General features: G+C 35.4%; 2 protein-coding genes across 2 annotated transcripts; both read left to right on the top strand.

The window, feature by feature from the left end:
- Positions 1-120,219: 120,219 nt before the first annotated feature.
- LOC131065500 (cytochrome P450 716B1) lies at positions 120,220-122,100 on the top strand. Its single transcript, XM_057999999.2, has 3 exons — positions 120,220-121,299; positions 121,421-121,608; positions 121,694-122,100. The coding sequence occupies exons 1-3, from the start codon at positions 120,282-120,284 to the stop codon at positions 121,985-121,987; spliced, it is 1,500 nt and encodes a 499-aa protein (XP_057855982.2). The 5' UTR covers positions 120,220-120,281; the 3' UTR covers positions 121,988-122,100.
- A 146,544-nt stretch (positions 122,101-268,644) lies between these two features.
- Positions 268,645-270,624, top strand: LOC131037232 (cytochrome P450 716B1). Its single transcript, XM_057969301.2, has 3 exons — positions 268,645-269,748; positions 269,869-270,056; positions 270,141-270,624. Exons 1-3 carry the CDS (start codon positions 268,734-268,736, stop codon positions 270,435-270,437), a joined length of 1,500 nt encoding a protein of 499 aa, XP_057825284.2. The 5' UTR covers positions 268,645-268,733; the 3' UTR covers positions 270,438-270,624.
- The last annotated feature ends 17,734 nt before the right edge of the window (positions 270,625-288,358 follow it).

Here is a 288,358-nt window from a genome sequence, read left to right as displayed (position 1 = left end):
ACAAATTTATCTAAAGTATCTTGATACAATTCATATGTATAAATAATTTATTTTGTAACCTTATTTTCCATGTGCTAATAAATAGATTTGTCATTTTGTGAAAGAATTGATTAATAACTCTATTCATCTTGTTGACAAAGATATAATTCACCTCTAGTTAGAGAGATCCCATTACATTGGTGATCTTCCTTTTTGTTTGAGAGGGAAAGCACCCTCAAATGATGCAATTGAGTTTTATGGGTATAATTTTAATTAGAAAGTAGAAAAGAAAAACTAACATTCACACACATCCATGTTACAAATGCAATAAATATAGGTTAGTGAAAGAAAATCCAGTAGCATCTCAACACATAGACTGATACACAATGGATGAATGAATAAGTTTTGATTTTTAAAATTACTAATCCTAGAAAGATAAAAATTCTACTTAGATGAATATTATGTTCATAAAGGAAAACATCATTAAGAAATATTTACTTAAGCTTGTAGACTTGATGCAAATATTTAAGCAATACATTCCATTTCATATCCACAAAGACAAAACTGAATTCCTTAATGAGCCAACAAATTTTATTGACCCCATTCCAATTGTGTCTCACTCTCACATCACAGTGTGATGGGGATAAAAATTGAAGTCCTCTCCAATATCATTAGACTACATATCTAAAAGTTTTTCCTCCCAAGTCCTTTCAGTTTCCTAGTTGCTTCTTTGAAAAGCCAATAAAATATAAAGTCTCTTCACCTTTTTGTGAGTATTGTGTTAAATCATAACAAATAAAGATAAAAAAATATAAGTCTAGAGCTTCATAATTAAATATATTGGTGTGAAATTGTTAGGTTTAAAATTTGCATTATGTTGGGTATCTTGCATGTGTTGATCCTATATTTGTGTTACTTAAGAATCTCAACACTATTGCTTGTTTGAAGCACATAATTTTACTCTCATCTTGTCAATAGGTTCCTAGAAAATAGCACCATATCTTGTTTAGCATTGGCTAAGCTATTTTCCATATTAAATAATCTTTTTGTAAAATTTGAAAGAGAAAATTACTTTTGGAATATCCTTCTTCAATAGATTCTTTTACAAACTCATTACAAATAACGTTGCACTTTGGAGCTCTGTCTTTCTCAAGAGTAGGCTTAAATTTTAAAATTATTCAATTGGGTTCTTTTCATTAGTAGTTTTAGGGAATTCATCTAGTTCACTATCATAAACATCTAAAATATGCTTGATAACTACTCATCTGTAATTGAACATCTTAGCACTTACACCACACAATATTCACTAATTCTTATCCAACTCATCCAATCCTCTGAAAGATATCATCCTTTATATATCATCCACACAAAGACGACATTTATATTAGGTTGGCCTAATTAGTAGAGTATAAATAGTCAACCCAAAATACATTCTCCAAAGAAATTTAGAAGGGAAAAAGGATATGTGAAATATCACACTATGTCTGCACACCTTCCAAAAAATTCTAAATCATTGCCTTCAAATCCATACGCTACCATATAAACCAAAAACACTCTAGTTGACTCCAAGATATAACCGATAATGCAACTAAGTTAAATATACTCAAAATATTGTGTGGAGCTCCACAAAACTTGTGGATGCACAATGTAGCATCACTTGATACTAAAAATACTACATTAGAGAACCACAACATAAAAAATATTAGAAGGCAAAGGAATGCGAAAAATTCTTGCAAATAGGTACACTATCACTATACGATCGACATTTAGAATGACACCAAATTACCTGTACATCAAATGAGAACATGAAACCTTTGATATAAAATTTTTTTACATCCACCAACATCATACTATAACTGCAATCAAATATTAATCAATATGACACAATGTGGACCAAGAAACTGAACCTTGTCTAACAGACTGTATACTAGACTAGTCACACTTAGCAAAAATCTACTGCAAATACCTGAAAACATCTTCAATGATCTAGAAAAGCTATAAGTAAACTTGATATACCATCTAATTTCATCACCAACAATATAAACCCATGAGAAAACTACAAATACAATACCACTTATCACATACTTTTAGACCAACTTCTAGACCTAGGTTGACATCAATGAAAACACAAAATCACATTTGCAACCAGATAGTGCTACATTCTATCAAATTACTACAATTATATATATTTAATATTTTCTACCATTGACCTCATATGAGATCTAGAATACATTTTTATTATTATTACAAGAATAATGGGTGATGGACGATTTTCATAAATAATAGTTTAAAATAGTCTAGTAGAAATTCAAGTGATTATGGATTGATAGACAAGTCATGTCAGAATCTATATCAAATTCCTCAAAGGATAGAGCACGAGAATCTCATAAATATGTGATTTGTGATATATTTATTACCTAACTCTATTTATAGCTCATAGATACATTAATGAAAAGATAGAAACCTTATAGTTAGAGTGTCACAAAATAGATGAGAAAGTTTGTATACTCCCAAAAAAATAGAGATATTGAATATTGTATAATTTTTATATTTAAAATTAAATTAGTAAGTATAAATTTTACTTTTGATCTTGCTAATCATATTTAAATAAAGGAGTAGTGGGCGTTGCAAATATATAGAGACACACACAGAACTCAGCTACAAGTATAGTAAATTTAATATCATATGTTAAGGAACTATGGACAAGACAAGGAATTGTATACAATGAAACTAGAAGACTAAATTATTGTAAAACTGTAATTATCCAACCACATAAAACCTTAATACTACAATGAAATACACCATACAGCAAGTCAAAACCTAAAACATGCAAAGCAAAAAATATGAATGATTATACCATCACATGCTCATTATGGTTTGATCCCCATTGTTTCCTCTCTCCATTGATCATACTTTTATATGATGATAGCTCTTAGATTTAATATGTGCACAAGAGCTCACTAAATAACAAATTATGGTTGTGTAGATGCTTAAGTTACTAATAGTTCATGAATTCATTAGGATTCACTAGGGATTAATAAGGATAAAAGGATCCTCTTTTATAGAGATCACCCTAGAAATGCAGGGCTAGGATTAAGAGGTGTAGAGATAAATGGTCAGCTCGTAGTAGAGGATAAGTATATAAAATAGAAAAATATTAGGGAAGTGGTTAAAGGTAAATTAAGAGATGAATGCCAAGTGTCATGGAGGGAAAAAGATAACGAATGAATTAAATAAATAAAAATTTATTTAATTAATAGAAGAAGTGGGACCAATTAAATAAGTAAAATATTACTCAATTTAGGGAAAGGATAATTTAAATAAATAAAAATATTTGTTTAAATAAGGAAAGGCTAGGAGAAGAGTGAAGTAATTAAATAAATAAGAATCTATTCAATTAATAGAAGGCTTAGAATAAAATAATTAAATAAATAAAATATTTATTTCATTAGGCTAGGACAATTTTAGGTGTGTATATTTTGCCCCTATTTGAGACAATGTAACTTGACGCATTATTTCAAAGAAGAAAAATAACACACTGGTATGATAAGTTTCTCCTAGTAAGGAAGACCACATGCCTCTTCGAGAGATTGGGTGAAATGTAAAAAAAAATTCAAACAATTTGTCTAAAAGAAAAAGATTAGGAAAAGGCTAGACATGATGACAAATAACGTCAAAAGGCTTGAGACAAGAAAAAATGGAGTTTCAATGGATCACGATGACCAAAAGGAGTCACCACGAGTAGCTAAGATTAGCATTCCTACAAATAAGAGCTAGGAAGAGGGACCACCTCATTTCCATCTATCACTTTCATTATTCATGACACAAAATGAACAAGAGCTAAAGAGCACAATAGTGTAGTGAATGGCAGAGAGATTTCATAGATTCGAGTTCATCCGATAGCATGAGCAGTTTGACAAGTACGGAAATCTGGTATGTACCCTATCGTACTTGTCATATTCTGCATTTAATGGATCATAAATAGGGCTAGAGTGCTTTTTTTTTCCAAAAAAACAACAGTTAGGAAAATGTTGAAATGATATTTAGGTCTCATTTTAGCACATTTAGGTTTCATCTTAGCGCGTTTAGGGTCTTAACACATCCATGGTATAGGAAACTATGTATACAGTCTACAAAAGTGCATTTATGATGTAAATATGTTTAGGGTTAGTAATAGTGCGTCTATGATAAAGAATAATGCATATCAGTTAAAAGTGCATTTATGGCATGGATAATTGTGTCTATGGATTCTTGGCATATTTGTGATAAAAATAAGCTCATATAGGGCATAAGTGTGTTTTTACACTGTAAAATTATGTATATGTATTAATATTGCATTTATAATAAACATAAGCATGTTTTTGGTCCCAATAAAGGAAAAACAAGTCGTCACTATGATAAAAAGGAATGAACAGTTGGATAAGCCATTAGATTAATTAAATCTAGCAAGTACCTTAGTAGGATAGGTTGCAAAGTGACTGATAAAGCTGATGAATCCGATGAAGTTGCAAGATAGAGCTAATAAATCTCACACAAGACTGACACGATTGTGACACTAATGTAATTGCATTGGTGATTGCAGGCTAACTTGGCTCCTATAGATTCACAAGACAGATTTGTGAGGATGCAAAAGTTGAGACCATAATTGATAGAGGATGATCATCTTACAATGGGAGTGCTAGGTTTATGGCATGCAACCTTGATGCCAGAGATTCATAAAAGTCTCAGTTTGTTATCCGTACTGGTCAAGTGATGATATAGAGAGCACTATACATTATACTTTCCAACTGGGAGATGTTTGTGACTTTGGAGGACATCTACCAGATTCTACGCATCCCTATCCATAAGGAGATGGTGATCTATAATTGAGAGGGAGGAGATGCAGAGGCTTTGCACGGAGTGTTCAATTGTTAGGATGTGGAGATCTGCGGTAGTCATATCAGGTGGGATGAGATGTAGGAGGTGGAATTCATTAGATCATCTCAGGTGGCGATTATCAATAGGATTGTCAATGATTATATCTAGCCAAACTACATGATGCATGGTATGTCTATTGGTTGGGGTCAAGCTATGGATAGGATACTATCACATGATACTCAGTTTTCTTGGGGGCCATGTATTTTGTCTCACTTATATCACGACCTACACCAGTTTGTCTATTTAGGTGGTTGTGGGATATTGGCTGGGGTCACATTTATTCATATATGGGATTTTAAGCATATTATTGTGATAGGGCCAGTTTTCTACAAAGGATGCAAAGAAGGACAACCCTATGTACATACTTGATAGTGCCTTGCTCAATGTGGTCCTTCTCAACAAATAGTCTAACTTTTTCAAGAAATTCCTTGAAGGTAGACAAACATGCTTTGTGAAATTCATATCCAATGTCTTTCTTCAATTTTTAAGTAAACATCTCAACCTTTTATTTTTATTGACATTGACAAGGGTATTGATTAGCCAAACTTCTTCATCTTTCTAAAATGACACGAAAGATTCTTCATTTTTCTTCTTTGTGTTACATAAAGTGGTCACCAATGCTTCACATTCAATGTTGTATGACAAATTTTTGTATAAAGGCTTCTACCAATTTTACCCCATGACTTGATTTGAGGTGGTAACTATGAAAACTAATCAATGGCTTGTCCACCTAAACTTTGTGGAAATAATCTCACTAAATAGGAATCTTCTCTTGCCAAATCTATACAAGCTGTGAAAAATTATCTAAGGTGTGCCTTAGGATCCCCTTTTCCTTTATACTTACGAAACTTAGGTACCACAAAATATGGAGGAAAAAGAGGCATTGATATCTTTCTATCAAATAGATAAGGACATATGTCATGAATAGTGTAGTCCTTTGTTGGTGTTTTCATACATGTTATTTATTGTTGCAATTCCTTAATCTATTGTTGCAAATAACTACTAGGTGGTTCTTTGTCTCTTTGAGATATCCACAATCCTGAGCCACCAGGTGGAGGAGGATGGATGTATTGCATGTAAGGATGATATTGGTCGTATATGTGTTTGGGTGATGGAGGAATGTAGTTATTGTATGATTCATAGGGTATGTTATTATGATGATATGCACTGGGCCAAAGGCAAGTATATGTGTCATGACCATGTGCATAATTGCTATTGTAAGCATGTTCTTTGAGTATGGCCATCAAACCTAGCACGTGGTCTCGTTGTATAGGTTTTTTTCATGATCTTGAGTATTTTCTTGTTGTTGAGTATATGCATTGGTATTTCTTCGGCCTTGGAAAGTATGTGCATGGGGTTGTCCATGAGTTTATCTAGCATCATTGGTATAACCATGATTATTGGTCACTTAGGGTTTTTGAAATAAGGAGGAAGGTGAATTAGGCACGACACGATTACATCTAGTTCCACCATCATTACCATTAATTTGATTAGGATCTTCTTGTAAAATTTGTGTCACATCAAAGTCATGGGGTAATCTTGCACCATCTTGAATTAACATATGCAAAAATCTTTGTCAATCTCTTCTCAAAATTTTCTCAAGTGATCTTATTGAATCTCACATCAAACATGCGATCTTGAATTTTTGATGCTGTGAATGAATCATTATCAAATTATTGTGTGTTACTGCAATTTTCAAAGGTTCGTGTGTTGTAAAATTATTCCTCATCAAACTCATATGTATCCATGTTTAGAGATCTTTGAGCTTCTTCAGATTGTCTTCTATATCTATGGCATCTGGTTTCAACCATGAAAAGGACATGGATAAGATGGAGTATGGAGGAATATGAAGACTATGAAAGATAAGTAGGATTGTGAAATAGAAATTAAATCTAAGGTTGTCCTGTGATGTCCCAAAATATTGTTCCGAGATATATGTGATGATCTAACCAAGGTTTGGCTTCCTAGGAAATGAAAGATTCGTATAGGTAAGTTGACCTTAAATTGAAATGTCCAAATGGTACCCAAGATGATAAATCTAATGTGGGAATCACCTAGAGATGTATGTAATGTGTTTGGAAGATATGATAAGGACTACTAAACATCCTTTTCACTCTATTTGAAAAGTGTGAATGAAAGTTTAAAAATGATGTTGAAAAATATTTCAAAGTTAATGGAAAGCCATGAAAAGATGATGGTTGACTAAATAGAATCTTATGGAATAAGATTTAGAAGTTCTTATAATTTCGAAACTAGAGATGTAGCATGGATCCACGTATGCGTCAAAATGTCTCAAATATGCCATTTTAAAATCTAAAAAAATGTAGTTTCAGAGTTGCAATGTAAATCCTAGTTTATCCAAATACACATTATAATGTTCTAAAAATGTGCCAGAAAATGACATAGATGTGACAAGATGAGTCAAAAATGCATTTTCCCAGTTTATAATGTTTTCTCAATTCTGTCCATTAACACACTAGGAAGTTGCATAGACTCAACAAGATTAGTAAAAAATACGCTAGAAATGAATAGAGATGTGGTCAAAGTAATCACATACAGACTAGAATTGAACACAGATGTGTTTCTGGCAAAATCTCAATTCTATCAAAATTTTAAATTTGTTGACAAGTGACTAGATCTCAATATTGATGTTTTAGTGGCAAGAAAACATAACAAACAAAAAGGCACAATGCCTAAAGATCCTTTTATCAAAATATGATTTCAATGTGTATGTTCAATAGGCCGAAATAGCCCAATTTCTATGGGCCTTAACATAATTAAATACACTCAAACACTTCTTAGCACTAAGGTCAAGGTCTCAAGGCAATAACTCCAGCCCATATTTTGGAATCTCTATCAATAAAAATGTGGGGACATGTTAATGGGTGCATACAATATTTTGTCTTTGAATGAGAGGATATCTAGGTGTTGAACCCAAGGTAATAATGAGAGGGGGGTGAATTAGTCTAAACAAATACATCATTGTAGCATGTAAATAATTAACTAGTAATTTATATCAACACATGAGCACCAAGATTTATACCTGGAAAACCCAAACAAGAAAAAAAATGATGAGAGTAAATCTACAAGAATAATCCACTATATATGAAATGATTATGAAAGATAGAACTAAATAATCTAAACTTGCACACCAAGGCTAATTGCTCATGGGGCAAGATACAAAGAGGACATGCAAAACTTGAAGCTAACTACACTTAGGAAAATATACAAAAAATGATATGAAAAGAAGGATCTCTTGATCGTGAAGCTATCCTTGAACTGTGCATGAAGTGAACATCAACACACACAACTCTGATCTCATATGCCAACATTATATCTCAACTTTATACAATAGTCTTCAACACAACTTGCATATCATTTGAACACATCTCTTCTAGTCTGCTCAAAATTCCTCCAATCTTTTCTCTTTAACACATAATCTACACTCTCACACTTCACATCCCATTTCTCACACTCCTACAAATCAGACACACATACGCCTTATATACAAGATAGATCATCAAAGCTTAAACCAAGTCAACCTGAAATAAAATATACTCTTTGAACCAATAACACACTTGCTGATCCACTCCAAGAGAAAGAGAGGACCAAAACACATCTCCCAAGGAATAATACACTAATCTACAATCATCAAAACCTAACCAGCAACATATTCACATGCTACACATCAATATAAACACATCAATAAAAAATATAAGCTCCAATGCACATAACTCAAATCCAGATCTCCACTCACTATGGTGAGACCCTTAACACATCAACCAGACTTCTACAAATCATATTTGGACCTAAGGATAGATCATACATAGAATATCACAACCAATAATGAATAATACTACAGCGCCCAGGGAACATAAAGATGTTTCCAAACCAGAGAACTATCATTTAAATAAGATATCAAAACTCTATCCAATGAAGATATTAATAAATTTTAACCTGATCAGCAACAAATTTTGGACCCAAGCACTTTCAAAACAAAAAACACAATAACTGCACCAATAACATAACAAGATAGCTCTACACCACAAACTTTCTCATGGGAGCTTCACTGGCTAGGCAATATTATATCATGTGCATTCATATTGGGGGGTTTAATATCCAAAAAATGAGGGTAAAATATATTGCCCATCCATGAAAATAGGGAGGTTTTTAATTCAAGCTATGAAAAAATACAATATCTAATGAAAATAGGGGGGTTTTTATTCAGGATGTGTATTAGGAGGGGGTGACAAAATAGGAGTTTATGGAAATATTTTTTGAAAATAGGGGGATTCTTTAGTATGCCATGAACGCATGTGCTATAACCTAGGTTCACTAAATGAAGGCCCCATGGATATTCTAGACCTTTCTAAAACTACAAGTTTGACATTAATGACAACCATAACAACACATTAATGCATACTTCCAATAGTAGGGGCCTCTAGGACTGGAAGGATGACCCAATCAACCTCTCACCGAAAAGCTACAAGTAGCTTATGCTAAGCCAAGGATTTATGTCTCATCTCAAGGGATCCCTATGGTGAGTATCTTGGGGGGAAAACTAGCTATCATGATATTTGGAGAAAAATAAGGTGTACCACTACTTAAGGTTTTTTAGTCACAATCTAGGGTATATTGGTATTTTTACATGCAACGGTTTTTTGAATGAAGAGGCTTCCTATCCCTTTAAAATAAAGGGGTTTTACGCATCACAAGGATACTCAGGGGAGATTATGTCGATATAGAACAGAGACACCATGTGAATGATGACTTTTATCACACCCATATAATCTATATAGTGGACTGGAGGAAAGTATCACTTGTATTGTTCCCTCTAAATTGCATGAATTCTCTGGTAGGTAGGCCCTCTATTAAAAAAAAATAAGATGCTTATTGATTTCTCTTATACCCAAGATCCACAAAGGCAAGGGGAGAGGATAATTTCATCAAACACCTTAGGGTTCTACAATAGATTGGGCAGGTTCCCTAAACACTTCAAATAATTGTTCTTTTTAGTGCAACAATAGGATTGTTTTCTAATCTAACAATAACAAGCACACTCCTAAATTACCCCTGCAAGCACAAATCTATTAGTAGTTTTTTAAAATTATCGCAACCTAGAACCACAAGGATTAGATCACAAATTGAAATAAAAATGGGCCTTTTATAAATGGTTTCAGAATATTCAAGCATTAATCAAACCCGCAAGACAAAAAATGATAGAATAGACCAAAAACATGTTAAGAATTAATAATAACATAATAATATCTAGACCCTAGACATGGTAGGACAAGCCATAGGTGTGATAGAAATCAACAAAACCATAATAAGATCTTACAAAATAAAAAAGTGTCAGAACCAAACATGCAATAAGATAGATTATAGACACAATATCAGTAACTATAAATGCAATAATATCAACCATAAATGTGACAAAATTAGGAATGCAAAAAATGCTAAGAAGCTGTAAACACGACAAGACGAACCAAAAATGCAGTAAGAATTGTTAGAAATGCGATAATAATGACTACAAATGTGCCAATATCTCAAACCTGCAAAAACCCATAATCAAAAACATGAAAAATAAATAAAAAACACAATAGGATGAACCATAGACATGATAAGAATAAAAATCATCGCAAATGTCGGATCTGCGAATCTGAAAGCACAACAACACTAGGATATTAGAAAACTAGGGGCTTGAGTCCCACTAGCCATGCCAAAAAATATATAGTGAAATCCAATGACTAAAGTATTGCAAGACCATAAAGATACAACCACATAAAACCCTAGTTGAGTATGTGCAGGATCACGAGGGGCCAAAAGGTGGTGATATTCTGACTAAAGTTCTGATTGATGGGCTGATTGAAAAATATCTATAAATTTCAAACTGTATCACATTTTTGAATTCGAAACATGTGTCACATTTTATTATTTGTATACTATAGGATTACAAAAAAAATTCATTAAATTTTGATGAAACTATCATGGTTAGGCACACAAGTTTTTATATTTTTAAAAAGTTGTAGTAAAAATCATAATTAATTATTTATTTCAAAATAAACAAAAAAAAATTATGTCACATTTGGACATGAATCTTATACTTATATGTAAAATATTATTAAAAAAAACTTATGATTTGATTGTGGTTAGGGTGGTAATACAGACACCCGCTTCTTATCTTTTTCCTGAAATTTTAGTACTACTCCATTAAAATTTTGGTCAAATGGTAGCATATAAACTATATTAAATTTTTAATAGATTGCATTCTTACATATTTTTGAAATAATGTTCATAACTTATTTAAAGTTTTTACATCAAGTTCCCTAACTCTGTTTTTTTTAATTTTCATTGCCACTTAAGGGCTTGTTTGGTCCACCATGATCCCACACATACCTAGTTCTACAATAAAATCCACCATACACCAAGGAAGAATCTAAAACATGAAAATAAAAAAATATGAAATATTAAACCATCAAACGCTCGTTAGGGTTTTATCTCCATTGTTTCCTATCTCCATTGATCTTGCTTTGATATGTTGATTTCTCTCAGATTTTATGTTTGCACAAGAGCTTAATAAAGAATAGATTGTGGTTGTGTAGATGCTTGAGTGATTGATCATGCATTAATTCATTAGGATTCACAAGGGATTGATAAGGATGAAAGGATCCTCCTTTATATAGAACACCCTAGAAATGGAGGGCTAGGATTAAGAGGTGGAGAGATAAATGGTTGGCTTAGATTAGAGAGTAGGTATGGAAAATTATAGGAAAATATTAGGGAAGTGGTTAAAGGTAAATTAAGAGACGAATGTCGAGTGTCATGAAGGGAAAAAGGTAACAAATTAATTAAACAAATGAAAACTTATTTAATTAATAGAAGAAGTGGATCAATTAAATAAATAAAGATTAGTGAATTAATTAATTAAATAAAAATCTATATAATTAATAGAAGGTTTAGAATAAAATAATTAAATAAATAAAATATTTATTTAATTAGGCTAGGACAATTTTAGTTGTCTATGGGAAGTATACTTGACAACTAGAGGTTTAAAAAAAAAGTTCATGGTATAGTCAAGAGAAAAACCTTGTTTACTATATAACAATGAGATCACTCTTACATCCTAAGATTTATAAATATCTTCCCCATTTTGGATCTCTAGCAATAAGGGTAATGAGTGTACCAATGTAATATTAGAATTAAACTTTGAAGACCTAATAAATATAATATAGTAGTCCATATGGTTAGTAGAGATGAACTAATTAGAGTTATTGATTTTTTGAAAAATAGTTTTGCTTATATTGTGTTGTAAATTAAACAAAAGACTAATATTTTGGATTGGTATATCTAGTAAAGATAAATTTGTAAAACCAATTAATAAATGATAGAATGAAATACATTGATTATAAGAAAATAATTATGTTATTATTGGAGATAATTTCACATAATAATAGTTTTGATTAAGGATTAGTAGCCCAAGAAGGTCCATACTATAGAGACATCAAAGTGCATCTATAGAAAATGCTATCATTAAAATATTTAAGTGAGGTTTCAGTTAATCTAATTCAATTGAAATTAGATATGTTGATGCCCAACAAAGTCTACATGATAGTAATGCATTTAGAAGTGAGAAATTTATTTTATTTATTAATGAATTAAAAAGACATAAAGAAGCCTAATTCAAATATTATTAATCATAATGATTTATCATGAGATCTTTCAAACAAATTTTTAATAAATCAATACCCATATTCTATAACTATAACTTATTCAACATCGTGTCTTGCCAATAAAAGAACTATCAAATTTATATTATGAAGCAATACTTTATTATAGTCACGTTATTAATATTTAAACATATTTTATATTTAATGAGTTAAACATTTATGCTCATGGAAAATGATTTGTATTAAAAGTTAGATACTAGTTAGTTATGAGATAAAACATATAAGTACAATAATTATCAATGAAAAGGAGACTCTTTTCTAGATTTGTTTCGTTAGTGAAAACATGACATATTTTGATTCTCACACTTTTGGTGGGCTTTGGAGATATAATAAAGAAAGCATTCAAATCTTATGTTTTTGATTAAGTGAAAAGAAGGGTTTGAAGGGGCCCTGAAACCCTTTACCGCAAGTTATAAAATAGGTAAAACATTGAAATTCCATCTAGATAGAACAAAACAAGAAACAGAGACAACTAGTAGATACAAAAAACCAACAAGAGCACGAAAGGAAATAGAAGGAAAGCACAGAAACACCTAAGGGACAACCGAGATAAAAAAACAACAAACCTAAGAGAAATTTTTGAGAATCTCCACTGCTTCCTTTTCCAGTTGGACCATTGAAGCGACACCACCCTTAAGATCCTACAACTCCTTGGCTTGCTGATCCATCTTCCTCGTACTTGCTCGGGCTCTTTTACCATGTCTAGTGGCCACACCCTCAAGGGTCGGAACCTTATCCTTAGAAATATCTATCACATTCTTTTCCTGGTGGATCTGTTCAAGTTTGGTAATCATCACACTGAAGCTATCAACAGAGGCTTTCATAATTTTTTGGCTTTGTTCTCTGATTATTTTTAGGGTATTCTCATGGTTGAGAACCCTCTTTTCCAATTCATTGAAACTAGCCTCCACAAACTTAAATTTAGAGCCATAAGCTTCAGTGAGAGCCTCCACGTCACTGATGGATTTTGTTAGTTCATTCAAATAATTAGGCAAGGAGCTGAGATTACCTATCCCAACAACTTCTAAAGTGTCCACTTTCTTGGAAGATTCCACCTATTTAGACTTCAAGCTTTCCATATGTGAGTATACCCATTCAATAATCTTGTAAAACTCCATCATCCCACTCTTCGCAGTATGAAGAAACGTCATAGGAAAATCGCTACTGCCTTTGATGAATTATGGAAAGACAACATTATTCTCCAGGGTCTCCACATCAGCAACAATAATTTTATCATTAGGAGGCAGAGTCTCACCTCCCACCACCATCTTCCCTTCTTTCTCAACATTAAAGGTCCATTTATTAGGGTCCATTGGAGTAGATTGGGTCTTTGAGGTACCATCCTCCTTCTCTTGGTAGATATTAGTAATAACAGGACTCTGCTTAGTTTTCTTCTTAGGTGATGGGGTAGCATTTTCACTTTCAGTTTCCATACCATCATCATCCTCATCATTTTCTTCTAACCAATTTTCCTCCTCATGCACCTTACTCCTCTTTCTTCTAACCCCTTTTCCAGTAGTCTTTTTGCCTGACCTAGAAGTCATATCTTTATCCTTCCCTTTTCCAGTACCTTTAGCAGAGGTATCCCTATCAAAATCATCTTCCCACTCCGTATCCGACCCCTCATCTTCACTATCATCTGATTTTTCACTCATCTTCTGAGTCTGAAAGCTCAGTGATAAAATGTTGCATAGAGGAGGCCTTGACATGGTTGTATAAGAGAAACATAAACATTCATGCATGGGTGGATTGCTATCCGGGTTAGCCCTAAAATCCTTTATGTTGATGTTTAAGGATCTAAACAGGTAAAAAGGAATAGACACAATATCTTTATGGAAGAAGTAATTCAAGAGCATAAAATGATATCCATAAATACAAGAGTATCTATTGTCAAGAGTGACATATAGCATTACAGCAAACAAAAGACATCTCCATACATTTTTAATAACCTTCGGTGAGTAGTAGGTCTTGCTGGATTTCACCAGTTTGGCTTTCCCAGAGTCTTCCTTCGGGAATCTCTTAATAGTAGCCTCTATGAGCTTTCTATCCCTGTATAATTTTCTTCTATCCATTGGCATCCTAGTGACTTCAGCAATTATTCCTTCATCAATTTCTACCTTTCTTTTGCCTATGGTAATTTTGCCCTCCTTCTAGTTCTTCTTGAATAATCTGGTAATGGTAGGCTTTTTTCCTAGAATTCACTCCATATATCATGCATCTTAGTAGTCTCCAAAATAGCCCACACTTTTGGCTTCTTCTTCCATTCATCACAGGAAAGCGGCTCAATCTTTTTCTCGTTGCCTCCCATATCATCAATGGCTAAATTTCTCACTCCCTTCACAATACAGAATAGGGAAAAAACAGAGACCAAAGTGCATAGCAGGGAAACCCTCAAAAAAGAAATGGGCACTCAGAGAGCATGCGAAGTCTTGTCTACATTAAACGCCAGCTGAATCTTCAAGCACCTCTCTTTCAGACTCATTATGGTAACTTTCATTGATAAGTACATTGTAATCATCACTTATCACTGTCTCTTTTCCATGCACTCTATCATAAATGAGGATGGCACGGGTCTCATGAGGAAGATCTAGCTCACCTTTCTAGCTGATCATTTGATCAACATGAACAACCATGTTGGCATCTCAATCAACCATGGTATTGGTCTCTCTATAACTATGAGAGATAACACATTTCTCAAAGGAATTGGTTATCTCCTTGGCTTGAGATATAATGTTTTTGATGGTCCATGGTAGGGAGGAAAGACCCTTTAGGCATTTTACAATGTTATTCGAATCTCCCTCAAGCCAAAATTTATTAAATCCCAAAGATTTAGCAAGGGCAAGAGCTTGGTAAGCTGCCATGGCTTTGGCTAAGTGGTTGGTCTAGGATCCCATGGGGAGTGCCACCACCGCAACACAATAGCCTTCTTCATTTCTTATCACTCCCCCACACCTAGTCGGTCCCAGGATTCCCTTGGCCGCCCCATCAAAATTATCTTTGATCCAACCTGTCAGACAAAAAGACCACTTGCTACTCTCTCTCTTATCCTTCTTATCATTTCTGCTTATAGAGGAAGAAAAATTCCAATTATTGAACAAATCCAATTCATCCTTGCTCCTAAAAAGAAGAGGCTTACCATCAGCTTTCAGATTTTCCACAATGGCCTGCTTAATTTTAGTAAAAATCACTTCAGGGGAGGAGAAAGAGTCTCTGAAGATTTTGTTGTTCGTTTCTTTCCAAATTCCTCAAACCACACGAGGAAGAATTGTTAGAGTAAAGTAATTAATTAACTTTGCTCTCCTCTTAAGATTTCTCTTTATGCATACATTAGTCATTTAATAATTAATATTTAATTATTAAATGCTCACACGTTAGGGTTAGGTTTTCCTTTTGGTGTTGATCTCCTTTATAAGGATTGATCTCTTGTATTATTCATATTCTTGATTCATTTTTCTCTGATAATACATCTTTTCTCTTTGTCAGAGCCAAAACCCTTGTATTCATTCTCTCTCTTTCTCTGTGACAGGTTTCTTGCATGCAGGTTTCTTTTGGGTTCTGTGGATTTGTATTTCTCAAATCCTACATGGTATCAGAGCTCCAGACCTGCTGCTTCCTGTTCGTCTTCTGAAGAATTTGGAGCTACGAGGGTTAGATATGACTTTTAGGTTTTGGTTGCATCAGATCTGTGTTTGTCTTCTATTTTTATTTTGGAATAGGGGGTTTTTTTTTCAGTGCACTTTGAGCCCAAATGGACCTCACCGTTGAGCTCGTAGCACCCAAAAACCCCTATTTCCATATAAAATTCGTCCGATTTGGACACAGTTGCTCCAGAAGGCAAATTTTTTTTGCCCCAAGGCTGTACGGCCCTAGGGCATGAAAACCGAGGCGAAAATTCAAAAAAGATCAAAAAACGCTATTTTTTTAATTAAAAAAAGCGCAGCCAGTTTTATTAAAAAGGGCGCAGCCCTTTGGAGTCCAGCGCCACCGGTGCGCAGCCCGGCGGCCATCGCCGCCGGCGGTAACCCCCGCCGTGCCGCCCAGTGCCGCCAGCCGCCCGCCCGCAGCCCATGAGCCGCCCGCGCGCCGCCCACGTGCCGCCCATGCGCCGCCACTGTGCTGCCTCAGTGCCACCACACCCCTGCGCCAGCCCCTGGTCGCCCAGCTAACCAGGGGCCATTTTTTTTAAGCCCCTGAGGGCTAGCAGGGTCGTTTGGATCACTTTGGAGCTGTTTTACCAAATTGGGCATAACTCGGGCATTTTAGCTCGGATTTTCGAATGGAAATAGGCGTTGGAAAGCTGGTTCCGAGCCCGATCTAATTGATGCAAGTCTTTTTCTCTAATTTTTCTGTTTTGCAGTGTTTTTTGCTAGTCAAAGTCAGAACAAGTTTTTTGCACTCTAGGAGCCATATCTTTTGCATACGGACTCCATTTTTCGCAAACGAATAGGCGTTGGAAAGGGGTTTCTGTGCTCTTTCCAGATCTATCATTGATTTTTCTAGAATCTACACCAGGTACATTTTATTCAGTACTTTGTGTTTTCACACATCTGTCAATTACTTGGACGTTTCAGACTTGGAAATGATTTGTTTGCGTGGGATGGCTTTATTTGATTTGCTTTATCAGTATTAAAGTCATTTAGTCTCAGATTTGTTAATTTGAAGAGTTATCATGGGTTTTTCTGCTCACCCTTCAGTTGTATTTCTAGAACGGGGTAATTTTGAGTCATGGGCAAATGGCATACTTACACACTGTAGGTGGCTTAATATTTTGCCTTATTTGTATGATCTCATACCTGAACCAGCAGCTTTAGAGGGAAAAATAGCTTGGGATATCATTAGAAATCACATAGTAGGAGTTATTTTGTCTAGTGTTGATTCTGACACTGTGTGGGCTATATCGGGCATTGATTGTCCTCAGTCACTTTGGACACGTCTTTGGGAGATCTATGGAGACCCCAGTCTTTCTCCATTCCCAAAGGATCCTGCTTCAGATTGTCTTGTACCCATTGGTTGGAGAGATAACACACCTTTTGATCATGATACTTTAAAAGAACTTCAATATTTAGACACCCTTACATATTCCGATGAATCAGAGGATTATCTCACAGTTCCTACTCTTCAGACTGAGATTATACATGTATCAACATCATCTCCTTTTGTTCCTGATCAGTTTGATATTGCCTCTTCTTTGGCTCCTATTGATTCAGCTAAGCAGGACATCATACATCTTTCAGACATGGCTACTTGGGATTCTTATCTTGCAGGCATTTCGTCTTTGTTTGTAGAGTCCTATATTGTAGACTTGGAGGATTACTTTGAGGATTTTCAGCTCCTCTTTGTTGACAGCCATATTCCAGCTGTTAGCCCACCATCATCTGCGCATTCAGAGGTTGCAGTTTTTGAGTCTTCAGTTCAGTTTGGATTTGACATCTTTTGTTTCAGTTCAGACAAAGGGATTCTTCAGCATCCTATTATGGCACACATCTTGAGACAGATTGATTCTTCTCGCTTCATAGGGTTTCTTCATCTTCGTCCTTTGGATCCATTTCTTCCCAAGGGGAGGAATATTATATGCCGCTTCAGGATCTCTTTCTGGATTCTACCTCAGGCATCCATATGTGCGACAGGAGTTTCTTCATTGTGGGGGGGGGCTTCTAGTCTCTTTCTTTTTCTCCTATGGAGACCATTGTATATGTACTTATATGATAGAAGTTGTCTATGGGGGGTATCATGTTATCCACCTCCTATCCTTCTGTTATTAGTGCATTTATTAGTGGATTCTGCATCTCACTTATATAGTTTTGATGGCTTTGAGAGTTCAGACACTATTGGTTCCTCTCTTATAGCACATGCAGATTCAGTGAGCAGGCTTTGGCATGAGCGTTTTGGTCATGTCAATTACAGATATCTACAACAGATGAGTACACAGGCACTTGTGGTTGGGCTTCCACAGATTTCTTGTATAGATGGTGTATGTCGTGGTTGTGTCCTTGGCAAACATCATCGAGATCCTTTTCCTAAGGGTCGAGGCTCTCGTGCTAGGGCAGCCCTAGAGTTGGTACACAGTGATCTTATGTCCTTTCCGACTCCTTCTTTTTCAGGGGCCCGTTATGTACTCACTTTTATTGATGACTTCTCCAGACGTACATGGGTGTACTTTCTTAAGTACAAGTCTGATGTCTTTGACTCTTTTAGGAAGTTTAAGACATTTGTGGAGAAGCAATCTGGACTTTCTATTAGGAGGATACGCACAGATAATGGGGGGGAGTATGTAAATCAGGCTTTCAGAGATTTTTGCACTGAGCATGGTTTACAGCATCAGTTTACAGTTCCTTATACCCCTCAACAAAATGGTGTTGCTGAGAGAAAGAATAGAACCTTACGGGAGATGGAAAATTGTATGATATAGTCTCGAGCTATGAGTTCTTCATTTTGGGCTGAGGTAGTCAATTGTGCCAATTATATTCAGAATCGGATGCCCCATAAGGCATTACGACATATGACTCCTGAGGAGGCTTGGACCCATGTCAAACCTAATGTTTCTACATTCCAAGTTTTTGGTAGTGAGGCTTGGGCATTTATTCCTGATGCTCAGCGGATAGCCATGGAGAGGAAGAGCCGACCACTCATATTTGTTGGCTACTGTGAGGATGTTAAGGCATACAGGTTGTTTGATCCTGATTCCAGAGAGGTCTTGTTTCGGCAGGATGTCCAGTTTGATGAGTGCTATCCTCAGATGGATTCTCCATCACCAGCTTCTCCCTCATTGCCTACTCCTTCCTCTTCATCTCTTGAGGATTACTTATCTCTTGAGGATGATGTAGATCATGATCCACCATCTCCACCACCACCAGTTGCTTCGTCTTTGCCGAAGTGGGCCCGTGATACTATTGATGCAGCTGGTTCTTTGGCAGGTGATCCTTCAGATACTCGTCGCACTCGTGCTCAGACATCTGGTTCTAGTCTTTTGAGTCATACCCTTTCAGATGATCCTCAAAAGTTTTCAGAGGCGATAGGACACCCAGAGTGGGATAGGGCCATGGATGAGGAGTATTCTTCTTTGATGAAGATTCATACTTGGGATCTTTGTCCTCTTCCTAAGGGAAGAAAGTTGGTTCGGTGCAAGTGGGTGTATCGTACCAAGTATGCTGCAGATGGTTCTATTGATAAGTATAAGGCCCGTCTTGTTGCGAAGGGGTTTTCTCAGGTAGAGGGTATTGACTACTCTGAGACCTTTGCTCCTGTCGCCAAGATGAATTCTATACGCCTGGTACTTTCACTTGCAGCTTCATAGGGATGGACAGTGTTTCAGATGGATGTGAAGAGTGCCTTCTTGCATGGAGACCTACATGAGGAGATCTATATGGAGCAGCCTCAGGGTTTTGTGCAGGACACTTCTTTGGTTTGCAGACTTCGACGTTCATTATATGGTCTCAAACAAGCCCCCAGGGCTTGGTATGAGAAGATGGACTCCTTCTTGCTTTCCTCGCACTTCACACGCTGTCATTCCGATCACACAGTCTATATTCAACGTCAGGAGGGTGATCTTTTGATTCTAGTGCTATATGTAGATGATCTCATCATTACAGGTAGCTCATCCTCCATGATTCAGAGTGTTCAGAGAGCTTTGATGGAGCAGTTTGAGATGACCGATCTTGGTCTCTTGCACTTCTTTCTGGGTCTACAGGTTATTCAGTCTTCGGATGGGATTTCCATTTTTCAGGAGAAGTATGCTCTTGATATGCTTCAGCGATTTGGCATGCTTGATTGCAAGTCTGCCCCCACTCCATTTCAGTCAGGTGTTGTTTTGTCTTCCACTTGCTCTACTCCTTCAGTAGACCCCACTTTATACAGGCAGTTGGTTGGCAGTCTGTTGTACCTGACACATTCTCGTCTTGATCTTTCCTTTGCAGTTGGCCTTGTCTCTCGGTTCTCCCATGATCCTCATGAGAGCCATTGGCAAGTAGCCAAACGTATTTTGAGATATATTCGGGGCACCACACATTATGGCATTCACTACTCTTCAGGATCCCCTCACATCATTGGCTTCACTGACTCCGATTGGGCTGGTGATGTCAATGATCGGAAGTCTACTTCTGGCTTCATTTTTTGCCTTGGTTTTGGTCCTATCACATGGTCTTGCAAGAAGCAATCTGCTATTGCATTATCATCTACAGAGGCTGAGTACCGTGCAGCAGTGTTAGCCAGTCAGGAGGTTTTATGGCTACGGCAGTCGATGACAGAGTTTGGGTTTCCTCCAGATTGTCCCACTATTCTTTGGTGTGACAACTAGAGTGCCATTCACATTTCTCGCAACCCAGTGGAGCATCAGCGGGCAAAGCATATTGAAATCCACATGCACTTCATCAGACAGTTGATTCAGGATGGTTCTCTCATCTTGGAGTATATTCCTACAGAGGAGCAGGTTGCAGACATCTTCACTAAACCCTTGGCATCTCCGCGCTATCTTCAGTTGCGCTCAATGCTTGGGGTGAAGGAAGTTGTCCTTGGGGGGTCTCAGTGAGGCCTTCCTTCCTTCATGTTTTCTTTTCAGCATGATTCTTTATCTCTTTTTGGAGAGGAGTTTTTTCCCACTGGGTTTTCTCCTTTACTCCACTTTATAGAGATTTTCTTGTATTTGGGTACCTCATCAGGCCTTGTTGCCGGGACCCTCTTTTGCATTGTAGTTCCTTTGATTTCTTCTGCATTGTTTGTAGATGCATTGTAGCTCATCTTAAGGGGGGGTGTTAGAGTAAAGTAATTAATTAACTTTTCTCTCCTCTTAAGATTTCTCTTTATGCATACATTAGTCATTTAATAATTAATATTTAATTATTAAATGCTCACACCTTAGGGTTAGGTTTTCCTTTTGGTGTTGATCTCCTTTATAAGGATTGATCTCTTGTATTATTCATATTCTTGATTCATTTTTCTCTGATAATACATCTTTTCTCTTTGTCAGAGCCAAAACCCTTGTATTCGTTCTCTCTCTTTCTCTGTGACAGCTTTCTTGCATGAAGGTTTCTTTTGGGTTCTGTGGATTTGTATTTCTCAAATCCTACAAGAATAAGGTCCTATAGAAGTTTGATAGAACTTTTCCTCGATAGGCATCTCCAAACAATGAAACAGTTTTGAATAGAAGCAGGAAAGACCCAGTTCAGATTCCATAGCTACAAAATCTACAACCAAATAGCATGAGAGAAGATACACTGAAGACAGATATGGTTAACATTCTCTTCCTCATTTAGGAAAAGGTAACACCTATTGGGCAGATGGAAGCATCTTTTGGAGAGATTGTCAGTGGTAAGGATTTTATTCTCCAAAAGGATCCAAAAAAAGATATTGATCTTGGGAGTTAGACCACGAAACTAAGCTTTATACCAGCAAGGGGATGGCTCTTAAGAATGGGACAACAAAAGAACAATAGAAGCCACCAAGTAACTTCCATAAGAAGTACCAGCCCAAATAATCCTATCCTCAAGTATATGGTCCACCAAAATAGAATTAAGCAGAACCATAACAGGGTTAAGGGTTTGGTCTATGGAATTTAGATTCACCCAGTGGTTGTCCTTCTAATTATCAGCCACCTTAGTTCCAAATGTAGCCTTGCACAAAGAGCTAAAAGGAGATAAAAATCCTTGTTGGAAAGGGGGGTCTCCAACAACCAAATATCCTCCCAAAAGTTGAATTTTCTACCATTACCAATAGTCTATCTTTTACCTATTCTAGCAACAATTTTAGAATGAGCAAAATTATTCCAAATCACAGAACCAAAAGGTGCTTCAAAAGAATTAAGAAACTCTACGAGAGACGTCTAAGAAAGCAAGTATTTGGATTTCAGATTTAATTCCATTCACTAGTTTCCCCAAACAATCTCCAGATTTTTTTGGCGAGGAGGGCTTTGTTAATGGTTTTAATGTTTCTCAAACCAAGGCCACCCATATTTTTAGGTCTACAAACTTTTTCCCAGGCTATCAAAGAAATCCTTTTCCTATTCTCAACTCTTGACCAAAGGAAAGACTTTTGAATCTTTTCAATAGCATCAATGAACTTGGTAGGGATTCTAAACAGAATTAAAGCATACATAGGTAAACTTTGGAGAAAGGATTTTAATAATTGGATCTTCCCATCTTGACTTAGAAGGGCACCTTTCCAACCAGCTAACTTTTTGTGGAATCTATCCACCAGACTGCTTCAAAATGATTCAGGAGGGTTTCTGCATCGAGAAAACTAATCTGACATTCCAGGATTCTAGCAATTATGCCTTGCCTATCTTCAAGAGTATTGAAGAAGAAGAGGGATCTTTTCATCCAGTTTATCAATTGTCCCGAAGCTTGGCAGTAGTTATTCAGAGCCGATTTTAGGGTCCTGACTTCCTTGATAGTCAATGCACCTAGCAAAACTGTGTCATCAACAAATTATTGATGAGAGTATACCCTTTTAGATGACGATGGTCAGACACCTTTCAGATGACCTTTAGAGAGAAGTTTGCTGATATATCTACCTAGACTTTCAGCTAAAATAACGAACAAAATCAGGGATATGGGATCCCCTTGTCTGAGGCCCCTTGAGGACTTGAAAAAAGGGGTAGGAGAACCATTGACAATAAGTAATAGTGAGGGAGTAGAAATAAGTTGGGATATCAGTTGAATCACTCTCTCACAAAAAATGAAAGCTTTAAGGATTCTATAAAGAAAATACCAGTCTACTCGATCATAAGCCTTTGATAAATCATGTTTCATTAAGAATCCTTGATTTTTGGAAACATCCAGAGAGTGAATATTCTCATGGACCATGATAATGGAATCAAGAATTTGCCTTCTAGGAATGAAACCAGTTTGTTGAGGAGAAATGATATCAGGAAGGATGGAAAGTAGTCTTAAGGTGAGAACCTTAGAGATAATCTTATAAAAGGAGTTTTATAAAGACTAATAGGTCTGAAAATCTCATCAACACACAAAGTCTTAAGGATAAGGACCAAAAAGGTGGCATTGATCTCTTTCAAAATATGCTTAGATCCAAAAAATTCTTTAACACCCTTAATAATGTCTTAACTAATAATGTACCAAAACGACTGAAAGAAGAACATTGGGAAGCCATCCGGACCTGGCGCTTTATTGCTTTCAAAGGAGAAGACCGCCATCTTGATCTCAGCTTTAGAAGGAATAACAGAGAGAAATTGATTTTTGTCTCGCCCGATCATATTTGGGATAGCAATAAGGAGTAAATATTGAGCATCTTTATCCATATTTCAGTCAACCAACAACAAAGTCAAGAAATAAGATCTAGGTTCCTTTCTTATATCCTCTTCCTCAAAAAGACAAGGTCCCCCTTATAGACATATTTGAGATTCTATTAGCTTCCTTGTGCTTCATGGTAGTCATATGAAAGAATCTAGTATTATTATCTCCCTCCTTAAGCCACAAAGAACATGAGTGTTGTTTCCAGAATAGATCTTCTTTCTTGGTGATATCATGATATTTAGATTAAATCTCATTCTCAAAGGTAATAGAGACCTCATCATACCCATTAGCTTGGATTTTAGACTGAATATCCTTGAGCTCTAGCTGGATCGCAGATTTAGAGGCAAAAATATCACCAAAGACTTCCTTATTCCATCTCTTCACCTTGTCCTTCACATGCCTTAGATTTTTAGCTACATGGAACATGGCAAAACCCTCCACTGAGATTTTCCACCAAACCTTAATAGCCTCTTGAAGCTTGGGGTGGGCCATCAACATTTTCTCAAATCTGAAGGGGAAATTTCTCCTCCTAGAGATAGGGTCTGCCACAAAAAAGATCAGATAGTGATCTGAACCTATATGGGAAAGATCATTCAATGAACAAATGTAATGATTAAACCAATCATTAGAGATAAGGGCCCTGTCAAGTCTCACCTATATAAGATCAGAACCAATTCTTCTGTTAGTCCAAGTATAATTAGCACCCTGAAGATCGACATCATGTAGCTCCTGATTATCAATGAAATTCATTAGATCCATTCTACTCTCAAGCTGGGAAAAAATCCCAAATTTCTCATTCTCCTTGAGAGGCATGCTAAAATATCCCATCACCAGCCATCCTTCAGTCTTAAATTGAGCTTTGGTAGATTCAAGCTTGTTCCATAATTTTCTTCTCCCTTGTTTTGAGTTTGGGGCATAGATATTAGATAAAAGCCAAGTAGTCCCATCTTTAATGTGATGAAATCTAACAAACACCATATTATTGTCAATCCAAACAAGATTCCCTTGGACATGTTGTTGGTTCCAAAAGAAGGAAATCCCTCGAGAGGCAGCATCCGAACTACCCCCTAAGGCCCCACAGTTCTTAAACACTTTGATTTTTTTAACTTTATCCTTAGGCATTTTAGCCTCTTGAATTAGAACAATATCAGGTTTGTGACCCCTAACAAGATTCTTGAGAATCTCCTATTTATGTAGACCATTAAGTCCATGAATGTTCCATGAAATAATCTTCATATTCGTTTAAAAGAACATACCCCAGGGAAGGTCAGCTGGGTACCATCCGCTATATTCTTGCTGGCTTCTAGCTCCCTCATTTGAGAAGCTAATTTCCTTCTTGGCATTACTGGGTTTGAATCCACATCATCTTTGGCTCTTCCCTTAGTTTTCATAGGAGTAGTTTGGGGTGTATATTTAGGACCCTTTTTCCCTCCCCTCTTTCTCTCTGTAACATCATTAATCTGGATTTCATCATCCAGAGTGATCAAGATAGTAGTTTTCTGCAAAATATCAATTTTTCCTTCTTCATCTGCCCATTTAGAGATTATATTGATAAGAGAAGTTGTCGGTGATGACAGAAAGGTGGATTTTACATACTCAATGGACTTCTCATACTCAGAGGAAAAGGTCCCTCCAAGGATATTGCATTGTTGGGCATCTTCAAAGATGGGATAAGAATCCTCACTATTTGAGTCCTTTATAAGTGAGATCGAAGCCCCCTCCACATTATTCATTTGCAGGACCACATGGATTTCCCCTTCCTTGAGATGTTCTTCCTTTTGTTCATCACAGTTGGGGCTGGGTTTTTCTCCTTCATCATATCTAATCTGGTCTCCTTCTTTATCTTCCTTCTTTTATTCCTCTAAACTTACCTTATTATCATTTTCCTTTTGTTCAAAGGTATCAGGAATGATAAAATTTTGTATCTCTTCTTCTACCTTCCTATTGGCATTTTTAGCTTTCCACTGCATCTTTCTTTCTTTTTTGGCTTTTTCCTTTTCAGTCTGCAGTGGGCATTTCTTGGCAATATGTCCAACTTTTTTACAATGGAAACACGCAAAAGTAACACTCTCATATTCAAGCTGTTGGATCCATTTCCCAATCCTAGAGTTAATCTTGATAGATAGAGGCATATTTGTTCCTTGTGAGACACCCACTCAGATTCTTCCAAAAGCGAGTCTTCTTCTAGCTGCAGTTGTTGGATCAATGGATAGGAGTTTAGTAAAGGAGCTGGCTAGACCATTAAAGACATCTTCAACCCAAAATTGTAGGGGAATATCCAAGAGTCTTACCTAAATAGGGGTTTGAGCAAAGAAGGGAGCATTAAGATCCAATAATGGCGACCACTTCTAAAGCACCAAAGCAATCTTCCCAATCACCCAAGGACCACAACAATGAATGTTAGTCATATCTTCCTCACAAGAAAAGTTGAGGGAAAGATCCCCTTTCGACATATAATTAATTTCAACATGTCCCTTATGAACACACTTTTTTCTAGCATACTCCCTAACAACATCAATATTAGGTGTAGGACCCAGGAATTTACTGACTAGAGTCAGGGCCATCAAATCGATATTGTGATCAATCAAAGCATCCAGGACTTCTATTGCAAATCTCCCTTTCTCAGGGTCAGAAATATTATGTACCTCAGGGAGAGAAGATTTCCCGCATGGTTTAACGCCAAACAAAGAGGAACAGGGGCGAGACATGTCCACCCGATTGGGTCCCTATCTTGAGATTTATCTAGCACGTGCCATTCCCCCTCCACCCGGATCCTATGGTTTGTAACCCCCTTGTGGGTCCCCGATGACTAGGTCCTTGCCATCCGCCTAAGGATCTAGAGCTTCAGGAGCATCTCATGATCCATCATTACCGCTAGCGTCTTGGATTACAGGGCTTGCACAGGGTTTCCTGCTAAGAACAAAATTCAAAATTCCTCTCCGCATGTTTCCCTTTGAATGAAAAAAATTCATTAAAAAATAAATAAATTAAAAAAAAATAAAATTAAAATTATAAAAAAAAATAAAATCTTATGTTGTACCTTTCCTTCTCCATTATTAATAGTTTTTCATATATCAAATTCACAGTAATCTTGATATATTTTCATTTATTTAGGAAATAATTAATCATCTATTGAAGCATTTATAAACTATAAAATATATGTGTTTATGTTATGGTATATTTATTTAAATATTTTTATTGCAAAGCTATCTATTCATGTGTTAGGATTTGTGTGCTATTTTCTTAGCATTGGCATGGTATCATACATATTTTTTAATACATCATGTAAACTTGAGAATATTCATTCTAACTTTTTGACGATTTATCATTAGTTTTAATTTTTTTTTTATAAAATCAATTTAATATTTACGTGTCTATTATTAAATTTTTTGAAAATATTATTTTGAGGATTTTTTTTATCTTTTTGTATTTTTAGGTTTAAAATAACCTAAAAAATACTAAAATCCAATTATACAAGTGAGTTACCATTCTCAACCATAGAAGAATATCATGCAATGCCCAAAGAGCATAAACTTATCCTTGACATAACATAAACATGTAAAATATGAATAAACTTGTTTAAGATAGAAAAAATATGAATCATCAACATACTCTATCATTTAATGAGAAATCAAATTGACAGATGATAAATTTAAAATAATAATTTATTATATCCTTGATTTAACAAAAATAGCTTACCATTTCATACCAAGATGGCTCTTGCATCTTGTCATAATGTATTTGCCTCACCTCCAACTATATGTACCTACAACATATCCATACAACTAGAAGCACATCATAAGATCAAATCAACAACTAGTTATGTGATCTAGAAATTGGAGTCCCACCATTACCTTAGAGAGATAAACTAAAGAATAAATTATAACCAGGTTTATAAAGAGGGACATAACATCTATAGAATTAGGAACGAATAATTAAATTCAATAAATTCGTACAAAGATAAGACCTAAGAGACAAACGTATATTGTAGGGGCTCGTTTATGATGGCCTCAACTTTGTAAACTATCAGAGGTATCACAATTTAGATTTTAAATCTTAAACCTCGACACACAAAGCTACACAAATCTATGATGTATCCACTACTTTCATAATATAGTTTTACATAAAGTTTAGTCATGACCCAATAACAATAACCCACACTATTATAAGAAAACAAGCTTTTGAGATTAAGAATTATTACTAGCCATGTGTATAAGATTTTCTTAAAAATTTCAAACAAGTAATTAGCATAAACAACTATCATGGTCAATATTTTTTAGAAAAGATTCTTATTTTAGATCAAACAAATTACAAGTGTTGACATGATTTATGTAGGACATGTATAGACACACATTCTCCATAAAGGCAATTAATCAATTTACTCCTCATTTGTACCATATGTTCGCTTTAATCCTAAAGGTTTTCTTTTTCTCTCAAATTCTAGAATCATGGTATATGATTGATAGAAGCTAATGGCAATATGATACTAAATCAACATATATATGATTGATTTAGGTATATAGTTTTAAGGATAATTCAATTCTTATAAAGTTTATAAAACTATTTCATTTTAATATTAAATAGGAAAAGAGCGTGCAACTCAAGTAATTACACACAAAAGGAGTAACTCTTTAAGGCATGAAATATTTCCAATGCAATGGTAATTTCTTTCATTGTTGTAGGTACTTTTTTTTAGCAATTTCTTTAGGCGAGTCATAAATTTTTAGGAATTTCAATGCCAAAAATCCTTTTACTAGTAATGTAGTAACACTCAGCTAAATTATTGATGGTAGTTATATGGTTCAAGACAACCTAACCATTAATAGAATCCACTTGACCTTAATTTTCTTATATTTTTGCACAAGAAAATGAAAAAATATATAACTTCCTTATCCACATAAAGGACAAGATACCTTAGATGACATTGCACATTTTTAGCTAAAATGGTGTCCCGAGACCATATTATATCATGTAGTTAAATATAATATTGGTCTGTTGAAGGATATTTTTCCTCCATTAAGATATTAACTTCATACATGGGAAGGAAAATTAATTGTGACTATTGATAAAAGTTTATTTAATGGCTACTAGGTGTCTTTAAACAATTTTTTGATATCTAAGTTATCATAAAATGGATTAGTTTATAGATATGGCTTAATTTCATGCATAAGTATGATTTTTTCCATGCAACATAAGGACATTTTTTTTATAGTTGTATAGTATCAAAATACTGTTAGGATAACAGGTGAGCAACTGAGAGGGGGGGTGAATTAGTTGTTAGCAGATTATAACTTTTAATCTACAATACAACCTTAAACAAATCAAGTACCGGTAAAGCACAAACAAATGCCAGTAGAAACAGATACTGGTAAACAATACAACTTAAAAATTAACCAAATAATCAATGCAAAGAAACCATACCATATAACACGATGATTTGTATGTGGAAAACCCGAAAAGGGGAAAACCATGGTGGGAAGCCTACCCACAGTTAGATGATACTTCTGTAGAAAGCATGTGTTACAATGAGGGGCCTGCACTTGCAGGAAGGCGCACTGCCTAGAGCGTACTGCTCTTTACAAAAGACTCTCACTAACTATAGAGAGGCTACAACCTTCTCAAGATAAATGGACAACAATCCAATATAGTGAACTATAGGAAATATCATCTACTATGCATGATACTTTACAAGAGTTTGTAGCTCTTATTTATACAAACCCTAAGGCCTAAACCAATCAGGTCGGCCACCGAAAGATATTACAATAATATCATTACATAATTCCTTATTACAATGACATGCCATGTCATCTTAAGATCAAAACAATAGTATCAAATCCATAAAACATCTTGAATCATCCAGGTAACGTGTAGAGTAAACACTAGCATGATACCAGTCCATAACCTAGATAGGTATATGACCTATTCTGGGTCCACCATGCAAAAGCAATGTCTTCAAGCAATTTGAAGCACGATCAACAAACATCTTCAGCATCCTGAAATCCTCGAAGAAGCTGCACCAACACCAATTGTGCATCCTGTCATGATTACTCAATGAAATCTCTGTCGGTAAAGCCTTAAACTAGTGCTGGTAAGGGTTTACCAGTGTGTATGATAACATCCAATTATCAAGCCAATACCAACTGACCAAAACATGCTTATGGAGCATATAACACGTGAAATCCAATATACTTTACTGATCCAAACATGTTGGAAGTGCCAACCAGATAATCTCTTTTGCCGGTAACACTAGATCTTATACTGGTAACCTATCTGCCGGTAACCATCTATATCAGCCAGTGTAAATCTGTCTACCGGTAACAGCTAGTGTTGACATCAATGACAAAACATCAATTCCACACATAATCAATTCATCCATAATGCCAACAAATATCATTTGGTCACAAATTTTCTTTAGGGTTCTTCTATTTACTTAGTTGGTGATTGTATATCACTCAATTCATATAAATTATTGACTCTTGTAGCCTTGTTTAGTTAGCCAACCATATCCTCTTAAGGAGCATAAATTTCATCTCATTACTTGATCTTCAAAACTCCTTATTTTGGTTTAGAAAGATCCCCTTTTGAATCTCTAAAAATCAATTGATACTTAATGTTACTTGATTATTAATATATTGCCTCTATAATTTCAAAAGAAGGGTCCTTGGGTCACCAATAAATTGACCAATGATAGTGTTGACAAGACAATTACTAACACCTAGTAAAGTTAATTTTTAAGAAAATTTTGAATTTAAATATTAAACAATTTTAATTTAATTAATTATTAGAGATGAAAGGGAAATGATGTTAACAGATGAAAATGTTAAATTATTTAATTAATATATTCTTCTATTTCACTATAGTTAAGTAATGGCAAGAAAGATTAACTTCTGGAAATAGGGAATGGGCACACCTAACTAAAAGATAGTGTGGACAATAGAAGATATATCGATAAGGTGTGGAATTCTATAGGTTGGTGTTTGTTGTTTCCAATTCCAACTGAGACAATCCCAAAATTTCCTTGGCCCAAAGGAAGATTTCCCTTTCATTAGAAGAGGAAGAAATTATATGGTGTGGTTTGAAGTCAAAGGACTATTTAGTGAAGGTGGAGTATACAATACAAAAAGAAAAAAATGATTTAAAAGGATGGCCTTCCCTCCAAAGCACATTCTTTCTTGTGGATGGAGGTACACAAGAGGATACTAACAGGTGTCTGTCTGATTACTCTTTGGATCTGCAGATCGAGTATATTCCCCCTATTTTGTTTGGAATGTGAGATGTCGAGCCATTTTATTTCGTGTTGTCCGTAGGGTGCTAAATGTTGGAACTGGCTTAAGGTCTCTTTGGGATTGCCACAACTACGTAAGAATGCTCTTTGAAAAAATATTTGGCTTGTTTCTCCATCCATGTTGGTCTAGCACATATGGAAGGAAAGGAATGGAATGAAATGTCTACGGAAGGAGTGATCGCGAAAATTAAAATAGGCACGTGCGAGGTGGTGAACATGAATTTATTCCTAAGACACAAGACTAACATTTCTTGGTGGGATAATGAAATTAAAAAACATCGAGAAGATCTAAAAGTGTCCAACGGTTGGCCCAAATACAGTCGAAACAAAAGAAAGATGACAAAGTGGATTAATCCCTTACGTAGCAGGATGAAACTCAACTTTGATTATGTATCATTCAAGATGAAAACGGGCAATGTGTGTGGAATTTATTATGAAATCTTGGTATTGCTACCAATAATGAACCAGAGATGGAAGCGTTTGCTAGGGGGTGGTGGCTATACAGGGAAAAACCTTTGGACGATATTGATATAGAAGGAGACACATTGCTTTGCATAAATGCAATTAAGAAAGTGCAAAAGTCCGAATTTGAAATTGGAGTCTTCGATTCAAAATATATGCGGTTGGCTAGATAGGTTGGAGGATTATACAATATCACATCTGTAAAAGGAAGCTAATGGAGCTGCATAATTTCTTGCTAACCGCGGGGAGTTTCAGGAAGCATTGTAGCCTAATCTGGATAACATGCCGTCGTCCAAATGCATTCTGAGGAGGTTAGATATTGTCCTGGCTTGATATGACTTGTTTGATAGATATATGACTTGTGTTGGTGAGGTTTGTTACAAAACATAGAGGCTTGAGATAGCACATAAATAGCTCGATTGTAGAGGTGGCCTTTGGTGGAGTTCAGATGCTGACAGGTCTTCTGAGTTGAGAAGATAGTCTGGTGATTTCCTTCATCTTTATTGGGATTTTGTAGCATTGTGTGTGCCCCCGCCAGGCTTCTTTAGCCTCAAGCATGGAAAACCTGGTGAATTGAAACATAATGGTAGGAGAGCAGACAATGCGAGTGAGTTGGAGGCTATTTCGATTTTCATGTGAGCTGCAAAGGGATGCAATCAGTAACACCATTCCCCACAGGGTATGGTCATGCAAACATCTACATGATGCATGGGTTTATGAGATCTTTTTTTGAAAAGTTGTCAAGATCCTTCGAGAATCACTGTGGGAGATCAAATTTGGGAGATTTTTGGAGGCAAGAAACAACTACGATGTAATGATGGAGGTTATTCCCTTTATTGCTATCAAGCCGGTGGTTTGGTCTATCAAAGGTATATTTGATGCTAGCTTAGTGAATCATAGTAGGCAAGCAGAGCGAGCTTGGATTCTTTTTGGACGAGTAGAAAATAGGAACCTAGAAGCATTTTCTATTCATCTAAGAAACAATGGGCTTCAAATTGCTACTTATCTAGGTCATTTGTCTCCCTCTTATATGAAAAAACCAATCACAAATGTAGGAATGCTTCTAATTCTAGATAGAAATTGACATCAATTTCTAATGGCCAAAGAATGAATTGACAAACCAAGATTCTATACAAATTGATATAGAATAAGCCCCAAATATAAACAAACCAAGATTCTATAGAAATTGATATAGAATAAGCCCCAAATATAATAATGGTTTGATAGTAATAGTGCTATGTATATAGGCAAAAAGGAGAGGTAACACCTCACATCTGTATTCTAAATCTGAAAGAAAATGATGGTCCTACTAAACACAAATGATGAAAATCTCAACCAACAACTCTACACAAGGACTCCCTAAAGGTAAAGGATGAAAAAATGTGTCCAGTGGAAAAGTAGGACCCTCTGAAGCAACCTCATCCTCATCATTTGAAGCTTAAATATACTTAAAAAAATCAAACTCTTGAATAGTATCACAATTAAAGTGTATATTTTATGAAAGTTGAAGAGGAACAAGACAATCTAAAACAAGATCATTTGGAATTGATTAATTGTTAGGATATCCATGCATCTCTTAAATTCTAGTCTAAAGAGCATGAGGGCATTCAAAAATAAGAATAGACTTCAAGATATCATCATCAATATGCATTGCAATAACTATTAAGACATGATCTCTTTTACAATTCTAATAAATTTTCTTACTAGTTGTACTTAGCGGTGGAAAGAGATCATAGATGTGTGGCAACAAATAAAGCGAAGAAAGATGTTTTATGATGCCATCTCTCCATTGTTTATAATTTCATTCATTTAAGATTATAGAAAAGGATGAAATGAAATTCTTATAATACACTATGAGAGATCTCTAAAATTATAAAGACATAAACTAATAATAGAAATTAGAAAATCCTAAATATAGTCAACACTACATATGAAGCCTCTCCAAAAGACATAACCTATTTAAGAACTAGGATGTACAAGTAATCAATCACTATTTCATATGTACAAGAAACAAAATAAAATATGCTTGGAGTTAAAATTGAAAAAATGCAAGTGCATAATGGTAGAGCTTACCTCTCAAATTTGGCAATGACCTTCCAACTTTAAACTCTTGTAGGTCTAGCCTCACAATCCTAATTTGGATGAAACATAAGGAAAAGTCAACTTTGTTAACTCCTTGAACTCAATGGTGTTCTCTTATTTGCTCCAATATACTCCAAATAAATCTACATAGAAACCCACAAAAACAAAATCTCCATATTTGACATTTTTTTAATTTTTTCTAGTTCTTCAAGTCACCACATAATGCAAGAGAAGAGAATACAAAAGTTTAATAGATTCATTAAGATCTCTCATTTGGAAATATCTCCACCAGGCTAAGATTTAGGAAGGGTTTTTCAAGATTGGGACTCTAATACTATGTACGACCTAAAATTTAGCTCAATGTACCCAAGGATCACTTGCAAAGACACATGCAACCTTGCATTAAAGGATATGCATGAAGGAAATTTCTTGATATTATGATATATGAGATATGATCCAACAATGATCTATGATATGAATGTAGAAGAGGTTTTATTATATAAACAAGGTGAAAGGATATGATTAAACAAGATAATGACACGTGTCTTAATCCTACAACATGTCACAAATAATTTTAAGAAATATTAAATGTCATAGGACAAAAAATAAATAAAAGACAAAAGATAAGATGTGATTTAATTGACAATTAAAATTTTTAATGACTTCTAGGATCTAAGTTAAAATGTGAATAGGACCCACTAGTAAATTAGATAGGAAAATGACTTATTCAGACCAAAGAAAATACATAAAATCAAGACATGTAGTTTTATAAGCATGGAGGATGTAAAAAATTGTCACAAGAACTAAATCATTTAGCAATGTAAGCATACAACAATGAACATAAAAAAAATTAATTAAGTAAACCATAGACTATAGATAGTACTAGTGAATAAGAATGTTTCCCTTTATGAATTAATATTATGGTGTAGCCCTTAATTGGATGGTATTCATGTAATTATATTTAGTATTAGGATATGTATATTTGCCTTTATGTTAATTTTTTTGAGATTGTTATACATCTAACACTAGATTTAAGACTTATAAAACACTAATTATATGTTATATTTTTTTAATAAAAAATATCAAACAAAATCATCTTTTTATCTTTTATAAAATTTTTACAACATTTATTATTATTATTATATTCAAATATTGTTATAGTATTAATATAGTAAAATATTATTTAAATATAATAATATATAAGAATGTGGAAACTTTTCAAAACTTATTAAAAAACTATTATACAATATATACATTATAATAATATTTTAATTAAACAAACAGAAATTATTTGTAATAAAAAAATACATTTTCAAAAATAATTTTCTTTATATCCAATCGTCACGAATCAGAAACCCAAAGTGACGCTCATTTCACATCAATAATACTGCAAAGGACAGGATGTTGTGCATGAATACAAAAGATGACTTGTAGTCAATAATGTACGCAGGCAACCTGCCATTTTAGGATATTTTAGAATTATTATTTTACATTTATATTCACTGTAGCGAAAGGTATGTGAAACTGCTATAGATTTCAGGAATTGGTTTTTTATTACTTTATTTCATTGTCACCCATATATTAATTACAATCTTGTTGAATAATGGTTGTCCAGAAATTTTAAAACTCTGTCAAATGCTTTCTTTTCCACATATTATAGTTTTGATGGTTGGCGTAGAAATTATGTGAAGGTTACCAATAAGAATATTTTGCTAATATCTTTTCTAGTCGACAGCTCATAGATAGAATGACGCAACTAGTCCATCATCTTTGTAAGGGAGAATTAGTTTATTACAACTTGGCAAAAAAGTATCGACATACTTTGGATTTTAATAAACTTTTGTCATCCCTAACATTTTCCTACAATGACTTGTATGTCATCTTTGGAAACAATGAACATTATCTTGGATTATTGTGTAATGGACCATATTAAGGTATGTAAGGAGTTCAAATTACAAATCATCAATCTAAATCATCATCCATTTTTGCTTGTCTATCAAAGGATCAAATATAACAATATGTATAGCATCCAGAACACATCCTTGACAATCACAAAAGATTACATTCTCCAAAATATAAAAAATGACACGTGTAAAATAGGTCGGCCCCAAAGTGTGAAGATCTCCTCTGCCAAAGACAATAACAAAGTACAGACCACCAAGGTAGGTCAGCCAAGGGCTTAGCAACATCGAATGAAGTGCCAATAAGATCTGCAAGCCAAGAAATCGCTCTGCACGAGAAGAAACCTCCAACTAACCGTTTAAGCTCAAAACTGCTCCGGAAATCAAGAAACAACCAATCCAAAAGCTATAGTTTGCTAAAAAAGAATCCAAATGAATAGAAAATATGGAATAAGAAATAATAACACATCTAGAAGCCATTAATCTAATCCGCAACAGAAAATATGTAGATGCCGAAGAATACCAGAAGAAAATCAAAAACTACAACACAAAACTGAACATAAACAAAACTAAAACAAATATTTTTTTTTGGGTTGATGCAAGATTGATCATTGATCGGGGATGCTCCTGCATCAAACAACCCTGGTAGAAAAGGAAGCTCATGAACATCGAAAAGGATTCGAGATATAGATCTCATGCTCATTTCTCATCCAAATGTGCTCTTTATCTGTAAATTTCTTCCTCCTTACCCCTTTCGGTAACTCAGTTGAATTCTCCAACTTATTTTCCACTCCTCTTTCCCCATGCTTCACACCACCACTCTGTCTCTTACCACCACTCTGTTTCTTCTGCAAAGTTGATCTAGTTCTTCCACCAAAATTCATCTTGTCTGCTACCATAACTCTAACCTTACTATCATCTGGTACCACCTTGGCGACAAGTCCATCCACAAGATCCTTCTTCATACCCATACCATCATGTAGAATAACCTCTACAACCCACTTCTCAGCACTGCAACTCTTCACAAGACTCAAATTCTTCACTTCCTTCTCTTTCTCCTTCAAATAAACCAGAGTGTACTTCTTCCCATCCTTCTCAATAGTGACTAGGTTCTCTCTATAATCATAGATATCTCCCCTATCATACTACCAAAGTCTACCCAGCAAAACATGACAAGCACTCATAGGCACAACATCACATAAGACTTCATCCTTGAAAGGCCCAATATTAAAATTCACCAAACACTGCTCTCTCACTTCTACCACATGATCGTCTTGCAACCAACTTACCTTATAAGGACAAGGGTGCTCAAGTCTCTTCAAACCAAGCTTCTCTACCATCTCCTTCGATACCAAAATTTTCAGTACTTCCACTATCTACAATAACCTTACAACATTGACCTCCTGATTTGCAAACATTCTGGAATAGATTCTTTTTTTGAGTAGGTTCAGTATCCTCACTGCTCTACTCCATTAAGACTCTTGTGAACATAAGGGATTCTCCTTGCTTCGATGCTATCATGCTTTCACTTCCAACTCCATTTTTTGGATCTTCACATGCTAAGAAAATCCTTGCCTTTCCCTTGTTACCCCGAGGACACTCATAAGCTCTATGTCTAGTTTCTCCACACTTGAAACATGTACCCAAGAAATCCTTACTACTACCTCCTTTCCTTTGTGTTTTATGCTTTGGTTCTTTAGTCCATTTATATTTTGGTTCTTCAGCAGCTTGCTTCTCCATACTGCCACTTATCTTGCCTCTATCCATTGCATGTCTCTCTCTTCCCTTAGGGTTATTATGTTGTCTTCTTTTCACTTTATCTTTTTCCTTCAATGCATATTGATAATCCTCCTCAACTGTAGAAATATTTAGCATACTCATCTCCTCCTGGTTGTTAAATTAGAGTCCATTTATGTATTTAGCCACTTTCTCCCTATCCATCTCCAATGATCGGATCTGATCATCACCTTGTAGAATTCCTAAGTATACTCTTTCACACTCATGTCCTTCTGCTTCAAGTTCTACAACTTCTTAAACAATTCCAACTCATAGTCTCCCGGAATGAATTTAGCCTTTTGTCTTGCAACCATCTGCGTCCACTGAGTCATTTTCATCTCACCATTCTCCACTCTATCCCTTTGCAACTCTTTCCACCACAAAGCAACATTCCCTTTCAACTTAGTTTGTGCTAACTAGACTCTCTATGGGTCCTTAACATCTTCAAACTTGAACTAGTCCTCCAACTCTTTGATCCAATTTATCAGGTCTTCCAGATTCAACGAACCTGCAAAGTTAAAACCTCAACTTAATGAATTTTTCTTACTTGTGTGACCACTCTAAGAAATATTTATTTTCCTTCATCTCCCATTCCTTCAATCTCTTTGGCCTCAAGCTCTTCTCCTACCTCTTCATATTCCTCCTTGAATTCTGGATTCCTTTCCAAACTAGCCATTGCATTTCAGATCTTATTCCTCATCTCATTCTTGAAATCCTCCATCATCTGCTCCATCATTCTAGGGTTAATCCTCCTCAACAACATCTCCTCCCTTTGTTCTAGTGCAACTGCCTCAACTCAGTGATTTGACTACAAGGTTCCATTTTCCTCTTCATTAGTGATATATTGAACACACAAGTAACCTGCCTCAAATCGATGACATGTTCACCTAAAGGAATGCCTCAAGGTTTGCAACTAGCTTTGATACCATTTGATGTAGCCATGACCCGAAGGATCCTCAAAGAGAACAATTCGGATCATGTAGCAAGAGTAACACAATGGAACCAACGCTCAGTTACAATGGAGCAGGAGAAGCAGGCGTTTAGGTGGGAGAAAGAGATTTAAAAAAAAATGAATAGTGAGAATGGCATTGGCAGTGCAAGATCTGAGGAATCGCAAGCAAAATCCGCACAGGGACTGAGTGATAAGAAAAGAAAGGAGGAGATAAAATATCTAGACCCGGGAAATAATATTCAGGTGGACCGAGGGGAAGGGTATCTTGATCGATGACAAGTCTCATTGGGGAGACGAAAAGGAAATTCTAGCTCAAGTGGTTTCCCCTATTCCCAACAATCATGAAGCTGACGCAAACCCTTCTAAAGGACATGAAGCTTCTAAGAAAGTCCAGAATATGGTGGGGGCCAAAGTAAATGTTGTTCCCAAACAAAAACCATGGACATCACTATTCAGAGTGAAACCAAGTTGAAAATCAGTGTTCCCACTAGTCAACAATATTTCAGATGGACGAAGGGTAAGTTTACCATCTCGGTTCTTGACATGGTTATTGATCATAACATTTATCTTATGGATAGAACATTGGTTGGTAAATTTATGGGCCCTAGGCCTAACATAAAAGTTGTTAGGGCATTTGCAAAAAGGAAATGGAGAACAAATGGCCAGGTTCTTGTCTCAGCTCTTCCTAAGGGCTATTTGCCTTCGAGTTTTCTTGTAAGGAAGATATTCAGGTTGTTAGAAGTGGAGGCCCATGGGTTATTGGAAAATCCTCCTTGGGTCTTAAGAAATGTACTACTAACCTGGATCTTTCAGACTCCATCTTTGAAAATGTCCTAGTTTGGGTTAGACTTCTTGGCCTTCCAATGGAATATTAGAATGAAGATGTCTTTTGTGGCCTGGATAACTCTTTTGGAGAACTTTTGTCCATAGACCCCATGATGGTAGCCAGGAGGAGGCTGGTATTTCCTAGAATCTGTGTGGGTGTGTCCTAGAATGTAGATTTCCCATCTTCTATTAAAATTCAATTTAAGATGGTTACTTGGATTCAAGCTATAGAGTTCAAATCAATCTCTTTTGCATTCTTTAAATGCAGGAAAATGGGGCACTGGAATAAGAGATGTTTGTTGAATGTCAGGAAGGAGAAAGAGATTCCTTAGCCTAAGCCCAAGAGAATTTGGAAAATGAAGAATAAAGGGGAAGGGACTAGAAATGCAGTCCATTTGAATGGGAAAAAATACATCAAAAATATTATTAAGCCCTTGGAGGCCCCACAGAAGGATAATTTTCCAAAGAACCAAGCAGTCATGGAAAACTAGGAGCCAGTCTCCAATATCCCTATCCCTAACTTAGGTGACACTGAGCAGGGAGTGATGGGATTCAAAGACATCCATACAGAGGAATCATCTATCCCATTCAAGGAAATCAACTTGAATGTTGATATTAGGGTTTCCTTGTATTTCTAAGGTCTCTGATGCCAAGAATGCTCCAAGTTAGGGTCCTTCTTGGAGCTTGAGCTCCTGAGAATTTTTTAAGGATACCTATGGCAACATGAGAAAAAATCGAATAAATTCCAGTGAGAACTGATGCAGAGTCCTTCTCACACCTAGGGACAGGTCCCAAAAGGTTTGGTTTAGATCCTTCAAAAGATAGCAAGGATCCTACAAAAAGGACTCCACACCTTAAGGGTTTGAACTAATCTCAACTCCTCAAGACTAGCACCTACTCAAACTAAGTAAATGGCTTAAACATCTCCAACACGCCTATCCATGACTCTTTCTCTTGGGGGCCTTGGATTTGGTCAATTCATGACACCTAGGAACTATTCCAAACATTGGTTTTAGACTTTGGCACCAATGCCCTATACTTCTATTGGAAACCTACCCCCTTGGCTAGTAGCTCTCCTAAACATGTATTTTGCCCTTAACTCCAAACTCTTGAACTCAACTTGGCAAAATATTTACCATTCTAGGTACCCTTTATGAATTTGCACTTATCCCCAAAAGGGATTGGAAAGATCTGAAATCTAAGGGTCTGAACCCTTTAGAAGCCTAGAGGCCTAATAGGATTCAAATTACAAAGAAACTCCAATTTATAGACTCTCAACCACCAAACCAACTTGAGGAGCATGTGGGGAATCACAATGCCTAGAATACATTGCTATGAGATTTTAGTGTGACTATCCTAATTTTGTCCAAGGTAGTTAGATGGAGATGCCTACCTAGGTTTTATTAATGCTCTTCACAGAAATGCCTCCTCTCTAAAGACCCATGGAAATATTAAAATAAACTTTCCAATCTTGCATTCCACCAAAGGAAAGAACTTCTAGATGGGTGAGGTGCAAGATATGGCCATTATTTGGCGAAACCCTAGCCAAACCCAAGTTTTTTGGGTTATAGTCAGAAAACCAAGGGGTTCTCACTGCTCACAGAGGACCAAGACCTCAAAACACCACCAAAAAAAAGGTAACTCAATCCTATATCTACTCCATGAACAAATTTGTCAGAATCAATCCGTACAATGATATACAAACAACCACAAGATCAAATTTTCAGGGAAAAACTCAGATTTTTGTCTTATTATGTTTCCAAAATTCAATCAACAACAACTCCTACCTTTGGAATCATGTCCAAAATGTATCTAGGCCTTCTCCAAATAGTTTCCAATCTAATTTTGACAAGGTTAGAGACTTTGAGAGGCTTACATCGACCAAAATTTAAAATGGTGCACTTTTGCTTAGAAAAGTTGCATTTTCTAAATGTTGCACTTTTGACAAAAGTTGTCAACCAAAACAAGTTTGGGACCCACACAACTTGGATCAACCAAACACCACCTACACACCCTAAAATCCTTCAAAACATCAAAACAAACATCATTCTACCTCTATTTACCAAATTGTCCAAATTGGCTTATGAGGATGCCTAATTTGGGACATTGGTTTACAAGATGGGGTCCTTATTCAAAACATGAAAATGCATAAACAAAAAACATTCAAGATTATCCTAAGATCCTAATCCTCATCCTCTGATCCATGAATGGCTTGTTGAAGAGGTGCCCCTACACCATACTCCCCGAGAGAAGAGATCTCAAGCCCACTTGAGATCAGGGTTTGGAGGTTTGCACCATGGTTGGAGATTTGGTTTTCTGTCATCCAAACTTCTTAAGAGTTTCCTTTGCCCTGCCAAGCCACCAAATACTATTTGTGACTGTAATGTCCAGAGCCTTGCTCTATTTTTGTGTATCATGCTTTGGAACGTCATCATCTGCTGCAACCTACATTGGTTCCTCCTCTTCATTGCCATTTCCTTAGTAAGGTGTTAGATCACGTACATTGAAAATGGGTGAAAATGCAAGATCATGAGGAAGTTGGATTTCATAAGCATTCTACACATACTTCTTCACAACCTGAAATGGTCCAATCTTCCTCTGCATGAGCTTTGTGTGTTTTCCTTTTGGTAGACTCTCCTTTGTGTGTTATCTTGTTGATGGCCCTTGAGTCTTTGCAAAGCCTCCAAGTGCCTTCTTTCTTGGGTGCAAGGACAATAGGTACTGCACATGGGCTTAGAATTTTATGAATTATCCTTGATTATAGCAACTCCTCAATTTGTTTTTCCATCTCTACATTTCGGTTTGGAGTAATATTGTATGTTGTTTTATTTGGTAGGGTAGATCCAAGGATCAGATCTATGTAATGACTTATGTCTCTTACTGGTGGCAGGGACCTTGGCATTCCATCGAAGATGATGCCTTTGTAATTATCAAGTAATTTTTTTACTAGAGGGTCTATGTGCCTCTGTCCTTCTTCTTTCCTCTTTGCAAAATTCTCCTTCTTTGTCACCTTGGAACTGGGAATGAGGGCATAGAAAATTGCATCTCTTTCTGCAATCTCCTTCATGAATTGCTTTCCTTCTACCAACAATAGTTTGGCATCCTTCTCCTTTGGTTCCATCTCATTCTCCATCAGAGGTAGAAGTTATATCAACTTACCATATTTGGTGATTGAATAGGTGTTTCTAACCCCATCATGATGAGCCTTCAAATCAAACTACCATGTTCTCCCAAACAAGAGATGACATGCATCCATCTTGGCTACATCAAATAGCAACCTATCCTTGTAGGATCCAATCTGAAACTCTACCCAAGCCTTCTCTTATACCACTGGTTGCTGACCTTGGATGAGCCATGAGACCTTGTAGGGGTAAGGATGTGGCAACCTTCTTAACTTAAGCTTCTCTACAATTTCAAGTGATACAAAATTCTCAGTAGACCCGAAGTCTATTAGGACCTTGCATACCTTTCCTCTTGCCTTGCATGTAGTTTTGAAAAGAGACTTTCTTGGTGGGGGATCCTTATCAGGTACCTTCATGGTGGTCACTTCTCTCCACATCATCAGAGCCTCTCCTCTTTTAGGGTAGCCATCGCTATTAGGAGCATTGACACCTTGATAGGTGTTTGTAGCTTGCCACACTTTGGCAATCAGAATCCTGCACCAAGTTGCTCGTCCTTTCTCCCATGGAGCTTGTAGCCTTCTCTGGACACCTATTGGCCATGTTACCCTCTTGGTTGTAGTTGTAACATCTAGGAGTTCCTCTTCCTTGGGATCTTCCTCTAGAGGATGGTCTTCTACCCCTAAAGTTCCCTCTTTGGTGCCTTCTTGACTAGACTCACCTTGGTATCCAAAACCATTTCCTTTGCCTTTGAAAGGGCTTTTCCCCCCTCTTTGTTGTCTCCCTTTTCCTATGCTATTTTTTTCCTGCCTTCTATTTATCTTATCCTCCACCTTAAGTGCCAATTGAAAACATTTTTGGATTGTCTTCGGGGTGTGGAGATTCAAATCTTCTTGGATGGAAAACCTTTGTTCATTGAGCTATCTCACCACTTTTTCATCCTCACTCTCCTTTACCTTAGTCTTCACACACAACTTCATGAATTCCTCTATGTAGGAACTCACATCCATCTCCTTCTAATTCAAGTTATGTATCCTCTTGTGCAATTAGACATTATAGTCCACTAGAACATAGGCTTCCTTCACCAAAGCCATCATCTTCTTCCAAGTAGCAACTTTTATGTTCCCCTCTTTCACCCTCTCATCTTGGATGAAACTCCACCAAATCAGTGCAACCCCTTTCATTTTGGATTGGGCCATTTTTAGCCTTTGGTGCTCTGGTATGTCTTCACTCTCAAAGAAATTGTCCAAGGAGTCCATCCACTCCATCACTGTATCAGGTTCCATCTTACCTGCAAACATTGGTAGATCTAACTTCACATCCATTGTTCTCCTTTCCATGGACTTGAGGACACTCATCAAGGGTCTATGGTCTATAGGAATATCTAGTTCTTTCTACCTAGGGATCTCCTCTTCACCCACTTCTTCAACTCCTCTAGAGTCTCTCTCTCCCCTCTCCACTTTGTCCTTCAACTGGTCCATTTCATCTCTCAAGGCCTAATTCTCAACCCCGACTGCTATGCTCTCTACCATCTGCTTCTTCACCGGGATAGCCAACTCAGTATTGGTCATCCTTGATGGGAGATCTTTGGATCCCTCTTCCTCTGACATCTTGTCTTCTTCTTTGGTCCAAAAGACACTACTAAGGTCTGATACCACTTGATGCAGAGTCATTCTCACACCTAGGGACAAGTCCCAAAAGGTTTGGTTTAGACCCATCAAAAGATAGCAAGGATCCTACAAAAAGGATTCCACACCTTAAGGGTTTGAACTAGTCTCAAGTCCTCAAGACTAGCACCTACTAAAAATGAGTAAATGTCTTCAACATCTCCAACATGCCTCTCCATGACTCTTTCTCTTGAGGGCCTTGGATTTGGTAAATTCATGACACCTAGGAACTATTCCAAACATTGGTTTTAGACTTTGTCACCAATGCCCTATACTTCCTTTGGAAACCTTACCCCTTGGCTAGTAGCCCTCCTAAACAGGTTTTTTTCCCTTAACTCCAAATTCTTGAAATCAACTTGGCAAACTGTTTGACATTCCAAGTACCATTTATGAAGTTACACTTATCCCCAAAAGGGATTGGCAAGGTTTGAAATCTAAGGGTTTGAGCCCTTTAGAAGCCTAGAGGCCTAATTAGGGCTAATAGGCTTCAAATTACAAAGAAACTCTAATTTATAGACTCTCAACCACCAAAACAACTTCAGGAGCATGTGGGAGTCACAAATAACTTCTAATTCCAGGGTTGGAAGCCTAGAATCCACAGCTATGAGATTTTAGGGTGATTGTCCTAATTTTGTCCAAGGTAGTCACATGGAGATGCTTACCTAGGTTTGCTTCATGTTATTCATAGAAAATCCTCCCATGAAAAGGACCATAGAAATATTAAAATACACTAGCCAGTCTTGCATTCCGATAAAGGAAAGAACTTCTAGATGGGTGAGGTGCATGCTATGGCCATTATTTGGCAAAACCCTAGCCAAACATTGGTTTTTCGGGTTACCCAAGGGGTTCTCACTGCTCACAGAGGACCAAGACCTCAAACCACCACCAAGAAAAAGGTAACTCAATCCTCTATCTACTCCATGAACAAATTTTTTATAATTAATCCTATAAAGCAGAAAATAATCGAACCCTAGTTGCTCTCCCCTCTTCCAACTCCAAGGAGAGAGAAGGGAGGTTACTAGGGTTGACAGTTTTCACTTAGGGGAGACTTTACATTCAAAAGAGGAGTTGAAACCCACAAGATCCAATCCCACACAATGCAAGATTGGATTCTAAATGAGTTTCAAGGGTTAAGACAGCAAGGCTACCCTCTTTTGTAAAGAATGTGCATAGAATGATCAAGCTAGGAATGCATAGAAAGTGAGAAAGATTCGCTTATAAACTGAGATAGGGATATAGGATGAAGCTGCGGACCTGGAATTAGCAGTAAAATATCGATACAACACTGTCCTGCAAATTTGAGCAAAAGTTGACGGGACGATGGCGCCCGGCGTGCACACGGTCCTCCGAAAAATCCGCGAAACGAAGGGGGATCTGTTCGTCTCTGCACAAGGATTCCAGATCTTCAATTTCAGCCGCGTACCTACAACCTACACACAGAAAAGTGAAGACGATTGGGGGGTTAGGGATTAGGGGTTTGCCTTTAGGTCAAACCCCGGTTTTGGAATTAACCAAGAAATGAGAAATGCTGTAAATGTAAATGATTGTAATGTAAAACAAGTACTAATACCTTGTTGTAAGGATGTTTGTATCCTTATGTGCGAAGGTATAGATGTTGTTGTTTGTTGTATGTTGTATGTTGTAGTATGTGATCTCCTCTTAAATGGTTGAATCCTTGTCTTGAATGCAACACTTAGCCTTGAATGGAGACTTGGAATGATCAATTGCTTGAATGCTTGAATGCTTGAATGTTTTAGTATCGTTTCCACGCCTTTTTTTTTCTATCTCTCCAAATGAGAGAGGAAAAGTAGTTTATATACTTGTCAATTAGGGTTAATAGACTGATTTTTCCGACCTTGGGCCGACCAGGAAATGTTATTTTCCAAATTGCAAACAAAAAGACCCGAAGCCCCATAGGAGACCGGGCCCAAAATAGGGCCAAGGACCAAGGCACTGGGCACCCTGGTCTTGAAGGACCAGGGCACTGGGCGCTCTGGTCCCACCTCCTGGGACAGCAGGGTGCAAGGAGGGATCAGGCCAGAGTGCTGGAAAAATGCAGTTTTTGATGTCGTGGACAAGTTTCGGGGTCTCCATTCAGGTTCAGTGTTGCGTCGCCATCGTGAAGACCCAAATGCGGTTGAAATTGCAAGTGTCACAATTTTAGGAGGCTACATTTAGCCCCCACTTTAGCGGGAGTATAAGCATATGCTCATACTTCTGGTAAAGTACAAGGAAACAACATTGAAAGACTTTCACCACGTCAAGGAGACAAGACACACCAAGCCCCCAGTGGACTAAGGATCTTACGAATTCGATTGACAAAGTAAAAGGGAAGATCACGAGGGAGAACCATGACTATTAGTAGTAAGGTTCCCTCACTATGAGTCATGCAAGAAAAATACCAAAAATTTTCAAGGCAAAGCTAAGTTCACCAAGAAATTTTCAAGTATCCTGAAGGGATAGATAGGGTGTATGCCCCCCTACGTTAAAGTGATCGCACACGCCTCAATGGGGGTGATTGATTGAACATAGTGATACACATAAGAAATAAGAAGGGAAAGGAGCACATTATCACAAAGATTTAGCCCCCAAGTGTGAGATAAACCCAAGGATAATAGATACAAAACACAAAGCACAAGGTGACGTCGCTTTCCTCGGGGTCAGTATGCTGTATGATAGTTCATGTATATCATATGTATGTATGCATAATTGTTCTTCATTCCCCAATCAAGGAAGGTCACCTAGAAGAAGGGAACACATGTGTCTTTTGAGTCAACATGAGAGAGACCAAAAGAGATCTCAATTCTTTGCATCGTCCTCAAGTAGACAGCACTAAGGACAACAAATAGAAGAATGAGAATAACATATAGAAGAAGTAACAAAAGAGAGGAGGAGAGAATCTGCTATGCTAATGTAACTAGTCTAGCACGTCATCTACCCCCCGATCTTGCTGATCAATGTTTCGGGAAGGCAGGGAACACGCTAGAGGAGGAACATCCAACACAGCAGATGGAGCTATCACAACATCCAAACAAGGGCTATGTTCATGTTCCAAGCCACGTTGTTCTTGTCTAGGAGCTAGGATAAGTGCTTTAGAAAATTCATTAGATAAATGGTTATCAACATCAACAAGTTCATATTCACTATCAGAAGCAAGAGGAGTAACATGTTCATCATGAATAACATTTTCATCTATAGCATCATCAAGATTTATAAAAATAGGTTCTTTAACTCGCATAGGATCAAGACCATCATGCATCTTATGTTTAGGAGATTTAGGCTCAATTTCTGGCTGAGGAGAAAATGGAATAATGCTTGTTGAAGGTGTTTTTGGAGATTGCAAAGTTTGAGAAGCAGCTGCTTGAGCCCTAAGATGACGCTTTCATCGGCGTTCACGTGCAGAACGATTTCGTCTAGTCTTAGTAGGAAGTGGAGAAGATTGAGGAGGAGGAATGCTCTCATCCTTATCACTTGGGTGTTTAGGTTGTGGTCTCTTAGGCTGGATAATAGGAGAAGAGGAAGGTCTCTTCTCTCTATAAAAGGACGGTGGAGGAACTGCTCCATATAAAGGAGGAATTTTTGGTTTAGGAAGGAGACCAAGTCCATCATGACGAGGAGGTATAGGTCTTCTTTTAGAAGGTTTATTAGGCATAGACATAGTCACATCCATAGGGATGGGTTGAGAATCTTCTTGAGGAAAGACATTAGTTTTATCTTTGAAAGGAAGAACTTCCTTCTCAAGAATGATAGGAATATCAAGTTTAGGTGTTCTAGGTTCACTTAGAGATAGGATCATATCTGTTTTCCACTTTTGATAAGATTTGAAAAGATGATCACTTCGCGGAGGAAGAGATTGGAATTGTTTAGGCCAGAAATAATCAATAGGAACGCTAGAAGTTCTTTCAGCTGGTTTAAAGAGACTATGATTGACAGTAACAACTTCACCATTATGGGGAAATTTCAAACACTTATGAATAGGAGAAGCAATAGCTTTCATGGAAGATAGCCAAGGATAGCCAAGCTTCACACGAAATTGTTCGGATGAAGGAATAATAGCAAAGTTCACATCAAGGGATTTGTTATGGACCTCAATAGGTAGTGTAATAGAACCAATTGCAGGAGAAGAAAACGCATCAAATAATTTCACAACCACATCTGTTTTGTCATAGATCACTTGATTCAATTGCAAAGTAAAAAGAAATTCTTCAGTAATAACATTAACCATGCACGAAGGATCAATAAGCACTCCACGGCAAGGTGTATTCTTGACTTTTGCAACTATGTATAAAGGACCATCAGGTGCCCTGATAGTTTCATTAGAATCAAATGTGATGGAAGGTTCTTTAGGGTTTTCTTGCTGCTCTACAAAGTTAATCACATTCGGAGTCATAGACACAAGACCATCAGATGAAAAAGAGGAATCATTAGTCTTAATCGCATTAGAGGTATGAGAAGGTAATGGATCAGTAAAAATCTGAAGATTTTGGTTAGGAGGAGCTACAGATGTATTGCCTTTATCATTCACTCCAGAAATAGAGATAGTATTATTATCAATCAAATCTTGAATTTTACCCTTTAAAGAAAAACATTTTTCAGTATCATGCCCAGGTTGACGATGAAATTGACAAAAAGCTTTGTTATCAAAATAAGGTGAAGTAATCTTTGCAGGATCAATTTGTCTTACAGGAGGAAGAGTAAGCACATTTTGTTCCAATAACTTATTCATAATACTATGCAATGATTCATTCAAAGGAGTATACTTTCTTTCTTTCTTGAAAAACTTAGAAATAGGAGGCACACCTGATGCTGCATTCACATTATTGTTGATGATGTTTTCATTGAATTTGATGGAATCTCTGTTCAGTTTAAACTTTCCAAATGGTTGTTGACTACTATCACCCTTATCACTCGGAGCCATAGGATGTGATTGTTCCATTTGACTCATAGTCAGTTGATAATTGTGAAGAGTTGCACACAACTGTTGGAAAGAAGTAAACTCAGAAAACAGAAGTTTGTCTCGAATATTTTTTTGTAAATTAGAAATAAAGATTCTTTGAATATCATTGTCAGGCACTGGAAAAGAAATTTGAGCATACAAATGCTTATATCTACCAATGAAATCAGTCACTTTTGCTTAACACCTTGTTTACAATGCATTAAATCAATCAAAGTAACTTTAGGACTTATATTGTTTTGAAATTGTTGAATGAAAGCATTTGCAAGTTGTTCGAAAGAAGTAATGGAATAAGAAGGCAACGAGAAATACCATTGTAGGGCTTTGTCTCTTAATGTTCTAGTAAACAGTTTTGCAAGCAACCTTTGGTCATAAGCAAAATCGATACATATTGTTTGAAAAGTCTTAACATGTGTTAGAGGATCTCCTTTACCATTATAAAGCTCCAAATGCAGAATTTCAACATGTTTAGGAGGGATAGCTCGAACAATGTCAAGAGAAAGTGGGCTCGCAACATCAAATGTGGGCACACTAAACTTAGATTGATTCATAGAGGCAATTTGTTGCTGTAAAGAAGAGAGAGTTTGTGCAAGATTGTTAATGGTCGCTTCAGTCGAAGAATTCATATTAGACGTGTTAGATTGTGATGGAGTTGTTATGTTATTGAAAGAAGGTAAAGAGTAAGGTGGCAGGACACTATGATAGTTAATCATAGGAGAGGATTGGAAAGGAGGAACACTACAAGGAGGAATGGAATGGTTGATTGAATTGCCCCCTTGCGTCATGTTCATTTGTGGAGATGTAATAGGAACACTCATTGAAGGAATGAATGAAGAAGTTGGATTAAATGAAGGCAGAGGATTAGTTGAAGAAGAAGGATTGCCCCCATGACTGGTAATCATAGGCGGAATGTCTTGTATAGAAGTAGCCATTATGTTTGATGTAAAGGTAGGTATGCTAGCAATAGAAGTTGTCAAAGGAATAGAATGATTGACTTGAGTGGGAGGTTGTGTATAACCTAAAGTTTCAGCACAACTCTTCATAGGCATCACATTCGAATCCACAATGTGTCCAATACCACGCAAAATATCAATTCCATTCTTATCACTTTGAAGCATATGTTTTAGACCCTCTATTAAAGGAAGAGCTTGACTATCGGGGTATTCTTGAGACATCCATTGTCGAAAATCATCAAATTGGTTATCCAATTTCGTAAGTTGTTCTACAGAAACCTCATGGAGAGCTTCTTCATCATTAGGAGGATTAGAGGAATTACCCATGTCCTCGTTAAAAAGGCTATTCAAATTAGGTTCCATCTCCTCGGTAATTAAACCTCGGAAAGACTTAATTCTACGGCTTCGTCTAACGGGAATAGTGTAAGTAGGGCTTATTGTTGTAAAACTCATGCACTAGAGAGGGAGAGGAGATTTTGATTTTAAAGGTAGCAAATTTCAGTAAAATCAGCCAATCTTCTAGATTTAAGCTGTTAAATGCAATCATGACAATCTCCCGAAATTTCAGAAAAAATGTCAGGGACCGTGGCGCTTGGGGTGCACACGGTCCTTGCAACTTTTTTCGAAATTTGCAGGGATGAAAGTTATGATGATTTTAGAGCTAATCTGAAAAAATTGAGTGATTTTACAATTTGTAGATAGGCCAAATTAAAGTTGCAATCTCAAAATTGAACCCTACCAAGATTGTCGAAAAATGCAAAATTTGAATTTTGAAAAAGAGAGGGAAATTGAAATTTTGAATTTTATGATTTTAGAGGGAATACCAAAAGCAATGCAAGTTTTGAAATTTAAAAGTTGACTCAATTTCACGCAAAATTCAATTTTGAAAGTGGAAATCAAAGTTGTTGTAATTAAGCACTTAATTTCAAAAGTCACAAATTGCAAGAATTTGAATAAAGCACTGAAATTTTGAATGAATGCCAACACACTTTTCCGATTTAGGACAGTAAGAACACAATTTTGACACAAAATTTCAATTTCAACAATTTTTAAATAATTAGAAGCCTTAATCCAAGCAATCACAAGACCAACTTTGACTGTAATTTTGAAAGTGTTAGAATTGATAAAATCAGCCAAAATTCTGGATTTTAGCAGAAAAATACAGTAAGATCTAGCTCCCAAAATTTTGAAAAAAATGTCAGGGACGATGGCGCTCGGAGTGCACATGGTCCTCGCAACTTTTTTCCAAATTTTTAGGGATGAAAGATATTATGATTTTGTTGCAGAATCCAAAGTTACAGCTGATTTGGAGATGTTTTGATCAGTGAAATCGTCAGACAAAGGTTGAATCAAGAGGGTTTCAAAAATTAGGGTTTTGACACTTAACCACTTAATTTTCAGAATTAAAGCACAAATATGAATTGATAATTTGTAATAGAAGGGCAGATCTGAAACAAACATTAACAATTAAACATTTCGCAAGCTTAATTACTAAAAAGAAAATTTAGGGTTTTTATGCAATCAACCTCTAAAATTTGTAAAAGATCAAACATGGAAATGTAATTAAGGAAGCAAATTTTCAGATCTAATCATGAATAATCAGAAAGGATGTTCATGTCAGGTTCACCAAAATGTAAAGCGGAAAATAATCGAACCCTAGTTGCTCTCCCCTCTTCCAACTCCAAGGAGAGAGAAGGGAGGTTACTAGGGTTGATGGTTTTCACTTAGGGGAGACTTTACATTCAAAAGAGGGGTTGAAACCCACAAGATCCAATCCCACACAATGCAAGATTGGATTCTAAATGAGTTTCAAGGGTTAAGACAGCAAGGCTACCCTCTTTTGTAAAGAATGTGCATAGAATGATCAAGCTAGGAATGCATAGAAAGTGAGAAAGATTCGCTTATAAACTGAGATAGGGATATAGGATGAAGCTGCGGACCTAAAATTAGCAGTAAAATGTTGATACGGAACTGTCCTGCAAATTTGAGCAAAAGTTGACAGGACGATGGCGCCCGGCGTGCACACGGTCCTTCGAAAAATCCGCGAAACGAAGGGGGATCTGTTCGTCTCTGCACAAGGATTCCAGATCTTCAATTTCAGCCATGTACCTGCAACCTACACACAGAAAAGTGAAGACGATTGGGGGGTTAGGGATTAGGGGTTTGCCTTTAGGTCAAACCCCGATTTTGGAATTAACCAAGAAATGAGAAATGCTGTAAATGTAAATGATTGTAATGTAAAACAAGTACTAATACCTTGTTGTAAGGATGTTTGTATCCTTATGTGCGAAGGTATAGATGTTGTTGTTTGTTGTATGTTGTATGTTGTAGTATGTGATCTCCTCTTCAATGGTTGAATCCTTGTCTTGAATGCAACACTTAGCCTTGAATGGAGACTTGGAATGATCAATTGCTTGAATGCTTGAATGCTTGAATGCTTGAATGTTTTAGTATCGTTTCCATGCCTTTTTTTTTTTCTATCTCTCCAAATGAGAGAGGAAAAGTAGTTTATATACTTGTCAATTAGGGTTAATAGACTAATTTTTCCGACCTTGGGCCGACCAGGAAATGTTATTTTCCAAATTGCAAACAAAAAGACCCGAAGCCCCATAGGAGACCTGGCCCAAAATAGGGCCAAGGACCAGGGCACTGGGCGCTCTGGTCCCACCTCCCGGGACAGCAGGGTGCAAGGAGGGATCAGGCCAGGGTGTTGGAAAAATGCAGTTTTTGATGTCGTGGACAAGTTTCGGGGTCTCCATTCAGGTTCAGTGTTGCGTCACCTTCGTGAAGACCCAAATGCGGTCAAAATTGCAAGTGTCGCAATTTTAGGACGCTACAAATCCATACAATGATGTACAAGCAACAACAAGATCAAATTTTCAGGGAAAAACTCAGATTTCTATCTTATTATGCTTCCAAACTTCAATCACCAACAATGCCTACCTTGAGAATCATGTACACAAGGTATCTAGGCCTTCTCCAAATGGTTTCCAACCAAATTTTGAAGAGGTTGGAGTCCTTGAGAGGCTTACATCAACCAAAATTCAAAATGTTGCACTTTTACTTACAAAAGTTGCATTTTCCAAATGTTGCACTTTTGACAAAAGTTGTCAACTAAAACAAGTTTGGGACCCACACAACTTGGATCAACCAAACACCACCTACACACCCTAAAATCCTTCAAAACATCAAAACAAACATCAATCTACTCCTTTTTGCCAAATTGTCCAAATTAGCTTATCAGGATGCCTAATTTGGGACATTGGTTTACAAGGTGGGGTCCTTATTCAAAACATGAAAATGCATAAACAAAAAACATTCAAAATGATCCTAAGATCCTAATCCTCATCCTATGATCCATGAATTTCTTGTTGAAGAGGTGCCCCTGCACCAAGAACTCTAGTCAGAATCATGTTGGAATGATGGACACCCTACGTCCATCCCAGAGAGGTCTTCTAAAATGAAGATTGGGAACCAGGTAAAGAGAACCTCTGCCATGAAGATTCAAAAAGGGAGGAGGATCATTCTCAGACCAGCAAGGAGAAAACAAGGTACAAAGAATAGGAAACTTCGAGAGGCATTTCAACTAGATCAAGATCCAAGGCAAACTATGGATCCTCAAAGGGAATTTAAGGAAGAAAATCCACAAAATGGCACAGGGACCAAGATAGCTTTTAGGATATAGTGGATGCTTTGCAGAAAACCATACCAGAGATTTGTAAGCTCCACTCATTGGGTGAAACATGAAAATTATGTCTTGGAATATAAGGGGCTTGAATAGCCTCCATAAGTAGGATATTTTGCACAATTTAGCTAGGGATCATAGACCAAAAATTTTATTGGTGCAAGAGTCTAAAATGTCAAAAGAGAAAGTGGAAAAGATCAAAATGTTTAAGTTTTGTGGGGTGCATGGTAATAACTCTGAGGAAGCATCAGGGGGTATTGTCACATTTTGGAACCTGAACCTCATTATAGGAGAACCGATTTTTGAAAGTGCTTATCATGTAGCTACTTAATTTTTCCATATAAGACATAACTTTTGTTGGATCCAGTCCAATATATATGATCCTAATGGTAGAGGTGCAAGAAATATGTTTTTACAAGATCTTATGGCTTTTCGTAGAAAGTTCAGTAATGAAAACTGGATTGTGATGGGTGACTGCAATACTACGCTTAAGGACAGTGGAAAATTTGGAGGCTCTCAGGTGAATCTGGAAAGAAACATGGACCTTTAGGACTTTATTAATTCTAAGGCACTCATGGATATTGATCTTCAAGGAGTTTCCTACACCTGGTCAAATAGGAGAATAGGTAATGAGTTGATTCAAGTTAGGCTGGACAGAGCCTTAATTTCTGACCAATGGCTCTTAACTTATTTATGTTTCTTAAAAGCCCTCTCAAGGATTAGCTCTGATCACTTCCCTATTAGTTTTTTTGCAGACCCCATCCAAGCCAAAAGGAACTTTCCATTCAGATTTGAATGAATGTAGTCTCACCCTAAGTTTTTTGAGGAAGTGAGAAAATGGTGGAGTATTATATTTACTGGAACTACTATGTTTAGGGTGGCCAAAAGATTGAGGGAGGTGAAAAACAAAGTTAGAAAATGGAACAAGGAAAACTTTGGGAACATTTTTGGTATGAAGTCTGAGTTATAGATGGAAATAAAGGAGATCTACGAGAAAATATAGCTAGAAGGATATATAGCTGACTACAAATCAAAGGAAAATGAGATTCTTGGTAACATGTATGCTTTAATCTTAAAGGAAGGATAATTTTGGAAACAAAGATCAAGAGCCCTGTGACTCTCAGCTAGAGATAAGAATACCAAGTATTTTCACAAGACAACTCTTAAGCATAGGGAAACTAATAGAATCTCGTATATTGACTATAATGGTAGTAGGTTTGATAAGGAGGAAGATATCAGAAAGAATGCTATCCTTTTCTTTAGCAATCTCCTTAAGGTTAATGGTGGCATTAATAGTGAAATTCAAGACACCTTAATAGAGGCTATTCCTTGTCTTGTCAAGGAACAAGATAACAGAATTCTCTCCTCCAATCCCTCAAGGGATGGAATCAAAAGAGTTGTTTTATCCTTTGAAGGGAACAAGGCTTCAGGACCTTATGGCTTCCCCACGTTCTTTTTTCAATATTTATAAGAAATTATTATTGATGAAGTTGTGAATGCTGTCAAAGAATTTTTTGGGTCCAGGTGCCTTCTTAAGGATCTTAATGCTACTTTCCTGGTTCTTATCCCTAAACGCCCTGGAGCAGAATATTTTGAATCTTTCAGGCCCATTGGTCTATGTAACTCCTTTTACAAAATTATTTATAAGGTCTTGACTTCTAGGTTGCTGAGATTATTGCCTTCCCTCATCTCCCATCAACAAAATGGTCTTGTTCTAGAAAGGTAGATCCTTGACTCTATTGTTACTGTCCATGAGAATGTCCATTCCCTTACGATTTCAAAGACTGAGGGATTTCTTCTCAAACTGGACATTTTCAAAGCTTATGATAGAGTTGATTGAGAGTTTTTGCTCAAAATTATTAAGTCTTTTGACTTTTGCAATCAGGTCCTCTAGTTGATTGGCCAACTTATATCTACAGCTACCATTTCCAATCATGGTGAATGGCTCCCTCTCACATTTTTTTAAGAATTCCAGAGGGCTAACAAGGGGGATGCCATTTCTCCAATTCCTTTTGCTCTAATGGCAGAATGTCTTGGAAGAAACTTGCAAAAAAGGTAGACCGAGGTGCCTTAATGGGACTAAAACCATCATCAAACTATCTATTGTGTACTAATCAAAATCTCATTGATGATACCATCCTAATGGGAAGATCTACTATTTTTGAAGCTAGGAACTTAAGAAATGAACTGGATGATTATGAGTTGGCATGGTGCACAACACACTTCACTCCAAGAAATTTTGGTTTGTTCTAAGTCTTTTGTATTGCTTTTCAAGTTGTAATAATTGACCAACCATTTGGGACTCAATGGAGCCATGGTTGAGTTGTCCAAGCTTTTTCTCTGTTCAGGATGTTGATATCCTAGTAGGTTGTAATGTTGGTGTTCTTCATAGTTGCACTACTCTGGAATAGAGTCATCATGTAATAGGGTGAAATGCATCATTATTATGTCTCCTAGAGTTCATAGAGGGCCTTTGGAGCCTTGTAGGACACTGAAATGTAAAGTTGCATCCTTAGGAGGAAAAAGATGTAAAGTTGCTAGGCAACATTTTTGCAACATTTGCAAGAAGTTGCATTTTTTATGTTGGCGGTGAGGAAGTTGGTTCCAACCAACTAAATCATGTTGTTTAAAGAAAAAAATAACTTCATTGTACGTGTTAGAAGATCTGGAATGCAAAAGCAAGTTTTTGAGTTGTAAGGAAATCTTGTTTTGACACCATTTTGATAGTTTTCTTTGTTTTGTTACATTGTACGGTCCAGTACGGACTTGTCAGAAGAATCTCATTGCAGGGCATGATAGTTTGTTGAATATTCTTTCCCACAAGGTAGATTAGGAAGTCTGATTGCATTTGGTTGCAGAGATTCAATTCATTCTCTGTGACTAGTTGTAAAACCCTTGCAAACTAGGGTTTAAGCAAAAATGGCTCTAGCCTGAGCATCCATTGATGGCACCAGCTGTAATCATGTGGAATGCTAGGTTAGGATTTTTAAATATGTTTAGAGTAGGTTGTGTGATTTTGTAGACCTTTGTATTGAATCTACAATGATACCCTAGGCTCACAGCTAGGAGTTGGTGAGACTAGGATAGCAGGAGATATGTGATTTCAGGGCACATATGGATTGGTAGAAGTGAAGTTGATACATGATTGGAGTCCTAACAGAATGTCATTTGATATTAATTGATTAGTTTTTTGTAGAATTTTTGATTGGTGAAGCCTTCCAAGACCAAATTTACAAGTCACCCGGGTAGGCCTAAAACCCTTGAAAATAGGATAGTTTTGGTTTCCGCATGTGTAGAAAGAACCCAGATGCAATTTTTCCATTATTGTTTGTAACTCTGAAAAGGGTACTCAAATCTGTAATTTATTTGTGGGCTTGTGTGGGAAGATCAGAAAATAATCCCTTAAAACCGCAACAGGAGGGCTAATTGTATTAGGTCTATTTAGAGCTCGATAAAGACATAGGAAGGTTGAGAAAGCTTGGCAATGGGTTTGAATGTGACCAAACTAGTTGAAGACACCAAAAAAATTGTGTGACCTTATGTTGCACTCTTGAAACAAGTTTGAGTAGAGGGATCCTTTGCAGAGGTTGTTGGAGCACTTAGGAGTGGTGTTAGGGATTGAGGTGGAATACTAAATAGGAATTTTTTATTGTCTAAGATCAGTGGCTATTCCTTGGAGGCAAGCCAAAGTGAGTTAGACCTTGGAGGTATAATAGAAAACCCCTTACCAAGTTCCATTGGATGTGATTGAGGAGTTAGTGGGTTGAGTAAAACAAGAAAGACAATAAGGTGAATAGGATCTACTCCAAGAATCTCTGCATCAAAGTGGTATCAGAGCCACCCTTTTGAAACATTGGTGTATATAAGACTATGAGGAATGAGAATCATTTTCAATGCCTCTAAATGCAATGACTCCATAAGCCATCCGACAGATGGTGACAAAGATGCTAGAAGGATTGAAGGATCAGGAAGGAAGTAAAGGAACCAAAGATGTCAAGAAGGAGAAGGGGAAGGTTAAGACAGAATGGGGAGATGATACAGATGAAGACATGGAAGATGAGGAGGACTAGACAATAGTAGCAATTCCCCAAGACCAAAAAATATTCTTGGATGCAGTCAAATCCATCTCCAAGGATAATTTGGATGGATTACCCACCTATGGAGGAAATCTCAATGGAGAGGAGTTACTAGATTAGATAGAGGCATTAAATAATAATTTTGATTATAAGGAGCTAGCAGAGGAGAAAAGAGTAAATGTAGCCAAGTCAAGATTGAGAGGATCAACATTGGTTTGGTGGAACATGATGCAAGAAGAAAGGGTACAAGTAGGTAAGAAAAAGATAACTTCATGGGAGTGTATGAAGATAAGGCTTAAGGCTGAATTCCTACTAGGGGATTATGATGTTCAAATCCATAAGAGACTGCAAAATCTGAAAAGAGGGAGCTAGATGTCAATGCATACATTGAGGAATTACATAAACTAAGTTTGAGGGATAGGAAGCATGAGAATCAAGTGGAGAAATTGGCCAGATACATAAATGGCCTTAGGCAAAACATACAAGATGAAATAAGCATCCTCACACCAGACACTATTCATAAGTGTTTTTAGTTGGCATTAAGGGCAGAGGAAAAGATCAAAATGAGAAGTGAGAAAAATAAAAAAACATAGAGGGGGTAAGAAAATTAGAGGTAGAGGAACCTTTGGTAGAGGGTAGGATGCTACAAGAAATGAAGAGCATCAGAACCAAGAAGGAAGTGGGGACTCTCAAAGAGGAACACATAGAGGATCCTTTAGAGGGAGAAGCAGTTTTAGGGGTAGGTTTGGAAACTAAGGAAGAGGAAATACAGTCTTCATCGATAGGTGTTACCACTGCAACCAAGTTGGACATACCATGAGTAGGTGCCCAGGAAAAGCCTCAAGTTCAACTAGCTCATGCATGGGTGAAAGAAGGACTCAGTTAGTGCAAGAGGAGGATACTCAAAGCAAGACCTCTCCAATCAGTAAGGTAGGGCCAGTGATAGATGGAGAAAATTTAATGATGTGAAGAACAATGCTAAAGATACCCCAAGCTCAAGAGCCACGACAGAGGAAAATTCTATTTAGGACCACTTGTAAGTCACATGGGAAAATTTGTAAGGTGATTGTGGATTCAGGTTCCACAAAGAATATTGTCTCAGTTGAAATGGTGGCTAAGCTCAAACTAAAAACATTACCTCATCTCACTCCCTATAAGGTATCATTGCTCAACCATAGACAACATGTATTAGTTGATGAACAAGAATGGGTGGACTTTGAGATTGGTGACTACAAAGACAAACTTCTATGTGACATATTGCCTATGGATGTTTGTCATCCGCTTTTGGTCTGTCCATGGAAATATGACGTGAAAGCCTGTCATGATGGAGAAAAGAATAGTTATCTCATCACCACGAATGGTAAGAAGTATCATATGGATCCATTACCTGATCTAAAGGAGGAAAAACAAATAGGCTCAAGTGTTATGTTTCTGAGTGGAAAAGAGTAATCAGGCTACTTGTAATCAAGGCTATGCTACAGTGTTAAAGCCTAAAGATGAAGCTAAGGCAGATCCAATGAGTGAAGTGCCTCAAGAAGTGCAAGGTCTACTGAAGCAATATACAGAAGTTATAGGAGATGATATTCCTAATTCTTTACCTCCAATGAGGGATGTAAATCATCAAATAGACTTGATACCAGGGGCAAATTTGCCTAACAAAGCTACTTATAAAATGACACCTAGTCAAAATGAAGAGATCACCAAACAAGTGAAAGAACTCTTAGAAAAAGGGTTTATAAAAAGGATCTTGAGTCCTTGTGCTATTCCCATAGTTCTAATGCCTAAAAAAGGAGGAAAATGGAAAATGTGCACTGACTCAAGGGCAATTAATAAGATCACTATAAGATACCGGTTTCCCATGCCAAGGATAGAAGACCTATTGGACAATCTAGGTGGATCATGCTACTTCACAAAGGTGGACTTGAAGTCTAGTTATCATCAGATAAGAATCAGACCTGGTGATGACTGAAAGACAACATTTAGAACCAATATAGGCCTATATGAGTGGTTGGTGATGCCTTTTGGTCTCACCAATGCACCTAGTACCTTTCAAAGGCTCATGAATGAAGTCTTAGTTGAGTTTATTGGTAAATTTGTTATAGTGTATCTTGATGACATTTTGGTCTTCAGCAGGTCCAAGGAGGAACACCTTAAGCATGTGGAGATGGTCTTGAAGAATTTGAAGGAGGCTCAACTCAAAATCAACCTTGAAAAATGTGAGTTCTTGAAAACAGAGTTAGTTTACCTTAGTTTTGTCATTTCACAAGGTTGTTTAAAAATGGATCCAAGTAAATTAGAAGCAATACTTAATTGGCCTATACCTAGGGGCATAAGTGATGTTAGAAGTTTTCATTGAATGACATCTTTTTATAGGAAGTTCGTGAGAAAATTTTGCCATGTTTGTGCTCCTATACTCAACACCATTAAAGGAGGGATTAAATGTCAATTTAAGTGGACAGAGGAAGCCAATAAGGGGTTTGAATTGTTGAAATCCAAGAAAGAAAAGTTGCCAACCCTTAGATTTCTTGATTTCAGTTAGTTGTTTATAGTAGAGTGTGATGCTAGCCAAAGGGCAATAGGGGATGTTTTGAGCCAAGAAGGACATCCTATAGCATTCTTCTCAGAAAAATTGAATGAACCTGAGCAAAGATACACCACATTTTATTTGGAATTTTATTCCATGGTACAAACATTGAAGAAGTAGTGTCATTATTTTCTGCCCAAAGACTTTGTAGTTTACACTGACAACCATGCCCTTAGTTTCCTTGATGGGCAAGAGAAGTTGAATTAAAGACACATAAAGTGGGTTGAATACCTACAATCCTACACCTTCACTATCAAGCACAAAAAGGGCACTGCAAAAAAGGTAGCTGATGCATTATTTAGGAGAGCCATGACTATGCAGGAGATACAATTGCAAAGTGTGGGATTGAATGAGTTAAAAGACCTCTATAAGGATGATAAAGATTTTGCAGAGACATATGTTGTTTGTATTGATTTTTCTAACACTTAACATGTCTCTTATTTAGAGTATATGATACAAGAGGGTTTTCCGTTCAAAGGACACCTTCTTTGCATTCCCCACTATTCTGTGAGATAAAACATTATCCAAGAGAAGCATCAAGGAGGTCTATGAGGTCATTTTGGCATAGATAAAACTATGGAGTAGGTTAGTAGGTTTTACCATTGGCCCAAGTTGCAATCAGAAGTGAGAAGGTTTTTAGAACAATGTAAGACAAAAACTTCATCAAGTAATGCAGGTCTATACCAGCCTTTGGTCATATGTCAGAAGCCTTGGGAATGTTTGAGAATGGATTTTGTGTTAGGCTTACCAAGAACTCCAAGAGGATTTGACAGTGTGTATGTAGTGGTTGAAAGGGTAAGCAAAATGGCACATTTAATACCTTGTAAGAGAACCAATGATGTCACCTATATTGCAGGACTCTTCTTGAAAGAAATAGTCAGAATTCATGGCCTTCCAATCAACATAGTTAGTGATAGGGATGTGAAGTTCATAAGAAACTTTTGGAGGACACTTTGGAGAAAGTTGGGCACATAATTATCCTTTTCATCTACTTATCATCCTCAATGAGATTTTCAGAAAGAGGTAGTCAACTAATCCTTGGGTAATCTACTAAGATGCCTTACCAAACAACATGGGCATACTTGGGATTTGGTAATCAAATAGGCAGAATATGCATACAATGAAAAAAGTCCCTTTGATATAGTGTATGGTTTTCATCCAAGGGGTATATTAGAGCTCAGCGATCTCAGTTCTATGGCAACTAAGAGTGCACAAGGTGATAATTTTGCAGAAGGTATCAAAGAAGTGCATGATAAGGTAACGTGGACCTTACAACAAAAGTTTGAGTAGTATAAGGTGAATGCTGATAAAACAAGAAGGAATGTGCAATTTAAGATTGGAGATTTGGTCCTAGCATAGCTAAGGAAGGAGAGACTTCCAAAAGGGTAGCCTACTAAGCTATTCATGAAGAAGATTGGGCCTCTCAAGGTGGTACACAAATATTGACAATATGCAAATGAAGTTGAACTCCCTCACACCTTGGGTATTTATCCTATCTTTAATGTATGTGATCTCTACCCATACAAGGGAGAATCACAAACAAATCAGTTGGACACTTCATCACAAGGTAATGAAGTTTGGGTAAGAGATTTTCCACCATGCCAACCGGTCAAGTTGGAAAGTATCTTGCACACCAAGATAGTAAAGAAGACAAGGAAAGGAGTATACAAGCATTATCTTGTCAAGTGGGTAGGTTTACCTTAATCAGATGCTATGTGGATGTCAGAATCAGATATCCTTCATCATGGAGTGGAAATTGTAGACCTCTTAACTCAAGGGAATTGAGTTCTTTATCCGAGGGGAGTATGGGCCAGGGCACACATCACTCCAAGCAAATTTGGTTTGTTCTAAGTCTTTTGTGTTTATTTTCAAGTTGTAATAATGTACCAACCATTTGGGACTCAATGGAGCCATGATTGAGTTGTCCAAGCTTTTGTTGTGTTAAGGATGTTGATATCCTAGTAGGTTGTAATGTTAGTGTTCTTCATAGTTGCAATACTCTAGAATAGAGTCATCATGTAATAGGGTGAAATGCATTGTTATTAGGTCTCCTAGAGTGCATAGAGGCCCTTTGGAGCCTTGTAGGACACTGAAATGCAAAGTTGCATCCTCAGGAGGAAAAAGATGTAAAGTTGCTAAGCAACATTTGCAAAAAGTTGCATTTTTTATGTTGGCAGTGAAAAAGTTGCTTCCAACCAACTGAATCATGGTTTTTAAAGACAAAATCAACTTTATTGTATGGGTTAGAAGATCTGGAATGAAAATGCAAGTTTTTGAGTTGTAAGGAAATCTTGTTTTGACAAATTTTCTTTGTTTTGTTGCATTGTACGGTCTAGTACAGACTTTTCAGAAGAATCTCATTGTAGGGCATGAGATTTTGTTGAATATTATTGCCAGCAAGGTAGATTAGCAAGTTTGATTATGTTTGGTTGCAGAGATTCAATCCATTCTCTATGACTAGGTGTAAAACCCTTGCAAACTAGGGTTTAAGGAAAAATGCCTCTAACCTGAGTATCCATTGATGGGACCAGTTGTAATCATGCAGAATGCTAGATTAGGGTCTGTAAATATGTTTAGAGTATGTTTTTTAATTTTTCATACCTTTGTATTGAAGCTACAATGATACCCTAGGCTCACAGCTAGGAGTTGGTGAGACTAGGACATCAAGAGATGTGTGATTTAAGGGCACATATGGATTGGTAGAAGTGAAGTTGATACATGATTGGAGTCCTGATAGAATTTTATTTGATATTAATTGATTAATTTTTGTAGAAGATTTGACTGGTGAATCCTTCCAAGACCAAATTTACAAGTCACCCGGGTAGGCCTAAAACCCTTGAAAATAGGACAGTTTTGGTTTTTGCATGTGTATGGAGAACCTAGATGAAACTTTTCAATATTATTTGTAACTATGAAAAGGGTACTCAAATATGTAATTTATATGTGTGCTTATGTGGGAAGATTTTAAAATAAGCTCATAAAACCGCAACAGGAGGGCTAATTGTATTAGGTCTATTTGGAGCCCGCTAAAGACATAGGAAGGTTGAGAAAGATTGGAGATGGGTTTGAAGGTGACCAAACTAGTTGAAGACACCAAAAAAATTGTGTAACCCTATGTTGCACTCTTGAAACAAGTTTGAGCAGAGGTATCCTTTGTAGAGGTTGTTGGAGCACTTAGGAGTGGTGTTAGGGATTGAGGTGGAATCCTCAATAGGAAGTGTTGATTGTCTAAGATTAGTGGCTCTACCTTGGAGGAAAGCCAAAGTGGGTTAGACCTTGGAGGTCTACATAGAAATCCCCTTACCAAATGCCATTGTATGGGCTTGAGGAGTTAGTGGGTTGAGTAAAACAAGAAAGACAAGAAGGTGAATAGAATCTACTCCAAGAATTTGTGCATCATGGCATCTAGTCAAATGGTGAATAGAATAAATAGCTCATTATTATTCTTTAATACCTCGAATCCGAGGCAAAGGAAAATGGCCAAAATTCTTGAGTGCGGAATTGAAGTATTACCTTCTATTTATTTGGGTCTACCTCTGGGTCTCAAGCCCCTTGACTCTTTCTAGAATTCTTTGATTGATAGATTTAATAATAAGCTGGTGGGATGGAAGGTTTCTATACTCAGTTAAGTAGGTAAGATCCAACTTCTTAAATATACTCTCCAGAATCTCCCTACAGACACTTTGATTTTGTTTAAAATCCCTTCTAAATATGCGGATGCCATTGAAAAAATTCAAAAAAATTTCTTATGGCTTGGAATGGAGGAGAGGAAAAGAATGCCACTTATAGGTTGGTATTTGATCTATACACCTAAAAATTTGGGAGGTTTAGGTCTAAGGAGAATTAGAACCATAAACAAGGCCCTCCTTGACAAACAAATCTCGAGAACCTTTACTTCTAATAGTGAATGGAACAGTATTGTGAAAAGTAAATATCTGCCTTATCATGACTCTCTCATCTCCTTCCTTGAGTCTACTAATCTTTCGTAAGGGTTATCTCTCTAGAATGATATGATCAGGGGAAGAAATATTATTGAAATGGGTGCAAAATGGTGTATCACAGATGGGAATCAAGTCATATTTTGGGAAGATAGATGGATTATGAAGGATCCCTTAAAGTCTTATGAGAGATTCTCTGCATGGAGTGATGCTTGCAAAAAATTATTTGGAAGTCAAGTCAAGGATTATTGGAGGAATGGTAAGTAGGTAGATCTCAACTAGGTCAGCTCTGATCTATCCACTATTTAAAATACTTTGTTATCAGTAAAAATTGGGATGAGTCAGCAAGGAGACCATTTTTTCTAGAGGCCTTCCCCCTCAGGCTACTTTTAGGTCTCCTTGGCTATCTCTATGCTATCCCTTTCTTCCGCCCCTCCCCTTGTTTGGGCCAAAGCCTAGTTTAAACACCTTACTCCTAATATTAATATCTTCTTTTGGATTTTGCTTCAGAATAAGGTGCTCACTATGGACAATATTTATAAATGTGGCTTTCAAATTCCTAACAGATGTTACTTATGCAAGGATGCAATAGAAACAAACAATCACCTTTTTATCCATTGTCTATTTGTGGACTCAATTTGGGGAATATTTTTCTCTCTAGGATATTTATTGGGTTATCCTTGGTTCGTTAGAGGAACTATTTGCTCAATATTATGTGCCCTCTCTTAACCCTAATATTCATAGATTGTGGTCTTTTTCTCTCCCCCATATTGTATGGGGAGTATGGAAAAAACAAAATAATAAAGTATTCAGGAACAGGGAGGATCCGAAGAATGTGGTGTTTGAAAGAATTTTCAGATTATTTATAAAAAATATGAACAACATACCTACTAATGAGAGTAAAAGAGAGATAGTTTTTTGTTCCCAGCATAATCTTAAGATGGCAAGGGATTGGTATATCAAAGGGGATATTACAAAGGCAGCTAGACAAGGGAAAAAGGATTGCGAACGTGTTACTTGGGCCCATCTTCCTAGGGGATGGATAAAAGATAATTTTGATGGGGCAACTAAGGGTAACTTGGGTCCAGCTGGGAGTTGGGGGGTGTTAAGAGATCACTATGGAAACTTTGTTTCGGCGGTGGCACCCTCCTTGGGCTCCTAGTCTAATCACTTAGCTAAAGCCATAAGAGATTTTCCGGTCATTGACCTTGCTAGCAAATTGAATATTAAAAATCTATGGATTGAGGGGGACTTGAAAAATATTATTGAATGCCTTTTAGGTAAGTCCTCCCCCTCATGGACCATCAAAAATTGGATCTACGAATCTAAATCCCTCATTGGCAACTTTGAGAATGTTAGAATCTCACACGTGTTTAGGGAAGAAAATGTGGTCGTTGACTATTTTCCCAATGAAGGAGTATAGCTCTCTGGATGACAGACGTCGCAATCCTACAAGGATCTAGAAGCGGGGGTGAAATCCTTAATTAGATATGATGTTATTCATGGAAAAGTTTCCATTGCAAAAAATGATTAAGAGGATCAGTGCAAGGTATTGTTTCATTCAATACTTCGTCGACACCATTATTATCCCTTCTATCTGCATGAAATGGAATGTATTGTGGGTTACTAGGCTTTGTTGTAAATTTGTTGCCAAGATTATCTTCTTAGCAAGTGAGAAGAAAGAAACGTACAAAAAAATGGGGGTAAATAGGAAAAGGGTGGAGCCAAAAAGCTGTGAAAAGCACCAGAAGAATTAGAAGGTGTGGAATCAGATTGTTAAAGGGGGGCTGAAACCTTTCATGGAAATGATTCATGGCACTAAACCCGACATTGTGAGGTATTTTGTCAAAAATTGGAAGGAGGAAGGCATCATTTTTCTGGTAGAAATGTGATTATCAATGAGGGTCTGATTGGAGAAGTTACGAGCCTCTCTACGAAAGGTATGAAATTCTTCTGTGACAAGAAGATATTTGATCAAGGGGTCATGAATTTCCCTAAATTAGAGGAGGAGAGGGATGTTGGCTTGATGATGATTGTAATGAATAACTTCATCATATGTTGTCATTGATGAAACACATATACACACATATGTTCATATTGTCTACTGGTGTGACTTCAAAGTTGTTTATACTACAACCGGTATACTGGAGGTTTACATCTAATCGGTATATGGTGACAACCGGTATATACATGGAGACAACCAGTGGATATACATAATGCGACATCAACTTGAAGATCCAACAGAGATTATCAAAGGAGCATCATAGGACAAACAGTTTATATGTTTAACTCCAACCGGTATTGTTGTTCCAACTAGTATTCATTGATTATATGATGAGTTATCATTAGTCATGATGAGTTATCCTCACTGGCAATTTTTGGTGGTATTTTTGTGATGAGTTATGATTGTTTGACTAGATAAAATGTACCTATGAAATTGTGATATGATTTCTAGAGGCTGACATGAAATCTAAATGTTTATATATTGATATCACAATGAATTATTTTGTATGAGCAAAGGGGATATGTTATAAGATGATTTAATGTGAAGGCAGAAGTGTTAAGTTGTAGAGTATGTTGGTAAAGAAGTGTTGAGTGCGCAGAAGAGGATCTATACAAGCAAGTTGTGCTACTACTAGATCACACCACCTGTTGCTTTCTAATCACTGCAACAGTCAAATCCCTTAACCGGGTAAGCTCTAACAACCTTCATTGTACAAATCCTCTAACCAGGTGATCCATTAGTTTGGATTCAGAAATCCTCTACCAAGGTTACTCCTAACTAGGTACTACCTTTTATAGGGTATAGCTTTTAACTAAGCTTTGGGATCTTTAACATGATTCGCTCCTAGCAGAGCAACCTTTTGTAGACCTTAACGGGTTAGTTATCTATTACTACAGATAGTTAACTTGTGAGTCCCATCCCACCATGGTTTTTCCCATTTGGTTTTTCCACGTATAAACACTCGTGTTATGGTGGATGTTTTACTTATTGTGGATGTTGTTATATCATTTTGGATTGCATGTATATTGTTTAACAAACTTGTTAAGTATATCTATCGGTTACTGTTTAAAGTAGAATTGTTTTTGGTGTCACTGATTCACCCCCCCTCTTAGTGCTTTACAAGTTCATCAATTGGTATCAGAGCCTAACTTCTTTAAAGCCTAATCACTTGGAAGGAAACCCTAAAGCCACCATGGGGGATATGAGCTACTATGAGATGGCTAGAGAGCTTGAGGCTAGTAGGATTGAGATTGAAACCCTTAGGGTCAAACTAAAAGCTTCTCAAGTCAAAAGGAGAGAGGTAACTGAACAACTGTTAGAAATATCTAATAATAATTCTTCAGATGAGGCCAATATTGATGCTTTAGCTGAGGAAGTTGAAAAACTAAATAGTGAAAAGATAAATCTGAGGAGAGAGCTAGAAGGCCTTACTATCCACATGAGTTAGGAACTAGAAGCCAGGAGAACTGCTGAAGATCTCACCAAGGAAAGAGATCATGAGATTACCAAGATCAAGAGAGAGAATGCTACTTTGCATGAGCATTTGAATGCAAAGAAAGAAGAAAAAGAGAACTTATAGCTAGATCTTGAATTGGCATCATCTCTGAGAGAGAACCTGTCAAAACATAATGAAGATCTCACCAGACAGCTCACTGAAGCGAATGGGAAACTGGAAAATTTCAACAAAAGTTCTACCTTTCTAGAAGATAAAATTCAATCACAAAGGATGAATGGTGATACCTCTGGGCTTGGTTTTCACACATCTGAAAAAAGAGAGTCTTCTGATACCAAGAGAAACATTCATAAGAACAAAACTGCTCCTAAGGCTAAAAAGCCTACCATTAAGAAGGTTTTTAAACCTGTTTGCTTTGTTTGCTATAAACATGGTCACACTGCAAATGTTTGTAGAAACAAACCTAATGGAAATGAAAGCTACAATACAAATACTAGGTATATGTCCAAGAAGTTTGAAGGTCATTGCTTCAAATGCAAAATGTATGGACATAGAGAAATTGAATGCAGATATGGAGCAAATAATCTAGTACCGCATATTAATCAAAGACCAAATGGCAACTGGATGAGAAATTATGATAACCGGGGTAACATGTGTTACTACTTATCAAGTTTCCATTAGTTTCATGCCAAAGTTATTCTATATACTCTAGTCGGTTATCTCTACCGAGATATTCAGTCGGTATGCATAGTCTAGTCGGTTACAGAAGAAAGTAAGTCTCAAAACGTAGTATACACCGAGCTGTCTACTGAGTATCATTTCATATCTACCAAGCAACAAAAATGACACACCGAGTTGATATACACCGAGTGAAAGATGTTACCAGATTAATTGAACCTGGACATGCATATGAAAACATGTTACAAGATCGAGGCACATCTAACTGTTATTACATTGGAAATTGCACTTAAAGATTGTGTATGATTTTGAGGTCATCTAACCAATGAAATAATTTGCATGGTTATTCATTCGATAAATCGTGTTTGTAAGATCGAAGCAATGAAAGGATCACCATCACAAGAGATCTATTTATACAACATGAGTTAAGAATTAAAAGAAAGTGTGTGTGCATGAGTGTAAGAAGACTATTACCGAGACACAGAGGTCATTGAGAAGGTTTTTAGAGAACAGTCGAAGAACAGAGTAAATAGAAGGGTTTACCAAGTTACTATATGGGTTACTAAGGTATGCTATAAGCAAGGTAACTTATTCTGAGCACATAGAATATGCTATAACATTCCAGATGTAAAGTTGCAGATATTTGTAATGATTTTATTGTAATATTTTGAAGTTGTAAGAGAAACATTTAACAGGGTAAAAGACTCTAATCAAGTCTATAAATTGTAAAGCCTCTAACTAGGTGCAACATTTAGTTGAAGTGTTGTGAAATCCTTTAGCAAGGTAGATCTAACAGATCTTGATACTCCTAACAGGGTAAGCTATTCGAAATAGCTAAACATGTAGCTCTAACCGAGCACTCTTTATTATTGTAGTAGTGAAGTTGTGGGTGCCATCCCCACCGCACTTTTTCTCTCTAACCAAGAGTTTCTGTGTAACCAAAATATATGTGTTATGGAGTGAATCATGTATGATTGTTATCTATTTGTTTTAGCTTTATATTATGTTACTGCACTATTCGGTTTATGCATAACAGTAAAGTTATTATTGAAGAAAAGTTTTGGAATACTGATTCACCCCTCCCCTCTCAGTACATTAGCTTTCCATATTGGGCCTAACAACATGAACTGGAAAAGACCCCATGTCAACTGGTTTAGTCCATTTAAGATGGAAAAGGTAACAAATGTCATTTGCACCATCTATAACAATTTTGGTCATGTGGCTATGAATTGCAGAAGGAGAACTAGAAGAGGCAATGCAAGACCTTAGAGATCATATGGAATGGCTTGCTATCATTGTTATAAACTGGGACATGTGGAAAAGATTTTTAGATCAAGAAAGATCAAACTGGTTAGTCATTCTAAATATTAGAAAGGCAAGTAGAAGGTCAATATTGATGAAACCAGAGAATAAATGAATTGAATATGGAAGAAGATGAGTGATGATTTACCTGGAGACGAAACCAATCCTTCACCAAGTGTGGAGAATTATGCACCGGTGAATTAAGCCTTTTCAATATGGCTAAGGGGAGCATAGCGGTAAATCTACTTCCGGACCCCTTGAAAAGAATGAGTGGTAAGAGAATTAGAATGCATGAAATTTTGATAACTTTCTGTCAATCAGTTATTAACCGGTTTTACATCTGTCAATGTTGTATGTATCATTAAGCAGTGTAATTAAGGTTTGTAACCCTAAGGGGTGAGCATTTAATGTTGTAGGTAAAAAGGAAAAAAGCGAGTTTCACTTTGTTATTTTTACCCTAATGCATTCGAGAAAGAAATTTTGAGCACTTGCAGAGTTAAGAAAGGATTGGTAGATGATTTTAGTCAAATTTGTATCATGATTTGAGTGATCAATAGGTAAACGAGGAAACGCACGTAAACTAAGGTATTTCTTTGAAAAATCTTGCTTCAAATCTAGTCTATCTGAAATGGCATCATCTTCTAAACCTATAGAGAAATTGATGATCACATCTGAAACCTATGGAAGTTGTAAACTTGGAACGAATTGTGTCTTATAATGCTTTATCACAAGTTCCTAGTGGTGTCGCAGTGAAAGAAGATTTGTCTAGCTACATGATTGCAAAATAGAGGATTTAGGATCATTTTCAATATATTCTTAGTTAAAATCCCTTTGTGATGAAAACATAAAGATTCAACTTAAGTATATTAGGATTTATGAGAAAGATTTTCATAATGCAGCTTATTTTCTTGAAGATTTTGAAGAGGAACATATCCAAATTATTTTGAGTTGTGTTCATGGGGAAAACATGTATTTAGAAAGGACTCATACTATAACCAACGAGGCTATTCAAGTAGTAATTGGTTTTTACTCAACCGGTGAAGTACCTAAGCTAAGGTAAATTTCAAAAGAGATAGTAAATACTTTAACCAGATCAACCTCTGATGGGCATGCTTTTTTTGTCAATAACATTAAGGACCCAACGGTTAAGTTGGTAGCTATGGTTATAGGCTACCAAATATTCTATTCTAGCAGAATGAATAGTGTATCATCTGTAGTAGTGCATATTACTTATAAAATGATAGCTGAAAATGCTAATTGTGACCTATGTGAGGCCATAAGGAGCCAATTAATGTTGAATCTTCAGTCTATCAAGAAGGACTGTAGTCAAAAGTTTAAATTTGGACAGTTGTTGATCGGTCTATTCTTTTATTTCTAGAATTTCCTACCGGGAATTGGTGATCTTGAATGGTCTAAGGATCTACCAGTAACTTCCCAGATTTGGAACAACATCAAGGATGTGAGGAAACCTTCTCTGCTGCAATGAATAAATATTTCAATGAATTTAAAAATAAAATAAGTATGAGGGTATGATTTCCTGAGGATGTGGTGAAACACTTCACTAAGGATATTATTTTCACAGTTACCACTGATTTATATTTGGTGGAGGCTATTGAGCCTATAGAAGATGAAGTGGAAGTTATGAGCTATGAAGTCAACTATGACTTATTGATTGGTTATGCCAATAACTTGTTGGCATCTCTAGTGGACAAAAGGAAGACAAAATTGGATACAGTTGAAGTTCAAACTGCAAAAGCTAAAACCAGTAGTGTTCCAACCATAAGTGGTAAAGGTAAGAGGAAGAAGGCTAAGCAAGCACCTCTGATGATAAAAAGTACAAGAGTGACACAAAGTATCCAAACTAAAAAGGAACTAAAACCTAAAGTATATGTAAAGAAGGAGTTTGCATCAAAGAAAATAAGTCGAAAACTAATTCTCCAAGTAGAATCTGAAAGTACTGATATTGAGGAGGAACCCAAGAAAGTGAAATCAACTGGTAAAGCAACCAAACCAGTGAAAGAAGTGGCAAAGGAAACTATGCCTATCAATGTCTTAACTTTCAAACCTGAAACTAATTTTGAGAGAACGGTGAAGACATTAGGAAGAAACAGATCTAATAATGTCAAAGATCATTTTGATTCATTCAATGAAGATGAAAAGAAACAAATTATTCAACAGGTAATCAATTATTTGTGCTATTACAGTAGATTACCTCATGATCTTGAAAAGGATATTTCTAATTCCTTATATACTATTCTTTTGAATAAATGGGATGAAGCAATAAAGAAAGAAAAAGAAATTATAGATGATGTATTTGGACATTTGATTCATTCAATGAAGATGAAAAGGAACAAATTATTCAACAGGTAATCAATTATTTGTGCTATTACGGTAGATTACCTCATGATCTTGAAAAGGATATTTCTAATTCCTTATATACTATTCTTTTGAATAAATGAGATGAAGCAATAAAGAAAGAAAAAGAAATTATAGATGATGTATTTGTACAATATTTTCCCGATTTTTCAAAGGATGAGCTAAATGAATTGCTTGATAAGTACAAAGCCCAATTTGCTTTTAATACAAGAAGATTGAAGCTACTTAGTGGTAAGGTGCAACTTGTTGGAACTGAGACTCATCGGACTGCTCATAACATCCAACAGATGCAAGAGATTATACATTATTCTAAGGATGAGCAAGATACTATTGATGTACCTGAAATGGATGAGGAAGAAATTGTGCAAACTGATATTATCTATCATGTCAAGAAAAAGGATGACACTATTTCCCAATGAGTCATACTTGTTGATGATATTCAAGATACAATGGATCTATTTGGAAACATTACTGCACCGGATATGCAACCACCAACAATTTCAGACTCACAAGTTACTTTAGTTGAGATATCGATAACTCAACCAGTAGTGGATATTCCACTAGCCAAGGAACAACCAGTGAAACCCCAACTCCCACTGGTTTCACAGGCCACTCAGAAGGAATCTGATGAAAAATTTGATTCATAGATTTCTGAACAAGAAATGGAGAAAGAACAATAGAAAAAGAAGATTAATAAGGTAACATCTCCTGAATCGGTAAAATCATTAGTCATACAACAGACTGATGAATATGATGATGACTCATTAGGCATCTTAGGGCCTATAATTGTTGATAATATGAGTGCATCTGAAATGATGAAGATTGCAACTGTCATGCAATCTAGGGTACACAAGAAGAGACTCAAAGAATAAAGAATGGAAGCAAAAACCATTCAGAATGCTATGGATATTCTGACAAGTCTACTACCGTAAAATGCTATAGGGCATTTGACAACTCCTATTTGCAAACTTGGTCAATTGGTTGCTGATTCATCTGACCAACTTAAGTCCCTAGAAGAAGAAGCATAAACTTATGCTGAGAAGAGTTACAGGAAGAAGTGTGGAGAGATACTTATGAAAGAGATTGATATAGGAAAAATTGCTTTATCTCTTAATAAAGATTTATTAAGAAAAGCTATTGAAATAGGAGGGAAAATCCTTGCATCTACTTCTAATATTTCATTCTTTTGTTTTGATATTAGTAATAGGTGAATTGAAATAGAGCAAGAGCTAGAGAAGATATGCAATGCATATGTACTACTTCAAGATTCTATTTTTGCTTTTGGCAAATATATGGATGATTTGCAAAACAGGTTAGATACCTATGATTTTTAAAAAGCGAAAAGACTCTGATCCTTGAAGGAATTGAAGAATCTACTCAGACCCCAAGTGGACATACTGAAAAGAGCCTACAAGAATGCAAAAGCTATTTTGGATACTCTAGAAACATGTACACTTGATTCAATAGAAGAGTTTCATACTCAGATTTGACTACAATTGAGATCACTAAGAACTTGTTGGAGACATGGGAACATGCTTTTTCTCAATTGAAGAGAAAATTTATTGACATTTTTTTGAGGATCGTACTACATACATCTTGATTCAGTTTTTCAAAGTTTTTGTATATGTAAAACATTTTGATACAAACTTTTCTATATATATGAAAATATATATATTGCTTTTCAATTTGGCATTGTTGTCAAAGGGGAAGTAGAAATATGCATGTGTTTTGTGAAAATTTTGGATGTTGTATGTAGTAAGGGGGAGTATATATGTATATGTGTATTAATTTTTTTTTGTGTAAGCACACTTAGAGGTATTGCTATAAAATTTTCTAAGTGTTGCCATCAATGCCAAAGGGGGAGATTGTTGGCTTGATGATGATTGTAATGAATAACTTCATCATATGTTGTCATTGATGAAACACATACACACACATCTGTTCATATTATCTACCGGTGTGACTTCAAAGTTGTTTATACTACAACTGGTATACTAGAGGTTTATATCTAACTAGTACATGGTGACAACCGATATATACATGGAGACAACCAATGTATATACATAACTTGGCATCAACCCAAAGATCCAGCAGAGATTATCAAAGGAGCATCATACGAAAAATGGTTTATATATTTAACTCCAACTGGTATTGTTGTTCCAATCGATATTCATTGATTGTGTGATGAGTTATCCTCACTGGCAATTTTTGGTGGTATTTTTGTGATGAGTTATGATTGTTTGACTAGATAAAATGTACCTATGAAATTGTGATATGATTTCTAGAGGCTGACATGAAATCTAAATGTTTATATATTGATATCACAATGAATTATTTTGTATGAGCGAAGGGGATATGTTATAAGATGATTTAATGTGAAGGCAGAAGTGTTAAGTTGTAGAGTATGTTGGTAAAGAAGTGTTGAGTGCGCAGAAGAGGATCTATACAAGCAAGTTGTGCTACTACTAGATCACACCACCTGTTGCTTTCTAATCACTGCAACAGTCAAATCCCTTAACCAAGTAAGCTCTAACAACCTTCATTGTACAAATCCTCTAACCAGGTGATCCATTAGTTTGGATTCAGAAATCCTCTACCAAGGTTACTCCTAACTAGGTACTACATTTTACAGGGTATAGCTTTTAACTAAGCTTTGGGATATTTAACATGATTCGCTCCTAGTAGAGCAACTTTTTGTTGACGTTAACCAGTCAGTTATCTATTACTATAGATAGTTAACTTGTGAGTCCCATCTCACCGTGGTTTTTCCCATTTGGGTTTTCCACATATAAAAACTTGTGTTATGGTGGATGTTTTACTTATTATGGATACTATTATATCATTTTGGATTGCATGCATATTGTTTAACAAACTTGTTAAGTATATCTACCGGTCATTGTTTAAAGTAGTATTGTTTTTGGTGTCACTGATTCACCCCCCACCCCCCCTCCTCTTAGTTCTTTACAAGTCCATCAAGGGAAGCACTGGTAAAGGTTTCGAACAACTACTTCAAGACCAGCACCATAAAAAAGCTTTGGAGGGAGGTTGTAAGGGTGGTGATGAATATATAACTGTCGATGAGAGATTTACAAGGGTGTATGGATACCACTTCGTCCTTCTCAACCACTTCAGGTAAAAGGTCAGGGTTTCTTTCCCCCATTATATGTTGTGTTCTCTTAAGCACTATATTATGGAACACTGTAAAAGTCCTAGGAGTGCCCTTGTTTTGCATGTTGGTCTTATCCATCTCATTCATGAGCACTTTGCTAGTCTGCCTACTCCGTCCAATCCTATTTTTCCACCAAACACTGATGGGTATGACACTAAAACCAGTATATCTAAGGGAAATTCTAATGGGGATTCAAACTGGGAAGAGGAAATTTTTCCTCCTCCTAAAAAGATACCTAAAAAATCCTCTTTGAGCAGTCCTTCGGGTAAACCAGAAACCTTTGTGAAAACCCTCTCCATGGCTACAAAGAAAATGAAAGCCTATTCGAAGAAAAAATTGGTGTCTTACTCTAAGGATTCATTGGATGACCCTTATGATACTTCTTTTTCCCCTAAATATTCCCTTTCCTCCCATCCTGTTACTAATAGAGAGAACAGTCCAAGATTTCCAAAAGACTTCAAATTAGATTAACATTAATTTAAATTGGACAAGGAATCTCCTGATGATGTGTTGGCTATTGCAAGGAATACTGTAGTTGACCTTTTTGGATTTCTTAAATGGGCCTTTCATGAAATTAAAGACCTTAACCTAAATAACAGGGCAACTACTAGTAAACTGGAGGAGTTGGTTGATAAAGAGTAGCCCTAGAAGACTGTAGGGGCAATCTGAATAGAGGAGGAAAATCTATACATGGCAGAGTGTGTAGAAAGAATAGTAGAACTTATTGATAAAATGAGAAGAAAACCTTGCACCTTGAGGGGAAAGTTAGCAAAGTCAAGGAATCCTTGAATGCAATAATGAAACAAAGTCACAAGATCATCAAGAATTATGCGGCTGCAATGAAGATGATGGTGGAGAAACTGGAAAAATCCTAGGATGACACCCTGCTTGTGGACCTTGATGTTGATAGAGAAAAATAATAGGAAGAGGAATCTTGCATGTCCAAGAGAACCAGAGCCAATCTGAAAAGAAAGGCAGTGTCCTCAAATCAGGAGCTTCGGGACCTGAAAAGATCGGCCCAAGAGATGAATAATTTGGAGATTGAGATAGCTGAGACTAATAAGTCTTTAGGTTAATGATTTTTTGATTTTAGCTCTTGCTGTCTTTTTCTCTGATTTGATGTCTTTTTGTATGTTTGACAACTTTTCTATGTTGGTGAACTTAGACTATTTATTTTAATTTTCGCCTGTAACTTCGCAGTTTTGGGTCCTCGTAAAACCTACTTTTTCCCTAATAAAAAATACAATGGAAGCAACAACACATAAAGTAGAAAATGCACACTTAGACATCCATAGTATTAGAGATTCTTTAAAATCAAGCTAGCAACATGTAGTAAACATATAAACTTACAGGCCTTATTATAGCTTACATTCTAGAAAATGATCCATTTGGACCTCTAGAGGAGTTCAAATTACAAATCGCCAATCTAAATCATAATAAATATTATATTTTCTACCAAATAATAAAATACAAAAATATATATAGAATCTGGAACACATCCAAGTTGTCCACAAAAGACTACATTCTCCAAAATATGAAAAATAAAACTTGTAAAATAGGTCAACCCCAAAGTGAGAAGATATCCTTCGCCAAAGACAATTACAAAGTGCAGACCACCAAGGTAGGTAAGCCAAGAGATCATAAACATCAAATGAAGTTCCAATTAGATCCACAAGCCAATAAATTTCTTCGCATGAGAAGAAACCTCCAACTAATCTTTTAAGCTAAAAAATATTATGGGAATCAAGAAACAACCAATTCAGAAGTTGTAGCTTGCCTTAAAAATAATAAAAATGAACCAAAAATATGGAATAAGAAATAATAACACATTTTGAATCCATGAATCTGATGCACAACAGAAAATTGGCAGATACCAGATAATGTCGGAAGAAACACAGAAACTACAATTGCAAACTGAACAGAAACAAAACTAAAACAAATATTTTTTTTTGGTTGATGCAAGATTTCTCATCAACCGGAGATGCTCCTGTATCACTCTTGAAACAACAACTAAACAATAAAACCATGAGAACCACAATGAAAAAATCCCCATAAATAGTATAGGGCACCTTGCAGACTACAAAGGAAATAGAAGGCAAAGTATTTATACAAAATAAGGTTAGAGTATCAATGCTTAAAGCATCCACAAAAAAGAATCATCACTAAACCCAACAAAAGACTAAGAAGAGAAGCTATCCATACCCTCATCATGACCACCAAAGACAAATCCAATGCTTAATACAACCAAATCATCAAGGTCTAGCACAAAAAAGATCATAGTGAAAGGGAAGACTAAGGAAAAAATTCCGACGCAAATGACACCCAACTATAATAGAAATAGACAACACAAATTTGGAAACCACAACCTCTTTAGCAGCCCTAGAAGATAACCTAATTGAAAATGAGCATCTCTAAATGTAGAGGAGAGGAACAGAAAGAAGCTCATAGCTAGCCATAAGAGGAACTCCAACCAAACATTTCAAAGTTAAGCCCCCCTCTCACAAAGAAAAAAACACCACCCTATCCATCATTAATGTCGATAACAACCCCTCCCTCCATATCTGCAATAAGCTCTTCTACACTACAATATCAAAAAGGAAAATAGAAAAACCTAGAAAATACTCTCAGGAAGAAAAGAAACACATAGCCTTGCTTAGGTACACCAGAAGGAACTATTCCATCTATTGTATGTCCATACTTTTCTACATCCTCATGCCCCTTTTGAGATTATTCTTGAAGCAACCAAGATCAAAGAGACCAATAGATAGCACAATAACAAGAGAGATAAAATATGTGACAAAAATAAACTGTATTCTCATCAAGAATCAAAAGAGATCAACTGGATCATCAAGAATTATATACAATGTAGATGAGTCTTCTTAAAAAGACAAGGCTAAGAGAAAAAAGAGCACACAATGATGACATGTGGCTCAATGAGATGCAAGGGTAGGTAGGGGTAGATAGGAGAAATAGTAAAATATTCTACATGAGGTGAATCACCCACTGAAGGTGGAATTATCACTCCACAATAAGTGGATATGATAAAGTAATAACAATATCACACTATAAAAGGTGGAAATTATCTTACATACACACTCCCAATGTATGCACATCTCTCTAAGTGTCTCATATGCAAACTACAATGGTATGTATGTACCTAAGTAAACTTAAGTGTAATTATATCCCTCCTTAAGTACAACTTAGGGAAATGCACTTAAGTCTAAAATGCAACTAAGTAATGAAATATGGTTCCTAGCTACAAGGCCATGTTAGGTACCCATGTAAAATTGCAAATGAAATCTCCCATAAAGTAGGGAAAGAGAGAAAAACCTAATGGGAAAAAACCCTCCCCCAAAATAGAGATTAAAACTATACAAATAACTCTCAAAGAAGAATGTGAAGGACTAAACCCCGTGTGAGGAAAAACTCCCCCACATATGAGAGAAGAAGAGAAGCCAAGTAGCCCCCCCTTAATGTAGGATCTGCACCAATGGTAGAAGCTTGAAGTTGAATGAAGAAACTACTCTAGAAATGTCGACCAATGTTCCTCCCCTTAGGAAGAAACAAAACCAAAGGTTTATCCATGAAGTCCTCCCAATCATGAAGGGAAGATGTAGGAAAAAACTCATGATGAATGAAGTCTCTGAAAACTGCTCAAGTGTTCCCATGTCGATGATGAAAGTTACCCTCTCCAAAGGTGGTGAACTGATCCACACTACCAAAAAAGGCACTCCAAGATCTAGCGGAGATGAATGTAGAACAAGATCCAAAAACTCACATGTCTCCTCTAGGGATAAGTAGACCTCCTCCAACTATTGTACATAAGAATCCACAATCATGTCAACCTCGAAAGAATGATCATGTAGAGAATGAACAAGAGGGTCAAAGGTTTCCCTCACAATAATAGAAGAAGGATCATCTTCATCAAAGAGAAGATGAATATCATCAATGATGTCTCCTAATCTGCAATGTAGGGTTCCACAAACAAACCTACAATATCTGTCAAGTAGTCATCCCAATGACCTAAAGCTGGAAGATAAGATATAACCTATTGCATTGAATCACAAGAAGACAAAACTATCACAATATCTACATCATCAGGTGTAATAGGTGATGTGATATCAAGAGGAGGATATGAAATGCAAGGCTCAAGAATGGGGTGACATGTCAAAATCCCCAAGTTCAAGTACCCAAAGTTCTCCTCGAAATCAGAATCATCACAAGAAGTGTGATCATCATATTTAAAATCATCCTCATGAATATGAACAAAATCTAAAAAGGAATATAACTGAGATGCATGATCCACAACCCCAGTCTCAATGATAGCTCTACTCTCCAAGTCTCATGATAACTGACTCAGGTGTGAACTCCATAGTTTTATTTGTTGCCCCATGTGTTATTTGATAGATGGAAAGAATATTGTTTGTAAAATAGGGTACACACAACACATTATTGAAGGAGTTATCCCCAATGGCAATAGATCCTTCCCCAATCACATCCATGTATGTATTATTTCCCATCAAAATTTGTGGCATGGTGAAAGGCTCAAATGAAGAGAACATAGACTACAAAGATTCCATATGATGAGAAGCCCTTGAATCTAGAAGCTATCTCCCTGAGTCATGACTTGTAGTAGCACAAAGAGATTATCCTTTTCTTATCCCAAAAGAAAGATTCCTCCCACTTGTTTAGGCCACAAATGCTTCTCCTTTCCCCTTTGATTGTGAGGAAGTGGAAGGTGACAAATCCTCCTTCTTGTACACATTAGGGAAACCGATGTTGTTCTTTTTGAGGATATGTAGGAGCTCATCAATCTTCTTAGAATGGCAATGATGCTCCTCATGACCAACCTTTTTACAATAGGCACAAGTTGGTCTCTCCTTCTTTGGTGAATTGTATTTCTTGGAAGAGGATGAATCTCCTTGTTGTGGAGAAGGTGGTGCTTTGTCCTTAGGCTTTGATTTCCATTTCTTCTTGTTTGATTTGTCCTTTCCTTGATTTCCTTTGTTCCCTTGAGTTTCCACATATGATTGAGAATTAGAAGTTTTAAGAATTACCATGCTTATCAACTTAGTTTGCACCATCATCAACATGTCTGCGGAAGCTTCAAATATAGAAATTTTGTAGCTTGAACCCATTGTCATCCTATGGGTTTGGAAATTGGAAACAAATGTTGCATATTCTTGTGGAAGCTTGCCCATCAAATTGAAGATCGAGTATGCTTCTTATCAATGCCACAATCCTTGAGTTGTGCCCTCAACTAATTTGCCTTAATGACATAATCTTGTATGTATCAAATTTCTTAGGATCTAACATGGTGAGATCACTTTCAGTTTGATATCCCCTAATCTCATCAACTTGACCATACAAGTCTTGAAACTTTTGCCAAGCATCCTTAATTAAAGTACATTTTTCAATATGAAAGATGAGATCCTTTGATACATACTTTCTTAAGGTATAAATTTCCATGATATTCTTAGTGAGACAATCCAAGTGACCATTTGGATCAACCTTAGTATCAATGGGAGAAACAATAGTTCCATCAATGTAATGAGTTAATCCTTTTTCCATTAGTTTACTCCATGCATCAATTTTCTAAGTAGCATAACTATAAGGAGTTAAGAGAGGAAACTTAGGAGAACCCAAAGAAACAAAATGAAAGAATACAAGAGAACAAGAGCACAAGAGACAACCCCCCAAATTCACTCAGTCAAAGTACCCCCCCAAATGATGATTTTGGCACTTTATATGTAGTGCGTGTACATTAGGCCACTTGGAAATAATGAAAAAGTGGATTTAAAACTTACTCCAATTGGCTAAGAACTACAATGCAAAAGACCAAAAGGATAGATCTACGCAATACAAGTGCCAAATTGGCCATAAAGGACCATATGATGAGATTAAAAATTCCACTCAAAATCACTACAAAATGATAGCTTATTATGAAATTAGACAAAAAATAATGCACTTTCAAAAAAGGCGGAACCTAAAAAGGAGTTCGTATGAGCCCAAATGGAGCCTTGGAAGTTGCAGAAATGGGGATTGGATAGGTATAGTCACAAAATACTGATTTTTTTGAAACATGTATCCACCCAAATCAGAAAATAACACCACAACATGAAAGTAAATGAAAAAATATCCCAAATAAAAGAAAATTGTACTAAAAAAGGAGCCAAAATGAGTAAGATATGGGCCTTCAAAGTTGGGCCAAAAATCAATGCTGCTGAATGTAGAGGGGCTAAAAAATGATGACATCAGCAAATCACTCGATTTAATTTGATGGTCATCTAATCATCTTGAAAACTTCACTACCCTATTGTGTGGCATCCATTCTGTATGGACTAGGATATGTTAGATGCTAATTGGACCATACGTATGATGTGGAGCTAATGTGTCTGATGATGTGGTGGTTGGTATGACTGATTGTGCTATCTGGTGTCTGGTGAGTATGTAGATGAGTGGTCAGGGTGACCTAATCAAGATTCACCATGTGTTGGAGTGCAGTGTAGATGTGGCATGCTGAGGTGGCACACATTGTGTTGCATCTACTATTGGGAAGGCGCCATGTGGAACTTCTATGGCAGAAGGGGCGAGTGACCTATGTGGTGGAGGAGCTGGGCACTGGTGGGGATGAGGGCATCAATAGCCAGAAAGAAGTGTCAGCGAACTAGGTAGCAAGGCTCGATCGGGAAGGAGCAAATGTTGGTGGGAGGGGTACAGTTGGTGGGCCCCTACTAGAGGAATGCAATGGAGTGCAGGTGATGGCAAAGTGGAGGTCATCGGTCAGCTGTGTGCTGGCCAGAAAGCATGACCAAAGTGGCGGGTGATGGGCTGGACGAAGGACAATGGTTCCTAGTACACATCGCTGGCGGGGAGTTGATAGGTGGAGGTTGCAGGGTACAATTGAAAGGGCCCCTATAGAAAAATTAAATATATCTGCGGTACAATGGCGTGTGGGGTGGGGTTTGACACCCCTGCCAAAATATAACAAATATATTTAATTAATTTTTTTAAGAAACTTTTACAATGAAAAAAATCTACGAATATATTTTTTTGAATATAAAATTTGGAAAATTAATTTCGCAGAAAAAAAGTATTTATTTAAAATAAAATAAAATCGTATCATATAGCCTAATCTAGGCTGAAATTGTTTTTCCAAAGGGCCCGAAATTTATTTTCACCAAATATAGGCAAATTTATACTCAAAATTCATGGAAATTGCCACTCGGACGTAATGGTGAGCTCAAGTCTAGTCTAGGACACATCTATAAGATGCTGCTCCTCAGATCTGCCTCTTGACCTCCTTTAAAATTGCAATAAAATCTCTCCAAAGGCAATGCAATGGTGCTACAACCACTCTGCTACCATGTGAGATTATTATTGAAGCAACCAAGATCAAAGAGATCAATATATAGCACAATAACAAGAGAGATAAAATATGTGACAAGAATAAATAGTATTCTCATCAAGAATCATAAGAGATCAAATGGATCATCAAGAATTACATACAATGTAGATGAGTCTGCTTATAGAGGCAAGGCTAAAAGACAAGAGAGCATACAATGATGACATGTGACTCAATGAGATGGAAGGGTAGGTAGGAGAAATATTAAAATATTCCACATGAGGTGGATCACCCACCGAAGGTGGAATTATCACTCCATAATAAGTGGATATGATAAAGTAACAACAAGATCACACCATAAAAATTGGAAATTCTCCTACATACACACTCCCAATATATGCACATCTCCCTAAGTGTCTCATATGCAAACTACAATATTATGCATGTACCTAAGTAAACTTAATTAAAATGTAATTATATCCAAGATGAATAAATAATTACACCAGCACCCCTCTATATCTCTGCCCTCATTTAGAAATCTTTCACTCGTATTCCTACTCCACATTTCCCTGCACCCTCATTTGATTAGGTATAGTTGTTGACAATGATGATTTAACCTTTCACTCCTATTTTTAAGATTTATCATCGCATTAGTATTTTCTTGCCAAGATAGGCCAAACCTTTAAAATGTATAAAATTAAATATAGAAGTTTTTACCTGGAAACTATAAACAATAATTTTTACTTAAGTATTTGTGTATTAGTTATTTCATATGATGCTTAATATCCATGACTATTTGTGAGGAAAAATAATCAACAGCTTTCATGAATTTTTTTTATAACAAGCATTGACATAATATGCAATATAATGAAGGACCAAACTTAAAAATTGAAATTTTTATCCATGCTCCTGAACTTGAATGTTACTTCTTTTAAATATAAATATTTGAAAAATGTCATAATTTTTATCAATAAAAATTAATAAGAAAATTAAAATGGCTAGAACCATCAAAGAGTAAAATAGATCTAAAAGATTCATGTAAATTATATTCAAGTCAGAAATGAGAATGATCTAGTGATTTCATGACCCTAGGTAATGAATTCGTAGGGATTTTTGCCAAGTTATTTTGATAATGAAGATACATTCTATACAATAAATATAATGAAATAAATTGCACAATGTAAAAATATAGTACAAAATAAAATGAAAATAGTTAATAACAATAAGTCATTTCAATGTGGAAAACCTCCAAAAGTCTTCAAAGAAAACACAATTCACAATATGATCATAATAAACTAGCTTCTACATATAAGCTAATGCATATACTAAAAATAATATAATAAAAATAAAAGCATATACACATCATGTAATTTTATATATTTTAGTATTTGTGCACAACATCTCATCCCATATAAAATAAAATACTCCGAGATGACATAAATATCTAAATAAGAATACAATAATGATCATATATCTTAATTATGATTTAAGGTATCACAATACAACTACTCATAACTTTATGCATATTAGAGGATTAAATGTATAGAACTACCCCCACTTTAGGGAAATTTTATCCTAAATTATGATTATCAATTATATATTCTCCTCCATAAAATTTTCATCTTCCCATGTAAAGTCTTCAATTGATTTATTCATCTATAAGATGAGATATAGAGTGATTATGTTAGTCCTCAAAGTATTTATAGATGTCTATATAATTATCTTTAGATCCAAGATCATTCTTCCTTCATCTAATTTTGGTAACACTATCTAGCAATTTGATATTCAACCAATCATCTCTTAATTGGAACCATGAAAAAATAAATGTAACTCTATTATTCTAGGTAACTCAAGATTGTAGGCTACATTGTTGGCCATTTATAAAATTTGGTGTGGACAATAATATTTTGTGACAACTTATTATTCAATTTATTCTTAAAGAAAACTTACTTATAAGGTTGCAATATCAAGAAAACATAATTATCTACTTTAAGACTCTTTTTACTTCAATAATAGTGATTGTTTTGTGTCATTCTATATATGATATAGACATACTGTTCTTCAAATTTGAAAATACCTATTTTTCATGAATTATGTGATCTTCAATAACTTGAATTACTAGTATCAATTTCCATAATGATGTGATGGATGGTGAATGGTATCAATATAATTCAATAAATTGGATTTTTTTCCAAGGATTATAGAGGGAACTAGCATACCATCATTATAGTTGTGATAGTCAAAGCACCTATTGATAATTTATCTAAAGTGAAATATCATGGATACCTTTTTAAATATTTATTTATTATCTTAGTTTTAATTTAACTCAAGAATAAAGAGATGTAAGCCCCTTGATTATGAAAATAAGAGAATAAACATACTCAAAATATACTACTAAGGATATTAACATGATCACTAATAATAGGTCTTGGTGTATAGTATATTTTTTCTATATTCTTTGTAAATGTGTTTATCATTTTAGCTAATTTTTAATGGGGTAAATTCTTTTGACCTCCAGTTTTGAACCAATGAGGTCATAAAAATAGGACCTCATTCTCAATAGAAATATTCAAGAATAAAATCTTCTAGGATTTGAACCTTGGTGGAAAGAACAATAAAACCATAATTTTGAAAGTAATTTAAGGTAGTGGAACAAATTACTACACTAATCTTGAGAGAAGGTCATGCAAAACATTTTTTATTAGGCTTATAACAATTAAAAACAAAAAAACAAAAATAACACAAATAGGTTCCATACCATAACATAGTGATTTAGTTGGGGAAAATAACTTTAGGAGAATAATCCTACACTCAATAATCCACCTGAGATATTATTCATAAATAAACAATAGAATACAATATACTTGCAAAGGAATCTCCTCACAAGGGTATCATGAAAAATTGATCCATAGGTAACGCAACACCTATAAGATTCTTACACACAACCTAAATCTCACTGACCTCATATATAAGAGATACAATATATGAAACTATTAAATGGTATTATAAATCCATGAGATTAAACTAATCAAAAAGTGGCACCCAACTTATCTCCAACCAACGATACCCTATGATGTGTCAAAACATACAACAACATGTGTAACTCCTCTTTGTAGCTCATTTGTGTCAAACAACAATTTATATTTCTAATTACAAGAGATGCAACTTTTGGAGGCCATAACTTTTGATTTGGGAGTCCAATTCACAAACTATTTAAAGTGTCAAAAACCTTGTAATGTGATTTATCAAGATGTTGCTTATTATATCACTTATGACCAATTTTGGGCCCAAAAAATACCTCTAAGAAATTCAAATTTGACTTTGCAACTTTCAAAAATGGAAACTTTGATATCTTAAAATCTAGGTGCATGGTCTTACAATTAAAATTTACTAGCATGCTTATTTAGCCAATCCATAAATTTTGAGAATTTTTTTGAGCAATTTGTGCTCAAATATAAACTTACTATAAATAATAACATTATATAATTTCAAGGTTGAGACACCATTTTCCTAACATTCTCTCACTTATTGAACACCTTGCAAAAGAAAAAAGAAGTATTTGCACTAATTTAATTACTAGTGGTTATGAGGCCAATAGACTCCAAACACCATTTTAACTTCTTTGTGCTCATAGATTTAGTTAAATAATCATCAACATTAACCAAAGTCTCTACCTTAAGAAACTTTAGCCTGTCATCCTCAACCATATCTCTAACAAATTGGTATTAAACATAAATGTTCTCATTCTCATGCCAAATTCATAAATAGTCATTTCAAACTTTGACTATCATAATAAACTATCATTGCACCTTTTTTTATTCTAATATCTTAATATTGTCTCTTAAGACAAATGGATTTTTTTCAAGAATGAGTGGCTCCACCATATACTAAACTTCAATAGTGGAAAAAAGAAATTGGAAGATGTGAATTACTCATGTAACTAATTCCACTACTACATAAAGTAAACAAAAAATTACTAGTGGATCTTCTTTTATCAACATCACTTGCATAGTCTGGATCCATATAACCATAAATATCAAGGGAAAACTCATCTTCTATCAAATTACCAAGATAAAACAAATACTAATATAAGGTTCTCCTAAAATATTTAAGACTATTTTAATTGCATACCAATAAACTCTACTATGATTGTAATATGTTTGGAATAAATCCTACTACTTGGAAAATGTCTAGTGTGGTGTAGTCAATTGAATATATACAAATTCCACTTGCACTCTAGTAAGGTACTCTACTCATGTCTTCCATCTCTAAAGGGGATGTGGGACAATTTTAAGTAGATAAGTTCATTTCAATTATGAAAGGAACACATGATAGTCTACAATCCTATATTTTATACCTTTCTAAAACTTAATTGACATACATATTATAGACTAGCTAGAGCTTTTTGTTGACTCTAAATCTTTTAATTCCCATATCAACAATGTGTTTAGCTGCACCAAGATCTTTCTATTTGAATTTAGCTCTAAAAGAATTCCTTTCCCTTTATTGATGAATAACATATCATCAACATATAGGAAGAGATCACCATAAGATCTATAATAGACATATTGATCTAATTTAGAATACTCAAATCCCAATATAGACACATATGCATCATTTTTTTAGTACCACATCCTAGGGCTCTATTTGAGGCCATACAAAGCTTTCTTCAATTTACAAAGAAATTTAATATTATTTTTTAACATGTAGTGTTTTGGTTATTTAAAATAAATATCTACTTCGAAATAGATATTGAGGAAATTTGTTTTCATATCTTTTTTCTCAACCTCTAAATAATAAGAAATAGCAATTAAAAACAAAAATATAATGGACATATTTTTTGCAATAGGGGAAAATATCTCACTATAATAAACACCCTCAACCTAAGAGTAACCTTTTGTAACCAACCTTACTTTGTACTTCTCAATACCTCCATTTAAGCCATTATTTTTCTTGAACACCCATCTACAACAAACATGTTTTTTTCCTTTGGGAAATTGTAACATATTAAAATTAAAATTGCAATAAATACAATGCTCTAGTGCTATAACATAAATCAAAATTATTGGAATCTTCTCTATTGTGGCCAAGTCTTAAGTGCTATAATAGTAAAGAAACATTAATAAAAGAAAGCTGATGCCATTATAATCAATAAACTAAGACTACAATTATGTTATAGTACTAAAGACTTGGCCACATATTAAGGATTTTTTCATAAATACAATGCTTAGACAAATCAAAATTAAAATTGCAATAACTAAAACCTTCAATAAGATTTATTTAGCTCCTCATGCTTGTACTTTAGTTCTCCTAAATATAGCTTAGTGATTTCTTTATAAGAAACTCATTGCACAATTGTAATTCATTTTGTACTCTTTTCTTTTGAGTAATATAGCATTAATTTGTACAACTCTCATTTGTAGAAGGTTTATTTGTTTTCTATTTGATCCTGCAAGTGCTTGTGTTGAAAAATTCAACATGGTATTAAATCATGGATTCAACAAGCCCCTTCTCATGATTTGAGGGTTTTCATTTATTAGAAGCATAGTAGGGTCATATCTTTTCTTTATTGTAGATTTGGTGGTGGGAATTTTTTTATAAAGTCTAGAGAAAAAAGGGCATCACCATCATGTTCGTAGCATAAAAAACCCTAAGATGGGTTGTCATTTCATCAGAATTGTAGTTGTTAAAATTTGGGGTCAAATTGCATGGGGGCATAAAATTTGAGGCCATTTCTGGGGGTTTCTAAAACATCTAGGAAATTTGAAGTGAAATATAGGTAACCATCGTGCTCAGGAGGCCTACAAACCCTAAAATAACCTTTCAATTTGTCAAAATCGAAGAACAGTGAATTCTTTGCAAAATAATTTAGAAAGTTTCCATTTTCAAAAAGTTTCTATTTTCAGCAAGTTTCTATTTTCAAAAACTTTCTTTTTTGGAAATTTTCTAGTTTTGGCCATTTTCTATTTTTGGAAACTTACTATTTTTGAAAAATTTACACTTTTGGGAACCCTTCAAGCCTTCCAAACCATAGAAAGTGGCAGTTGGTTTTTTGCCCATAAATTTGTCCTACAAAGTTAAAATCGAGAAAATGAGATATCATTGGTAAGTTGATCTCAATGCTATAAGTGGTTTTGTTAGATTTTTCTCTTGGTGTCTAATATAGGCCATTGAAATTAGCATTTTTTTTCGTGCTTCTAGGGCCATAACTTGGGCAAAAAATCTCCATTTTTTTACTTCCACATATCATAGAAAGCTCTCAAAGTCACCTATTTAAATGTGCTATTAGATTTTTGAAATTTTACTCTCGGTAAATTTTATTTAGACTTTGGTGTTTTCACTTCATGATTGATTACTTGGTCATTCTGGCTTTTGGAATATTTCTATTAACAATGGATGGCTTTTCTTGGGCTATCCTACATGTATTTTCAACACTTTTCTCTATTTGAGTATTTTGAGCATCCTTTTTAAGCACTTCTTTACTTGGATACATGTTGAGGTAAGGTGTTAGTTTTGTCTATGGTTTTTGGATATTTTGCACATTTTGTTGTGCCTTATTTTATACATGTATGCATTGTAATATAAAGTGCCATAGGGGGTTGTGTAGTGCCTTTTATTTTTCCATCAGACCTTTATCCCATGAGTGCCTCTCTATGATAACATTGAATCCTAGAGATTATTGTCCCATGCATGTGTGAATTGGTTGCATAGCCTTTTTTAGTTATAGGTATTTTCTTGAGAAAATTTAGATTCCCCTTCATGCACTTCATGGTGACACACAATTTTAGTGGACCTAGCATGCCTCTCCCTTGTCAACATTATGGGGGCTTTCTACTTTTGGTGCTAATGCTTCCTTGTTTTTTTCTTTGGAGTTAGACACTCTTGCATTATAGTTTTGTAGAAGCAACCTTATATCTTCATTTGATTAGAAATGTTTAGACTATTGGCAGCTATATTTTCAACTAGCAGTTTTCTATTGCATGGTTGAGTAGTTTTGTTGGGTTCACTCATGTAGATTCTGGTGCCATCTATATCTTTGACTAACAAATGGTTTTTCGTTTGTTTTCTATTTGATTGTTCAAGTTGTGTCATTGGGGGCACTCATGAAAATTGTTATCTTCTTGATCTTGAACATCATCTTGGTTTTAGAGGAGGTACTTCATTCAACTCTATAGTAACTTTATCATTCGATAGTTGTCTATAACTTCTTTGTGCTCCAAGAATGTTCTTCATGTTCCTATTATTTTGGGACATTTTCTTGGAGGCTTATTAGTGCTTCATTGCTTCCTTTTCTTATCAATTCATGCTTCTTTTTATGTATTGTATCTCTTGTTTTTTGAGAGGGGTTTTTTCCCATGTGGTTTTTCTCCTTTTCTCTGCTTAGAGAGACTTTATTTGTTTGTACATGGGTACCTTATTAAGCCTATTTTTGTTGAGACCCATTTCTGCAAATTCATGCATTTAGAGTTTTTCTACTCACCCTAAGTTTCACTTAAGGGGGGTGTTAGAGAATTTTTAGCTATTAATTGCCTTTTTACAACGAGTTATGTTTTTTAATCTTAGGTTCACTTAGGAGTGCCTACTTCTAATTTAGATTTCATGAATCTAGTTGAAGTTTATTTAGAATTGAGATTTATTTATCTTCTCATGCTTTCACTTTAGTTCTTCTAAATTTATCGCAATTATTTCTTTATAAGCACATAATTGTATAATTGTAATTCATTTTGTATTATTTACTTCTGAGTAATATAGCTTTCATTTGTGGAACTCTTGTTTGTGGAAGGCATGTTTGTTTTCTATTTGATTTTGTGTGTGCTTGTGTTGCAAAATTCAACACTATAGTTTTAAACTATCTTTTGGTCGACCATGATATCGATGTTTATCACTTAAAAAATCCATAATATTCTGAAAATTGTGTAGGTTCTATCAATGAGGACTCTAATAGGAATCCTCACATCTTCACCTAGTTCTTCTAATTCATAAAATAACTCTTGAATATTTTGTTCAATTATGGAAAAAAGGTCTTTCAAATTTGATTTCTTGTTCTCAAACCTAGAATATGGTTCTAAAGTTTCAATAGATTATTTCAAGCCTTTTTTAGTCCTAACTTTGGTTTATTACTAGGTAACCTTATTTTTTAGGTTTTTTGTCTGTTATTTTTTTAATAGGGTTTGAAACTTGTAAAAAATCCAACTTACCTTTGTAAAATATAATATAAATTTTATTAAGAAAATATATTTCTAAAGTATTCCTTTGATAAATGGTGGCTAAAATTGAAATATCATTTTAAATACTAGCATGTTTTTGATTGAGATAAATGGGTTTTACAGGGACCTGAAACCCAAATCCAATAATAATAGAACTAGTAGCATACCAAAGTCTATCCAACTGCTAAACAGTAACAAAAATAGGGGAAGCTCCCCACCGAACCAAATAAAAACAAACTAGCCTACAACACAAAAAAAGATAGAAACTACTAACTAAGAGCTTTCATGAGCTCAATATTCTTATGAATCATAGTATTATTAATCTCTTCGAGTTCTTCCATAATAAATCTCAAGTTGCCTTTTTCCTATTTTTTGCTTCTGGTCCTATTAGAGGGTCCCGTGGAATACTGCATTGCACTGTATTTCTTGTCCAAGAACTAAATTTCATGTTTATAAACCTATGAAACTAGATTTTTATATTGAATACTTCTTAAATATTATACTCTTATGGACTTTGATGTTTTTTACTTTTTGGCCTCTGTTATTACAACTAACTAGTAGATCAAAATTTTACAGGTCTTTACCTACTACCATTATGATTATAAACGTACAAAAAACCTTCATTGCTCAAAATTTAAGACAAGATTCCTAAAAATTATTGAAAAGTAAATATAAAAATAGGAGAAAATAAAAATACTAGAATATACTAAGAACTCTACTATCCATGAGCTTCACATAACTATACAAATTCAATTGAGACTTGTAGTTTTAAATTCATGAATTGTGTAAAAATAATGATGACCTCATTTGGACTATTTAAATTTCTCTTCAACCAAGGCAATATTTTTAAAGTTATCAAATGTCAAAACAATACATGTAACTTAATGCTTGGTGTATAAGATTGACAATTTTTAGTATAATTCAAGAAAGGTAGTGAATTGACATCCACAAATTTTCTATTGGATATATAAGGTAGTGCTAGCATTGAAATTATCTTTAGTCAAGGTTTCATGAATTTTGTCTAATTTGTAAAGCCAGATCCTTAAAATTTTCTAGAATATTTTGCCAACACAATGACAATTTGTTGTTCCTTACATATATGACAAGTGGTTATTTTGGTAAGATGTGAATACCACATTTTTTTCTCTTTTATTTTTTTTTAGTTTTTCTATTGATCATGATAAAAAATGATTTACTATTAAAATGATTGCTAAACCCATGTGCTTCAATCCAAAGTGTCTTAGAATTCATTTTCATATTTTGCAATAGATATTTTATGAGGTTTCATGGTCTTAGAGTTTCTCAAATCAAGTCATCCTTTTATCTTGAACCCTAAAATGTCCATTGAATTTCATCAATTGCCCTCATTTTTTTCTCTCAAAGCTTGAAAAGTTTCCTAGAGTTCATCTTTTTTTCTTGACCTACAAAAAATCCATTAGGATTCATTCTATTATTTGAACCTCAAAAATTTAATTAGAGTTAATTCTTTCCTTTGAACCATGGTTAATTTATCAGAGGTAATCATTTTCCTTTAACCTGGAATATGTCTATCAAAGTTCATCATATTTTTTTGACACCTAATAAATCTTGTAGATCTAATACTTTACTCTCTCCCTCGGTATCCGTCAAATATCATTGAATATTGTCATTTTCCTTTTCCATCCATTTATTTAACAAGTCATAAGAAGTCACACATTTCCTTTTCCTATTGATTCCCCATTGAAGTGCCAAAGATTGCCAATTTACATTGACACTTGATTCTTTTTTAGAGGTCATACAAATCCCTTGACCTCAGATGCCTCCCCATAAATGATCAAAGGTAATATTATTATTATACTCTCCACATTATTCATAGATGAAATAAGTTTACCCTTTCTTTTTACCATGAAATTCTAATCGGAGGAGCTTAAAAATGCCAAAAATTACCTAAATAACTTTAGGTGTCTCATGGATTCTCATAAATTAATTTAAAATGTTTGTTAGTTTGATATCATTACTATAATGTACTTTGCAATTATTTTAGTGAAAAGGGACTATTAAGAATGTTTGAAGGTATCATTAATGTCGTGGTTGCAAAATTATAGAGGGGACCAATAACATGAATTCTATAATAGATATAAATTATTGGTTTAATTTATATATCAAAAGTTTTGATTAATAAAAGCAGGATAGGCTCGTACCTTTACATATCCGCATAGTGACTCCTGGAGCACATGAGGGATGTGCAACCAGTCAAAAAGAACCCCACTAACATAGACCAAAAGCCCAACAGGGCAACCCAAAAGCTAGTATAGAAACTAGAAAACCAGTAGAAACAAAAACACTAGAAAATGGAAAACTAGCACAACCACCTAAGAAAGGCACAAAGAGATGGCCAACTAAATAAGAGAATTTTTATCCTTCCAATCCTAGCATAAACTTAACCGTAAGACCCCACTGCATTAAATATTAATTTAACCTTAACTTCAAATACATCTAAACTATTTAGTTTTAAATATGTGGTTATGTGATTATTTCATTGTTTAAATTTTGAAGTGTGTTCTTTCTTCCTTGACGTGCCTTGAAGAAAATCCAATTTAACCTATGATGATAATTGAACAATTCATATGAATGAAATTATCATAAGAGGATTGATAGCTCTTGCATTAATTTATTCGAAATATTATTAGATTATTATAAGATGTATGCACATTAGAATTGTTGATATGGTCTGGATTATAAGATGGAATTAGGGTGTCACACTAATGGTTCACAAGATTGTGAGAAATCAGCTAGCAATTAAAATGTATTATTATTTTGGCCTAATTATGCCAATGGTTGTATTGTGCAAGAAAAAGGAAGAATTGAGAGACATCAAGACCAAACTAAATACCTCTTGGGAAGTCCCAAGTGTAGCTCTACTAAGGAAATGAGAGTATTCTTGTTAGAGGGTTGTGTTTTGGCCTTAATAATGCAGGTCTAATTTAAATATGTTTTGGAGAAAGTTGTTTGGTTAGGCTTAAGTTAGGATAGGGTATGGATAGCCCTCGTTAAGTTAAAACCCATATGGATCTTTGTGTGGGTTTCAAAAAGGTGTTGTTAGGTCAATTTTATGGGTTCTTGTGTAAAAATAGGTCCCTAGGGTCAATACCTTGGGCTTGGGGACCTTTAGAACATGTGATATTGTCCTTTGGACTTGATGGGACTCTTCAAAAGCCTACTGGTTTGAAAGTGACGAGTTAGAGTTTGAGAGATAGTGTTAGGGTTGAAATACTTATATATCCTATGATGGTCAGAGGTAAAGCCATTACCCACTTCTTCTCTTGGAGAAATTTTTCTTATGGAAGAAGATGGAAGAGTTAGTAGATAAAAGAAAAGGGAGATTTTGCAGAAGGCAAAGGAAGGGAAACACATAGCTTGTAAATAGATAAGTCTTCATATCCTTCTCATGCTTAATCTAGTGCAGATTTATTGTTTATGTATGGTTACTCAGAGAAGTTTATTTGGAGAAGTTGCTAGAAAGGTTTTTGTAACAAGAATGGATTTATTTTAGATATCAGCATAGATCAAAATGGTGGACAATGGCTTTACTTAATCGGGGGTATGGCTAGGATCCATGAGGTCTCATGATGCCATCATGGATGGGAGGAGAGAAAGACCTCATTTGATTGTTTTGGTTAGTTATATCTCTAATGGAAAATCATATATTTGTCTCAAAAATGGGAGTACATGGGTGTTGGTGATGCTATGCATAATGTAAGGGAAGAGTAAGCCTTCATTTGTTATGTTTCACTATTCCATCTCGAAAAAAAAAATATGATGTTTTAAAGAAAAAAAATAGTCTAATGTAAAGTTATGAAGAATTTATACACATGAATAAAATCAAGATGAAATTGTGTGTATTCATATTAGTTGTTTCATTACATTAAGAAGGTTTAAGAGAAAGCCTTATTTTGTGGTTTTCCCCATTGTCTTGAAATGGTAATTTGAGTTATAATCCACTTTGATGTTTGAAATTTTCATTCTGTATTTGAAGAGCAAGCAGTGTAAGATTATATATTTTTTATTAAAAGAAATCTGTATGAATTTTACATTTTCTGATATGAGGAACCTGTATGGAAAGGTACGCATTAAGTATTCCATTTTATGTTCATGAAAAAGATTAGTCTCATTTACCAATTTCAAATAAAAAGTTTAGAAAACTTTGTATTCTTGAAATATAAATATATAGATGCAATACCAGTATAAATGTTTTTTATCATATTTTTCTATAAATGATAATTACCTATAGAGCAACCCACTATTTACATACATCAAAATGCCATGGAGCTGGCTAGGAACAATAATCACGATAAGACAGAAGTGAACCATAGATAGCAAGGATGGCAGTGGTACCCGGGGTGGAATTCAATGAATGGAAGAAACGATATTAGTGGTGCATTGCACAAATACATGAACCGGAGACTTGTACTCTTAAAGCCATCATATGCGTTTCTAATTTTGTCGTTGCACATGGTAATCTCTTATATTGATTTTAGTATTCTCTCTGATAAGATAACACCATCTTATGAGTCCGGTATCAACATAGAGAAAGCCAGCGGGAAGAATAGGGGTGAAGTTTGTGACATGAGCTTGACTCCGTACAGCCTCCATGAACCCTTCATTAGGCAACCGTCGTAGGCACGCTTTCGCCATTGGAACATTATATCTATTCACTTAGTACTTGAAACAATACTGAATTGGTTACTTATATCTTGACAAAGCGAGCACTAGTGGTATAGGTGTGAAATTTTGTGAAAAGCAAAAATACAGATTTGGCTAGGAAAGAGAAAACAAAACTTGGAGGAGAAATCAGAATAAAGAACAGAGGAAAAGAAACTCTATTAATTCATTGTGTCTTTACATTATGTGGAATGCATGATTTATACAAAGTTAACCACTGCTTTCAAGGAAGAAATTACAGAGGAAACGAAAATAGATCTGTCATATTGAACTAAACTAGTTGATGATGAAGGAGGTGGAGCATGAAAAATAACTAGTGTTGTTCCCTTTGTTAGCCTTACACTAACATCATGCAATCATTAGTGATGCCCATGAATCACCAAGAAGATTGTAAGAAACTTGAATTAACTATCGCTAGCCATTGCATGATTTACACTGCTAACACCCCCTCTTAAGGCTAACTAAGGAGAGATATGGGTCCTGACAACAAACCCTGATCAGGAACCCAATTACAAAGAAGAAAGAGGAAAGAGGGAAAACCCAGTGGGAGAAAAACCCCCCCTCAAAATTACAACTATTTGAAGTGCAGAAGAATATCCTTTGTGATACAAGAAAAGTGTGGACAACTGTCAAATGATGACTGCCATAGTGTTGAATGAAGAACCTCCTCAAAAGCCAAGATGATGATCAAGAACAAGAATTTGCATGAGTGCTCGCAATGACACTACTCGAACAATGATCAGATGTCAAACAAAAGCAATACATCTAAAATTCAAAGATGCAGGCGACACATGAATCTGTGCGAGTGACCCCAATGACACTACTCAACCATGCAAGAAGAAGCTGCTAGTTGAAAATACAGGTGCCAATAGTGAACTAATCAAACTTGAAACAAAAACAAGAAGCATTAGCACTAATAGTATACAATCTCATATGACAAAGGAGAAACAAGACAGGTCCATTGAAATGATGTGTCACAAAGGAGAAGATGAAGGCAAGGCCCGTGAACAGAGGTTTACGTCAGCTTCCATTCTTCAAAAATCTGCCTGCAAATAATTTGTCCTTCCTCCTAGCTCTGAGGCTTTGATACCATGTTAAATTTTCTGCAAAGCAAAAATACAGATCTAGCTAGGAAAGAGAAAACAAAACTTGTAGGAGAAATCAGAATAAAGAACAGAGGAAAAGAAAATCTATTAATTCATTCCGTCTTTACATTATGTGGAATGCATGATTTATACAAAGTTAACCACCGCTTTCTAAGAAGAAATTACGGAGGAAACGAAGACAAATTTGTCATATTGAACTAAACTGGTTGATGATGAAAGAGGTGGAATATGAAAAATAACTAGTGTTGTTCCCTTTGTTAACCTTATGCTAACATCATGCAATCATTAGTGATGCCCATTAATCACAAAGAAGACTGCAAAAAAACTTGAATTAACTATCGCTGGCCATTGCATGATTTACACTGCTAACAATAGATCTCGGCTATACAATCACCCATTCATATACAAGAAGATGGGCTGATAAATTTGACTGATAATAGTCGTAATGATAGTTGGACTTCTAAAAAGATGATGCTTAACCCCAACAACCTTTTCTGGATTGGTGGCTTGGGGAGCCAATCCACATGTCTCTCCCAAATAAATGTATCATTTTCTCTATTGGAATTCAAGAAAAATAGACTTGAGCGCCTATCCTCTTTGAGCGACTTCCCCAGGGTGAAATTTGATTGTCTTGGCATTATCAAAAGATGACTCATGACTGCAAACGAGAAGGCAAGGTAGTGTGTAGTTGGTCTATATCAATGCCTAGTCATTTTCTCTTTCAAAAAGTATGGTAGTACCTAGTAACATGCAACATGACTCTATAATCCTCCTTGACTGATGCACTCACCAAGTCCATATCCTTGATGAGATATGCTGAGATAACTACTGACTAGAAGGAATTTAATGTGTGTTGGCTATAAGTTGCATATCGCCAACACTAGCCTGGAAACACACTTTGAACCTATGAGTGCCTTATCTCTCAAGCAACAGGTAGTTGTTAATGCCAGGAAACACTCGAGTGAATGGTCTATAGAGTTGTGCCCTTACACCTTGATGATTAGGATAAAACACTGAGAATAAGTCTACAGTTAAATAATATATGAACAATCATGCATCCTACAGGTTCGTAAGACTATGTAGATGTGTTGATAGGCATTTCTTTCATCTAATCAATCTTCCTAGCTTGATACTTGAAGAACCAATGAACCCATAGCTTGAAGCTAGCAAATATCATTTTGAAGTTTTGTCATTTCATGTAGGTTGTGAGCATAGGAGGGTACTTTGAGCATTAATCTCGGACAATATACAATGTTATTCTATTTTCATACTTAACTTTCAAGAAGAGTTCCTTTTCGACTTTCATGCCTATTGAGAGAGAATCCTAATGCTAGGTGTTGCCCTATCCTTCATTCGATGATCAACAAATTGTTAACAAAGAATAATAGTGCAATTGTAGTACTTCAAATCTCTTCTAGATAACAATTAAAAACTAATACAGATAAGAAAAGAAAAACTTTTACGCTCAAGTTAGGGAAAAAGGAAATAAAATAAATTAAGGGTAGCAATGTTAGAGTTGTAGTGAAAGTACAGGTAAACATACTTTTAATTGATTTCATTATAGTTGATTGAGATGTGTATGAATAAAATCTTATGTATTAAAAAGATTGATTTTACTCAATATCAAATTAATATGCACCAGATGGATCATTATGAGGTACCGAGACAATGCTTAACAATGAGTGTAATATTGTGTCCATGCATCGTAACATATCCATTTTTCCAACCTTGAACAATTTTTTTAGACAAAATGGGATCAAACACATGTAATTGTTCAAGGTAAGGAGAAACCTCACCTTAATAAAGAATTCTCTAAATTGTGTTGTTTTTTTTCACATATTCACAAGTATTCAATTCTAAATGATTCATGTCACCTCCCATTGCTAAATCACTTCCCTTCACTATGCAAATAACCCAACAAAAAGCCCTATCAGTGTTGATTAGAACACCACTATAAATGACCTTAGATGGATAGTCATTCTTACTACTCAAAAAGTGTGTGGTAATAATGAGGAGTAAAGTCATTAAATGATTACACATAATTATAAGGAAAAGATCCCATAGTTTGAGCATGAAGCATATCATAGGCAATCAACTCCTTAGTCTAAGTTGGCAACATTTTACCCCTTGCCACTCCCTTTTATTATTAGTATATACCCCAATATTATCTAGGGGGTCAAAAACACCATTGCCTTCTCTAAAAATATTATTAATACATACCCCAATATTAGTACATTTATTTAGGGTTTTTTGAACTCCATCTTCAATATCGTACAAACTATCTTATTCTCTATTCCATTTGATAGGTTTTCTTCCAAAGCCTTTATTAATCCCATGATCAACTTTAGTTTCATTCTTGATGGACATACCATGATAGGGATGCCAACCCCCTTGATTCCTAGTCATGACCATAGTAAAGGGTGATCCATCCTCCTAATCAAAGTCTTCAAAGCTATAGTTTTCTTTCAGACAGTTAGACTCTTCCCCCCTTCTAACAATATTCTCTTCCTTTTCAATCTTGAAATCTTTAGGATTTATATCTTTAACAGTTGAATCAATAATACTTATATTCTCATCTTTTAAGGGGCTTTAGAAGGGAAATGTTTGGCTCAGTGGATGGATTTATTACCCAAAAAGCAATAAAATAGAAGGGTTTCAAATTTGATACTCTTAGTCTACACCCCCAACTTTGATTTGATCTCAATAATTGAAGGGAAATGTGAAGTTTTCTCAACACTGACATAAATTCTTGCAAAGACTAGTCGATTGTTAAAAGAAGTCATTTCAACAATAGATAGAAGTTCCCCAAAAGAAGTAGCAATCTCTCTGAAGACCTCTTCATCCCAAAACTCAAGAGGTAGCCCATGTAATCTAACCCAAATTGGTTTAGTAGTAAATTAAGAATCAAAATGATCCAGACTTGTTTCCCATTTTCTTAAAGACAAGGTTAATTTTTCAGTGACCTGGGGCTCCCCATAAAGGATTACCTTCAAATCTTAATTTTAGGTTAAGGTAAAGGAGAAAAAACCTTTAGGAATCGCTAAGATATCCACTTGTTCTTTGGTTTTCCATCTCCTTTGAATAAAGGAGCAAACAACCTCAATATTCGGCATAGTCCCATGAAATTCCCAACAAGAGATTGATCCATAAGAGAGATGATTTGATGAATAAAACAATTCAGAATAGAAATGGCATACTTACCATTCCATTGATTAGAAAATTTAGCAATCTAGGCACCAAAGATTTTGGGTTAGGTTTTACCCCAAGCAAGGCCACCCATGGTTTCTTGCCTCTCGATACAACAACATAAGTATAGGGTGTGGATCCATACAAGTCCTTGTGGACATCATTAGTGTGGGCCTCAGCCTAGGCATGAGAGCCCATTCAATGCTCAACATCAACTTGAAAAGAATCAAGTTTCCCATTCCCTTCATTAGCCTCAAAATCCACCAAGCCCATTGTATTTGTACCTCTTCAAACCCTGTATTCCCCATGATAGGCACCATCTAATCTTCCCAGATTCAGCCTTCCTAATCTTTCCCCTAAAATTCCTTGATTCAAACCTCCTTCTCTTTCTCATGAACGTCCCATGTACACCATTCAAAAAAATTCTTGAAATACACCAAGAACGGACAAGATTGGTATAGGTATTAGAAAAATTGTTGCTATTTATCTTAATGAAGTTTTTACTTTTTTTCTAAATTTTTAAAATATTTGATGAGCATATTCATTCTTGCTAGCTAGAGTCCAAGATGAAGAGCCTTCTTATTTACAAACCTAAACTTAATAATTACAAACTATTGTGCACAATTGTGTGAAAGACGTGCACTCAAATTTTTTTCTCTCTAATCTATTTTTATAAATTATCAATGAAAATTATTAGAAAATCAGCATCGGGTTTAGTATAAGAAATTTGTGCATAAAAATGTTTATATCTTCTTATTAAATTAATTACATATTCCTTAACACCTTTTTGCGATGTAATAAATTAGTCAAAGTAAATTGTGGTCCAATAATATTTTGAAAATGTTGCAGGAATGTATCTATCAATTCCTAAAACTTAACAATCAAATAACTAGGCAAGGAGCAAAATAATTCTAGGACATTATCTTTCAAGGATTGACGGAGTATATTTACAAGGATTTTATAATCATAAAAGAAATCTATTAGAAAATTAAGTTATTAGGGGTCACATCTTTATAACATTTATATATAATGTTCTAAAATAAGGTTGTAAAACCTTGTGTATTAAATGCTTTATAAGAGTATCCCATTTGAAATAATTATAATTTAATAACTATTAGATTATTAATTATTTAGGAATATAGTTATTGAAAAGGTGTGACTAGTGAGGCTAGTCTTCCTCCTATATTTAAGGAGGCTCTCTCTCATTTGAGAGATATTGAAATTTAGATATTTGTAGTGAGCTTTATCACTTTGTAGAAGAGGTATTATTGGCCATGTAAAAGTATTAGAGTGTCCCTAGGTTCAAGTCTATTTTATGATAGACTAAATTTGTAAGTGTTTTAACAAAATGATGTTTTATGGGATTTTTAACCTTAAAGGGTTTTCCCATGTTAATACTGTGCAATGTGTTAATTTATGGTTGTATGATTCTTAATGTATTTGTTTTATATCTTGTTTATAATTATTAGTATCGTAAGATCCTAATTTATAACCTGGTATCAAATATTATTAGGCTATACTAATAATTTTTACAGATTATTCTAGAAGATATGAAGAACTTAATGGGAAACATCTTTATTCTCAATCAAAACATATGGAAGGTGATATCTAAAGATTATTCATATTTTGTTTCCTTGCATACTTGAATGAAATTCCTTTAATGGATTCATGTGCTAATTTTTTAACACTTTTTACATTAAAGATATATCAATAGATAGATAGGGCAATACTAAAGAGTATAAAATAGATTCACTTTTTTCCCCTCTCACTTTAATGGACACTACACACTTGAAATTGGAATTCTTCTAAAGTGGCACATAAAACAATTGAAATAATTCCAAGAAGTTATCAAAATCATATTACATTAATATAAAAACATATATCGATGATGATGCAGCAGGGGACGAGGGAGACGACGACCCAGATGGGGAGGCAGTTCATTTGGCTTTTTCTTTAGTGTCGATTTGTCCCTGTTCTTCACATTGTTGTCTCTGTTTGTGTTGTTTATGGTAAACGTTGGCAAAGGCAATGACTAGTTCTTTGGGCTCTAGTGGTGATTGTGGAGGATTTTGGTGACGGTTTAGGGGAGTTCTTTTCAAAAAAAATTTGTGATGATTTTGATCTATTCAACTCTTATCACCTGGTTAGCATGTTGAGGCCTTTGGTCTGGAGGGTTTTTTGGTGGTTTGTGGCTAAGACTCTTCTCCTTATGGGTGACTTTTCTTACTCTTGTATTTGGAATTCCTGATCTGGTTCTTTGCTTGACATGATCTTTGTGGGGGTCTTGGTTTGTTAGCTAGGTCCAGCAGTTTCTGAGATAATGTGTTCCCTCCTAATGGCCTCGATCATCTACTTTTGTGTGGTGCTACTGATACACTTAGAGGTTTTGTTCTGTTGGTTTGGTGTCTTGCGAGTTGAGTTGTTCTTATATGCTGGTTCTTTTGGGCCCATGGGTTTCTCTTTGGAAGGCTCCCTCCTAGTTTTTGGGGGTCGAGTAGAAGTTTTTTTTTTTTAGGACTGGGAGATCTTCATGTTTGATTATTTGAGGGCTTTGTTCTTGTTTTCAGTTTCTTCTCTTCCTCTACTTCAAAACTTTGGTTGTTTCCTTGTTTCTCATCTCTCCTTATTCTCCTCTATTTTTCTTGATCTTTCAAGAGAGGGTTTATTGTTTTAGGTTCCTAATGAAACTTAATGGTTAGAGTTTGATATTTTGAATGTGTTTGGTTATCTTTGTTATTTTCTTGTGACCCTTGGTGCTATCCTTGATGGGGGTTTTATCTTCCCCATCTTCTCTATTTTCTAGGCTTTGGTGCTTCACTTTCTGCATCATTGGGTTACTCTTGTTTTTCCTATAGAGGTGGTCCTATCTTCTATTCAGGGGGAGATGGATGTTGCTGGAGTTGATCTTTCTCATATTGAGGTGGAGTTTGACAATTCTTGTGTTGCCTGGAAGTGTTGCTGGGGGATTTTTGGTTCCCTTCCTCTTGGTTGTAAGGATGATGATGTTGGTCTTGTTGATAAATTTTGTTTGTCTCCTATAGAGGTGAGTGTTGGTTGGGAAAGTTGTTCTCAGAGATGCATATTTTCAAGAATATGGTTATGGGAGCCATGATAAAACCCATGGTGGTTGAGGGAGCTCAGAAAAACCCTACGTTGTTTGCTTCTTGCAGGGACAAGCTGGACACTAGCAGTTTTCAAGGGTCCAGTTTGGCCAATGTTGGTTGTTGGTTAGGATTGGGCTTTGTGGATTTTTTGTGGCCTAGAGACTCTGTTACAGGTTCAGGGAGCCTGGGAAAACCCTTCTTGTTGGCTGAGGGTGCCTAAAAAATTTCTTGTTCTTTGTTTTTGAGGTCTATTGTTTATTGACTTAGATCTTATGATTATGCCAGCGTATTTTGTAATTTTTATCTTTTGATAGTTGGCTAGCGTTTGGTTGGTTGTTGCTGCCTAGTTTTCTTGTTTATGTTTGTTGCAGCCTTTGGGTTTTGGGAGTTGGATTCCTGTAAGTCCATTTGAAAACTTGTGGTCCGGTGGCAAGTAGTCTAGTCCATTTTATATTGGCAGCTCTCTGTTTGTAAAGGGTTTTGGGCCCCTTCAAAACCTGTTTATCCTAACAAAAAACATTACATTAATATATATGAGGAATTTTATTAATAGGTGTTTCTTTCACAATATTAAAAGAGATGGTGTATAATTTCAATCTCCTAGATCATCTATTATAATTGATAATTGATCATTTCTTTATAATGGTGCTTTAAAATATTTTTCATATTCATTTAGTATGGGTGGATATAGTAATGTTCCTTTTTCTCATTTTTATGCTATGTTCTTCTAAATCACTTTTTTATGAGACATGAACAAATAAGCATGCACCCCATAACAAGGTGTGTTGATCCTTCAATATAATATTTTAATACATTTGGTGCATCTAGTCTGAATTACCATCTTCATGTAGCCCTTCCAGATTACTAATATTATTATGTATACTAGTGCATTAAGTTGCACTACAAAAATTCACATGTGAAGTAGTAGGAATGAAGGGAAGGAACATGATGTATTACCTCAAATTTATTATTTAGAGGTATATATCTTATATCAAATTAAGAATATTCCTAATTGTAGTATATTTGATGAAAAAATTCTTTACTATCAAACACTAATGCATTTGACTCCAAATTTTGATGAATGTTTGCTGATATATCGACAAACTTTTGTCGAATTACCGACGAAATGCCCAAAAGATTTTCCTCACTTTTTCGATGAACATAAATACATCAAACCTTTGATGGATTATCATCAGATAATGAGATGGACAATGGAGGTGGTTTTTCACCAGTAAATTGATAAAATTTTTGCTCAGCATTCGACGAAAATAATCACAAAACAATGTGCAATGTCTCTTCAAAAGCGTCTATATTCGATGATATTGACCAAATATTTTGTTGATTTTACGATGAAAAAGCACCAAACATTCATCGATATTTCAACAATGTGGACTTAACATTTCATTGACATTCCAATGAAATAATCGTCACTTGTATAAAAACTACATCAGACATTTTTGTTTTTTGTTGGATGGGGTTCATCGAAATTGCAACGAAACCTATAGATTTAAAAAAAATAAAAAATTATTCATTCAGATAGAGTAAAATATTTTGACATATGTATTTCAGAATATGTTATACTGATACATGTTTTATCAGAATCATATAAAATATCAGGATAGGACTAGAAGGCTATCTAGATTATGCGAGTTATCCTGATAAGAGAAACCAAGAGCAAATTTATCATTAAGCATTAAGAAGGCTCAGCAGAATAACTAATGAAGTCAAGATAACACATTAGCATCCATCAAATAGTTGAATTTGTATTGATGGCAAACAAATAAAATGATATCAGAATAGTTATTCCAATCATGAATTCCTAACTGATAAGCCAACATCAAGGAAACCTATGGCAATGAAAGAAAATGAAGACAGAGTCCCTATCAGTATAACTAAGATAATGAATCACCCATTATCCAACAGTATAACTTATTCTAAAATCAAGTGTGTAATATGGCATTGGTACAACAATTCCAATAGCATACTTAACTAGAATCCCTAGGTGACTCCAAACCACCAAAGATTGGCTCCAAAAGGGAGTGGTTCATTGATCCATTATTCGGTAAGGGATGAGTGATGGCCATCTTGAGATTAACAACTTGAGGATGGATCCTTTGGGAGGGTGCGATGGTTTCATTACTTTCTCTAAAGGTATAAGGAATTTTTATTACAACAACATTGTCAAACTAAACCATCATGCAATTTTAGTTCTTGAATAGATTTGTTTTCTTGCTAATTTTGTCATGTGCTTGTATTTCAAATGCATAAGACAGTTCTGTAAGAATTTTCTTGGATACTCAAATTCTATAGTAGAAGTACCAGATATATACAAAAACATGTTATATATTTGACTAACAAATTTAAAATCGTGTTGTTCTTTATAACTATTTATTGTAAGCCACATGTACACCTAATTTTCTAAGGAGAAAAATGCTATAATTTTCTTTGGTTGAGTACACTATGAATGAGAGTAAAATATATGTAATTTGGGACACAAAAAATAAAGATTTCATGTGACAAAAATGATATTAGAATAGTTTACAAGGGAAATTTATACCATATCATGTGTGTGCAAAAGTGTTTGTCACTATTGGTGCAGGTCCTGAAGGATGGAAACCCCAAGTTCTTATGTTTATAGTATGGTTCTCTTACTCTCTTTGATCTGATCAATAGATTGGTTAAGCCTCTCCATTGACATCAATAATCTCCCCCTTTTATCTGTTGATGCCTGAATCATAGCAGATCAACATAGTAATATAATAATTAAAAAATTGAAATGGAATATTTCTCCATATGTACAAATACTTTCTACTTGTATTCCTTAAAATTGAAAAATCATATACAAGTAGAAAGAAGTAATGTGACAACCTTAATAGTTAATACTTAATACCCAATAAAAGTATTTAATATCATCCACCTACTAGATTCGTATAAAGTTCACATTTAAAAGAAAAATTGTAGACTTGGCAATTGATAGATGGGTGATATTGATTATCAAAGAAGATGGTACTTATACAACAAAAATTTACATAGTTCAGAAGATATATTTGCAGTCCCCCAAAAATATACCTTTTCTAAGAAACAATCCTATGTTTGAAGACAATGAAAATAGAAAAGTTCAAACAAAGGCAATTCACAAGTATCTTATGGTCAAAAGAGAAAGATTTGACAAATTTGTTCTGGTTAGAAATAATACCATTAATGCATCACTCATTCAAGATTCAAGAAGCTAATATATTGCACTTTGGGAATTAGCTAATGAAGCCTTCTTCACATCTCTTTTCAAGTTGTTCAGGTTAGATTTGTATTCCCTCAGTTTGGCAAGTAGGTTGGCCTTTACACTAGGTTGCAAACTTCTTGCCTCAAGATATTTTTTACGAATCTTCAAAAACCACAAATATGTCATAATGTGGCACAATATATTATAATATGAAAAAAAAAATTTCCCAAAAGGAACATAGAAAATATGAAAAATAAGCCTCTATTGTAAACCAGGAAAAAATAAAGTCAAATTAATTGTGTACCAAAGACTCTTATAAAAGTAATTAATAAATCTGACCCATACATCCTATTGTTACAAATCTATCCCATACCCTAGTTAGTCACACAAAGGGGCAAGACTCTTGACTAAGAAAAGCCATGGGGTGAAGAAAAATATCCTTACTTGGACAAAAAAATGCTGATTTGATATACTCATCTTGTACTCTCCCAATAGAGCCTTTGTTGCAAACATAATACCTCTACAAGTTGTAGCATCTCTGCCAAGGGATCCACCTAAATCCTACCCAAATAAAAAAAGTCTTGTAAAAAATCAAGAAATTATATAAATCCTAATTGGTATACTCAGATTGTTGGTGCTTCAAGTTGAGTTCATTATACTCAGAATAGGTTTTCAGATTACAATTGCAGGTGAGTAGTCATAGAATTTTTAGTATTCATCTTATAATATCCAGGCCATTGTCTATGTCATGTAAACTTTATGAGTATATTGATAATACAAACACTTAAAACCACCTCATTCAGTTACACAAGAGTAATAAGATAGAATAGATCAGGTTATATTCCACTAAAAAAGGGGGCATAAAACCATGAAAATGCCTATGGATTGGTACCCATATCAGGAGATGGAACATCTATCTGGACACCAATCAAGTCATGTATCTTCTAAGTAAAGACACGAGTAAGTTGCTCTAACTCACTAAGGCTTAAATTCCCTGGGGAATAACTAATGCCACCCTTAGCCCATATGGAATAATCTCTCAATTGGAAATATTGTGCCAACTAGGATCCCTTGCAAAATTTGTCATCCAGGGTAACATATGAGATGTGTTAAAAAGTAATATAAGTACAAAGGGTAACATACTGAAGCTAAGAGAACTAATAAAAATCGCATAAGCTTAAAAGTGCAGCATAATGAATATTGAAAAGTGCATTACCTTATTGAGATTCTCTCTATTTTGAGAATAGTTTAATATTCTCTACTTAACAGGGTCAACCATGTGAAGGTGGAAGATCATTTGGCCCCTCCCCCCCCACACCCTCACATCACTCTCAATTCCCCATACCCGATCATATAATATTAATCATTCATTCATTCATTAATAATATATAACATTCATCCATTCATCCATTAATAACTTATAACACTAATTCATTCATCCATTAATAACATATAAAATTCATTCAATAACATATTCACATTCATTCATTAACATATAACATTCATTGTTTCAGTTTTTACAAATTATCAAAAATATTGTTGTCATAATATGATTACAATCACTTTTTTTTGTTTCTTTTTTGTAGCTAAATAAAGAAGAAGTTGAGTATCATTTTTAAATCATCTATCCCCTCTACTCATGATCTTAATGTATGCCTAGTTGTGTATTCACGACATGGAGGCCGTTGTAAGGGGGGGTCTGCTGCAATAACAAAGAAATGTTAAATTGATATTTTTATTATTATTGTTATAAGTATTTCATTGATTAAAATAAAATTAGAGTTGTCATGTTTACTTGACGGGGCCACATCATGTTCCTAATCTTGTCTTATAGCCTCATGCTCAACATGCTAAACACCTTCTAAATCCTCTGGAGTTGAAACATGAAAGGTTACATTAATTAATACACCAATTACAATTAAATATCTTTAAAATAACATTAGAGTGGTCTTCTTTACCTGATGGATCCACATCATGTTCCTAATCTTGTCTAGCCCGATCATGCTCTACATGCTCTAAAGTTGAAACATGAAAGGTTACATTAATTAATACACCAAATACAATTAAAGATGTTTAATTGTATTAATCCATAATGTGTTCTATATAGAACATGAATAAATCCAATATAGGGATGCACACGACCATGACCTTCATCTTCAGGTTGTGCTCCACCCTCACTAGGTTGCATTCCAATGCCATGTGTAGTATTATCATTGCTTGCCTGTTTAAAACAATTAGGCACATAATTACTTTATGGTGGAAATTAATATTGAATAGATTGCACAAGTATTCATTTTAAAATAAACTTAATTGAGTTTATTTACCTATGTGTCGAATGTAATGGAAGCTTGTGTTTTCCCAGTCAAGAGTCTTAGGTGTTCAACCATGAATCCATAGCCTTGGTGGAAGGCAATCTTCAGGTCCTCTTCTGTGGGCACTCTCTTGAATTCAAAGCCCTACATTTTTGTATAAGATCATGAAGTTTTCTTCTATGGTGTGATGAAAGCAAAATTGTTTGCAATTTATTTTTTGGATGCAATATTTCACTTATTGATACTTACAATTTTTGCGGCCAATTTCATATAACCACCAGAGCCAAGTTTGTATTGTCTGTGTTTTTATACTCTTGCCGTTATTGCCTTCAATGTGTTAGAAAGCTTATGAAAAGTTTTAAATATGTTAGATTATGTAAAAAGAAAGAGTGATCAGTATATAATTACATTCTTGATAGTATCACATAGCTTCCTTGGCCTGGTAGTGTCTTTCCTTTTTTCTTTTTAGCCTTCTTCTTTCTATCCGACACTAGGTCCTTTCACTCCCTCTCTGGAATCATGGGGGGACACTCGTACTTTTTGTTATTATCTAAATGTAACCTATATTGGTCCCTCACATACTTTAGATAGGTACCAACTTTCTTAAGGACCTTGGTTTAGTTGAATGTGTTACTACCAAACAACACAACTAAATGATTAATGAGCTCATCTTTAAAATCTTCATTTTGGGCATTCCACCGAGTGCATATGGTGGTTCCTAAGATCTCCAATGTAATATCATTGAGATGTTTATAAATATACATCATTTCTTGCAAAAATATCATGAGATCATTAGTCTAAAAAGAGTGATCAATAAGTAAATTTCAATTGGATTATATATAATAGTAATTAAAATATTTTAAAATACTTGGTACCTTCTCTATCTTTATGGGAACGAAATCCTAGGTCACCACAAATGTGACTGACAATGTTCCTGTACTAGTAATATCGTTAAAGTGCAGTCGAAAGTTAGAATTTACCACAAAAATGTGTTAGCCTTGGGGCATCATGAATTGTCCATACAAGCATTGGATGGAATTGAAATTGTCTTTGTCCTATCGATCTAGAGACGTCATACATAGTGACACCATTCCATAGCTTTAGTAACTTGTCAATAAGAGGCTCGATATATGCATTCATATCTTTAACTTGGTACTTATCTAGTTGGATGAACATAAACATTACATTATTATTATAACCATTTTACTGCAATATATATAAATTAATGTACATGACTATTAAACTAAAAAGATATAAGTAATTAGGCAGCAAATAAGATAAATGAGATGCTACTATGTTAAATAAAATTGATGTAAACAAATACCTGGAACAATCATTGCTAACATTATGTGCTCCCTCTTTATTGACATCCATGGAGGAATGTTATTGTTGATAACAAAAACATGCCACACCAAGTAAATAGATCTCATCTCTCCAAATGGATTGACACTGTCCGCTGCCAATAAAAGCTTGAGATTACGAGGTTCTTCTTTAAAGTGTGGTCATTTTTACTCCATGTTCCTAAATGCAAAACCATCTGTAGGCATTCAAATAATGTCATCTCAATTTCTATTCCATGCATGTTAATCCATAAATTATGCTAATCTTTCACACCTAAATAATCGTTGCATACGTGGAATAATGGGAATATAACGAAGAACCTTGCAATATACCTATTTTGTTAGTTGATTTGTTTTATATCTACTGATATGACATTCCGGGCATTCTATTGCAAATTCATGTTGTTTATGATATATAATACGATCATTGGGATATGCATCTATTTCTTGATACTCCATTCCAATATCTTTCATAATGGCTGATAAATCTCGATATGAGTGAGGTAAAATATTTGATGGCGGTAACAAAAATTCACCTATCAATCTATAACAAAAAAAACAATTTGTTAATATAATGAACATTAATGGTACATATTTCATCCTTTATTCAGCACTGATGAACTAACAACAAAATAAGATGAAAAAAGATGACATCTATGACATACCTTAACATCCGTGAGATTGCTATGTTGGATAAACCATTCATAACCTTCAAGTTCACAAGCAACAATACAACAGAGAGAAGAGTTGTTTGGGAGCCTTCATAAAGGGGCTCGTATGCCTTCTCAAGTACAGGTAAATCATGAACATCATCAAAGTCATCTTGATCATCATCATGATGAGCTGCGCCACTAAATATGTCATGGATCAATGTATTTGTAAAATCATCTTCAATTGTGTTTTTTGGCGCATTATCATCTTCTTCCATAGGACCATTAACTTCATCTTTGATATTCTTAGATCCATGTTCCTTTGCTTGCAAATCCACATTCTCTGGGCCATAATAATCCATATCATGTGCCCTAGGGCGCCCCACCTTTATAATAATGATCAACACAAATAAACCATGATCAAGATCAAGTGATTTTTAATATATATATAAAATGTTAAATCGATATAAAAATTTACAAATTCAATCAATATAAAGAGATATAATTAACAACTTACCAATGGACGATAATCATGCCCCCCTTCAACATGACCATGTTGCCTACAATTTTTCTCCGCTACTGTGATTAAAAGTCTACTCATCTTTAAGCCCCTGAAATTATTGCAAGGATAATAACATTTCCCATCACCCTTTCTGTTCAATATAGCCCACAATCTAGCAAGTGTTTCTTCATATTGTTCTGTACTAATATTATCTAAAATGATTTTTCATTACCAAGCTTGATTATTTAGATAAATTATCGAAACAAGGCTCCAATCAGCAAACCCACCAACAAGGCCTTCTTGGCACAATGTCTCATCGGGATTTAACACATAACAAGGACAACTTAATGGATACAAGGCTTGAACAAAGGAAAAACATGTTCTTCAAAGGGACAATACTCTTGATCAATAGGACAGTAGGGAACAATGAAACCATGCTTCAAACATGCTGCTTTACAATTCCATTCATGATGTCAACGCACCTAGTTGACAAGGACTATGAACTTTGGATTTAGACTTTAGCCACATGGATCCAATTCACAATATTATGTCAACCTCAAGTGCCAATTAGAATAATCAAATAGGTTTGTAATTAAACATATAAGAATAGTCGGCTAGGGTATCAAACTATATACCTTTCAGCCGACCACAAATTAAGGTTGACTTTAAGTGTTCATCGGAATATAGTCGGACCATCGACGAACATTCTTGTTCATCAAAATTTCAACAAACGTCGGGGAGCAATTTTAAAAAAATAAAAAAATCTCACAATAAATTGAAAGGTACCCAATGAAACAATAAATTAATTCACATCCGTCGCATTTTGACCTAAAATGAGTTAGTGAAACCATCAAAATGATCATCTATTTATCCATATATAGAGGATAAAATATTTATCTATGAAATATAAAGGCTATTTAATATGCATAATTAAATTAAAAATTGATAAATTTCTCACTAGCATCCTTTTTTGAGATTAAAGAGATTTGTTATTCTATTTTTTATTTTATCCATTTGTTCAATCCTAATATTTATAACGACTAGTTATTTCCCTTATAAACTATTCACAAAGCAAACCTAGAAAGGGTAGCTTACCCATTGCTTGATTTTTGTATGGACCATTACTATATGTAGTAGTAAATCTACTTCTCTAATTTATTCATGCTTATTCTTATAAAAATATATGTTGATCTCCTTGCTACACATCCTTGGATTATATTCTAAATTTATGAGGACTATTATATGATCATTGGGAATGACAAATTCATAATATTTTGTTTTTTATTTGCACCAAGAATCAAGTTTTCTTGATTAATATGTTACTAACTATATTGGTGCTTATTTGGTAAGATTGTGCCATCAAAATATATTTTGTGTAGGTTATATTACATGGATGGTGAAATACTTTCATTGATACTATCTTCTATATGTCTTTGAATCAAAAGTGTGAAATATGATAGTAGCTCTTGAAAAATAAATGTCCTTTAAAATTTATGGAAGAGTTCTAGTTGGATACATGTAAAAGTACCATCTTACTTGAAGATGTTTCACTCTTTCTAAAGAATATCATTCGTAAAGATTAAAATTAACATTGAAGAATATGGTAAACTCACTCAAGTGAAACTATTCCATAGTAAAGTCACTTTGAAGATCATGGAAACCTTACTCAAGTGAAATCATTCCATAATAAAGAAAGTTTGAAGATCATGGGTACATGCTATATATTAGAATTGTATCCATCACTTTTAAAATTTTTGTGCAGTGGTTGGTTGTTAGGTGATGTCATTCATGGGAGTGCACATGAAATAATTATAATCTAATAAATATTAGAATATTTATTATTTATGAATGGGGGTTACTGAAAGGTGTTACTAGTGAAGCCATCCTTCCTCCTATATTTATGGAAGTTCATTCTCATTTGAGATGTGTTAAAATTTATATATTTATAGTGAGTTATATCAGCATGCAACAAAGGTATTCTTGGCTATGTATAATTATTAGAGGACTATCCATAGCTTCATTTCTATTTTATGATAGGCTACATTTTTAGTTTCAATAAAGTGATGCTTTATGGGGTTTTTTACCTGAAAGGGATTTTCCCGTGTATATCTTGTGTGATTTATTAATTTAGGATTTTATTAATCTTAATATATTTAAATTTTATATCTTGTTTATAATTATTAGTATCCAAAGATCCTAATTTCTAACAAAATCAATAAATGGAAAATAGTTTTACATAAGTGTGCAGTCACCTTTTCTATGATATTTCTAAAAAATGAGGGACCTTAATATTTTGTGAAAGGGGAGTTCAAAGGATATCAATGGAAGTGGGATACTTGTGTTATATATAGGAATAGTTGATTTCAATTGGATTATGTTGGCCAGTTTTTATTGTGAAAATAAAATGTTTTGAAAAAAAAATTTATAATAGCTTTAGTGGATGAATTGGATTGAGAAAATTTGGATTTTGATGGTTGATTTGAAGGTGTACCATGATAGGTAGGTGTCATATTGTGGTAGTTGGGCGAAGAGCTGGTTGATACATGTTTTGAGAAATAAAAAGGAGATTGGTTGAAGGTTTTATATAAGCATAGTGGTTGATATGATTCCCACACTACTAACATGGATAGCATTACCATTTTCTATAGTAGTAGCCATGATTTAACATATGTATGTGGGAAAATTGGCTATATATTTTGGCATAGGAACATGGATATATCAAATTTTGTTGGAGGAATGGAATGTCCAAGCACTTGTGCGTAACTATCCAGCTTTATAGTGCTATCATCCACTATGTGAGCTATGCGACATAGAACTTCCACATTCTATTCATCATCCTTAAACCTTCTATTAAGGGGTCCAATTCTCTAGCCAGGTGCTCTTGACTCACAAATTATATATTTGAATTTATTGTCAATATTTCCTAATTTTTCATTAGTCACTTATGTTGAAGATTCATCATCACGAGAAGCATGATCGTAAGAGTTCTCAATAATGATAGGTAAGGTAGGTGTTGGATTAAGAGAAAAGGATTCCACAAGATCCTTGGTGGGAATAAGTGAACATAAAACTCAATGTCAACACCTTTAGTTTTTAAAAGCATGGGAATCCACAAGTTTATAACTTCTTTTGACAGTGATATTGGATTAGGAACAATGGGTTATATGAAATTCATACATATGCATAAGTTCAAAAAACACATAATAGTTGATGGTAAATAAAGAAAAAAGGCTAAAAGTAATGGTAAAGGAATTAGTTTATGATTTCAATACCTTTTATAAAAATGTGAATGATGATGCAAGAAACTAACAAATGATAGGCAATTATACTAATGAAACAAGTAATTATATAATGCAATATAGAAATGAAATGATAAATTTTACAACCTAACTTAATATGAATTAATAAAATGATTGTTAAGTAATTAATGTAAGCATATTAAATATTAATTTTAAAAATTAATGTCTCTAAATGTTAAAAAGTTATGCAATTAAAATTAGATTCAAAAATCTAGATTAAAAAATATGCAAGTAATGTCATGTTCACCAAAATAAAAAAGAGGGGTTATGAGTGTTCACTTGCTTAAATATGAAAACTAAGAATAATTTCCAACCCTTCCATTTAATCGATAACAAGAACTTAGGATCAACTTCAATCCATTAGGAGAACTAACAACTATGATTAATTATTTTAATTTTAATTGATATGATTGGATATGAAATTATGTAAGAACTAAGTAGAATGATAGGAAATTAATAGTATTTAACATAAACAAAATGATACAAAATAGGAAGACAACTTGTAAGTATAGATCTATAGAGGAGATAGAAAGAGGAACGTATCTTTAAAATTTAGAACTAAAAATGTTGGTCAACTATGCTAGGTGCCCTATACTTGAAGGTTTTTTTGATTAAGTTAAGTGGGGAATAGCACCAACTAGTTACACATCAATATCAAAAGCAATCTAACCAATCATAACAAGGGCTTGGAGAGTGAGCCCACCAAAAATTTTAAGGTGTTTCCATTATCTTAAACTTCATATTCCTTATCACTATGTCCTACAAATCATTCCTTTCAAAATTTAGCCAAAAAAATTTGGTCACGTGAAAATTGGCATAGACCAAGTTATTTTGTTTGTTCAAAGGCTAGGATTATGTGTTAGTAAAATAGTGTCTCAACCTTGCAATAGTAAAAGGTTATTGTTGATAAATGAGCAGGGAAGGTTGCAAGGGGGGGTACCCCTCTTTTGGTGTCCAAGGGGAATGGCCCCCCCTAGTGTGGGGTCCGAGGGTTGCAATCCCTAGTAGGTGCTTTTGGAGGCAATGCACCGAAAGCCAAATTTTATGTATAAATATCTATCATAAATCTTGATCATTTATCATTAAGTCATAGATCTAATAGCTGATATTTTGTGTGCTTTGTTATTCCTAGAAGGCAACCCTATTTTATGAGTGCATTGTATTATGGTTGTGTATTGTGATGTGTTTGAAGAGTCTGGTAGCTGTTGAGTTGCCTCTTGATCTTTGTTGGTGATATTGCTATAAGAATCTTGCTTTGCAAGTATATTGTAATTTGTTGTTGAGTTTTGAATAATATATTGGGTTGCTTTTGGAATGTTGGATTTTTTTGCTGAAAGTGCTTTCCCCACATAAATCACTATATTGTGGTATGCATGTTATTTATGTTAAGTTTCTATAACTATTGTAAAGATCTATTAAAGTTTTTACATTATTATCCTCTCAAGATTAGTGTATAAGTCATTCCAATACTTAACTTCCTTAATTTATTTGGCCACCTTCATTTAATGATGGTCATAACTTATTTTTCCCATGCCAAATTAGGAGCTTTGTTTAAAGATACCTTCAAACAAAGCCCCTAATCTTTTACTCTGCACCCTCCCCCTATAATTTTTTATATATTTTTGGCTTTCAAACCTCATGTTGAAGGACAAAGTGGAATCAACTTGACAAACCATGTTGTAGAATTTTAGTCCTCAAAAAAGGCTTTTCAATGATTATAATTTTAATATATTTTTGTTTTATTATGAATTTATTATTTTATTTTATTATGAATTTTTTCTTTTAATTTTATTAAATATAGGTTTTTCATTGAACATCAAGATCTATATTCTATGCTAAATTGTAAATTACTTAAAACATTTGAAAAATATCTATGCATTAGGGATTGATGTCCTTGTTTCAACAATTTTATTTTAAAATTTTGATACATACAATGCTAGTTTTTTGTGACACCATACACCTATGTCTAAATGATAGTTAGTTTGACTTCAAAATGATGGCAAAATGGTCAGAAATTTCCTTGGGATTCATGACAAGGGACTAACCACCTCGTTTGAAATCCATATCTCTACAGTTCGTATCAGGCGTTGATAGATCTATCTTTTGATGCAACAACAAACTAGGCCAAAAAATGGTATCAGAGCATTGGGTCATGGGTTTGAATCCCCTCTGGTTACGTTGAGGGGGCGATTGTTCACAAAATGGTCAGTGCTCCCCTCGGGATTCATGACAAGGGACTAATCGCCTCCCGTGTGATCCATATCTCTACAGTTTGTATTGGGCTTTGATAGATCGATCTTTTGACACAACATCAAACTAGGCCAACACAAAATATAGTTTAAAAAAAATGTTATAAAACCAAATGCAAGCATTTGATATTGGAGTTGAAAGTCTAAATTAAAAAAAATATATAATTATATCCTTTTTATGTACAATGTCATATACATCACTTTCAAAAAAAATTGTTTACTATTAAAAACTAGTTATTAAAAAGGACGTAAAAAACTTACAGTTTAATTTCAATTTAAAAAAAAATATGTTTAGAATTTAGAGACAAAATCTCGCGAACCACTAGTTTGTATCATCTTCAATTCTTAATTACTATAGGTGTCGGAGAGTAAATATTTAGTTCAAAATGTTGATTTCAATGTAAAGTTTGACCAAAAATTTTAACCCATTATTCTAGGATCATCCCAATATTGTCATCTTGAATATTTAATAATTGATATAAAAGAATTAAAACAATATAAGAATAAAAGAGTGAAAATAAGCCCTCACGATAATTTTATAGGACATAAAAATACTTCATATTTTCATATACATATGACAATAATAAATTATAAGTTTAAGTTAAGGTCTAGATTCCTTACCCAAAATCATTAATCCACCTTATATAAACTTACAGTGTATTACAATATACACAACATATATACAACTAGCCTTCTTTATGGTATAACAAAATTTTCTATTCTCAAATTTTTGAAGACAATTATGCAGCAATAGTTTTATTCTTTTGGATATCAAATCTATTGTGCTTGTATTGTGAGGTAAAATGGAATCTATTATAGTCACTATCGAACAAAAATAAATTCCTCTAATTTATCCACATTTTCCTTCAAAGTTATTGTCACTAAAAGATGGTAAGATACATTAATGCATACATGCGATAATGAATATTTTTTTTATTAAGAAAATTATTTACTTTATTTATACAAATAAAATAAAACTTTACATAATATAAATATTAACAATAATAAATTCTTTTATAAAATTTTATTTGATCTTATTGATCAATATTAGATTTTTTCTTAAATATTCTTTTTAGATATAAATGATTGATTTAATTACTTATTAGATATTAAATTTTAAAATATTTTGAATTTAAATTTTATTAATATATTTTTCCTGTTAAAAATTTTTGATAGACATTTTGAATTAAAATATAATTCTATGTTTCATTTTTTAATTTTAAAATTTATATAATCTTTTTAAAATTTATTAAATATCTATTGATCCATTTCATATAGTTTGCAATGCATTTCATAGAAAGAGAGCTCTTTACACATAACCCTAGAAATATTATTCATGAAAAATTAGCGTCACTTTAAATCTTCATTTTGTTGGTAAATCAAACTTGTCAAGAGTACATGGACATTATTAGCTTAGAAAAACATTAATATGAATACATGACCAAAATAGGTGAGGCGATAAAATGGAAAAAAATATTAATATATTAATGAAACCAATCTTTCTTATTTATGTAAAACATAAGAAATAACATTTAATTGTTAGTGAATGAAAAACTAAAATTTTACCTATATGTTTTATTAAAATATAATAGATGCTTAATTTTCTCAATAGTCTAGATGGCTTTTACATAAATTTTAATAAATATAATAATTATATAATTCTTTAAAATATTCTGAAATAGAAACAACCTTGTTTTACCACCTCCTCACAAGTATACATTTATCTTCCTATACATCAGTGTTTCAATTACTTTGATAATGAAAAACATAAATTTTAATATGTAATAATATGGATATATATATAAAATTTATATAATATAAACAATTAGAAATTTACAAATTTATAGAATTTCAAAGCATTCTACTCAATGATATAAACCCACTTGTACATTGTTAAAAATCCTAGACTAATATTTTGCATATTTGCAAGGTAAAATTGTGACAGTAGTTTGCAACATGTCTGCCATAGGCTTTTACTTAAATGATAGTAGAAAGCACAACTTATTAAAGGTGGTGTAGATATTATATGTGATGACAACAAATGACAATATCCATCACAATAAAAGAAAACTAGATTACTCTTTCATTAATACAATTTATTCTGGTTGATGATTTTGATGTAATTAATTTGATGATAAAAATATATTTTTTCTCAAAATTATTCTACTAAATGAAAATAAAATCATTACAATATAGAAAAAACTAATCTTAAAGGCATTAAAAAAATACATATTTATAAATTATAAATGATAAAAGATAGAGTAATATTGGGGATGAACCCAACATTAGTTGCAAGTTGTGTTGACACAATAACCACTATTCAAATCCCTTTAAGCCTGCATTTGAGCCTTATGAATGCAGGTTGGAGCAGAATGAATAGATAAGGAGTGAAGTAGAGAGTTAAGGAGTGGATGATGGAAAAAATGAGATATAAGGGTGTTAATGTCAAACAAATTTGAAGATGAGGTCTCTAAAAAATGTGGCCTCATTGGTTTAGTCAAAAGCATTTACGACTTCGACTCTTTACGGATAAGAAAAAAAAAAGATAGAGATATTATTGATAGAAAATATAGACTGTATTCGACAATTATTTATATTTTTATTATTATATGCATACAAGAATAAAAAGCATTTTGATATCCCAAAGCATGATAACCTTTTATTTTATGATTATTAATAGTTAATTCTTTAACATTAATTACAAAATATTAACAATAACAATAAAACCATAATGTTAACTTCTTGACACCAAGCATGTACATCATAAAAGATTGGTATAGTTCATGACCAATGTCACATATCATGTAAGGAATGAAAACAACAATTTCCATGTCCATCCACATACGGCTTGTAGATTGTGAAATATAATGAAGTAAAGCTCAATATATGTTGCAGGCTGTCCTTAAAATAGAATGATTACTTTTTCTTGCAGGCAAAAATGAAGTTTTTTTGTGAAAAAAAAAATTACAGATTAGAATCTTGACAATTTCAAACCTGTTTTATTTTTTAATGTTAGGGAAGAATAAGTTAGTAACTTTTATTTATTTATTTATTTATTTTTTCTTTTATGTATGATTAGATGTATTGATGTCATATGTTGTGAAATAAGTTACATTTTCAAATTAGATAAAAGAAAAGATTTTATCAAAATTAGTCTTAACAATTATTGATCCTTCTTTTCTGTGTACTAGTCTAACAATTATTGATCCCTCTCTTCTATTAAAAAGAGCAACTGATATTTTCAAAGTTAGTCCTAACAGCAACTATAGATCCCTCTCCTCTATTAAAAAACAACTATTAATATTTTCAAAATTAATCCTAACAACTATTGATCCCTCTCTTTTATAAAAAAAGATGAATACAAACTAACAACAACTCTTATCAATATTTTATATATTGAATTTTTTCCCAGATTCTCTCATAAATTTTGGATTGTTCATTTAAAAACTATGGATATTGACATTTGCTTTAGCTATTTTTTATTTTAGTATATATTTCTGTAATCGTCACACAGTTCACCAGTTATCTACTGCCGGCGTTGATCACTAATATCGTCATTGATAAGATTGGCAAAAGCTTTTAGTATTTTGGGTTAGTATACTTCTGTAGTAACGAATATTTTTCCAAACGGTGCTTTCAACCTATTTTTTGAGAAAACGAAGAAAACGTCATTTCTATTTTTCCTGTCTTCTGCAAGGGAAAATCAATGACCCATCTGTGTCTTCATTGTTGGAGTAAGCTTCTAACACGTATCATTATAATATAATCTTCATTGCATGCCCTCCACTCATCCAACCTAAGTTTAGGGATCGAGCCGGCCACAATCAAGTATATCTTCCGACCGCTTGACCCCAATGAGCCATATAAACGCTCTTGTAGACTGTAAATTTTCAGGAACTAAAGCTCAATATTTCTCATATTTCCATTTTGAATCTGCCATCGTGTGTGGAAGATGTCTGTGCTATGGATTCCATACGACGGCAGCTGGATCTCCATCGGAGCTGCTGCAACAGTTTCCTGTATCATAGTTGCCATGGCATCTGCATCTGCTATGTTTTATGCTCCCATTCTCTGGGCGGTCATAAAACTGAAAGCTACAAGAAACATGCCTCCCTTACCTCCGGGAAGGATTGGAATCCCTTATTTGGGAGAATCCCTTGACTATATGAGGTCGTCGAGTAACCTGCTCGATCTGGACGTGTGGTACGATACTCGATATGCTAAGCACGGGGGGATTTTCACTACCCATATTCTGGGTAGTCCCACTGTTGTCATGTTTGGAGCGCAGGCCAACAAGTTTATCCTAATCAACGAAAACAAGCTGTTCAGAAACAGCTGGCCCAAATCTATCAGAGTTCTGATCGGAGAACACGCCATGGTTTCTTCCCACGGCGCCGACCACAAAAGGATGCGCCGGATTATACACTCCATGATTCTGGGGATCGAAACGCTCAAGAAGTCAGTTGGGAGATTTGAAAGGCTTGTGCTGCACCATCTGGAATCCGACTGGCGTCCTGGCCAAATCTTCCTTGCCCATAACAAATTGAGGGAAATGACGCTGTGTGTGGCGGCGGAGTATTTTATTGGGTTGAAGGCTGGAGATGGGTTGGAGAGTTTTAGGCGGCACTTTCACGATTTCAACGCGGGGCTTCTTTCTCACCCTCTCGATCTTCCCTGGACGGCCTTTGGGAAGGCCAAGCGCGCTCGTGCCGCCATGGTTGCTCAAATTGCACAGCTGATCCGTCTACGTAAAACGTCCTTGAGCAAACGTGGAGAAGAAGAAGAAAACTTTTTGGACATGGTTTTGACGGCGCAAAAGGCAGGGGGCGACTCTTGCTTGAGCGACGAGGAGATTGCAGACAACTTGATGGGGTTTTTCACTGGAGGTTATGATACCACTGCCTCCGCTTTGGCCACGATTCTTAAGCATCTCAGTCTCTCGCCACAAGTGTTACAACGCCTTCGTAAAGGTACCTGTGCTCCATATTCTGAGATTTCGAATGTGAAATGAGGTTAGAAGAATATGTAGAATTTTACTATTCAAAAATCTTGTATTCGTAACCTAATATTCTAAAACCTAATGTTGTCCAGATTGTGAAAAGCTCAGAGATAGCAAGAAAGTCGGAGAGCCTCTGACATGGAACGAGATTAAAGGTGTGGAATACTTGAGACATGTAATAGCAGAGGGAATGCGTGTTGTGCCTCCAGTACTCGGAGGATTCAAGCAAGCAAAAATTGATATCGTATATGGTGGTTATACCATTCCAAAGGGGTGGAAGGTGGGTTTTTATTTATTTATTTATTTTTAATCTGTAAAGGAAGTTATAATTCTTTAACACTGATTTTTAAAATTCATTATTGTAGGTTCATTACTCTATCAGACAAACAAGCAACAATGAGGATTACTTTGACAATCCAAAAGAGTTTGCCCCAGATCGCTTCAACGAGCGACACGAGCCATTTTCCAACATTCCTTTTGGACAGGGAAATCGAATATGCCCAGGAAATGAGTTTGCAAAGATAGAAATGGAAGTATTTCTGTATCATTTAGTGTTGAGATATGATTGGGATCTGATGGAGGCCGATGAACCCACTAGCATCTCATTCAATCCTCGACCTAAGCATGGTTTGCCTTTGATGCTTAAACCAGTAGCCTAAACAAGAACTGATATGTATAGGAAAAAATAATATGGCCATTATTGTATTGTTATATCAGTGGGCTAAACAAGTTGAAATGTATAGGCCAGAAGTATATTGTTTTTTGGTCGTTATCTCTCGTCATTTACAATGATTATTGTCTTATTATAATATTTTTGAATGTTTTGGAACATTTATTGTTTGTAAAATATTTTTGAAATGGTGACATATTTAACTTGCTATTTGAAAAAAGAGGTGTGAAAAAGACAAAAATAAAAATAAAAATAATATCATACAATTAAAAAATAATTTAGATCAATGTATGGGTTGTTGTACAAGTGTCTAAAATGTAGTTAACATATCTTTGTGTTGTCTTTAAGATATAATTTTTTTTTGGCTCATATCCTATGATTTGTTGTAGCATTTCTTCTCCATATTCATATTTTATTCTTTATCTTTATTATTTTATTTTAAAAATAATTATGGATGTTATAATTTATCCTATGATTTGTTGTAGCATTTCTTCTCCATATTCATATTTTATTCTTTATCTTTATTATTTTATTTTTAAAATAATTATGGATGTTATAATTTATCCTAGTTATTTAATAGCAATCCCTTATTCTTGGTATCATGCTTTATTCAATAAAAGAAAATATATTTTTATATTTTTGAGATATATTTTCCAATGCACTACATGTCCTTGGTCATCTATTTTTATATTTCAATTGAATTCTTCACAATTTATCTCTGATCATTAAATTTCTAGTTATAGAAAAGTTATCCATCTCTATGTATTGAGGGGTAGTGCTAAAAATAAAGATCAAATTTTTAGTTATGGAAAAGTTATCCATCTCTATGTATTGAGGGGTAGTGCTAAAAATAAAGATCAAATTTTTAGTTATGGAAAAGTTATCCATCTCTATGTATTGAGGGGTAGTGCTAAAAATAAATGGTAGAGATTACAACAAAGGGAAGAAAATCTATTTTTATATTTCAATTCAATTCTTCACAATTTATCTTTGATCATTAAATTTTTAGTTATGGAAAAGTTATCCATCTCTATGTATTGAGGGATAGTACTAAAAATAAATGGTAGAGATTACAACAAAGGGAAGAAATATGTATGTTTTCATGATGGTGGTTAAAACCTTGTTGATTAATTCACTCGTGTTCAAAATATTTAGTAGATGTTTAAAGAATAAAATAAATACCTAGGTATATGTTATCATCATTGTACATGATAACACAATTCTATCTTTAATTGAGTCATAGATGGAGTGTCTAATAAAATATAGTATATTTATATATTTCAATAATAGTTAAATAAAATATTTCAAAAAGTAAAGAAAAATAAATAAATTAAAAGACCAAGTCACCAAATAGATGTTATATATGTAAAAGATCAATGAAATGCAACAAAGTAATAATTGTAATTTATAATCATCAATTATAACAAAAACATGTTGTCTTTAATTATTCTAACATGTCAGTTATACTTCTCTTAAACATTGGTTGGTTAAAATTAAATTTGGATGGGTCTTCGAAAGGGAATCTAGGTTGGGCGGGTGAGGGAAGGGTGGTCAGAGATCTATGCGAAAGGGTTGTGGTGGTGTACATTGCTAACTTAGGCATTTAAACTTCTATTATGCTAAACATGATGGTGGCTTTATTTGGAATTTTTATTTCTAATGGCAGGGGCTACCAAAATATCATCGCCAAAGGTGATTCAAGAAAAATTAGCATGATACTATAATGCAAGGTGAATCCGTGTTGGTGTGTTGTAGACCTAATCAACAAGTGCCAAGGGTTCATTTCCACCTTTGGCAACATGAGGCTTCAACAAACTTTTAGGGAAGGCAATAGGTCTGTGAATAGGCTGGAAAATATTGGTCCTTTCTTTGAGAGGCTTAAAATTTAGACAATGTAGCATGAGTTACCTGTAAATATTCATGCCATTATTTTTGAAGACGTTAATCACAATGAGAACTAAAGACTTCAAAATTTTCTTTTCCTTCATTACCTTGTCCACATTGTTCTTTAGTCTTTTATTTATATGGACTTGCTTTCTTAAATCTAGTGATTTAGCTACGATTCCTTCTAAATAAATTTTATCTATGTATTTCCCTTAGATAATTTTTAACAACCCCTTTCTATTCCTTTTTCTTTCCTTCACTATAGAAACCATGGGTGGAGATCTTATTCAAATGGAGCCAAACAAATGTAACAATTTTAAACAAAATGGCATTTCTTGGAAAAAGGTGGTGGACGAAAATCTGTTGACTTACATTAAAAGAATGAATAGCTTCAACCCTTCTTTGTCTTATTAGTTTCCCCAATCCTAAGATGAGTGTAAAGTCAAAGTTTGTAGGGTAAAATTCATGATATCTATGGAGACCATTGTGTTTGGTATGGGTCTTGTGGTTCAAGTCACTACCTTCCCAAAAAAACTGAAGGGTAATTACAAGATATATTTCAAGAGATTCTTGAATTCAATGAAGAAATTTTCACACTTACAAAGTGGTTTCAACAAAGATGGCTTACCTGGGGTTTGGAAAGAGGTTACACTACTCCTCATGATGTTCATCACTTTGGATAGGATATTTTAATGGTTCCACTCTAATATTTTACCCATGCTATACTATTTGAGGTATGGTGTGAAGGTGAATTTCCCTTATTTTATTTTCCATCCTTGTCTTAGTCTATGGTTGTTGCCAAAACTAAAAATGCCCTTCCCCAACATCAATGGCTTATTATATGTTTGTGTAATTTCCACCTGAATTTAACCTCCACTTGTGGGTCGGTTAGTAATCCCTCTAGTTTCACTCTATGTGTTGAGCTATAAGATAACCCAAATAAGAAAGATGCCAATTCCACTCCTAAACCCAAGGGGAATTCTATCAATATGACTAAATTCAAGAAGATATCGACCCCACATTATTGAATGCATACTCGAAGAGCCCAAGGTAGAGGAGAATAATTCTAAGGAATTTTCTTCCTTGTGGTCTTCTAGTTCCAATTGGACCCCGAGCAACCAAGTTAATAATGTTGCCACCCCTTCTTCCCCACCTTTTGAATCCCCTCACCACTCACATGGGAACTTGTCAAGGAAATTGGATTTTGTTGCCTTTCTGTATAAGGTCAATGAAATGTGCAATGGATACAACAAATAAGAAGCTATAATTTGTTGTCTTTTGAGGTAACTAAAGGTTGTAAAAATAGAATTTAACAAGCTAGAAGTCTTTGTTGAAGAAAATTATAGAGCTACCAACTAGGAAACAAATGATAAGGATCAAAGGGTTTTGGAGGTGACAAAAACTATAGCTAAAAAGATTGAAAGACGGGAAGGAATTGGAGAGAAATTGAAGGGGCTCTATGATAAGATGGACTAGAAGGAGGACAAGAAGGTGATGACAAAGGAAATTGAGGTTCGAAGGGACAACCAAGCATCCCTAAAAAAGAAAGGAGGAAATGATAGCTCAAATGAATGAAGTGTCTAATAAGAATTAGGTAGCTCAATAGGCAATTAAGGAAGAAAGCAAGAAGAGGTGGGAAAGAAAGAAACATCATTTGGATTCCTCCCCTACTACTTGTTTAGAGGAACTAGTGTCTAGGGTGAAACATACCCTAGAGTTCCCTACTATTTCATTTGTTAACGATTCGAATGAGAGAATCTCCTTCCCTAGCAAAGTGAAAGTGATGAGCCAAGATTAGAAAATTGGGAAGCTCCCCACCAGTTAGGCCATTAGTTCATGTCTTCGATGGGATTGTATCTACTAGTTTTTTTTTTGTGTGTTTAGTTTGATCCAGTCTATTCTTTGGGTTTTTGAGGTTTCCAGATATGGGTTTCTGTTATATTCTATTCTTTTGTGGTAGCTGGTACTCTGGTTTAGGGTTATCACTTCTTGTGAGTCTTTGGGTTTCTTCATTGTAGTAGCTATGTAATGGTTCAGTCCTCACTTGGTTTAATCTAATCAAAATATGTCAATTCACTATATGTTTTAAACTATTATTCCAATTACAACTTGGTGTGTCTATATGTTTGGGTACTCATCACATTAACTAAGAAACTAAAGGATGCATGTTAGACTTATTTTACCTAAGCTATGTCATCTTCAAATCATTTAATTACATTACTTATAGGTATCATTTCCCATTACAAGGTGTCATCAATCAAATGTTCTTGAACCCCTTTTAATATTTTTTTGAGACCAACACAAGATATTATGATTGACATGATATTCTAAATTTTTAACAAAACCCAAAAGAGCATTTTGTACACTATAACCCATCAATCAATAGGACACATGAGGTTGATCAATGTGTAGTGATATGTAACCATTAGGGATAGAAGTATTGGAAATTTCCCTAAATCATATTGAAATGATTTAATTAAATGATAAATCATATGACTATTGTCTTAAATTCAAAATGATCAATATCTATAATAAGGAAGAATGAATAACAATCCCAAATATCCTTAGAATATGAAATATATTTATGATAACATAAATTTAAAATTAGTCAAAAGATTAATATTTAACATAATTTTAATACTCTATCTTATTTATATAAGAGCGTACAACTACTATTCGGTAATCATTATAGATGAGAGCTATTGTACATTTTAATGGTAATTTAGAAATTTATTGCAAATCTTTTTATAGAAGGTTTATTTGTCTTTGTAGGATTCTTGGATCTTGTCACTCCTTTCCTATTATTTTACATAATAACAAAGCTCTAGCTCTATAGATTTTTCTCTAGTTTCAACAATTTTTCCAAGAGATTTTATATGATTCAATTTATGGATCAATAGAAAAATTAGTAACATTTTCTCATAGAATCCATCTTAGTTTTTTAAGGGAAGTTCCATTGGTGGCAATATATCCACCATACCATCATGTTTTACTATATTTTAATTTTTAATATAAGCCTTTATTATGTAGATGATTTCAACTAGTTCTTATTTTCATATCTTTATTTGCTGAAAATGAATCTTTTATATTTTGTTACTAATATTTGTATCTACATTTGTAATCTATTTAACCTTTACACAAGTGATTAAGCCATTTAAGCAATGAAAACATGACTCCCATTAATAAAATAAATAAAAAATAGTATTTTAAGTTAAGCTAATGAATTATCACCAATAGTTCCACTTTAAACCCTAAAATCAAACTTTAAACACTTATAACTTTTGGTAAATGTTGCTATAGTTACTACAATTTAATCTAAAAAAAAGTTAACTGTCAAATATTCAACAATAGTCATATTAGATACTATTTTGAAGACAAATTAAGTGTATGATTAATCTCTATTTTTCTTTTAACAATTTTATTTGATGAAAAAAACCCATTTAATTTTTAACAAGTATGAACACATTTTTCTAAAAGTTTTCCGGCCCTACATTTTAAATTGTATATGATATTATATTTAGAATTAAACATTATCTTATGTAACAAGTCAATATAAAATAAAATAAAATAATAAAACAATATGATTTAAACCTAAATAAATAATTTTATCATTATCAACTCCTGTATATTAAAAACAAAATAATAAACAATTATTATAACTTTTAATAATAACAAATATCCAACCGCTAAATTAAATAATATTATAAAATAACTTTAATAATATAACTTTATCTTTGTTAAAAAAAGACAGAATGTCAGGAGAAGGAGAATCAACGTTTAACATGGATGTGAAAAGTTATTTGCACTAGTTGAAAAATATTTTTATTTATTATATTCATATTCTCGGCTAGAATTCAACAAAGGCGGCCACCACTTGTATAGATGGTCGGCATTTTGAGATGTGTGATTTTAACTATATTAAAATATGATTTCTAAATATTATGTGTCGTTATTATAATAATTGATGTTTAAGAATGCTGTGCAGCTTCCTATTGCTAAAATTATGCTACTCGAACTTTATAATTTTTATACATTTTCCTAAAAAACAATAATATAAAATAAAAATAAAAATAAAATAAAATCGCAATCAATACACATTAAAATTTCAAATCAAACAAAATTTGATTGAATATCTCAATGAAAAATATCTCAATTAAAAATATATGAAATAATATTAAAAATATTAATTTAAAATGATAAAAATAATTTTGGGTTGATTATTAAATTAAAAGAATATTAAAAAAAAATTATTGAAGGAAAAGAAAAATAAAGATAATAAAAATTAATAGAAGAAAATGGAAAACAATCTTAATCTTTTTTGAAGCTTACTTAAAATGTAATAATATAGAGAACAACAATAGATTGAAAATAAACAATTTCTAAATTAAGAGATGAATACAACTACATAATGAAAATAAAATAAGAAAAATATATATATAAAAAGGAAACAATTGATAAGAATGATAGAAGCTAATTGTATAGATAATAATAGAAAAATGAAGTAATTAGAATGATTAAACAATCAATCAAAATCCACGAGAATGATAAGTATATTTAAATGAACTATAACATAATATATTAACTAATATAAACTGAAACAAGCATAAGATTAAAAATATTTATATTTAAGTTCTTTTATTTTATTTTTTAAAATTTTCTTAAAATCTTCTCTTTGCAAATGAATATTTGTTTTTATAGTCCTCTTTATGTTTGGTATTAAAAAATTATATCCATTTGTTTAAGATAATTTTGACTCTTTAAGGTTTAAGGATTGTGAAAATGTTATCTTTTTATGCTCTTAATTAAATGTTTTCTTCCAAATTAAATTTATGATATTTTAGTAATATAAATTATCAAAAAAAGAAACAGAGCAAGGGTGGAGAGCCTCTCACTTCAATTAAGATTTAATGTGTGATTTACTTAAATGAAGTATTAAGAAAATGATTACACATAGTGGCCATTATAATTGGATGATTTAAGGAAAAAAAAATAGAATAAAGGGAAGAAATATGTATGTTTTCATGATGGTGGTTAAAACCTTGTTGATTGATTCATTTGTGTTCAAAATATTTAGTAGATGTTTAAAGGATAAAATAAATACCTAAGTATATGTTACATCATTGTACATGATAACACAATTCTATCTTTAATGGGATTCATAGTTGGAGTGTCTAATAAAATATAGTATATTTATATATTTCAATAATAGATAAATAATATATTTAAAAAATTAAAAAAAATTTAAAAAATTAAAAAACTAAGTCACCAAATGGATGTTATATATGTAAAAGATCAATGAAATGCAACAAATTAATAATTGTAATTTCTAATCATCAATTATAACAAAACATGTTGTATTTAATTATTCTTACATGTCAACTCTAGTCCTCTTTAACACTAGTTGGTTAAAATTAAATTTAGATGGGTCTTCTAAAGGGAAGCTAGGTTGGGTGGGTGAGGGAAGGGTGATCAAAGATTTGTGCGGAAGGGTCATAGTGGCATACATTGCTAACTTAGGCATTTAAACTTCTATTATGGTAAACGTGATGGTGGCTTTCTTTGGAATTTTTATTACTAAGGACAGGGGCTACCAAAATATCATCGCCGAAGGTGATTCAAGATACACTAGCATGATACTACAATGCAAGGTGGATCCTTTAGACCTAATCAATAAGTGCCAAGTGTTCATTGCCACCTTTGGCAACATAAGGCTTCAACAAACTTTTAGGGAAGGCAATAGGTCTGCGAATAGGTTGAAAAATATTGGTCCTTTCTTTGAGAGGCTTAAAATTTAGACAATGTAGCATGAGTTACCTATAAATATTCATGCTATTATTTTTGAAGACATTAATCACAATGAGAACTAAAGACTTCAAAATTTCCTTTTCCGTTATTATCTTGTCCATGTTGTGCTTTAATCTTTTATTGATATGGATTTGCTTTCTTAAATCTAGTGATTTAGCTACGATTCCTTCAAAATAACCTTTATCTATGTATTTACCTTAGCTAAATTTTGACAACCCCTTTCTATTCCTTGTTCTTGGCTTCGCTATAGAAACCATGGGTGGAGATCTTAATCAAATGGAGCCAAACAATTGTAACAATTTTAAAAAAAATGGTGTTTGTTGGAAAAGGGTGGTGGACAAAAATCTGGTGACTTACATTAAAATAATGAAGGGCTTCAACCCTTCATTTTCTTGGTAGTTTCCCCAATCCTAAGATGCGTGTAAAGTCTAAGTTTGTAGGGTAAAATTCATGATATCTATGGAAACCATTGTGTTTGGTTCAAGTCACAACCTTCCCAAAGAAACCTAAGGGTAATTACAAGGTAGATTTCAAGAGATTCTTCAATTAAATGGAAAAAGTTGCTCACCTACAAAGTGGTTTCAACAAAGATGGCTTACCTAGGGTTTGGAAGGAGGTTGCACTGCTCCTCATGATGTTCATCACTTTGGATAGGATATTTTAATGGTTCCACTCTCATCTTTTAACCATGCTATACTATTTGAGGTATGGTGTGAAGGTGAATTTCCCTTATTGTCTTTTTTCATCCTTATCTTAGTCTATGGTTGTTGCCAAAACTGAAAATACCCTTCCCCAACATCAATGGCTTATTCTATGTTTTTATAATTTCCACCTGAATTTAACCCCCACTTGTGGGTTGGTTAGTAATCCCTCTAGTTCTACTCTATGTGTTGAGCTATAAGATAACCCAAATAATGAAGATGTCAATTCCACTCCCAAACCCAAGGGGAACCCTATCAATATGGCTAAATTCAAGAAGATGTTGACCCCCCCATTATTGAATGCATAGTCGAAGAGCCAGAGGTAGAGGAGAATGATTCTAAGGACTTTTCTTCCTTGTGGTCTTCTAGTTCCAGGTAGATCTCGAACAACCCTGTTAATAATGTTTCCACCCCTTCTACCCCACCTTTTGGTTCCCCTCACCACTCACATGGGAACTCGTCAAGGAAATGGGACCTTTTTGCCTTTGTGTATAAGGTCAATGAAATATGCGATGGATACAACAAATATGAAGTTATAATTTTTTGGATTTTGAGGTAACTAAATGTTTTAAAAATAAAATTTAATAGGCTATAGGTCCTTGTTGAAGCAAATTATAGAGCTTCAAACTAGGCAACAAATGATAAGGATCAAAGGGTTTTGGAGGTGACAAATAATTTAGCTAAAAAGATTTAAAGGTGGGAAGGAATGGAAGAGCAATTGGAGGGGCTTTGTGATAAGATGGACTAGAAGGAGGACAAGAAGGAGAAGACAAAGGAAATTGAGGTTCAAAGGGACAACTAGGCATCCCTAAAAATAAAAAAGGAGGAAATGACAGCTCAAATGAATGAAGTGTCTAATAAGAATTAGGTAGCTCAATAAGCCATTAGGGTGAACTCACAATACTGGTTCCCACTTTTTGACCAACTTTGACACTTATATGAATATTTTGAAAAAAACCTTCACTTTCTGACACCTATAACTTTTAAACCGTTAAGAATTTGAAGATGATATAAACTAGTGATTTTTAACATCTTGTTTGTAGATTCTAATAATATTTTTTTCAAATTTGTTTGAATAAAATTTTATTGATTTTTCCATTTCCCTCAAAAAGTAATTTTTTACAGCAAACAACATTTTTTAAGAGTGATGTGTATCCCGAAACACATAATTTTTTTTCTATAAATGATAAAAACTTAATTCTTTTGAATTTTGGTTTGTAACATCAATACCCAGGGCATGCAGTTAGTTTGATAGTGATATGTTGAATATTTTTTATTTTATTAAGTTTCGAAGTTCGACTAATTATAATTTAGATATAGGTGTACGTTTGAACACATAACTTGTTCTATATATATCAAAATTCAATTTTCTTTTTTTTTTTAGAAAGAAAACATCAATACCTAGGGCATAGATATTTTTCAGATTTTTTTTGAATTAGTTTACTATTTTTCCCAATGCATTGAACAAAGAAGTTCATGTTCGGTGAAAAACCTACATTCATAAGAAATAAAATAAAAATATATTAATGAAATTAAATATACTGAAATTTATACTATTTGGAAATCTTATAATAAGGGCTAAATACTTTTTAAAAATAACTTTTAAATGAATTAATTTGACCCCCCAAAGGCTAATGTAAAATTGTTTTTTTATCGGCATTTGATAGATGCAAAGGAGACTCCATTGCAAGCATGATTTAGAAGTAGAGAGGTTCTATCCAGGAAATTTTGATCTAAGAGCCTTTGATTTAACTCTCTTTAATTAATTACTTAAAATGGGACCAACTAAAGCTTAAATCATTATATTTTCTAAAAAATGTATGATTTCAGCAAAAATCAGGACGTACCAAAAAGTGGGAACCAGCTTTGTGAGTTCACCCATTAAGAAAGAAAGCAAGAAGAGGGGGGAAAGAAAGAAACATCATTTGGATTCCTCCCCTACTGCTTGTTTAGAGGCACCAGTGTCTAGGGTGAAATATACCCTAGAGTTCCCTACTATTTCATTTGGTAAAGATTCGAATGAGATAATCTCCTTCCCTAACAAAGTGAAAGTGATGAGCCAGGGTTAGAAAATTGGGAAGCTCCCTGCTAGTTAGGCCATCAATTCATTTCTTCGGTGGGAGTGTATCTATTAGTTTTTTTTCTTTGTGTTTAGTTTAGTCTAGTCTATTCTTTGGGTTTTGTGGTTTTTGGTTATGGGTGTCTGTTCGATTCTATTATTTTTTGGTAGCTGGTATTCTAGTTTAGGGTTATCACTTCTTGTGAGTCTCTAGGTTTCTTCATTGTAGTAGCTATGTAATGGTTCGGTCCTCTCCTAGTTTAATCTAATCAAAACATGTCAATTCACTATATGTTTTAGACTATTATTCCTATTACAACTTGGTGTGTCTATATGTATGGGTACTCATCACATTAACTAAGAAACTAAAGGATGCATGTTAGACTTATTTTCCCTAAGCTATCCCCTCTTCAAATCATTTAATTACATTACTTATAGGTATCATTTCCCATTATAAGGTGTCATCAATCAAAGGTTCTTGAACCCCTTTTAATATTGTTTTGAGACCAACACAAGATATTATGATTGACATAATATTCTAGATTTTTAACAAAACCCAAAAGACCATTTTGTACACTATAACCCATCAATCAATAGGACACATGAGGTTGATCTATGTGTAGTGATATGTAACCATTATGGATAAAAGTGTTGGAAATTTCCCTAAATCATATTGAAATGATTTAATTAAATGATAAATCATATGACTATTGTCTTAAACTCAAAATGATCAGCAACTATCATAAGGAAGAATGAATAAGAATTCCAAATATCCTTAGAATATTAAATATATCTATGATAACATAAATTTAAAATTATTCAAAAGATAAATATTTAACGTAATTTTAATAGACTCTGTCTTATTTATATAAGAGTGTACAACTACTATTTGGTAATCCTTATAGATGAGAGCTATTGTACATGTTAATGGCAATTTAGAAATTTATTGCAAATCTTTTTATAGAAGGTTTATTTATCTTTGTAGGATTCTTGGATCTTGTGACTCCTTTCCTATTATTTTACATAATAACAAATCTCTAGCTCTTTAGATTTTTCTCTAGAGTCAACATTTTTTCCAAGTGACTTTATATGATTCAACTTATGGATCAATAGAAAAATTAGTAACATTTTCTCATAGAATCCATTTTAGTTTTTTAAGGAAGTTCCATTGGTGGTCATATATCCACCATACCATCACATTTTACTATATTTTAAATTTTAATATAAACCTTTATTATGTATATGATTTCAACTAGTTCTTATTTTAATATTTTTATTTGCTGAAAATGAGTAATATAATTAACCATTACACAATGATTAAGCAATGAAAACATGACTCCCATTAATAAAATAAATAAAAAATAGTATTTTAAGTTAAGCTAATGAATGATCACCAATAGTTCCACTTTAAACCCTAAAATCAAACTTTAAACACTTATAACATTTGGTAAATGTTGCTATAGTTACTACAATTTAATCTAAAAAAAAATTAATTGTCGAACATTCAACAATAGTAATATTAGATACTATTTTGAACACAAATTAAGTGTATGATTAATCTCTATTTTTCTTTTAACAATTTTATTTTTAATTTTTAACAAGTATGAACACATTTTTCTAAAAGTTTTCCGACCCGACATTTTAAATTGTATATGATATTATGTTTATAATTAAACATTATCTTATGTAACAAGTCAAAATAAAATAAAATAAAATAAAATAATAAAACAATACAATTTAAACCTAAATAAATAATTTTATCATTATCAACTCCTGTGTATTAAAAACAAAAATAATAAACAATTATTATAACTTTTAATAATAAAAAATATCCAACCGCTAAATTAAATAATATTATAAAATAACTATAATAATATAACTTTATCTCTATTAAAAAAAGACAGAATGTCAGGAGAAGGAGAATCAACGTTTAACATGGATGTGAAAAGTTATTTGCACTGGTTGAAAAATGTTTTTATTTATTATATTCATATTCTCGGCTTGAATTCAACAAAGGCGGCCACCACTTGTATAGATGGTCGGCATTTTGAGATGTGTGCTTTTATCTATATTAAAATATGATTTCTAAATATTATGTGTCGTTATTATTAATAATTGATGTTTAAGAATGCTGTGCAGCTTCCTATTGCTAAAATTATATTACTCGAACTTTATAATTTTTATACATTTTCCTAAAAAACAATAATATAATATAAAATAAAAATAAAAATAAAATAAAATCGCAATCAATACACATTAAAATTTCAAATCAAACAAAATTTGATTGAATATCTCAATGAAAAATATCTCAATTAAAAATATATGAATGAAATATATGAAAAAATATTAAAAAGATTAATTTAAAATGATAAAAATATTTTTGAATTGATTACTAAATTAAAAGAATATTAAAAAAAAATTATTGAAGGAAAGGGAAAATGGAGATAATAAAAATAAATATAAGAAAATGGAAAACAATCTTAATTTTTTTAAAAGCTTACTTAAAATGTAATAATATAGAGAACAACAATAGATTAAAAATAAACAATTTCTAAATTAAGAGATGAATACAACTACATAATGAAAATAAAATAAGAAAAAAAAAAAAATATATATATATATATAAAAGAAACAATTGATAAGAATGATAGAAGCTAATTGTATAGATAATAATAGAAAAATGAAGTAGTTAGAATGATTAAGCAATCAATCAAAATCCACGAGAATGATAAGTATATTTAAATGAACTATAACATAATATATTAACTAATATAAACTGAAACAAGCATAAGATTACAAATATTTATATTTAAGTTCTTTTATTTTATTTTTTAAAATTTTCTTAAAATCTTCTTAAAATCTTCTCTCTGCAAATGAATATTTGTTTTTATAGTCCTCTTTATGTTTGGTATTAAAAAATTATATTCATTTGTTTAAGATAATTTTGACTCTTTAAGGTTTAAGGATTGTGAAAATGTTATCTTCTTATGCTCTTAATTAAATGTTTTCTTCCAAATTAAATTTATGATATTTTAGTAATTTAAATTATCAAAAAAAGAAACAGAACAAGGGTGGAGAGCCTCTCACTTCAATTAAGATTTAATATGTGATTTACTTAAATGAAGTATTAAGAAAATGATTACGCATAGTGGTCATTATAATTGGATGATTTAAGGAAAAAAAATAGATTATGTATATTGAGACTATACCATTCCCAATGGATGGAAAGTGAGGATCTAATCTTTTTTTTAAGATGGTAATAATTATAATATTTCCTTCTTGATGCAAAAAAACAAAGAGAGGAATACTCTTAGAGTCTAAAGAGATTTGATCCAAATCACTTCAATGAGAGACATGATCAATTTTCCTACATCCCTCTTAAGCAAGGTAATTGTATGTGCCAAAGAAATGAATTTGTAGAGGTAAAAATGATTTTTTTTCTCTAGAATTTTGTGTTAAGATATTATTTACATTTGGTGGAGGAAGATGAACCTTTCAACAAATAATTGATGCTTCACTCCATAAATTGTTGATGTTTACTTCTTAAGCTAGTTGCATACACAAATTACTATGTACAACATAATAATAAATTAGCATTATTATTTTAGAACCTACATTTCAAAAGACATTATATTGTTTGTAAAAATTAAGGTAAAGCTTAACAATAAAGGTAAGATGCTCAATAAATTTAAATAAAGAAATGACAAAAACACATAGTTCATAATCTATATCTTTTACCTTAAATCACATTTCTCCTCTTATTGAGCCAAAGGGAAATGCATCCACTATCACTTAATTTTCTCCACAATATGAGTGATTGATGAGCTAATTGGATGTGGATTGTTATTTATTAAATTAATAAGGGTTTTGGAAGGACCTAGAGAATCTTTTATAAATTTTTCAAAAATATTAATTGAGAAAAAATTGAATAGAAACAACACAACAGATAACTAGGGTAGAATGCCAAAGATTAACCATAGCTAGAGATAGATTTCTATACCACACATCACATCCAAATGCTTGGAGAGTGAAAGTGAATAAAAATTAGGAGGACCTCTCTTCCTCTAATCTACAAATATGTAGGATGGGTCATTATCCAAATTTGAAATCATAGAGAAAGAGAGGGGAGAGTCCTCAAAAGTCATTTGAAAATGCACACCTCCAACAAAACTGAGAGGAGGAAATTTAACAAGAGTAGAAGGAAGAATAGAAGGAGCCATATTAGAAAGTAACATGGATATTTCCAGAATAGAAGAGAGTGGATCTAAATGATTTTAGTGACCAACATAAGAAATTTATAGAACAAATAGTCACTTCTAGAGAACATTGCAACTTGTTTAAGGTAAAATTTACTTTCATAGATTATCACTTGCATTAGAAAAAGACTTAATTTCACATCATAGTCCATTCATATATAAATATATCACTTGTACAATGTAGCACTTATATTTAAAGGTAGGACATGTGTAGACTATTACATGCATTAAGGAATTAATGCTTGCACAAATTATCACTGACATAGGGTAGATTAGAAACTGTATGAGATTGTCAGTTCCCATAATTGTAGCACATGCAAAAAATGATCCTTACATTGAATAATGTCTACATATATTAGTAACTACATAGTTTAAGGTAGGTTGACTTAGAATATTTTTAATAAAAGGATAATGGGTTGTCTTTAGTAGATGCAAGAGAAAGTACATACTTTGTAGTTCTAAAGAGAGGTGGATGTTCGCAATAAAATTGTAGTCATAGTAGTTAGTAGTTGACAAGGAGCTTCTAGAGGTTATCATAATCTATAATATAGCTTTGATGCTAGACATATAAATGCATAAGGAATGATGGTAGAGCTAGTGGACAGGTGGTAGAGTGGGATAAATTGTGATTAACTAAAGGAGGTCATGTAGTATGATTCTCCAATAAAAGAGTTATAATTTCATAACACTTTTATGATGCATGACCTACCAATGAAGGTTATCAATATGAACATGATTGTGAAGATGACCATTTTGTGTTGTGGGTAGTACACAAGCTAGTGCAACTAATGATTAATAAGAAGGAGATAAAAACAAGATGAAAGGAAGATGGTGGAGAAGATAGGGAAGTGAGAATGAAAAAGGTAGGTTATAACATCATTTTTTGCTCCCTAAGAATACACCAATGGGAGAGGTACTAATTAATGAACTTTCAAGGGATGGTAGCAGTATGATGAAAGGGGGATGACCAAGGAAATGGAGATAATGGAGGGAGAGGGAGATATAAAATGTTAGATGGAGATAAGGAAAATTATTATAGAGAAATGGGGGAAAAGTGGATGGACTTAAAGGAATTGGTTTTTAATCATGGAAAGGCAGAAAAGTGGGAAGTATGATATGTATAGATGTGTTGGCATTTTGATGATGTTTAGTTGTGATTGTCATTGATGGACACACACTTATTTGTTGTATGAGTTATTCTCAACCAGTACTATGTGATGTGTTTCTCAAACTGGTATTGTATGCCATTGTATGCATAGTCTTTGTTTGTTGAAGGTTATCGGTGTTTGCAGAAGAAGATTACCGGTCAAAGAATGACCAAGGACCTCAAGCAGTACGAGGACTTCAAGCGATATGAGGACCCCAAGCTAAAACCAATCTTTTTAAGATTGGAACACTCTACTCCAGTTTACTAGTCTTTGTTTATAAACGGTAATCAATATACTATGTTTTATTAACCCAAAAACTTGTAAAGTGTGATGAGTTATCATCCACTGACACCGATGCGGTGAATCTGTATCATGTTACAAATTGTGTCTAGATGCATTGTACCTTGGAAATTGTAGTCTAATCTCATTGGACCAACATGACATCAGATTCCTATATGAGGACATCAAAGTTTTATATGTGTGTAGAAGGGTTGCGTAAAAAGATTAGGTTTTTGCAAGAAGGTATCCTACGACAGAGATTGAATGTGCGAAGGACAAAAGACTGAAGTAATGTTGCAATGCATTAACAAAGAGCTATCAAGGATCTAACTAACCATTATGTGCTACTTTCTAGATCACTTACTTGTTGATTACTAATCTCTTCAACAAGTCTGAAACCCTTAATCGGGTAGGGTAGGCTTAGTTAAGCCTATCCAAAATCCTCTAACAAGGTGGTTCACAGTTGTGGATCTGAAATCCTTTAACATTGTAGTCTTTAATAGGTTTATCTCCTAACAGAGATCAGGATTCCTAACAGGATATGTCCTGGTGAAGAACATTGTAAGGCCTTAACCGGTCTGACCTTAACTGGTCTAGTTGCTATTTTGCAGATAGTAGACTTGTGAGTTTTACTCAACATGGTTTTTCCCATTTGGGTTTCCATGTCAAAATATCTTGTGTTATGGAGATTGTGTTATTGTGGGGGAATGCTTTATTTTCTATGTCTTTTCTGTGTATTAATCGGTTTACTGTTTAGAAGGCTATATCGGTCTGCAGTAAATTTGCTTAAGTGTTTGGTAAATTTTTTGGGTAAACTAATTCACCCCCCCTCTTAGTATTCATCAATTGGTATCAGAGCCAACCTTTCTTTAAGTCTAACCACTTGAAAGGAGATATGGAGGAATATAGCATGAGGGAACTCACTCACCATCTAGTTGAATCTGAGAAAGCCTATGATGAACTTAAGGTCAAGTATAAAGCCTCTTTAGCCAAAAGAGAACTTGCTAAGCAAATGCTGGAGATTAATGAAAACAACTCTTTTGATGAAGAAGACATGGATGCCCTAGTTGAAGAAGTGGAGAAATTGAATGAGTCCAAAACTAACCTGAGGAGGGAGCTTGAAGGACTAACCGTTAAGATGTATCAGAAACTGGAAAACTGAAGAAAAGCTGAAGATATAGTGAAGGACAAGGAGCATGAGATCTCTAAGTTGAAACAATAAATTGGTACCATTACCACTTATCTGCAAGAGGGTAAGGAAGAGAAAGAAGAAATGCAAACAGAATTGAATGTAGCAATTTCTCAAAATGAAACCCTAATGAAGACCCATGAAACTATTTCCAAGGAACTTGCTGAGATGGTGTTGCGAAGTTGGACCAAAAGATGGAATCAATGAAGCCATCAAAGGATACCTCTAGACTTGGTTTCTTTGCATATGAGGAAGGTGAATCCTTTGGAACCAAGACTGATGCACTAAAAGAGCAACCGATACCTAAGAACAACAGTAAAAGAAAAGGTAAGCCAAAGTTCAAACCTGTATGCTTTAATTGTCACAAGGAAGGACATATTGCCAATGTATGTAGGAGCAAGGCTTATAATAATTTCCCTTACATGCAAAACAATGTGTATGACCACAAGGCTAGAACTGATAGATTTAATGGTCATTGTTATGTATGCAATAAGTTTGGGCATAGATCTTTTGAGTGCAGGTCAGTTATGAACAACTCTAGAGGTTATGCATCAAGATCAAAAGGAGATGTCCTAGAACCTCTTATGAACCAGAACCCAAACCGGTATAAAATCTATGACCACAGGTCAAATGGTTATGGAGTAGCGAATGGTTGGAGAGCAACCTATGTGATCTGTCATGGTAGTGGTCACATTACTGCAACATGTAGGAGAAAGAATGTAAAGGTGAACATCGGACCATGGAGAGCACTTGGTATGGTATGCTATCATTGTAATAAACTGGGACATCTTACCAAAGCATGCAGACTAAGACACAATCCATCAGAAGACAAACTGGTCGACCCAGAAGGTAAAGAAAAGGTCGATGTTGAAACCGTTCAGGCTGATATGCATAAAATTTGGAAAAAGAAATCTGAAGAGAAGCCACAAGATGTACCAGTTTTCGCACCCAGTGTGGAGACCCCTGAATTAGAAAATTGAGCTTTGAAAAGCTTAAGGGGGAACATATCGGTAACAATGTTTTGAACCCCCGGATTATATCGGTAAAGTGCTTTTATCAGTATTGATTACCTATCGATCGACAAAATAAATAAAGTGGTAAAAGGTAAAATTAGGGTTTGTACTCTAACAGTGATGCATTTATTATGGTAGGTAGGAGCATGTATAAAGGTGATTCTTTTAGTCTTTTTTTACTTACCAAAGCATTTTTCTAACTTGAGAAGAGCAACAAAGCGATCAATTTTGCATTCAAAGAAATCCAGAAATCTTGTGCAAGATTCAACAGTTATTTCAAGTTAGCTAGAGTGGAGGTTAGAGTGGTAGAGAAAGCTCTTGGAGAAGTGTGTTGTGCTCGACATCGGCGAACCCTAGTTTGGAGTGAAAAGGTATTTTTTGTCAAATCACTCTTATCATTCAAAATTATTTAGACATGGCTTCTACATCCAAAGTCTCTTCTAGTTCTTCCACACCTGAGGAGTCATCTGAATCTCTCAAAAAGATGGTGAAATACAATGCCCTATCTCCAATTCCCACTGGAGTCATTGTCAAAGCGGATATTTCTGGTTATATTGATTGCCAACTGGAAGACCTAGGGTCTCTAGTGATTCATTCTCAGTTAAGTTTGATCTGTAGAAAAGATAAGAAGATTAAACCAGAGTACAATGTGATCGAGAAGAAGAAACTCCACAATGTAGTATATTTTCTCGAGGAATTCAGAGAAGATCATATAAGAATTATTCTTAGTAGGGTTCATGGTGACAAGATGTATCTTGAGCAAACCCATGATATTACACCAAAGGCAATCCATACCTTGACCAGTTTCTGCAATATTGGAGAAGTTTGTGTTCTTAGTAAGATCACAAAAATGAGAGTGACAGAGCTCACTAATTCTATGAGCGACAAGAGGGCAATGAATCTCAACACCATTGAAGATGACTTGGTGAAGTATACATGCATGGTGATTAGGTATAGATTATTCTATGCTAGCAGAATATGACTTGTGTACCTGCATGCAAAAACAACTCATGGAGAATTTGAAATCCATCAAAGAGGACAAGACACTAAGGTTCAAATTCAATCAACTACATGTCGGGTTGTTTTCCTATTTTCAAGGGTATTTTGCTGGAGTTGCTAATGTTCAATGGTCAAGTGACCTCTCGGTTACAAGAAAAATCAAGGAGAGTCTTCTAGCAATGGGATCTACTTATTTAGAGACTCTGAACAAGTATTTTGATGAGTTTAGATTGAAGATGAACTAGAGAACAAGGATATCAGGTCACCTAGTTAAGAAGTATGAAGATGAAATTTGTTTCATGATCAAAGTGGATCATTGCATTATGAAAATGATTGAGCCAAGACAAGATGAAGTTAATCCCATGGGATATGAAATGGTAAACGATATTCTTACTGGGTATGCCTCTATCCTACTTGCTTCATCGCTTGATTCAAAGAAGAGGACGGGTACCTACTCTGAGAGGGTTAATCCTACTGTAGTACCAAAGTAGAAGAAGAGGAAAGTTGTGCCATCAACATCAGCACCGGTTAGATTTGTTGTCAATCCTAAATTAACCAAGAGGTCACTAGCCAAGAAGAAACTGGAGGCTATTCTGTCAAAGGTATTTGAGAGGAAGAAGAGAACCAAGAACGAGAATAAGATTCAATAGACACTGAATCAGAAGATGAAATAAAGAAGGTGAGACAATCAAGTAAGAAGACCAAGCTAACCGGTAATGTACCTGCAACCTCTACAGTGGTAAATATACGCGTTGCCTCTTACAAGCCTATGACACATTTTAAAAGCATTATGAAGAATATTAGAAGGAAAATTCTTGATGATCTAAATGATTATTTTGATGATCTTAGCGATATTGAAAAGAAGGAGGTAGAGAAAGAACTTATTAAGTATTTATGTGATAATGATCTATCTCCAATTGATATTAAACCCGTTGTTTCTAATTCTTTGTATAATTCTTTGGATAATAAATGATGCATTGTCATTGAAAAGGAGCAAGAAATTAGGGAGAAAATTTTTGCTCAATATTTTACAGATGCCTCTAATTTTAAATTATTTGAGCTTCTTAATTGGTACAAAGGAATCTTTTTCATGCGAAAGAGAAGACTTTAGTTACTTGGAGGTAAAGTCTCTAAGGTGGAAAAATACACCCATCTGCAGGCTAAAGAAGTTGTTAAGATGCAGAATGTATCCAAAGAAAATCGACAGATTGAGCAAGAGCCTGACCTATGAAAATCTAAACTAGATGAAACCTTCAATGATCAGGGAGAAAAAGTAATTGAGAAAAATAACCCTATTGATGTGGATGCATTAGATGTTGAAGGTACTAAATTGGAGGAAGCTGATAAGGAGAAAGTCGATAAGGAGACAGCTGAAAAGGAGAAAGCGGAGAAAGAGAAAGTAGAGAAAGAGAAAGCAGAAAAAGAGAAAGATGAGAAAGAAAAAGCGGAAAAAAGAAAGCTGAGAAAGAAAAAGTGGAGAAGGAGAAAGCAGAAAAAGAGAAAGCTGAGAAAGAAAAAGCAGAAAAACAGAAAGTGGAGAAAGAGAAAGTGGAGAAAGAGAAAGTGGAGAAAGAGAAAATGGAGAAGGAGAAAGAGGAGAAGGAGAAACTAGAGAAGGAGAAGGCATAGAAGGAGAAACTGGAGAAGGAGAAGGAAGAGAAGGAGAAACTAGAGAAGGAGAAAGAGGAAAAAGAGAAGGCCAACAAGGAGGCTAAGGAGAAAGAAGAGTAGGAGAAGAAGAGACAAGAGGATATCAAAGCAAAGGAAGGTCGATAGAATTTTGAGACTCCCAAGGCAACCTGAGTTTAAGCCAAATAGGTTGATCTCACCGGTTAGAGTGAATTGACTCTTGCCTGTCTCACCAAATCGGTAGATGAAAATGAGCTCTCGAGAAGTATTCAACTTGCTCAAGAAATATTGGAGAAACTAAGAAGGAAGAAAGAAAAAGATGATATTCAACTTGCTATTGACACTCTTTAAGCCTTGGTCCCAGATACTCATCTTTCTAGTACCAATTCCTCACTGGCCTAGTTGAAACTTCTATGCACAATAGTGGGTGATCAAGTACAATCATTGGAAGATGCTACCCAGGCTACCGCAAAGAAAAAGCATGCAAAGGAACTAAAAATTTCATTGGTGAAGCAATCTAATGAAGAAAGAGCCAAGATAATACATCAGAGAGATGATATCAGTCTGGCCATGGCTGAAGGTAATAAACTTCTAAGCAAAATCTGGCAACCCAATCTATTTTGTGATGATGCTCTGAAGAAGAAGGGTCAACTCCAATCGGAGTTAAAGAAATATATAGACAAATTCAAGGTGCCCTATGATTTCTTCACAGTGTATGGGCAGACTATACAGAATCACCAGAAACAGATTGACAAGATTGATTCAGAGATCTGCAAAGCGGCCTCAAGATCTGTAGAAACTTCAGTTGCTGTTGTTACCTAAGTTGCAGATTCTTCATAAATGCTTTCTAAACATGGATGCTATTATTGTCACTCGAGAATTGAGTACTATTGATGCCATAGAGGAATTAGCATTCTAGATGAAGACTCGGAGTGAAATTACTGCCTCACTCCTAGATACCTAGTCTACAAACATGAAGGAATTTTTGAAAAACTTTAAATTCATTTTTAAAAAGTTTTACTCATTGTTGTCATAGACATATACTCTGTTTTCATGTTATGAAATATGAATTTGGCATGTTTGCATTACTTTGTCATTGTTGGCAAAGGGGGATTGATATTGAATTGAAAATTTTATGGAGAGTTGTATGGAAGTAGTACATGCTTTTAATTTTGGCAAAAGGAGTAGTGTATATGCTTAGGGGGAGTAATTTTGGTTATGGCATCATTTTTTTGTTTTGTAAACACTTAGATGTCAAATTTTCCTAAGTGTTGCCATCAATGCCACAGGGGGAGATTGTTGGTATTTTGATGATGTTTAGTTGTGATTGTCATTGATGGACACACACTTATTTGTTGTATGAGTTATTCTCAACTGGTACTATGTGATGTATTGCTCAAACTGGTATTGTATGCTATTGTATGTATAGTCTTTGTTTGTTGAAGACTATTGGTGTTTGTAGAAGAAGCTTACCAATCAAAGCATGACCAAGGACCTCAAGCGGTATGAGGACTTCAAGCAGTATGAGGACCCCAAGTGGCAGCCAATCTTTTTAAGATCGAAACACTATGTTCCAGTTTACTAGTCTTTGTTTGTAAACCGGTAATCGGTATACTATGTTTTGTTAACCGGCAAACTTGTAAAGTGTGATGAGTTATCATCCATCGACACTTATGCGGTGATTCTGTGTCATGTTACAAATTGTATCTAGATGCACTGTACCTAGGAAATTGTAGTCTAATCTCATTAGACCGAGATGAAATTAGATTCCTATATGAGGACATCATGTCTAGGGTTTTATGTTTGTGTAGAAGGGTTGCGTAAAAAGCTTAGGTTTTTGCAAGAAGGTATCTTGTGACAGAGATTGAACATGCAAAGGATAGAAGACTGAAGTAATGCTGCAATGCATTAACAGAGAGCTATCAAGGACCTAACTAAGCATTTTGCGCTACTTTCTAGATTACTTACTTGTTGATTACTAATCTCTTCGACAAGTCTAAAACCCTTAATCGGGTAGGCTTAGTTAAGCCTATTCAAAATCCTCTAACAAGGTGGTTCATGGTTGTGGATCTGAAATCCTTTAACATGGTAGTCTTTAATAGGACTTATCTCCTAATAGAGATCAGGATTCCTAACAGGATCTGTTCTGGTGAAGAACATTGTAAGGCCTTAATTGGTCTGACCTTAACTGGTCTGGTTGCTATTCTGCAAATAGTAGACTTGTGAGTTTTACTCACCGTGGTTTTTCCCATTTGGGTTTCCACGTCAAAATATCTTGGGTTATGGTAATTGTGTTATTGTGGGCGAATGTTTTATTTTCTATTTATCTTTTCTGTGTATTAATCAGTTTACTATTTAAAAGGCTATACCGGTCTCTAGTAAATTTTCTTAAGTGTTTGGTAAAGTTTTTGGGTATATTAATTCACCCTCCCCTCTTAGTATTCATCAAGATGTAAGTGTTGATAATAATATCAAATTATAGATAAATTATAGTAGGATAGAGAGGAGGTGAAAATTGAGTAAAGCTAGCAGATAGTTAAGAGATATAGCTTTCAGTTAGAGTGAGATAGGTTGAAGAGAGAGTTGGAAATGGAATAGGTAGAGAGGGATAGACTATAATTTGTTAAACATAAGTTATAGGGAGCTTTAGATGTCGAGAGGCCAAGCAAGATGTCAAAAAATATTGTACATATTCTTCTAGATAGGATGAACTATAGCTTGGGCATATGAAGGAAGGAATGAGATGGGTAGGGAGGAATATTCTATTGTAAAGAGACTCATAAATGATTTACATGAATATAGGGAAGAAATTATTATAATGACCAAGGCTTCTAATGGATATTGGTAAAAGTTACCCGAGAGGTAGAGTATTATACAGGTTTGTATGAGAAATCCATTCTAGAAAAGAAAAGATCACCTTCCCTATTATCAAGATCAAGAAGGTGTATTTTAATAGGTAGGGTATGTCCTATGTCAATTGATGAGCTTTTAGTGCATCCTCAGGGTCTTGATGAGGGTGCTAGAAAGACCTAAAGCTAAATTTTATATAATTTAATTTTTTATGTATGCTTGTCCTAGCTCCTTGGAGTAGTTTGTATTATAACAAATTTTATGATCATACATTCTATTATATAGATATGAGATAATTTTCATAGTGAGATGGTGTTATACAATGTATTATTTTAATTTTTATGTGATGTGATGCACTGATATGGTTATGCTTTTGTTATACCTAGAAGTGTTTTTGTGTATATGGTGTATATTATGGTGTATGCATGCTACAATGGATTATGATAATGGACATATACATAAGTTTAGATGTTTACAAATCATATGGGTTTCATTTATGAATAGTCTTATGATTATGGTTTATGGATTATATATGTTATGATGGCTTACGAATCATGCATGTAATGGATTGATTATTTTCTAGATAGTAACATACGATGATGAATTTTATATGAATACATTTATGATATTATGATGGTATAAATTATTAATGTGGAATTATTTATAATATATGCATTTATGATTTATGATTGTATGATATTTATGTTGTTATAGTTAAGGATTCACAAGGGGTTTATTATGGTTTATGTTAATACAAAGATTGTGACTATGAAGTGGTACTATTATGACTTTAAATTAATACAAGATATGTAGGATGAGTGTGGATGTAATGAATAATGATAGCCATTTTTCTTAATTATTGTTTTTATTACATTATCATGGGAAATGACCCAAACACATTACATAATTGCCTTTAACAAAAACAAAATGAAACTTAGCAAGTTTTTATTTATTTATTTATTGTTTATCATATTACAATGTGAGAATAAAGGTGTTGGAGTTATATTTTATTAGCTAATAATTATTTATTTAATTATTACTTTATTATACTCGATGCTTAAGCTAAACTTAGGAATCTTATAATTATTGAATTGCATTCTTGTTGTACAATCAATATGAATCCTCTTTTTTGGATCTCTGAATTCTGGCCTCCATAGTTTTTTTTGCTTCTCTCCTTTTGTTACAGGTTTGCATGCAGGTGATCTTTGGGAGATGTGGAGTTGATTTTTACTCATCTCCAATATGGTATCAGAGTTCATGATCTACATGCCCCTGTTCTCTTCATGAGAGATTCTGGGCCTTGTTCTTCATATCTGTGTATTCGGGGGTTTGTGCAGTTGTTTTTTTCTATTTCTGGGGGTAGCTTATTTTTTGGTACATTTTGGTGCCAAAAGGACCTCATGGTTGGATTTAGGAGGCTGTGTCCATGAATTTTGATATAAAATTTGACATATTTTTGGTGTCAAGTCTTCGGGAGGCAAAAAAAATATTAAAGCCCAGGCCATACGGCCTTGGGCACATAGTTCGAAAAAAAAAATGGATGCAATTTAACGGCTTGCCTATGCTGATAGGGTTAACATGGACCATCGAGGCCGCGTTAGTAGTTACCATTGGCGATCATCGCACGATGATCTCAATCGATGGTCTTTACACCAACCGGGAGTTGCTGCCACCGCCACTTGGGCTTTGCCACCACTACCACCGCCACTTGGGCTTTGCCACCACTACCACCTAGGAGCTACCGCCTCTGCCGCCCAAGACCTACTACTATTGTTGCCCGCTACTTGCTTTGCCTGGGCCTCGCCCGCCTAGCCCCACCACCGTCGCCTTCTTTGTAGCCCAGCCCAACCACCGCGACGTGCTCTTCTCGACCGATTGGCCCCATCTCCCCTACCAACCCACTGGATGCCCGTCTAGCTATCGCTTGACCACCACTCAGACACCACCTCCCTGCCACTAGCAGGGGGGTTTTTTTTGCTTGAAGGGTTTTTTGGTAGGCTATTTGTTTTTTTTCAATAACTTGGGCAAATAGAGATGTTTTTTGCAAAACCTTATATCGTCGGAAAGATATTTCTAAGCTATATCTAGATCTAGATGTTTGAACCTTTTGTTTTTCTTTTTTTATGGTGTTTTTTTTTGTCAAAGCTAGAAGTTCCTTTTTGCACTCTAGGAGACATAACTTGAGCATTCGAACTCTATTTTTTGAAAACTTTATATCATTGGAAATCTTGTTCTGTGTTATTTTTATTCATATGAGTTTTCTTTCTAGATTCTTCTCTAGGTGTAGTTTATTCAGTTTTTTTCTTTTCAGCACTTTGGTGAATATCTTGGATGTTTCATGTCCTGGGAGCTCTTTCTTTGAGTATAATGTCTCATCTTTGGTTGTTCTTTCTATTTCTAGTCTTTTGTCTCTTCTAATCATTGTATCATTTTATTTATACAAATGCACTGAGATAAAGTGTCATCATGCGTTATATACTTGGGATCTTGCACATCTTTTGCATTACTGTACATGCACTACTTATAAAGTGCCATGAGGGAGTTGATGTTTGCCTTTGTTTTCCATCTACCTTTGTCATGTGAGTGTTCCTTCCATGACATTCGCCTCATGATGTGTGTCAAGTGAGTCTTCCTTCCACAACACTATGCACTTTCTCTGCACCTTCGCTGTCCTTGGTTCTCCGTCATGCAGTTCTTGTTGGCCATTCTTTTCAGTGTACTATGTGTCCCTTTTCACCATTAGGGGGAGCTTTGTCTTGTTGTTGTAATACTTCCTTGGTTTGATTGATTAGCTCTTTAGGCTTTGGTGTTTCATGCCATTTGTATCTTCGAGTTTAGTTGTTTTCCTTTGTTTGCCATCAGATTCGAGTAGTGTCATTTGAGGGTAGTCATGCAGATTATAGTCTTCTCTACTTGGTCATGTTCTATTTCAATGGAGGTTCTTTAGATCACCAGTTACTCTTCAACAATGTTTACAGTTATTTCATTCTTCAGTGGTGTTCTTCATTCTCTTCTTTTTGTTCCTATCTTCTAGAACACTCTTGTTTGGAGGCTTCTTAGTCCTTCACTTGAGCTTTCATCTCTTCTTGGAGATTATTTTTTTTTCCCATAGGGTTTTCTCCCTTTTCTCTACTTTACAGAGGTTTTATTGTACCTGGGTACCTCATCAGGCCTAGTTGGAGGGACCCATTGTTGCTTTCTTGCATTTTTTACATGTTTTTTTTGTTCTTAGTTACTTTTTAGCTACTCCCTAAGTTCATCTTAAGGGGGGGTGTTGGAGTTATATTTTATTAGCTAATAATTATTTATTTATTATACTCCATGCTTAATCTAAACTTAGGAATCTTATAATTCTTTAGGGTTTCGAGTATCCTTTTATAAGGATTATCTCTTTGTATTTTCATAAAAACTGTAATTATTGTTGCACAATCAATATGACTCCTCTTTTCTAGATCTCTAAATTCTAGCCTCCATAGCTTTTTTGCTTCTCTCCTTTTGTGATAGGTTTGCATGCAGGTGATCTTTGGGAGTTGTAGAGTTGATTTTTCCTCATCTCCAATAAAAGGGAATGAAATAGAGGAGAGACGAGATATGTTTTAGCATGGTTTTATACAAAAAGTGTGAATAAATATAAATCCTTGGATAGTAGATAGAGTTTGTTTGATGTAGATCAAGAAATTAGCCAACTGGTTTACTCAAAGTGGTTATAAGTGTGGTGTGATGAGTGAAAAAAAGTAGGATATATAGTTAATTTATGTACAAACTTTTGGATGGGATGAGGGATTCATATTTCATGACATACATGAGGAGATTTTGTAGGTTATCTCATCAATATGGATATAAAATTTTAGATAGATCAAGGAAATGGTAGATTGGGGATAGAAATGGATATGGGTTTTTATTTCATGTTGGTATGTAGAAAGAATTCCCATTATTATATATAGTAATAGATGTTATGCATTACATTATGAGAACCTGTAATGTGGTGAAAATTGGGTTCACTAGTCTAAACGTATAAACTATAATTCCATCAACTACATTGGAGGTCAACCAAATAGACCCAAATTCATAGTCTTGGGAGAGTTTGACGCTTTGATTATTTCTATTTTATGATTTGATTGTTTGAATATGATTAAAAATTAAAAAATTAAATAACTTAAATGATGCAAAATTGATAGTAATCAACATAAACAATTAGATGAGAATCAATTGGGATGTACAAAAATAGAAATGAGATGCAGAGAGGAACTCTTGTTTGAAATTTGAGATCAGAATATATGGGCATTATGGCAAGGCATCATAGTCTTGACATGTGTCTTTGTGAAAAATAGGGGTCAAACTAGTCTTTGTAGTCTCCACATTGACATCTGATCAAATTTCAATTCAAAGGACACAAGTGCTAAGCACTATAGCCTTATAGGCTAAAAGTACTAGCGCACATAGTCTAGGTGTTTTCTATTTACTTATTTTGTGAACCTCTATCATAGTCTGCACTATGTTCCTATACCTTCAAACTAAGCCAAAAGCATAATTTTAGTCTCCAAATGCACAAAAGGAGAGAGAATTTGTCTTGGATATATAAGGGTTCTCCTAAGTCAAACCTCATATAGGTATTACCCTCCATTACAATAATGATGATTAAAAGGAGAGATTATCCTTGCATTGTAGAGGCTAAATCTGAAAACAAATGCTTCAATCAAAATGATTATACATTTGATTGTTGATGTAGTTATTTTTAGACAAGTCATCCAAGTGTTGATGCAATAACATGATAAATCATCACAACATACATGATGAGAATGTTCTTAAAAATATCTTGTTGCATCTTGATGTTCCTTGTACTCAAATCTATTCTTGATAGAATAATATTTTATATTGTGAGATTATGAATTGAGTGGTATTTTATATAGGGTGGTCAAAGTATATTTGTACTTTTGCTAACTTTCAACAATCACATCCCAATAATCTTCTTCTTTGATAAAACTGGTTGTACTTCTTTAATGGCTTGTGTATGTCATTATCTAGCTCATAATAAATTCTACTAAACATGTAGATTTTGAATGGAGCTGGGTGGGAAAGTTCATTCTGGTAAATGGATGGAATCTTTGCACCTCCACTGCATGGACATAAGGATTAAGACACACATGGTGAAGCACATGCAGATGGAGACAACAAGAAGGATGGGGACCCATCTGGGGACCCTCCTTTTGACGTTGGAGATAGGGGGGACCATGTGATGGGGTTTCAAATGGGGAGGGAATCTCGAAAGAGGGTCCTCAGCAGAAAAAGATTGTTATACAAAAAGATCACTCGAGATCTTGTGCTAGTATTGTTGGACCAAGGGCTGCAATTCAAGGATCAAAACCCACTAGAAAATATTGCTTTCCTTGTGTTTCTCACTTTTCTGACAAGGTGGAGAGTAAGTTTTCTATCTCTATTCTTGATGATGTCATTGGTCATAACATATCTCCAATGGCATTCACCCTAGTTGGGAAATTTGTTGGTCCTAGACCAAATATTGATGGGGTGAGAGATTTTACCAAAAATAAATGGCGATTGAAAGGCCAAGTTGAAATCTCAACAATTCCTAAAGGGTTTTTTGCCTTCAACTTCTTGTGCTTGGTAGATTTGGAAGGTGTTATATGTGGAGGACCCTAGATGGTTAGGAGATCATCACTCTCCTTAAGAAGATGGTCCCTTAACCAGGAGTTAAATGGTTCCTTTTTGGATTCGGCTCCTATCTGGGTTAGGCTGCTTGGGTTGCCAATGGAGTTTTGGTTTGAAGATGTCTTCAAGGGTATTACCAGTTCCTTTGGAGATCTTCTTTCCATAGATTCAATAACTGCAGCTAGAAAAAGGTTGGTGTATACTAGGATCTGTGTCAATGTCTGGCAGAATACTGATCTACCATCTTCGATTGATATTTTCTCCAAGTTGGGGAAATGGGAGAAAGCCATAGAGTATGAATCTTTAACCTTTTTTTGCTTCCATTGCAAAAAGGAAGGACATTGGGTGAGGGGGTGTGCTAGCATTAAGAGAAATCTTCCTAATGGTAAAGGGTCTCATAAACATATTTGGAGAGAGAGACAAAATACAGATGATGGTATATTGCAAGGGGATATGCAACAAGAAAAGGAGATTCTGGATTCGACCTCTATAGGTTCTCCAAAGGAAAAAATGGTAAACACTATGGAGCAAGAGATAGTCCCTTTTGTAATCAAACAGGTCCCCTCTTTCTCTCAAATACACATATCAGAAGATCTAGGGGGTGGGGGAGTTAAACCTATAGGTGATAACTGCTTTGACATGCCTCAAGGCTTGATTTATACTTCTATTCTTGATCATGAGGGTATTATAGAGGTAAATAATCTTGAAGAAGGAGAAATTGAAGTTTCTCTAGTTAATGAAGATTATCCAATATTGGATAAGCGATTCTCTATGGTCCCTAGAATTGAATTAGCCCCTAATGGGTTGGATGGTTTTGGATCTCAAGAATCAATCAAGTTGATGAACCCTAATGTCCTAAAGGAGAACCCCAAAACTCTGAGTAATGATGGGGGTATCCGCCTTGATCAAGACGATCCAAGATCTGCATGCAATGAAGAAGATGATGAAGAATCATTTACAATAGTTGGAAGAAAGAAAAATAAGAAAATGGGTCCTAATAGTGGAGTGCAAACTAGAACCAGGGCTAAAGAGGATGTTGGATATTCTAAATCTCCACCAGGAAGGAAATCTGCTAGATGGCATAGAGAATTTGAAAGCAAACAAAACATTGTTGATGGGAGGCAGTGGACTTTCTGGGAAACCTGTTCCCCAAGTAGAAAATGAAGATTATTTCATGGAACATCAGGGGCCTTAATGACCTCCACAAATAGGATATTATCCAGAATTTGGTAAGAGACCATAAGTCGGATGTTGTTTTAATCCAAGAAACTAAGATGAGTAAAGTTAAAGTTGAAAAAATTAACATTTATAACTCAGGAGGGGCTATTGGTAGTAGCTCTGATGGTGCTTCTGGTGGTGTTTCTATCTTCTAGAGTAAGAATACCATTGAGGGTGAAGCTATTGTTGTTGATTGTAACTTTATCTTTGTTAGGTTACACCATTAAAGGGATGAATTCTATAGGGTTCTATCTAATATCTACACCCCCAATACGAAGGCGACCAGGTATAAGTTCTGGAAAAAGATTGAGAAGATGAGGGGATTTTTAGCTCTAGAAAGCTAGCTAATTATGGGAGATTTTAATACCCCTCTCCAGAAAGCTGAAAAATTTAGGGAATCTCAAGTTCATTTGGACAATAGAATGGATTTTATGGAGTTCTTCAATGATATGGCTGTTCTAGATGTTGAGATGCAAGGGGCTTCCTATACTTGGTCTAACAGGAGGGATGGTGATGAGTTGATCCAAGTAAGCCTGGATAGATCCCTGATTTCTAATGAATGGCTTGCTAAATACCATTGTTCTTTATCCACCATTAACAGAGTTGGGTAGGATCATTTCCCTGTCTCCTTCACCGGTGATAATCTCATTAAGAAACACAAATTTCCCTTCAGATTGGAGAAAATATGGTTATCTCACCCTTCCTTGGAGGAAAATATATTTAGATGGTGGAATATTATTGTGAAGGGCACTGCGATGTTTAGAGCGGTTAAAAAATTAAGATTTGTCAAAGACAATGAAAGATCATGCAATAAAGAGGTCTTTGGAGACATTTTTTCTACTAAATTTGCTTTACAAATGGAGTTAAAATTGGTTTGGGATAGTATTTAGAAAGAGGGATATAAGTCTATGTCAAGAGATAAAGAAAATGAAATCCAAGTTGCTAGATATCATAGTAGTATTGCCAATGAAGAATAATTTTGGAGACAAAGGTCAAGAGCATTGTGGCTCTCGGCGGGGGATAAAAACACCAAATATTTCCACATGTCTACTATGAAACTCAAAGCTGCTAATAGAATATCCTAGCTGGTCATATATGGAAATGTCATTAATAAAGTGAAGGAGATTGTAGCTGAGGCTGTTCATTTTTTTGCTGCTCTTTTGATTGCTAAGCCTAATCTTTGCATGAGAAGCTGGGATTCTTTGCTGGAAAATATTTTGAAAGTTATTGGGGATGATAAAAAAAAACCTTATTTGCTATTCCTACTGCTCAAGAGATCAAAATAGCTATCTTTTCCTTTCAAGGAGATAAATCTTGTCTATGTCGTTATCTAGCTCATAACAACTTATACTAAACATGTAGATTTTGAATGGAACTAGGCAGGAAAGCTGGTTCTAATGACTTTTACAAAATCTTTATGCCTTCATCGCATGGACATAAGGATTCAGCTACACATGGTGAAGCACATGTGGATGGATACAACAAGAAGGATGGGGACCCATTGGGGGATGCTCCTTTTGATCCTAGAGATAAGGGAGAATCACGCAACGAGGTCTCGAATGGGGAGGGAAACTTGAAAGAGGGACTTGAGCAGAAAAAGACTGTTGTATAGAAAGATCCCTCGAGATCCTGGGCTGGTATTTTTGGATCGAGGGCTTGAATTCAAGAATCAAAACACACTAGAAAATCTTCCTTTCCTTGTGTTTATGACTTATCCGACAAGGTGGTGGGTAATTTTTCTATAGCTATTCCTAACAATGTCATTGATCATAACATATCTCTACTGGCCTTCACCTTAGTTGGGAAATTTGTTGATCCTAGAGCAAATATTATTGTGGTGAGAGATTTTTCCAAAAGAAAATGGCAATTGAAAGGCCAAGTTGAAATCTCAGCAATTCCTAAGGGGTTTTTTGCCTTCAACTTCTTGAGCTTGGAAGATTTGGAAGGTGTTATATGCGGAGGACCCTAGATGGTTGAGAGATCATCACTCTCCTTAAAAAGATGGTCCTTGTTTGGACTCAGCTCCTGTCTAGGTTAGGCTGCCTAGATTGCTGATGGAGTTTTGGTTTGAAGATGTCTTCAAGGGCATTGTCAGTTCCTTTAGGGATCTTCTTGCCATAGATTGAATAACTGTAGCTAGAAAATGATTGGTGTATTCTAGGATCTGTATCAATGCCTGCTAGAGTATTGATCTACCATCTTCGATTGAGATTTTCTCCAAGCTAGGGAAATGGGCTAAATCCATAGAGTATGACTTTTTACCCTTTGTTTCCTTTCATTGTAAAAAGGGAGGACACTAGGCTAGGGGGTTTCCCAGCATTAAGAGAAATCTTCCTAATGGCAAAGGGTCTCATAAACATATTTAGAGAGACAAACAAAATAAAGATGATGGTATATCGCAAGGTGATATGCATCATAAAAAGGGGATTTTGACCTCGACCTCTATAAGTTCTACCGAGGAAAAAATGGTAAACACTGTGAAATAAGAGATGGTCTCTTCTATAATCATACAAGTCCCCTCTTTCTCTAAAATTCACATATCAAAAGATCTTGGGGGTGAGGGAGTTAAACCTATAGGAGATAACTACTCTTCCATGCCTCAAGGCTTGATTTCTTCTTCTATTCTTGATTGTGAGGGTATTATAGAGGTAAATAATATTGAAGAAGGATAAATTGAAGTTTCTCTAGTTAGTGGAGATGATCAATATTAGATAAGGGATTATTTGTGGTCCCTAAAATTGACTTAGCACCTTATGGGTTGGATGGTTTGGGATATCAAGACTCAATCAAGTTGACAAACCCCAAAAATCTGGGTAATGATGGGGGTATCTGTCTTGATCAAGATGATAAAAGATATGCATGCAATGAAGAAGATGATGAAGAATATTTTACAATGGTTGGAAGACAAAAAAAAAAAGAAAATGGGTCCTAATAGTGGAGTGCAAACCAAAACCAGGGCTAAAGCACATGTTGGCTATTCTAAATCTCCACCAAAAAGGAAATGTGCTAGATGGCATAGAGAATTTAAAAGAAAACAAAACATTGCTGATGGGAGCCAACAGACTATTTGGGAAACCTGTTGCCCAAGTAGAAAATGAATATTATTTTGTGGAACATCAGGGGCCTTAGTGGCCACCACAAATAGGATATTCTCCCAGATCTGGTAAGAGACAATAAGATGGACGTTGTTTTAATCCAAGAAATTAAGATGAGTAGAGATAAAGTTGAAAAAATTAACCTTTTTAAATCAGGGGGGGCTATTGGTAGTAGCTTTGATGGTGCTTCTGGTGGTGTTGCTATCTTCTGGAATAAGAATACCATTGAGGGTGCAACTATTTTTGTTTATTATAACTTGATCTCTATTAGGTTACACCATAAAAGGGTGACTTCTATTGGGTTCTATCTAATATCTACACCCCCAATAGGAAGGTGGCTAGGAATAAGTTTTAGAAAAGATTGAGAAGATGATGCGGTTTTTTGCTTTGGAAAGTTGGCTGATTATGGGAGATTTTAAAACCCTTCTCTAGGAAGCTGATTAATTTGGGGGATCTCAAGTTCATTTGGAAAGTAGAATGGATTTTATAGAGTTCATCAATAATATGGCTCTTCTAGATGTTGAGCTACAAGGGGCTTCCTATACTTGGTCTAATAGGGGGGATGGTGATGAGTTGATCCAGGTAAGACTAGATAGATCCCTGATTTATAATGAATGGCTTGCTAAATACCACTATTCTTTATCCACCATTAATAGAGTTGGGTCAGACCATTTCCCCATCTCCTTCACTTCTAATAATCTCATTAAGAAACACAACTTTCCATTCAAATTTGAGAAAATGTGGTTATCTCAACCTTCCTTGGAGGAAAATATATTTAGATGGTGGAATATTATTGTGGAGGACACTATGATGTTTAAAGTGGTTTAAAAATTAAGATTTATCTAAGACAATGTCAGATCTGGGAATAAAGAGCTCTTTGGGGACATTTTTGTTACTAAATTTGCTTTACAAATGGAGTTAAAAGTAGTTCAGGATAGTATTAAAAAAAAGGAATATGTCTGTGTCAATAGTTAAAGAAAATGAAATCCTTGCTAGATATCATAGTATTATTGCCAATGAGGAAGAATTTTGGAGACAAAGGTCAAGAGCTTTGTGACTCTTGGTGGGGGATAAAAACACCAAATATTTCCACGTGTACTATGAAACACAAAGCTGCTAATAGAATATCCCAGCTGGTTATAGATGGAAATGTCATTAATAAAGAGGAGGAGATTGTGGTAGAGGTTATTCATTTTTTTGCTGCTCTTTTGACTTTTGAGCCTAATCTTTGCATGAGAAGTCAGGATTCTTTGCTGGAAAATATTCTAAAAGTTATTAGGGATGATAAAAACAAAATCTTATCGGCTATTCCTATGGCTGAAGAGATAAAAAAGGTTGTCTTTTCTTTTTAGGAAGATAAAGCCCCTACTCCAGATGGGTACCCCATGTTTTTTTTCCAATCCTTTTGGCACATTGTTGAGAAGGATATTGTTAATGTTGTCAAGGAATTCTTTGGGTCAAAATCTCTCCTCAAGGAAGTCAACTCAAATTTTTTGGTTCTTATCCCCAAAATATCTAGGGAGGACTCTTTCAAAAAATTTAGACCTATTAGTCTATTTAATTCCTTGTACAAGATTATTTCCAAGGTTGTCACTTCTAGGCTGCTGGTTGTTATCCCCTACCTCATATCCCCACAACATAATGGTTTCATTTCAGGAAGGCAAATCCTGGATTCTATTTCTATGGTTCATGAGAATATTCACTCTTTGGTTGTCTCTAAGAAAGTGGGCCTTCTTATTAAGCTTAATATTTCCAAATCCTATGATAGAGTTGACTGGTTTTTTCTGAGAAGGATCCTCCAAGCTTATGGCTTTGATAATAGAGTTTCCAATATTATGTGGCAACTTATCTCCACTCCTACTTTCTCTATTATCATTAATGGGTCCCCCTCTATATTTTTCAAGACTTTAATGGGTTTAAGGCAAGGGGATCCCATCTCCCCCATCTTGTTCACAATCATGGCAGAATGTTTGAGCAGATATCTTCAAAAGATGGCTAGTACTAGGGAAATCACAGGTCTGAGACACTCTTCTTCCAATATTGTCTGTAAACATCAACAATTTATGGATGATACCATCCTCCTTAGCTCTACCACTATCCATGAAGAAATATCTTTGAAAGGCTCTTTACATTTCTATACTCAAGCCTCTAGTCAGAGTATCAATTAGAACAAAACTTTGGTCTTCGTTATCAATACTCCCCCTCAGAGGTAGAGAAAAATTCCTAACATCACTGGACATTCAATGGAGTCCTTTCCCTCAATTTACTTAGGTCTCCCTCTGGGATCATCCCCTCCTCATTCATTTTGGATCTCCATTGTGGAAAGGTTCAATAAGAAATTGGCAGGATGGAATGGTGCCTTGCTTAGCCAAGCTGGGAAATTACAATTGCTAAAACATTTGCTTCAAAATCTTCTTGTTTACACTTTGAGTCTTTTTATGATCCCGTCACAATATGTTGATGCTATTGAGAAAAGTTAGAAAATATTCTTATGGTCTAGAGTGGAAGATAGGAAAAGGATGCCTTTGGTTGCCTCAGAGAAGGTTTGTGTACCTAAAGCTTTGGGGGGTCTTGGCTTAAGGGCTATTGAATACTTTAATAACGCTTTTCTTGCTAAACAAGTTTGGAGGTTTTATGGTGATAGAAATGATTGGAATTCGGTGTGGTTCAACAAATATATTAATGGTATTTCAAATATGGTGTCTTTCTTTCACTCCCCTGATATTCCACATGGTTCTTTCATCTGGAATAGCATTATCAAGGCTAAAAAAGTGGCTGAAGTTGGAGCTGGTTGGGTTTTAGGTAACGATTCTTGTATCCGATTTTGGGAAGATGTTTGGATTTTTGATGAACCCCTTAGTTTGTGCCCTCATCTATTTCCCTTTGTCAATATTTTTAAAGCTATATTTGGCTCTTTTGTCTTTGACTATTGGCAAAATCATTCTTTGGTTAATCTGGAGGAAATTAATGTTATATTTTGTCAAATTCAGCAGGCTCTGCTATCCTTGTTTATTAATCCTTCGATTGAAGATTGTTTTATTTGGAGGTTAACCGAGGATGGATCTTCCTCTATAGCTTTAGCTGTTAAAAGATTGGTTTCTCCCTTGCCCCATCCTCTTGTTTGGGCCAAGGCTTGGGTTTAAAAACCTTACCCCTAAAGTTAATATTTTCTTTTGGCTTCTACTCCAAAATAAAATCCTTACTAATGACAACTTTGTAGGTCCCGGGGACAACTGAGAGGAGGGGGGGCTGAATAAGTTATCTAATAAATTCAAACCAAAATCTTATTAACCAACTTAATGCTTAGTACCAGTAAGATAGTTAAGTATGCCGGTAAACAGTGTTAATAGAAAATTGCTATACCGGTAAGAATTAGTGCATGAAACATAAACATAAAGTCATCCACAACACATGACACAAATATTTGTACATGGAAACTCTGTAAGGGGAAAAACCATGGTGGGAAACCTTACCCGCAATCAGATGATACTACTGCAGATAGTAAGTGTACAAAGAGGGGTCTGCACATGCAGAAAGGCAAACAGCCTAGAGATCACTGCTCAATCACATATGGGAGTCACACTGACTATAGTTGGATGGTTAAATCCAATGAGAATGTACTACACAAAATAACATCTTCATATGTTGGATTCAGTACCGGTGTAATGCTGATATGCTTCTACAAAAACCTAGCTTCACCTTCAAATGATGTCTTCGTGTATATCTCTGCTTGATCTCGCATATATCCTTCCTTAAATCTTTTTCGCATTCCACAATTGATCTTACAAATAAGATCTTACATTAGTAGGTCAGCTCTATAAGATATTACAATAAAACATTTTACAATAATACAATATCTGATGCAATAACCGATTGAACATGTCAGCTTAATGTATTTACAACAATAATAAATCATCTCCATAGCATGCCATGCTGATCTGGAAAAGATAAACCTGCTGGTGTAACCCTAGATAACCTGGACCTATTTGCCGGTAAAAGCAAATATGCAAATAAGAATATGCCAATGATTATTACTTCAAATAAAAGTGTCCACATGATGTCTTTGATATTACCAAGTGTCTTCCATGTCAATGCAGGTACCGGTGAACATTATATCCTACCGGTTAACCATATACCGGTGACTGTTTTGAATAGTTTACTGATTGCCGGTGAATGTTGCTATATCTCCAAAGTAGGTGTATTTAGTAGGTGTTGACATCAATGACAAAACCATACCAAAATACCAACAATCTCCCCCTTTGGCATTGATGGCAACACAAGATGGAAAAACCATCAAAGTGCCAAAACAGAAATGCCAAGTACAGAAACCAATTCTCCCCCTGGGAGTAATTATACCAAACTCTCATACCAATCTCTCCTCAAAAGATAATGCATTTTTCAATATATCTTTCCTTAATGTTTTTCCATATATCTCTCCCCCTTTGACATCAAATGCCAAAGTCACAAAAAGTCAAGTTCATACAAAATACCAACCAATTCAATATACCAACTACTCCCCTTGAGAAGTAGCTTCCTCATCAAATACCGGAATAAAAGATTTGTCCATTTAATTCTGCTAGTTTATGACAATCATCAACTGTCTAAGTCTCTATCGGTGGAGGTAAGACTCCGAGTTGATCTCTGAGATACTCAAAAGTTTCCTTAGGCAAAGGTTTTGTAAAAATATCTACAAGTTGTTCTTTGGTATTCACATAGACCAGTTTTATCTCCTTTTCTTCAACTTTTTCCCTTAGAAAATTGAGTTTGATAGAAACATGTTTTGTTTTAGAATGCAATACTAGATTTTTAGATATATCAATTGCTGCAGTGTTATCACAATATATAGTAATAGGTTCTTTGCATTTTACCTTTATGTCTTTCAACACTTGCTTAAGCCAAAGTACCTGTGTATAGTTTGTTGCTGCTGCAACATATTCTAATTCTACTGTTGATAAAAATGTACAACTCTGTTTCTTGCTTAACCAAGAAACTAATCTCTTTCCAAGAAAGAATGTTCCTCCAGTGGTGCTTTTTCTATCATCCACATCTCCTGCCCAATTTGCATCTATGTATGCATATAGATCAAAATTTTCATCTTTAGGATACCATAATCCAAGATTTGTTGTGCCTTGTAAGTACTGGAAAATCCTTTTTACTATTGATTCATGATTTTCCTTAGGATTACTCTGAAATCTAGAAACTATACATATTGCATTCATAATATCAGGTCTAGTTTGTGTCAAATACAGTCAACCTCCTATCATAGATTTGTATCTAGTTGGATTGACAGGTGTAGATTCATCCCTTTGAGATAATTTGTCATTTGCAGTCATAGGTGTGCTTACCAGTTTAGAGTTTTCCATCCCAAATTTCTTAAGTAGCTCTTTCAAGTACTTAGATTGACTCAAAAATATGCCTTTATTAGTTTGTAAAATCTGCAATCCTAAAAGGAATTTTATTTCTCCAATCATAGACATTTCAAATTCATGCTACATTTTAAGAGAAAATTCTTTGCATAATCCATCTTCTCCTCCAAAGATTATATCATCAACAAATACTTCCATAATCAAGATGTCATCATTAGTTACTTTGTAATATAAATTGCTATCTGCATTTCCTTTAGTAAAACCAATTTTTAAAAGATACTTATCCAATCTTGCATACCAGGCTCTTGGAGCTTGTTTTAGTCCATACAAAGCTTTTCTTAATCTGCAGATCATATCATTGTCATCTGTCAAAGAAAATCCATCAGGTTGTTCAATATAAACTTCCTCTTCAAGATCTCCATTCAAAAATGCACATTTAATATCCATTTGATAAACTTTGTAATCCTTGTGAGTTGCAAAGGCCAAGAATAATCTAACTGCCTCAATTTTGGCTATCAGTGCAAAGGTTTCATTGTAATCAACTCCTTCTTTCTGAGAATATCCCTTACACACTAGTCTTGCTTTATTCCTAACAACCTTACCATCTTCATTGAGTTTGTTTCTAAATACCCATTTGGTTCCAATTACATTTTTATTTTCAGGCTAGGGAACTAATGTCCAAGTATTATTTTTCTCAATTTGTCCTAATTCTTCTTCCATAGCTTTAATCCAAAATTTATCTTCACATGCCTCATTGATAGATAATGGTTCAATTTGAGAAATAAGACATACCTCTTCATTTGCCAATCTTCCTCTTGTCATGACTCCTTTAAATTTGCTTCCAATTATCTGATCTTCAGAATGATTCAGTCTTACATATCGGGGTGTCTTAGTCTGTTGTTCTTCTTCAATTACTATGGTATCCTCTGATGATACCGGAGTAACTGGATCATCATTTTGTACTGGTGGATTTACTGTTGGTTCATTTGTCATAATTTTTGTTATTGGTTCAGAGTCTATATACCTTGAAGTTCCTTTGAATTGTTCATCAATCTTTACATTTGTACTCTCAACAATTTTTTGTAATCTTTTATTAAAATATCTATAAGCTTTACTCTTAGATGAATAACCAAGAAATATTCCTTCATCACTTCTAGGATCAAACTTGCCAATATACTCATCTCTTCTAACATAACATTTACTTCCAAAAATTCTGAAATACTTAAGAGTAGGAGTATTACCAAACCATAGTTCATGAGGGGTCTTATCGGTTTCACCTTTGATGTGAACTTTGTTGAATGTATAGACAGCAGTGCTTACTGCCTCTCTCTAGTACACATGTGGTAGATTTGCTTCTGATAACATACTTCTTGCTGCATCGAAAATAGTTCTATTTTTCCTTTAAACAACTCCATTATGTTGTGGTGTCCGAGGTGCTGATAACTGTCTTTTGATTCCATTTACTTCATAGAATGTATTAAAATCTCTAGATGTGAATTCTCCTCCTTGATCTGATCTTAAACATTTAATTTTCTTATCGGTTTCATTTTCAACCATTGCTTTGAATAGTTTGAACTTCCCAAGTGCTTCTGATTTTTCTCTGAGGAAAGTAACCCAACACATTCTAGAATAATCATCAATAATTAGCATGAAATATCTATCACCTTGTAAGCTTTTATTTCTAGCTAGACCACATAAATCAGTGTGGATTAAATCAAGAGTATTATTGGATTTTTCTGGAATACTTTTGAAACTAGCTCTAACTTGTTTTCCAAATTGACATTCTTTGCAAATTGTATTATGAGGTTTCACAATTTTAGGTAGATCTCTAACTACCTTAGAAGTACTGATTTTTACCATGCAATTAAAATTTACATGACATAGTCTTTTATGCCATAGCCAACTTTCATCTATATGAGCAATTAAGCATGCCTTTTCACTATTATTCAAATGAAAGATATTACCTCTAGTTTGATTACCGGTTGCAATTTCCAAACCAGTTCTATTCATGATTTTGCATTTTCCATTTTTAAATTGTAACTAAAAACCTTTCTCAACTAATTGACCAACACTTAAAAGATTATGTTTTAATCCTTCAACATAGTAGACATTGTCAATGTTATGTTTACCATCAAGAGATATTGAACCCTTACCTTTGATTGAACAAGCTTTGTCATCTCTGAATCTTACTAAACCTCCATTGTATTCTTGAAAGTTCAAGAATTTACCTTTGCCTCCAATCATGTGATGTGAGCATCCTGAGTCAATAATCCATTCATCCTTTGATTCCACTTTAGCTACTAGGGCTTGTTCTACCGGTTGAGCAATAGATACTGGTTGATCTTCTATTATAGCAACAAAGACCCATCAGTTGTCTACTGGATCCTCATCAGAATCATCAGTCACACCTTCATCAACAATGTAACAAGATTTATCTTTGTTTTTCTTAAATCTATATCTCTGATAGTTAGGATTAGGTTTGTATGTCCTTCTAGCTTCTTCTCTTAGTCTAGCATGTCTATCAGGGCATCTTGAAGCCATATGACCAATCTTATTGTAGTTGAAACATTTAAAGGGTGCTTTACCTTCATACTTACTTCCAATTGGACCTTTTGGCATTTTTCTTGCAAATAGTGCTTCAAGTTCTTCAAGCTCTTCATTCTCCTTCTTGGTTTCTTCAAGTTCTCTTGCATAATAGGCTCTCCAGTCTGACTTATCAAAAGATGGAGTAGACGATGTTGATGCTTTGAAGGCCAAATCAGTTTTTATAGTAGCAACAGGACCAAATTCCTCAATTTCAAAAGCTGAAAGTTTTCCAATCAATGTATCCCTAGTTATTGATGTATTAGGCATTGTTCTCAACTCATTAATAGCAGTAACCTTCATTTTATATGCTGGTGGCAAACCTCTTAAGATTTTTGAAACAATCTCATCTTCACTCAAGGTTCCTCCACAACATTTGATACCTAAAACAATTTCATTTACTCTTTCCATAAAAGCATAAATTCTTTCATCTTCTTCCATTTTCAGATGTTCATACCTAACTCGGAAGCTTTCAAGTTTTGTAATTTTGACTGTGGAATCCCCTTCATTCAGTGTTTCCAAATGATCCCAAATAGCTTTTGCAGTTGATCTATCTGATAATCCCATGATTTGTTGATCTGATAATGTGCTCAAAAGTGCTTCTCTTGCTTTGCAATCATTTTCCTCATCTTTAGCTAAAGTAATAGGAGCAGTCTGACCAACTACAGCAGTAGTATAACCATTCTTAGTAACTTCCCAGATATCTTTACCAATACAATTTAGATGTGTCTCCATTCTGATTTTCCATATTCCATAGTTGGTTCCATCAAGTTTAGGACTATCCTTTTTGAAATAATTAGTAGACATTGGATCTCCTCAAGTTGTTAAACTTTTGCAAAAAGAGGACTAGGCTCTGATACCAATTATAGGTCTCGGGGACAACTGAGAGGGGGGGGGGGGGTGAATCAGTTGTCCAATAAATTCAAACCAAAATCTTATTAACCAACTTAATGCTTAGTATTAGTAAGATAGTTAAGTATGCCGGTAAACAGTGTTAACAGAAAATTGCTATACCGATAAGAATTAGTGCATGAAACATAAACATAAAGTCATGCACAACACATGACACAAATATTTGTACGTGGAAACTCTGTAAGGGGAAAAACCATAGTGGGAAACCTTACCCACAATCAGATGATACTACTGCAGATAGTAAGTGTACAAAGAGGGGTCTGCACATGCAGAAAGACCAACAGCCTAGAGCTCACTACTCAATCATAGATGGGAGTCACACTGACTACAGTTGGATGGTTGAATCCAATGAGAATGTACTGCACAAAATAGCATCTTCATATGCTGGATTCAGTACCAGTGTAATGCTGATATGCTTCTACAAAAACCTAGCTTCACCTTCAAATGATGTCTTCGTGTATATCTCTGCTTGATCTTGCATATATCCTTCCTTAAATATTTTTTGCATTCCATAATTGATCTTACAAATAAGATCTTACATTTATACCATACCCTGAGACCAATTTTAGTAGGTCGGCTCTACAAGATATTACAATAAAACATTTTACAAATAATACAATATCCGATGCAATAACCGATTGAACATGTCAGCTGAATGTATTTACAACAATAATAAATCATCTCCATAGCATGCCATGCTGATCTGGAAAAGATAAACCTGTCGGTGTAACCCTAGATAACCTGGACCTATTTGTCGGTAAAAGCAAATATGAAAATAAGAATATGCCAATGATTATTACTTCAAAGAAAAGTGTCCACATGATGTCTTCGATATTACCAAGTGTCTTCCATGTCAATGCAGGTACTGGTGAAAATTATATCCTGTCTGTTAACCATATACTGGTGACTGTTTTGAACAGTTTACTGATTGCCGGTGAATGTTGCTCGATCTCCAAAGTAGGTGTATTGAGCAGGTGTTGACATCAATGACAAAACCATACCAAAATACCAACAAACTTAAGTAAGATAGGATTCTTGATCCCAAATAGATGTCATTTGTGTCTCAATGCCAAAGAATTTGTTTCTCACCTTGTGCTTCACTACCCCTTTATAGCTAACGTTTGGAGTCTAATCTTGAAGAAATGGAAGATAGCTTGGGTGTTTCTAGATAAGGTGGAAGATTTATTTGTTCAATGGATTTGTCCCTCTACCAGTTCTTTTATTGAAATTATTTTCTCCCTGTTGTGTCCCTATGTTTCATGGCATGCTTGGAAGGAAAGAAACAACAAAATCTTTAGGGAATCATTTTATTCAATAGAGATTGTTTTTGACAAGGTGTGCAGAGCAATTAAAGAAAATATGATGTTAATTTGCAGTGGCATTAACCACCTTCTCTCCACTTCTATTTCTAAGGAGGATAAGAGGATCTATGTGGAGTGGGGGTTAGTGGATGATATTAGCAAACTCACATCAAATAAATCTAGAGACAATGTTGTCTTGAATTACCCCCGAGAGAGATGGGTGAAAGTTAACTTAGATTGGGTAGCTAAGGGGAACCCTAGAAGTGCTGGAGGGGGGGAGTGGTTAGAGATTCTAGAGGGTTTTGTCTGGCTGTGGTGGCCCTTCCTTTGGGCTCCTAGTACAATCATATAGCTGAAGCTATGGCTGTTGTGGAAAGTCTTATAATCATTGAGAAATTGCAATTTAAAAAAGTTTGGATAGAAGTGGATTCCTTAAATATTATCAATTGCCTAAAAGGTTTGGCTAAGCCTTCTTATAAAATTAACAACATTATTATAAGAGCTCATAATATTATTGAAGGCTTTGATAGGTGTGTTAGTGCATACCTTTAGGGAAGCAAACAAGGTTGCTGACACTTTTGCAAACTTAGGAGTTAAGTTATCAACCCTTTTTATGTGGCAAGGTGAAAGCAATATGTCCTTAGAGGCTAAGGAGAAATTATTTTTTGATCATATAAATGGGAAGGTTGCTCCCTTATTATCTCATGATGGCCCTTAGATTGAGTTGTATCATTAATTATGGTCATCTTGGTGGGAAGTTTCTAGATTGCATAAGGTGGACTACCCTGCACACTTTTTGGGCAATTAAGTGTTTGCTCTACCTTGGTTCTTCTATTCTCCGTTGTTTGTGTAGAGTTTATTTTTTATCTGGCGAGGAGGTGTAGTTGGAATTTCTAAAACCATGGGGGGAAATATTAGTAGGAATGAGCAGACTAGCTATGAAGGTTGGAAGAAGGAACATAAAGTTTGGAGAAGATTATAGAAAGGGGGGATAACTGGTTATATGGAGAAGCTACATGGGATAAAGGATTAGGTTTCCAAACTCTTCATCAAGAGATGGAACAAGAAGAGAATCACCCTGTTTGGGCAGATGATGAATTTGGATGAGAAGTTGATTGCGGAGGTGACAGGGTTGTCGATGGAAGGGGCCAAATTCTTCAAGGATAGAAAATTATCTGACAATGCGGTGAAGACCTTTCCCAAGAACAAAGACGAAAAGGAGAGGCTTGTCAAGTACGATAGGACTTACTTTGTTCCCAACCAGGTAAAAAGCTTTTGGCATAAAAATTTGAAAGTGGTTATGGAATTTTTTATGCGTGATGGGAGGTTTACTAAACTTTATAGCTACCATTTTGTGTTTCTGAATCATTTTAGATATGGGAATAAGGTTTCCTTTCCCTTTTATTGGGTTCTTCCCTTAATGACTATTTGGCTGACCACATTAAGAATCCTAAGTCGAGCTCTTTGGCTCATCACGGGTTAATCCTTTTAATTTATGAGCATTTGGAAGCTAGGGTTAACAGGTTAATGGCTAGTCTAGATGATAAAGAGGAGGAGTATATGATGATATGATGAATCAATAAGGATCCAGACAACTAATGAGACAAGGGGTGAATTAGTAAATGGAAAACCGATTTAATTTTCACCAAACTCAAAAACAATCTCACAAGTCAATCTCTGAACTAATTGGTTCAAACACTAAAATTTAAATTGCAATAGCACAATCAAGTATACTAGTTGACTGTCATATCAAAATAACAGTAAAACATATCTGAAACTCCCAAACCATTTAACCAAAACATCAAAATACTTTACTAACAATAGTAAAAGCACATTTCAGATTACTGCTAGTCATCTTAACATAACTAAGTGGATTTAATAGTTAAGAAAATTAACCATATCAAACGTAACCACAAAAACCATTCACCACTTGACACAAAATTTTTTGACTTGGAAACCCAAATGGGAAAAACCATGGTGGGAATGAATACCCACAAGTATTCTGAACTCTTCTGAAGTTCACCCTGTTAGGAGCCAAGCCTGTTAAAGCTTTACAAAATGTCATGTTAGGAATAGATCCTATTAGGGACCACCCACTTAAGGGATTGACTATAATTCTCTGTTATCTAGGTAATACCCTGTTAGGAGTAACCTCGGTAGAGGATTTGAAACCCAAGCTAATGGATCACCTGGTTAGAGGATTTAGAAATCACAAACACTGTTAAAGCTTACCTAGTTAAGGGATTTAATTACTATTGTAATTGTTAGAGAACAACAGGGGTTTGCTGATCTAGTAAATAGCAATACTCTTCTTAATCAGATCCTTTTCATGCTCCTATCTTCCTTCACACATACTGCAGATACTCCTTCTGGTTTGACAACTAATCACACTGACACCTAACCAAAATTGCCAAGACTATAACAAAACAACTCATTGACTTTATAAGAAAAAAAATAGGTCGGTAACACATCAAAAACCTAAGATCTCATAGAGATTACAGACAAATCGGTTCAAGTATGACTGTTAGATTACATATCAATCATCGCACATTGTACAAGGAAACCTTGATCGGTCCTTGATCACTACTTCATCGAATCCTGTTACCCATCACACAGTTTTCTCTTCATGCAATGTATTCGCTCATTCTCAAGATAAAACTGTTATCTCTACGTGCCAAAAAACACTTGAAACTCATCACATACAACATGCATACGTGGCATGATCATTACTGTAGTCACATAAATTTTCCATTTGAATATTTTCTATTTATTTGATTAAAAACCCACTATCCATCAGTTAATTAGATTAATATTTAATGAATTCATATTCAAACATTCTCCTATTAATTAAATAAATTATTGAATTTATTTTAATTAATTCATTAAACCAAATTCACAATCAATTAAATGAATAAATCTTATTTATTCAATTTAATCCCCTTTCTTTTTTTAAATAAATAATTAAAAACATTTATTTAAATCATTTATTCCCCCCACTTGCATTTTCCTACAAATGCAAGTTGCAACCACAAGTTGAAATAAATTAATTTTATTTTAAGTAAAATCTTATTTTCCCTCACCCACCAAATCCACTTGCAATCCTAATCCCCTTTTAGATTCTTCTAACCTCTTCCTAATCAGCCTAATCCATCCCCTAAATACTGTCACATTCCTAAGCAACTTGGAGTCACTTCTCAAAGACTTCAAAGTCTTTAAAAAGCATTGAATGCTTTGTGTGTTCAACAATTTAACCTCTAAAGTCTTCCAAACCACTTATGGCTCTTACATGACCATTAATGGTTAAATCCACTTGCACCCATGGTTAGGGACTTTGACCCCTAACTCAACCCTCATGTGACCCATGTGTCTTCTCAAGAATTTATTGCTTTGACCATGGTTATCCCTTTAACCTTTGCACAAGATTTTATCCATTGGATAAAAGCATTATTCTTTGAATAATAAATTTATTCACTCAACCCAACCTTGACCTTAACTCCCAAGTTAACCCTCAGGTCATGTCAAGCATTTAATGCTTCTTCCCTCTCCTCTCAACCTATCTCAAATTGACACTTGTCATCCTAAGATTGGGTTGAAAGTACTCACATGGATTTCAAACCATTCAATCCTGACCCTTGTTGAGATTGCTCAATCTCAACCATCCATTGCTCCATTTTTCCTATAAATAGAGCCCATTTCTTCATAATTGAGATCTTGAAAACATGTATGCATATAAGTTATAGAGAATTTTAGAGAGCATTTAGCATAATTAGTCATATTCACTCTTTTGGTTAAAATTAACAAATAGCATTTAGGTAACTCATCTTTCTTTGGTTATTAAACTTGCATTTGCATACTTTTCATAATCATCTACAATCTTGAACCTCCATAAGGCATCCATAGTGAAAAAAAGCTGCTGAGAGCTACACTAATTTGGAACTTGGAGAGGAGAGGAACAAGGGAGGAGCCACTATGAATGTTTTGGTTAGCATTTGGAGGAGTTCAGTTCACCTCTTTTCTCTTTGTATGCTTTTCACTTCTTATTTAGTATATCTCTTGATATGCTTGTGTAGGATAATCTTTGGTTGAATAACACTAATGTTTGTTTCTTGTGCTCTTGTGTGTGTTTCCATCAAATAGATTTTCTAATCCTTTTTGTAGAGCATCATTTGGTGAACCCGATGTGAATCCAACAACATTTTTTTATAACAAACTAACTTTTTGACTGTTTAGCTTGACACACAGGTCTCGTTGTGGCACTTTTGTTCGTGCTTTAGCGCTATTGACATTTGATCTTTTAGCGCTATTGTTTTTAGAATAGCGCTATTGTCTCAAATTTAGAGCTATTGCCCATCTTATAGTGCTTTTTATTATTAAGTAGTGCATTTGTCCATGGTTTAGCACATTTGTATTGTTGTCTAAGTCTTATTCTTTAGTGCTTTTGTCTATAATTTCACGTGTTTGTGTTAAGTAGTGCTTCTTTTTTTACACAAAGTAGCGCTATTGTAACAAAACATTGTAAAAAAGGTTGTGTAATCGATAAAATAATTTTTCTTAGGCTTGTGGAAGCCCACCATATGTTTGGATTTTACTAACTTTTCGCTTCATGTGTAGGTTTTAAAACTAACCCTTTTTTTTGCTTAAAATAAAAAACACTTCATTTTGGTGCTCTAAAACTTACAAGCAAATCTCATTTCCTTGAAAGTTAGGAAACAAATCTTCATTTGGTGCTCTAAAAATCACAACACAATTTTGTTTACTTGCAAGTTAGGAAACAAATCTTCATTTGGTGCTCTAAAAATCACAACACAAATTTGCTTTCATTGCAAGTTAGGAGACACTCTATTTTGGTGCTTAAAAAAAGACAAGACAAATCTCATTTCTTGCATCAAATTTAAGAAAATTCGCAATCAACACTTCAACTTTTTGTGCAAGTAAAAAGAACAATCAACTTGTCAAAGTTTTCTTATTTCAAAACGATTTACTTCAAGCAAATGTGCTTTTCATTTAGTTGGCCAGGATTTCAATTTCCTAGTTTACTCAACATTTTGCCATTGGAGTTAAAAAGAACACCATGATTGTTGGAGCAACATCTCCAAATAGTTAGATCACATTGCAATGACAAGTTAAAAAGAACAAGTGTATTTTATTTTTGGCACACTTGTGCAAAAGAGTTTGTTGAGTGGTGCTACTTCTAACACACACTATCCTCTCCCTTGGCTTTCGTGGTCCTAGGTGCAAGAGAAAAGTGTTAGTAATACTCAAATTTTACCTTTTTAAGAGAGGCCTTCCAAGAGACACATCACTCTTGGGAACAACCTCAAGTGGTAAATCCTTCGAGCCACTATATAAATTAGGTGAGAGCGAAAGTTGTAGCCTTGGGTATAGTTGTTCCTACAGTGTAACTTGCTGAAAGGACAAATGGGCCCCACCACAAGTTACAAGGCTCTTAAGTGAGTCACTGCAAAATGAACTTATGTCCAAAAAAATTGAAAATTACTAAACACTTTTATGTAGTAGCCCACCCATTCTATTGATTGAGGATATTTGTGATAAATTCAGTGCAAGAGCATAGAAGGTTTTTCTCCCAAGATACTCACCATACATATTTCCTTGAGTAGAAACATAGCTTTTTGAAAGGTTACTTGTAGCCCAATAAAAGTGGTGATTACCCCATCATAGGGATCATCTATTTGTTATGCTCACACAAGACTTAGTATATCACATCCTTACCTAGCACGGCGAGATTTATAAGGTATGTAGTACCAAAGTCGAAGAAATATCAAGATGTGGGTTGAAATTATCGCAACTAGCCATTTGACCTTACAGATAAAGAGTGTTTAAAGTATTTTTCATTTTTGAGTCAAGACCAGTGCAAATTGAGCCAACTTCAGGCTTTGGAAAAACACATAAAATACATTTAAAGGAAAGGGTCATAAAAAATTCAAAAGATTGGGTCGATCTAGACCCATACTTGTGCCTTTTGAGGCAACATTCTTGTGTTTGTGTGCTTGCCTTGTTTTCTTGTCAAAGAAACATCATAAACCCAAATCAAAACAAGTATTCATCCAACAAAAACATTTTCAAAAACACAACAGATCAAAAACAAAGAGCAACAACAACAAGTATCAAACTATATGACCATTCTTCACATCTTGAGAAAGAAGAATCTTTATCAACACATCAACTTGAAGAAAAGACCATTGAGTTCAAAGGCTTTTATCAAAAGGAGGAAATTTTTCTATCTTAATAGACAAATCTTTGTCTCTCATAGAACCTTATTACGTCACATGCGTCTATACCTTCAAGGGAAATCAAATGAGTTTGATCAAGAATCATTGAACCGTAGAGCTTTTACTCAATATAGAGCTTTGAGTTATCATCAAAATAAGGGAGGCAAGATCAATCCTACCTTCTTTCCAGATATTTGTATCACATATAACTCAGATAGGGTAGAACCACCAACCCCTGAACAAGAAGAGGAAGAGTTTGTTCCTTTTATAACACAACGTTTCTATTGAAGTTAAACATCTCATCCATTATCATATTCCTATCTCATCAATCTATTCCAACTCTCAAAACATCAAGAGGTTTTTGTCCTAAGTTCTATTTTGATATTGCTTGAATCAAACACAATACATCACTTTTTAGAGTGTCTCTACATCTAGGATAAACTCATCCTAAAAGACATTTCTACACAGGTTAAAACTAGTCCATGAGTGAATCCTCTCATTATTAGGTAGTTGGGTCTGTAACACATCTCAGGCCTTTCTAAACCTTATCACATCAAACTTTGTCAATCAAACACAACAAGCAATTCAAGAAAGAACTTTGGTACCATCTACCTTTAGTGCTCGAGATCCATATGCAAAACACTTCACACAACATCAATCTTTTATTTCATAACCAACTTATCATCATTTTCATCAAGCTTCAACAAAAACTTGTAAACAAAATGGCTCAAACCAGATCAAGGTCTAGACAACAAAAAATTGAGGAAGAAGAGGAGGAAAATATCAATGAATTCCAAGAAGCTCTTGAAGGAAATCCAAATGATGAAAATCCAAGTACTCCTACTCATATGGAAATAGAAAGGGCACAACACAACCCTCTCTTTAATAGACTTTTTGATGAAATACTCAGGAACAATGCTGATGCTCACTTTTTAAGACTTGCTCAAGAGGGGGGCTAAACTACCCTCTAACTTTGATGTTGCACAACTAAGACAAGCATTGGAATGCCAAAGTCATAATGAGGATGAAAGAGGTCGAGATCACATTAGATATAACCTTCCTCAAGGTAATCCCCCACCTCCTCCTCCTCCAAATAAAATAGACATGTTACGGCAACAAGTCAAAAATCTCACCCAACAACTTCATAGTGGTGTAAAAACCAATCAATTTTCACTCAATGACATTTGTCCCTATCCCTTTGATAGGAATCTTCATATGCCACCTTTTCCATGAGGGTTTGAAACACCCAAGTTTGAAAAGTATAGAGGAAAAGGAGACCCTTGTGATCATGTTAGAGAATTCCATTCAGCTTGCCTCGAAGTGGCATATGAGGATACATACCTAATGAGACTTTTTTCCCAAAGCTTGGGAGGAACAACCATCATGGTTTTCCTAATTACTAGGTGGCATTAGGACATTTGAAGAACTCATCCAAAAGTTCCTGGCACATTACTCACACAACATTGAACATGATATCACCATGGTAGATCTATTTAACACTAAAAAAAAACCGAGTGAGCTATTTTCAGTCTTTCTGCAACAATGGCATCAAATGTCTAGCAGACGGTCTCTTCAGTTACCTAAACAAGAACTAATGGAAATATTTATTTCCAACTTAAATTACGAAATGGAATTTCACCTAGACGTAAAAGACACAGACTCTTTCAATGAGATGATCACCAAAGGCTTAAAATGTGAGTGGGCTCTCATCAAAAAAGGGCTTATCAAGATATATAATGAGCCAAAGGATGGCCCTCGCCCACACTTCAATAGTGACAAGCCTAACTTATGGAACAAAAACAAAAATGTCGTCAACGACGGGGTTGTAGATTGAAGAACTATCAAAAGTGCACAACATATGGTTTGATTTGTAGGACAAAATCCCCCACCCAAGAATAATACAGTTGCTCCTCCAAATCAAGGATGCAACACATTTCAAGAGGAACCCAAACAATGTCAACAAAATTTTAACCAAAATGAACATACACTCCCTTAGGGGAACCCATCAAAACAGTGTTACGTCAATTGGTTTCTCAAAATCTGGTGACCTTACCCAAAACATCAAATTATGAACCCCATGTCAAACCTTCATGGTGGAGGGATACTGAACATTGTGATTTCCATCAAGGGAAAGGGCATAAGACAAGCAATTGTCACAGATTGAAAGATCTTATTCAGGATCTTATTGACTGAGGTGAAATCAAAATCGAAGGACATGACCTAAAGACAACAAACAATGATCATCTCATGTTTAAAAATCCACTTTCATCGCAAGATCAAAGGGGTCCTTCCACTTCAGGGAGAAACACAGATACCACCGATTATATGCAAGACATGTATAATTACACTGTGAATCACCTATATGATGCCAGTGAACAAATTGCAACTATTACCATCAAAAATCCCAGCTCCACTTGCAATATTGTTATACATCATGACAAGATTACCATAAAAGCAGCTCCACAAGGCACCCCATCTATCACAAAGTAGTATAACATTGTGGAACAGTTAGACAAAATGCCCGCATTGATATCTATCTTAGAGCTATTGTACCTATCTCCATCCCATAAAACAATCTTGGATCAATCTCTCCAGGAGGCGTCAGTCCCTACAAACCTAAATACAGACCAGTTCCAAGCTATGGTTGGAAACCTAAGATCATCACCTTGTCTCACTTTCTCTGAAAGTGGCAATGCATCCTTCCAACAACCTCACAATGCCTCACTCCACATTGAAGGGTTTATCAACCAACATAGGATCAAGTGAGTCTTGATCGATAATGGAGCAGGCTTGAATATCTATACACTATAATTAGTCATAGCTTTGGGATATGCAATTGAATCAGTGGATCCCCATAAGAAGATAACAATCAAAGCCTATGATGATGTAGAGCGCTCATCCAAAGGAGTTGTTGTACTACCAATCCGAGTAGGTCCTGTGGTGAAACACATCATCTGTCAAATTCTGGACCTTCCTCTGCCAAATAATTTGTTGTTAGGAAGACCTTGGATACATGCCATGCAAGTTGTTCTATCCACCTACCATCAATGTATCAAGTTCCCGCATATTGGTGTAGAAATCACAATCCTGGGTGATGCAAACCGCTTTACATATTGTCATAATATAAGTCATCAACTAGAGATTACCATTCCCAACAACACAGAAGCCATCTCATCCACATCATATGTAAGTCCTGCCTCTCTTTCCAGTTCAAACACTACTATACCCAAGCAAGAAAAGCTCAAGATAAAAATAGAAGAGGAAGGTCTTGGGGAGTACAATTTGAGCCAGCTCTTTTGTGTGGGACAAATTCCTACTTTTCCTAGAACTCATGATAAATGTAAAGGTTATTTCAAACATCATTGATCAAGCCAACATGTACTTTGATGCCATTCATCCTTGGAAAGAGTCAAGAAGAAGAAACCAGAGATGAGGACTTAGCAGAATAGATCTATAAAGACCCAATCACTGCAGACATCCCACAAGCTAAGCTTCCCACAAATCAGTATGGAAAAGGCCTTCTCATTATGCAAATAATAGGTTATGATGGTCAGAGTGCTTTGGGGCCTTGCAAGCAAGGATGACATGAACCGTTGCAACCAGAATTAAAGCCCAAAGATAACACAAGATTAGGCTTTCAAAAGGAGATCCTTCCTAAACTCAGATTCAAAGGAAAACCTAGCAAACCTCTATATCATCCTACAACCTAACGAGGTCACCTTTGATTATATCAGCAGCACTATGCGCCATAACAATTGCCCCATTGAGGCTAAAAATCCTAGCAAAACCATCTACAACACCAATCATCCCACCAATCAAACCAACAACTCCATCAACCATAGCAACCGCATCAATAACACCATTGGCACTATCAGAATCCACAACAGTATCAACAACACTAGCAATTCTAATAGAACCAACAGATTCAACACTTCCAATACTCCTTGTATCAGATTCATTGATCCCCATAATCCTTCCTACAACACTGATCATTCCATCTATCCAGGTACATCAGTCGATCACACCTACAATGTTTAACTCAAAGGATATCCCAGTATGGTATAGTAAATGGATACTAGAAAGTGACTCAGAGACTGACTCACATGAGTGGGAATTTGATTCCATCTAGCTTAATACTTCAGATGAGGAAGATACATCACTACCTCCACCCCACAAAGACATACCTATTTACGGAGAAGCATAGATAAAGACCTCTTCGGTTTCTGAGTTGGAAACTACTTGCACAAACCCTACATCACATCCTATGCCTGATTCTGATAGGGAGAGTACCATTAATGACCTTCATCACAACGTCTTAACCCTCACTGACACATATAACAAACTTAACCTAATCAATGAGGTAATGCCCATTATCCATCCTGAACTCATCAAATGAAACCAACCTAATCCCCCATGTCTTGACCATTTCCAAAATGATGAGGTGATCATTAAATTTTTAGAACTACATGATAACATACCAAGAAGGGATCACAAAGCTAGATTCACCATTGAACTTAATAGCACAGCATACTTTAGGGTGGATGCAAAACCTTTCAGCTGCAAAAATATAACAATACAACATGGATCTTTCAATGAAAACCACAACATGGATCTTTTAACTCCAGAGTAACAACCTAAGTTTGTCGAATTCTTCAAACAATTCTAGATCAACTTTGCATGGTCATATGCAGACATGCCTGGTCTCGATCTTGATTTAGTCATGCATCACCTCACCATGGAAGAAGGAGCCAAACTTGTCAAGAAGAAGCTTGCAAGATGCATCCTCAGATTGTAGTACTAGTCAAAGGAGAACTTAAGAAACTCTTGAATGTTGGTTTCATTAGACCAATTGATTATGCAGATTGGATATCCAATATTGTGCCCATCAGTAAACCAATTGGGGGCATCCATATCTGTACTGACTTCAGAGATCTGAAGAAGGCATGTCCTAAAGATGAATTCCCCCTACCAAACATGGACATAATTGTAGACCTAACAGCAGGACATGCTATGCTTTCACTCATGGATGTCTTTTCAGGATACAACCAGAAAAAGATTGCACCAGAGGATCAACATAAGATGGCCTTCACATGTCCATGGGGAACATACTGCTGGAATGTAATGCCTTTTGTTCTAAAGAATGTAGAAGTGACCTATCAAAGAGAAATGACCACCATCTTCCATGATATGATGCATACTATAATGGAAGATTATGTTGATGACTTACTGGCAAAATCACTAACAAGAGAAGATCATCTAGAAATATTAGAGCAAATTTGTAACAGACTGGAACAATATCATGTTTGACTCAACCCAAAGAAATGTGTCTTTGGAGTAACCTCAGGGAAGCTTCTAGAATACATTGTCTCAAGCAAAGGCATTGAGGTCAACCCAGCAAAGGTCAAAGCAATCATGGACATACCACCTCCAAACAACATCAGTCAGCTAAGGACATTACAAGGGTGGCTACAATCCATCCGAAGATTCATTGCACAACTGGTAGATAAGTGTCACTCCTTTACACACCTGCTACATAAAAACATCCGCTTTCAATGGGATACCAAATGCCAGCAAGCATTTCAGATGCTTAAAGACTACCTCATGAATACACCATTGCTGATCCCACCAGATCTGAGTAAGCCTCTACTACTCTATATATGAACAACAAATACAACATTAGGAGTGCTACTGGCACAACACAATGTAGAAGGGAAAGAGTGTGTTGTTTACTACATCTCTCGCACATTGGTTGGCTATGAACTTAATTACACACCTATTGAGCGAGCTTGCCTAGCAGTAATCTTGGCAGTGACTAAATTGAGGCACTATCTATTGACACGTAAAGTACAGCTAATTGCAAATTCAACACGTTATGAGTTCTTGGTCGAATAGCTTTGGATTCCCACTTATGATATCCCCGAATCCGAGATGATATGTTGCCTTATTGAATCCAAATCCCCATGGTATGGTGAGTTCTACACCTACTTCTATGATCACACACTTCCTCCTAACCAATCGAATAACCAACATAAAACCTTCATTTGCCAAACTGCTCGATATACCATTATTGTTGAAACTCTATATTGACGCAGTCTTGATTGTACTCTCCTTCGATGTCTAGAGCAGGATGAGATAACAAAGGCCTTGGAAGAGGTACATGAAGGAATTTGTGGAACTCATGCAAGCGGTCTGTCCCTAGCCAAGAAACTCATGCGCACTAGATACTATTGGCCATCCATGGAAAAAGACTCCTACTAATTTGTCAGAAAGTGCAAGAAATTCCAAGTTCATGGAGACCTGATACATGCACCAGCAGAGGAATTGCAACCAATTACAACACCATGGCCTTTTTGTCAATGCAGCCTTGACCTTGTGGGTGAAATTCATCTATCTTCATCCAACGGCCACAAATTCATCATTACCACCACTGAATACTTCACAAAGTGGATCGAAGCTGTTCCACTTACCCAAGCCACCGGAAAGCAAATAGCCTCATTCATCCTTAATTACATCATCTTCCAGTATGGTGTACCCATGTCCATCATCATAGATAATGGTCTTCCTTTCAAAAATCAAGATGTCCATGAGCTTTGTAAGAAGTTTCATATCCAACACTGCTTTTCCACTCCCTATCACCCACAAGGCAATGGTTAGGCCAAAGCATCAAACAAGGACATATTAAGAATCCTCAAGAACATAGTCAATGATGTCGGTCATGATTGGCATGTTCAATTGAATCCATCACTATGGGCATATCAAACTAGCATTCGAACCCCTACAGGAGCAACTCCCTACTCACTAGTCTATGGTGTAGAAGCTATCTTACCTATCGAGGTCAAGATACCATCTCTATAGGTTTACTTGCACAATCTCATAGATGATGAAGCATACAGAGTCTCACGTCTCCAATATTTATAGCTACTTGATGAGAAATGACAAGCTACATACAATCACCTCAAGGCCTATCAGCAGGGCATGAGCATAAGCTATAATCATCGGGTTATACCTCGTACATTTGAGGTATGTGATCTTGTTCTTAGGGAAAATCCTTGTAAATGACCAAATAGAGAACATTAGGGAAAGTTTGAATCAAACTGGCTGGGTCCATATGTTATCACTACTGTATTTGGGTCCGGGGTATATCAGTTGGCTACTTCAGAAGGAGAACTGCTAGTAGATTCGATCAACAACATGCATCTCAAATGGTTTTATACATAAGATGCATATAGCATCAAGCTCCCCTACATATCAGAAAAACACTAAAAACATTTAGATCAATGTCCTAAAGAAAATACAAAAACATCAAAATAGTAAAGAAAAATCTTGCATCCAAATAGTGAACAACCACTGCAGTGGCACCTTGGGTAAGTGCGATGGTGAAAACCTGGCAAACCGGTGCCACTCATAAAGGCTATGTCTCCATTGTCTTTCAAATGTGTTGTGATCACATTCATTTCATCCATTCATCCATCCGTCCAAACCATGGCCTGTTATTGATCTGCAATCAAGGATAATACTTCATGTGTTTCACATCCCACTTTTTCATGGTCATGTCTAAATTGGGGGCAATGCCCTTAATCTAGTTGATGGAAGTGGATTCTACATTATTTTGTGATTCATTGAGTTCTTCATTGGAAAACTGTCTCTGAAAATACCAAAAACATTCAGAAAATTGTCTCACAAAAACTCCAAAAACATTGGAAAAATGTCTCACAAAATCCAAAAACATCAAAAAACATCAAACAATAAAAAACATGGCAACACATTGTACATACATTTTTCAGAGAAGATACCAAACAAACATTGTGAAATACTCAAACAATGGCCACTTATCTGATCAACCAAACAATCAACATCAAAACATGCAAACTGTCTAAACAGAGATGCATCCTTCCTTACCAAAACAAAGACAAGATCACATTTTCTTTGACAAGAAAATTTTGTTTAAACTATCAAGTACTTGGTTAGATTTGTGGGTTATTTATTCATTTATATCAAGTTCTTATGCTACTCTGGGATATCCACAAGTTATTAGAGTGGCTGGGATGGCTCCTAAACATTGTTTGTATGACTTCTGCAAATAATTCCAATGAAGTAATGGGGCATGTACTAACGGTGTCTACGTGGGAAGTTCACTAAGCTACATGATCTCATGCAAAATATAGTTAGAGATAACTAAGGCTTGCTGACTACGGCATATACCTCGACCATATGAGCATGAACCATTATCGAGGGTCCATATTATTTATTCTTTATTTATGTTGTTTGTTTGTAGGTATGATGCTCCATCCTTGGTTCCTACTACCTCATCCAAGTTCGATAATATCATGCTCAATAATGAAAATAAAAGAACTATAGATCGTCATTCCATCTCATCTATTTATATTGCATTCTGTTGTGTATCTCCCATCCATTTACCCATTCATTATTCATATGCATAGTTTTGTATGCAAGTGTGAACAAAGTTAATATGAGTAGTTATGTGAAAATTGAGTTGATCTTGGATGAAATCACGATAGAGTACTTTGATACATCATCAGTGCATCATGCAAAGTTTACACAACCTTGCATTCATCTATCATAATTACATCTTCATCATTACATTTAGTTACATTTGCATAGAGTGCATTTCATATCATTTAGTTGCATTTAACTACATATAGTTCATTGTCATTTATTGGCATTAGTCTCATTATATCATTTCATCATTGCATAATCATGACATTTAGATTCATTTATATGATAAATTTGTCCTTGTTTGCATTTACTATCATTATTAGCCAGTACCATGCATTAATTTAGTGTCAGTTACTGATCATCATTTATCATCATTTAAAACACGTGTACCATGCATTTCTTTAGATTCCCATAGTTGCATACACTTATTTATCTAACCATTAGTCAAGTGCATTCATTATATCCATTTAGTATATTCTTATACTCATTCATTTTATTTCCTTTAGGATTCATTAAAAAATCATTCCTTATCCTTTTAATTGCATTAAGGTGCAGTTATTCATTACACATGAGTTGCATTATCATTACATTATCATTTCTCTTCATCATATTTTTTTGCCATTTAGAATCAGAACAAAACCATTTGTTTCCACATAGGTTCATACATTATCCATATGCATTCATTAAGAAATCATCATTTAAACATTTTTACTTTACATTTGTTTATCCATATTACACTCATCTAACAAACATCTAGATGCATTTACATACATAAATCATTCATTCAACACATTACATTAACATCATTGCATATCATTATCTCATCATTGCATCAAAATAAAGTATACAAGTACTATCTATACCATCATAATCATCATTCATTATGCATACATAATCATCGTGGCATTACATAAATGAAGCATTGACATCAAATCATACATATCAACCTGCATCCACATGTTAACATCACATCATAAAATATGCATATAGACATCATATAGGAATAAATCATCATGAAACATGCATAAACATCAGATCATCATATAGCAAGTACAAGCATCCATCTAAGCATAAATCATAAGATCATCATCCTACATAAGCATCCATATATATCATCACAAAAAAAATGGGATCTCCTTATATATCATATCATATCGACAAAAACATACATGTATCAGAGTACAATGAAGTCCAAAATATCGGCTACCAAGAGCCATCTAAGACACAATCCAAAATGACAAATATAAAAGCATACAAAATGCTCTCTTAGATGCCACTCTGACCAGATGTTGCACCACCTTCACCACCCTCACCACCTGCTCCCCCACTAGCCCCTACACCACCTGATCTATCTCTCCGTGGAGGACCCATCACACCACCACTGCTCTGCATCCTTTGAGACCGCTCTAATCTCGCCCACCGCATCTGTGAATAGCTCAATGCTTACTGACTAGCTGGCACCACCTGCTCATATAACCCCCACCAATACTCTATCTCAGCCTGTGCTCGTCGAATCTCCCTCATCACCTCCCCACTAGGACCCTGTGCTCCTAGTCCAACCCAAGCTCTCTCCTACAGCTCTGCTGATCTCTCCACTACATCATCCCTCTCCTACAACACCACAGTTAGCTCTGACTCTCGTGCAAACAGCTGCGCATCTTTTGCTACTACCTCTACCTCCATATCTTCGAACTGAGTCTGCAAAACTAGTATCATATGATCCCGTAGATCTCCACCCCTATATCCATAGGTGCCTCTCCAGTGGCTCCCTCCCCTGTATCCATAGGTGCCTGTCCCTCACCTACATCCCTGCCACCTAGTCTCATGCCTCCCTGCATCAAAGGTCCCTGGGATAGCCACAAAGACTTCCCACCTCTCCCTCTCCACTGCAAACGTCCACCATTACCACCTCCACCTCTGAATCCACCACCTCCTCCAAAACCTCTACCCCCCCTCCTCCTCCATCACCACCTCCTCCATCCCCACCACCACCATCCCGTCTCCCTTGTCAACCACCTCCTCCAAAACCTCCACCCCCTCCTCCTCCTCCTCCATCACCATCTCCTCCATCCCCACCACCACCATCCCCTCTCCCTCGTCCACCTACTACTCTGTGACCTCCTCTCCTCCTTCGTCTCCATCCCCTATCCTCCTCAAAATTTGGAATCGGATTTGCTGGATCTGATATCTGAGGAATCGGATGTGCTGCAATGTACTGTGTGTACTCATCTGACACCCCAGCATCTACTACCCCTGGCCTCATCTGCCATGGTCTTGCCTGTAAGGTGCGGAACTTTGCCAATTCCTGATCATAAGGTAGCACTGGCCCCCATTAATACCTCTCTCGTACCACCTAGGCATACTCTCCAGAACCACTATGCAATCCTTGCCGTCGCCCAAACTATCTCAAAACTCTGCCAGGAAGCTGTCTCTCCACATTGTAGGTTGTCCTACCAATGAGGTATCATGTCATGAACACATACGGCAATGCCTCTACATCATCCTCCCACATCTCACACTCAATATATGACCTCCAAATCACTGTATCCAAATCATCTAGTGCCCGTCATCACGACTCTAACTTCCCCAGGTGGGGCTGACTCATCATACCTCCATACATGTATACATATGGTTGGTCCACTACTCAGAATCTTAGACACATTGGTCGAGTAATACGTAAGTGCTCCCATGTCCAAATATGTGGCAATGTGATGCCCACTCCCAATGATCCCACCCCTCGGTATACTACCTTATGAAGATCTTGATATAAGTGCGATAGCACACACGATCCCCATGAAAACCGGGTCCCCTCTATAATCATCTACTCGATCACCTGACCACACCCAATGACAAGTCCATGCGATCATCGATCTGGACATAGCAGTCCCCCAACAATCCCTGATAGCACTGCTGGTAATGGCTCATATAAGGTTGCTATATCCTCCCAGGCTATCGACCTGTCATCAATAAAGACATCCTCATCAAAAAATCTATACACTGCTGTTGTCCCCCAAGCTCGATTATAGCTCACCAACTCTCCTCGAATATGAATGTGCAGGATGCGCCATACATCCTCTAGTGTCACTAACGTCTCACCTTTGTTGGGAAAAATGGTGTCTCAACCTTGCATTTATGCGAGGTTACTATTTATAGTAAGTTTTTATTTGAGCACGAAATGGTGTGAAACTCTCCCTGAAGCTTCTGGTTGGCTAGATAAGCATTCCGGTAAAGTTTCATCGCAGGGTCACAGCTAGTTTTGAAGATATTAAAGTTTTCGTCTTGGAGGGGTGCAATAAAATGTTTAAACTTAATTTTGGGGACTTTAGAGGCTCCGAAATGCCCTGAAAAGTTGCCATAACCGGCGAAGCGGGTTACGAGGTGATAGAGCACTTCACGAGCTTTCCGGCGCTTCAAACGGTTCGTCAATCGGACACCCAGTTCTCAAGTTATGGCCTCCGAAAGTTTGTACTCCTGAAATAGGAAAAATAATTTGTATCGAATACATAAATGAGCTGTAAAAGGGAGCGACACGTGTTGATGTGTGCTTTAACATGTCATAGAAGGGAGATAAGGTCGGCTACACCTTATTGGGTGGTTTTAGCCCATGGTTTTGTAATACCGTTTGACGGTTTCTTGTATTGTATCTTCTATTTATGAGGTGTGTGAGATAGAGGTTGTGTGTAAGAGTCTTATGGCTATTGAGTTGCCTCTGAATCTCTGATTAGTGGTACTCCTGCGAAGAGCTTGCTCTGCAAGTATTTTGTAATCTATTTTTGATTGCTGAATAAAATATTGAGCTACTTTTGGAGGGTGGGGTTTTTCTCCCGAAAGGGTTTTCCCCACGTAAATCATTGTGTTGTGGTATGAATGCTATTATATCTATTTCTATTTTCTGTAACTGTTGTAATGATCTAAAAAAAAGTTTTGCATTACCCTCCTCTCAAGGTTAGTGTAGGAAGTTGTTTCCGCTACTTAGCTTCCTTACAAGTGGTATCAGAGCCTGATCACCTTTGGTTTCATTTGTGGGCAGTTGGGTTTTTTGAACTAATCCAGATTTGAGTGGGAGCTTGTGCAGAAGACACTTTTTGATCTTGTTGCAGGAATTTTCAGATGGCGAGTTCGTCAGGGAGGATAGAGGTGGAGAAATTTAATGGAAGTAATTTTGAGATGTGGAAGCTGAAGATGGAAGATCTGCTAATAGATCGAGATCTTTGGGATGCTGTTGATGCGAATGTCCAAAGACCCTCAGATCCTACTGCAGCAGCTCAGTATGATGTTATGGACCGAAAAGCCAAGGGTCTAATCAGACTGTGCCTGGCAGACTCTGTTCTAATCAATGTCCATGAAGAAAACTCTGCAAAGAAGCTATGGACTAAGCTTGGTGAGATGTATCGAGTGAAATCTTTATTAAATCAAATTTTCTTAAGAAAGAAATTGTATTCCTTGAAGATGGAAGAGGGTGGACGAATTGCAGACCACCTAGAAGCATTCAATATGATTGTGGCTCAATTAGTATCCGTCGGTGTTAAGATGGACGAGGAGGAGAAATGTCAGATCTTGCTTTGTTCTTTGCCTGATTCATGGGATTCTCTTGTTATGGCTATCGGTAGTACTTCTGTTGTTTTGAAATCTGAAGACGTGGTGGGTGCCCTACTCGGTGAAGAGATGCGAAGGAAGGTATCCATCAGTTCAAAGGAAGCCCTAACCGTTCGTGGAAGACCTAAGGAGAAAGGCAAGAAGAATGAGAAGCGTGGCAAGTCCAAATCCAAAGGGAGATCAAAATCTCCTGGAAAGTCCAAAGTCATTTGCTGGAATTGCGGTAAACCGGGTCACATCCGTAAGGACTGCAAAGAAGAAAAGAAGAAGAAAAAGAAAAAGTTCGATTCTGATTCTGAGTCCGACAAGGAAGATGGCGATGCATTTATTGCGGCTTTGGCGACTCATGCAGGTAATGATGCCTGGCTAATTGACTCAGGTGCATCTTTTCATATGACTTCCAATAGAGATTGGTTTTCTGAATATGAAGGATTTAATGGAGGTAAGGTGTACTTGGGTGATGATTCACCTCTAGACATTGTTGGTCGAGGTAAAGTTAGAATCAGGTTTTCTGATGGTAGAATAAAAGGGATTAATGATGTGCTACATATCCCTGGATTAAAACGAAACCTATTATCTGTGAGCAAACTGATAGATGCGGGTGTGCAGGTAGTCTTTTCTGAAACAGGATGTAAGATGATTAAGGGTGCTATGGTAGTTGCTAGAGGTGTCAGGTTTGGCACTTTGTATAAGCTTGAAGCATACACTGTTGAGTGTAATAGCACTTCTGTAAAAAGTAAATCTGCGGATACTTCACTGGAAGATTTGAAGGTTTCACCTTCAGCAGATGGAAATGGTTTTTGGGTACCTAAGGGTGCTCTTTCGTCTGAAGCAAAGTTACCTGCAGAGAAGACTATGTTATGGCACCAGAGACTTGGCCACATTGGAGAAAAGGGTCTAAGGACCTTGAAAAATAAAAATCTTGTTGAAGGTTTGAATGATTGTAATCTTGACTTTGATTTCTGTGAGCATTGCATTTATGGAAAACAAAACCGCATTCAGTTTTACTCGAGTTCTCATAAAACTTGTGGTGTTTTGGACCTTATCCATTCTGATGTGTTTGGTCCAGTAGATGTCTCTTCGATTGGAAAATCCACATATTATGTTTCATTTATTGATGATTTTAGTAGAAGGACATGGGTTTATTTTCTAAAGAGTAAATCTGAAGCTTTTAGTCGTTTTAAAGAATTTAAAGCAATGGTTGAGTTGCAGACTGGAAAGAAAATAAAATGTTTGAGAACTGATAATGGCGGTGAGTTTTGCTCTAATGATTTTGATAGATTCTGTAAAGACTGTGGAATTAACAGGCAGAAGACAACTCCGTATTCTCCACAGTAGAATGGAGTTGCAGAAAGAATGAACAGGACACTGATGGAAAAGGCTAGGAGTATGTTGAGTGGTGCTGGTCTTGAACAAAAGTTTTGGGCTGAAGCTGTTGCCACTGCTTGCTACCTGATTAACCGGTCTCCTACATCAGCTCTTGTTGATAAAACACCTATGGAAGCATGGTCAGGTCACAAGCCTTCATTGAGACATCTTAGAGTTTTTGGTTGCGAGGCATATGCACATGTGCCAAAGGAGAAGCGAACAAAGTTGGAGAACAAGGCTGTGAAATGTATCTTCATCGGGTATAGTTATGGTGTGAAAGGATACAAGCTTTGGGACCCTGTTGCACAAAAGGTAATTCACAGTAGAAGTGTTATTTTTAGAGAAATTAAGTCTCCTTCTGTTACATTGCAGCCAGAACAGACTAAAAAAGAAGATGTGATTCAACTTCCTTCTACACCTAAAAGAGTTGAATCAAGACCCCTAGATAGGCAAGAATTTGAGGAGAGCTCGTCTAGCTCTGAATCTTCAGAAGAGGAGGAAGAACCTCCAACTCAGCTTGTTCGAAGGTCTACAAGACATAGACAACCACCTGAAAGGTATTCACCTGATGATTGGAGATGTATTTTTGCTCTGAATACTAGTGTGGATGAACCGAAATCTGTAGAAGAGGCATTAGGTATGAATGATGCAGAATCCTGGAAGATTGTTATGGAGGAAGAAATGGCAGCTTTGAAAAAGAATGATACATGGGATCTTGTACCATTGCCTGAAGGATGAAAACCTGTTGGTTGTAAATGGGTGTTCAAGAAAAAGATTGGTTCAGATGGAAGCATTGAGAAGTATAAAGCAAGGTTGGTTGCAAAAGGCTACTCTCAGGTTGAGGGTGTTGATTACGGTGAGATATTTTCTCCTGTTGCAAAAATGACGTCCATTAGATTTTTGCTTTCTATTGCTACTGCTTATGATTTAGAGGTTGAACAAATGGATGTGAAAACTGGTTTCCTTCATGGTGATTTGGAGGAAGATATTTATATGACACAGCCAGAGCACTATGTGGTGAAAGGCAAAAGTAATTTGGTCTGTAAATTGAAGAAATCTTTGTATGGCCTCAAACAAAGTCCTAGGATGTGGTACCAGAAATTTGATACATATGTGTTGAGTTTGGGATTTGAACGTTCTAAATCAGATCACTGTGTTTATTATAAATCTTATGGTGATCATTTCTTATTCATTGCATTGTATGTTGATGATATGTTATTCATTGGTAAAGGGAAAGGTATGATTTCAGAACTGAAGTCTCAGCTCGCTGCTAAATTTGAAATGAAAGATCTTGGTGCAGCAAAGCACATTCTTGGGATGGAAATTAGAAGAGATAGGGTGAATAGAAAGCTATGGCTAGGCCAGAGTAAGTATGTGAATTCAGTGTTACAGAGGTTCAACATGCAGAATTGTAGACCATTGAGTGTTCCTTTTACAGTTGGAATGAAACTATCTATTTTAGATTGTCCTACATCCCCATTGGAGATGGAAGACATGAGTAGAGTGCCTTACCAGAGTGCAGTTGGAAGCTTGATGTATGCTATGGTCTGTACTAGACCAGATATTGCCCAAGCAGTGGGAGTACTTTCTAGATATATGTCTAATCCTGGTAGAGTTCATTGGGATGCAGTCAAAAGAGTCTTCAGATATTTAAAGGGTACTTCAGAGTATTCTTTGTGTTATCAAGGTAATTCAGTTGGAGACATGACTTCCCTTGATATCCATGGTTATGTGGATTCAGATTGGGCAGGTGATATTGATAGCAGAAGATCCACCAGTGCTTATGTGTTTACTTTGTTTGGTGGTGCAATTAGTTGGATGAGTAAGCGACAGGCTGTGGTTGCTTTATCCACTACTGAAGCAGAGTATATGGCAGCTACTCATGCTTGTAAAGAGGCCATTTGGCTTAAGAGACTGTGTTCGGATATTGGAATAAAACAAGGTACAGTGACAGTTTACTGTGACAGTCAGAGTGCAATTAGCCTAGCTAAGAACCCGACATTTCATGCCCGGACCAAACATATTGATGTTCAGTATCATTTTGTTAGAGATATGGTCGAAGATGGTACGGTGAAGCTGGTTAAGGTGGACACTTTGATGAATGTTGCAGATGCTTTAACTAAGGCTGTGAGCACAGAGAAGTTCAGATGGTGTTCAGAGTCTATGGGCCTTATGGCCCCTAGCAATTGATTCATTGTGTTGACATTCCCTTCCGCTCATGCAAGGTGTTCGACAAGTGGGAGATTTGTTGAGAAAAATGGTGTCTCAACCTTGCATTTATGCGAGGTTACTATTTATAGTAAGTTTTTATTTGAGCACGAAATGGTGCGAAACTCTCCCTGAAGCTTCTGGTTGGCTAGATAAGCATTCCGGTAAAGTTTCGTCGCAAGGTCACAGCTAGTTTTGAAGATATTAAAGTTTTCATCTTGGAGGGGTGCAATAAAATGTTTAAACTTAATTTTGGGGACTTTAGAGGCTCCGAAACGCCCTGAAAAGTTGCCGTAACCGGCGAAGCGGGTTACGAGGTGATAGAGCACTTCACGAGCTTTCTGGCGCTTCAAACGGTTCGTCAATCGGACACCCGGTTCTCAAGTTATGGCCTCCGAAAGTTTGTACTCCTGAAATAGGAAAAATAATTTGTATCGAATACATAAATGAGCTGTAAAAGGGAGCGACACGTGTTGATGTGTGCTTTAACATGTCATAGAAGGGAGATAAGGTCGGCTACACCTTATTGGGTGGTTTTAGCCCATGGTTTTGTAATACCGTTTGACGGTTTCTTGTATTGTATCTTCTATTTATGAGGTGTGTGAGATAGAGGTTGTGTGTAAGAGTCTTATGGCTATTGAGTTGCCTCTGAATCTCTGATTAGTGGTACTCCTGCGAAGAGCTTGCTCTGCAAGTATTTTGTAATCTGTTTTTGATTGCTGAATAAAATATTGAGCTGCTTTTGGAGGGTGGGGTTTTTCTCCCGAAAGGGTTTTCCCCACGTAAATCATTGTGTTGTGGTATGAATGCTATTATATCTATTTCTATTTTCTGTAACTGTTGTAATGATCTAAAAAAAAGTTTTGCATTACCCTCCTCTCAAGGTTAGTGTAGGAAGTTGTTTCCACTACTTAGCTTCCTTACAACCTTGCACTAAGTGAAATGTGCATGTCTCACTATGTCATCGCTATGTCAATGCTGTGATCAAACCGTGATTCATCCGAATCACGAGCATATACATAACATCATACAGGCATGTTGCTGCAATACAATCCACCTTAGCCTCTTTTAATCGATCACGCAGCACCTATGTGGTGGGATGCCTCTTGCGCATCTGTAAGACGTGAAGATCCTCCTACACATGTGCATTAACCATCATCATCAGTTGTTTTGTTTCAAACTTTCGTAAGTTTAAACCTAAATTATCAACAGATACTTTGATCAAGTATCTTCGAGTCTCAACAGGTAAGCAATCATGGCACACCTAGATTACAATAGACATTTATCCTAATGACCTAAGTCTCATCAGGGCTCCTATGGTTCAAAACAACTCTCACCTCACATCTCCATCCATCTATCATTGACATCAGGAGAATCTTTTTCAAACACACTAGGGCATCTATTTTCCTACACAAAAGTGCTATTTTGAACACAACAATGCTAATATGTTCACAAAAGTGCTAAATCAACTATGCAATAGTGTTAAACCAATAATAGTGCTACATCGACTATACAATAGCGCCACCTAACAACAACAATGCTCAATCAACTACTCAATAGCACTACACAAACAAAATCGCTAAAACAGCTACACAATAGCGCTAAAATTGACAAAAGCGCTAAAACCACTATACAATAGGGCTATAGCAGCACAATAGCGCTAATTTAGTTGACAACAATGCCAAAACACAGTTTTAGCGCTAATGTGTTAACTCAACTTGGACTAAGCAATAAACACACCAAAAATGCATGAAATTCAAAATTTTAAATTCACATACCACTGGTCCGTAGTCATTTGGCCGCTGGAATCGATGAACTTGCTCTAAATGGTGCTCTGCTATGGGAACCGGCATCTCGACTACTCCTTGCCCTTCCAAAAAGTTACTCCCAAAGCTCAATTTTCACAATGGACGCGAATGCAAATGAACCTATTTTTACCCCTTCCTTCCATATATACCCTTCATTGTAACCCTAATTTTCCCCCGCTCATCACCATGGTCCCCATGAACTTCCCAAGCCTCCCATTTCTCCATTTTATCTCTGATTTCTTCTATTTTTCACCAGTATTGGTAAATTCTTTTCTTCTACCACCTTGCCAATTTTCATTCTTTTTCGAGAGACCACCCGATTTTTCCAATTTTTTCAGCCCATCTCTTGAGGGGGCATACCACCCATTAAATTAACATTTTATGGGGCATATTTCTTCACACCTATTTCTCTTTCTTTGAAATGACGCGATAAAGTGCACCATCTCAAAGAGGGGCAAATGTAGTCACATAAATCTGTCCATTTCAATTAAATGAATATTTGCTATTTATTTGATTAAAAACCCTCTAGCCACCAGTTAATTAAATTAATATTTAATTAATTCATCTTCAAACATTCTTCTATTAATTAAATAAATTATTCAATCTATTTTAATTAATTCATTAAACCAAATTCTCAATCAATTAAATGAATAAATCTTATTTATTCAATTTAATCCCCTTTCTTCTTTTAAATAAATAATTAAAAACATTTATTTAAATCATTTATTCCCCCCCACTTGCATTTTGCTACAAATGCAAGTTGCAACCACAAGTTGAAATAAATTAATTTTATTTTAATTAAAATCTTATTTTCCCTCACCCACCAAATCCACTTGCAATCCTAATCCCCTTTTAGATTCTTCTAAACTCTTCCTAATCAACCTAATCCATCCCCTAAATATTGTTACATTCCTAAGCAACTTGGAGTCACTTCTCAAAGACTTCAAATTATTTAAAAAATATTTAATGCTTTGTGTGTTAAACAATTTAACCTCTAAAGTCTTCCAAACCACTTATGGCTCTTACATGACCATTAATGGTTCAATCCACTTGGACCCATGGTTACGGACTTTGACCCCTAACTCAACCCTCATGTGACCCATGTGTCTTCTCAAGTATTTATTGTTTTGACCATGGTTATCCCTTTAACCTTTGCATAAGAGTTTATCCATTGGATAAAATCATTATTCTTTGAATAATAAATTTATTCACTTAGTGCAACCTTGACCTTAACTCCCAAGTTAACCCTCAGGTCATGTCAAGCATTTAATGCTTCTTCCCTCTCCTCTCAACCTATCTCATATTGACACTTTTCATCCTAGGATTGGGTTGAAAGTCCTCACATGCATTTCAAACCATTCAATCTTGACCCTTGTTGAGATTGCTCAATCTCAACCATCCATTGCTCCATTTTTCCTATAAATAGAGTCCATTTCTTCATAATCCAGGTCCTGAAAATATGTATGCATCTAAGTTATAGATAATTTTAGAGAGCATTTAGCATAATTAGTCATATTCACTCTTTTGGTTAAAATTAACAAATAGCATTGAGATAACTCATCTTTCTTTGGTTATTAAACTTGCATTTGCATACTTTTCATAATCATCTACAATCTTGAACCTCCATAAGGCATCGATAGTGCAAAGAGCTACTGAGAGCTACACTAATTTGGAACTTGGAGAGTAAAGGAACAAGGGAGGAGCCACTATGAATGTTTTGGTTAGCATTTGGAGGAGTTTAGTTTACCTCTTTTCTCTTTGTATGCTTTTCACTTATTATTTAGTATCTCTCTTGATATGTCTGTGTAGGATAATCTTTGGTTGAATAACACTAACATTTGTTTCTTGTGCTCTTGTGTGTGTTGCCATCAAACAAATTTTCTAATCCTTTTTGCAGAGCATCAATTACTATTCACCATTTTATCATAAACCAATACAACTAATTCACCCAGCTCCATCGATTAGGGTTTGGCACATTAGTAGGTATGGCTACTGGTTGATCTCACTGCTTCTAAGCTTATATCAGTTTTATTCACTTCCTCAATTACCGATTGCAAAACAAAATCATTACAACATCATTACCAGCTACAATTGACATCAATGACAATACAATAGTTTATTAATACAATCTTCAATCAAATACCAACAATCTCTCCCTTTGACATTGATGGCAATTCAAACATCAATACCCTTTGACTGTGATGATTGAGAGAAATCCACATACACAAGTTTAGGAATCTTGGTTTACATTTTACCATGTACTCTCCTTAAAATGAGTCTCCATATCTTTAGTAACTAGCTATTGTTCTTCTCTCCATCAATAATACAATTCTTCTCTATTATCATTTAGTTCTTCTCCCCCTTTGACAACAATGCCAAAGTGAAAGTAAAACATGTAGTTTCATACTTCACTATTCTGTATCAACAATGTGCAACTTGATGCTCCCCCTGTGGAATAAATCCACTCTACACCAATCCTTCTTCAAGATTTTTCAATTAGCTCTGGGACTGATGTTTTCCACATCTACTCAATTGGCCTCATGTAGGGTCACAACCCCTAGTTGACTTCTAAAATACTCAAAAGTAGTCTTATGTAGAGGTTTAGTAAACATATCCACTAGATGCTCCTTAGTAGATACATGCTCTAGTAACACATCTTTACTCTGCACTTTCTCCCTCAAGAAATGATATTTCAGCTCAATATGCTTGGTTCTAGCATGCAACATTGGGTTCTTTGAAATATTTATTGCACTAGTGTTATTGTATAAAATCTTTATCGGTTCTGTGATCTTCAACTTGAACCCTTCCATAATGTGTTTCATCCAAATTGCCTGGGTACAAGTCATATATGCTACAACATATTCAGCTTCAGCAGTGGACTCTGATATATAGCTTTGCTTCTTGCTACTCCATGATACAAGTCTTCCTCTAAGAAAGAATGAACCATCAATTGTTCTCTTCCCGTCATCAACATTTCTTACCTAGTTTGCATTTGTATAAACCTTCAAATCAAAGTTACTTACATATGGATACCATAATCAATAATCAATAGTACCTTTCAAATATCCGAATATCCTTTTAGTTGCAATCATGTGTGTCTCCCTTGGGTTCTTTTGAAATCAGACAACTAATCCAGCTGCATGAGCAATGTCCAGCTTATTGTGAAAACATAGTGCATTTTCCCTATCATTGATTTGTACTCCTTTTCATCAGTGAATGCAACATCCTCCTCCTTAGATAGTTTACAACCTATAACCATTGGTGTCCCAACTGCTTTACAGTCTCCCATTCCAAATGCCTTCAATACTTCTTTCACATATTTGGACTATGTGATAAAGATACCACTCTTCATCTGCTGAATTTCTAAACCTATGAATAATTTTACCTCTCCTACCAAAGACATTTCAAATTCACTTTTCATCTCATTTGCAAAGTCATCACTCATGTAATCATTTCCTCCAAATATGATATCATCCAAAAAACACTTCACTAACCAGTATCTTATCTCCTTTAGTCTTGAGATATATATTGTTGTCTTCACTGGTTCTTTGAAAACCTATCTTCACCAGGTGTGAATGTAGTCTTTCATATCATGCTCTTGGTGCTTGCTTCAAACCATATAGTGCCTTGTTTAGTTTACACACCATATCCTTTGCATTAGTCAAAGAATAACCATCTGTCTATTCAATGTATACTTCCTCTTCCAGTATTACATTTAGAAATGCTGACTTCACATCCATCTGATATACTTTGAATCCCCTTTATGCTACAAATGCAAGTAGAGTCCTAACACCTTCCAATATAGCAACTGGTACAAATGTCTCACCATAGTCTTCTCCTTCTTCCTATGCATAACCTTTTCATACCAATCTAGCTTTGTTTCTAGCTACTACTCCATATTCATTCAGTTTATTCCTGAATACCCATTTAGTACCTATCACATTTTTATTTATTGGTCTTGGTACTAGGGTTCATGTATTGTTCTTCTCAATTTGGTCAAGCTCCTCTTCCATAGCTTGATCCGATGATGATCTCCAAAGGCTTCCTTATCAGTTATGTGCTCAATAGTAGAGATCATGCAAGAATTCTCTTTGATTCTTCTTCTAGTTAACACACCAGTATCTTTATCTCCAATAATCTAGTCAAGATTATGATTGAGTCTCACATACCTTGGAATAACATGATCATTATCTTCAGGTTCTTCTTCCTCACTATCATCATCTACTTCTATAGAATCTACATGTTCCAATTGAACTGGTACTACAACATTCACTTCACCAGCTTTTGGTTTCACCAGTTCTGGTTCTAAAATCAGAATGTAAGGTTCATCTTACTTCTTCTCCTCACTGGTTTCTCCTGAAACTTCAGGAGACTTATCCACTCGGACATAAGCACTTTCAATGATTCTCTTTGTCTGGTTGTTGTAACATTTTTAGGCTTTACTCTTGGTGGAGTAACCAAGAAATATGCCTTCATCACTCCTAGCATCAAACTTACCAACATAGTCACCTGTCTTGATAAAACATTTACTGCCAAAAATCTTAAAATAACTGACATTAGGTGATTTACAATACTAGTATTTATAAGGAGTTCTATCCTTACCTCTCTTAACCAATATTAGGATCATAGTGTATACAATTGTGCTGATAGCTTCTCTCTAGAAAGTTCTTGCCACACCTCCCTGTATTAGCATCGCTCTAGAAGCTTCAACAACCGACCGGTTGTTCCTCTCTACAATACCATTCTATTGTGGTGTCCTAGGTGCAAACAGATGCCTCTTAATTCTATTGTCTTCATAATATCTAGTGAATTCCATTGAAGTAAATTCACCTTCTTAATCAGTCCTCAGACATCTTATCTTCTTACCACTTTCCTTTCTAGCTAAGGCCTTGAGTGCCTTAAACTTATTAAAGGCTTCTATTTTGTCCTTCAAGAATGTGACCCACATCATTCTTGAGAAATCATTAGTGAAGATCATAAAATATCTATCACCTTGAATACTTTTAGTCCTTATTGGTCCACAGAGGTTTGTATGAACCAAATCTAACAAATGTTCTACTGAGAAATATTTTCTCTTAAAAGTTGAGGATGTCATCTTTCCTAAATAACATTCCTTACACAAAGCATTCACCGGTTTGTCCAACTAAGGAAAACCTCTTACTGTCTTGGACTTACTGACTTTGAGAATGTTATCAAAATTGATATAACAAAATATTTGATTCCAAAGACAACTATCATCTAATTTAGCAATTAAATAGTTGTTTACTTTAGGATTTAGGTGAAACATGTTACCTTTTGTCTGCTTGCCGGTTGCAATTAGTTCACCTTTGCTCCCATAGATTTTTGAAATTCCATTTTGAATTCCAATGGATCACCTCTATCATTGAGTTGGGATACATTCAAAAGATTATGCTTTAATTCTTCAACCCAGTAGACATCATCTACACTGTTCTTTCCATTAAAAGAAATGGGTAAGTGCACAAAGATGGTGGTAAAAAAGCGGGGTATAAGTAGACACTTTTTTTCTGAAATTAGGTGAACCTGAACTTAGAGGCAAAATTTGAAAGTCATCCACTCAAGATATGAAGATAATCAAAGAACAAATACTATAGTACTTTGAGTCTGGTTTCCAAACTACTAAACTTTTTCAAAATTGGATAAGATTAATGGGGTCAAATCCTTCGTGCACAAAAAACTGACCCTATTTTTTTTTGAAAAACATAACATAGTGTCTGACATGCACATCAAAAAAGTCATAGTTAGATTTAGTATTTTGACAAATCCTTTGGCAGAAAGATAGTTAAGAGTGAGCACTAGAAAATGTGTATTTGTTTGTAATTTTTTGTTGAGTATTTTTTTTTAATGATTTTTCCAATTGAGCACATCCTGAAAATTTGGTACCTGTTCGTTCGCGAAGCATAAGTTACACTAAACAAATCGAAAATACAATTTTTTTTTTAAAAATTGTAAAGAATCAAGTGCAATACAATAATATATAAAGTTTTTTAAATTTGGATACGTATATCAAAAGTTATTAAAAAAATGGTGCACCTATGTCTATGAGAACTATGGAGACACTAGTAAAGCAAATTCAATAATAATATGTTATTGTTGTTCAAATTGAAAAAAACTTATATGGTTAGAAAGTTCAGAAGATGGGTGAAAATATGGTGGCAATTTTAGAAATACCCACTTTATGAAGTGTAAACCTGATGATGACAAAGTCGATAAACCAGGTTGATAAAATAAAACACGTCAAAAATGAGAGAAATGGAGGGAAATCAAACTTCCAATCCATAGCTTTGTCATCCAGGCCTATTTCCAAGCCTAAAAAGTCAAAAGCGCGTACGGGGTACGTATGGTTTAAAAAGCGCGTGCGGGGTATTTATAGTGTAAGAAGCGCGTATGCGCATGTTTCCCATTAAACAACACGTACGTGCTATTGTATAATATGATATTCTATGTATAATATGTGTATATTCATATAATATATGTAATATATAATATGTGTATAATATGACATTGTATATATAATATGTTTATATACATTTAATATATTAAACATATATATACACATGTAAGTGTATCGTCTCTCCCTCTCAAATGCATACAAGGTCTCTCTCTCTCACTCTCTCTCTCTCTCCCCTTCTCCCTTCCTCCATACCCCATCCCTCTTTCTCTTCTCTCCCTCCATACCCCACTGCAACTGTGTCTGCACTTCTATAGAAGTAAGTGAATTTATTTCTTATCTGCAACTTCCTCTTTGATTTTTATCATGTATTCTCTCCCTCCCTCTACCTCTCCCTTCCCCCCATGTTCTCTACCTCTCTCCATCTCCCCTCTCCTCTCCCTCTCTCTCCCTCTCTCCCTCTCTCTCCTTCTCCCCTCCCTCTCTCTCCCTCTCTCTCTCTCTCTCTCTCTCTCTCTCCTTCCCTCTCTCCCTCTCTCTACTTCCCTCCCCCCTCTTCTCTCCCTCTCTCCCTCCCTCTACCTATCCCTTCCCCCCATGTTCTCTCCCTATCTCCCTCTCTCTCCCTCTCCCCTCTCCTCTCCCTCTCTCTCTCTCTCTCCCTCTATCTCTATCTCTCTCTCTCCCTCCCCCTCCCCCTCTCTCTCTCTCTCTCTTTCCCTCTCCCCTCTCCTCTCCCTCTCTCTCCCTCTCCCCTCTCCTCCCCTCTCCCCTCTCCCTCCTTCTCTCTCCCTCTCCCCTCTCCTCTCCCTCCTCTCTCTCTCTCCCTCTCCCCTCTCCTCTCCCTCTCTCTCCCTCTCTCTCTCTCTCTCTCTCTCTCTCTCTCTCTCTCTCTCTCTCTCCCTCTCTCTACCTTCCCTCCCTGTGTGTGTGTGTGTGTGTGTCTCCCTCTCCCTCCTTCCCTCTCCCACCCCCCCTCTTCCTCTCCCTTCTCCTCTCCCTCCACCTCCCTCCTCCTCTCCCTCTCCCCTCTCCCACCCCCTTCTTCTCTCTCTCTCCTTCCCTCTCTCTCCTCCCTCTCCCCTCACCTCTCCCTCTCTCCCTCTCTCTCTCTCCCTCTCCCTCCATCTACCTCTCTCTCTCTCTCTATCTCTCACTCTCTCTCTCTCCCTCTCCCTCCTTCTATCTCTGTCTCTCTCCCTCTCCCTCCTTCCCTCTCTATCTCTCTCTCTCTCTCCCCCTCTTCCCTCTCTCTCTTTGTGTGTGTCTCTCTCTCCTCTCCCTCCCTCTCTCTCTCTCTCCCTCCCCCCCTCTCTCTCCCTCTCTCTCTCTCTTTTTCCTCTCCTCTCCCTCTCTCTCCCTCTCCCCTCTCCTCCCCTCTCCCCTCTCCTCTCCCTCTCTCTCCATCTCCCCTCTCCTCTCCCTCCTCCCTCTCTCTCTCTCCCTCTCCCCTCTCCTCTCCCCTCTCCTCTCCCTCTCTCTCCCTCTCCCCTCTCCTCTCCCTCCTCCCTCTCTCTCTCTCTCCCTCTCCTCTCTCTCTCTCTCACTCTCTCTCTCCTTCCCTCTCTCCCTCTCTCTACCTTCCCTCCCCCCCTCTATCTCTCTCTCTCTCTCTATGTGTCTCGGTCTCTCTCTCTTTGTCTCTCTCTTTGTCTGTCTGTCTCTCTCCCTCTCCCTCCTTCCCTTTCTCTGTCTCTGTCTCTGTCTCTCTCCCTCACCCTCCTTCCCTCCCTCTCTCTCTCTCTCTCTCCCTCTCTCTCTCCCTCCCCTCTCCCACCCCCCTCTTCCTCTCCCTCCTCCTCTCCCTCCACCTCCCTCCTCCTCTCCCTCTTCCCTCTCCCACCCCCCTCTTCTCTCTCTCTCTCTCTCTCTCTCCCTCCCTCCCTCCTTCCCTCTCTCTCTCCCTCTCCCCTCTCCTCTCCCTCTCTCCCTCTCTCTCTCCCTCTCCCTCCATCTACCTCTCTCTCTCTCTATCTCTCGCTCTCTCTCTCCCTCTCTCCCTCTCCCTCCTTCGCTCTCTATCTCTGTCTCTATCTCTGTCCCTCTCCCTCCTTCCCTCTCTCTCTCTCCCTCTTCCTCTCCCTCCTCCTCTCTGTCCACCTCCCTCCTCCTCTCCCTCTCCCCTCTCCCACCCCCCTCTTCTCTCTCTCTCTCTCTCTCTCTCTCTCTCTCTCTCTCTCTCTCTCTCTCTCTCTCCCTCTCCCTACTTCCCTCTCTCTCTCCCTCTCCCCTCTCCTCTCCCTCCATCTACCTCTCTCTCTCTCTCTCTCCCTCTCCCTCTCTCCCTTCCCTCCCCCCTCTTCTCTCCCTCTCTCCCTCCCTCTACCTCTCCCTTCCCCCCATGTTCTCTCCCTCTCCCCCTCTCTCTCCCTCTCCCCCCTCTCTCTCCCTCTCCCTCTCCCTCTCTCCCTCTCTTTTCCTCTCCCCTCTCCTCTCCCTCTCCCACCCCCCCTCCTCTGTGTGTGTGTGTGTATGTCTATCTATGTCTCTATCTCTCTCCCTCTCCCTCCTTCCCTCTCTCTCTCTCTCTGTCTCCCTCTCCCTCTCCCTCTCCCTCCTCCCCTCTCCCCTCTCCCACCGCCCTCTTCCTCTCCCTCCTTCTCTCCCTCCTCCTCCTCTACCCCAATGTTCTCTCCCTCTCTCCCTCTCTCTTCCTCTCCCCTCTCCTCTCCCTCTCTCCCTCTCTTTCCCTCTCCCACCCCTCTCTCTCTCTCTCTCCCTCTCTCTCTCCCTCTCCCTCTGTCCCTCTCTCTTTGTCCCTCTCCCTCCCCCCCTCTCTCTCTCTCTCTCTCTCCCTTCCCTCCCCCCTCTTTTCTCCCTCTCTCCCTCCCTCTACCTCTCCCTTCTTCCCATGTTCTCTCCCTCTCTCCCTCTCCCTCTCTCTCCCTCTCCCCTCTCCTCTCCCTTTCTCCCTCTCTTTCCCTCTCCCACCCCCACTCTCTCTCTCTCTCTCTCTCTCCCTCTCCCTCCTTCCCCCTCTCTCTCTCTCTCTCCCTCTCCCCTCTCCTCTCCCTCTGTCCCTCTCTCTCTCTCTCCCTCTCCCTCCCTCTCTCTCTCTCTCTCTCTCTCTCTCTCTCTCTCTCTCTCTCTCTCCCTTCCCTCCCCCCTCTTCTCTCCCTCTCTCCCTCTCTCCCTCTCTCCCTCTCCCTCTCTCTCCCTCTCCCCTCTTCTCTCCCTCTCTCCCTCTCTCTCCCTCTCTCTCCTTCTCCCCTCTCCTCTCCTTCTCTCTCCCTTCCCCCCCTCTTCTCTCCCTCTCTCCCTCTCCCCTCTCCTCTCCTTCTCTCTCCCTTTCCCCCCTCTTCTCTCCCTCTCTCCCTCTCCCTTCCTCCATACCCCTTCCATAACTTTTTTAAGGCTTATTAGCACGTACGTGATACTTTTTACTAATAAGCGCGTATGTGGTACTTATTACTCATAAGCCGAGAATACCATTGGGCTTGCCAACATTTTATGGCCTAGCAGCGAATATGCGGTTATCAATGTAGTGTGTACACAGTTTATAGACATAGTTTTAGTTGCCCAAGAGCCTCAATAGCCTCAAAAGAAGTTTTTGAGGTCATTGAATTCCCCACTGGAATTGTGTCTACACTTCTATCACTGTTGTATTGTATACATAAAAGTAAGTGAATTTTTTGTTTTTTGCATGATTTCAAATGATTGAATTGTTGTTTTTATTAGTTTTTTATTTTTGCATGGTTTATAATGATTAAATTGTGATTGTTTAATAGTTTGATTCCAAAAAATAGTAATAAGATGCATACTTATGGTTATTTATTTATTTTTGAACTTTTCTTTACATATATATGTAATATGATTCTATTTAGGTCAACTGATCTCAACCATGGGAAAGAACAAGCGAGGAATGATGGAACAACGAGAGGCTCAAAAGGAAAGACAAAGGCAATGTATGAAGAAATTGTGTGACATAAGAACAATGGGAGAAGAAGGTATGTCAACCTCAACATCTTAATTTGATTTACCAAATGAATATAATGCGACCTAATGCAATTGAAGAAGATACCGCATTGAATAATCAATTAAATGATGAGCATATTACACCTTCTCTACTTGATGAATTGAATGTACATAATGCACCAATGTTAGCACCTCCTAGAATCATTCGTAGGAAACCAAAGTATCTAATTGACATTGATGAGAATATATTGAAGTCAATGCCCAATAAAATGAATGAATGAACTTGTAGGAGAATGGTTAAAAGAATATGGAAAAACAATTTTAAAAACTTAAATCAAACCTCAAGATGTCAATTAATTGTTCAAATGATTAAAAATTTGAATTTTAGAAAGACAATGAAAATTCTAGGCTTAAGATCACCTGAAAGTAATAGTGAAAGAACTATTGTCAAAAATCTATTTGATGCATATCAATCTATTGGTTCAAAATCACGTAGTAAAGATCCTAATGCTACTCGACGTGTCATTACATCAACCATAATGAGCAAGAAAATAAAAAAAGATTGTTTGATAAGAAAAACAAGTAAGTCATTGAACGTTAGTAGAACAACATTAAGTAAAGCATTAAAGAGGTGAGAACAAATAGAGGAACCTAACAATAATTCTCTTTGGGCATTCTTGGGTAGACTACCACGCAAAGACAAGGTTGTTGTAGATGCACTAAAAACATTAATTGAAAATTTTTGGCATGAAAACACAAGAGTATCACCCAACCAAAGAGATGCTGTTAGAAGGCGAATTGGGTCTAAAAATCATGAGCCACATGTGAAACACTATTTGGATATGACTCAAACTAAATTTAATGAAAGATTCCTTCAAAAGTTTCCTCAAATAAAAATTTCTCAAAGATTTTTTGAAATGACAAAACCTTTATATATTAAGATTAATCATGTACGCACCACGTGTTGTTGTAGGATACATATTGAATTTTCCATGCATTATGATATTTTTCATCATATTTGTTCTACTTTGCACACTAACGATGTTTTGTAGGAATGTAACATACAAGCACCTCCTAAGTCGACAAGAGAATTTATTTCAAGTGTGTTATATAATAGACATGATGGTTGCATTTATTATAAGATGCCTTGTGTGGAAGGTTCTTGTGCTATATGTGGTGGTTTGCAACATTTACCAAGATGCATACATTTGGAGAGCACACATGAAATTGGTACGAAACTAGTTTCTTTCAAAAAATACAAGACAGTCACATATGGAGTTAAAGATGGAAAAGATTTGAAGAGATGTGAGCTAGTAAAAAATGATATATGTGTAGCTCAATTTATGAAAATGTTTCAAGAGAAACTAGTTTATGAGTACATAATGCATACACTTAGAGCTCAATGGTTAGATGAGCAATTCAAGTTGTTTTTGCTCTTCATGCATGTATTGTTTGTGGGAAGAATGTGAATCACAAGAGTGGGTTGACAAATGGTCTTGTAGATCATTGGTTCCCATTGATTCATATCAAATTCCCAAAGCACTACAATTGAGCCAGATGGAGACATCCGTGGATTTTGACCATGTATCCGACCTAGTGGATTCAGGTGATTTTTTGAGTTAATTTTTTTGCAAGTATTCTTTTTGGTTTATTTTGTTGTACATCATACTTTATTTTTGGTATTAATTAACACTTTATAAAATGTAGGTCATGTGTATGCAGTTGTTGTAGAAGAGAACAATGAAGAAGGAATAGATTACTATTTGTGTCGTTGTGTTGAGCCTAAAAGAAAATTGACAACCACAATCATTGATAGAGAGGGTATTGAGTACCCAATAGGGTTTGTTGTCATGACAGGAACATGGCTTCAGAGATACCCTATCAAGAATTCTGATGTTTGGTTGTTTGAGGACTTTGAAACACACAGACATATTCTTCATTTCTCTAACCTTGTTGTTGCAACAAATATTCATTTGATGAAGTATCGTGGTAGACCTCATAACAAGATTTTATGGAAAGTTCATGAATCTGACCACGAGGCAATACTTGACACAATATGGGTTAGAGCTGATCCTGAAGGCTCACTTGATTGATTCTACGGTTCAGAGTAGAATGATTTTGAGAATTTTGTATAAATCATCGATGAATTGTTCTATATTCATTTTTTGTATATATAAATGCCCATGAGCTAATTTTTACATGTTTAGGGGCATAATTTTGTATATCTAAGTGGCAATGAGCTGATTTGTACATATGTACATGCCAAATTTTGTATATTAAAATGCTGATGAGCTGAATCGCACATATTGTAATGCCAAATTTTGTATAAAAGCCCATGAGATGATTTGTATATTAAAATGGTGATGAGTTGAATCGCATATATTATAATGCCAAATTTTGTATAAAAGCCCATGAGATTATTTGTAAGACAATTTTTTGTATAATCAAATAGCCAAGAGCTGATTTGAATAATATGTGACAATGTTTTGTGACTATTTTGTGTGTCAATGTTTTGTGACTATGTTTTGAGTATATGTGATGTGTCCCTGGTCAATCATGAGCATTCTTGATTCTTGTATAATCATGGATAACAATTTGAGTCATTATCAGGTCATAGGGGTGATAGATTGAGACTAGACACAATTTGAGCAAAAATTGTCATTGTTGTCAAAAAAATTGTCAAAAAAGTTGTCAAGCAACTTCTACATTGTGTTGGTACTCTCAACGTTCTGGTACTTTGGGATGCACGACAGGGGCATGCCTAGCATAAACATGCCCACCCAAACACACTCGCGACATTGGTTTGTGAACACGAGGAACAAAATCAATTCTAGCCAATCTTGCAACTTTTCCTTGCAAGCAACTGACGGTTTTTTGAGCAGGCAAAAAAATGATACTAATTGAAAATGGCTTCGAGTCATTGAAAACCAAAATAGGCCATTGTAGAGGATCCTCATGTGACCCCACGAGATCAAACAGATCGACCATATGAGTCGTGGATTGGAAGAAACAGTCTGTCAAATTTTGATAATTTTTTGGACTCAATGCACTTGAGAGATCTCACCAGTAGGGTATGACTCTCGACGTTTTGGTGCTTTGGAATGCATGATAGGGGCATGCCTAGCATAAAGATGCCCACCTGGATGTGCTTGCAATGTTGGTTTGTGCACACGAGGAACAAAATCAATTTTAGCCAATCTTGCAACTTTTCCTTGCAAGCAACTGACGATTTTTTGAGTAGGCGAAAAAATGCTACTAATTGAAAATGGCTCTGAGTCATCAAAAAATGAGATAGGCCATTGTAGACAAGCCTCACACAACCCCACAGGATCAAATAGATCGACCGTATGTACCATGGATTGGAAGAAACAGTCCATCAAATTTTGACAATTTTTTAGACTCAGGGCACTTGAGAGATCTCACCGGTAGGGTATGACTCTCGACGTTCTGGTGCTTTGGGATGCATGACAAGGGCATGCCTAGCATAAAAATGCCCACCCAGATGCGCTTGTGATGTCAGTTTGTGTACACGAGGAACATAATAAATTCTAGCCAATCTTGCAACTTTTCCTTGCAAGCAACTGATGGTTTTTTGAGCAGGCGAAAAAATGCTACTAATTGAAAATGGCTTCGAGTCATCAAAAACCGAGATAGGACATTGTAGACAAGCCTCATGTGACCCCACAAGATCAAATAGATCGACCGTATGTGTCATGGATTGGAAGAAATAGTCTGTCAAATTTTGACAATTTTTTGGACTTAGGGCACTTGAAAGATCTCACCGGCAGGGTATGACTCTCGACGTTCTGGTGCTTTGGGATGCACAACAAAGGCATGCCTAGCATAAACATGCCCACCTGGACACACTCGCGATGTCATTTTGTGCACACAAGGAATAAAATTTGACCATTGCGAGCGTGAGGGTGCTCTCACACCAAACACTTTATTGTTTAAATGCATATTGTCGATTTTTGTTGTTTATATTCATATTGTTAATTACATATGCAAATATTCATTTAAATTTATAAAAGGGCAGCCACCAAATACAATAAATACACAATAATGAAATGAATACAAGGAGTTTTGTATGGTTAATTCAACATTCTAGAGATTTTATCAAATCATATTCCATGATTGCAATGCTTTATATCATATATTTTTGTTTTTTATATTCATATTGTTGATTACATATACAAATATTCATTTAAATTTATAAAAAGACAACTACAAAATACAATGAATAAAAAATAATGAACTCATTACACATTTACTGGATCGAATATCGATGTTTATATACGTATGTGGGAAAAGCAGGTCGATAGAACTCAAAATGTGAAAAATGGAGCTCTATGGAGCCTTGCTCACACACCCACAGGACTTCTTGGTGCAAGCTATGGAGTAATGAAGTATCACTCAGCTTCCCAAGGTTGGTCCCATGGTTCTCTATCTTACACGGTCCCTCAAACCAATGTTTTTGCTCTTAGATCACTGAGCAAAATGGTTTAGGGATAGAAAATGCAAGAACGAGGGATGCTTTTTGTTGGTTTTAATATGAGATGCATCCTAAGCTATGCATGATTCTAAAAATGCAATAAACTAACTATAAGATGACAAGGTTAGTATGAATTCTATCCTAACATGATATATTAGTCTATGATTGAGCTAAATGATAAAGAAAGTATTCTAAACATGTATATTTAGACTAATTCCTAGTTAAAAGAGAGGCTAAATGATGAGCATATATGAAATGAAAGCTTGAATGTATTTGAGCATAAGTATGATACTACAAACTTGGATCTTTTTAAATGAAGAAGTGAGGGCTCTATTTATAGTAAAAATAGGGCAATGGATGGCCAGGATTGAAAGGTTTAATCAAGGGCCAAGTTTGAAAGTTGGGAATCCATGTTTGCAATTTGCACCAATGAAATGATGACAAATGTCAACATAGGGTTGGGTTGAGAGAAGGGGTTGGAGACATTAAATGCCTGAGAAGACCTCATGGTTATCTAGAGATAAGGGTTAAGATTAAGTTAGGCTTACCCATTGGATTAAGAGTTAATCAAAGTATAAACTCTTGTGCAAATAATTAAGAGATAATCATAGTCAAAGCATTAAAGGCTTGATGAGACCCTTGGATTGGATGAAGGTTAGGTTAGGCAAAAAGTCTCTAACCATGTAAGAGGGTTGAACTAACCATTAATGGTTTGGGAGACTTTGGAAAATTAAGTGGTTGAAGACTTGAAGCCTTTAATGGTTATCAAAGACTTTAAGGGTTTGAGAAGTGACATCCTTTTGCTTAGGGATGTGACAAAGTTTAGAAAATGGGTTAGGCTAATTAGAAGTGATTAGAAGAGTCTAGAAGGGATTAGAGATAGGTTTTAGGATGCAAGTGGGAGATGTAGGAAAATGCAAGTGGATGGAGGGATAATAGGATTTAATTGAAATAAAGTTAATTTAATTCAATTTGGTTGTAATTTGGGGAAATTCAATAAATTAGATTTATTCAATTTAGGATAACTATTTAATTAAATTTGAATTTAATTAAAAGTGGATAGGGGGGATTTAATTGAATAAAATGATTTATTCAATAAATGGGTATAGTGAATTTAATTGAGTAATTTACTTAATTAAATAGAGGAATGTGGGTAATTTAATTAAATTGGATTTATTTAAATAGAGAAATGAACATAAAATATTCATTTAGGAATATGGTCATTTTTATACGTCTACATTTTGCCCCTCTTTGAAGTGACATGTGTGCACATGTTATTTCAAAGAAAATGATGGGTTATCGTGATTTATGATCAAATGGAATATTTGTGTCACTCTTATTTTTCATGTCGTGCCCCATATTTGATTTATGTGTGATGCCCCCTCAGAAGATGAATCAATTTTTTTAAAATTTTGATTGGATTTGATGATTTGTGTGTAGTATGTATGATTTTGTCTATGTGAAATGTTGAAATTGATTCATCTTCTGATAATTTATATTGTGTAGGGTATAAGGGACTCCGCGAGCAAATTACATGCCCGGTTCCTTAACCCTAATTTCATTTTCCTCCTATAAAAGGGGAAAAGGGCTTTGATTTGATTCATTTGTGCATTGTTGACTTTGGAGAAAGAGAATTTGGAGAGAAGTCAAAATGCCTATTCCGTATTCCAGGCATCATTTTGAGCACGTTCGGAGGTATTCGAGACTTGTCGCATATGGACCATTAGTAAGTCAACACTTTTGACTCTTTTTTGATTTTTGATTTTGTTGTTTTGGGTCATTTTTTGATTTTTGAAATTCGGTTTTAGCGTTTTAGCACGTCAAAGTTGCAAATTAGCGCATACGAAAATTTAGGTAGTGCATGAAGCTTAATTTTAGGGCTGCGTCTGAAACAAAATAGCGTAGCGCATAGAAAGTCTAGGTTAGCGCAGGGAGTGAAAATAGTGCATGCCGAACGTAGGGTAGCGCTTCAGGTCAATAGGGTAGCGCGTAGGGTAGACCTAGCACATAGGGGTCATAGGGGTTCGCATGGGTAAGGGGTTTTAGCATGTAGGGTAGACCTAGTGCATAAGGGCAAATAGGAAGCACCAGCGAGGTATAGGTTAGTGCATAGATAGGTTTTAGCGCATAGGATAGGTTAGGTGGCACATAGGGGTAAAATATTTGCGCGTAGAGTCAGTCTAGCGCATAGGGTAAAAAGACTAGCATGTGGAAAAAATAGCCTAGCGCATGGGTAGATTTAGCGCATCAGGAAATTTTTTTCGAGATGAGGTGATTTGTGAATTTGTTGTGTTTTGCTGTCATGGTTTTTATTGATTTGCCCAATATGAGTGTCAATATAACTTGTGTTGATTTGCGATATTTTAAGCTATGCATAGATATTAATGTGTTGATTTGATCAAAGCATGATTTGTTTGTGCACTTTGTTTTCAAGTTCAAATGTGAGAAGCCTGATTTGTGTTACAAGCTGATATGGGTTGGAAACTTGAGTTGTTTTACAAGCTGATATGGGTGGGAAACATGAGTTGTGTTACAAGTTTATGTGATTTAGAGACTTGAGTTGTGTTACAAGTTTTGATATAGTTTTTGATAACTTGAGTTGTGTTACAAGTTGATATGAAATGATAGGATGTTGAACTTGATGTAGATGAGCAAATTGTTTCATGTTGTTGATGTGAGTTTGATTTTGATATCTTTGTTTTGATGTGAAAAATGATATTGGACTTGTTTAGTTGGTTGACAGGAGCGATTGGGCGTGGTGCAGTCACGTGAGTGATTTCTTAGGCCTTAGACTCTGATACCTCGGTTGACACAGGCCGACCTAGATATGATTGAGAGATGCGGGTTGACGTCCTTGTTGGATATGCCTCAGTTCACTGTGAACCGGGGGCTACTTATAGCACTTTCCGAGAGGTGGCATAGCGACACAAACACCTTCCACTTTGCCACAGGTGAGATGACAGTCACACCAGAGGACTGTTACAGGATTCTTTGCATACCAGTAGTAGGTGCACTACTACCATATGAGCAGTTGGAGGAGGGTGGCATAGAGGCACTTCACCATATTTTTCACGATGAGACAATCTGCGGCTATGAGATCCTATGGCAAGAGTTCCTAAACCTGGATTATGCACCACTTCCATTAGTACTGGCAGGGTTTATTGGTGGATTCCTTTGTCCTGATCGCAGGTCAAAGGGATTCTCTGTGGGATGGGGGTTGGTGTTAGAGGACATGGTTACACAGGGCCATAGGTTCGCATGGGGATCAGCTATGCTAGCCCATCTGTACAGAGACTTGCACGAGGTAGTATACCTAGGTTACAACAGTTTGTTAGCTGGCATGACACTTTTATAGGTATGGTGCTGGGAGCACATTCTGGCCGCGAGGCCATTAACAAACAGAGATAGGCCTGTTGGATGTGCTTATGCTTATGGATACAGGGGTCTAGTTGTCCAACGAAAGCTGGGCAAACTAGAGCATTGGAGGAGAGTGTTGGATGACATCGATACAGTCACATGGCGACCGTATAAACGGTGTGAGGTGTGGGCGGAGGACGGGTTGGAGATGCCCTACGTGTTTGTGATGAGATACCTGATTGGAAGGACCCCATTTGTTATTGAGAGGTTTGTGGTGACCAGAGTTTTGAGACAGTTTGGTCGATAGTAGGGTATACCTCAGGGGGCTTGCTTATATGCACGACAGAGGCAGGACGTATCAGATTGGGGCCCGACCATTGATAGTGTAGTGGTGGTGGAGGAGTTTGTCGATTTGGCGGGCTAGATATGGGATTATACCCCAGAGATTTTGGATGCGGGCATGATCGATGAGTTCCCAAGATTGTTTGCCACATGGGCAGTGGCCATGATATCGGATCCTGAGGAGATGCAACCGGCATTTGATGATGATGATGAGGAGGGAGAGGGGGATGATGAGGATGATGGAGATGGTGGAGGAGGACGATGAGGGAGAGGAGTTAGAGGGAGGAGGGGAGATAGAGGGAGGAGAGGAGATAGAGGTGTGGAGAGAGCAGTCAGACAGATGGTGATAGACAGGGGGAGAGACGGATTGGCTATTGGAGCTGATGGAGAGGGGAGGGTGGGGGAGGTTCTAGCTGCAGTGGGGGGTACTGATGAGGTGATTCAACCAACGTAGAGGAGGAGGATGGATGTGCTCCCACCTCTAGCACCAAGGACAGGCAGAGTTAGAGGGGATGCCCTTGCACAGGTACCATTACGGGTTTGGGTCTCTACTCATGTTGAGGATGCATAGATTTGGACCCTGTAGGTGACTGTACAATAGTTGCAGGCATAGGTTTTGACATATCAGCGACAGATTGCATAGTTGACCACGGAGTGGGACATAGAGATAGAGCAGAGGGGGTGAGCGGAGGAGCTTGCAGCCAGCATGTAGAGAGTAACGGCAGGTGGTCCAATGAGAGACACCCTGAGAGAGCTATCTTTGAGAGCTCAGAAGGCGGAGTACTACTAGCGGCATTATGAGGCTGCAATACCCAGGGATCATCGAGTACAGAGCTTCACATAGTAGATCTCGAGATACTGGGTCACGGTCCGAGAGCCAAGGTGTGATAGGGCCATCGAGACAGGATCCCCCTAGAGATCCAGGGGTGGGGACATCTAGAGCTAGATCATCTCCGTGAGGGGATAGCCATACTTGAGAGATGGGGTCTCTGTTGTATTTTTGATCATTGTATTCTTTGTATTGGACACAGTGATGATATATTTTGTACATTTTGATCATTTTTGGGAGATATATATATATATATACGACATCATTATCTTTGATCATGTGGTGTGTTATATGGATGTATGTGCTTTATGTGTTTTTGTCTTTATGTGATGATGATGCAATGCTTAGATATATAATGTAATGTATGATGCAGGATGTATACTTTTAATATGTTTGTGAGATGTATCTTGAAAATGAGATGTATGATTTTATATGCTGTGAAAGGTATCTTTGAGATGTATGATAATGATATGTAACGAAGTGAAAAATGATATGCAACTAATTGGAAAATGATAAGCAACTATGTTAAAATGATATGCAACTAATTGTAAAATGATATGGAACTATGTTTTTGGAGCATCCTCATTCTGCATTTGTCATCCTGATACAACCATATGTTGTTTGCTTTCTTTGTAGGTATCATCATTGAGCATTGATTTGTTTAGGATATGTTGAAAATTTATACAAGCATAATGGTATAATTAAACCATGATGACCTGAGAAAAATTTACATGATGTTTGGATTTTGCAAGATAGCACAAGCGTCAAGGTATAATTGAACCGGGATGACTTGAGTGCGGATTGCGTAAATAGACAAGATTAAATCATTTGTATACGTGAAGTGGAATTAGGCCTTCAGTGATATTTGATGTATCACATCTCGAGGCAAGTATTCACACAGTACAAGTGATCGCCTCCCAGACAAAAGACTAAGAAAATATTGGAAGTTCCCCATGATCTCTTAGCTTTGAAGCATTTAGTGAGAAAAGGAAGAGAATCCAATAATTTTAAAAAAGTTCAAAATGCTATAATGCAACATTCAGTACTTCAAAAAATCATCCATCCTTGGTAATTTTGTGAATTTTGTGTTTTGTTTTGCGATGGAGCATAGTTTTGGTTGTTGGATGCCATGCTTCTGTGTTTTGACATCTTGAATGTTCGCAAGTTTTGATGATTTTAATGCCCCTAGCTGAGTGTGCCTCTTGATGTGAATATGTATAGTGATTTCCAAGCCATGGTGGAATGTGATAAGAGGGTATATATGGATAACCCAGGATAGTGACTATGCTAAATATGTCCTGAATGGATATGTGCTAAGTGTCGGGCGATGGTCGATAGTGTTTTTTTTAAGGATATGGATAAAATGGTATGGAGATAGATAGAGGAGCCGTTCTTTTGCAAGAGCACCTGTTTACTAGGTTTTCACCATTTGTTTTTATTGTACTTTGTGTTTTTTCTTTTTTTGGATTTTTTAATTTTTTTTGCTTGTTTTGGCTTTTTCCATGCACTAGGCTACTTAGGTGTAGTACTTCTTCAGATGGATGCTGTTGGTTGGTTTGTCGAGCACATCTCTTTCTGAAGTTGTTAGCTGATAGGCACCTGATCCATAGACTGATATGATGACATAGGGACCCAACCAGTTAGGTTCAAATTTCCCTTTCTTTTCTCGATCTTGCTAATTTCTTAGATTTTCTTTGAGGACTAGGTCACCAACTTTGAAGTTGTGAGGGATGACCTTGTGATTGTAGCTCCTGCACATGCGTTGTTGATATGCTTTGAGATGAGTGTAAGCATGTTGACATCTTTCATCTAATAGTTCAAGTTCTTGTAGTCGGTTAACTTGATACTCTTCATCTGGGATTAAACCTTTCAAAGAGACTCTGAGAGATGGGATTTCTACTTCCAGGGGTAAAATGGCTTCTGATCCATATACCAATGAGTATGGTGTTGCTCCTATAGGTGTGTGGATGCTGGTTCTGTATGCCCAAAGTGCTGGATTGAGTTGTACATGCCAATCTTTACCTACATCATTCACTATTTTCTTTAAGATTTTTAGTATTGTCTTGTTAGATGCTTCTGCTTGACCATTTCCTTGTGGGTAGTATGGTGTAGAGAACCGATGTTGGATTTTGAATTTTTCACATAGTTCTTGTACATCTTGGTTTTTTAAAGGTCATCCATTATCTATGATGATTGAACTTGGAATACCATATCTGCAGATCAAATAATTGAGGATAAAAGAGGCAATTTGTTTCCCAGTCACTGTGGTCATGGGAACTGCTTCTATCCATTTGCTAAAGTATTCTATTGCAGTTATAATGAACTTGTGTCCATTTGAAGTTGAAGGATGAATTTTGCCAACTAAGTCTAGTCCCCATTGACAAAAGGGTCAGGATGTTGTAAATGGCTGCAGTTCCTGTGCAGTTGCATGTATCAGATTACCATGGATCTAGCATTTAGGACATTTCTTGGCAAATTGATATGAGTCTTTCTCCATTGTAGGCCAGTAGTATCCCATTCTTAGAAGTTTTTTAGCAAGAGTAGTACCACTTGAATGTGTGTGACAAATACCTTCGTGAAGCTCGTGTAAAGTGGAATCAAAATCATTACAATCAAGGCAACGAAGAAGAGTACCATCTAGACCTCGATGATACAAGGTATCAATGGTAAGGGTATAACGACATCTTGCCAGATAAAGTTACGTTTTTGGTTATAGGATTGGTCAATTGGTAAGATATTGTTCTTGAGGTAGTCGTATATTGGTCCATATAATGGAGAATCTGAACCAGTTAAGGCATAGATAACATGGGATTCAGAGTGGTCATAGGCTAGGGAGAAAAGTTGCTCTACTAGGAACTTGTAACGACTTTGTTGCTTTGGAATTTGTAGTAATGAAGCGACAGTAGCCATGGCATTAGCTGCTTTGTTGTTCAACCTTGGTATTTGCTCGAAGGTGATGTGCACAAAATACTATTTGAAGTCATCCACCATTCGCTTGTAGGGTAGTAGCTTGTCATCCTTTGTCTGATAGTTGTTTTTGATTTGATTGATGACTAGTTGTGAGTCTTCGTAGACCTTTAACTCTGTGATTTTCCATTCTACGGCCATTTTGATGCCTATAACCAATGCCTCATATTCAGCCACATTATTTGTGCATGGGAACATAAGCCTATATGATCTGGGTATAGTGTGTCCTTCAGGAGTGATGAATAGAGTGCTAGCACCTAAACCATGTTGTGTGTAGGATCCGTCAAAGTATAGGGTCCATTGTTTGGTAGAAATAGCAAGAACGTCCTTGTCTGAAAATTCAATCTCCATGGTTTATTTTCCTGGTAGTGGTGCTTCAGCTAGCTGATCTACAATTGCTTTTCCTTTGATGGCTCATCTTTCTGTGTATTGAATGTCGAATTCACTGAGAATCATGACCCATTTAGCCAATCGGCCTGTAAGAGCTGCCTTGCTAAGTAGATATTTGAGAGGATCAATTTTTGCGACTAGCTTAATGGTGTGTGCTAGCATATAATGTCAGAATTTTTGAGATACAAAGACCACTGTTAGGAAAGCCTTTTCAATGAATGTATAGTTGAGTTCATAGCCATTCAATGTCCTACTGATGTAGTATATGGCTCATTATTTCCCTTGTTGATCTTCTTGTGCCAATAGTGCCCCCAGTGATATATCTGTTGTCGAGATATATAGGATAAGTGGCTTTCCTGCGACTGGTGGTACTAGAACTGGTGGATTCATTAGATACTATTTGATTTGATAAAAAGATTCTGCACATTTGGCTTCCCATCTGAATGGTACATTTTTATGTAACAAATGGTTAAATGAGAGACTTTTATTTGCTAGTTGAGCGATGAATCGCTTGATTGATTGAAGTCATCCTTGTAGAGATCGGAGTTGACTGATATTCTTTGGTGGTGGCATCTCCATAATGGCTTGTACCATTGCTAGATCTACTTCAATACCCTTAGCTGAGACTATGTAGCCTAGTAACTTGCCTGATGTAACCCTAAAGACACACTTCTTAGGGTTGAGCCTGACTTGGAATTTCTCCAATCGATCAAAGATCTTTGTTAGGATGCCAAGATTTTTTGCTTTGGTGAAGGATTTAGCTAGTAAATCGTTCATGTAGTCTTCCATAAATGTGTGCATCATGTCATGAAAGATTGTTGTCATTGCTCTTTGATAAGTAGCCCCTGCATTCTTTAAGCCAAAAGGCATAACATTCCAACAGTACGTTCCCCAAGGACAGGTGAACGCTATTTTATCTTGATCTTTTGGGGCTATTTTGATTTGATTATAGCCTGAGAAACCATCCATTAGTGAGAGCATGGCATGGCCTACTTAGATCTACAATTATGTCAATACTGGGCAGAGGAAAGTCATCTTTTGGACAAGCTTTGTTGACGTCTCTGAAGTTAGTGCATATTTTGATACTACCATATGGTTTTGATAATGGAACGATGTTGGAAATCCATTCTGCATAGTCAATGGGTCAGATGAATCTGACATCTAATAGTTTCTTTAGTTTAGTTTTGACCATGAGTGCTACCTGTGGATTCATCTTTTGTAGCTTTTGCTTGACTGGTTTAACTCCTGAAGAGATGGACAAGTAATGCATGATCAAGTGTGGATCGACTTCAGGCATATCGGCATATGACCAAGCAAAGTTAATTTGTTGTTCTTTAAAAAAAATGATGAATGCTGATCTTTCTTCCTCTGTCAGAGATTCTACAAGGTGTATGTTTTTGACTGCTTCTGTGGTACCAATGTTGATTGATTGAGTGGGCTCAATCAATATGGGTGATCACTCATGAAAGTGCTCAGGAAGAGTGTCAAGTCTCCCATAGTTAGGTGCCTTAAAAAGGTTTTCACCCTCAGATGCGTCCTTTATTTTTACTTTTTTGTGATCTAGAGCTGCCATTGACTGGTTTTCAGCATTAGATATTTCATTTGGTTTATTTTTGCGACTGAGAGACTTGGCACTCCCTGATTGGTAGACATCGTTACTTTGTTCACTGGTAGAGCCTATTTCTAGATTTACAGTACATAGGTAATGGATAATAGATTCATCATCTAGGAAAATTGGTATATCATGGATTTCAAGTTCATCCCAGTCGATGAGGTTAGGAAAGACAAGCGGTAAGATATCATTTGGTGAATTAAGTTCTGCTACTGTAAGTGTCAAGACAGAGATTTCATCGTGATGGTTCTTGGTTTTAAAGAAGTCTAGTATTTCATCGAGGTCTTCGATGGTATTATCTTCCATGTAGACTTGTTCATAATGTTTCTGTTCACTTTCCTTGGCATCATAGATGTTCTGTGGTCCAAATTCAAGAGGTCTATCTTCTGCGTTATGTTCTTCCTGAGAAAGGGATATGGTGTTAGTATCATTAGGGATATCTGTAGTAGCATTTGAACAGGTAACCCATTCATATTCATTGGAATTAGTCTCTAAGGAATCATCCTAGATTCTATTAGTGTTGTAAATAGGTATGTTGTATGGTGAAAACAAATCTTTGATGATGGATACCATTTTAATAGTTTTTGTTGATTCTATGTCAGATCCTGCTTCTACTTTCTGTATTTGTTCATAGACTATGCTTCCTCGAGGAGGAATAATGGTATCCGGAGATGATATTATTTGTTCTTGAGATATTGGTGTTTGAATATGAGCTACTTCTACCGATATGGCCCTTTTGTGGCTTAGAAGTTTTTCCTGATGTAACTTCTGATCTTGACATTCCCATGCCTTGCGGATTGTTTCTGCTGATTCAAAGAGTGCTTCCTGCTAGGATTCTTCTTTGTACTTCTTCTTTACTTTCCATTGAGGTTTTGCAGTTATGTGGGGCAACTTTCTTAATAGGAAAGTGAGCTTACAACCCAATCCTGTTTTGTCTCTATTGGGCTGTGAAGGAAGATCTATGGGTTCAGTGACTCCTTTTTTGTGTTTCCCAATAGGTCCCTTACCATCATATCCTATTTGCTACATGATTAAGTATCCTTTTCCATATAGGTGTGTAGGTAGAAAAGTGTCTAGAGTAGCTACTCTGTTACCTTCTTCCTCATCTTTGTATAACCAGCTAAGAATATCCTTGTCTTCTGATTCATGTGCTAGAGTGCCCAATTGGATGAAGGTACCATCAAATTTGGTGATGGGATGAGTTACTAGATGCGTTGATGTAGTAGGCAATCCATGAGATCTAGGTGATGTTGGCAATTTGGCCAAACATAAGGGCTCCAAAAAGTATTCTCCCATGCCTTGGTCTTTGATTTGCATTTTCTGCTTGAAATCTCCAAATAAGGACTTGGGCTTTGCTGTTTGTAGATCTGATGTTGAAGATCACTACTTTTCTCTATTATGAGGAACCAAACTGTCTTGGGCTGCCCCCATTGCATTGCAATGTTGAAATGGATTGTGATCAGCAAATATGGAGATTTCTTGTCCATCATAAGGAAATTTGACACACTGGTGATACGTAGAAGGCACTGCTTGCATTTCATGTATCCAAGGTCGCCCTACCAAAATATTGTAGGTGAGATCTATGTCTAAGACCTGACACATAGTATCTTTTTGTACTGGTCCCACTTGAATAGGTAACATCATGGTTCCTTTAGAGGACCTTTCCTCATCATCATATGCCTTTATGGTAATCTTCTTGCAGGGATCAATAGACTCTTCTAAGAAGCCTAATGCACGGATAAGTTTTAAAGTACATATATTAAGTTCGGCTCCTCCATCTATTAAGACTCGTTTTACTCGGTGTTTGCAAACAATGACTTCGATATGGAGAGAAGTGTTATGCGGATGACTCAAGGAAGCATTGTCATGCTCTGAGAATCTGAGGTTATGAGGTCCTATCATATGGGTGACCATGGCTTGAAATCTATCTGTATCCAGATTTTGAGGTACATTGGTTTCCAATAGCGCTTGTTCCAATATGTCTTTATGCTTCGGTGATAGTTTCAGCAATTCTAGTATAGATATCTAAGCTGGAGTTTTGCGTAGTTGGCTAACCAAGTCATCTTGGATTTTTGGTGTGGTAGTTGTAGGTGACGTATGTCCTTTTAAGACATATTTTTGAGTTCAGGTTGTTACATTGACAGATTCATGATCACGCTGATCTCGGATGGTGATGACATTTACTTGATAATCTTCAGCTGATATGTGATTTATGGTGTTGTTGTAGATATGGTTGATACGAGCTCCGCGTGTATCATCCAAGGTTGAAGCTCCATCTTTGTTGTAATTTGGGAGAGGATTTTTAAAGGCTCCATGATCACCATTTGTTTTGAGACCATCTACCGTTAAGTCACCTTGATCAATCATATCTTGTACCATGTGTTTCAATCTCATGCAATCGTTCGTCCGATGACCCTTGTTACGATAGTAATCACAATAGTGTGAATCATTCCACCAAGGTGGTTTGATTTGGGGTTCATAGTTGCTGATTGGAGGCAAAGAAAGAATCTTGTTTGCCAAAAGTTCTCTGAATGCTAATACTAGTGATTGCCCCAGTGGTGTGAAGATACGCTTTTGGAAATTGTTCGTGTTGTTGCATGAATTATTGTTAGGTCCTAGATTCATGTTTTTCTTTGAGTATCATTGGTGTTGTTTGTGTTGAGTTGTCCTTGATCGGTGTTTGGTGCATATGTGTTAGTATTTGGATTAGCATTTTTAGGATTTTTCATATTTTGAGGATTTCCAGATAATGCAAGCACTGGTTGCTTAGATTTGGGATCATGTGATTCATTGTTACCTTCATTTTTGTTTCGAGTCCAAAATCGAGATTTGTCTAGGTTGGTGTTGTTCTGGTTATTGTAGTTTGATGAGTTTGTTCCTTCCTTGCAGAATTTGAGTTTTCCCTTTTTGACACACGCTTCCTCTACTTGAATGCCATTTTCAATTAATTTAGCGAAAGACGGTATGCATTGAAGTTTTAGCCTGTAACTCATTTCACCATTCAGATTGTCAATGAATATTTCCATTTTCTCCTTTTCAGGAATATCTCGAGGATATCTGGAGACCATACGCCGCTAGCATTGAAGGAATATCATGAATGTTTCATTATTCTTTTGTTTGGTGTTGCAAACATCTAGCATAGTTATGGCATGTTGGATGTTATAGGAGTATTGGGTTATGAATTTATTAACCAATTCATCAAATGATCTGACAGGTGGTGTAATTTTGGATAACCATTCCATTGTTTGCCCTCCCAGGCTTCTTGGGAATAACCTCATTAGATAGGTGTCATCATGAGCAAACTCAAGACTCATGGTACAAAATTCTCTGACATGATCACAGGGATCACTTTTTCCATCGTATTTGTCAAATTTAGGCACATATAAGTTTGGAGGAAAAGGCACCATGTTCGATCTTCTGTCAAATGGATAAGGACAGATTTCATTTAAAGAGTACTGCATTGTTGTCCCTTGTTGCATGTCATGTATTTGTCTTTGTAACATTTGCATTTTTTGAGTAAGAGCAACCAAAGGTGCATTATTTTGTCGAGGAAGAAACTCTTCCCTTGTATTAGTTCTTAGCTGAAAAGGTGTGTTAAATGGTATATTTTGCTCTGGAGTTTCTAACTTGGGTATACACATTTTTGGTATACATTGTTCTGGAATGTGTTGCTCAGGTATGTGTTGTTCAAGGTTATGAGTTTCTTCTTCTCTTTGTTGTTCTTGATATGCATATTGTCAAGATCTGGTTCTAAAGATGTTTGTGTCTAAATCTTTGGGAAGTTTAATGCCTTTACTTATAAGCATGAGCAAATATTTTTCTTTGTCATTTTCCATAAGCCTTTCTACAAGCTTTTGGAATGAAGGGTTTTCCTGACATTCCTGAAGAAGCACTTCAGAAATTTCAGTCTCTTCTAAGTGTGGAACTTCAAAAGGATTTGACAACCTTCGATTCATACTAGACTCTACGTGTGTCTCGCTTTGTTGGTTTCTTTGAGAGCGAGTAACAAGCATTTTAGTAGAAACTTTCAGTGACGAAGGGGACAAAATCCTCATTGATATGTTGCTCAGGGGTGGGTGGTTCTAGTTGAGATGTGTTATAAGTGATACACTCGTCGGGCAAGAATGCTGAATTGATTTTTCCTCCACGGTTTATGATTTGGTTAAAAGCAGACTTTTGATAGTAGGCTCTTGTTTTTAAGGGCTCTTTGTCAAATTCGTTGGATCTGTTTTGGATATAATGTTTGACGTGATGAAGGAATACCCGATGAGATTTGAAAAGTTGACGGTTGATGTATAAAAACTTATTTCTCTTGATGAACTTGGAAAAACTAGGTTGTTGTTTCTTCAATGTGATGTTACGATAAAGGTTCTTTCTTCTCAGAATATGGGGATTAGTCATGCATGAGTGATCAATGGTTTCCTTTGATTTGTTTGGATTTAGTTGATCTTGTTTGGAAAATTTCAAATTTTACTCTATCAAAGTGAAGGTTTAGATGCCCCTTCACGACAAAGCGTGTTAAATGATATGGATAAAAGCCTCCCAATATGGAGACTTGATTTGACAACTTGAAATTTTTAAACAAGTGTTTTTGAGATGAAATCTATAACATGGTAAATGATTTTGTTGATACTGATGATGAGGTTTTCAGATTATGATAAGATAGACATGTTTTATCATGCGATCAGTTTAGGATTTTTACAACGTTTGTTTTGACACAAATTTAGCTCAAGAAATAGTTTTAATGGTTTGTTTTCGCTACTCTGCTTTGATGAAAAATGTTGTTTGATAATGAGAGGCTTTTGAAAATGTTTTCAAAAATTTTAAAATTCCTCACTGTTTTGCCCTCTGTCTATATGTTTTTGATCATGCGCTAAAATAGGGACAAAATACGCTACCAAAATTACTTCAAGTGCTAAAATTATGACCACACGCGCTAAGCTATCCCCAGACATGCGCTAAAGCTTTGACTATTCAAAAAATTATTTTCTACCTATTTAATAAGTCATGCGCTAGCCTGGGCCTGTGACTCGCTAACTTGTGAACCTGATGCGCTAATGTTTAGCTTCCACGCACTAAGTTGATGCTTTCACGTGCTAGACTATTTTTCTGATCTGCTAAATGTTTTGATATTGGTTTGATTTTGGGATAAAATGCTATTGTTTGGAACCGACGCACTAACTTGATGGTTGGATGCGCTAACAAAAGTACCTCACGTGCCAAGAAGTTGTTCTTATGCGCTAAAATGCCCTGATTTTTCCTTTGGTTGGTTTTTTGTAAATTTTGGATTTTTGTTGTGAATTTTTTAGGTTTGATGGATGATTTTCTAAAGTAGTAAATGCAAGCACGACACAAAAAGTACAACCATTTTGCCTAATCTAACAAAAAAGTGTATGTTCTGTGAGGATGTGTTCAAATCCCCAATGTTTTAACAGGCTTGGATACGAATAATACACTTCAGAAAGACTCTTTATTCAAAGGTCATAAATAACATCATAGCCCACTAGTCTTGATACTCCGTCAGCTCAAACAACCATGTCACCCCTAGAGGGCGCCCATTTTTTGCCTTTTGACAGAAATTAACTCAAAGTGAATCGCTTCATAGTTGAGTAGTTATCTTGGGAGATATATGGTGAGTAATCTTAGGGGCGGATTCTTCCCCACCCTTGCACTATGATGTTATAAATGTCTGGTTACTGACTCGGTTCAAAGCTTCTATTTCTATGGTTCATAATCAGGCTTCCTGTTCGGCCGTCAATGATAAACTCACTCAGGAGGCTTTTCAACCTTTAGAATAAAGACTTTACGTATCTCGAAGATACTGGGGGAAGGCTAATCACTGCGCGCAACCATTGAAAAGGACTTTCATCACTTTCCATGTTTGATTATAGTGGGTTAGAATTCTTGGCATCAAAGCTGTTCCTCACTTAGGTCGTTCCCTTCACACCGGCCATAAACGGCTTTAAGAGTTGATTTCAACTCCTCGGGAAGGCAGGTCTGCTAAAGGATGTAAAATACTTTGAAGGAAAGAAAACTTTTTAAGAGAGATTTGGTTTTTTTGAATCACCCAGTTAAGGGGAGAGCATATACCTTCCTCTTTGGATTCAAGGCAATCACAAATTCTTTTTAAACCTTCAATTCAGTGATTTTCTAACCTCTACTGGGAGATGTTGCTCTAAGAAAAATCATGGTGTTAATTTTACTTTTTCAAAGCAATGATTATTTAATCTAAGGAAATAACCGCGTCAACAAAGCAAAAGATTCGTTTTGGTCAACAAATAAAAATCGGTAAACAAAAGGGGAATCACTTCCCTCTTTAATTGTAACAAAAATTTTGAGGTGAGGTTCTTTCCTTTGCAAAAATGAAAGTGGATCCTTTTATGCACCAAAGGATGGTGAGGTTCTTTTTAAGCTCTATTTTGCGAAAAAGAAAATTTTGTGTTGTTCTTTTTAGAGCCCAAATTGAGAAATTTTCTCCTAGGAAAGCAAGAAAAGATTTTGATTTGTTATTTATTTTACTTGCCCAAAATAAAAGTGAGTTCAATTTTATTTAAGCAAGAAAAGAAAAAAAATTGAAATTTTGCCTAACTTAAAAAAGTTAGTAAAAATTTAAACTACTTTAACTCTAGCCTAAATAAAAATGGATTCGAAACCTGCAGTCAACTGTTAGTAACCTACAGAAAACTAGTCAATTTGTTGGCAAAAAGGCAAATTCTGAAGACTTCCACAAGTCTAAATTTTAGTTTCTGTTACAAATTAGTTTTTTTTTTCTGGTGATGCGCTACAAAACAAACTGTACACGCTACAATATAACAGCGATGCGCTAAAAGAAGGTTTCAACACGCTATACTATTTTCAAGATGCGCTACTCTGTGCACTGAAAGCACTGCTCTATTTTTCTCCCGCATCGAGACCTATAGGAAAATTAGTAATCTAATGCGCTGATAGATATACTTTACGTGCTAGATTATGGACTCCACGCGCTGAACAGTAAACTGAATGTGCTAGGCTGTTAACCGGATGCGCTAAATAGTTAACTTAATGCGCTAATTCATTTTTCCCACGTGCCTACAAAAGTGGATATATTTCAAAATCGATTAGATATATGGGGTTAAGCCCCATGGTGGGTGCCAGAAATATATGCGGGAAAAGCGGGTCGATAGAACTCAAAATGTGAAAAATGGAGCTCTATGGAGCCTTGCTCAGACACCCATAGGACTTCTTGGTGCAAGCTATGGAGTAATGAAGTATCACTCAGCTTCCCAAGGTTGGTCCCATAGTTCTCTATCTTACACGGTCCCTCAAACCAATGTTTTTGCTCTCAGATCACTGAGCAAAATGGTTTAGGGATGGCAAATGCAAGAACGAGGGATGCTTTTTGTTGGTTTTAATATGAGATGCATCCTAAGCTATGCATGATTCTAGAAATGCAATAAACTAACTATAAGATGATAAGGTTAGTATGAATACTATCCTAACATGATATATTAGTCTATGATTGAGCTAAATGATAAAGAAAGTATTCTAAACATGTATATTTAGACTAATTCCTAGTTAAAAAAGAGGCTAAATGATGAGCATATATGAAATGAAAGCTTGAATGTATTTGAGCATAAGTATGATACTACAAACTTGGATCTTTTTAAATGGAGGAATGAGGGCTCTATTTATAGCAAAAATAGGGAAATGGATGGCTAGGATTGAAAGGTTTAATCAAGGGCCAAGTTTGAAAGTTGGGAATCCATGTTTGCAATTTGCACCAATGAAATGATGACAAATGTCAACATAGGGTTGGGTTGAGAGAAGGGGTTGGAGACATTAAATGCCTAAGAAGACCTCATGGTTATCTAGAGATAAGGGTTAAGCTTAAGTTAGGCTTACCCATTAGATTAAGAGTTAATCCAAGGATAAACTCTTGTGCAAATGACTAAGAGATAATCATGGTCAAAGCATTAAAGACTTGATGAGACCCTTGGGTTGGATGAAGGTTAGGTTAGGCAAAAAGTCTCTAACCATGTAAGAGGGTTGAATTAACCATTAATGGTTTGGGAGACTTTGGAAAATTAAGTGGTTGAAGACTTGAAGCCTTTAATGGTTATCAAATACTTTAAGAGTTTGAGAAGTGACTTCCCTTTGCTTAGGGATGTGACAAAGTTTAGAAGATGGGTTAGGCTAATTAGAAGCGATTAGAAGAGTCTAGAAGGGATTAGAAATAGGTTTTAGGATGCAAGTGGGAGATGTAGGAAAATGCAAGTGGATGGAGGGATAATAGGATTTAATTGAAATAAAGTTAATTTAATTCAATTTGGTTGTAATTTGGGGAAATTAAATAAATTAGATTTATTCAATTTAGGATAACTATTTAATTAAATTTGAATTTAATTAAAAGTGGATAGGGGGGATTTAATTGAATAAAATGATTTATTCAATAAATGGGTATAGTGAATTTAATTGAGTAATTTACTTAATTAAATAGAGGAATGTGGGTAATTTAATTAAATTGGATTTATTTAAATAGAGAAATGAACATAAAATATTCATTTAGGAATAAGGTCATTTTTATACGTCTACATTTTGCCCCTCTTTGAAGTGACGTGTGTGCACATGTTATTTCACAATTGACATCATAACTATGCATTTAACTTTAATTCCTTTGCAATTGAAATGTAGATTACCTCATCGGCTGATCCAAGAGCTAATGTCTTCGCTGTCCTCTCCTTGTCACTCTTAGGAGTTTTTTTGAAGACATACTTAAATGGATCCATGTTATGGCCATACCGCGAAGGAGTCTATTGTAGATTAAATGTACAATTAATATAATGTACTAACATAAATATATCAAAAACACTTAAAAGCTATAATATAGAGAACAATGATGTACCTGTGCCTCAGATGCTTCTCCAATGGACTGAGGATGGCTCACCATCGATGTAGAAAGAGTTGCTATTACCTATAGAAAAAATGTACAAAGATTAAATACAATTAATATAATGATAAGTATTGAAGGTTGAAAACAATTAATTTTACATATCAAACAAAAGTGTACTGGATCCTGATATGCTTCTCCAGTGCAAGGAGGAGGGTTCTCCAATGACGAAATAGGTATGGATATTTGCTGTATGAAAAAAATATAAGATTATAATATATCACAAGTTCACATGTACACGTGCATATAATCATGAAATCAAGAAAATAAAGTAGAGATACATACCTCCTCCCTCTCTTGATTCGCGGGCAAATCAGGTGCATTCAACATATCCACAAAGCTCAATGGCCACTATACATGTAAAATAGACAAAAAACACTAATCAATCTACAAACCCCAACTAATACTTGATTTCAACATTTTCAAACAATTGTACAACTAAAAATGTGTTCAATTACCTTCTTCACACGTTTTGACATCTTCGAGATATTCTTTTTCTTTAGACGAGCCCTAGATGGGGAGGGGGTGCCCTAAAACTAGAAAATTAACATGAGATATTAGTACAGGTAATAAATTAAACACAATTTTAAAAATCTAAACTGAAATGACTTGCATATTCCATTAAAACAATACATAAAAAGTGTTGTACAAAATATGATACCGTATAGCCTTGTAGGCCAAAATTGATCGCTGACAGTGTGATGTCATCAATTTGGGACATTTCATCCCTTGTCAACACCTACAAATCAGAAATTGGACCAAGCATTAAAGATAGTTAGTATATCTTGTGTTTTTTTGAATTCAAAGTGTACTACTCTATTTTAACATGTTACAAAATTTATACCTTAGGCGTTGAAGTTGCAGCTCTGGTAACTGGGGGAGGTGCATGGGATACTGCTACTGCATCCTAAAATGCATATTATTTGTCTCAATTTAAATCGATGTATAAATGAAAATTCATTTATGTAATTACAAAATTAAAGTGACTGATAAATAAAATGTTATGAATTCAAATCAACACACCTATGTCTGTGGCTCATGGGCAAACACCATGTCCATCAACTCATCTATCAGTGTGACATCCTCAACTGTGTGAGCTTGACATCTACAACCACAAATCATGCATAGATGATATGAGTATCCATCTGCATTGGCTGCATCATCTATCCCCGAGCATATACTCGAGCAACTAACACACATGCTCGATGGGCTCTTTGTCGCCCTCTAATGGCTCATCATCCAATACAATAGGATGTGCTAATGATGTCCCATGCTAGATGATGGCACTAGTCAATGTTGTGGCCACCTAAAGAGTTTGTAGCCCCATCGACTCTTTTAGCTCTAATGGGATAGCCTGATGCATGTTGGGTTTGGGTGCTAGGGGGCGGCAACTCTCCGCGGCTAATCACCTATGGGCTCCAGGTCTATCTTGGGTAGAGCCACCACTTCTACCATGAAACTCTCTCATGTCAAAATAACTTGGGCGCACATTGAGGACAAACTCACAATATATTTTTCTCAAAAAATATAATGGCACCTCATAATTATTACAAGGTGGATCGTCAAAGACCATCCACCACCTTTGCCAAAAAAGATTCTTCATCTACACATTGTTACACCAATGTAAGGGAAACCTCTTTGCATTAGGAGGTAATGACTGACCAGTTTTGGGGTCAACAAAAAGGGCACATATTTGTTGTTTAGAAATATTTTTGTTTTTAACTCCATCGTATGATAGCCCATTGGCATAGAATTGACGACACCTATCCCTAAAGCTTCCCCATTTGGTAATTTCAGTGGAAACAACTATGGCACTACTAGCTAATGTTTCTAGGCTAGTGGCGAGGGATTGATGATGGTCAAGTTCAGAAGTTTTCAATTTTACAATTAGTCTATTGATTTTGGAAGTATTTTGTCCTAACTGATTAATTAATTCTTCCTGTGTTTTGGCTATGTAGTCAAAAGGAAGAATTGGGGGTTGTTCTTGTGTGTTTTCAAGAGGTGCATTTGGTTGTTCTTGTGGGTTTTTAGGAGGTGCATTTGGTTGTTCTTGTTCTAGATTAGAAGAATCTAGTTTTTGAAACAAAAAATGAAAAAACCTAATCAAAATTAATGAAATTAAATACAAAATGTAAAACAAATTGCATAAACCAGAAAGAAAGACAAAAATAAATAAATTTCACACCCTGTTCATGGTTTAGCTTAAAAAATGGGAAAAAAAGAGTAAAAAATGCGCTTTTCAAGTAAATGAGGACCCAGTTTTTTTTAAAAACTTTTTTCATCAGGCACCACGTATGTGGTTTTACTAGGATTATTAGCGCGTACGTGCTCATTTTCCTATAAGCAGTGCATACGCACTAATTTTCCTAGGCGCAGTGCGTACGTGCTTAGTTTCCTAAGCTTAGTGCATACGCGCTACCTTTTCTAGGCTCGGGAAGAACAAACCTAAGCGTGTATGTGGGAATTTGAAATTTTAAAACCACGTACGCACTGCTTGTTTTTCCAAGTTTTTTTTGGGTGGTGTCCACTTTTCTGACCACCATCTTTGTGCACACGCCCAAATGGTTCCCTTTCTGTTTACCATGCAGGTTGAGTCATTTCCAAATCTCACCACTCCTCCATCAAATTCCTTCAAAGTAAGAAATTTACTCCAATCACCGGTCATGTGGTGTGAACAACCACTATCTATGATCCAATCATTAGAACTATCTGTACGAGAAGCTAATGCCTTCTGATCAAATGTCTCCTTTTTAATGGAAACAAAGATAATGTCTTCATTAGCATCTTCCTCAGATTCATCATCTATGATTCCACCATCAACTGCAATGAGGCAATCTCTTTTGTCTTTTCCTTTGTACTTCTTGTACTTCTCACGTTTATGCTCATTGTCACCATTAGGACAGATAGCAGCAACATGTCCAATCTTGTTACATGCAAAGCACTTCAAAGGTAATTTACTTATGTACTTACTGATACATCTAGGTAATTGCTTTGCCAACAATGCTTCAAGCTTGACCAAACTATCTTCATCATAAACTTCTTTGCTAGATCTAGACTCATAACTATGTCTGACATCTTTGCTTTTCCTCACAGGTGGTTTAGAAATTGAAGCTCTAAATGCAGATTCAAATTTTTGAGCACTACCATAATAACCATTTAAGTCAAATGCAACAAGTTTACCAATGATGGAGTCAAGAGTTACCTTAGTTTTATCAATAGACTTTATCTCCTGAATGGTTGCAACTAGAACATCATAGACCAGTAGATGGGTTCTCAACAGCTTACTAACCACTATGGCATCCTCCACTTTACCACCAACACTCTTGATCTCACCAACTATCTCCTTGATCCTTTGACCATACTATTGAATATTCTCACCTTTAGGCATCTGCATGTTATCAAATTTACCTCTTAGAGTCTCTTCTTTGGCAATCTTCACATGCTCATCACCGCTATAGATCTCCTCAAGTTTCTTCCACACATCATAAGAAGTCTTCAGACCATGGACATCAACATTCTCTGAATCAGACAAAGAAATGATAATGGCCTCCAATGCTTTATTATTCTCTTGTTGCTCTTTATTTTGATCATCAGACAAAATTCTACTAGGTGCAGTATATTTTGTAACAATATGTTCCCAGCATTGATTTCCTAGACTCTTGATATAGATTTTCATCCTATCACTCCATATTCTGTAGTTTTCCCTATTAAACTTTGGACCTTCTTTCTTCATCATGTTCTTCTAGATCTTTACCTAAAGTTGTTAGGGTTAGACACCAGAGGACCTGAAAATATTAGATACCAATTGATGATATGATGAATCAATAAGGATCTAGACAAGTAATAAGAGAGGGGGTGAATCAATAGATATAAAACTGATTTAACTTTCACCAAACTCAAAAATAATCTCACAAGTCAATCTCTAAACTAACTGGTTCAAACATTGAACTTCAAACTGCAATAGCACTGTCAAGTATACCAGTTGACTGTTATATAAAAATAATAGTAAAATAGATCTGAAACACCCAAACCATTTAACCAAAACATCAAAATACTTTACGAACAATAGTAAAAGCACATTTCAGATTACTGTCGGTCATCTTAACATAACTAAGTGGATTTAACAATTAAGCAAATTAAGCATATCAAACATAACCACAAAAACCATTCACCACTTGACACAATGATTTTTGACATGGAAACCCAAATGGGAAAAGCCGGGGTGCGGATGAATACCAACAAGTATTCTAAACTCTTCTAAAGTTCGCCCTGTTAGGATCGAAGCCTGTTAAAGATTTACAAAATGTCTTGTTAGGGACCACCTGGTTAAGGGATTGACTATAATGCCTTGTTAGAAGAAATACCCTATTAGGAGTAACCTTGGTAGAGGATTTGAAATCCAATATAATGGATCACCTGGTTATATGATTTAGAAAGCACTAAGCCTGTTAAAGATTACCCGGTTAAGGGATTTAATTGTTTTAATTGTTAAAGAACAATAGGGGTTTGCTGGTCTGGTAAATAGCATTAATCTTCTGGATCAGATCCTTTTCATGCTCCTATCTACCTTCACACATAGTGCAGATACTCCTTTTGGTTCGACAACCAATCACACTAACAGTTAACCAAAATTGCCAACACTAAAACAGAACAATTGATCGACCTTATAAGAAAAATAATAGGTCAGTAACACATCACAAACCTAAGATCTCATAGAGATTACAAACAAATTGGTTCAAGTATGACCATTAGATTACATAAAAATCATTGCACATTGTACAAGACAACCTCGACTGCTCCTTGATCACCACTTCATCAAATCCTATAACTCATCGTGCAAATTCCTCTTCATGCAATGTATTCACTCATTCCCAAGATAAAATTGTTATCTCTACACACCAAAAACCACTTCAAAAAAAATATCATATACAACATGCATACGTGGTATAATCATTACCATTCACCATTTGATCATAAAACAATACAATAGATTCACCAAGCTCCATCGGTTAGGGTTTGGCACATCAATAGGTAGAGGGTTACCAGTTGATCTTGTTGGTATTTTGGTATGGTTTTGTCATTGATGTCAACACCTACTTGTAAAGTGGAAAATCGATCGAACCCTAGTTGCTCTCCCCTCTTCCAACTCCGGGGAGAGAGAAGGGAGGTTGCTAGGGTTGATGGTTTTCACTTGGGAGACTTTACATTCAAAAGAGGGGTTGAAACCCACAAGATCCAATCCCACACAATGCAAGATTGGATGCTAAATGTGTTTCAAGGGTTAAGACAGCAAGGCTACCCTCTTTTGTAAAGAATGTGCATAGAATGATCAAGCTAGGAATGCATAGAAAGTGAGAAAGATTCGCTTATGAACTGAGATAGGGATATAGGATGAGGCTACAGACCTGGAATTAGTAGTAAAATGTCGAGACGGCACTGTCCTGCAAATTTGAGCAAAAGTTGACAGGATGATGGTGCCCGGCGTGCACACGGTCCTCCGAAAAATCCGCGAAACGAAGGGGGATCTATTCATCTCTGCACAAGGATTCCAGATCTTCAATTTCAGTTGCGTACCTGCAACCTACACACAGAAAAGCGAAGATGATTGGGGGGTTAGGGATTATGGGGTTTGCCCTTAGGTCAAACCCCGGTTTTGGAATTAACCAAGAAATGAGAAATGCTGTAAATGTAAATGATTGTAATGTAAAACAAGTACTAGTACCTTGTTGTAAGAATGTTTGTATTCTTACATGCGAAGGTGTAGATGTTGTTGTATGTCGTATGTTGTATGTTGTAGTATGTGATCTCCTCTTCAATGGTTGAATCCTTGTCTTGAATGCAACACTTGGCCTTGAATGGAGACTTAGAAGGAATGCTTGAATGCTTGAATGCTTGAATGTTTGAATGCTTGAGTGTTTGAGTATTGTTTTCACATATATTCATCCTCTTTTTAAATCTACCCAAATGGGAGAGGAAAATGTAGTTTATATACTTGCCAATTAGGGTTGATAGACTGATTTTCTCGACCTTAGGCCGACCAGGAAATGTTATTTTCCAATTTGCAAACAAAAAGACCCGAAGTCCCATAGGAGACTGGGCCCAAAATAGGGCTAGGGACCAGGGCGCTGGACGCCATGGTCCTGGGGGACCAGGGCGCGCCCTGGTCCTGAAGGACCAGGGCGCTGGGCGCTCTGGTCCCACCTCCCAGGACAGCAAGGTGCAAAGGAGGTTCAGGCCAGGGTGCTTGAAAAATGCAGTTTTTAGTGTCATAAACAGGTTTCGGGGTCTCCATTCAGGTTGCGTGTTGCATCGCCATCGTGAAGACCGAAATGCAGTCGAAATTGCAAGTGTCACAATTTTAGGACGCTACATTTAGCCCCCACTTTAGTGGGAGTATGTATGCTCATACTTCCAGTAAAGTACAAGGAAACAACATTGAAAGACTTTCACCACGTCAAGGAGGCAAGACACACCAAGCCCCCAGTGGACTAAGGATCTTACGACTTCGATTGACAAAGTAAAAGGGAAGATCACGAGGGAGAACCATGACTGTCAGTAGTAAGGTTCCCTCACTATGAGTCATGTAAGAGAAATACCAAAAATTTTCAAGGCAAAGCTAAGTTCACCAAGAAATTTTCAAGTATCCTGAAGGGATAGACAGGGTGTATGCCCCCCTAGTTAAAGCGATCGCACATGCCTCAACGGGGGTGATTGTTTTAACGTAGTGATACACATAAGAAATGAGAAAGGAAAGGAGCACATTATCACAAAGATTTAGCCCCCAAGTGTGAGATAAACCCAAGGATAATAGACACAAAACACAAAGCACAAGGTGACTTCGCTTTCCTCGGGGTCAGTATGTTGTATGATAATTCATGTATATATATCATATGTATGTATGCATAATTGTTCTTCATTCCCCAATCAAGGAAGGTCACCTAGAAGAAGGGAACACATGTGTCTTTTGAGTCAACATGAGAGAGACCAAAAGAGATCTCAATGCTTTGCATCGTCCTCAAGTAGACAACACTAAGGACAACAAATAGACGAATAAGAATAACATATAGAAGAAGTAACAAAAGAGAGGAGGAGAGAATCTGCTATGCTAATGAAACTAGTCTAGCACGTCATCTACCCCCCGATCTTGCTGATCAATGTTTCGGGAAGGCAGGGAACATGCTAGAGGAGGAACATCCAACACAGTAGATGGAGCTATCACAAGATCCAAACAAGGGCTATGTTCATGTTCCAAGCCACGTTGTTCTTGTCTAGGAGCTAGGATAAGTGCTTTAGAAAATTCGTTAGATAAATGGTTATCAATATCAACAAGTTCATATTCACTATCAGAAGCAAGAGGAGTAACATTTTCATCATGAATAACATTTTCATCTATATCATCATCAAGATTTATAAAAATAGGATCTTTAACTCGCACAGGATCAAGACCATCATGCATCTTATGTTTAGGAGATTTTGGCTCAATTTCTAGTTGAGGAGAAAATGGAATAATGCCTGTTGAAGGTGTTTTTGGAGATTGTAAAGTTTGAGAAGCGGCTGCTTGAGCCCTAAGACGACGCTTTCGTCGGTGTTCACGTGCAGAACAATTTCGTCTAGTCTTAGTAGGAAGTGGAGAAGATTGAGGAGGAGGAATATTCTCATCCTTATCACTTGGGTGTTTAGGTTGTGGTCTTTTAGGCTGAATAATAGGAGAAGAAGAAGGTCTCTTCTCTCTATAAAAGGAAGGAGGAGGAACTGCTCCATATAAAGGAGGAATTTTTGGTTTAGGAAGAAGACCAAGTCCATCATGATGAGAAGGTATAGGTCTACTTTTAGAAGGTTTATTAGGCATAGACATAGTCACATCCATAGGGATGGGTTGGGAATCTTCTTGAGGAAAGACATTAGTTTTATCTTTCAAAGGAAGAACTTCCTTCTCAAAAACGATTGGAATATCAAGTTTAGGTGTTCTAGGTTCACTTAGAGATAGGATCATATCTGTTTTCCACTTTTGATAAGATTTGAAAAGATGATCACTTCGTGGAGGAAGATATTGGAATTGTTTAGGCCAAAAGTAATCAATAGGAACACTAGAAGTTCTTTCAGCTGGTTTAAAGAGACTATGATTGACAGTAACAATTTCACCATTATGGGGAAATTTCAAACACTTATGAATAGGAGAAGCAATAGCTTTCATGGAAGATAGCCAAGGATAGCCAAGCTTCACACGAAATTGTTCGGATGAAGGAATAATAGAAAAGTTCACATCAAGGGATTTGTTATGGACCTCAATAGGTAATGTAATAGAACCAATTGCAGGAGAAGAAAATGCATCAAATAATTTCACAACCACATCTGTTTTGTCATAGATCACTTGATTCAATTGCAAAGTAAAAATAAATTCTTCAGTAATAACATTAACCATGCACGAAGGATCAATAAGCACTCCACGGCAAGGTGTATTCTTGACTTTTGCAACTATGTATAAAGGACCATCAGGTGCTCTGATAGTTTCACTAGAATCAAATGTGATGGAAGGTTCTTTAGGGTTTTCTTGCTGCTCTACAAAGTTAATCACATTCGGAGTCATAGACACAAGACCATCAGATGAGAGAGAGGAATCATTAGCCTCAATCACATTAGAGGTATGAGAAGGTAATGGATCAATAAAAATCTGAAGATTTTGGTTAGGAGGAGCTACAGATGTGTTGCCTTTATCATTCACTCTAGAGACAAAATAGTATTATTATCAATCAAATCTTGAATTTTACCCTTTAAAGAAAAACATTTTTCAGTATCATGCCCAGGCTGACGATGAAATTGACAAAAAGATTTGTTATCAAAATAAGGTGAAGTAATCTTTGCAGGATCAATTTGCCTTATAGGAGGAAGAGTAAGCACATTTTGTTCCAATAACTTATTCATAATACTATGCAATGATTCATTCAAAGGAGTATACTTTCTTTCTTTCTTGAAAAATTTAGAAATAGGAGGCACACCTAATGCTGCATTCACATTGTTGTTGATGATGTTTTCATTGAATTTAATGGAATCTCTGTTCGGTTTAAACTTCCCAAATGGTTGTTGACTGCTATCACCCTTATCACTCGGAGCCATAGGATGTGATTGTTCCATTTGACTCACAGTCAGTTGATAATTGTGAAGAGTTGCACACAACTGTTGGAAAGAAGTAAACTCAGAAAATAGAAGTTTGTCTCGAATATCTTTTTGTAAATTAGAAATAAAGATTCTTTGAATATCATTGTCAGGCACCGGAAAAGAAATTTGAGCATACAAATGCTTATATCTACCAATGAAATCAGTCACTTTTTCTTTAACACCTTGTTTACAATGCATTAAATCAATCAAAGTAACTTTAGGACTTATATTGTTTTGAAATTGTTGAATGAAAGCATTTGCAAGTTGTTCGAAAGAAGTAATAGAATAAGAAGGCAAGGAGCAATACCATTGCAGGGCTTTGTCTCTTAATGTTCTAGTAAACAGTTTTGCAAGCAACCTTTGGTCATAAGCAAAATCAGTGCATATTGTTTGAAAAGTCTTAACATGTGTTAGAGGATCACCTTTACCATTATAAAGCTCCAAATGCGGGATTTCAACATGTTTAGGAGGGATAGCTCGAACAATGTCAAGAGAAAGTGGGCTCGCAACATCAAATGTGGGCACACTAAACTTAGATTGATTCATAGAGGCAATTTGTTGCTGTAAAGAAGAGACAGTTTGTGCAAGATTGTTGATGGTCGCTTCAGTCGAAGAGTTCATATTAGATGTGTTAGATTGAGATGGAGGTGTTATGTTATTGAAAGAAGGTAGAGAGTAAGGTGGCGGGACCCTATGATAGTTAGTCAAAGGAGAGGATTGGAAAGGAGGAACACTACAAGGAGGAATGGAATGGTTAAATGAATTGCCCCCTTGCGTCATGTTCATTTGTGGAGATGTAATAGGAACACTCATTGAAGGAATGAATGAAGAAGTCGGATTGAATGAAGGAATAGGGTTAATTGAAGAAGAAGGATTGCCCCCATGACTAGTGATCACAGGGGGAATGTCTTGTATAGAAGTAGTCATTATGTTTGATGTAAAGGTAGGTATGCTAGCAATAGAAGTTGTCAAAGGAATAAAATGATTGACTTGAGTGGGAGGTTGTGTATAACCTAAAGATTCGGCACAACTCTTCATAGGCATCACATTCGAATCCACAATGTGTGCAATACCATGCAAAATATCAACTCCATTCTTATCACTTTGAAGCATATGTTTTAGACCCTCAATTAAAGGAAGAGCTTGACTATCGGGGTATTCTTGAGACATCCATTGTCGAAAATCATCAAATTGATTATCCAATTTCACAAGTTGTTCTACAGAAACCTCATGGAGAGCTTCTTCATCATTAGGAGGATTAGAGGAATTACCCATGTCCTCGTTAAAAAGGCTATTCAAATTAGGTTCCATCTCCTCGATAGTTAAACCTTGGAAAGACTTAATTCTACGGCTTCGTCTAACGGGAATAGTGTAAGTAGGGCTTATTGTTGTAAAACTCATGCACTAGAGTGGGAGAGAAGATTTTGAATTTAGAGGTAGCAATTTTCAGTAAAATCAGCCAATCTTCTAGATTTAAGCTGTTAAATGCAATCAAGACAATCTCCCGAAATTTCAGAAAAAATGTCCGGGACCGTGGCGCTCGGAGTGCACACGGTCCTTGCAACTTTTTTTGAAATTTGCAGGGATGAAAGTTATGATGATTTTAGAGCTAATCCGAAAAAATTGAGTGATTTTACGATCTGTAGATAGGCCAAATTAAAGTTGCAATCTCAAAATTGAACACTACCAAGATTGTCGAAAAATGCAAAATTTGAATTTTGAAAAAGAGAGGGAAACTAAAATTTTGAATTTTATGATTTTAGAGGGAATGTCAAAAGCAATGCAAGTTTTGAAATTCAAAAGTTGACTCAATTTCACGCAAAATTCAATTTTGAAAGCGGAAATCAAAGTTGTTGTAATTAAGCATTTAATTTCAAAAGTCACAAATTGCAAGAATTTGAATAAAGCACTGAAATTTCGAATGAATGCAAACACACTTTTCAGATTTAGGACAGTAAGAACACAATTTTGACATGAATTTCAGTTTCAATGATTTTTGAATGATTAGAAGCCTTAAACCAAGCAATCACAAGACCAACTTTGACTGTAATTTTGAAAGTGTTATAATTGATAAAATCAGCCAAAATTCTGGATTTTAGCAGAAAAATACAGTAAGATCTTGCTCCCGAAATTTCGGAAAAAATGTCAGGGACGATGGCGCTCGGAGTGCACACGGTCCTCGCAACTTTTTTCCAAATTTTCAGGGATGAAAGATATTGTGATTTTATTGTGGAATCCAAAGTTACAGCTGATTTGGAGATGTTTTGATCAGTGAAATTGTCGGACAAAGGTTAAATCAAGAGGGTTTCAAAAATTAGGGTTTTGACACTTAACCACTTAATTTTCAAAATTAAAGCATAGATATGAATTGATAATTTGTAATAGAAGGACAGATCTGAAACAAGCATTAATAATTAAATATTTCACAAGTTCAATTTTCAAAAAGAAAATTTAGGGTTTTTATGCAATTAACCTTTAAACTTTGCAAGAGATCAAACATGGAAATGTAATCAAGGAATCAAATTTTCAGATCTAAGCATGAAAAAATCAGAAAGGATGTTCACGTCGGGTTCACCAAAATGTAAAGCGGAAAATCGATCGAACCCTAGTCGCCCTCCCCTCTTCCAACTCCAAGGAGAGAGAAGGGAGGTTGCTAGGGTTGATGGTTTTCACTTGGGAGACTTTACATTCAAAAGAGGGGTTGAAACCCACAAGATCCAATCCCACACAATGCAAGATTGGATGCTAAATGTGTTTCAAGGGTTAAGACAGCAAGGCTACCCTCTTTTGTAAAGAATGTGCATAGAATGATCAAGCTAGGAATGCATAGAAAGTGAGAAAGATTCACTTATGAACTGAGATAGGGATATAGGATGAGGCTGCGGACCTGGAATTAGCAGTAAATGTCGAGACGGCGCTGTCCTGCAAATTTGAGCAAAAGTTGACGGGACGATGGCGCCCGGCGTGCACATGGTCCTCCGAAAAATCCGCAAAACGAAGGGGGATCTGTTCGTCTCTGCACAAGGATTCCAGATCTTCAATTTCAGCCGCGTACCTGCAACCTACACACATAAAAGCAAAGACGATTGGGGGGTTAGGGATTAGGGGTTTGCCCTTAGGTCAAACCCCGGTTTTGGAATTAACCAAGAAATGAGAAATGCTGTAAATGTAAATGATTGTAATGTAAAACAAGTACTAGTACCTTGTTGTAAGAATGTTTGTATTCTTACGTGCGAAGGTGTAGATGTTGTTGTATGTCATATGTTGTATGTTGTAGTATGTGATCTCCTCTTCAATGGTTGAATCCTTGTCTTGAATGCAACACTTGGCCTTGAATGGAGACTTAGAAGGAATGCTTGAATGCTTGAATGCTTGAATGCTTGAATGCTTGAATGTTTGAATGCTTGAGTGTTTGAGTATTGTTTTCGCATATATTCATCCTCTTTTTTCATCTACCCAAATGGGAGAGGAAAATGTAGTTTATATACTTGCCAATTAGGGTTGATAGACTGATTTTCCCGACCTTAGGCCGACCAGGAAATGTTATTTTCCAATTTACAAACAAAAAGACCCGAAAAATAGGGCCAGGGACCAGGGCGCTGGGCGCCATGGTCCTGGGGGACCAGGGCGCTGGGCGCCCTAGTCCTGAAGGACCAGGGCGCTGGGCGCTCTGGTCCCACCTCCCGGGACAGCAGGGTGCAAAGGAGGTTCAGGCCAGGGTGCTTGAAAAATGCAGTTTTTAGTGTCATAAATAGGTTTCGGGGTCTCCATTCAGGTTGCGTGTTGCGTCACCATCGTGAAGACCGAAATGCAGTCGAAATTGCAAGTGTCACAATTTTAGGACGCTACACTACTAAATACACCTTCTTTGGAGATCCAGCAACATTCACTGGCAAACAGTAAACTGTGCAACAGTTACTAGTATATGATTAACCGACAGGATATAATGTTCACCGATACCTAGAATGACATGGAAGACACTTGGTAATGTCAAAGACATCATGTGGACACTTTATTTTGAAGTAATAATCATTGGTATATTCTTGCATTTTTTCTTTTATTGACAAATAGGTCCAGGTTATCTAGGGTTACACTGGCAGGTTTATCTTTTCCAGATCAACATGGCACGCTATGAAGATGATTTATTATTGTTGTAAATGCATTAAGTCGACATGTTCAATCAGTTATTGCATCGGATATTGTATTGTTTGTAATTTTTTTTTATTGTAATATCTTGTAGAGCTGACCTACTAAAATTGGTATTAGGGTATGGTATAAATGTAAGATCTTATTTGTAAGATCAAGTGTGGAATGTGAAAAAGATTTAAGTAAAGGTATATGCGAGATAAAGCAGAGGCATACACGAAGACATCATTTGAAGGTGAAGTTAGGTTTTTGTAGAAGCATATCAGCATTACAACGGTACTGAATCCAGCATATGAAGATGCTATTTTATGTAGTACATTCTGATTGGATTTAACCATCCAACTGTAGTCAGTGTGATTCCCATTTGTGATTGAGCAGTGAGCTCTAGGCTGTTGGCCTTTCTGCATGTGCAGACCCCTTTTGTACACTTACTATCTGCAGTAGTATCATCTAATTGTGGGTAAGGTTTCCCACTGTGGTTTTTCCCCTTATAGGGTTTCCACATACAAATATTGGTGTCATGTGTTGTGGATGACTTTATGCTTATGTTTCATGCATTAATTCTTACTGGTATAGCAATTTACTATTAACACTGTCTATCGACATACTTAACTAATTTACTGGTATTAAGCATTAAGTTGGTTAATAAGTTTTTGATTTGAATTTATTAGACAACTAATTCACCCCCCCCCCCCCCCATCTCAGTTGTCTCCAGGACCTACAATTGGTATTAGAGCTTAGTCCTCTTTTTGTAGAAGTTTAACAACTTGAGGAGATCCAATGTCTACTAGTTATTTCATAAAGGATAGTCCTAAATTTGATGGAACGAACTATGGGATATGGAAAATCAGAATTGCATTGGTAAAGACATCTAGGAAGTTACTAAGAATGGTTATACTATTGCTGTAGCTGGTCAGACTGCTCCCACTACTTTAGCTAAAGATGAAGAAAATGATTGCAAAGCAAGAGAAGCACTCTTGAGTGCATTATTAGATCAACAAATCATGGGATTATCAAAGAGGTCCACTACAAAAGCTATTTGGGATCATTTGGAAACACTAAATGAAGGGGATTCCATAATCAAAATTGCAAAACTTGAAAGCTTCTGAGTCAGGTATGAATATCTGAAAATGGAAGAAGATGAAAGGATTTCTGCTTTTATGGAAAGAGTAAATGAAATTGTTTTGGGTATCAAATGTTGTGGAGGAACCTTGAGTGAAGATGAGATTGTTTCAAAAATCTTAAGAGGTTTTCCACCAGCATATAAAATGAAGGTTACTACTATAAATGAGTTGAGAACAATGCCTAATACATCAGTAACTAGGGATACATTGATTGGAAAACTTTTAGCTTTTGAAATTGAGGAATTTGGTCCTGTTACTACTATAAAAACTTATTTGGCCTTCAAAGCATCAACATCATCTGCTCCATCCTTTGACAAATCAGACTGGAAAGCCTTTTATATAAGAGAACTTGAAGAATCCAGGAAGGAGAATGAAGAGCTTGAATAACTTGAAGCACTATTTGCAAGAAAAATGCAAAAAGGCCCAATTGGAAGTAAGTATGAAGGTAAAGCACCCTTTAAATGTTTTAACTACAATAAGATTGGTCATATGGCTTCAAGATGCCCTGATAGACATGCTAGACTAAGAGAAGAAGCTAGAAGAACATACAAACCTAATCCTGAATATCAGAGATACAGATTTAAGAAAAACAAAGATAAATCTTGTTACATTGCCGATGAAGGTGTGACTGATGATTCTGATGAGGATCTAGCAGACAATGGATGGGTCTTTGTTGCTATAATAGAAGATCAATTGGTACCTATTGCTCAACTGGTAGAACAAGCCCTAGCAGCTAAAGTTGAATCAAAGGATGAATGGATTATTGACTCAGGATGCTCACATCACATGACTGGAGACAAAGGTAAATTCTTGAACTTTCAAGAATACAATGGAGGTTTAGTAAGATTCGGAGATGACAAAGCCTGTTCAATCAAAGGTAAGGGTTCAATATCTCTTGATGGTAAACATAACACTGACAATGTCTACTATGTTGAAGGATTAAAACATAATCTTTTAAGTGTTGGTCAATTAGTTGAGAAAGGTTTTCAGTTACAATTTAAAAATGGAAAATGCAAAATTATGAATAGAACTGGTTTGGAAATTGCAACCGATAATCAGACTAGAGGTAATATCTTTCATTTGAATAACAGTGAAAAGGCATGCTTAATTGCACATATAGATGAAAGTTGGCTATGGCATAAAAGACTATGTCATGTATATTTTGATTGCATGGTAAAAATCAATACTTCTAAGGCAGTTAGAGATCTACCTAAAATTGTGAAACCTCAGAATACAATTTGCAAGGAATGTCAATTTGGAAAACAAGTTAGAGCTAGTTTCAAAAGTATTCCAGAAAAATCCAATAATGCCCTTGATTTAATTCATACTGATTTATGTGGTCCAGCTAGAACTAAAAGCTTACAACGTGATAGATATTTCATGCTAATTATTGATGATTATTCTAGAATGTGTTGGGTTACTTTTCTCAGAGAAAAATCAGAAGTTCTTTGGAAGTTCAAACTATTCAAAGCAATGGTTGAAAATGAAACTGGTAAGAAAATTAAATGTTTAAGATCAGATCAAGGAGGCGAATTCACATCTAAAGATTTTAATACATTCTGTGAAGTAAATGGAATCAAAAGACAGTTATCAGCACCTCAGACACCACAATAGAATGGAGTTGTTGAAAGAAAAAATAGAACTATTTTCGATGCAGCAAGAAGTATGTTATCAGAAGCAAATCTACCACATGTGTACTGGAGAGAGGCAGTAAGCACTGCTGTCTATACATTCAACAAAGTTTGCATCAAAGTTGAAACCGGTAAGACCCCTCATGAACTATGGTTTGGTAATACTCCTACTCTTAAGTATTTCAGAATTTTTGGAAGTAAATGTTATATTAGAAGAGATGAGTATATTGGCAAGTTTGATCCTAGAAGTGATGAAGAAATATTTCTTAGTTATTCATCTAAGAGTAAAGCATATAGATGTTTTAATAAAAGATTACAGAAAATTGTTGAGAGTACAAATGTAAAGATTGATGAACAATTTAGAGGAACTTAAAGGTATATAGACTCTGAACCGGGAATAGAAATTATGACAAATGGACCTACAATAAATCCACCAGTACAGAATGATGATCCAGTTACTCCGGTATCATCAGAGGATTCCACAGTAATTGAAGAACAACAACAGACTAAGACACCCTGGTATGTAAGACTTAATCATTTTGAAGATCAGATAATTGGAAGCAAACTTAAAGGAGTCATGACAAGAGGAAGATTGGCAAATGAAGAGGTATGTCTTATTTCTCAAATTGAACCATTATCTATCAATGAGGCATGTGAAGATAAATTTTGGATTAAAGCTATGGAAGAAGAATTAGGACAAATTGAGAAAAATAATACTTGGACATTAGTTCCCTGGCCTAAAAATAAAAATGTAATTGGAACCACTGTGTAAGGGATATTCTCAGAAAGAAGGAGTTGATTACAATGAAACCTTTGCACCGGTAGCCAGAATTGAGGTAGTTAGATTATTCTTGGCTTTTGCAACTCACAAGGATTACAAAGTTTATCAAATGGATATTAAATGTGCATTTTTGAATGAAGATCTTGAAGAGGAAGTCTATATTGAACAACCTGATGGATTTTCCTTGAAAGATGACAATGATATGGTTTGCAGATTAAGAAAAGCTCTGTATGGATTAAAACAAGCTCTAAGAGGTTGGTATGCAAGATTGGATAAGTATCTTTTAAAGATTGGTTTTACTAAAGGAAATGCAGATAGCAATTTATATTACAAAGTAACTAATGATGACATCTTGATTATTGAAGTATTTGTTGATGATATAATCTTTGGAGGAGAAGATGAATTATGCAAAGAATTTTCTCTTGAAATGCAGCAAGAATTTGAAATGTCTATGATTGAAGAAATAAAATTCTTTTTAGGATTGCAGATTTTACAGACTGATAAAGGCATATTTTTGAGTCAATCTAAGTACTTGAAAGAACTACTTAAGAAATTTGGGATGGAGAACTCTAAACCGGTAAGCACACCTATGACTAAAAATGACAAATTATCTCAAAGGGATGAATCTACACCTGTTAATCCAACTAGATACAAATCTATGATAGGAGGTTTACTATATTTGACATAAACCAGACCTGATATTATGAATGTAGTATGTATAGTTTCTAGATTTCAGAGTAATCCTAGGGAAAATCATGAATAAGTAGTAAAAAGGATTTTCTGGTACTTACAAGGCACAACAAATCTTGGATTATGGTATCCTAAAGATGAAAATTTTGATCTATATGCATACACAGATGCAAATTGGGCAAGAGATGTGGATGATAGAAAAAGCACCACTGGAGGAGCATTCTTTCTTGGAAAGAGATTAGTTTCTTGGTTAAGTAAGAAATAGAGTTGTACATCTTTATCAATAGCAGAATCAGAATATGTTGTAGTAGCAACAAACTGTACACAGGTACTTTGGCTTAAGCAAATGTTGAAAGACATAAAGGTAAAATGCAAGGAACCTATTACTATATATTGTGATAACACTGTAGCAATTGATATATCTAAGAATCTAGTATTACATTCTAAAACAAAACATGTTTCTATCAAACTGAATTTTCTAAGGGAAAAAGTTGAAGAAAAAGAGATAAAACTAGTTTATGTGAATACTAAAAAACAACTTGCAGATATTTTCACAAAACCTTTGCCTAAGGAAACTTTTGAGTATCTCAGAGATCAGCTCGGAGTCATACCTCCACCAGTAGAGACTTAGATAGTTGATGATTAACATCAACCGAGAGAATTAAATGGACAAATCTTTTATTCCGGTATTTGATGAGGAAGCTACTTCTCAGGGGGAGTAGATGGTATTTTTGTATGGACTTAAATTTTGTAGGTTTGGCATTTGATGTCAAAGGGGGAGAGATATATGGAAAAACACATTATCAATTGAGGAGAGATATCTATGGTGAAAATTGGTACAGGATAACATAAAATAACTCATGTTGCTTCTAGGGGGAGAGATTGTCACCTTGAGGAGATTGTTGGTTTTACACATGGCATTTCTGTTTTGGCACTTTGATGGTTTTTCCATCTTGTGTTGCCATCAATGCCAAAGGGGGAGATTGTTGGTATTCTCATATGGTTTTGTCATTGATGTCAACAGCTACTAAATACACCTTCTTTGGAGATCCAGCAACATTCACCGGCAAATAGTAAACTATGCAACAGTTACCGGTATATGATTAACCGATAGGATATAATGTTCACCGATACTTGGAATGACATGGAAGACACTTGGTAATGTCGAAGACATCATGTGGATACTTTATTTTGAAGTAATAATCATTGGTATATTCTTACTTGCATATTTGCTTTTACCGGCAAATAGGTCCAGGTTATCTAGGGTTACACCGACAGGTTTATCTTTTCCAGATCAACATGGCACACTATGAAGATGATTTATTATTGTTGTAAACGCATTAAGCCGACATGTTCAATCAGTTATTACATCGGATATTGTATTATTTGTAAAATGTTTTAATTGTAATATCTTGTAGAGCCGACCTACTAAAATTGGTATTAGGGTATGTATAAATGTAAGATCTTATTTGTAAGATCAAGTGTGGAATGCGAAAAAGATTTAAGTAAAGGTATATGCGAGATAAAGCAGAGGCATACACGAAGACATCATTTGAAGGTGAAGTTAGGTTTTTGTAGAAGCATATCAGCATTACACGAGTACTGAATCTAGCATATGAAGATGCTATTTTGTGTAGTAAATTCTTATTGGATTTAACCATCCAACTATAGTCAGTGTGACTCCCATTTGTGATTGAGTAGAGCTCTAGGCTATTGGCCTTTCTACATGTGTAGACCCCTTTTGTACACTTACTATCTACAGTAGTATCATCTGATTGTGGGTAAGGTTTCCCACCATGGTTTTTCCCCTTACAGGGTTTCCACATACAAATATTGGTCTCATGTGTTGTGGATGACTTTGTGCTTATGTTTCATGCATTAATTCTTACCAGTATAGCAATTTACTATTAACACTGTCTACCGACATACTTAACTGATTTACTGGTATTAAGCATTAAGCTAGTTAATAAGTTTTTGATTTGAATTTATTAGACAACTGATTCACCACCCCCCCCCCTCCCAGTTGTCTCTGGGACCTACAGATCTCACTGCTTCTAAACTTATACCAGTTTCCTTCCCTTGCTTAATTATTTGTTGCAAAACAACATGATTAAAACACCATTACCGATTACAATTGACATCAATGACAACATAATAGTTCATTAATGCAATCTTCAATCAAATACCAATAGTATATCCCTAGTGATGGTTGAGATGATTTTTCTCATCTGATGAAAAGCTCATCACCTCTAACCCCCCTAAATAGAGGGTTAGATTCCCCAAGATCAACAATGATATTTCGTCAGTGGAGGAAACCTTTACTATCAAGGTGAAGCCCAAGGGGAAGGGTAAGATGATTATTTTATCTGATTCTGATTTTGGGGATGAGTAGCATCCAAAAGTTTATGAAAAATAGGAATCAAAACCAATGGACTTGGATTCCTAGGACTTACAAGACAAGCTAGAAATGATGTTTGATATATTGGGAACTGCTAGAAGTGCCCCTGTTGATATGTATCGATTCCAACACTGGGCGTTTCATGAAATTAAGACCCTACGTCTTAAGAAAAGAACTTCCTCAGCTAAATTGGAAAGAATTGAAGGGGTTGTGGAGAAATAGGGTCTAGCAATAACAAAGAAACATGGGAAAGGAAGCGTTTTTGAAAACAATGAGTGTGCCTTGTGGAAAGAAGATGAAAAAAGTGACGTTTAATTGCCTTATAAAAAATGGTGAAGGTAAAGAGATTTTTAAGTACAGATATGATGAAAAGTTTGGGGAGATCAACCCGAAGATACATAAAATTGCAATTACCCTCAAGAAGATCATGGAGAATAGTGTGGCTATGCTGAGAGTGTCTACTACCAATATGTTTTCTATGGTGGCTAAATTGGAGAAAATGCACAACGACAGGAGCTTCATGGATCTAGAGATGGATGCTGGGGTCTCTAGGTCCAAGGATATCCCTCTCACCATGAGGAGGACTACAGAAGGAACCAAGGTTGTGGAGGATCCTATGCCTCAAGATCTTCTTGATCTTAAGGAAGATGCAAAGACCATCTTAATGCTAGAGAAATAAGTTATTGATAGTCTCAATATTTTCATGTAGTTAGGTGGTTGTTTTTTATTTTGTTTTTGCTAGTACCTTGCTAGGTTTTTGTTGTCTTTTCCTCTAGATGTTGTGATTGTGTTGTCCTTCTCTGTTGCAACTCGTTATGTTTTGTTGTTAATGTTAGTCTAGATACTTTATTGATATATCTTTGGATTTGATGTATGGGGTTTTGGGTCCCCTCAAAACTTGTTTTTGCTTAATCAAAAACAAACATATCCCAATATCGAGGCTAGATATAGTAATGTTAGGGTCAAAATGTTACTCTCCAAAAAGATTTAGCTAGAAAGGGTCAAATACTAGCAACAATTGCTAGTGTCCTGACAAAAGAAGCCTCAATTTTTATGGAAGTGAGATAATACAACACTAATATTAGATCAAGAATTCATATTAGGATTGACAAAAATTAAGTAATGGATAATGTGCATTAAAATTTAAAATAAGATACAACCCAAATGATCTTGAAATTATATTGGGGAATGGAGACACTATAGTAATGTACTTGAGATGAATGTGGAATTGTAGGGGGGTAAAATTTAAAACACTACATTTAGCCCCCATTTTAGTGGGAATATGAAGAGATAGAGTATCTAAGAGAAACAATTGTTAGGGATACAATGCTAATAGGTTTGAGGGATGAAAATACCCCCACCATAGGATCCTATGAATCCATTCAAAATCCTTATAATAGAGACGAAATGATCAACATTATGTACTACAAAAAATAATGTTTCTAATTATGTTAGTTGAAGAGACATCAATGTCAAAATGTCTCAATCACTAATATCATTCTTAACATGTTATTTCAAGATCATTGTTCCACTTATAGAAAGAACAAGGACATACACCAATTGATAAGAGAAGAATGCATTAATTCCATTACCCAACAAGGTGTGTTATATTCAATGATTCATGTAGAAAAACAAAATCATCACACTAGCAATCCATTATATGCTAGGTAGTCAATTTTTTAGGAGATCCAATCAACAAAGATAATCCAAACCTGAGTAGGGATGGACAAAACCAATCATAGTGCTAGGGTATGCTATACTAGCTAACCAAGAAAAAAGGTACAAAGATTGAGAACCACGCCTCAAGGGGTGCTATGTAATACAACGCTATCACTTTAGGGGCACTGATATGAATGAATAATAAGAAAAAAGAAGGCCTCATGTGACCCCCTTAAGATGTCAACATATTGTCATGCTAATATCTTAAGGTAGATAGAGATCCTCACAAAGGATCAATTCCTTCAAAACAATGGAGTTATCCTTAACAAAATGGAACAGTTCTAAGCTAGGAGGAAAGATCCTTGTAAAGGATGCGCTCTTTAAGAAAGTAAGAGATAATAGTAAAAGAGACACCTTTAAGAAAGTTTAAAGAGATCCTTATCAAGGATACATTAATTTTAAATGTGGGGGAAGATATTTTTGGCTAAAGATATCTATATCTAAAAAGAGAGAATATCTTTAATAAATATGATAACTTCAACTAAAATGGGAAGAAGATCAAACATAGACATATTCCCAATCACTAGGAGATGGGATTAGTGATTAAGTATTGCACACTTTCAACACCAATGAGACATCATTTTTAAAAGACATCTTTCAAGAAATTAAGAGGTCCTAATCAAGGATACACACCTCCAAGAAAGGATAAAAATCACCATGAAGAATAAATAATTCTATGTAGGAAAGGATATCTAGTTATAAAAGATACAACTCAACAAGGGCAATGTTGATCCTTAATAAGGATGAATGATATGAAAACTATTCTTCCACCTAATAAAGATACAAGAATAACTAGGCTATTATATTTCTATCCAAGTATGCTTGCACATTAAATTGTACCCTCATGAATGACAATAAGCCCCCAAGAGGTAGGATACCCATGTAACAAAGTGAGGAACTACATAATAGGAACTTAAATGTTATTTAGAAGGGATAAGATGAGGGTGAAATTGATTTCCACTTTTTAATGATTGATATTAGTTACAATAAGTTATTGAATTTTACACTCTAAATAATGACATTCATTTGTTGAATGGCCATGCATTTGATAATACAAACAAAAAGAAGGATTGTCTTGATTTTTTTTATGATTTTTATTTTCCATTTTTTGAATGGAGAGTAATCAATTTGGCTTGAAGAAGGTGAAACACAATACTCTCATGTTGTGATGAAAAATTATGAGAAGAATACATAGATTTATTGGATAGTGGGGGTGTCGATGTTGACGAGGAACAAGGTTGAAAACCTATACCTTTTTTTAAAAATGTGATGTAATTTTTTCATGAGACTCAATACTTTGTTTTAAACATCCTAAAAAATGTCCATTGTATCCCTATTTAGAAATAATTCTAAAACCAACTACATATTACCTCAACTCCCTTTACCCCAAACATTGGATGCATTTCCTCATTGAGAAAGCTATGTCCTCCTAATACGAATTTGAAAATCACATGACCAAGCTTAGCATAAGGTGCACACACATATGAAACACAATTAAAAAAAATTCCATTAACACATTTCATCATTTACAAAACTACAAATACAACCAAATTGAACACAAATTAAGGAGGATTGGACAAGCCTACTTGGTTGGGTTTTCCTTGACTGTTGAAGGAAATGTATCACTATCAATAAGCCCTCCTCCAACTATCCATACTCAATATAGTCCCTCTTTCCTTCTCAATTTCTCACCCTCAATTCTCACACTGAAGAACAACATTTTTACACTCAAATCCTCTTCTTGCATGAATGACTGTCTCTCCCTTTTTGTATGAAACTAAGAATATACTCCCTCCCATTGAATTTTTTCCATGTATGACCACTCCCACTTCCTCACATCATACTCAGGATTACCTAAGATGATACCAAGTGTCCACTATTTCACAACTCTCACACATTCTTATCTAAATAGTCAAACTGACCACCATTAGAAATGACCAAATTATAAAAGATGTTAAACTCAAAATCTAACTTTAATATTCCCAATTCACACCTAGCCCTTAATATTATGTTTTAGGATGTGAAGAATGCATTGTAATTGTTGATAAATGCAAGGTAAACATTGAATTAACATGAATACAAATGCCACATTCAACATTGAACATATTTAACATATTACATTTGCAAACCTTACACAAATCAATTACACGTTACACTTATAGACCTTACATCCGTTAATTACACATCTCTACATTCACATGTTACCTTATAAAATTTTTAATAATAGTATAATATTAATAGAGGATCTTAGCCTCTCCATATAGGGTAGGCAAGCAATACTAGTTTTAAAATAATATGATCATGCTACCTGCCATCCCATTGGTCATGGGATACCTACAAACTTGATCCAAACATGTCCAATACAAAATATTAAAATAGCTTAAATAACTAAATAATAACAACTACAAATACTTGATAAATTTGCAGATGTAATTGAGAAAATTCAGAAATATTTCCTATGGTCCGGGGTTGAGGAGAAGAAGAGATTTGCCCTCATTTCCTGGGATAAAGTTTGCAAACCAAAGAAGGTGGGGGGGCTTGGCCTGAGAACTATTAAAACCTTGAATAAACCCCCTGGGACAAACAAATATGGAGAATCTATCAGGGAATAGGTGAATGGAATGAAATTTGGAAGGCTAAATACTTATGTCTGAATCCTACCATGGAAGATTTACTTGCCTTAGATCAGATCCCGATTAGATCTACCTTATGGAACAATGTTACTCATGCAAAAGGAATTGCGAGTCTGGGAAAAGTGTGGGCCAATGATAATGGTAGAAAGGTAGATTTCTAGGATGATGTCTAGTTTGGATGTTCTCCTCTCAAATATCATTGTGTTCCTTAGGTGATCATCCAAGCCTGGAAGAACAAAATTGGTGTGAAAGATACTGACTATTGGAGAGATCAGAAGTGAGTGGACTTGAGCAATATTGATCCCAACTTAAAGAATTTTAATATGAAACTCAACCAGGTTGTCATTAATCCAAGAAGGCACGACCACTTGGTGTGGGGAGGAACCCCTTCAGGGATTTATTTAGTGTCTTCTATAGTCCTTATGTTGGCTTAGTCTCAAGACTCTATCCCCTACTGGGCCAAAGCTTGGTTTACAGGTTTGACTCCTAAAATACAGGTTTGAATTTTGTTACTATATCTAAGATATCTGAGTTAGATAATTATTTGGTTGATTCAGATGATGAAGATTATCAAGGATACGACATAGAGGTGGATGTCAAGGTGGATCCCCATACCACCGGGTCGAGAAAGCATAAAATGATAACTAGTAAAGAGGAACAGGGTAAAGGGTCGATCAATCAGAAAAAGAAGGGGGAGGATGATGATAGTTGGTACAAGGAAGAAGAGGAGAGTGAAGATGACATATAGATAGATAGTGAGGAGGTTCAAATTATCTCAAGCTAAAAGACAAAGGGGAAGATGGTGAGAGGTGAGGAGTTGGAAGCCAAGAACCTGTCACCCCTTGCTACCAGTTCCAAGGATCAAAGTAAGGGCTTGGCTGGGGAGAATACCCCCAAGAAGGAAATTAAGACAATTGAGTGGAAGAAGGTGGGTCTGGAGGTGAAATTGAACCCTGTGGGAGATCAGGCTTAGGATGGCTCCCCTCTCGACTTCAACCTCTATATCAAAAATGGTATGGACTACTTCAATAAGGTCTTCTTTTGGGTTCAGAAGGAAATTAAAAACATAAAATCTAAACAGGTCCAAGAAGCTAGCAAACTTGAAGCTTTAAAAGCTATTGGTACTAGCAAGTTCATCTCTCTACCTGACTGCTTAAGTGAGCTAACTAAAGCTATCAACAATGTGGAGGAAATTATAATGCCCAATGCAATAGCATTAAAACCCTGGAAGATATAGTAGGGGCAACTAAAAAGAAGATGCAAGGGATTGAGAGGAGACCCTAAAAAATATTGGGAACTAGATTTACAAGATTTTAAAGGCCACTTCTAATAGTATCAAGGTCCCTATTAGCAAATGCGAACAAGTCTAGGGGGATAAGGCCCTCGAGGACACTACTGAGGAGAAGGATGGAACCCTTGAAGATAAGGAAGCTGGTTTCAAAAATAGTACAAGAGCAAGTATCAGGAACAAGTGAAACCAAAGCAAGGACATTGAAGATATAAAGAGGACTGTTGTGAAAATGGTGCAATTGGAGCTGGAAGTTGCCAAATTCATAAAGAACTTCACCTAGGCTTGGTTGTTCTTCTCTGTTTTTCTATTGTCTAGTGTTTAGTTTCTTTGTGTTGTTTCTTTTCTGCTACTGGATTTTTGTTTTTGGCCAACTATCCTTTTTGTGGTTGTTGTCTTTTGTTTTTCTGGTGGACTCTGATTTCTATCTTTTGAATCTTTGATGTAAACAATTTCAGGGACCCTTCAAAGCCTATTCTCCCCTAATAAAAAACAACTACAAATCACATAAAATTATCTAACATTTCCATACATTTCTTTTATGATTGAAATTTCATTAGTAATCAATGCATGCCTAAAATAGACACTCCCAATTACCCACCTATGATATTATTCATTATCCACATAAGAACATATACAAATAAGCAATAACTGAATCTCATATTGCATAGGAAATTACATGCTATAAATGTCGTCCATATAATCCAAAAATGTTCATCAATAAACATAAGTAAACATTATTGTCTAAGTATCAAATAAATTCTCCATTAAAAAATAGTAGCATCATAAAAAAACGTCTTAATGTCATAACAAAATGATGAAAATATTGATGGGACGCATTTTCTCAAAAATAAACTATGTACAATTTATTGGTTGTATTTTTAAGTTTTTTCTCAGAAATTTAATCTAAAGTCAATCCTATTTATATTTAATAACAAAAATATTAAATCAAATTTGATAATGGAACCAAGTCCAAGTCAACCCATTTTTTTAGAAAAATAATAATTTAATCAAATTGTATAAGTTTTTAATTCCACCACACTTTTTCTTATAAACAAAATGGGAATTTTTTCAAATAGGCACAACTTTCTCCTCAGGTGTCTATTTTTCAACTTCTTATACCCATTAGAAAGTTCATTTTGTACACATTTGACACAATACATTTACACACCTTACAAAAATCAATTACACATTACACTTATAGACCTTACACACATCAATTACTCATCTCTACATTCACATGTTACATTATAAACATTTCACATCATAGTATTAACATTAACAGAGGACAAAGGGAGTGGAAATGAGAAGGAGATTGAGTGTAAGAATTTTGGATTAGGTGGGAGATGGGGAAGAGAATGGAGAATGTGATGATGATGGCATTGGCCTAGTTGTAGGAGTCTTTTCTGCCAATTCTAGAGGCATTGAAGCCCCTATGGGGTGTTTCTAGGGAGTTTCCCTTTTGTGTTTTACTTATCTTCTATTCTTTGCAATGTGTTTGGGGAATAGTTGTGTTCCAAGGGTTGAAGAGGGAGTGGTTTTGGTTGGCACGATTCTATATTTCTTGACTAGTGTGATGCCCCTTGTGCTTGCCATAGTTAGGGTTGTGTTGAGTTTGTTATGAATGGGGTGTTGTGTGCTTGCCCTATATCCTCACAGCTATTAGGGTTGTTTACTAGCCATGTTTGGTGATGGAGATGATGTCTCTATGGTTGATCGTGATGCTAAGGATGGACTCTTTGAATTTTTGAGAGTTAATGTTTGAGTTTTGACCTTTGTATTGCACATGCTTGCAACACCCCTATCTCCTTTCAACTTCTTGCTTGGTGTTGGTTTAGGGATTCTTCGTCCTTTGTTTATTGCTACATATTTAGTAATGGGTTTGTATTTTTTTGCCCAAGATTGGATCTATATAAACATTGACCATATGGAGGAATTAACAAAGTGATGACCATGTTGAAGATAATTTTTTCTCCAATTTAAACAATTGCAGAATAGCTTCCAAGCCTTCCAAATGGATTGCAAAGGAAAAGATCCTTTAATACGAAGGAAGGGTGCAAGAAAATTTTTATCCAATGAACAATCATTTTTCCACTTATTGTTCTTATTGGTGAGAGATATTCTATAACATACCAAGGACTTCCAATGTTTATTACATATAGTATCACGTATTAGGGTATGTGCACAAAGATGGTTGTTAGAAAAGTGGACACCACCTAAAAAAAACATGGAAAAAAAAGCAGCACGTACGCGGTTCTAAAATTTGAAATGACCGTGTACACACTTAGGTTTGTTGTTCTTGAGCCTAGAGAAGGTAGTGCTACGCATTTCTTTCAGGGAAAGTAGCGAGTATGCACTACCTCTAGGAAAATGAGTGCATATGCGCTACTTATAGGAAAATGAGCATGTACGCACTAATAATCCCAAAAGAACCGCGTATGTGGTGCCTGTCAAAAAATGTTTTTAAAAAAAAACCGGGCCTTATTTTCCGTCAATAGCGTGTTTTTAGTTTATTTTTTCTTCATTTTCTCTCCTAAACTATGAGCGAGGTGCTAGATTTCTCCTCTAGACACTACGGATCAAGCTTAGTTTTTGTTTATTTTTGTCTTTCTTTCTAGTTTGTTCAATTTTTTTATCATTTTGAATTTAATTTCATTAATTTTGATTACTTTTTTTTATTTTTTGTTTCAAAAACTAGATTCTTCTAATCCACAACAAGAACAACCAAATGCACCTTCTAAAAATCCACAAGATACACCCCAAATTCCTCCTTTTGACCGCACACTTGAAACACAAGAGCAATTAATTAATCAATTAGGACAAAATACATCTAAAATCAATAGACTGATTGTTAAATTGAAAACATCCGAACTTGAGCATCATCAATCCCTTGCCACTAGCCTAGAAACATTAGCTGGTTGTGTCGTAGCTGTTTCCACACAAATTACCAAATGGGGAAGCTTTAGGGATAGGTGTCGTCAATTCTATGCTGATGGGCTATCATACGAGGGAGTAAAAAACAAAAATATTATAAACAACAAATATGTGCCCTTTTTGTTGATCCCAAAACTGGTCAGTCATTACCTCTTAATGCAAAAGGTTTCTCATACATTGTTGTACCAATGTGCAGATGAATAATCTTTTTTGGTAGAGGTGGTGGATAGTCTTTGATGATCCACCTTGTAATAATTATGAGGTACCATTATATTTTTTGAGAAAATTATATTGTGAGTTTGTGCTCAATGTGCGCCCAAAATATTTTGACATGAGAGAGTTCCATGGTAGAGGTGGTGGCTCTGCCCAAGATAGAGTTGGAGCCCATAGGCGATTACCCGTAGAGAGTCGCCACCCCCTAGCACCCAAACCCAAGGTGCATCAAGTTGTCCTTGTAGAGTTGAAAGAGTCGACGGAGCTACAGACTCTTCAGGTGGCCACAACATTGATTGGTGCCATCATCCAACATGGGACGTCATTAGCACACCCTATTGTATTGGATGATGTGCCATTAGTTGCTCTAGGTGGCGATAGAGAACCCATCCAAGATATGTGTATCAGTTTCTTAGGAATATGTTGAGGGATAGATGATGCAGTCAGTGCAAATGGATCCATATCTCATCTGTGCACAATTTGCAAGAGTAGATGTTAGGCCCGCACGGCTGAGGATTTTGCGATGATAGATGAGTTGATGGACATGGTGTTTTCCCATGATTGACAAACATAGGTGTGTTTATTTGAATTCATAACATTTAATTTATCAATCACTTTAAATTTTTAATTACATAAATGAATTTTCATTTATACATCAATTTAAATTGAGACAAATAATATGCATTTCAGGATGCAGCAACGGTATCCCATACTCCTCCCCTAGTTACTACAGGTGTAGTTAAAATAGAATAGTACACTTTGAATTCAAAAAAATACAGGATATACTAACTATCTTTAATTCATGGTCCAATTTTTGGTTTGTAGGTATTGACAGGGGACCAAATGTCCTAGATTGATGACATCACGCTCTGAGCGATCAATTTTGGCCTACAAGGCTGTATAGTATCATATTTTGTACAACCCTTTTTATATATTGTTTTGATGGAATATGCAAGTCATTTCATTTTAGATTTGTAAACTTATGTTTAATTTATTATCTGTATTAATATGCCATGTTAATTTTATTTTTTTAGGGTACCCTCTCTTTGTCTAGGGCTCGTCCTAAGAAAAAGAATTCCTTGAAGATGCCAAAATGTGGGAAGAAGGTAATTGAACACATTTTTAGTTGTACAATTGTTTGAAAATATTGAAATCAAGTATTAGTTGGGGTTTGTAGATTGATTAGTCTTTTTTGTCTATTTAACATGTACAATGGCCATTGAGCTATGTGGAGTTGTTGAATGCACCTAATTTTCCCATGGATCAAGAGAGGGTGGAGGTATGTATCTCTACTTTATTTTCTTGATTTCATGATTATATGCACGCTTACATGTGAACTTGTGATATATTATAATCTTATAATTTTTTCATACAGGAAATATCCATACCTATTTCATCAATGGCAAACCCTCTGCCATGCACTAGAGAAGCATCTCAGGATCCGGTACACTTTTGTTTGATATGTAAAATTAATTATTTTTAACCTACAATACTTATTATTATATTAATTGTATTTAATCTTTGAATATTTTTTGTATAGGTAATAGCGACAGTTTCTCCATCGATGGTGAGCCATCCTCAGTCCATTGGAGAAGCATCTCAAGCACATGTACATCATTGTTCTCTATATTATAGCTTTTAAGTGTTTTTGATATATTTATGTTAGTACATTGTATGAATTGTACATTTAATATACAATAGACCCCTTCGCGGTACGACCATAACGTGGATCCATTTAAGTATGTCTTCAAGAAAACTCCTAAGAGTGACAAGGAGAGGAGAGCAAAGACATGCTCCTAGATCAGTTGATGAGGTAATCTATATTTCAATTACAAAAGAATTATAGTTAAATGCATAGTTATGTTGTTAATTGTGAACTATTTTCTACAAAATAATTCTAACTTGGCTTTTGAATTGTGGTTTTCCAACCATCTACAGAGCCATGTACTGCATCTAAGAGGCTTGATTTTGATGATCCACCACAAGTTTAGGATCATATAGTGTTATTTTTTGTCATAGAATGACCAATACATGTAGATATATTCTATATTTTTATTGTTTATCGATTTGGACATGGCATATGCCACATTTTTGTAATACTTGTATTGACTTGGCAGATATGCCTTTATATATATATATATATATATATATATATATATATATATAAATATCAATATTTGATCCAATAAATGTGTACTAAGTTCATTATTTTGTATTCATTGTATTTTGCGGTTGTCCTTTTATAACTTTAATTGATCATTTGCCTATGTAATCAACAATATGAATATAAATGTTGCTTTTAGTGTTGGACTTTTGTGCAGGATTTTGTCGAGTACTTTGCTAGTTTTTTCGCTATTTGTCCCATTTAATTTCTTAATGGTTTAATCTTTTATGGTTTCTTTGTAAAGGGTTTAAGGGTCCCTTCAAAACCTTATTTTCCCATAATAAAAAACAATATGAATATAAACAACAAAAATATATGATATAAAACATTGCAATTGTGGAATATGATTTGATAAAATTTCTAAAATGTTGAACTAACCCTACAAAACTCCTTGTATTTAGTTCATTATTGTGTATTCGCTATATTTGGTGGCTTCCCTTTTATAAACTTAAGTGAATATTTGCATATGTAATCAACAATATGAATATAGACAACAAAAATCGACAATATGAATATAAACAACAATATGTGTTTGGTGTGAGAGCACCCTCATGCTCGCAATGGTCAAATTTTGTTTGTTGTGTGCACAAACTGACGTTGCGAGTGCATCTAGGTGGGAAGGTTTACACTAGGCATACCCCTATCATCCATCCCAAAGCATTGGAATGTCGAGAGTCATACCATACCGATGCGATCTCTCAAGTGCCCTGAGTACAAAAAATTGTCAAAATTTGACAGACTATTTCTTCCAATGCAGGACACATATGGTCAATCTGTTTGAACCCCTAGGGTTGCATGAGGCTCCTCTACAATGGCCTATCTCTATTTTTGATGACTCAGAGCTATTTTCAATAGGTAGCATTTTTTTGCCTGCTGCAAAAACCATCAGTTGCATGCAATGCAAAGTTGCAAGATTGGATAGAATTGATTTGGTTCGTTGTGTGCATAAAATAAAGTTACGAGTGCATCCGGGTGGGAAATTTTATGCTAGGAATGCCCCTGTCATGCATGCCAAATTGCCAAAATGTCAAGAGTCATACCGTACCGGGGCGATCTCTCAAGTGCCATGAGTCCAAAAAATTGTCAAAATTTGACAGACTGTTTCTTCCAATCCAGGACACATATGATCAATTCTTTTGAACCCATAGGTCATGTGATACTCCTCTACAATGGCCTATCTCAGTTTTTTATGACTCAGAGCCATTTTCAATTGGTAGCATTTTTTTCCTACTGTAAAAATCGTTAGTTGCATGCAATGCAAAGTTGCAAGATTGGCTAGAATTGATTTGGTTCGTCATGTACACAAACCGACATCATGAGCGTGTCTAGGTGGGTAGATTTACACTAGGAATTCCTCTGTCATGCATCCCAAAGCACTGGAATGTCGAGAGTCATACCGTACCGGGGCGATCTCTCAAGTGCCATGAGTCCAAAATATTATCAAAATTTGACGGACTGTTAAATCAAAATAGGACACCTATGGTTGATCTATTTGAATCTGTTGGGTTCTGTGAGGCTCCTCTACAATGACCTATCTTGGTTTTTGACTGCTCAGAGCCATTTTCAATTGGTAGCATTTTTTTGCTTGCAGCAAAAACCATTAGTTGCATGCAATGCAAAGTTGCAGGATTGGCTAGAATTGAATCGGTTCATCATGTGCACAATACAAAGTCACGAGCACATTTGGGTGGGAATTTTTACACTATGCATACTCCTCCCATGCATCCCAAAGTGTTGGAACATCGAGAGTCATACTGTACCAGTGCGATCTCTCAAGTGCCTTGAGTCCAAAAAATTGTCAAAATTTGACAAACTGTTTCTTCAAATCCAGGATATATATGGTCGATCCATTTGAACTTGTGGGGTAATGTGAAGCTCCTCTAAAATTTAATATCTCAGTTTTTGATGACTCGGAGCCATTTTCAATTGGTAGCATTGTTTTGCCTATTGCAAAAACCATCAGTTGCATGCAATGCAAAGTTGCGGGATTGGCTAGAATTGATTCAGTTCATCATGTACACAAACTGACATCACAAGCACGTCAGGGTGGGTAGTTTTATGCTATGCATGCCCCTTTCATTCATCCCAAAGTGCCAGAACGTCGAGAGTCATACCCTAACAACGAAATGTAGAAGTTGCTTGACAACTTTTTTGACAATTTTTTTGACAACAATGACAATTTTTGCTCAAATTGTATCTAGTCTTAATCTATGATCCCTATGACTTGATAATGACTAAAATAATTCTTCGTGATTATACAAGAATAAATAATTCTCATTATTGACCAAGGACACATCACATATACTCAAAACATAGTCACATATTATTCAAAAAATTGCCTCTAAATATGGTCAAATCAGCTCTTGGCTATTTGATTATACAAAAAAATGTCTTACAAATTATCTCATGGGATTTTATACAAAATTTGGCATTAAAATATGTGCGATTCATCTCATCACCATTTTAATATACAAAATTTGGCATGTACATATGTACAAATCAACTCATTACCATTTAAATATACAAAATTATACCACTAAACATGTAAAAATCAGCTCATGGGCATTTATATATACAAAAATTGAATATAGAACAATTCGTCGATGATTTATACAAAATTCTCAAAATCATTCTACTCTAAACTGTAGAATCAATCAAGTGGGCCTTCAGGATTGACTCTAACCCATATTGTGTCAAGTATTGCCTCGTGGTCAGATTCATGAACTTTTCATAAAATCTTGTTATGAGGTCTACCACGATACTTCATCAAATGAATATTTGTTGCAACAACAAGGTTGGAGAAATGAAGAATATGTCTATGTGTTTCAAAGTCCTCGAACAACCAAACATCATAATTCTTGATAGGGTATCTCCGAAGCCATGTTCCTGTCATGACAACAGACCCTATGGGGTACTCAATACCCTCTCTGTCAATGATTGTGGTTGTCAATTTTATTTTTGGCTCAACCCAATGACACAAATAGTAATCTGTTCCTTATTCATTGTTCTCTTCTACAACAACTACATACACATGACCTACATTTTATAAAGTGTTAAGTAATACCAAAAATAATTTATGATGTACAACAAAATGAACCAAAAAGAATACTTGTAAAAAAATTAACTCAAAAAATCACCTGAATCCACTAGGTTGAATACATGGTCAAAATCCACTAATGTCTCCATCTGGCTCAATTGTAGTGCTTTTGGAATTTGATATGAATCAATGGGAACCAACGGTATACAAGACCAGTTGTCAACCCACTCTTGTGATTCACATTCTTCCCACAAACAATACATGCATGAAGAGAAAAAACATACCATCTATCTTGTATAAATTACCAGTGAACTTGAATTTGAACTCATAAATGAGTTCATGTCACTCAATCCTCCAATTGTATAACAATCTAGATATTTTTCAATGTTAGATTTAGTGAACAACCAAAAATATCTATGAACCATTGATGTACCTAGATTACCTAGACCCATCATAGACTTACACCATCACACAATTGTTTTTGCATCTATTAGCTAAGCACCACCTTCGTACTTCAATTCTTCTCTAGCTAGGGTTCTTTTCACACATGCTCCTGCACCATCGTGCTCTCCCTTACCATGTCCAACCTCAGTGAAATTCCAAAAATGTTGTACACTACTTGTCATATACATCCTTGTCAACCAATAAAACATCCTTACATTCTTGAATTGTGTGGTGCAATTATCTGACCATGTTAAGTGTTTGTTGTATCATATATTCCTTTCCCTTAAACTATCATAGAAAACTTTAAATCATCCTTGTACAAACTTTGATGAATGAGTATGATCATCACTTATGTAGAAGTGGTACTCTCTTACAACCTTTCTATCCTCCTTTGTGCTATCATCTGCATGCATGAATGCTATGTATACAAAAATAGAAACTTGTGTAGAGTGATAATACATAGATTGCACTTCATTTTGAGGTTGTAGTGTATAATTTTCAGAGAAATCAATGATAGAGACAATGGTGCCAAGAGGAAATGTGTCCTTACATAAATTTAATTGTTCATCTAACCATCGAGCTCTATGTGTATGCACTATGCACTCATAAACTATTTTCTCTTGAAACATTTTCATAAATTCAGCTACACCTATATCATTTTTCACTAGCTCACATCTCTTCAAATATTTTCCATCTTTAACTCCATATGTGATTGTCTTGTATTTTCCAAAAGAAACTAGTTTCGTACCAATTTCATGTGTGCTCTTCAAATGTACACATCTTGGTAAACATTGTAAACCACCACATATATCACAAGAACCTTCCAAACAAGGCTTCTTATAATAAATGCAACCATCATGTCTATTACATAGCACACTTGAAATAAATTCTCTTACCAACTTAGGAGGTGCTTGTATATTGCATTCCTACAAAACATCGTTAGTGTGCAAAGTAGAACAAATATGATGAAAAATATCATAGTCCATGAAAAATTCAATATGCATCCTACAACAACATGTGGTGTGTACATGATTAATCTTAATATAAAAAGGTTTTGCCATTTCAAAAAATCTTTTAGAAATTCTTATTTGAGGAAACTTTTGAAGGAATCTTTCATAAAATTTAGTTTGAGTCATATCCAAATAGTGTTCGACATGTGGCTCATGATTTGTAGACCTAATTTCCCTTCTAACAACATCTCTTTGGTTGGGCAAAACTCTTGTGTTGTCATGCCCAAAATTTTTAGTTAATGTTCTTAGTGCATCAACAACAACCTTGTCTTTGCCTGGTATTCTACCCGAGAATTCCCAAAGAGAATTATTGTTAGGTTCCTCTAGTTTTTCCCGCCTCTTTAATGCTTTACTTAATGTTGTTCTACTAACATTTAATGACTTACTTGTTTTGCTTATCAAACAATCTTTTTTTATTTTCTTGCTCATTATGGTTGATGTAATGACACGTCAAGTAGCATTAGAATCTTTAGTACGTGATTTTGAACCAATAGCTTGATTTGCATCAAATAGATTTCTCACAAGAGTTCTTTCACTGTTACTTTCAAATGATCTTAGGCCTAGAATTTTTATTGTCTCTCTAAAATTCAAATTTTAATCATTTGAACAATTAATTGACATCTTGTGGTTTGATTTAAGTTTTCAAAATAATTTTTCCATATTCTTTTAACCATTCTCCCACAAGTTCGTTCATTCATTTTATTGGGAATTGGCTTCAATATATTCTCATCAATGTCAATTAGATATTTTGGTTTCCTACAAATGATTCTAGGAGGTGTTAACATCGGTGCATTATGTACATTCAATTTATCAAATAGAGAATGTCTATGTTCATCATTTAATTGCTTATTCAATATGGTATCTTCTTCAATTGCATTAGGTTCATACAGTAAATCAAATGTCTCTTCTTCAATTGCATTAGGTGCATAATGTTCATTTGGTAAATCGAATTGAGATGTTGACGATGACATACCTTCTTCTCCCATTGTTCTTTTGTCACATAATTTCTTCATATTCTGCCTTTGTCTTTCCTTTTCAACCTCTCATTGTTCCATTGTTCCTCACTTGTTCTTTCTTGATATCAGTTGTCCTAAATAGAATCATATTACATATATATGTAAACAACAGTTCATAAACAAACAAATAACCATAAATATGCATCTTATCACTATTTTTTGGAATCAAACTTTAAAAAAATCACAATACTATTGACAAAACTAATAAGAACAACAATTCAATCATTTGAAATCATGCAAAAATAAAAAATTCACTTACTTCTATGTATAAAAAAGTGATAGAAATTCAAACACAGTTCGAGTGGGGCCTTCAATGACCTCAAAAACTTCTTTTGAGGTCATTGAAGCTCTTGGGCAACTAAAAATATGTCTATGTACCATGTACATGCTACATTAATAACCACATGCACGTTGTTAGTCCATAAAATGTTGGCAAGCCCAATGGTATTTTTTTTTCCATTTTGTACTAATAAGTTGTGCGTACGCTCTCCTAATCCTTAAAAAAGTTATCGCAAGGTAGAAAATAATGGGCTCAGTACCTCGTACATGCATACGAGTAATAAGTGACGCATACGTGCTCCTACGCCTTAAAAATGTTATGGTAGGGTAGTGAACTAATAGGTTCAGTACTCCATATGCGCTATTGGTAGTAGAAAAAATGTGAATGAAAAGGGAGAGAGAGAGAGAGATAGATAGATAGAGAGAGAGAGAGAGAGAGAGAGAGAGAGAGAGAGAGAGAGAGAGAGAGAGAGAGAGAGAGAGAGAGAGGGGGGAGAGTAGGGGGAGGGAGAGAGAAGGGGGGCGGAAGGGGAGGAGGGAGAGAGGGAGAGAAGGAGGGGAGGAGGGAGAGGAGAGGAGAGGGGGGAGGGAGAGGAGAGAGGAGAGGGAGGGAGAGGAAGAGAGAGTGAGAGGGAAAGAGGGAGAGGGAGAGAGAAAGGAGCAGAGGAGGGAGAGGAAGATAGAGAGAGGGAAGTAGGGAGAGGGAGAGAGAGGGAGAGAGAGAGAGGGGGGAGCGAAATTAGAGAGAGGGAGAGAGGTGGAGTGAGGGAGAGAAGGAGAGAAGAGGGGGGAGAGAGGGAGAGAAGAAGGGGTATGGAGGAAGGGAGAGGGAGAGTACAGGGAGAGAGGAGGGAAGGAGGAAGAGAGGGAGAGAGAGAAAGGGGACAGGGAGGGAGAGAGAGAGAGAGAGAGAGAGAGAGAGAGAGAGAGAGAGAGAGATAGAGAGAGAGATAAGAAGGGGTATGGAGGAAGGGAGAGGGAGGGGAGAGCAGGGGGAGTGAGAGAGAAGGAGGCAAGGAGGGAGAGGGAGAGATGGAGAGAGAGGGGAGAGAGAGAGAGAGAGAGAGAGAGAGAGAGAGAGAGAGAGAGAGAGAGAAGAGAGAGAGGGGGGAGGGGGGGAGGGGGGGAGGGGGGAGTGAGAGAGGAGGCAAGGAGAGAGAGAGAGAGAGAGAGAGAGAGAGAGAGAGAGAGAGAGAGAGAGAGAGAGAGAGAGAAAGAGAGAGAGAGAGAGAGAGAGAGAGAGAGAGAGAGAGAGAGACCATACCACAATATGACCCTTAGAACATAATATAACCCCTAACAACATCTAAGGGGTCATAGGGTGTCCTAAGGGGTCATATGACACTATATTATCCCTTAGCACACCATAGGACTTATAATGACACCAAATAGTGTCTTAAGGGGTCATAGAACACCATATGGTGTTTTTACGGGTCATTGGTGTCCCGAGGGGTCATATGGTATCCTGTTGTTATGGGTCGTATGGTGTCTTAAGGGGTCATATGGTGTCCTAAGGGGTCATCGGACACCATATGACCTCTTAGGAAATAATATGACCTCTAATAACACCTAAGGAGTCATATGGTGGGCTAATAAAATGATATATTAAATTTAAAGTTATGAATAGAACATCATACAATAGAACATCAATAGTTTAGTTTTGATATAGCTAAGTTAGACCATTGTTATCATAAGAGAGACTCCAAGCGAACAAACAATGAGGCTTCGCTGAAAGGCAAGCATAAGACCTTGACCTAACCCTTAGAGTACAACCTAAGTTCTAAAACATATGATGCTATTAAATTTGCAAGGTTATAGGACTGATCTAGATTGTGACTATAGGAATTATAGACTTGATTTCTTTCATGGTTATGTATCGTTCCAAGCCTTTTGACAAGTGATGATCATCATATACTACCACTGCCATGCATAAAACAAACTTTAATTTCTTTAGGTGATAGGCATTGTGTAACAACATGGGAACTCTTGCATACCAACCACTATCATTCTCCAGGACATCATATGTGTTACTCTCCCTCTTTCTCTTGCTACCAATTGTTTCCTTCTAAAAAACAAATTGCAAGTACTCTGACTCATCATGTTGCTTTGCTGACACTATTTTCCACATCTGCTCTGCTCATTAAAAACACATTCAAGAAGAATATTGATGCAGGTTTCCTTGTTTGTCAGGGTAATGCACCTGTGGTTCAATTTCAAACCCTATTCCTCCTATTCAATATACACACACAAATCCATCAGTCAATTTTCTTAAGAGAGCATGCATGATTAAAATCAAAGAGGAAGTTGCAGACAAGAAATAAATTCACTTACTTCTATAGAAGTGAAGACACAGTTGCAGTGGGGTATGGAGGGAGGGAGGGAGAGAAGAAGAGAAAGAGGGATGGGGTATGGAGGAACATCATACAATAGAACATCAGTAGTTTAGTTTTGATATAGCTAAGTTAGATCATTGTTAGCATAAGAGAGACTCCAAGCGAACAAACAACAAGGCTTCACTAAAAAGAAAGTGTATGAGCTTGAGTTCTAAGACATATGATGCTATTAAATTTGCAAGGTTATAGGATTGATCTCGATTGTGACTATAGGAATTACACACTTGATTTATTTCATGGGTATCTACCGATCCAAGCCTTTTGACAAGTGATGATCATAATATACTACCACTGCCATGCATACAACAAACTTTAATTTCTTTAGGTGACAGGCGTTGTGTAACAACATGGGAACTCTTGCATACCCACCACTATCATTCTCCAGGACATCATCTGTGTTACTCTCCCTCTTTCTCTTCCTACCGGTTGTTTCCTTCTAGAAAAACATATTGCAGGTACTCTAACTCATCATGTTGCTTTGTTGATACTATTTTCCACATCTGCTCTGCTCATTAAAAACACATTCGAGAAGAATATTGCTGCAGGTTTCCTTGTTTGTCATAGTAATGCACCCGTTGTTCAATTTCAAACCCTATGACTCCTATTCAATATACACACACAAATCCATCAACCGATTTTCTTAGGAGAGCATACATGACAAAAATCAAAGAGGAAGTTGTAAACAAGAAATAAATTCACTTACTTTTATAGAAGTACAGACACAGTTGAAGTGGGGTATGGAGGGAGGGAGGGAGAGAAGAAGAGAAAGAGGGATGGGGTATGGAGGAAGGGAGAAGGGGAGAGAGTGAGCGAGAGAGGGATGGTGTATGGAGGAAGGGAGAAGGGGAGAGAGGTAGGGATGGGGTATAGAGGAAGGGAGAAGGGGAGAGAGGGAGGGATGGGGTATAGAGGAAGGGAGAAGGGGAGAGAGTGAGAGAGAGAGGGATGGGGTATAGAGGAAGGGAGAAGGGGAGAGAGGGAGGGATGGGGTATAGAGGAAGGGAGAAGGGGAGAGAGGGAGAGAGAGGGATGGGGTATGTAGGAAGGGAGAGAGAGAGAGAGAGAGAGAGAGAGAGAGAGAGAGGCACCTTGTATGTGTTTGAGAGGGGGAGACAATACACTTATATGTGTATATTTATACTTAATATATATATATATATATATATATATATATACACAATATCATATTATACACACACTCAAAATTTAAACAATAGCGCATACGTGCTATTTATAGTAAAAAGAGTGCGTACACGCTGTTTATAGTTAAAAGAGTGCGTATGCACTTCTTACACCATAAGTACCCGGTACGCGCTTTTTATACCATAAGTACCCCATAAGTGCTTTTGATTGTTTAAGTTTCAAAATAGGCCTAGATGACAAAGCTATGGTTTGGAAATTTGATTTCCCTCCATTTCTCTCATTTTTGACATGTTTTATTTTATCAACTTGGTTTATCGACTTTGTCATCATCACATTTACAATTCATCAAGTGGGTATTTCTATAATTGCCACCATATTTTCACCCATCTTCAGAGCTTTCTAACCATATAATTTTTTTTTAATTTGAACAACAATAACATATTATTATTGAATTTCTTTTACCAGTGTCTCCATAGTTCTCACAAATATGGGTGCACCATTTTTTTAATAACTTTTGATATACTTATCCAAATTTTAAAAAAACTTTATATATTATTGTAGTGCACTTGATTCTTTACAATTTTAAAAAATAAAAATTGTATTTTGGATTTGTTTAGTGCAGCTTATGCTTGGCACACGAATAGGTACCTAATTTTCAGGATGTGCTTGATTGGAAAAATAATAAAAAATAAATACTCAACAAAAAATTATTAAAATATACACATCTTCTAGTTATCACTCTTAAATATCTTTCTGCCAAAGGATTTGTCAAAATACTAAATCTAACTATGATTTTTTTGATGCGCACATCAGACACTATGTTATGTTTTTCAGAAAAAATCAGGGGCTGTTTTTCGTGTGTGAAGGATTTGACCCACTTAATCTTATCCAATTTTGAAAATGTTTAGTAGTTTGGAAACTATATTAAGAGTACTACAATATTTGTTCTTTGATTATCTTCATATCTTGAGTGGATGACTTTCAAATTTTTCTTCCAAGTTTAGGTTCACCTAATTTCAGAAAAAAAAGTGTCCACTTATACCCCCCTTTTTGACCACCATCTTTGTGCACTTACCCATGCCTTGAGTTTTGGGATCCAAAGTACCCAAACCCCCTTTAGACTTTGGTTGAATACAATGGAGCCAAGAGAAGATCTAGAACTTGTCCTGCCATCACAATTCATGCATAATAATTAATGAAAGATCTTATTAAGATCTTCATAACCTTTATTATAGGGCATCCAACATGAAGATATAATAGACATGAGAGTCCAAAAAGTTACAGTTTATCACCCGAACATTGCTGACTAATGAAAGCTATCTATTGCCCCAATTGAAGATTTTTTTCTTCAACTTAATGAGAAACCAAGTCCATTTATCATGGACAAAAAATCCCAGCAAAAAGGGGATTCCAGGGTACCTAGTAATCTACCCATGCTTATGTTTCCATTGCATGGGAATCCATGGTGGGATGAGATCAGGACAGATCATTTAAACTCTATTTTATGATGAACTAACTTAGAACCCAAGACAAAGCAATGTAAATCCAAAACCTCCAAAACATATTTAATTTTTAATTCTGAGTTTTGGATAAATAACAAACTGTCATCAGCAAAGTGCAAATTTATAAGAGCTAAATTATTAGGAATAGGAATATCATTAAGTAAACCCAACATATTGGATTTTCACAAGAGATAACCCAGTGCGTTAGTAGCTAAAACATAGAGAAATGGAGATAGGGGGAAACCTTTCTTGATTGACTGTTGTAAGGGAAATGGGCCAGAAAGGGGATCGTTAATCATCAATTGAGAATTAGCATCATTAAATAGAATTTGTACACATCTCCATATTTTTGGGTCAAAGACCAAAAATTAAAACATTTTAATAATAAATCTCCAATGCATTCTGTCATGTACTTTATCAAAGTCAAGTTTTATCATCAAGGCATCTTGCCTTCACTGTTCAGCCCATTCACTTATCTCCCAAGCCAAAAAAAATAATGAAAAATGAATCTTCCACCAAGAAACCCTATCTTCTTGGGTCTAACTATCATCTTGATCACTGGATTAATCCTATTAGCTATTGCTTTAGCAATGATTTAATAGGAAGTGTTGATGAGTGTGATAGACAACCATCCTGAGATAAAGGCTAGATCCTTCACTTTTGAAAGGAACATAATCAAACCTCTATTGATATTTGGTCCTAAAGATCCATGCTTTCTTCTAAATAAGCTACAAAAAAATTATCCTTAATATAGGGCCAAAGGGTTTGATAAAATTTCATTGAAAAACCATCAACCCAGGGACTTGTATTTACTGCCATAGAAAATACAACATGATCCAAACCTTGAATAGATAAGTCTCTATCAATAAAATGACCATAATCCTTATCAACCTTCCTAGGTATGATGTCCTCAAACATATCTGCTAGAATTAATTTAACATCATGCCAATTTTGATCTTCTCTAAAGAGATTCTCATAAAACGCTTGAAATATATTCTTAATATCTTCTTGGTTTTTAAGAACCTGACCATCTTCAACGTGAATTAAACTAATAAACTCCTTTTTATGTTTATTCTTTATATAATTAAATAAGTATTTGAAACCTTTGTCTTTAAACCAGTGTAATCTAATAGGGATTTTAGCTCCTTGCCCTTGTAAAGATCCATTTTATGAAGTTGTGTTTCAATAGCAACTATAGAAGTTTGTATAGGTATATTACTAGGATCAACATTGAGTAATCTCCTGCCCCTGAAAAGTTTTTTCTTTCCTTTTTTGTTGCCATACTAATCTCTTTCCAAAGTATTGTAAAAATTCCACACATTGAGAAATAGAAAACTGTGACCATTCCCTATAAGACTCCCCTTCTTTTGGTCTAGGAATAGACTTCAAAATTTGAATCAGAGCATCAACACAAGATGAGAAGTATTAAACGTAAATGGTAGTTTATAATCTGTAACTTATAAGCTTTCGCTTGCAACAATACAAATGATAGGAAAATGATCTAAAAGAGTAGTAGAATAATCAACCCTCACAAGGCTGCCACAAGAACCTTGGACTACTTACAGTTTAGGAGATATATAAAACCTATCCAATCTAGTTAGTTTTCTATTAACACCTAGCCTACAGTTAGTCCAAGTAAACCAGTTATGCTTATGGCTTGACAATTTGTTTTGTATAGGGTTTGAAACTCCAATAGAATTGCGACAAAGTAACCATTTGTCAAATTCTTCATTTCTTAACCTAATATGATCAGGCTAACTATGATCAGCATGGTGTTCATCCATATTAAAATCCTCTACAATAATCCAATCAACATGTAGAAGGTGAGTAGACATCCATTCCCATAACTCACATCTTTCTTTTTAAATTTTTAAAATGTAAATATAACGAAAACCAATAGATTGATCACTGATAAAGGTGAAAACCCAAACACAATTATTTGAAGAATGCTCCCCTTTATCAATAAGTTTTCCACTTGTTAAATTCCAAGCACATTAATTTTCAACCTTCAAAATGCAAATAATCTGGGATGATAGAAAGTTTTTTATTTGCAGAAAAAAAAATTAATCAAGTGGTACGGTCAGCTCCTCTCCTATAGTTCCACGTAGGAACTATTAATCATGTTTGCATTACATCGTTTTTGTGATACACTGATATTAAAAACTCTTAGCCCTACATGTTCGCCCACAAAGCTCTCACACAAATTTATCAACTATGACTGTCTAGTCACATCAGACAATACACTACATTCGTTATGTTATCCCATTCTATACGGAGTCTCTTTCTCGCCATCTGCCAAAACCCTAACGGATGAAACACAGTTTCCCTCGTTGAAAAACCCCAATTTTTGCTTCACGGGATCAACAAAGAGTCGAGGCGATTGGATACACAAATAGTGTCCTTACATATCGAAGCGTAGAGAGATATTATGTAGGTATCGTCACAAACAAGAAGAACATAGATAGGTATATATCTTGCACGACTGACTAAGGCACCAGTAAGTACTGTTCTAAAGTTTTCTGAAGTGCCCATCACCACTAGAAAATACATGGTGGAGAATTTGATAGTAAAAAACTCCGATGGAAGCTTAAAATTCGACGTTCACCCATCGACGTAACGGGGATTTTCTTGAGGAAAGGTCACGGACAAATGTTACGCCCCCACGCCATCATGAGTTTTGAGTAGTTTATTATATTGCCCATAAATCAAGTGTTTAAAGCAATCTGTCTGCTGGAATGAGCTGGAATTTATTGTAGTGTAGTGTTGAATGAGACCTGCACAACTGATTTAAACGTGAAACGCGTGATTTTATTTTCTTTTTCTTTTTCTTCAAGAATCTGGCGTGATTCTTGTTCTTAGGCTTTAACACGTTTTATTATTGTTAGAATAAATTATTTACAATGATTGCAACAGCCAAGGCATGTTTGTATACTTTCATCTACTTCACATTCATAACAGCAACAGTATTTTGCTATGTACGTAGACTTTCATATATTACACATTTGCTTATAAATTGAATCTCTGGGCCTCGCTTTTTCAGCGTTCCAATTGGAGTGTTCTGGTGTGTGTTGATTTTTCTCTGTCTTCCGGTTTGTTTTCAGTTATAAATTCATGAACTAAAGCTCAGTATTTCTCATCTTTCAAAGATAAAAATTCAGGATCGTGTTGTGGAAGATGTCTGTCCTATGGATTCCATATGATGGCAGCTGGATCTCCATCGGAGCAGCTGCAACAGTTGCCTGTATCATAGTTGCCATGGCATCTGCATCTACCATGTTTTATGCTCCCATTCTCTGGGCGGCCATAAGACTCAATGCTACAAGAGACATGCCTCCCTTACCTCCGGGAAGGATTGGAATCCCTTATTTGGGAGAATCTCTTGACTATGTGAAGTCGTCGAGTAACCTGCTCGATCTGGACGTGTGGTACGATACGCGATATGCTAAGCACGGGGGAATTTTCACCACCCATATTCTGGGTAGCCCCACTGTTGTCATGTTGGGCGCGCAGGCCAACAAGTTTGTTCTAATCAACGAAAACAAGCTATTCAAAAACAGCTGGCCCAAATCTATCAGAGTTCTGCTCGGAGAACACGCCATGGTTTCTTCCCAGGGCGCCGACTACAAAAGGATTCGACGGATTACACAATCCATTCTGGGGATCGAAACGCTCAAGAAGTTAGTTGGGAGGTTTGAAAAACTTGTGCTGCACCATCTGGAGTCTGACTGGCGTCCTGGCCAAATCTTCCGCGCCCATAGCAAATTGAGGGAAATGGCGCTGTGTGTGGCGGCGGAGTATTTTCTGGGGTTAAAGGCTGGAGAAGGGTTGGAGAGCTTTAGGCGGCACTTTCACGATTTCAACGCGGGTCTTCTTTCTCACCCTCTCGATCTTCCCTGGACGGTCTTTGGCAAGGCCAAGCGCGCTCGTGCCGCCATGGTTGCTCAAATTGCTCACCTGATCCGTCTACGTAAAACGTCCTTGAGCGAACGTGGAGAAGAAGAAGAAAACTTTTTGGACATGGTATTGAGGGCGCAAAAGGCAGGGAGCGACTCTTTCTTGAACGACGAGGAGATTGCAGACAACCTGTTGGGGTTTCTCATTGGAGGTTATGATACTATTGCCTCCGCTTTGGCCACGATTCTTAGGCACCTCAGTCTTTCGCCACAAGTGTTACAACGCCTTCGTAAAGGTACCTGTGCTCCATATTCTGGGATTTCGAATATGAAATGTGGGTAGAAGATTATTTAAAATTTTACTATTCAAAAATCTTGTGTCCTTCAACTAATATTCTTAGCCTAATATTGTTCAGATTGTGAAAAGCTCAGAGATAGCAAGAAAGTAGGAGAGCCTCTGACATGGAACGAGATTAAAGGTTTGGAATACTTGAGAAATGTAATAGCAGAAGGATTGCGCGTTGTGCCTCCGATACTTGGAGGATTCATGGAAGCAAAAATTGACGTCGTATATGGTGGTTATACCATTCCAAAGGGGTGGAAGGTGGGTTTTTATTTATTTATTTATAATCTGTAAACGATGCTTTAATTCTTTAACACTTTTGAGTTTTAAAATTCATGATTGCAGGTTCATTACTCTATCAGACACACAAGCAACAAGGAGGAGTACTTTGACAATGCAAAAGAGTTTACTCCAGATCGCTTCAATTATGAGCGACATGAACCGTTTTCCAACATTCCTTTTGGACACGGAAATCGAATTTGCCCAGGAAATGAGTTTGCAAAGATAGAAATGGAAGTATTTCTGTATCATTTAGTGTTGAGATATGATTGGGATCTGATGGAGGCCGACGAACCCATTAGCGTCTCATTCAATCCTCAACCTAAGCATGGTTTGCCTTTGATGCTTAAACCTGTAGCCTAAACAAGTTGATATGTATAGGAAATAAAATGGCCATTATTATATTGTTATATCAGTAGGCTAAAGAAGTTGATATGTATAGACCATAAGTAGTTGATATGTATAGGCCGTAAGTATACTGTTTTATGGTCTCTATTTCACGTGTTTTGTAATGATTATTATCTTAATATAATATTTTAGATAGGAATTATGTTTTTCTATCATTGAAAAAATCAATCACTTATTGTATATTAGTAGGCTATTCATGATGTTATATTTTGGACTATGTTATTATGGTTCATAATTGATATTGAAGTTTATAGTTCCAAAGAAGTTCTATATTTGCTAAAATAATTATGAAATGGTGATACATTGAATTTTGTATAATTATATAATACAAATCATCTTCTTAAAAAAGGAACTTTTTCATTACTAATCCAATTTGGATGGACATCGTATTGAAATGGTGATATATTAAACTTTGCATATTATATTCTTTCTGTTGTCTTTCGGATACGATTTTTTTCTCACGTGTAACCTTCTTTGGTTACTAGTTCTACAATTTATTGTGCTATCCCCTCTACATATTAATTGTTTTTTCTTTATTTCTATTATTTTGTTTTCTAGAGAATTATGGATGTTTCTTATTTTAAACCAATCCCTCATTTGGGCATCATAGTTGCTTCAATCCAAAAATATATTATTGAAATGCTTCAATGCAAAAATATATTTTTGAAACGCTTCAATACAAAAATATATTTTTGAGATGTATATTCCAACGCATTACATATCCTTGGTCGCTTCTTTTATATTTTGATTTAACTCTTCTAAATTTATCTTTCATATTTCAGAGTAGGTAGAAATACTTGGATGAAATATTAAGGAGTAATGAAATGTATTATATATGATAGTGGAGTTTTTTTTTTTGTGTGTGTGTGTTAAATTAAGGTTCATACATAAACATATAGTCCTAATATAAAAAATCCAACCTTGAACATTACACTTTTAATAATCAAGAAAGTTGTCCATCTCTATGTATTGATGATTTATAGTGAAAATCATTGTTATAGATTACAATAAAGGGAATAAATGTCCATCTTTTCTTGATGGTGGTTAAAACCTTGTAGATTGATTTATTAGTTTTTAAAAGAGTTGGGGGATGTTGAAATAAAAATAAAAATACCTAAGTATATGTTATCATTATTGTACATGTTAACACAATTAGCTCTTTAATGGAGTCATAGATGGAGTGTCCAATGAAATATATTCTATTTATATAAGTCAATAATAGATAAATAAAATTCCAAAAAAGTAAAAAAAATTAAATTAAAAGATAAAGTCACAAATGGGATGTTAGAAATTTAAAAAATCAATGAAATAGTACAAATTAATAATTGAAATGTTTAATCAACAATTATAAAAAAATCACGTCGTATTTAGTTATCCTAACTCACTTCACTAGATATACTTTACACTATGATGCCTATTACAACTTGATGTGCCCATATGTTATGTATTGATCATTTTCCTAAGTCATACCCTCTTCCAATTATTTATTTGCATTACTTATAGGAATCATATCCTATTTGAGGTATCATCAACCAAAGGGTCACGAACTTTTTCCTAATGTTTCAAGAGACCAACTCAAGTTGTTTTAATTAGCACGGTGTTCCAAATTTTCAATAAAATCCAAATGAGTATTTTGTACACTATAACCTACCAACCAATATGATACATTGGGTTGATCTATGCATAGCGATATGAAAGCATTAGGAAGAAAAAATATTGGAAATATCCCCAAATCATATTGAAACTTTTTAATTGACTTATAAATCATATGCCTATTGTCTTAAATTTAAAATGATATACATCTATAATTAGTCATTGTTAGATATAGTAAAGAACAATGACTAAGAATGTTTTTGATTAAGGTAAACGGGTTTTACAGGGACCCAAAACCCAAAAGTTTAACAATTTCAAGAGAATAAGTGTCAAAGACCAGAACCGGTAGGAAAAGATAAACCAACTTGGGCCAAGACCAGAAGATCTACTGATAAGAATCTAATAGATCTACATTTTCCTAAATAATTTTCCCGTTGATAGCCTCCAACTCGTCCATGATAAATCTAGAGTTGCCTTGTTCCTGGTACGGGTACACAGAGTTGTTGTAGTATACGGATGACAAATCTAACCACTTGCACTCTTCACTTTATTTTTCTACTTGGAGTCTGAAGGAGTCACACTGGCAATGGGATCAATGGTGTAATCCACAATCATATTATTGACCCTCATCAAGCCTTCTGAACTATTATTCATGGCAGGCTTATTGATCTCAACCAGATTTTTCAAGTGTCCTTTGATTTCTTCCACTCTCACCTCCAAATTTCATATTCTTCTTTCATGATTCGATTTCATCTTGTACACATCCTCACTAACTTTCTAGGTCAAATGGAGGATTTTCTCCATTTTACTGGGTCCATAGTTGTCCTTAAAAGTATCCACAATACCCTTTATACCCTCTTTTAACACTTCAATCTCCATGCCCATCTTCAAGAGACAATCCAATTGACTATTGGCCACAAAGGAAATGTAATTATCCAAATCTAGGTCAATGACAACCCTCCCCTGTTTCCCAGGATCAATGTCTATGAGGATTGGTCCCTAGATTTTTATATTTGCCAGTGACCGACCTAAGGTTCTTGTTGCACCTACTATGACTTATCTGAGGGGTAACATTTTGAATGGGGCCCTCACTAGTAGGAAGACAATAGATAGTATCCTCTGACAAGTCTTGATCCTACCAATCCTTGGCAAGCTTGCTATCTTCTCCTTCCAAATCTGTGTGAAAAACCACCTAAACCTCTGGTTTGGAAGAAGAAACATGGCTTTTCATAACAGGGGACAGCTTGACTTCATGGGCCTTGGCATAATCCATAATAAGTCAAATAAGGCACTCATGGAGGATCGGATTATCCATATTCTCAGCATGTTTCTCCAGACTATGCCTTAAAGAAGAAAGAAGATAAAACAGAATGGAAATTTTCCTATCATACATGAAGTGATTCAAAATGACAAAGTTAAATATCCTAAGAATATCCTTAGAATAAGAATTAGAATGGTGATAGCATGTTAAATAGAATGTTAAATATCCTTAGAATAAGAAATAGAATAGTGATAGCATAAGTTAACAAGTAGTCAAAAGATAAATATTTGACAAAATTTCAATTGACTCTCTCTTATTTATATAAGATTGTAAAGCTACTATTTGGTAATCATTGTGGATGAGAGCTATTGTATCATTAATGTTTAATTAGAAATTTATTGCAAATTTTTTTATAGAAGGTTTATTTGGCTTTGTAGAGTTAATGGATCTTGTGACTCCTTTCCTATTATTTTACATAATAACAAAGCTCTAGCTCTATAAACTCATCTCTACTTTCAACACTTTTTTCAAGTTATTTTATATGATTTATCTTATGAATCAATAGTAAAATTAATAACATTTTCTCATAAATTAGATTATAATTTCTTAAGGGAAGTTCATTTGGTGACCATGCATCCACCATACCATCATATTTTACCATTTATTAGTATTTAATTTAAACATTTATTATGTAAATAAGATTAATTACTTATTCTTTTAATATCCTTACTTTTGAAAAAGAATCTTTTATTTTTTATTACTAATATTTGTGTCTACATTAGTAATCTAATTAACCATGAAAAACACTAAATATTCCACTTTCATCCATTAAATCAAACTTCAACATTTATAACATTTGGTAAATGTTTTGGTATTCATATTTAATATAGGAAAATTTCTAGCATGAAATATTTAAGAATAGTTATATTCAGATATTATTTTGAATACAAAAATAAAGTGTACGATTCATCATTTAAGATTCCACAACAATAAAATTAACTTTTTATAGATTCTCATAAAGCTATTTTACTTCTAACAATTTTATTTGACACAAAAAAACCCATGAGCACAACAACAATGGTCCAGCAAGGGTTTGAATCACGACACCACATGTACCAAGATAATGTTTTAATTTCTTACAAATATTAACACTCTTCTGTGAAAAGTTTCCAACTTAAATTGTTTACTTTTACATGATATTATATTTATAATCAAACATTATCTTATGAATGACTCAAAATAAATAAAATAATAAAACATTATGACTTAAACCCAACTAATAACTTTGTGGGTCATTATGAACTCTTATCAACTCCTACATATCAAAAGCAAAAATAATAAACATTTATTATAAATTTTAATAATAAAAAATATCCAACTGCTAAATTAAACAAGTGCTCCAGGGCAGCATAATTCCTACCTAAGAATGCTACGGTGGGTTTAGAGTTGTTTTATTTTGATAATTGTAGAATTGTAAGGAGAAGTGAGCTAGTACCTATTTATTACAGTTTGATAGGTGCAGAATTCCTGATTCCGATCACTGGGTATGATATCTAGTACAATCATCATCAACATAGAACTAAGCACATTCTTTTTTCTACATTTACTGTTTCAGCTATTATGTAATTTTGGTGTGATTACTTTTGATTGATTTAGCATTCTAGATATTAGACATTGATTTAGCATTAGATTTTAGACCTCCAAATTAATAATAGGGTGTCCTACAATAATTAAATGTAAGGTTTAATACATGTAACCCTTGTTTTATCATTACTAAAAACTTGTAAGAAGTGGTACTTCTGAAATAAGTATTCGCTTTGATTAATTTTTCAACTTCCATTACCTTAAGAACTACTTGATACTTAGAAAGAAAGTTATTTTTTATCATCAGAAGTAAGTTTAATAAATATAATAGAGAGGAATCATCAGAAAATATTTAACTGATGGTCATTCCCCCTTAATTACTATCAAACTCTAGTCGGATAAATGAGAGTATGTTATCTAAGATGCTTGTACAATCAGTTTTGGGCAATAACAAAACTTGCAGTTTTTACCATGACCATTTAAATGTGTAGTTGTTTTGGAATCAGAGAGGATTGTAGGACGTGACGCTAAATAAACAAGTGCACAGTTATATTGAATATAAATATGAAGATGCATTATTTTTGAGAAGTGGTTTTTTTTCTAAAGTAATGTGAATAAATTGTAAAAGGTTATATATAACCATAATCTTATTGCTACCATAGAAAATAACTTCACAGCAGCACCCATCTCAATATTTTTATATAAAAAAATTTGGCAATCAATGAACATTTAACTTTTAAATCCAACAAATTTTGATTGATTATTTCAATAAAAAATATATGAATGAAATATATGGAAAAATATTAAAAGAATTAATTAAAAATGATAAAAATGATATTGGATTGATTACTAAATTCATATATTTTTAATTAAATCAAACAATATTAAAATTTCACATAGAACTTTCGAAAGATCTTTTAATTGTTTTTTATTTTCTCTATTTTCCCTTTTCTTCAATGAGTTTCTTTTTGTATTCTTTTAATTTAGTAATCAATCCAATATCATTTTTATCATTTTTAATTAATAGAAAATCTCAATCTTTTTAAAAGCTTACCTAAAATTAAAAGAAAATAGGAAACAATCTCAATCTTTTTAAAAGCTTACATAAAATGTAATAATATAGAGAATAAAAAATAGGATAAATATAAAAAATTTCTAAATTAAAAGATTAATAAAACTACACAATGAAATTAAAAGAAAAAATATAAAAGAGAACGAAACAATTGATAAGAATGAAAAAAGCTAATTATGTAGAAAATAATAGAAAAATGAAATAGTTAAAATGATTAAACAATCAACCAAAATCAAAGAGAATGGAAAGTATATTTGAATGAATTATAACATATATTAACTGATATAAAAGGAAACATGCATAAGATTAGAGAGATTTACATTAAAAAAAAATCATTCTTTTTTTTCCTTAAAATCTTCTTTGGCATTCATATATGTATGAGCAATCTTCTTTATTTCTGGTATTAAAAAAATATATTTAATGTTTTCTCGATAATTTTAAGTTTTAAAAGTTTAAGAAAAATTGCACACTTAATTAAATTTTTTCTTGCAAATTAAATTTTTGATATTTTAGTAATTTTGATTTTCAAAAAATGAAACAGAATAAAGGAGGAAACTCTCTCATTTCAATTAAGATTTAAAATGTGATTTAAATTAACAATGTAATAAGAGAAGGATTACATATATTGGTCATTATAATTGAATGATTTAAGAAAACAAAAGCAAATTTTGTATATTGAGGCTATACCATCCGCAATAGATGAAAAGAAAACTATTTTTTAAGATAGTACTGATTATAATATTTCTCCCTTGATACAAAAAAAGGAAAAACGAATACCTTAAGAGTCTAAAGAGATTCGATCCAAATCACTTTAATGAGAGACATGATCAAGTTTCCTACATCTGTCTTAGGAAGGGTAATTGTATATGCCATAAAATGAATTTGTAGAGTTAAAATTAATTTTTTCTCTATAGTTTAGTGTAAAAATATGATTTGAATTTGGGGGAGGAAGATGAACCTTTCAACATATAATTGATGCTTCACTCCATAAATTGTTGAACTTTACTTCTTAAGCCAATTGCATACACAAATTACTATATACAACATAATATTAAATTAGTATTTCTATTTTAGAACCTACATTTTAAAAGGCAATACATTGATTCTTAATTCACTCTTGATTGAATCCGACCCTCCAATTTTTCTCAATCATATTTTAAAATATATATAAAAATTAAAGTTAATGCTTAAGAGTTAAGGTAATATTTTCAATAAAATTAAATAAATAAATGACAATAAGACATAGTTAATAAGCTATATCTTTCTCCTTAAATCATCTTTGTCCTCTTATTGAACCAAAGAGAAATGAGTCCACTCTGTTTTAATTTTCTTCACAATATGAGTGATTGATGAGTTAAATAGATTTTGATTGTTCTTTATTAAATGAAGAAGGGCTTTGAAAGGGCCTAGAGAATCTTTCAAAATGAACCAAACATAAAAACTAAGCAAAAACTGAATAGAAATATCACAATAGATAACTAGGGTAGAACATGTTAAAAGATTAACCATATCTAGAGATAGATATAGCACACATCACTTATAGAGGCTTGGAGAGTGAAAGAGAATAAAACTTAGGAGGATATTTCTTCCTCTAATCTACAACTATCTAGGATGGGTCATTATCAAAATTCAAAACCATAGGGCATGAGAGGGGAGAGTCCTCTAAAGTCATATGAAAATGTGCACCTCCAAGAAAACTAAGAGGAGAAAACTTAACAAGAGTAGAAGGAAGAATAGAAGGAGCCATACTAGAAAGTAACATGGATTTTTTCTAAAATAGAAGAGAGTGGATCTAAATCCTTGAAATGACAACAAAGTCATCCAAAAAAATCATAAGGAAAAATAGTAAGGTGACCATGTAGAGCATTCTTCCACCAAGTTGAGGAATGCTATCAACAAACACCAAAGGGGAAATGAAAGGTAAAATTCCTAATAGAAAAATAGTATCTACAATGAAACATAATAGTCTCATATTAAATCATATAACAACAAGATGTATCATTAACCTAAAGAGAAATTTCACCTAGAACAACTTTCGAAAGATCTAATTCACCCCAAATGTGAGAAAAGAAGTATGATTAAAGTTCTTTGATGTTGAGTCCACCACAAAAATATTTCTAATAGTATTACCAATAGCCCCATAGGCTAAACTATACGAGAAGTGTAAGGGAAGATAAGGTCATCTTACTGAAATAGGAAAACTGCTAATACACTATTTCAAAGGATTGAAAGAAGAAGACCATTGGTCAATCGAGAGGGATTGTGAATTCCACATCCAAGTTGAACCATTTAAAATAACCTAAAAATAATCAAAAGGATCAAAGATAACCAAACAAAATCCTCTAGAAAAAGAGTGAATCTCCATTTTACCCTCTACCAAAGGAGACCATTGATCAAAGATGCAATGTAGTGAATTTGGAAGTTAATGAAAAACAATAAAATAATGGTTGAAAGAAAATAACTTCTCACAATAAAGGACATCTTGCCCAAAACAAACCACAAGATTATCAAAACCAAATGAAGATGCTTAAAACTTTAAATAAATACTTTCACTTTCTCTCAATCAATAGAAATGATAGGTGCAAATAAATGCACCAAATTTTGTAAAAGAGGGCTAGATAGGAAAATCCCTATGAACAGTAGTAACACCCCTCACAACCATATTCTTTTACAAAAAAACCCCAACAATAGAGGAGGAACTAGCAACAAGACCCATCTATAATAGAAAAATGTTTGTAGGAGTAGAAACTAAGAACAAGTCAACCACAATCTTAATTGTCAAACAAAGAGAAAAAAAAAATTCATATAAAAAATAGGAGGGACCATTTATGGGCATATAGGACCAATAACAATAAAAAGGGAATATGTGGGACTTTCCTAGCATAATGCCAATATAATGGGTGGTTTTTGATATCAACATAGAATAAAGTATTTACTAGAAATTTGATTTATGAAAATGATAATTAAGAATCTAATTTATAGGTTTTCTATATTTCAAATCAATGGTCGAGATCGAATAAGAGGACTATGACATTAGACTTCTGGAATGTGTCATAATAGGAGAATTAGGAATCTAACATGTGACATGGGTAAGAGGGCTTGGTGGTCTCAATCTTTTTGAGAATGCACAAAGATGCTCATGAGGTTGATTACTGGAGAAACTATAGAAAATGTAAGTGATGTGAAAATCTAAGAGAGTCACTAAACATGTATGAGTAGAATCCATCTTCTCTAGACAACTTTTCTCATGTTGTCGATTTGTTGGTAGATTGTAGAAGTTTATCAATTACAATTAAATTGGTTGTTCATTCTTGGGAGGTTCTTCTTTCAAAACTGAAGGAAAAATACAAATTATTTTAGAAGAAGAGCAGTTGAAAGTTCTTTTGGGTTGGTATGCAAATTTGACATTCTTTTTGTAGTTGAAAGTATTCATTTTATTTCTTTCTTTTTTTTTTTCATAAAATGTATCCCTTGTCCTTAATGTCAAAGGGGGAGAAAGGTAAATAGAATAGGATAAAAGTAATGGAGTAGGAGAAATAAGGAGATATATGAGTTAGAGGGTGTCATATGGAGATATGTTTCTTTTAGAGAAGTTTTGTTGTCAATGAGAAAGGGGGAGATTATTAGACTTGTGTGAATATTCTCATTGATGTCAAATCTAGTTATCCAATTTGGACTGAATGGTGTATGATGTTGGAAGAATTTTTGGTATTGATGGAAGATAGGCGTGTATGACATGTGAGGTTGTAAGGTATAGATCTACTGGAGTTATTTCTGGAAGATCCCCATCTCTGGAATCTTGAGTTATGCTTATATTTGGTTTGCATTCTATCCTAGGATCAATTGTGTGAGCTTTAGTATGAGTGGCATCAATCATGTTAGTTATATTGGTTGTATCTATCATGTTTTGTTCTTATGGGTCCATATCTATGGGTTTTGTAGAACATTATTTTGTTTTAGTAATTAAGGTGTATACATCAATAAATAAAATGTGTGAAGGAAGCATGTAGAGATATTTTAGAGGCCAACTTTATTATCATATTTTTGGTTAAGGACCTATTGGATAAAATATTGATCTAAGAAGCATATTACTTATTCTTGGTCGACATATTATCCCAATGTATAATCTTTTGGGTATATATATGTATATTCATTTTACAGGTGTGTGTAGTGTGTAGTGTGTAAGGTGTCATGTGTGAGTGCAATGAATGTGGAATGGTAGATGAGAGAGTGCAATGTGTTAAGTATGATTTATGGACAGAGAAGCAGTTGTAGTAGAATCAAGGTGTAGACAACATTGCAGTAATCCTTTACCAAATCTGCTACAAGTGATTGATTCGATAGAGCGGTGTAGTAATCCTTCACCAGATCTGCTACAAGTGATTGGTTCGATAGAGCGGTGTAGTAATCCTTCACCAGATCTGATATAGGTGTTTGTGGATAGTAAAATAGAGATCCTTTACATGATCTGCCTAATTTTTGTGAATAGTTATTTAAGCTTCATCTGGAATTGATTTCATGCATTTGGAGATGCAACTTTCCTCAGTTCATTTACATCTATTCTAGTGATTATTCTAGCAGTAAGCCGCTTTTGTATTTTGGTAGTGAGCCACCTCTTTTGTAAACACTATATAACTAGTTATGTTATCTTGAGAGCTAACACTATCCATGGTTTTTCTTATTTGGGTTTTTCATGTATAAAATCTAGTGTTCCTTTTGTGGCTGTGTTCAGTAAAAGGTTTTAAAATTTTTTTAAAAATTGAATATGTGGGAATATTGATTGAACCATCCCTCTTAGTACTCCAGTCCCTTAACCAATCCAACAAATTGAAAAAGTGGATAATTATTTGAAATAATAATAAAATATTTATTAAATCAATTTTATAACAGATGATCAATTTTAGGGTGTTTGTATTTTTGTTCTCTTTGATGTGGTGTTGTGACTAGCAAATATAGAATCATGTTAAAAATAGAATTATGTTCTATTCAACTCAAAGTAATGATGGAAGAAATGTGAGGGAACAACTCCTCCTCCAGTAGTTTCTTAATAAAATGTGTCCAGGCAATATTTAGAAAATAAGAAATGGTTTTTAAAAAAAAGATGGACAAAAAAGGTGTATAAATGGAAGAAAAATAGAAAAAGGAAAAACATATGAATAGTTGAAGAATAGATGAAAATGATTAAAACATTATTCCTAATCCTTTGAATGGGTCTTTTGAAGCTTATAAATAGGCCTATGATGGGAAAATGTAAGTCCATTTGCATATTTGCCTTCTAGAATTTTAAATCTTATATTACATAGAAGAGAACGAAGAAAATGGCAAACATTATATGTCATACCCATCATGAGTTGTGTGTTTGATAGTATAGGACTCTAGATGACTTACAAGCATCAATATGTACTAAAACTGTAATCCTAGGGGTAGTTAGAGGATAATATATGTGAGATAAAATAGAAAAATCATATAAAAGTAAATTTCATATGGGATAGGTTTAGCATTTTAGTGACCAACATAAGAAAATATAGAAAAAAAATCACTTCTAGGGATTATTGTAACTTGTGGAAGGTAAAATTTACTCAAGCATAGACTTTAAACACTTACATTAGAAAAGGGCTTTCTTTCACATTCTAGTCCATTCATATAAAGATCACTCATACAATGTAGCACTTACATTTAAAGGTAGGACATGTGTAGATTATTTCATCCATTAAAGAATCAACGCTTGCACAAATTATCCCTCAAATAGGGTAGATTAGAAATTGTATAAGATTGTTAGTTCTTAGACTTGTAGTACATGCATAGACAAAATGATCGTTTCATTTAATAATTTTTACATTGAGTAGTGTATACGGTGAAAAATGATGATGATAAACTATTGCAAAACCACGAAAAAGTCCAACCACAAGCAAACCCTAGTTCTACACTAAAGCATTCACCATACACCAATGAAGAAACCTAAGAACATTCAAATCAACAAATAAGATAATAATATCATTCTCATTATCATCACTAATATAGAAGTGGTATTCTTTCTTAATGACACATTTTTCAAATGTATTGTCCACACCATCAAAATTGATTTATGAATGTCGATAATACACATGTACCATGATAGTGATTTTCTTTCAAAAGTAATACTCTCATTGAATCTCTTTTTGATGTTCAAAAGAGTAATTTTCTACGAAGTCCACTACTAATAAAATAGTTCCAAGTGGGAAAGTGTCTCTTAATGTTTAAAACTTTTGTGCTTTCTACTTGGCCAAAAAATCATGGCATATGTATTGTTGTATCAACTTACAAAAGTTTTCCATAAATGTTCCAATAAGTATCTCCTCTTCTACATAATCTAACCTTGTGGATTCCTTTCCAAATTTTGTTTCAAACATTTGGTACTTGTAACTCTTGCAATTTACCATCTTCGTCATGTCAATATCTACATCTCTCAAAGGAAATTTAGCCAACTCCTAACATGTTCTACAAATTCCTTTTATGCAATCTATTTGATCAGTTACATTATCATCTGATTTATCACATGAGATGGATGTTGTGAATTGACTTGTTCACTTAGGAGGAGCATTTTCATAACCATCACTATCTTCCCTAGTCTTTGAAACTACCTAATAGTAGAGATCAAATTTTAATATTATAATGACAACAAGTTTCAAAGACTTTGTCAAAGAATGCGGCCTTAACCTTTTCAAACATTGTTTGTCCAATATTTGAATGAGTGTTTGAATTAGTAAACATCACATACAATTCATGTTTTGTTGTGTCTAACTAGTTTGTTTCGCATGGAGTTCATAATGATTAGACTCAGTATTTCACTTGATGATAGGGTGAACCCACAATAGTGAGTTACACTCTTTTGGATGAAAGACAGTGACACTTTTGTCCAAAACTCAAATTTAGCCGTGTTCTATTGAAGCCTCCATTCGATCGAATGGAAAAAATGCATTTGATTGAAACCCACTTCTGATCAAATCCAAAAAGATATTCAATACAAAATTTGTATCAAGTGGATTTGATAGAAAGGGGGTTCAATTGAACCCCTTTCTATCAAACCTCCATGTTAGAGATTTGTCCCACAAACTCTCCTATTTTCTACAAAAGTTTGGATTTTGAAGCTGAAATTGGGTGCTCAAATGGATGAATTTTGACAAATCCAAACACATCAAGGTATCACTTGAAGCAATATTTCCAATGATTATTATTTTAATATATATAAAATTTATTAAGATTTTTTTTTTAAGGTTAACTGAACATAGGTTTCACACCAAATATCAACTACCAATTTCAATGCTTATGAAAAATAGTTAACAAGTGAAAAAAATTATGAAAATTATCTATGCACTAGGTATTGTAGTCCTCTTTCCAACAAAAAAAATAAATTAATTTCATTACATACAAGTTATGAATGACCAAATGGACCTATGTCAAAATTACAATTAACTCAACTTCAAAACTAAAAAAATATGAAATATTAAAGATAATGTTATGAAACCAATTGCAGACATTAGATATGGATGTTACAAAGCTAAATTTGAAAGAATAACATTCATATGTATTTTAGAAAAAAAAATTATTCATGACTAAGTGAGTATCACTCTTTAAAAAATGTTGTTTTTTGTAGAAAAACTAGTTTCAGAAGGACACAAAAATGGAAGCAAATTGATTCCAAAAATTTTCAAAAAAATAAAATTAGAATCTACACTCAAAATAACACAAATCACTAGTTCACATCATCTAAAAATTCCTTACGGTTTAGTATTAATAGGTGTCTGAATGTGAAGTTTTTTTCTTAAAATGAAAATTGTAGTGTCAAAGTTGGCAAAAAATTGTAACCCACTACTGTGGGTTCACCATAACATCTCTACTATTTGATTAAGGATAAATTATCATTCTAAAAACTTGACACCAAGTTCCTAACAACATCTTCAATCCTATTAGAATGAGGAGCTCTACACATAATTACCATATTCCCTTCCAAGGTAGTATCATCCAAAGTCTTTCTCCTTTTCACATATTTTAATAATATCCCTCTACTAAAACCAAACTAAGATGATAGTGCAGAGATTTGTCTTTTTTGAGGCATTTTTTCATTTACTATAGATGTCAACATCACTCTTCTTGTCATGGTCTTATCCATTGATAAAGATATTTTACCAATGTTCACCAAACCTTAACATTTTCAACAATAGCTTTTTGTACCTAAGAAGCTCTCCTCTTTTTATTTGTTGTATCTATACCCAACAATTTTAATGCATCTACTAACTCATCACAAGTAAGTGCAATTGATAAGAATTGGGCTTTCTCTAGTGTATCAAGATTATCAAAATGAGAAATTATTTCATTTGCACTTTTATTGATTGACCTCCTTTTAGTATGTCTAGAAAATTCACTGAGACTTATCAATCAATCCACATCCATTTCAAGTAAATGATCTAATTTTTTATAAGATATATTTCTCTTCACCTTTTTAGCTAGATGCATATTATTCTCATCCATACCGGTAGAAGGTAATGGGCCCGACACCTCTCCAACCTCCATTGATTTGACTTGGGCCTTCTCACTGTGTTCCCGAACTATAATGTGTTCTTCAGCCTTGTTCGCCTCAACTCCTTCTTGAGAACTTCCTTGTTGTTGAGCTTGTTCTGCACACAAAAGATATATATATATATCTATATATATATATATATATATATATATATATATATATTTTTATATATATTGTAGGAGAAAGATATCTAGAAAGAGATAGAATAACTTTCAAAGTAACTTAAGGGGAGGGAAGACAAGTTAAATGTGTAACATTGAAAGGATTGGGCCCCTCTTCTTCTAATTAGATTTGTGCTCATCAACAATTCATTGATGACACTATCCTGTTGGAGGAGAGTTCCATCTCAGAAGTTAAATCTTTCAAGAAAACACTGTTATTGTATGAATACACATTCCCTGGCTAATGTGACTAAAGACCTCAAGGAGGACCATAAAGTACACCTTAAGGCTTTGGAAAATGACTTATAAACTTTAGGAGAGTTTAAGTGTGGTGGTGGAGGTGAGTATGTCCACCATGGATAATACCAGCGATGGTCTTCATAGACTCAATGAACAAGCATAAATTCTTCATGTTATTTCTCAGAGCAAGCCCCCCACTAGTGGCACCAAGATGGTCAAGAAAGATAAGATTGTGTAAGTGGGTACTTGTAAGAAGTAGATGAATCTCTCAGAGGATGTGAGTATGGATTTGGATGTGAATGAGAAGCCCCTATCTAGTTCGACGATGAGGTTCTATAGCAAGGATAAGGGTAGGACCCCTGTTGACAACATCATTAAGAAAGTTAAGAATATCAATGAGGACGTCATTCTGAAGAATGATAAATTGGTCAAAATGTTTTATTTTTAATTTTTTATGTTATGTTCTTAGTTGTGGTTTTGGTTTTTGTGGGATGGCTCATGTTTGGTTTCCAATTTGGTCTTGGATAGTTTTTGTTTAAGATAGTTTTGTAATGACTTTGGGTTTCTAGTCCCTGTAAAACAAATTTTCCCTTGTAATCAAAACTTAAGGGGAGGGAGATCAATGGAGAGAGAGATCTGAGAGAGAGAGAGAGAGAGAGAGAGAGAATACTTAAGGGGAAACCTAGAAGGGTGGTAAAAATAAATCAGAGAGAGGTTATAAAAAGACTTAAGGGGAGGGGGAAAGAGAGTGAGAGAGAGTGAAAAAGAAGTTAAATTATTTAAATAAGAATCTTATTTATAATCTACCAATTTAAAGTATAATTTGGTAATCTAGAGAGAAGTCCTAAAAAGATTTAGAGAGAGAGAGCCCATCCTAATAAAATTTAAAGGAGAGAGAGAGAGAGAGAGAGGGGGGGGGTCCTATTTATAGACAAGTTTACTTCCAAGATAAAAAGAGAGAGAGAGAGATTGGAAATTATTAAAACAAGATTATTTTAAATGAACCAATTTTCCAAATATTAACCCTAGTCTATAGAGAGCCCTCCTAAATTGGTAGATCCTAAAAAGACTTTAGAGAGAGAGAGAGAGAGAGAGAGAGAGAGAGAGGTTTTAAGGGGACACCTAAAGGGGTCCTAAAAAGATAGAGGAGATAGGTTCTAAAAAGACATAATTAGAGGTAGAGAGAGGGGGGGTGAGAGAAAGCCCTAAAATGAGATATAGGCAAAAATATGTAAGGGGGAGCACTAGTACATTTGGCCTCAAATTCCAATGGCAGTTTGTCAAGATTTTGACTACAATTCGTTGGACTGCTGATGAGCAATGCCATCGAAAACTTGTAGTTGGACATTCCGACGGTGCTCAAGACTATCAAAATTTTGAAGGAGGCGAAGACTCTTTTGATGATGGCCATGACTACGCTTAGCTGTTGGTAAAACTTGATAAGTCATCATAATTCAGATGCCTTGCAAGTAATATTCCGATGGATAAGGCATCGTAACAAATTCGAATTTCGACGAACCCCTCATTGCTTAGCCATCGGTAAAAATTGATAAGTCATCAGAATTCCAATGACAACCAGGGCATCCACACCAACAAGGATGTTATATGTGCAAGTGTTCAGGTGTCTGAATTCAGACGGCTCCGTCACTATGTAGCCATCAAAATTTTGATGGCACGAGGGCATCCACATCGATGATGATGCGGTATGTGCGATGGTTCGGGTGTCTGAATTCAGATGACTACGTCATGGTCTAGCCATTGGACATTTGATGGCTACAATGACATCTATACTGATGAGGATGTTGTATGTGCGACGGTCTGGGCATCAGCAAAACTCAATAAGTCATTGGAAAAAATTGGGTGGGCGTCGGAATTTCGACGACCCCTCACTGCTTAGCCGTCGACAAAACTCGACAGTCATCAGAATAAATTGGGTGGGCATCAGAATTCTGACGCCCTCTCACTGCTTATCCGATGAGGATGCTGTCAGACATACAACATCCTCATTGGAGGCTTGGTGGATGGAAAGGTTTGCACTTATTGACCAATATGATAATACTACAGATTCATTATTTTGTATCAGCCAACCAAATGATAATTAAAAAAAAATTGGCAATCTAATCATGCGACGGTTTGGGCGTCGAATGCTTGGTGGATGGAAAGATTTGAACTAATTGACCAATATGATAATACTAAAGATCCATTATTTTGTATCAGCCAACCAAACGACAATAAAAATAATTTGACAATCTAATCATGCGACGGTTCAGACGTTGAATGCTTGGTGGATGGAAAGATTTGAACTGATTGACCAATATAATAATACTAAATATTCCTTATTTTGTATCAACCAACCAAACGACAAGGGTGAACTCACAAAGCTGGTTCCCACTTTTGCCAATGAAGGAAATTGGCGAAAGTGGAGAATTTCGTTTAGAGGGGGTTCAAGTGAAGTGGGGGTGTTTGAACGAAGCCCCCAGTACGCTCAAACCTAGTCTTTCGAGCGAAGCACCTTTAATGCTTGATTATGTCATTTTTCAATTATATAGGGGGGGTTCGATTGAACCCCCCTTCATTTGAACCCCCCTAAAAATGTGGGGTTCGCTCGAATCCCCTTTCATTTGAACCCCTTTTTTAACACTTCTCTGGAGCTTTCTACATTTTTTTGCAGATTTTTGGCCTTCAAACCTTTGGTTGAAGGCTCAAATGGAATGATCTTGACAACCCAAAATGTAGTATTGTAGTCCTCAAAGCAAGCTTTCCAATGAATATAATATTATTACATATTGAGTTTATTATGAACTTGTTTTTTTAATTTTACCAAACATAGGTTTTTCACCAAACATGAACTTCTTTGTTCAACGCATTGGGAAAAATAGGAAACTAATTCAAAAAAATTCTAAAAAATATCCAAGCCCCAAGTATTGATGTCTTCTTTCTAACAAAAAAAACATATTGAATTTTGATATATATAGAACAAGTTATGTGTTCAAACTTAAACCTATGTCGGAATTATGACTAGTCGGACTTCAAAACTTAATAAAATGAAAAATATTGAACATATCACTATCAAACCAATTGCAAACCTTGGATATTGCTATTAAAAACCAAAATTTGAAAGAATTTATTTTTTAACATTTATAGGAAAAAAGTTATGCATTTTGGGAGGCACATCACTCTTAAAAAATGTAGTTTGTTGTAAAAAACTACTTTTCGAAGGAGATGGAAATTTTTTTTAAAAATCCTTCAAAAAAATTTGAAAAAAATATATATAGAATCTAGAGACAAAATGCTACAAATCAATAATTTACATCATCTTCAAATTATTTATAGTTTAAAATTTATAGCTGTCGGAAGTTGAAGATTATTTTAAAAGTGTTCATCACATTGTCAAAAGTGGCAAAAAAG

This window comes from Cryptomeria japonica, chromosome 4, assembly GCF_030272615.1.
Source record: "Cryptomeria japonica chromosome 4, Sugi_1.0, whole genome shotgun sequence".
NCBI lineage: Eukaryota > Viridiplantae > Streptophyta > Pinopsida > Cupressales > Cupressaceae > Cryptomeria > Cryptomeria japonica.
This window is presented reverse-complemented; position numbering and strand designations above follow the sequence as displayed.

Coding starts and splice junctions, on each gene's coding strand:
- LOC131037232 (XM_057969301.2), top strand. CDS start 268,734: ATGTCTGTCCTATGGATTCCATATGATGGCAGCTGGATCTCCATCGGA. Junction 269,749..269,868: donor GTTACAACGCCTTCGTAAAG/GTACCTGTGCTC, acceptor AATATTGTTCAG/ATTGTGAAAAGCTCAGAGAT. Junction 270,057..270,140: donor CCATTCCAAAGGGGTGGAAG/GTGGGTTTTTAT, acceptor TCATGATTGCAG/GTTCATTACTCTATCAGACA.
- LOC131065500 (XM_057999999.2), top strand. CDS start 120,282: ATGTCTGTGCTATGGATTCCATACGACGGCAGCTGGATCTCCATCGGA. Junction 121,300..121,420: donor GTTACAACGCCTTCGTAAAG/GTACCTGTGCTC, acceptor AATGTTGTCCAG/ATTGTGAAAAGCTCAGAGAT. Junction 121,609..121,693: donor CCATTCCAAAGGGGTGGAAG/GTGGGTTTTTAT, acceptor TCATTATTGTAG/GTTCATTACTCTATCAGACA.